At 47.6% G+C, this 259621-nt stretch overlaps 77 protein-coding genes and 1 non-coding gene across 78 annotated transcripts; 33 read left to right on the forward strand and 45 right to left on the reverse strand.

Annotated features, from left to right (window-relative positions):
* Nucleotides 1-935: 935 nt before the first annotated feature.
* F5147DRAFT_635178 (uncharacterized protein) lies at nt 936-2460 on the forward strand (the record flags this gene model as incomplete). The annotated part of the gene is made up of 5 exons (XM_041432883.1): nt 936-1370; nt 1423-1578; nt 1627-1980; nt 2050-2346; nt 2392-2460. Exons 1-5 carry the CDS (start codon nt 1116-1118, stop codon nt 2458-2460), a joined length of 1131 nt encoding a protein of 376 aa, XP_041293306.1. The 5' UTR covers nt 936-1115.
* An 864-nt stretch (nt 2461-3324) lies between these two features.
* On the reverse strand, nt 3325-5892 carry F5147DRAFT_692241 (subtilisin-like protein). Its single transcript, XM_041437181.1, has 9 exons — nt 5351-5892; nt 5006-5299; nt 4848-4955; nt 4669-4797; nt 4304-4621; nt 3996-4255; nt 3896-3931; nt 3703-3846; nt 3325-3649 (listed from the first exon to the last, which is right to left on the reverse strand). The coding sequence occupies exons 1-9, from the start codon at nt 5811-5813 to the stop codon at nt 3485-3487; spliced, it is 1917 nt and encodes a 638-aa protein (XP_041293307.1). The 5' UTR covers nt 5814-5892; the 3' UTR covers nt 3325-3484.
* Nucleotides 5893-6756: 864 nt separating this feature from the next.
* Nucleotides 6757-9934, reverse strand: F5147DRAFT_692247 (uncharacterized protein). The gene is made up of 7 exons (XM_041437182.1): nt 9790-9934; nt 9433-9733; nt 8835-9386; nt 8251-8778; nt 7849-8196; nt 7370-7800; nt 6757-7310 (listed from the first exon to the last, which is right to left on the reverse strand). Exons 2-7 carry the CDS (start codon nt 9656-9658, stop codon nt 6942-6944), a joined length of 2454 nt encoding a protein of 817 aa, XP_041293308.1. The 5' UTR covers nt 9659-9733; nt 9790-9934; the 3' UTR covers nt 6757-6941.
* Nucleotides 9935-10052: 118 nt separating this feature from the next.
* Nucleotides 10053-11743, reverse strand: F5147DRAFT_692256 (uncharacterized protein). Its single transcript, XM_041437183.1, has 6 exons — nt 11564-11743; nt 11393-11514; nt 11184-11330; nt 11029-11132; nt 10827-10965; nt 10053-10748 (listed from the first exon to the last, which is right to left on the reverse strand). The coding sequence occupies exons 2-6, from the start codon at nt 11421-11423 to the stop codon at nt 10216-10218; spliced, it is 954 nt and encodes a 317-aa protein (XP_041293309.1). The 5' UTR covers nt 11424-11514; nt 11564-11743; the 3' UTR covers nt 10053-10215.
* Nucleotides 11744-13782: 2039 nt separating this feature from the next.
* Nucleotides 13783-16323, forward strand: F5147DRAFT_753183 (carbohydrate esterase family 9 protein). The gene is made up of 11 exons (XM_041440238.1): nt 13783-14171; nt 14237-14301; nt 14403-14534; nt 14599-14617; nt 14673-14809; nt 14861-15022; nt 15073-15574; nt 15628-15673; nt 15720-15837; nt 15887-15982; nt 16039-16323. Exons 1-11 carry the CDS (start codon nt 14046-14048, stop codon nt 16166-16168), a joined length of 1533 nt encoding a protein of 510 aa, XP_041293310.1. The 5' UTR covers nt 13783-14045; the 3' UTR covers nt 16169-16323.
* Nucleotides 16324-16947: 624 nt separating this feature from the next.
* Nucleotides 16948-18515, forward strand: F5147DRAFT_152224 (uncharacterized protein). Its single transcript, XM_041428297.1, has 3 exons — nt 16948-17338; nt 17706-17949; nt 18015-18515. The coding sequence occupies exons 1-3, from the start codon at nt 17055-17057 to the stop codon at nt 18291-18293; spliced, it is 807 nt and encodes a 268-aa protein (XP_041293311.1). The 5' UTR covers nt 16948-17054; the 3' UTR covers nt 18294-18515.
* Nucleotides 18516-18898: 383 nt separating this feature from the next.
* Nucleotides 18899-20791, reverse strand: F5147DRAFT_798256 (uncharacterized protein; the record flags this gene model as incomplete). The annotated part of the gene is made up of 3 exons (XM_041443217.1): nt 18899-19801; nt 19857-20136; nt 20205-20791. 3 exons carry the CDS (start codon nt 20789-20791, stop codon nt 19076-19078), a joined length of 1593 nt encoding a protein of 530 aa, XP_041293312.1. The 3' UTR covers nt 18899-19075.
* Nucleotides 20792-23654: 2863 nt separating this feature from the next.
* On the reverse strand, nt 23655-26321 carry F5147DRAFT_692300 (uncharacterized protein). The gene is made up of 13 exons (XM_041437184.1): nt 25867-26321; nt 25424-25810; nt 25359-25368; nt 25227-25306; nt 25133-25172; nt 24821-25082; nt 24655-24747; nt 24456-24580; nt 24387-24407; nt 24164-24335; nt 24060-24113; nt 23983-24009; nt 23655-23920 (listed from the first exon to the last, which is right to left on the reverse strand). Exons 1-13 carry the CDS (start codon nt 26224-26226, stop codon nt 23812-23814), a joined length of 1740 nt encoding a protein of 579 aa, XP_041293313.1. The 5' UTR covers nt 26227-26321; the 3' UTR covers nt 23655-23811.
* Nucleotides 26322-29287: 2966 nt separating this feature from the next.
* F5147DRAFT_760668 (acyl-CoA dehydrogenase/oxidase) lies at nt 29288-31379 on the reverse strand (the record flags this gene model as incomplete). The annotated part of the gene is made up of 12 exons (XM_041440488.1): nt 31179-31379; nt 31095-31123; nt 30987-31036; nt 30910-30934; nt 30815-30857; nt 30641-30764; nt 30393-30588; nt 30235-30353; nt 30116-30182; nt 29591-30060; nt 29485-29537; nt 29288-29376 (listed from the first exon to the last, which is right to left on the reverse strand). Exons 1-12 carry the CDS (start codon nt 31267-31269, stop codon nt 29288-29290), a joined length of 1356 nt encoding a protein of 451 aa, XP_041293314.1. The 5' UTR covers nt 31270-31379.
* Nucleotides 31380-31566: 187 nt separating this feature from the next.
* On the reverse strand, nt 31567-33348 carry F5147DRAFT_692316 (uncharacterized protein). Its single transcript, XM_041437185.1, has 5 exons — nt 33050-33348; nt 32731-32998; nt 32112-32669; nt 31839-32064; nt 31567-31784 (listed from the first exon to the last, which is right to left on the reverse strand). Exons 1-4 carry the CDS (start codon nt 33341-33343, stop codon nt 31883-31885), a joined length of 1302 nt encoding a protein of 433 aa, XP_041293315.1. The 5' UTR covers nt 33344-33348; the 3' UTR covers nt 31567-31784; nt 31839-31882.
* Nucleotides 33349-35117: 1769 nt separating this feature from the next.
* Nucleotides 35118-36175, reverse strand: F5147DRAFT_152432 (ribosomal protein S5 domain 2-type protein). Its single transcript, XM_041428298.1, has 2 exons — nt 35617-36175; nt 35118-35542 (listed from the first exon to the last, which is right to left on the reverse strand). Exons 1-2 carry the CDS (start codon nt 35979-35981, stop codon nt 35152-35154), a joined length of 756 nt encoding a protein of 251 aa, XP_041293316.1. The 5' UTR covers nt 35982-36175; the 3' UTR covers nt 35118-35151.
* A 195-nt stretch (nt 36176-36370) lies between these two features.
* On the reverse strand, nt 36371-40361 carry F5147DRAFT_753188 (uncharacterized protein; the record flags this gene model as incomplete). Its single annotated transcript, XM_041440239.1, has 17 exons — nt 39971-40361; nt 39880-39924; nt 39094-39827; nt 38860-39046; nt 38676-38810; nt 38455-38621; nt 38310-38395; nt 38238-38254; nt 38182-38203; nt 38068-38131; nt 37935-38006; nt 37810-37881; nt 37747-37756; nt 37555-37698; nt 37435-37504; nt 36994-37382; nt 36371-36931 (listed from the first exon to the last, which is right to left on the reverse strand). Exons 1-17 carry the CDS (start codon nt 40064-40066, stop codon nt 36371-36373), a joined length of 2871 nt encoding a protein of 956 aa, XP_041293317.1. The 5' UTR covers nt 40067-40361.
* A 2218-nt stretch (nt 40362-42579) lies between these two features.
* Nucleotides 42580-44182, reverse strand: F5147DRAFT_692329 (uncharacterized protein). The gene is made up of 3 exons (XM_041437186.1): nt 43633-44182; nt 42923-43575; nt 42580-42849 (listed from the first exon to the last, which is right to left on the reverse strand). The coding sequence occupies exons 1-2, from the start codon at nt 44106-44108 to the stop codon at nt 42987-42989; spliced, it is 1065 nt and encodes a 354-aa protein (XP_041293318.1). The 5' UTR covers nt 44109-44182; the 3' UTR covers nt 42580-42849; nt 42923-42986.
* A 24-nt stretch (nt 44183-44206) lies between these two features.
* On the forward strand, nt 44207-45315 carry F5147DRAFT_836674 (3-oxo-5-alpha-steroid 4-dehydrogenase-domain-containing protein). The gene is made up of 2 exons (XM_041444015.1): nt 44207-44262; nt 44312-45315. Exons 1-2 carry the CDS (start codon nt 44238-44240, stop codon nt 45142-45144), a joined length of 858 nt encoding a protein of 285 aa, XP_041293319.1. The 5' UTR covers nt 44207-44237; the 3' UTR covers nt 45145-45315.
* Nucleotides 45316-45347: 32 nt separating this feature from the next.
* On the forward strand, nt 45348-46612 carry F5147DRAFT_692336 (retrieval of early ER protein Rer1). Its single transcript, XM_041437187.1, has 6 exons — nt 45348-45643; nt 45700-45709; nt 45783-45788; nt 45843-46032; nt 46092-46226; nt 46278-46612. Exons 1-6 carry the CDS (start codon nt 45464-45466, stop codon nt 46345-46347), a joined length of 591 nt encoding a protein of 196 aa, XP_041293320.1. The 5' UTR covers nt 45348-45463; the 3' UTR covers nt 46348-46612.
* Nucleotides 46613-46841: 229 nt separating this feature from the next.
* F5147DRAFT_773054 (P-loop containing nucleoside triphosphate hydrolase protein) lies at nt 46842-47901 on the forward strand (the record flags this gene model as incomplete). The annotated part of the gene is made up of 3 exons (XM_041441410.1): nt 46842-47516; nt 47569-47684; nt 47733-47901. The coding sequence occupies 3 exons, from the start codon at nt 46842-46844 to the stop codon at nt 47899-47901; spliced, it is 960 nt and encodes a 319-aa protein (XP_041293321.1).
* A 292-nt stretch (nt 47902-48193) lies between these two features.
* On the forward strand, nt 48194-49157 carry F5147DRAFT_773055 (uncharacterized protein; the record flags this gene model as incomplete). Its single annotated transcript, XM_041441411.1, has 4 exons — nt 48194-48607; nt 48690-48722; nt 48821-48972; nt 49028-49157. The coding sequence occupies 4 exons, from the start codon at nt 48194-48196 to the stop codon at nt 49155-49157; spliced, it is 729 nt and encodes a 242-aa protein (XP_041293322.1).
* A 3104-nt stretch (nt 49158-52261) lies between these two features.
* F5147DRAFT_635218 (uncharacterized protein) lies at nt 52262-54097 on the reverse strand. The gene is made up of 2 exons (XM_041432884.1): nt 53514-54097; nt 52262-53459 (listed from the first exon to the last, which is right to left on the reverse strand). The coding sequence occupies exons 1-2, from the start codon at nt 53613-53615 to the stop codon at nt 52575-52577; spliced, it is 987 nt and encodes a 328-aa protein (XP_041293323.1). The 5' UTR covers nt 53616-54097; the 3' UTR covers nt 52262-52574.
* Nucleotides 54098-59486: 5389 nt separating this feature from the next.
* On the forward strand, nt 59487-61577 carry F5147DRAFT_652343 (uncharacterized protein; the record flags this gene model as incomplete). The annotated part of the gene is made up of 12 exons (XM_041433616.1): nt 59487-59535; nt 59617-59681; nt 59720-59759; nt 59790-59823; nt 59891-59954; nt 60150-60220; nt 60430-60450; nt 60618-60690; nt 60883-60943; nt 60972-61114; nt 61262-61480; nt 61551-61577. 12 exons carry the CDS (start codon nt 59487-59489, stop codon nt 61575-61577), a joined length of 867 nt encoding a protein of 288 aa, XP_041293324.1.
* Nucleotides 61578-62644: 1067 nt separating this feature from the next.
* Nucleotides 62645-65018, forward strand: F5147DRAFT_692383 (uncharacterized protein). Its single transcript, XM_041437188.1, has 7 exons — nt 62645-62731; nt 62789-62837; nt 62892-62945; nt 62998-63024; nt 63077-63094; nt 63145-64272; nt 64323-65018. The coding sequence occupies exons 1-7, from the start codon at nt 62684-62686 to the stop codon at nt 64772-64774; spliced, it is 1776 nt and encodes a 591-aa protein (XP_041293325.1). The 5' UTR covers nt 62645-62683; the 3' UTR covers nt 64775-65018.
* A 1173-nt stretch (nt 65019-66191) lies between these two features.
* Nucleotides 66192-67453, reverse strand: F5147DRAFT_798281 (uncharacterized protein; the record flags this gene model as incomplete). Its single annotated transcript, XM_041443218.1, has 5 exons — nt 66192-66350; nt 66405-66975; nt 67026-67135; nt 67189-67268; nt 67319-67453. The coding sequence occupies 5 exons, from the start codon at nt 67451-67453 to the stop codon at nt 66287-66289; spliced, it is 960 nt and encodes a 319-aa protein (XP_041293326.1). The 3' UTR covers nt 66192-66286.
* A 416-nt stretch (nt 67454-67869) lies between these two features.
* F5147DRAFT_t78 lies at nt 67870-67977 on the reverse strand. The gene has a single exon. It is a non-coding gene; the product is annotated as a tRNA-Leu (tRNA).
* Nucleotides 67978-68314: 337 nt separating this feature from the next.
* On the forward strand, nt 68315-69281 carry F5147DRAFT_152887 (uncharacterized protein). The gene is made up of 3 exons (XM_041428299.1): nt 68315-68394; nt 68453-68945; nt 68996-69281. The coding sequence occupies exons 2-3, from the start codon at nt 68521-68523 to the stop codon at nt 69117-69119; spliced, it is 549 nt and encodes a 182-aa protein (XP_041293327.1). The 5' UTR covers nt 68315-68394; nt 68453-68520; the 3' UTR covers nt 69120-69281.
* A 1649-nt stretch (nt 69282-70930) lies between these two features.
* F5147DRAFT_773060 (uncharacterized protein) lies at nt 70931-74812 on the forward strand (the record flags this gene model as incomplete). The annotated part of the gene is made up of 8 exons (XM_041441412.1): nt 70931-71567; nt 71624-71883; nt 71942-72168; nt 72222-72678; nt 72729-73278; nt 73335-73530; nt 73582-74204; nt 74265-74812. The coding sequence occupies 8 exons, from the start codon at nt 70931-70933 to the stop codon at nt 74810-74812; spliced, it is 3498 nt and encodes a 1165-aa protein (XP_041293328.1).
* Nucleotides 74611-77485, reverse strand: F5147DRAFT_152937 (FAD dependent oxidoreductase). The gene is made up of 7 exons (XM_041428300.1): nt 77285-77485; nt 77128-77224; nt 76626-77066; nt 76407-76506; nt 75732-75946; nt 75288-75384; nt 74611-75156 (listed from the first exon to the last, which is right to left on the reverse strand). The coding sequence occupies exons 1-7, from the start codon at nt 77454-77456 to the stop codon at nt 74971-74973; spliced, it is 1308 nt and encodes a 435-aa protein (XP_041293329.1). The 5' UTR covers nt 77457-77485; the 3' UTR covers nt 74611-74970.
* Nucleotides 77486-82018: 4533 nt separating this feature from the next.
* On the reverse strand, nt 82019-85261 carry F5147DRAFT_692440 (phenylalanine ammonia-lyase). The gene is made up of 9 exons (XM_041437189.1): nt 85125-85261; nt 84496-85064; nt 84032-84438; nt 83881-83970; nt 83694-83803; nt 83552-83643; nt 83256-83497; nt 83097-83203; nt 82019-83042 (listed from the first exon to the last, which is right to left on the reverse strand). Exons 1-9 carry the CDS (start codon nt 85184-85186, stop codon nt 82295-82297), a joined length of 2427 nt encoding a protein of 808 aa, XP_041293330.1. The 5' UTR covers nt 85187-85261; the 3' UTR covers nt 82019-82294.
* A 7828-nt stretch (nt 85262-93089) lies between these two features.
* Nucleotides 93090-93920, reverse strand: F5147DRAFT_773063 (uncharacterized protein; the record flags this gene model as incomplete). Its single annotated transcript, XM_041441413.1, has 3 exons — nt 93090-93681; nt 93741-93820; nt 93873-93920. 3 exons carry the CDS (start codon nt 93918-93920, stop codon nt 93090-93092), a joined length of 720 nt encoding a protein of 239 aa, XP_041293331.1.
* A 2464-nt stretch (nt 93921-96384) lies between these two features.
* Nucleotides 96385-97435, reverse strand: F5147DRAFT_692467 (uncharacterized protein). Its single transcript, XM_041437190.1, has 3 exons — nt 97126-97435; nt 96991-97070; nt 96385-96932 (listed from the first exon to the last, which is right to left on the reverse strand). Exons 1-3 carry the CDS (start codon nt 97168-97170, stop codon nt 96449-96451), a joined length of 609 nt encoding a protein of 202 aa, XP_041293332.1. The 5' UTR covers nt 97171-97435; the 3' UTR covers nt 96385-96448.
* Nucleotides 97436-98024: 589 nt separating this feature from the next.
* On the forward strand, nt 98025-99211 carry F5147DRAFT_692473 (Fcf1-domain-containing protein). Its single transcript, XM_041437191.1, has 6 exons — nt 98025-98058; nt 98109-98176; nt 98228-98293; nt 98349-98497; nt 98550-98622; nt 98675-99211. Exons 1-6 carry the CDS (start codon nt 98056-98058, stop codon nt 98901-98903), a joined length of 588 nt encoding a protein of 195 aa, XP_041293333.1. The 5' UTR covers nt 98025-98055; the 3' UTR covers nt 98904-99211.
* Nucleotides 99212-101064: 1853 nt separating this feature from the next.
* F5147DRAFT_153177 (uncharacterized protein) lies at nt 101065-106288 on the forward strand. The gene is made up of 6 exons (XM_041428301.1): nt 101065-101931; nt 101985-102437; nt 102494-103090; nt 103146-103531; nt 103584-104605; nt 104655-106288. The coding sequence occupies exons 1-6, from the start codon at nt 101172-101174 to the stop codon at nt 106123-106125; spliced, it is 4689 nt and encodes a 1562-aa protein (XP_041293334.1). The 5' UTR covers nt 101065-101171; the 3' UTR covers nt 106126-106288.
* On the reverse strand, nt 106206-107289 carry F5147DRAFT_153182 (uncharacterized protein). Its single transcript, XM_041428302.1, has 2 exons — nt 106547-107289; nt 106206-106495 (listed from the first exon to the last, which is right to left on the reverse strand). Exons 1-2 carry the CDS (start codon nt 107195-107197, stop codon nt 106286-106288), a joined length of 861 nt encoding a protein of 286 aa, XP_041293335.1. The 5' UTR covers nt 107198-107289; the 3' UTR covers nt 106206-106285.
* Nucleotides 107290-107571: 282 nt separating this feature from the next.
* F5147DRAFT_692479 (translation initiation factor eIF 4e-like domain-containing protein) lies at nt 107572-109668 on the reverse strand. The gene is made up of 13 exons (XM_041437192.1): nt 109491-109668; nt 109389-109427; nt 109246-109330; nt 109163-109197; nt 109044-109115; nt 108927-108994; nt 108820-108872; nt 108626-108768; nt 108502-108574; nt 108405-108442; nt 108314-108355; nt 107698-108259; nt 107572-107641 (listed from the first exon to the last, which is right to left on the reverse strand). Exons 1-12 carry the CDS (start codon nt 109581-109583, stop codon nt 107963-107965), a joined length of 1038 nt encoding a protein of 345 aa, XP_041293336.1. The 5' UTR covers nt 109584-109668; the 3' UTR covers nt 107572-107641; nt 107698-107962.
* Nucleotides 109669-109791: 123 nt separating this feature from the next.
* Nucleotides 109792-111343, reverse strand: F5147DRAFT_692483 (kinase-like domain-containing protein). The gene is made up of 6 exons (XM_041437193.1): nt 111103-111343; nt 110981-111046; nt 110744-110926; nt 110618-110692; nt 110344-110559; nt 109792-110289 (listed from the first exon to the last, which is right to left on the reverse strand). The coding sequence occupies exons 1-6, from the start codon at nt 111232-111234 to the stop codon at nt 110047-110049; spliced, it is 915 nt and encodes a 304-aa protein (XP_041293337.1). The 5' UTR covers nt 111235-111343; the 3' UTR covers nt 109792-110046.
* Nucleotides 111344-111819: 476 nt separating this feature from the next.
* On the forward strand, nt 111820-113262 carry F5147DRAFT_692488 (ribonuclease H-like domain-containing protein). Its single transcript, XM_041437194.1, has 10 exons — nt 111820-112064; nt 112119-112204; nt 112255-112288; nt 112347-112534; nt 112588-112595; nt 112649-112665; nt 112717-112781; nt 112840-112871; nt 112920-112986; nt 113053-113262. The coding sequence occupies exons 1-9, from the start codon at nt 111861-111863 to the stop codon at nt 112976-112978; spliced, it is 693 nt and encodes a 230-aa protein (XP_041293338.1). The 5' UTR covers nt 111820-111860; the 3' UTR covers nt 112979-112986; nt 113053-113262.
* On the reverse strand, nt 113053-115334 carry F5147DRAFT_153275 (aminotransferase). The gene is made up of 10 exons (XM_041428303.1): nt 115331-115334; nt 115095-115285; nt 114858-115027; nt 114727-114807; nt 114609-114675; nt 114388-114551; nt 114226-114334; nt 114024-114170; nt 113807-113974; nt 113053-113752 (listed from the first exon to the last, which is right to left on the reverse strand). The coding sequence occupies exons 3-10, from the start codon at nt 115023-115025 to the stop codon at nt 113370-113372; spliced, it is 1287 nt and encodes a 428-aa protein (XP_041293339.1). The 5' UTR covers nt 115026-115027; nt 115095-115285; nt 115331-115334; the 3' UTR covers nt 113053-113369.
* A 2823-nt stretch (nt 115335-118157) lies between these two features.
* On the reverse strand, nt 118158-119720 carry F5147DRAFT_692497 (WD40-repeat-containing domain protein). Its single transcript, XM_041437195.1, has 5 exons — nt 119543-119720; nt 118998-119478; nt 118817-118948; nt 118454-118766; nt 118158-118402 (listed from the first exon to the last, which is right to left on the reverse strand). The coding sequence occupies exons 1-5, from the start codon at nt 119652-119654 to the stop codon at nt 118391-118393; spliced, it is 1050 nt and encodes a 349-aa protein (XP_041293340.1). The 5' UTR covers nt 119655-119720; the 3' UTR covers nt 118158-118390.
* Nucleotides 119721-119828: 108 nt separating this feature from the next.
* On the forward strand, nt 119829-121962 carry F5147DRAFT_760691 (uncharacterized protein). Its single transcript, XM_041440489.1, has 5 exons — nt 119829-119941; nt 119999-120142; nt 120203-120871; nt 120924-121691; nt 121741-121962. The coding sequence occupies exons 2-5, from the start codon at nt 120038-120040 to the stop codon at nt 121810-121812; spliced, it is 1614 nt and encodes a 537-aa protein (XP_041293341.1). The 5' UTR covers nt 119829-119941; nt 119999-120037; the 3' UTR covers nt 121813-121962.
* A 16-nt stretch (nt 121963-121978) lies between these two features.
* F5147DRAFT_635253 (ubiquitin-conjugating enzyme/RWD-like protein) lies at nt 121979-123765 on the forward strand. The gene is made up of 5 exons (XM_041432885.1): nt 121979-122198; nt 122250-122431; nt 122492-122655; nt 122768-122779; nt 122846-123765. The coding sequence occupies exons 1-5, from the start codon at nt 122175-122177 to the stop codon at nt 123391-123393; spliced, it is 930 nt and encodes a 309-aa protein (XP_041293342.1). The 5' UTR covers nt 121979-122174; the 3' UTR covers nt 123394-123765.
* Nucleotides 123766-123948: 183 nt separating this feature from the next.
* F5147DRAFT_692504 (S-adenosyl-L-methionine-dependent methyltransferase) lies at nt 123949-125709 on the reverse strand. Its single transcript, XM_041437196.1, has one exon. It carries the CDS (start codon nt 125283-125285, stop codon nt 124035-124037), a length of 1251 nt encoding a protein of 416 aa, XP_041293343.1. The 5' UTR covers nt 125286-125709; the 3' UTR covers nt 123949-124034.
* Nucleotides 125710-125759: 50 nt separating this feature from the next.
* On the forward strand, nt 125760-126080 carry F5147DRAFT_575999 (uncharacterized protein; the record flags this gene model as incomplete). The annotated part of the gene is made up of 1 exon (XM_041431298.1): nt 125760-126080. The coding sequence occupies one exon, from the start codon at nt 125760-125762 to the stop codon at nt 126078-126080; it is 321 nt and encodes a 106-aa protein (XP_041293344.1).
* Nucleotides 126081-126304: 224 nt separating this feature from the next.
* On the reverse strand, nt 126305-126562 carry F5147DRAFT_533600 (uncharacterized protein; the record flags this gene model as incomplete). The annotated part of the gene is made up of 2 exons (XM_041430119.1): nt 126305-126464; nt 126516-126562. Coding segments are annotated over 2 exons (207 nt in total), but the record flags the coding sequence as incomplete, so codon positions are not given.
* Nucleotides 126563-128057: 1495 nt separating this feature from the next.
* On the forward strand, nt 128058-129167 carry F5147DRAFT_153417 (uncharacterized protein). Its single transcript, XM_041428304.1, has 5 exons — nt 128058-128462; nt 128521-128628; nt 128684-128760; nt 128823-128883; nt 128936-129167. Exons 1-5 carry the CDS (start codon nt 128328-128330, stop codon nt 129008-129010), a joined length of 456 nt encoding a protein of 151 aa, XP_041293346.1. The 5' UTR covers nt 128058-128327; the 3' UTR covers nt 129011-129167.
* Nucleotides 129168-131267: 2100 nt separating this feature from the next.
* F5147DRAFT_773076 (uncharacterized protein) lies at nt 131268-134345 on the reverse strand (the record flags this gene model as incomplete). Its single annotated transcript, XM_041441414.1, has 10 exons — nt 131268-131343; nt 131391-131572; nt 131623-131766; nt 131813-131989; nt 132041-132078; nt 132132-132576; nt 132623-133582; nt 133639-133916; nt 134254-134260; nt 134313-134345. 10 exons carry the CDS (start codon nt 134343-134345, stop codon nt 131268-131270), a joined length of 2340 nt encoding a protein of 779 aa, XP_041293347.1.
* An 89-nt stretch (nt 134346-134434) lies between these two features.
* F5147DRAFT_773077 (uncharacterized protein) lies at nt 134435-137480 on the forward strand (the record flags this gene model as incomplete). Its single annotated transcript, XM_041441415.1, has 8 exons — nt 134435-134752; nt 134807-135020; nt 135084-135097; nt 135162-135572; nt 135625-136384; nt 136448-136657; nt 136709-137041; nt 137104-137480. The coding sequence occupies 8 exons, from the start codon at nt 134435-134437 to the stop codon at nt 137478-137480; spliced, it is 2637 nt and encodes an 878-aa protein (XP_041293348.1).
* A 690-nt stretch (nt 137481-138170) lies between these two features.
* F5147DRAFT_575993 (uncharacterized protein) lies at nt 138171-139257 on the forward strand (the record flags this gene model as incomplete). Its single annotated transcript, XM_041431297.1, has 3 exons — nt 138171-138253; nt 138318-138945; nt 139006-139257. Coding segments are annotated over 3 exons (963 nt in total), but the record flags the coding sequence as incomplete, so codon positions are not given.
* An 8323-nt stretch (nt 139258-147580) lies between these two features.
* Nucleotides 147581-148660, forward strand: F5147DRAFT_652368 (uncharacterized protein; the record flags this gene model as incomplete). Its single annotated transcript, XM_041433617.1, has 5 exons — nt 147581-147656; nt 147955-148001; nt 148163-148205; nt 148316-148384; nt 148443-148660. The coding sequence occupies 5 exons, from the start codon at nt 147581-147583 to the stop codon at nt 148658-148660; spliced, it is 453 nt and encodes a 150-aa protein (XP_041293350.1).
* Nucleotides 148661-149284: 624 nt separating this feature from the next.
* On the reverse strand, nt 149285-150865 carry F5147DRAFT_652369 (uncharacterized protein; the record flags this gene model as incomplete). Its single annotated transcript, XM_041433618.1, has 7 exons — nt 149285-149844; nt 149946-150049; nt 150102-150168; nt 150283-150354; nt 150395-150684; nt 150738-150808; nt 150842-150865. 7 exons carry the CDS (start codon nt 150863-150865, stop codon nt 149285-149287), a joined length of 1188 nt encoding a protein of 395 aa, XP_041293351.1.
* A 5013-nt stretch (nt 150866-155878) lies between these two features.
* F5147DRAFT_576137 (uncharacterized protein) lies at nt 155879-156951 on the forward strand (the record flags this gene model as incomplete). The annotated part of the gene is made up of 3 exons (XM_041431302.1): nt 155879-156641; nt 156697-156739; nt 156798-156951. 3 exons carry the CDS (start codon nt 155879-155881, stop codon nt 156949-156951), a joined length of 960 nt encoding a protein of 319 aa, XP_041293352.1.
* A 470-nt stretch (nt 156952-157421) lies between these two features.
* Nucleotides 157422-157957, reverse strand: F5147DRAFT_560432 (Isochorismatase-like protein; the record flags this gene model as incomplete). The annotated part of the gene is made up of 2 exons (XM_041430579.1): nt 157422-157707; nt 157737-157957. Coding segments are annotated over 2 exons (507 nt in total), but the record flags the coding sequence as incomplete, so codon positions are not given.
* A 252-nt stretch (nt 157958-158209) lies between these two features.
* Nucleotides 158210-158923, reverse strand: F5147DRAFT_153485 (lectin). Its single transcript, XM_041428305.1, has one exon. The coding sequence runs from the start codon at nt 158809-158811 to the stop codon at nt 158371-158373; it is 441 nt and encodes a 146-aa protein (XP_041293354.1). The 5' UTR covers nt 158812-158923; the 3' UTR covers nt 158210-158370.
* Nucleotides 158924-163245: 4322 nt separating this feature from the next.
* Nucleotides 163246-163753, forward strand: F5147DRAFT_798321 (uncharacterized protein; the record flags this gene model as incomplete). The annotated part of the gene is made up of 3 exons (XM_041443219.1): nt 163246-163300; nt 163352-163495; nt 163552-163753. The coding sequence occupies 3 exons, from the start codon at nt 163246-163248 to the stop codon at nt 163638-163640; spliced, it is 288 nt and encodes a 95-aa protein (XP_041293355.1). The 3' UTR covers nt 163641-163753.
* Nucleotides 163754-165297: 1544 nt separating this feature from the next.
* Nucleotides 165298-166119, forward strand: F5147DRAFT_153529 (lectin). The gene has a single exon (XM_041428306.1). It carries the CDS (start codon nt 165568-165570, stop codon nt 166006-166008), a length of 441 nt encoding a protein of 146 aa, XP_041293356.1. The 5' UTR covers nt 165298-165567; the 3' UTR covers nt 166009-166119.
* Nucleotides 166120-168553: 2434 nt separating this feature from the next.
* On the reverse strand, nt 168554-170072 carry F5147DRAFT_153539 (uncharacterized protein). The gene is made up of 2 exons (XM_041428307.1): nt 169949-170072; nt 168554-169880 (listed from the first exon to the last, which is right to left on the reverse strand). The coding sequence occupies exons 1-2, from the start codon at nt 170008-170010 to the stop codon at nt 168866-168868; spliced, it is 1077 nt and encodes a 358-aa protein (XP_041293357.1). The 5' UTR covers nt 170011-170072; the 3' UTR covers nt 168554-168865.
* A 923-nt stretch (nt 170073-170995) lies between these two features.
* F5147DRAFT_153554 (D-isomer specific 2-hydroxyacid dehydrogenase) lies at nt 170996-172566 on the forward strand. The gene is made up of 5 exons (XM_041428308.1): nt 170996-171240; nt 171295-171356; nt 171421-171643; nt 171696-172183; nt 172230-172566. The coding sequence occupies exons 1-5, from the start codon at nt 171216-171218 to the stop codon at nt 172458-172460; spliced, it is 1029 nt and encodes a 342-aa protein (XP_041293358.1). The 5' UTR covers nt 170996-171215; the 3' UTR covers nt 172461-172566.
* A 523-nt stretch (nt 172567-173089) lies between these two features.
* Nucleotides 173090-175119, reverse strand: F5147DRAFT_692565 (Alpha/Beta hydrolase protein). Its single transcript, XM_041437197.1, has 9 exons — nt 174807-175119; nt 174403-174757; nt 174196-174353; nt 174098-174140; nt 174003-174031; nt 173885-173952; nt 173579-173832; nt 173368-173530; nt 173090-173320 (listed from the first exon to the last, which is right to left on the reverse strand). The coding sequence occupies exons 2-9, from the start codon at nt 174722-174724 to the stop codon at nt 173155-173157; spliced, it is 1203 nt and encodes a 400-aa protein (XP_041293359.1). The 5' UTR covers nt 174725-174757; nt 174807-175119; the 3' UTR covers nt 173090-173154.
* Nucleotides 174796-176534, forward strand: F5147DRAFT_153609 (P-loop containing nucleoside triphosphate hydrolase protein). Its single transcript, XM_041428309.1, has 2 exons — nt 174796-175587; nt 175641-176534. The coding sequence occupies exons 1-2, from the start codon at nt 175221-175223 to the stop codon at nt 176405-176407; spliced, it is 1134 nt and encodes a 377-aa protein (XP_041293360.1). The 5' UTR covers nt 174796-175220; the 3' UTR covers nt 176408-176534.
* Nucleotides 176535-176780: 246 nt separating this feature from the next.
* On the reverse strand, nt 176781-177147 carry F5147DRAFT_773094 (uncharacterized protein; the record flags this gene model as incomplete). The annotated part of the gene is made up of 3 exons (XM_041441416.1): nt 176781-176795; nt 176849-177049; nt 177085-177147. 3 exons carry the CDS (start codon nt 177145-177147, stop codon nt 176781-176783), a joined length of 279 nt encoding a protein of 92 aa, XP_041293361.1.
* A 1115-nt stretch (nt 177148-178262) lies between these two features.
* On the forward strand, nt 178263-179677 carry F5147DRAFT_153644 (D-isomer specific 2-hydroxyacid dehydrogenase). The gene is made up of 5 exons (XM_041428310.1): nt 178263-178354; nt 178409-178470; nt 178535-178757; nt 178810-179297; nt 179344-179677. Exons 1-5 carry the CDS (start codon nt 178330-178332, stop codon nt 179572-179574), a joined length of 1029 nt encoding a protein of 342 aa, XP_041293362.1. The 5' UTR covers nt 178263-178329; the 3' UTR covers nt 179575-179677.
* A 582-nt stretch (nt 179678-180259) lies between these two features.
* F5147DRAFT_798336 (glycosyltransferase family 49 protein) lies at nt 180260-181768 on the forward strand (the record flags this gene model as incomplete). Its single annotated transcript, XM_041443220.1, has 5 exons — nt 180260-180434; nt 180496-180866; nt 180920-181101; nt 181161-181308; nt 181365-181768. 5 exons carry the CDS (start codon nt 180260-180262, stop codon nt 181452-181454), a joined length of 966 nt encoding a protein of 321 aa, XP_041293363.1. The 3' UTR covers nt 181455-181768.
* Nucleotides 181769-181932: 164 nt separating this feature from the next.
* On the forward strand, nt 181933-183173 carry F5147DRAFT_773097 (D-isomer specific 2-hydroxyacid dehydrogenase; the record flags this gene model as incomplete). Its single annotated transcript, XM_041441417.1, has 5 exons — nt 181933-181957; nt 182007-182068; nt 182133-182355; nt 182409-182896; nt 182943-183173. The coding sequence occupies 5 exons, from the start codon at nt 181933-181935 to the stop codon at nt 183171-183173; spliced, it is 1029 nt and encodes a 342-aa protein (XP_041293364.1).
* Nucleotides 183174-188221: 5048 nt separating this feature from the next.
* F5147DRAFT_798356 (uncharacterized protein) lies at nt 188222-189723 on the forward strand (the record flags this gene model as incomplete). Its single annotated transcript, XM_041443221.1, has 1 exon — nt 188222-189723. A coding segment is annotated over one exon (1218 nt), but the record flags the coding sequence as incomplete, so codon positions are not given.
* F5147DRAFT_773099 (uncharacterized protein) lies at nt 189704-190658 on the reverse strand (the record flags this gene model as incomplete). Its single annotated transcript, XM_041441418.1, has 3 exons — nt 189704-189722; nt 189777-189971; nt 190042-190658. The coding sequence occupies 3 exons, from the start codon at nt 190656-190658 to the stop codon at nt 189704-189706; spliced, it is 831 nt and encodes a 276-aa protein (XP_041293366.1).
* A 243-nt stretch (nt 190659-190901) lies between these two features.
* On the reverse strand, nt 190902-194514 carry F5147DRAFT_692606 (uncharacterized protein). Its single transcript, XM_041437198.1, has 12 exons — nt 194360-194514; nt 194251-194310; nt 194152-194194; nt 193754-194103; nt 193402-193699; nt 193148-193350; nt 192587-193097; nt 192199-192534; nt 191864-192150; nt 191645-191810; nt 191363-191595; nt 190902-191307 (listed from the first exon to the last, which is right to left on the reverse strand). The coding sequence occupies exons 1-12, from the start codon at nt 194456-194458 to the stop codon at nt 191002-191004; spliced, it is 2892 nt and encodes a 963-aa protein (XP_041293367.1). The 5' UTR covers nt 194459-194514; the 3' UTR covers nt 190902-191001.
* Nucleotides 194515-201490: 6976 nt separating this feature from the next.
* Nucleotides 201491-202825, reverse strand: F5147DRAFT_798359 (uncharacterized protein; the record flags this gene model as incomplete). Its single annotated transcript, XM_041443222.1, has 6 exons — nt 201491-201726; nt 201778-202063; nt 202118-202458; nt 202507-202549; nt 202606-202677; nt 202727-202825. 6 exons carry the CDS (start codon nt 202823-202825, stop codon nt 201491-201493), a joined length of 1077 nt encoding a protein of 358 aa, XP_041293368.1.
* A 9909-nt stretch (nt 202826-212734) lies between these two features.
* F5147DRAFT_798368 (uncharacterized protein) lies at nt 212735-213112 on the reverse strand (the record flags this gene model as incomplete). The annotated part of the gene is made up of 1 exon (XM_041443223.1): nt 212735-213112. The coding sequence occupies one exon, from the start codon at nt 213110-213112 to the stop codon at nt 212735-212737; it is 378 nt and encodes a 125-aa protein (XP_041293369.1).
* Nucleotides 213113-215209: 2097 nt separating this feature from the next.
* F5147DRAFT_692618 (pseudouridine synthase) lies at nt 215210-216891 on the reverse strand (the record flags this gene model as incomplete). Its single annotated transcript, XM_041437199.1, has 1 exon — nt 215210-216891. One exon carries the CDS (start codon nt 216886-216888, stop codon nt 215404-215406), a length of 1485 nt encoding a protein of 494 aa, XP_041293370.1. The 3' UTR covers nt 215210-215403.
* Nucleotides 216892-219641: 2750 nt separating this feature from the next.
* Nucleotides 219642-221032, reverse strand: F5147DRAFT_798369 (uncharacterized protein; the record flags this gene model as incomplete). Its single annotated transcript, XM_041443224.1, has 2 exons — nt 219642-220725; nt 220779-221032. 2 exons carry the CDS (start codon nt 221030-221032, stop codon nt 219924-219926), a joined length of 1056 nt encoding a protein of 351 aa, XP_041293371.1. The 3' UTR covers nt 219642-219923.
* A 1364-nt stretch (nt 221033-222396) lies between these two features.
* F5147DRAFT_692624 (uncharacterized protein) lies at nt 222397-223923 on the reverse strand. The gene is made up of 2 exons (XM_041437200.1): nt 223628-223923; nt 222397-223579 (listed from the first exon to the last, which is right to left on the reverse strand). The coding sequence occupies exon 2, from the start codon at nt 223571-223573 to the stop codon at nt 222479-222481; it is 1095 nt and encodes a 364-aa protein (XP_041293372.1). The 5' UTR covers nt 223574-223579; nt 223628-223923; the 3' UTR covers nt 222397-222478.
* F5147DRAFT_692627 (kinase-like domain-containing protein) lies at nt 223924-226442 on the reverse strand. The gene is made up of 12 exons (XM_041437201.1): nt 225991-226442; nt 225901-225935; nt 225811-225841; nt 225691-225759; nt 225609-225641; nt 225372-225547; nt 225197-225311; nt 225032-225111; nt 224866-224947; nt 224611-224814; nt 224419-224552; nt 223924-224353 (listed from the first exon to the last, which is right to left on the reverse strand). Exons 1-12 carry the CDS (start codon nt 226171-226173, stop codon nt 224176-224178), a joined length of 1320 nt encoding a protein of 439 aa, XP_041293373.1. The 5' UTR covers nt 226174-226442; the 3' UTR covers nt 223924-224175.
* A 197-nt stretch (nt 226443-226639) lies between these two features.
* On the reverse strand, nt 226640-228296 carry F5147DRAFT_798377 (acid protease; the record flags this gene model as incomplete). The annotated part of the gene is made up of 5 exons (XM_041443225.1): nt 226640-226954; nt 227007-227277; nt 227332-227812; nt 227867-227964; nt 228017-228296. The coding sequence occupies 5 exons, from the start codon at nt 228294-228296 to the stop codon at nt 226870-226872; spliced, it is 1215 nt and encodes a 404-aa protein (XP_041293374.1). The 3' UTR covers nt 226640-226869.
* A 1103-nt stretch (nt 228297-229399) lies between these two features.
* F5147DRAFT_154004 (uncharacterized protein) lies at nt 229400-231663 on the reverse strand. Its single transcript, XM_041428311.1, has 10 exons — nt 231638-231663; nt 231475-231584; nt 231325-231421; nt 231227-231269; nt 231131-231177; nt 230736-231081; nt 230369-230680; nt 230158-230311; nt 229978-230090; nt 229400-229916 (listed from the first exon to the last, which is right to left on the reverse strand). Exons 1-10 carry the CDS (start codon nt 231656-231658, stop codon nt 229522-229524), a joined length of 1638 nt encoding a protein of 545 aa, XP_041293375.1. The 5' UTR covers nt 231659-231663; the 3' UTR covers nt 229400-229521.
* Nucleotides 231664-232928: 1265 nt separating this feature from the next.
* Nucleotides 232929-234801, reverse strand: F5147DRAFT_154035 (uncharacterized protein). Its single transcript, XM_041428312.1, has 2 exons — nt 234600-234801; nt 232929-234539 (listed from the first exon to the last, which is right to left on the reverse strand). The coding sequence occupies exon 2, from the start codon at nt 234526-234528 to the stop codon at nt 233101-233103; it is 1428 nt and encodes a 475-aa protein (XP_041293376.1). The 5' UTR covers nt 234529-234539; nt 234600-234801; the 3' UTR covers nt 232929-233100.
* A 2064-nt stretch (nt 234802-236865) lies between these two features.
* On the reverse strand, nt 236866-237549 carry F5147DRAFT_692639 (uncharacterized protein; the record flags this gene model as incomplete). The annotated part of the gene is made up of 1 exon (XM_041437202.1): nt 236866-237549. A coding segment is annotated over exon 1 (484 nt), but the record flags the coding sequence as incomplete, so codon positions are not given.
* Nucleotides 237550-239267: 1718 nt separating this feature from the next.
* On the forward strand, nt 239268-239642 carry F5147DRAFT_533537 (uncharacterized protein; the record flags this gene model as incomplete). Its single annotated transcript, XM_041430118.1, has 1 exon — nt 239268-239642. A coding segment is annotated over one exon (375 nt), but the record flags the coding sequence as incomplete, so codon positions are not given.
* A 1061-nt stretch (nt 239643-240703) lies between these two features.
* F5147DRAFT_576122 (uncharacterized protein) lies at nt 240704-242648 on the forward strand (the record flags this gene model as incomplete). The annotated part of the gene is made up of 4 exons (XM_041431301.1): nt 240704-240994; nt 241670-242097; nt 242152-242251; nt 242301-242648. The coding sequence occupies 4 exons, from the start codon at nt 240704-240706 to the stop codon at nt 242646-242648; spliced, it is 1167 nt and encodes a 388-aa protein (XP_041293379.1).
* A 6016-nt stretch (nt 242649-248664) lies between these two features.
* On the reverse strand, nt 248665-248991 carry F5147DRAFT_576179 (uncharacterized protein; the record flags this gene model as incomplete). The annotated part of the gene is made up of 1 exon (XM_041431303.1): nt 248665-248991. One exon carries the CDS (start codon nt 248989-248991, stop codon nt 248665-248667), a length of 327 nt encoding a protein of 108 aa, XP_041293380.1.
* A 1693-nt stretch (nt 248992-250684) lies between these two features.
* F5147DRAFT_612040 (uncharacterized protein) lies at nt 250685-255288 on the forward strand. Its single transcript, XM_041432449.1, has 8 exons — nt 250685-250839; nt 250893-251130; nt 251188-251251; nt 252454-252471; nt 252516-252667; nt 253533-253877; nt 253936-254672; nt 254747-255288. Exons 1-8 carry the CDS (start codon nt 250754-250756, stop codon nt 254844-254846), a joined length of 1740 nt encoding a protein of 579 aa, XP_041293381.1. The 5' UTR covers nt 250685-250753; the 3' UTR covers nt 254847-255288.
* Nucleotides 255289-256331: 1043 nt separating this feature from the next.
* On the reverse strand, nt 256332-258202 carry F5147DRAFT_760710 (O-methyltransferase-domain-containing protein; the record flags this gene model as incomplete). The annotated part of the gene is made up of 10 exons (XM_041440490.1): nt 257848-258202; nt 257617-257797; nt 257338-257561; nt 257273-257287; nt 257161-257221; nt 256970-257109; nt 256808-256912; nt 256657-256753; nt 256537-256598; nt 256332-256487 (listed from the first exon to the last, which is right to left on the reverse strand). Exons 1-10 carry the CDS (start codon nt 258088-258090, stop codon nt 256332-256334), a joined length of 1284 nt encoding a protein of 427 aa, XP_041293382.1. The 5' UTR covers nt 258091-258202.
* Between the last annotated feature and the right edge of the window lie 1419 nt (nt 258203-259621).

A 259621-nucleotide genomic window follows, 5' to 3' on the forward strand; every position in this document is an offset into this window, starting at 1 on the left:
TCCTCTCGGCCACAGTGAATGCCACGGCAGACTTTCCGACGCCCGCCGTGCCATGCAGCCAAATGATCTGACTCTTATCTCGCTTGTCTGACAATTCGTGGATGAATTTGAGAAGGCTTCACTCGGGTCCCTTCCAAACATTTCGGATGGGGCTGGCGTTCAGGGGAGTCATATTCAGCACCCAGGACAGCGACCTGGGACAGCTTCTCCCAAATTCCTTCGGCCATTGCTAGAAGCTCTGTCAGTCGGGTCAGAGAGCGAGAGAGGTGATAAGGGAAGCAGATATTCACATCTATCTCAGTCGCTTATCGACAGAGGTTGATGTGAAAATGCGACACAAAACGGGAGTTGGAATAGTTCAAGTCGGGGAAGCACTGGTTCAGTTCAACGGTACAATTAGAAATCACGATGGGATGGATGCCTCAGAGGGGACGACATACGGCGTTGATTGAGGAGTCGATGTCCAAGCTGTAACTTCGTTTGAAATCAGAAGGGTTTCAGTGGTGATTGTGAAACGATCGAGCAACAGATATATCACAGGATGTTTGAGATATAATGGACGATTGATTTCGATTATATTCAGAGCTTGACGGATGGCTCGTGGTTGAACTTTGCGGTTAAGTTGAAAAGATAAACGGGCGCCGGGGCGACCTGACTCGGCTGAGTGTTAACGATATCCCGAAGCGTCATCTTGCAACCGGTGTGCTGGTTAAAGGGTTCAAATCATCGTCGACTAGATGTTCGATTAAGTTGAGAGTAGGCTTTGTCTTTCGCATTTAGTGGTATCATGATATTGTGTACCAATACAAACAGTACGAGTGTTCTGTGCCTTTCGGATGATTGGCATTGGCATAGTGACGTGTTTTATATCACGGACTTTGAAAAAATACTGGCGGCAATGCGACCCGCTTGCCTCCTGAACGTGAACGGTTCAACGTTAACGGTACTAAGTTCGCACTGTACAACCCAGTCTCGGACGTCAGACAAGTGGTAGCCTACGAGTCAACTTTTTATAGTCAGACTTGTACTAATTCCTGACAGGTTTGCGCATCGTTCTCGTCGTCAATTGACAATATCTATAGATTCACAGCGGTAGAACTTTTTGCACTCAGGAAATGGCTCAATTCACGACAAAAACCGTTACTTATCCGCTAGCAAAATATTCGCGGTCATATCCTACGAGCTCACCATCCACTCAGAACCTTGTTTCAGATGCAGAATGGCAACATTTCGTCCACCCCATTATTAACCTCTACTTGGACGCGAAGACTTCTTCTGCGGGAAAGCTTGTCTCTGTTCGACTTCGAACTATATGGAACTTTGATAGCAGCACTAATAGCACGGAGGTCGATCAAAGAGAGATTACCCTCGTAGGCTCTTACTGACGGATAACGAATCATACTAAAAAGCGTAATCTTCCAGGAGGATCTTGATTTACTCTCTTTCTCGTCGATCCCAAACTCGAGGGCGAATTCTGGGCAACCTGACCATGGTCTTCCTCTCAGAGCTGCCTATCGGGATACTGTCGTTGGCATTCGGTATTTGCACCCGAGAATAACAGACTCGACTTGTCAACCAGTACATATGTGCCGTTTCTTCCAAACATTTTACCAAGTTTTGTCTTAGGTATACCGGCGCTTTCAGATCACATTTACCACTGCAACGAGTGCAGCTCAGCTTATCGATGCCATCCGACCTGTCTGTCCTTGTAGATTGAATCCACAACCGCAGCCTCTGGTCACTCGCGTCCCCCCTGTAGCTACGACAGGCCTCATCGACGACGTTCCCCGTCAAGGTACTATACTCACAGCTGTTTCACAAGCTCTGCCATCGTTGGGCGGAACTCCATCCAGACTTGCGCCGACTACACTTCTTTCAGAAAATCCATCGTCCGAATCCAATTTACCGGCATTCGCACCATCGACGCCAGTTAGGTTTACTCCTGTGGCTTTGAGCAGCAATTCTACGAAAACGACATCCGTGGCTGCACCATCTCACAACGGCACCTTCGTTACACCTCCAGAAACACCTCCGATAGCCATCCCAAAGACCAGCCAATGCCAAGCACCGTCTGGTTCCATCCACTCTACCAAAGGCTCTGTACCTGATTCTTCCCAACCATCCTCGTCTACTCTCAGTAGTTCAAACACGATGCCCCCGCCTCCACTGCCCTCGAGCGTCACACGATCTCTTCAATCGGAAAGTCGACCATCAGAAGTTCGTAATTCAACTCGAGCCCAGCTTGTTGCATCACTGCATGACACTCCGGCCTTTCACAAGTTATCTCATACAGAGCTAGAATCTATCGTAGCGCAAGTCATCAGAGAGGAAGGTTTTGCCCAACTGGTAAGCGTTCTCCAAGTTGTCGAATCAAATAAACCATAACCCCAGCTAATTGGATCCCCCCGGCTTGCTTCCTTGGACACCATGTGGAGAGTGAAGGGCTTTTTTGGTCAATAATGCCTGACAGTCTTGAACGCTACCCATTTCTTGTTATCCTTTGAAATGTTGCCTTGTATATGCATAAAGTCCCTTTGATCACGGTCGTTACTTATCAAGCACCTATCTCATACATCGCTTCCATTGGTGTACCAACAACTTGCAATTCATGAACGCTTTCCACACCGATTCCTCTAAGTACCGTTCTGTTTTTCTAATGCCTGTCACTTCAATTAAGGTAGTATGGGGCGTGTCGTACGGTCGAAATCACAAGTTTCGAGCTGCTCCGGTGACGTGCCATTCGACAGTGTCGGAAACCGATTTATGCAGTTAGCGTATCATACGGACGACAGCGAAAAGGATCACTCAAGGTGAGCTTGGTCCGAATCACTAGTCAGCAGCATAGAGGACCTGAAACTTGGAGGTTTGGGGCTTTGGCTAATTTTTCGAATCGGCAGCCTCAACTACACCTCTATCCTCTCTTCATGATTGCTCACTTCCGACGGCAAGAAAAACACGTCCCCTCAGGAATATTGCATGGCATTGAAACTGCACATCAATATTCGGTCAATGGTGTGAGTGCAAATCAAGGATCGCCCAGCTGGCACATTCAAACTCTACACCTCTTATCCCCCATCTTCGCTTCAATCTACGGCAGGGTGGGGAGAAGTGTGGAGTTTGGAACATACTAATACTTACAAACAAATGTTGACCATATATAGCCTCGCTGCTGTCGCTGGCTTTGCAACAGCCAACAGCTTTAGCTCTGTAAATGGGTATTATGCTTGAAGAGTATTACCTTGTTGCGCGTCTTTGACGAGTTAAAGTAAAGCGTGGCAGGGCTGTGGCTGCGTTGGTCGATTTTCAGGCAACTTAATATTGAACAGTAATATTTCGCATCCATATTGCAGCCTGAGGCGCCAATGAGAAGCCCAGAATGTCCTTGATAACAATAACGTCTACATGGTATCATCCAGTCTAGCACTGACTTGCAATTTACACCACGCAGCATTGACTTTATACCCCAAAATGTCGAGCTCAAAGTCTACGGAAGGAGTAACCACTTCGCAAGAAGCTTCGGGAAATTGGGGGTCCCCAGTCCAGTAACTGGGTCCCAGCCAGGAACGGCAGTGTATCCAGCAGTGCCACATCCTTGATTTCCGCCCATGGTGATATCATTGAAAACGCCAGCAAAGCTAGGCGAGTAGATCTTCATTGCAACAGTCAGTAAAAAGGTAACGGTGATTTGAGGCGGACACTCACAGTTGGATTGATGAATCCTATCGGGCTCTTTCCAACTGCCAGACGGGCATCATTAACCATCGTCAAGATGGCACCACTAACTGGGGAAGAGCAGGACGTTCCATAAACCAATTCAAATGTACCATCAATAGCAACAACGTAATTCTGCCAACTGTTAGCATCAGCTGGTAGATCTTCAACGACGAGAACTTACGGCACCATTGGCAGCAATGTCAGGGAAGCCACGGGACTGCGACAGGAGATCGAGATTAGATGCTGTCATTTACAAACTATACTACTTGAGTAGCACGCACCGTTCCTGAGGCGTTCCAGATATCGGGAGGATACTGAGGGTAATAATTTGTCAGGTAGTAATCGACCGCCGTCTTCTGGTAATCAGGCATCGCAAAGTAGTTGCTGAAACCACCTCCAGAATAGATGACTTGTTCACATGCTCCTTCCGGCTCAAGGACCGTGGAATTGGGGTTGACCTGAGTGGCACCAACAGATGTGATGTAGGGGCAAGTTCCTGGGAAACTGGGGTTGAAGATCGTGCCGTTCAGGGAATAAGTTCCTATAAAGAAAATTAATATCTTGCCGCAAGCATGCTGAGAAAACTCACCGTTGGATGTCAGACAGTAGCCACCGTTTCCAGCAACTCCATAATCACCAGAGCTATAGAGGACAGTAACACCCATCAAGCCAAGTTTAGCATACTCTGAGCATTGACGGGCAGTATAGAAGGGCGTCAGATCAGCTTCGTTGTACGAATATGATGTCGAGATAACATTAGTAGGCTTTGCAGTGCCGCAATCTTCGGGGCCCTCATAGCCTCCGCCGTATGGGTCAGGATAAATGGCGTCTTGAGTTGGATCGTCTCCACCCTCAAAGGTGCAGTATGTGCCATCGATTGCGTCAAGGAAGTTGTTGAAAGAAGCACCTTCAGATATTTTCAGCAATGTCTCAATGCTACGTGGAAGCACTTACCCTCTACCATATCTCCAGCCTGATACAAGGTGATTGGCTGCGCGGCAGTGACGAGGTTCATCGCGTACTCAAGGTCAAGATCAGATTCACCGTTGTATTCGAAGCCAGTGTATTCGGTTTGTGCATAGCCTGGTGGAAGGATAAGTGTCAGAATTCAAAGAGCCATAATTCTAACGGACCTCCATCTATTGATACCATGTTGGGTGCAACTCCAACAAGGTCTGGGGAGAAAGTGCTTTGAAACATATCCAGGTCAGTTTGGAGGTAGGCCTGTGGGGTGTACTCCACTGTTTGCCGAGTCAACTTCGTGTGCCCAATATTACATCGTACAACTTACCGATCCCATAGCTATTCTTGTCCGCTGCCAGCGGCTCGTAAACCAATCCATACAGAGCCCTCAAACAAATTGGAGTGATCTGTTGGTCACAATCTTCTAGTTGATTCAAGAGACTCTGAACTTCTCCAGTAGTCTTTGGGTAAGTGCCCTGTCCTGGCTGTCCAACAGAGCGCGCGATCCCTTCGGGGGAATCGGAGGTGGAGCGCTTCGAGATTTTGGCGTCGAAATGTACAGTAGGGGTCACGAAGTCAACGTGAGACTGGACATGCTCAGGCAAGTGGTATGAATCACACGCTACATAACCGGTAAAGTTCACGAAATAAGAAGATTGAAAATACTACTCACCAACATGCTCGTGACCGGTTTCGTGACTGTACACATGGTACTCAGTCTGCAGGAGACGCTCAGCCTCCTCTACAGTGGCTTGGACTTCGATCCAACCTCTGTTACGAGTAAGCTTGGCACGGGAGGAATCAAAGCCGTTCTCTTCAAGCCAGCTGAGGACAGCTCCAATACTTTCAGTGCTGGGCGAAAACTTTCTGAAAACTTCTCCGGCAGTCCAATGTTTGCCATATGTCGCAGACTCTGGGTGAGAGACTTCCGTTAAGTAGTCACCAATCGCGTCGATGTTACTTTGCTTCAGAGCAAACCGCAGAGGGATGGCAGCCTCATTGTCGTGCTTCCGGTCGTATGACCATCCAGCGGGGATGTGCCCACGTCTCTCATGAACACGGTAAGGCGACAAGAATGAGTCGGCAGAGGCCAACAGTGCGAGTGCAAGAGCTACAAAGGATGGGAGTAGGCGCATGCTGGTGATCTCAAGCGCACCCACCAAGAAACCTTGTCGTAGATTTATAGCACCAGTCGGGAAAAAACGGCGCTCGAAATCCACAGAATCCCAGACAGAGATAACAAGACAACCATGCGGGCAGTCGCTACTCGACGAAGGACCCATATGTGTCGTGATGCCTAAGAATATCCATAAACCACACTTTTACCGATGGGTTGATTGAGATTGACCATGATATCCCCGACAAAATGCTGTACTCGGCTCCAAGTGGATCATTTTTCAGACTTGGCTGTGAAAGTGAGGTTGGCGGGCGCTTCCACATGATGAAGAGGTGAAGCGTGAGACTGCCTATTCTGAATCCCACATGAATGTACCAAACGCGGGCCCGCGGCCGCCTTGTGGGCTCAGGCAGGCTTACCATTGCCAAAATTTTCCGATTACTGCCGGGTCAGACTGCATGTGAGTTGGACCAATTCATGCCTATTCATGCCCATGGGCCAGGACAATAATAATGCTGGGCCGTCGGACCATGAGTGTGTAGGGCGGGTCCGAATGAGCCTCTTATCAGGAGCTAAATAAGCATTGGGTAGGCAAAGTAAAACCTCAAACTCACATGTTACATAAACAGGATGAATTACTGAGTTCCTTTGAGTATTTCGTGGTCTAATTGAATGAGCAAGAATGCTGGACGATTGCTCGTTCCAGGCTGGACAGGGTGGATCCTCGCAGTGCTATGACCTACCATCGTGGCAATCCACTGACTGGCAGTCCCGTTTGCTCCAGCCGTCGATAAGCCCTCAGTAACCAACACAACGACTTGGCGCTAAGATCATGAATCCCTTGCCAACAACTATGGTAGGACTTGGTGAAAGCCTTCACTTGGGAGGGGGTGCCAGGTTGTGTGCTCATTAATGCATTTCGAATGTGAGTTGAGACATTATAGTGCAATTACGAAAGGACACGGTGAATGCCGCTGTCAAGAATCGAGTCTTTAAGCTTTAGCGCTTCAGCACTTTTTCAATACTTCCAACAAAGTCAATCATGTGGCAACTGTTTGATTAAATATTAAACGATCGCCGCCACCAGAACCCAACATATAGCCCTTCATAAATATTAATATATTCCGCATCAACAAAAATTGTCCCCTCAAGCATGATAGATACGCCCCCTCTGAGAGCGAAACGCATTATCAATACTCTCATACGCTGGGGGGGCCTCGCCCGCCTCACTCTCCATTCCCGACATTAGCCGCTCATACTGCGTGCTCCGGCCCACAAGTGTTTGCACGAGCGGCCCGCTGTGCCCCCCCGGCGAGTAATTCTCTGTAGACGACGACACGGTGGAGTCGATCGAGTTTACGCGGTTCAATGAGATGGGTGTGTGCAGTTCGCTATCGTCTGGACCGCAGTGTGAGGCCCTGAGGTCGCATGGACAGGATACACGTTTGCCGTCAAAGTCTCGTTCTAGCACCTCGTAGTACCTAGGTAGAGATATCCACGCTGGGGTACAGTGACACTGGAAATACGACTTGTTCAAAAAGGTGTGTTGAAATGGAACATATACAAAGAACTGACGGATAATATGCGCACAGGCATTTGGACGAGGATGTCATATAACTTCGGCTTCTTTGTCTGCGGGTCGGTCGCCTCGTGATCGCCACGCTCGACGCGAATGACAATCTTAAGTGTGTGGTTGATAGTGATGTTGCTCTTCTTGTTCCGATTGGAGAAATGAATGAGGGAGCAGTGTTGAGGAAGCTGCAGTTCCTGGTGGAATGCCCATGGCCCTGGACCCATGACAGCCATGGCCATCTCATTCTCATCGTCATGAGCGTTCAGGAGTTGGTAAAGAGGTGACTTTCGGAATGCCTCCGGGTCGTCAGAGATGAGAGGGAGTAACGGGTGGCTCTCGCCCTCAACCTCGTTTTCGAGCGAAAGCAAAGGTATTCGATGTGCAAGCTGTGAGCGCACGAGCCGCCTCGTTTGCGTGTGGTAGTCAATTCGTTCTGCACAATTCAGGTTCCATAACAGGCAACCGCAACTGAGCTACTCACCATCGATGTGGACGGATATTCGATGCACCTTGGCTTTCGTGAAAGGAATGATCGTGAGATCAATGGGTATAGTGCCACCAGTAGGAAATCTGCGTCCTGATACTGCTATCAAATACTGCAGCTGGGACTCCCACTGACGCTCGATGATGGTATTTTCCGAGTCCTCGGTATCGTCTTCAGAAGGTGCTGCAACTACAAGGACTTCGCGTTGTGCAGTCAGCTTTTGCGTGAACGCACCAGGTCGGTGCACTTCAGCCTTGAGTCTCCAAATCATAGATCCGTAATCGCATTCGATGGTGGGAGGCGAGTTGTTTGGTATAGTAAATGAGATGGGATAGGTATATGTTCCTTAGAGCGAGAGTAAGCACGCAGCCGCATGAAGCGATATATATCGAAACCCACCTTTCTTGAATTCCTTCCAACCTTCCCCCACCTCTTTATGTTCTTCTTCCAGCCCTAGGAGTTCTCCTACTTTCCCCAAAGCAGAATGATGCTTATGTTTATCACTTTCATGTGGGGGTTGCTCCGGCAACTTCCCCTTTCCCCTGTCCAGCGTCCTCCCTCGTTCGCCATCACGATTGATACTCTTGCTTCTCCTTTGTGATTCAGCACGCGGGGAACGCGACCTCACACGCTCAACCATCGTGTCAATCACATTGGCAACCGTGTGGAACGAAAACCGGGAATATTTTCTCCCACGATCCTCATGTGCTGCAGCGGTATTTGAGGCGACGGTTGAACTCTGCGTTGGATTCTGCGACTCTGCAGGAGATGTACGCGTGCGGGAACTGAATCGGGATGACTGTGGAGACAACTGCTGGGTTTCAGAGATATCTTCAATACTTGGTCGACGCGAGAGGGGAACATCGCGGTGTGAGTATATACTTGACGAAGAAGACCCAGCAGTCGCATGGAATGAACTACGATGACCTAGACACGTAAGGTGTGTAGACATGAGCAATCAAAAGCAGTTAAAAATGACATACTCGGTTGGCCTGCCTCTATATTATTCACAAGCGCTTGTCGAAGGTCTTCAAGCGTCTGTGCTGGACTGTCTTCTGGTTTTGGATGACCAGAAGATTGAGAAACCGAATCCGAGTGGGTGTGCGAGGGAGAGGGACGATGATCTGCAATCGCCGAAGGGGAGTTCAGGGGTGGACTATAAGGGGGAGTGGGAGGAAGGTGTATAGTGTCTTGGTGGAGAGGTGTATGAGTGTCATGTTGCAGAATAGTGTTGTCGCTGAAAGAACGCCTATTTATCGAGGAAGGAGGTTGACGCGGGTCCATGCTAGCGCTCCTGGTGTAGAATGTTGGACTTGGAAGGCCATTAGGATGAGGCGCGTGTTGTGGAACGGAACTGTACTCTCCGGGGTTGACTTCATCATGGGCGTGGTCATGGTCGTAGTCAAAACCTGGAAGACTAGGGCCAACTGAAGCAGTACGTCGGGTAGACGGCAACGATGCCGCTTGGAAGAAGACAGTAGATGCAGAAAACACCTTGTACTGCTCTGTCACCTCTATGCGGCGTGCGCCGATTCCTATAAAGGATCGTTTTAGGTTTCTATGAAATCAAGCTAAACGCACCTTCAAATGACGAAGTAGTAGCTTTTCCCTGCAGCTCAATCTCGATACTGGAGATGCGAGTAGGCTTCACGACATTCAGGGTGAGTAATCCGCGAACCATCGCAGGCGCTTCATTGTTCTGATTGCGGTCCCGGCCAGTCGGATCAGAAATGCGCAGGAAGACGACAGATTCTGTCAACCTGATACAGAGAGTGTTCTTCTCGTGCTGGATGTAATTCTGAACCATCTTATCGATTGACCATGTGCTTCCTGATGCTGTGTCCTGGGATGTCGCGATACAGAATTTGGCAAGCTAATGGGGCTGCACAAGGCAAAATGCAATCAGTGATTTGCAGGAACTTTGGAGTGAACACCGACATGTAATAAAGGAGTTGAACAGACAGTCCCCAACCGTCTACCGTTGAGCGCCTACTCGGATCCAGACCTGACTCGAAATTTGACGCCTGTAAAATGTTTCGGAGTTCAAGGACATTAATAAACGTGCTCTCAGTTGTCAAGATCCGTCATAATTGCGTTATCGGCCGAGTTGCAAGATCATGCACATGCACCAGTATATGGCCTCCCAGGTGAATAATAAGCAACATTCTTAGTACATATTGGTGAATCAGTCGCTGAACAATGTTTCTTGAAAAAACCTTATTGCAAGATATTTGAAGTTGGTAGCATGTACATGTGCAACTAGAAGACTAAGTATGAGGATTATGGGTATGACAAATGCAGAAGTATAAATTTCTCAGGGAAGCAGAGTTCAAGAAATGAAATGAACAGTGATGAGCTTGACTCTTAGGGACTCGGATCAGGTAGCAAAAGTACCCCCATCGCAAGGACAGCGGCCCCGAAGCTCACAGTCACAAAAATGCTGACCTCCTTTGGTTGCAGCGCCCACGCATAAGTCAGGATACCCATGATTGCGAGTACAAACCCAATCCCAGCGAAGAGAATGCACAGGGTGTGCACACGGCTCAGCAGATGCGATGAAATCGTAAGATTCCAAAAGCCAACCTGCTCCAGATGTGGGTCCCTGGCAAATATAGGAGGTTCCGCAGGTGTTGATCCCATCCGCGGCAGCGCTCGGGGGTCGTATTTGGTGTCTGTGTTCTCTGGCATGCCTTTCTGTGGCGGGTTCTCCGGGTCGAATTTCCCGGTCTCATTATTTTGGGCGTCTCTCTCGACGTCTTCGACGTGGAATGCACCATTCACTGGAGATGCCGTAATCTGAAATCCCTTGGCTCTGCCTTCTGCGAATAACTCCTCATTTGAGGCTTCTTTCAGTTTATATCGGATCAAAAGGAAGGCTGCAAGGAATGACAGGACAGCTATGCAATGAACGTGTTGCGCACGTGCCACGAATAAGTCATTCATTATGCCCTGGCAATGATACCCATGCAACTTACCTGCGTAAACGTGCATGATCAATGCACCCAAAAATCCTGCATTCGCAGCTTTGAGGAGACCTGGCAAGGCGTGGACTGCATTCGGGTCAGTGTTCACTGGTACTAACATCCCTGCTTCTATGGATGCAAAGAATGTCGTCTGTGCAATGCCCACGGAATTGCATCAGATGAATGTCATTCACCAGGTAAGTGATGGCCTTACAATTACACTGATGAGCTGCAGTCGCTCCTGCCACGAGTTCACGAGGTTTCTCATTGCCCGCCTACGAGCGTCTTCGTCTTCTTTATCTTGCTCCTTCTGCGTGCCTGCACGGAAAGTCAGTATGATCCTTACATTCGAGGCACAGTGACTGATACGTTTTCTGGGAGGAAAAATGACATCAAACTCGCGCTCGTCTTCCTCTATGTCTAAGTGTCCGCCAAGCCCCAGTCGCTTGAGCGCACCGGACGTTTCTGTTTGGGAACGAGCTGGTAGTTGAATGCTGCTGGCTCGAACTGCCAATTCTGCTCGTCCATGGAGATATTTTGAGTACCTCGATTCGAGTGAAGGTAATGGAAAACCTCACCTCCAGTTGTATGAATTCGTCGTGCGGTCATTATAGTGCTCAGTGGAGTCGTGACGATACAAATTATGTGGGGTTATGTGGGGTTGGAATAGGCATAGGAATGACATTTAACCTGGGCCATGCTGCTAAAAATGTCAAAACGCTAAGAGTGACCCTTGGAGAAAGCTATACCATGTAGGTCACATTTGATCCGATTCCGAGGCATAAACCAACTCGAAGGAGTTGCCAAGCGTTCCTGCTCCACTTTGAGCGGTGTGCATTTATGTAAAACGGTTCCGCTAGTGCTGTTCTTGGATCAAGCTAGCCGGGTGATGTAATCGAGAAGATGCTAAGCGTTTTGTTATTTACCGGCGTTCACCAAGTATCACTGATTGTTTGTCATGTTGCACAAGTACAGCCAGACCTGAGGCCTGAAAGTCTGAGACTGACATTTGTGACTAGTATACGATTTGACGTTTTGCTCTTGGCAGGCAAGATTAAATACCGGTAATTGGGGCTCATCAGCGGCGTGTAAAAATGATGCACAGGCCGTGCTTCTTGGAGATGGGCTCTAAAAATGATCCCGAATGCTGTTATCGATTTCTGGGAGATCTGATCAAGCTATATATGTGACCGCAGCTACTAAGCGCTCACCGCAAACGGTAACCCACAACGCATGGGCGGATGCCTACATCAATATTATAAGCTGGTTCATATCCTAGTCACCTATGGCTCACCTACTAATGCAATTTGGCACCACGTATGCAGTCACTACGTGCGATTCGGAGGTCACCTTCGAGGCAGAAAAAGACAAGAGTGACAGCTTGAAGAGATAGTCATACCATCTGACCACGCGCAATAGACGTCAGCTATCGTATGCAGGCGGCTGTCAGCCTGGTTTGCCTCGAAGAGCTTCGTCCAGAGACTGCAGCCATTTCTTGGCCGTCACAGTCGCAAATCTATACAACAGTTCAAATAGCTTACATCTATGGCGTATCCTGGTGCAGCAGGTGCGAGACTAGTCGCCAGTCACGAATGAATCTCCCAATGTGATTCATCACATGTTGGCCACCAAGTCTCAGTGTTCGTGTCGCAGAGCTGTTTGTAGGCTAGTTTGGCCATGCGAAGCGCTATGAACCACAACAGAACTATGGGGACAATATGAGTGTATTGTGCTACGAGTGCTCTATAGTATCAAACAAGCGAAAAGTAATACAAGGAGTAACATAAAATGGGCGGCGAGCTCGAGAACTCATCGCCATTGACCTATCGCATATTTACCTTGAAGTAAACCCAGGCATCAGATGGCCCCGCTTTCTGAAAGTCTTGAATGCTGACGGCTGCGAGATGCTATTGGTCACAAGTCGAACGTGCAAGTCGATAAAGGTTGTTGCAGGCTCCGGATCTCGCAGAGATCGAAACCAAATATTCGACGTACACCAGCAGATAAGGCAATTTGAACATTGCACGTGTTTGTGCAAACCGCAATCCTGTGTTGGTTCTCAAGTCAGCACAATTGCTCGAACGTGTGAGTAACAGAAGTAGTACCATTAAAACCTGTGCCAGTCTTTACCTTCCATAATTGGTGGTCTTCGGCGACAAAGGCCACATGAGAGCGTGCAGGTCTGATCATACCTAGGAACGAGAAAGGGGCTGAGTAAGGTGATAGTCAGAAAAGTGTACGCAGAACAGAGCTCACTCCAGTCACTGAGGGACGGGGAAAGGAAATCAGTAAACATGTATAAGGCATGTGGAGTGATTGCGCATGTCAAAGAAAAGGATGACTCGAAGTACATACGAGAGTGACATGGAAAGTTATATCTTGATAAGACTGATCAAGTCACCGCATCCCGTTCGCCACGGAGAACATTAATATTTGTGCTCATCAAGAGAATGGACGAGTTTCATTTGGCCGTTTAGTGCAGTAAAACCGAAATGCAATGTATATCCGAGGCAAATCGGATACCTATATTGTCCGAGTCAGTGGTCCCTCATACAGCTTCATGACAAATGTGACGAGTTTCACTGGCGGATCCAGAGCTTTGACCTTGTGCTCTCCATTCTCGTGTGGCGCATACCGCCACCTTCCGAATTTCAGGAGTATGCAGAAGCATCCAAACTTACACGCTGGTATCAGGTACGAATTGGAACATTCTCTACTCAGGGCACCCTACCGGGCCGTCACCAATCTCAATGTCCCACGAGAGCGATTTCCGAGGAGCCCGGACCACAAGGAAATCGTGAGTCCTGTGAAGTGTAAAGTCGCAGACAAAAATTATGTGGAGGACTCGAACGTATTCGTTAATGGGCCGGTATCTCTGTGGGTCATCGACTATAGATTCAACGACAGTCTTGAGGTGGCTGCAACAAGAGGTCATCGAACGTCTAGGGCTGACAGCTATTCCAAGGTTTTTTTAGTTGTAAAGATAGTGACCTATCAGAATAATCTCTCGACTGCTGAGGTTGCCACGCTTAGAAACTAATGGAACTCACGAGTTCAAATGTGTTTTGACGTGCACGCTACTATCTCCCACATGATATGGTATGGAGTATCGATATGATCCGTCCAGTAGTAGTGTAGCTGTCAGCCTGAATACCCGGATACTTCTGCCAAGCACCAGCTATTAGTACTTCAATGCAAGTCCAGCTTCTTGCATAATTACAGTCATCTGCTATGGCAGCGCCAACATCGAATAACCTTATCTGCTTCACAAATTGCTTCCTCCCGCAGGAAGACGGTGGTTTGATTGAAAAGGATTTGTGGATTGATGAGCGGCGTGGTGTCATACTGGACGCGCAGGTGGGTCGCCTTGCCCAGGCTATAGACGTGTATTTGGGTCAGATTCAACTATTAATCGTGTTCAGCGAACCTTTTTCCTGCGCAAGGAGCGCCCGAATACAATCATTGATCTTGGGGGAAACGTCTTGAGGTGAGTGTCCTGAATTCGCAAGCCCAGTGTAACGAGTCTTTAACCGACGTTTCTTGTTACGTATTTTCGATTTCTGCTAACAACTAAATTATTTTGGACAGTCCGGGCTTTATTGACATTCAGATCAATGGAGGCTTTGGTTTCGACTTCTCTGTCTACGAAGGCGACGACCAAACTTATCGAGATGGGTTGAAGTTGGTCGCAGAGAAGATTGTTGAGACAGGTGTGACTGCGTGCGTTGTCAATGCATCTCCCACCCACTCCTTCATAGCGCCTTATTTCTCTGTCAATTTTCAGCTTGGTCCCCACAATTATCGTAAGCTTCAGGTCCTTGGGTGTTTCATTCGCATAACATATGCGCAATACAACAGACTCAGGAAACGACTTTGTACCCCAAGCTTCTTGACCTGCTTCGTCCATGGTCACCTCCACACGCAGCACACCTCCTCGGGTGGCATGCCGAGGGGCCATTCCTACAGATGTCCAAACGAGGTGCCCACTCACCTGCGTTAATAATTTCTGCCTGCAGAAGGCTTTAAGACTTTTGAGTCTATTACAGTCCAGAGAACCTAGCAGACGCAGAAGACTGGCTCATGTCAGGCGACACCGCCCCCAACACTGTGGGAGTACGCATAATAACAGCTGCCCCTGAAGTCGAGGGCGTTATGGAGGCTATTAACGAAGCCAGCAAGCGTGGAATCTGTTTCAACATTGGTCACAGGTATGCTCTTGTTGAAAATGACGATGCTAGGTTACTCCTATACAAGATAGCATGGCTACAACGGATATTGCAACTGCAGCAGTACGGAATGGTGCGAGATGCATCACACATCTCTTCAATGCAATGCCGCAGCTTCACCATCGCGACCCGTCTATCATTGGTTTACTTGGAGCTTCTCCTTATCTATCTCCTTCGTCTTCTTCGACTTTTTTGCCATTCCCGTCCGCTATCATCAGCGCCCTCAATGCCTCGATGCATTCGCTTCCAATCACCAAGGAGCCTTCGATTGATCACATATCGGAAGCACTTGATGAGATTAAGACACCCCCTCAGACACCCATGCTCCTTGCGGAACAAGCTCTCAGGAAATCTCTCCTTCCCACAGGCAAGTCAACGGAGAGCCCAGGCTCTGCCGCTATCACCGCCATTCCCCTGGGGAGTGGGCAGTCAAGCGAAAGTAAGCTCAAGAAATATTTTAAGACTATACCATTCGATCGACCATTCTACGAGATCATCGTGGATGGGATTCATTCTCATCCCAACTCCGTGAGAGTATGTTCTTATTGTTGATGTACATCTGGACTTGTGTTTGATATCTTCAGTAGCTAGCGTACAGTGCTCATCCAGACGGGTGCATCTTGATTACCGATGGTATGCGACATTGTGTTACGGAGTTACTTTACTGACGTTCTCACAGCCATGAAGATTCTTGACCCGCACCTCAAGGATGGTGTTCACGACTGGCGCGATGGCCGTCGGTTTTACAAGGAGGGCGATACACTTTACGTGGAAGGCACCACCACCCTTGCCGGAAGGTTTGTTCACACTACATATCTGTTTTGCACATTAATGGCCGAACGTTAGCGTGGTTACCCTCGATAAATGCGTACGGAACTTTGTGCGCTACACGGGCTGCTCCATTGGTGAAGCTATCAAATGTGCAACTTATAATCCTGCAAGGTAAGCAAAAAAATTTGATCTCGCAGACCTTGCCGTAATGCAATACAATTTCCCAGGTGCCTTAATATTGAGAACAAGAAGGGTACGCTGCGCGCGGGAGCAGACGCGGACTTGGCGGTTCTTGACCACCAAGGTAATGTACTAAGCACCTGGGTGAAGGGCAAGATGGTGTGGGCGAGGAAGTAGTCTCACCATGTTTCCGAAGGCAGTCTAAGTTCCTTCTACAGTTCCCGTTAACGTTTCACCTTGGGCTTGATGGACGTTCCATGGGTTCATCACTCTAGACAAAGCTTCGAATATTGATGATGCCAATGCCATTGAGCCTCATGATTATGCTGTAACTTTTGCCAGATGCCTTGGGGACTGAAGTTACGACCCGGATCAATGAGAAACTTGAAAAGTGGGATTCGTAGCATTGATTCCGAAGGGAAGGTTGGGATGTAAGTTACAATTACCGCGGTCAATATGTAAAAGCCATCACGACTCCCCATGGAAATCACGGTAGCAGATTTGACCAACTAACAAGCTACGTCGAGGAGTAAAGGACAAACATGCTTACTACGGTTCGGCGCTGCCGACTAGTCACCTTGTTTTTGGGATGTTTTTGATTTCCTGCACCATAGCTTCAAGTGATGCAAGATGTAGAAAAAAGCTCAAAAACTGCGGTCGAACCAGGGTCACGATTTGATTCGAATTTGTTGGCCCTGACAATGTTCACAGCAGTAGTTGTTGAAGGTTAGGTGATGGATAAACGGCCGCCGGACCCGGGAGCGATTAGGGTGCAGTGCAGTAAGGGCCGCCCAATGGTTTGTTGAATCCTCCGAGGTCACCGACGCGTCCCATTGACCACGCGGCATGTCTTCTGAATGTTTGTGAACATATGAAATGTCTTGCAGTAACAGCAATATCACCGAGTTCTCAGAAGTTGCCTGTGATCACCATTAAGGTGGAGATCGTGCCAGTCCATCTTCACTGAGGGGAAAAAGGGGGAACGTTGCTTCAGGGTACGCAGTGGCAGGCCATCTCGCACCAAAGATGATATCATCATTTCCACACTCCTTCTAGCACCACTATGGCCGCTCAGATATTCGCGCACAAGACGACTGCCTTGACGAATCCTCCAAATTATGCTTTGACCTCTCATCGACTCTGTCGCACTCTACACACCTCTACCAAGCAACCTATCGTCTTGGTGGCATGCGGCTCCTTTAATCCTATCACATATCACCACCTCCGGATGTTTGAGGTCGCGAAGGATTTCATTCAGCAGAATACCAATTTTGAGATCCTCGGTGGATATCTCAGTCCAGTCAGTGACGAGTACAAGAAAGCGGGTCTAGTCAGTGCACATCATCGGTAAGTGCATCGCTGTTGTTTCTTCCCATAGTATGTGTCGGGGCACCAGATTTGTGGTCTATCCTCTTTAGAAGGACTGTGTTTTTCCCTAGAGGGCTGCTCCAGTTCAAGTAGTCGGACCGGGCCAAATTCTTTTTTGTGGACCATAACTGAGTCTCACGAGATCTCATGAGGTCCCACAGCCGTGGTGAACCTAAGACCTAAGGAGGCATACTTCTTTGCAAAGACGCCCTGACACAGATGTGTCTGTGTCCGGTATTCCAATATTTCGGAAAGGTTAAAATTTTATCCCCCAACTTGAAACTTCAAAATCTTGGATTGTGCAACTATCTACCATATCGATACTGATGTATTCCACATGAAACAGGGTCAACATGTGCGCGCTCGCCACAGAGCAGGAGTCGTCGTGGCTAATGGTCGATTCCTGGGAGGCGCTGCAGAACTATCAACGTACAGCTATTGTGCTAGACCACTTCGATTACGAAATTAACACGGTTCTTGGTGGCGTGTCCACTCGAGATGGTGAACGACGTGATGTTCAGATCATGCTCCTTGCTGGTTCAGACCTAATTGGCACCATGTCTGAGCCGGGCGTTTGGTCTGATGATGACGTAGGTATCTACTTTGGTCTCAAAAAATCACATGTGCTTGCGGACTGATGCCCATCGATATCTAGCTCGATCATATACTCGGACACCATGGAACGTTTGTCATTGAGCGCACCGGGGCCGCTCTGGATCAAGTAGTTGACAGTCTAGTGCGTTGGCGGAACAACATCTACCCTATCGCTCAGCAGGTCCAGAACGATGTTTCCTCGACAAAGGTACGGCTGTTCTTTCGCAGGGGTCTTTCAGTACAGTATCTCCTCCCAGCGGCTGTCATCGATTACATAGAGCAGAACAATCTATATCCAGACGACGGACCATGCACGGAGAAAGACAGGCAAGGAAAGTGAGAGCGGGGAAGCTGACACTACTAGTTCAGAAAGCAGCCGCAATGTACGTGCTACCCAGTCAACATTGGGAACGGAGACGACAAGGTTATCAAATTAGACTTGTATAAAGAAACCTTAAACGTGAGTAAAATTACTAGCTAAATGAACTCCGTCTGTTGTCAATCAAATGAGTGGACGCTAGTTTACGCTAGTCGACACTGCTTGAAGCCACATCTATGGCTGTTGCGGGTGGATCGGTAATGAAAAATATCCTCTAGTAAAGAGTAATATACCAAACTGTTGTGTTAGACTGGTATGTTGGATGGTGAGGGTCGGAATTGTGCGATCACCGGGAAGGCCCGGGGGCGATGGTCAAGAGGAGAAAGGTGTGCTATCGTTCCCCAGTGGGCAATAAAATTCCCCACAAATATAGTTTCCTTGCTGTAACGTGGTGGCACTGAAGTCTGGACTGTTATTTGACTCGTATGCGTTCATTTCGGTGGTGAGGATGATGATCTGCGCAATGTCTGCAAAAGGAAGGAAACTGAGGCAGGGCTCTGCCACCTTGAGATTCACCTCTATATCTGCTACACCCTAAGTAAAAACTATATATCCAGTATGTTTGTGAAAAAATAATGCGAGCAATTGCTTCAAGGCCAGCTCAAGCCAGTAAAGTAGATACTAGTGATATAAATTCCGATGAGGTTTATCCAGGTAACTTCAATCAGAGCAGCTGAGTGCAAGTAGTAGATGGGACATGAGTAACGGCTGTCGAGTAACGCGGTTGACCGACTGCGGTAGGATTAACAGGCTTGAACCTCCCACTCTCCTTCCATCCCGACAGCTGGCAGGTTTCTCATGGCAACTCGCGAACGGTGTTTGGAGAAGTCGTTGCGAGTGCCATTCAAAAACCCTGGTATATGTTCAAATGTGGCATCCGATGGATGGTGGCCGAACGCCGGTCCACCACTGCCATACGGCATTCCTGAGTCGTGAACTCCACCCAGAAAAGGATCCAAGTCAAAATCGCTAGTCAACGGTACGAAAGACGATCCCGGTGTCGACGATGCGGTAAATGTCAAGGCACCTGCAAAGTTGTAGTTATTTGGTGCTGACTCGAACCACATAGGCATCGAGGATGGGGGTGGACGTTGGGGATCCCGGTTGATATGGTGTGATTGGGAAGGATAGATCCGAACCTGAACTTTTCCGTCATTGACTGGACTGACATCGAAGGAAATTTCGAATCCCCCAAGGGCTCTGATGGCTTCGGAGTGGATTTCAACTTTGCGAGGGGACGAAGATCCAGCGCCCGAAGAAAGCTTTCCGAGATCGCTAAAACCGAGGTTCATCACTGCTCCCCCGTCAGGATGTGGTGTCCATTCGAAATCTGTTGGGATGATGGAGTTGTAGTCGAAGTTGCACGAGGGGTGTAGGACCGAGGGATCCGTCGGGGGAATATAGTATGTCGTGGGAAGTGATCTTGGAGACATGGAAAGAAGGGACGCCGGTAGCGTGCATAGGAGAACCTGCTGTTGGGTCATTGGTCTCATAGTTCTGATTTCCAAAGACTAGGTTGCCTACCATCAGGCCGAGACTTGCTCCTGATCTCTGATGAGAGTGCATTGGCAACGAGGCAGATGGCGAGACTGGTGTCAAAGAGTGTTCGTAGTTTTCTGTCTTCACGTGGACATCACTGATTGATCTTCGTGAAAGTTCGGCCTTCAACTCGCGCCCCCTTTTTTCAGATGCAGAAAGGCGAGTGCGTATTTGTTCGACTTCCGAGAGCAGCTCGTCATAGGCGTGTCCTCTTTTGGCAGCAGTTTGCAGCCGCACATTATCATCTTCTAGCTCCTTGACGCGACTATATCGATGAAGCGGGTATCATTCAGCGTCCTGTCACATACCCAAGAAATAACTTTAAGAACTTACATCTCCATAGCCTCGAATTCCTCCCGCTTCCGCTGTCGACTGAGGAAAGCAGCGGCGCGGTTCTTGACCAGACGTGCTTCACGTTTACTCAGCCCTGATACATCAGGTGGCACAAAGTCTTTCGTTGTGATACGCTCTCCGCCAGTTCGTGGTCTCTTCGAAGGGCCTGCGACAGGGAGGGAAGATAGCCCTTCCGCATGCATGTGAGTGTCAATGGAAATAGGTGGCTGAGAGGACTTTGATAGCGGTGGAGAGATAGATGGTGAAGGTGACGATACATTCGGCACCTCAGGGAAGTCAAAGACCTGGTGTGTAGGCAAGCACAATTGTTGTTCCTTGTCTCGTGCAGAGTCAGGAGTTGTATTAGAAGATGCAGGTCCAGGAGAGTCAGTGATATTTGAGCCGACAGAGATAGGCGGGGACGGTGGTAGAGGGTAGTAACTCCACCCAATAGTGTTCATTGCATTTCCAGAGTATGATGGAGGACACTGGTCCCAAGGTGCATTTGAGGGTGAGATGGGAGTGATCAAAGCTATGTCGCCATCAGTTATTTGAGACATATGCGCAGAAATTGAATGGCGGGGCATGAGATGGGGGCTGGTAAACCAAATATTGTGGTGTTATGTAGGCGACAATGCAACGGAAACTGGGCCAACTTTTTGTATCATCCGGATTTATATCCCGCTCATAGGTAAGTACGACCGTCAGGACCTTTCAATTACCCGACCAATCAACTCCAATCAAGTACTCATCTGATTTGCAAATGTCGGCTCTCACATGTACTTGGGTTGATGTTCAATTCAGGACATAGATCTAGTAGCTAAGTCCGTTTCCGTACACGCGATTATCGCCGCCGTTCTTTGACCCTTGTATACGGGACATGACAATCCTGAAAGTCGGCAAGTCTCGGTTCGCGGATGAAGACGGGGGGGTCATGATCATACATTACTAGGGACCACACTCACATTGCCTCCGTCCGACAGTCGGGTCTAAAAAGGTTTCGAGAGAAACGAAAGTTGACAGAAGACTCGTTTCCTCCACGACGCTCCCGATCAAAGGCTTGGGAACTGTCCTTTCATTAAATTACGAGAACCGTCATGGGGATCCCACGTGAGCATAACACGAGCAAAAGATCTGCTGTCTTCCTGCCTGCCTGCCTGCCTGACTGTGGCATGCAAGTGCATGGCGGTTACTAGCAATGATTGATCTGAGTGTCAAATTTTTTTTTGTTATTTTTTTTTTGTATTACACAGAGACAAACAGGGGTGACTGGGATAGTAACCGAGATCAGGGCGGCTCCGAGAGTCAAACACTGAGATTCCTGGGCGCTCTAGGGAATCTTACGTCTAGTTCACAGACACGGAGGTTGTAGTAGTAGTTGGAGCCACTTGTCCTGCAATTCGCCATCAGGTGCCAAGATCCCAAAAGGACGGGAACTTCCCTCAGTCTAACCCCCTCGGAACTCCATTTTCAAACAAGTTACAGGCTGTTACAGTTTGTACAGGTAAGTGGTAAATCATATCGCATCCGCGTCTTCCATGGAAGCGCGTACCTTACTATTTGATATTTTATCGACTGCAGCCGCTGTTACACAGGAAGTACTGGTAGAACTCTTATCGATGCGCCTCGATGGCTGGTTTGGGAAGTCAAGCCCGCCTCGTCGCCTTATCGATGCGCCTGCTCGAAAATAAGGTTAAGCTACAGTGTATCATACATCCATCCTATCATCAGTGCTTTTGACAACAGTACATGTCTTCATTCCCCCTCCCCAAGGCTGTCATGACCGATCCCCCACATTTTTCTAAAATAGTCTGTGTTCGCATGAAAATCGGAACCTCGTGTTCTGAATGGGTGATATGGATGCGGAGAGATTGGTTTTCAATAACAAATCAAGACATTAGAGTTCCTCGCAGTCCAGCAGGCAGTGCCAGTGGACGCAAATTGTTACGTTCTTGGGACTCCTCCAATCTTCCAGATTTGGTCACGGCCATGTCGATCATTTTTGGGCCGCAAAGGAGCACAATAAGCTAGTCCGAATATGACATAGTACTCTGGATTAGTACCGCCCCGCCTTTTGTATCAACCACTTGGTGTTCCTTCATACACCTTCAAGGCTTCACGTCTCCAGAGATCCTAGTACATAGAACATACAGCTTTCCAATAGTAATGGATACGAAAAACATGGTCTCGAGACCACCAGCATACGTACGCCCCCTCACATGCTAGAAACTTTTGCAAAAACCTTTTGGCGAATTTAACACAAGCCTTGCGACTTCCGGCCATAATGCTACGACTGGTAGAGAGTCCAAGCCTCTTGACGTAAATCGCTCATCGAGTTGCATTACATCCTATACTATGTATGGCTGTGACCGCCGATATCGACGTCGAATAGAACAATATTAGAATAACTTCAAGAACCCAGGTTACAGGTAGCGATCGGTTGCGAGGTCAAAATACAGATATAATCAAATTCACTTCAAATTCGTAAACTCACCATTCAAAATGGATGTATTCACAACACAAAAAAACAAACGGGTGCGAGGTTCTTCGGCACTTGACGCGTCGGGCTTTGGAGCGGTCAGCGAATTTGGTACTCAACGCTTCGCTTGAATCCTCGATAATTGGAGGTGGTTTCATCGATGTATGAGATGTCGCCATAGGAGGGGGAAGTAGCCCTGGACCCGATAAAAATAGACACCACGCGATTTAGAGAGGTGCGACAAAAACTTGGCACAGATGATACGAAAAAAAATAAAAACAGACGTGAAGACAGCTGAAAACTTCAATCTGAATCTCCATCAGACAGGAACTTCAGTCATTAATGCATTACCCACAGTACTAGTGGGCCAGTGGCTGGTAACCTTTCTTCTGGTAACTCAATTTGAGCGATTTCGGATATTCACAGACCAATAAACGTGCTCGCTTGCAAGTCGCGCAGATTGAGTTGATCAGTGCGCAAGTAATGGGCAAAAAATGGCATCGCTTCTGCCAAGTCCGAGAAAAGTCCAGAGTAGCCAAGCAGCCAAGTCATTTTGAGGGGCCCAGGTGTGCCCACACACACAGCATCATGATGAGATCTGATCCTGCAAGGAATTCGAGGTCGCCGACTTGTTGCTAAAATATCGATCTGTGGTGTGAAGCGGAGCTCTGCGTAACTGCGCGGATGGTGATTAGAAGCACTAAGCAAATTAAGCCGGTCGTGAGGCAGAGCCATGGAAGCGAAGACACTCACCAATTCGCAGAGTTGATTAAATTGAAAGTATGGGAGAACTGGAAGAACTTACGGGCCTCCCCGATTTATGTGAAGTAAATCTAGGGTGACGACTTGAACTTGAAGGGTGGATGCATACGGGCCCGGAGGATAGTGACCAGTGTTACAATTGCAAGACCGCATGTGATATGATGTTGGTACTAGAATTTAGCGCAGTCGATCTTGCCAAGCTCAAGATCGGAGACTATCATTAGGAATATCATTCAGGCGAAAATGAGTATATTGCATAGCTGCGGAAGCAACCATAAAATATATGCGGGGAATGCTGGAAAATGGAGTCGAAATATAACGAATTGTAGAACATGCAAGTGGGAAAGTTGAAGATAGCCACTCGGATCATGCATCCGCGTTCCTCAGTGTTGGGTGAATGTAAACTAGTCCAAGTACTTTGAATACATCACGTTCCGTTCTGGGATGGTACAATTTGGAATCATGACGTCGTGATCTATAAAGCAATAGGATCAGTCCATATGCCAAGTCCATTGTTTTGGTTCACTAGAGACTCACATCCCAGAGCTATCAAATTTCATTCCCCTGATAAGATAAGTTAACCAGGATCCACGCGGAGAAGCGCGAATACTTGCTTTTGCTGCTTCGCCCATAACCGTAAGTCTCTTTCGAACATCGTCGACCCAGTCCTAGATTGGCGCTCGTATCACTTGCCAAAGTAGTTAGGTCTAGTGCTCACCACCCAACTACTGCAGTCCAAAATACTTCCGGTGCAGTAAAAATCAGATCCACACGTCGGTAAACGTTCTGCCGCGATGAATTATGACGCGATACGAACACAGTTAGAGCCTTCTCTAAAGAGTCCCAGTGATGAGTGCGCAACACGTTGTGTTCGTGGAATCCCGAAAGATCTATACGATTGTCAAATCAGACAACCCAAGGCGGTCATGCTGGAGACATACGCATGACATGCGTGACGAGGCCTGTAATTGATCAGTATGACGACCAAGTATCTCTATTGCAGATCTGACCTTGTTCATGCAGTCGTTGCACAAGCTTTCTACACAGACCCTTCACTTTCTGAGACCCCAAGTTCCAATCCGTATGGGTGATGACTATGTCAACATCGTTACTTTGTGGCTTTCCTCGGCGGTAACTAAAATCACACGCCCATGGAAGAGCAATGCAATAAATAGCAGCTACTAGTTTGGGCAAGCAAGGTAAACACACCCTCCAGCGATCACGCTTTTGCACCCTTTCTGGATGTGGCCGAGTTCTCGCATGATGGTCCCATTAATTTCTTCTACTTCGTCGCGTGGAATGCTATGAAGGCACAGATATCAATAAAAAAGCACGATGTCTTCGCCCGAAGGGACGAATAAAAAAAAAAGCTCACGTCTGACCCAAGTCGTGTCGTAGAGCCAGCCCGATCTTAATCGACTGTTCCCCGGCAGCCTCTGTATTTGCGCTTGCTTCAGCATCAAGTAGTGGCATTGTCTCTTCGTCAGACACGCCTGGTTTAACTTCATAATATCGTTCAAGTTCCTCAAGCGTACGGAGACCAAGGTCATAAAGACGGCGAGCAGTGTGGGGTCCGATGCCATGTATTGTGATGAAAGCAGAAAGTGACTGAAACCGCGGATCCGCCAACATTCTCTCTGCATCCGTATCAGCGCCAAGTCATAGAGGCAGGGGGGAAGACACAGACGCGCTTCGGTTATTTGGCCTGTCTTTAGAAACTCCTCGATCTGATGTATATATGAATAATGAAAGGTGAATGGTGAGGAGGATGGCAACATCACCATTGAGAGGATCTTCACTCCTAAGAACGGTAGCTCGTGGAGATCTCGGATATTGTGTTTCGTTATGACATGCGGGTAAGCTGCGTATTAAATCCAGCTCGTTATACATTGAACGGCGTTGCAGTTACAAACCCTTGATGACCTGGGCGCGATGGGTTTAGCATGTTATACAACACAATGAAATAGGTTGAACAGACAGAAATAGCCCTGGAGTAGCTGAGCATACTCCTTTCCTCCCCTTCGACATTCCTGCCTTGTCGAATGACATCAATTTCTTTTACTAGACTTTGATTGGGGCAGACAAGTGGCGACGGTCGTAGACAACTGTATTTCGCAGTGTGCGACAATAATTCCACTTCGGTAGTATCTATGAGTTCAGTTGGTTCTGTCTGCCAACAACTTTGCTTCTCTGCCTCAGAGGGCATGTTGGATGGACTTCCAGATGAGGCGTCTTGGACAGTGTCGTGACTTCGCGAAGTTTCGTCTTCCAGGTGATGAACTGCAATATAACTGCCGTATGGAACGGGCCGACCGGATTTCACAGAATCTTGAAGCCATAATGGTGTTACGATGGCCTTCGTTTTCTGTAAATGGTATTGGAGCAAGCACTCTGCGTAATTGATAAAGTGTAGGCGCATACCGCAATTCTCCACTCAACGTGCCTTTCCAAGCGCTGCCTCATGTTAGTTGCGGTGACAATGACATCCGCCTTCTCAACATCGCCAGTGAGTTCAAGGTTGAGTTCGCTAACGCTGGTTGGCCCTTCAAGACTCTCGTTACCACGCTCAACTTTATAGTTCTCGACTAGCATGGCAAGCTCAGACATCATTTCTGGATCGATTTTGGCCTGTAAGATGTACACCAGAACGGTTTTGTCCTTCTCGATATTCCGTGGTGAACTGACCCGGCGTCGCTTGGAAGGTCCGCCGTGAGAAGAGTCCGACTGGGATTCAGAGTCATCAGTTGTATGCGAGCTTAGCAGCGGTCGCTTGAAAGGCATCTGCAAACATTGTTACAATCAGCTGTATGCAACGGTGACAATTAATGTTACACTTCGCGCAAATCTGTGCGAATGAGAAGAGACGCGAAAATGACAATTGCAAGGAGTTTTCCTGCGCCCTACCGGCTTGTAATCTATTTTAGTTTTCCGACTCGGGAGCACCGAAAAAGGAAATCATCCATTTGGTTATGTAACACAGCCGCCTGGCCAACTTTCTGGTGTTCCTAGTCAGATAATTTTCTTGTAGATCTTAGATCTCGAGGCTCACTAAATCTTGCAAGAGCGCAAAGATCCGTAGTGAGCCTGAACACAACCGCATTACAGAATACAAGCGTTCCTCTGATGCGATGGTTGCAATGGCCACAAGCGGATCCGGGTGTCAATATACCAGACATGTTCAACAACCCGAAACCTTGTTGGAGCCAAGTTACTGCCCTTTTCAAAGCACCCTTATTCCTCGGACGTTCAAACTTCAACAGTGGAGGAGTCAGATTAATTTTGCCTGTGAGTCGACAATATTTTACTCGCACGAAGTAGAGGGGTACAGTCGTTGACACGACTTGTGCCCCAGCAACAGTCATCGCATTACGGAGGAAAAGAGGCCCCGAGGCAATGTCAGATTTCTGATCATTATGGTTTGAGATCGAGGCTCTGAGAGCACTGCTGCAGTGCAGTTTGGTTCAGTCACTTCTCTGGGTGGTTCAGTTCAGGATCTCGAACGTCCAATCGAACAGGCCTCTGTATTGGCGCGTGCGATGCTCAAGTCTCGTGGTTTGAACGCGAACTGGTCCAGCAAAAGTCAATCGACATATAATATATCCAGAGGAATCTGGCGCGGCGAACTTGAAAGCAGTCGAGAACCAAATAGGATATCTAAACACAAGTCCGTCACACCTGCGGGAGGCCGCTGCTTGTTCCAAGCCGCTGTCCACGGTGCGTAAACTTTATGGTCCGGGTCCAAAACAAGGAAGTAAGTGGGCTTTCCCCTCGTATCCCTATAAACACCGGCCAGCATATGCACTACCCACACGCTCTCGTGCAGCCACCTGTCAAGACTCAAGGGGCCTGTATATCTGAGCTCACAACGTCCGTAGTGAATCTTGCGCCCTTGCACGTCAAGTCGACCTCTCGATTGTGTCGGAACAGTTGGGTGTCAACATTCTTGCAAACTCCAGGAATATCAGGTGTAGTCCTTCCTGCTATTATCATAGCTGAAAATCCGATGCCCATTTAGTGCCCATGTCGTGAACGTGGCAAAATGCATATAGAGAACCTGTCGCTGACGCTCGAACCTCCATAGCATTCATACTTCAGACCGTGGTTCCGGACATGACCGCGGCAGTCGAGATGAACCAGCACAATTTGCGGAGAAACTCGACCACGTGAGGTTTGGTCCGAAGGCACACATTGTTTTGCTCACGCACAGCTGTTAAATCTAATAGCACGCGATCCACCGGAGTTCGAACTCGGTCCACCACGAGCTTCACGGCCCTTGATCCCTTCCCGAGTGATTTAGACTCTTTCACTCTTTCATACTTCACATTCCCTGACATATGCTAATATGCGAGAAGTTTATTTCAATCAGGATCGTGCTCAACCGGCACTGAAAAAATTCAGGCATATGCAGACTACCTAGAAATGATGTTTTGTACAAATGGAATAAAAGAGTCTTGTATGTTGCAGCTGGGAGAGATGAAATAGTGGTAATTTGCAACCTTTGCCCAAGACAAATCATCCAGATCCCAAAGATCCTGTACAAAAGCTATTCATAAAAAAAACCTGGAGTATAATGAACTCCTTATATGGAAAACATAAAACCAATGCGATAATTCTCTTGAGTGCATTAGTAAAATCAATGACGAGTACAACAGCGTGACACCGGAAAATTCAATCTCCTCCTCGGCACACATGGCATCCCAGACCTGAGGCGGCATCAATTCTACTTGCCTATCAGCAACACCAGTACAATCACGGTGATTATTATCATCAGTATCAGACGAATTATGACGCTCATAATATTGCTCCTGTCGCGATGCGCGCGCGCGCGCGCTTTGAAGCTTTAGGTTGCGGAGAGTAAAAGTCGACAGTGCCGCAACTCTGCCGAAGCGTGACAGGACGTGACCGAACAGATTAAAGAACAGATTAAAGGTTACCCTGAATTTTCTCGGCTTCGTTCCGACACCACACCATATCATCCTAAAAATTAGTAAAAAATCAGATCCATCTAGAGAAGATGCAAATCGATATCTATGATGGAGAAAATTTGTGGAGGGACATGTGATGTTATTGTGGAGCTACAAAAGATTTTATGTGGTTGATCTGATTTCCAATGCATCGCTTATGTAGATCATCCTTCCCCACCGCTTGGAATACTGTTGCCTTTTCAGCCTTCTGTCTCCATGGCAAAATTAAAGTGCAATTACATAAATTTGCGCTCACTGCGAGAAAAATTACAATGCACCCTCAGGCTGGCACTCCCTAAATGTTGTTCCTGTTGCGGCGAAGGAAATGCAACCATGACTCGGAGTAGGGTGGGCCAAGACCCAGGTTGTTTACAAGTAAGAACAGGTGGTGCCAATGTGGTGTCAATGACCGTATCACTGGTCTGTCGTCAGTTGTCGTCCCACCCAGTCGGGGTCGTCTTCGTTTGTTTGGAAGGCATGACCAAGTGCGGTATGATCATCGTTCCACGTTTTTGCCGGAATGTGGGACCTAAACTGTGCGGATGAACGGAACCGAAGCAACGTGAGATAGATGACTTCCCGCCTGTTGATCCCGCCGATGCGGCAACAGGTGAAATTAAGCGCACTAACAGCTACAAATGTCAAGAAAATGGAAAGGTCAATGCGTTGAATTTATCAGTACACAGCCAAATTTTGCTTGCGTGCTACAGTTTACGATTGGTAAATTATTAACGTTAGGCCCACGGCCCCACGCATCTGACGATGCATATAACAAAGTCTTTCGTTAACATTTCTGTAAAAAAAACGACTCAGTGATGATGTTCCGACAGATAAGAAAATAGGAACGTGCATGTATCACAAGGAATACATCGATGGAACTAATTAGCAAAAGCTTGAATGCCAGTGATTGCCTTTCCAAGGATGAGACCGTGTATATCCTGCATGAAAAGAGGGATTGGGTTGTCAGCTCGAGAGATCGTGGAAAATATGGTGTTAAAGGGAAAAAACTAACATATGTCCCTGGAAGGCGAACACGTCAGCGATCGCGCCGGGTGGCGGCGAGCAAGGCACATACCTTCATAAGTATTCACAACTTGTAAATTTGCAACATGTCTACCGACATGGTACCTTCAAACATCAACTTAACGCATGCATCACAGTCACGTAAACCATAGACATACTCATCTGAAGCTGCATTTCCTCCGAGAATATCCAAAACGACTCGGGAGTGCTGAAGGGCCTTTCCACAGTTATTACGTTTTACCATACTGATCATTTCGGGCGCCAGCTTGCTTGCGTCCTTCAGTCTGCCAACCTGAAGACTAGCCTGCAAGCCAAGAGCTACTTCAGTTTGTGCGTCTACAAGTTTCTTTTGGACGAGCTGGAAAGATGCCAGCGGTCGCTTAAACTGTTTTCGCTCAAGTGCATACGCGAGAGTTTTTTGGATGCAGTCCTCGAGAGCCCCCATTACACCCCATGAAATGCCGTACCGGGCACTATTCAGACAGGAGAAAGGTGCACTAAGGCCCTGTCCGTGCGGGAGCAAGGCATCATGGCCTACTCTAACAGAGTCCATGAAGATCGAACCAGTTAACGACGCCCGAAGTGCAACCTTATTCTTTATGGCCGGCGCTTCCAAACCTTTCAGACCCTACCAATTGTGTGGGAGTGAGATAGATGAGTGGAACGAGAAATAAAATGCTTGCCTTCTCCAGAAGGAAGCCTCGGACCTTGCCATCCCATTTGCAGCGAGCCCAGATGACAAAAATGTCACTGTTTCGCCAGCAAATCAGCGGAATCATAGAACTTGAACAAGGGGACCTACGCGACAGGTGCATTTGATATCCAAGTTTTGCTTCCATTGAGGACAAAGCCGCCATCAGTTTCCTCAGCAGTTGTCTCCATGCCAGCTGGGTCGGAACCATGATTTGGTTCAGTCAGCCCCTGTTTAAATTATTACAGCGAACTCAAAATCTTAGGTACTGTGATTTCATACAAAACAGCCAATGATTTCTCCCTTGGCTGTATGATATAAGCGGCGAGTTCTCGATCACAATTAGAAACCCTACCTAACCGAGGAATATACCTCTCTTTCTGTGCTTCAGTACCAAACTCGTTGATGGGATGCATAACAAGCGATGATTGGACAGATGCCGTCGACCGGTAGCCAGAGTCGACGCTACCATGTCCGAGGGTAAGCTAACGATGGAGACCAAAGCCGCGGTACAGACCGCTCAATTTCTCTAGCAATGAGGCCATAGGCCACATTGCTCGCTCCAGCACAGCCATAGCCTTGAATCGTCGGTCCAAGTAGTCCCAGTTTGCCCATTTCAGGGAGAATGTCATGATCGAATTCTGCACGCCATGTTTGAGACAAATAATAGAGAATAAGACTCATGACTTACTTTCCGTCCGCCAGCCTTCCAGCACACGGGGAGCAAGATTTTCCTACCAAACGGATCATCACACGGCTTTCTGAATGTAGACAAGGCGGACTTGCCTGGCAATACTCCCGAGCAGTATCACTGTGTCAGTATGAGCTTGACGTCCGCCGAAGATGTCACAACTAATACGTACCGTATAGCAATTTCCTCTTCCGTTAGTAGAGATTCCATATTCAACGGATCCTAACAAGTAGTCACTGTAGTCTTGACCTGGTTATTACTGAGTGCGAATTGCACTTACTTCATAGTTGTATTTCACATATCCTGACGCTACCGGACCGATATGAGTTCCCAACCATAGTTCAAAAGATAATCTTCAACTAACCTGCGCGACTCCCGTTGTTTGCAAACGGCGCCCTATAAAGAGGATATCCCAGTCGCCGAATGGAACTACGCGCAGATAACAAGGTAGCCATTCTTGGTATTCTGTCTACACTTGTGTTCGATGGTAGAGATGCGGAAGACGGTCCGTCGATTAAACTCGAAAGTTTAGAGCTTTGATCAGAAAGCGCTTAAAAAGGACGTGCGGGACGAGTTTTGTGGGGAAGTGCAAAACCGGAACGTCGGAACTACACGTGCCGGATGCCGCCGGTCAAGGGAGCTCCGAGCTGTCCGCCAAAACAAATTATTTTGCAAATCGCACAAATAATTCAAAATGGATCACATGTGCCGTTTATCAATGCACTGGCATCTAGCCAAGCTTGTATATAGGTGGTGAATCCAAGAAGCTCAAGGATCTCGCTCCTGGAAATTCCATGAAGAACAACGACTTAGTGCAGAAATTTATCACGGAATTCGGTTAAAAGCAAACTACAAGGTGTGGTCTGCAGGGAAAGAAAAACTAGAAGCACTGAGTACATCACTAGCATTGGTGCCATTAACTTTACGAATCATGTCAGAACACCTCCGCGGTGAGATGAAGACCAAGTGTCTAGCGAAGGGAGTTATCCGCTTATATATAACATCTGCTAACCTTGATACTCACGTGTGACAAGTCAGAACAATGTACCTCTATACTGGCAGTATCGATCAGAACCACTTCCCAACCAAGTTCCACAACTTTTCCTGTGCAGGAGAGGCCTGGCTCTCGCTCAACGGTTTGTCTCCTGCCTTTGGCTTGACCTCATACTCAGAGCCATCCGTCACATTGCCTGGCGAATCTGCATCGACTTTAGAGTCCTTCAAAAAGGCCTCAACACTCTCCTTAGTGTCTCTGAATTTGGATTTTCGAGGTCAGCAGATTCGGCTTCTCTGGCACGCAGCGCAACCTGTTGCAGGACCCGTTCGCGAGCTTGGCTACGAGCCTGTTCGAGCAAACGCTCTTTACGCGAAACTTTGGGCGTCGAAGGCTGCAAAGTCTTGGGCATTGTGCGGAGGGTGATAGCCTCGGGGGGTGGCGAGGCCGGTTTTGTTAATTGTGGCGTCGATAGTGATACCCAAGAATCCACCTCGCGTCTGGTCTTCCTTCGACTCCTCTGAGACAACATCGTTGATGTCGATGAATCACTAGGTGGTTCCGAATCCGCTGTCATGTCTTTTTGAGTATCTGCTTCCGCTGTCGCTGTGGCCTCCATCTGTGCAAACGAGGGGTCGGGTCGCTCAAGGATTTGACTCCACTTGTTCAGCGCAATGCGCATTTTCTCGTGGTCTGGAGTAGGCGGCAGTTCTTCGGATGGAGAAGCGAACGGGGATGAGGTATAAAGAGGCTTTAGAGGATAGAAACCTCCCCACTCGTAGAAGCGTTGTCCAATTTCAATCCTTCTACCCTTCGTGAGGTTTAATGGTCTGCTGTCACCATTGAAACGCAAGTCACTTGCTGTCCACGTTGTGAGCACATGGCGTTGTTGCAAAATGAGAAAGAGTAAGAATATACACACCAGCTCGCTGAACATTGAGTTCAATTAATCTCGGATGTGTTGAAGGGCCTTCAGGAGAGTATGTTGAGGGACTGGAAGAGTCTGTATCCTTCACGTCAAATAGACCTTGAAGGTGTTCAAGCCCCGGGCCCCCTTCAGGGATAGTAGGATCTTGCGTTACAGCCATGACATTCATGGTGATACCCTCCTCTGGAATAAGGCTCATTGAGTCCTCAGACTGAAATGCAGCCCAACATATCATCTGGTACTCGGAGTTCACTTCTCCATCCTAATGGCGTTTGAGCAAACTGAAATGTGAAAACCACTCTACTGCACAAACCCGTATAAACCGGTATTCACGTATCCGCCCAAATTTACGCTCCATCCCACGAATGACAGCGAACGCGTCAACCATCCCACCTGCGAGCAACCTGGACGTGCGGATACAAACCGTACGCCGGGCGGGGCCGACATTATCATCCTCATCATGGTCTTTAAGTTCGAATCGCCTTGACCACGGAGGAGTTACTGTTGAAGCTACGCGCTTGCCTTCTTCGACAGTGTCAATGGTCGCATACGCTCTCTGCTGAAATGCATGACGGCTAGTTTGTCGCCCAGTTCTCAGAACAAACATTCCAAGTCGGATTGCACAGCCACTTACTGCAAGTAAAATAAAGAAAGGTGATTATCTAAGGCTGCGTCTATTTTTTTCAATGCATCATAGAACCGACATCCACAGCTTAGTACAGGCTCTCATCTCGACTTTGAGAGGATGGGAAGACCAATGTATCATCTAAATGCACCTTTTCGCCGTCCTCCATCATTTGTATAGTTTTTACACGGCGCATGGCACGCAGCCTGGGCGTTGGCAAATTACGCTCGACTAAGACGGCTCTACCCCTGATGAGCCGCTGAATCCGAATGGAGGTCGTCTTGGGTCGATGGAGCAGTGCGCTGTAACGCAACTCATCGACCAGACAGTAGCTAGACTTAGTGAGCGGGGGATGCCGCAGATTATGTTTTGGTTTGTGGTGTAGTCAAGGTAATTTCACTTTCTATTGGTAAAACGGGACGCCGACTGATTTCTATGTAGGTGATGGATCAATATTGGACTTCCGTTGGATCTTTCTCCGAAGTTCTCTCAGGCCTCGGACAAGTGTAGAACCGATGAATATGTTGTACAGGTGGGTATCATATCAAAACTTTTTCATGACGATTTCGCTTGCCGCCCCAGTCGTAGCTATGAACCTTGACGAACGGCAGAGCATATAGCCATTGCACCGCTGATTCTATCGTTGCCACTTTCTTTACAACAATTTGATGTTTACGGCTTATCTCACAGGGTTAAATTTACCATGAATACATCGCCCACGGTGTCGGAGCTATAGGCCGCTATGGCGAGGAAAGTAAACCGAGAATTTGAATAAGGGTCTCTTGTGCCTTGGCTGTTGACCTTCAGATCTTAACAACAAAGGTACATACGCTTTTTGTTTTTCGTTCACGCTGTCTTTTCTCATGTTTATTTAGTGTGCCTTCGTTTCATGAGTAGTCGTGACTGTTGACTTGTCGACTCTCAACACTGAGGGCACATCTGTTTATCCCAATTACTCGGACAATCTATCAATGAACTGAAATTTGTTCAAGAGCAGCAGGGTCGTTTGCAGCGTGCTCACCCCTGAAGCTTCTATGCCAACAACAAAAAATTCCTCACCTCGAGCACGTGGCGGCCACCAGGGATATAAGCCATTCTGCAACAAATGGGGTCTGCAAAATTGCGCGAAACTGGAGACTTGCCAGTCTCCCCTATCAGGTGGATTGGCAACAGCCACTCCTTCGTAATAAGGGTGACTTTGCCTGTATTCCCGCAATGAGTTGACAGTCGTCCCCAAATTCGAACGGCCTGACTTTGAGAATCAATGGACTTATCTGGTTATTATATCAGACTGGTATTGCATCGTTGCCAATTAATTCCCGCTTTAAAATGGCTCTCAATGACTTTCATATATTTCAAACTAACCATCTCTACATGTTTATAGGCAACATCAAAGATGTCTGGCTTTCACAAGCCAGATCCACTTGGCACGATTTATTTCTAAAATTCAACACATGCCTGACGACCTCGGTCCGAAAGTTCGTGCCGTCCCTGTCGATTTTGAGGCACCTCACTATGTTGTTTCATGTTCTCCCCACTCCCAGCTTCACTCCACACACAGTACCATTATGCAGTAATTTATCAATACATGTTTGGCAAACACTAGGGGGTTACTTGCCCTCGACTAGCAGAAACAATCCCATCCCTAGTATGCCCTCCCTGATTTTTTGTATGCATATGCTGTATGCAAATACCTTTGTAGTTCGAAATTTGTTCTGCTAGATTATTACTACTCGTATTATGTGAGAGCATTCTTTTTGACCGTGACAACTCTCTTGCGCATGATTGTGCTACCCTTCGGCCTCAACACTCGCCAAAGTTATTCTCTTTTTCGATAACAGAGACTTGACACTTTTGACTGCACTTTCTCTAGCACCGACGAGTCTCCTCGCTTTTGTGATGTCAAGATCCCTCTGCACGGCTGTGTAATCGGGCTGTCTGCTTCTCCTTCCTTCTGCATTATGGATTTCGTCTGAGGCCGAGGTGCCGCTCGTTGCCGATTCAGTATTCTGAATCAGGTCGCTTAACTCTTGCCGCAGACTTGCCAACATATCGTCGAGCCTTGTAAGCGTTGAAATGCATTCGTCCATCTCTTCGACTCGTTTGAATGTACGACATACTTCACTGGCGCAAGTCTCGATGTGAGTGAATCGAGCTGGTCCCAGAAGGGTCCCGCCGAACCTGTAAGTGAACGATAAGTAATCGTAAATTCCCCCCTAGCTGTGCTCCATAGAATAGACACAGCCGAAACTTACCATCGACTGACGATGACAACAGCGTCAAGTACACCCTCGTGTTGCATGACCCTCGACACTTTGCTCCCAGCCCATTGTTCCCCATCGTCATCATATCCTGCTTGAACCTCGAAGTCATCAGGACCTCCGAGTCCTGACTTGCCATGTTTCAGCATCATGCATCTCCACGCAGATATCTCATAGGCCTTCTTTCCAGCGTGAACGACATTTCGGTGATGGAAGATTGCAGCTTTAGCTTCTTCGGGTGTACTAGCGCGATACACGCTGCCCACGAACGCAGACCCACGGTCACGAATCTCCTGTGAGGTAGCCAAACATTTGGGAGCAGGGCGGTCGACCCTCACATATGAATACAGGTTAGACATGCAGCAGGTTCAAGATGACGGTGACGTCAAATGAACAAGCGAGCAGGTTTGCTCGATTATAAGTACCATAGTTAGTGGTAGTTAGAAGGTTCGTGTACACAAACTGTCAGTAAGATAAATGCAACAAGTACAGCAAAGAAAATGCTAGTCACTATTCGACGGGCTCCTTCCACCTCCATCTATATATGCAGGAAGAATGTCTGCCCAAACAACCATTGCACTTGCGTTATCCTAATCTAAGTCCAAATGATATATGCGTAATCAAGATAAAAGTGAGGTGACACATAACGACAGCGTGAAAGATTGAAAAAAAAGGTAGAGTAAGTCCAGTCATAGCGCACATTATATCGAATGAATGGTGGTACTGGCGTGAGATAATTCATGGTAAATCACCCTTGGTAGGCACTTCGTCCAGACATATATTGTGATGGGTCGACTGAGTAGGTCGAGGTTGGGCGTTGGGGGGGATAAGGGCGATGTAGCGGTGCTTCCCTGTAGCCTTCTGTGTGGATCCCGGGGCGAGGAGGATACTGCATTTGAGGCAGCGTTGCCATTGGTGCAGGCGACCCATATCTAGATGGCGGGGTCATCCGATCCGGAGAGTTGTACTCATGGAGTGGAGACGGCGGCGGTTGCTGCCGGGCATCGAAGTATCCGTATGACTGATGATCTGTCAGAAGAGGCAACTGATCCACACTCTGGTTCATGCGCGCTAATTCTATATCATTTACAGATTGCGATGGACCCTGGGCGAGGTAACGGTCGAAAGCAGGTGGCGCGGGTGATGCACGACCTCCACTAATTGAACCCGCATATTGATGGACCTTCTGGTGGTAAAGCGAAGCGTTGTCACCGCCTCTAGCATTGCCAAAGATCGCAGCCGATGCAATGGACCGTTGATCCCAGTCCAGTTCGCCTCGATCGCGCCGATAAAGGGCAGGATCATACTCCTAAATCGCGCTAAATTAGAATGTTCAGTATGTCGTTTCGAGACACAGACAAAAATATTCACCTGTTCGATAGCGGCAATCCTCAGGCCACCCTCAATGACTTGAGCGTCCAATTTCTGACCACCATATTCATCCAGCTTGGCCTTGTCACTGCCAATCTTTCCCTTGTAGACGTCCCCAAGCAGTGGCATCATCCTTGCATGAAGCATCGGAGTAAACAGATCTGCGTGAAGCGCAGGGTGACCGAAGCGCTTCTCCAACCCTCTTCCAGAAACATCTGACGTTGAGGAGTGTATCTTTGCTTCGCGAAGCTCGGTCTCCGAAGGTATGTAGTACAGGAAATTCTTGTAGAAAGTTCGGTCAAGCTGAAACTTGAATATGACGATGAACAAGATTGGAGGGACGGTGGTGAGCCACATGAAAGACTTGAAGCCGTACTGGAGGCCGATGGCTGGAATATGGTAAGTCAGCAGTCGCAGCCTTTGATGGTTAAAATGACTTACTCAGAGCCATCAACAGTTGCATGAGAATCACGGAGACGAGCAACCGGTTAATAATCATGTTCCAGAGACGCTGCACCAGGGTTAGCAACTCGAAAAACAAGTTGGAAACAAATAACCCACTCCTCCCGACTCAACCTTCGTGATGAAGACAAACATAAGTTGATACTTGTACACCCACGAACCTATCCAGAACACAATAGCACCGGCAAGTGCGACCAAAGGCGCCAGAGGAGCAAAGACTAGCGCAACGGTGGCCATGAAGAGCTGCGGAATGTGAATGGGCGTCAGATCAGATCACCGAACTTAACTCACGGTATTCGCGCTATTGGTGAAGATATTGGCATCAAAAGGGAGGTGTCGAAATGAGGCACGTACTAGTAAATAGCATACTCGAACTCTGGCGGCTGTGTCCACTCTCTAATATCACGGGGTGTGCGACCAAAGACGCTGAAATCTTGTGTCAGCGCGTGCGACAACGATAATAATAATAAGAAACAAACCGAGTCTTAAACGACGTCCAGAGAAGATTCAGGATCTGTGCCAGATCGAAGAGAACCAAGAAGCCACGGAGTCTGATATCACGATGACTTGCGTAAGCATATCCGCATGTAAAGCGCATATACACAAGCTCACGGGAAGTATGTCAACCAGTACGACGACTGATTTATATACGTTTGGTTGATTGTACTCGGCAAGGCTATAAAAACTGAATAAAACCCATGTTGTATATATGACGGGGTGACGCACTATGCAGGTTGTTGATAATATCCTGGAAACTGGTGTGGTGGACCGATCTCCGTTACAATCTGTTCCGCAGCAACTACAAAATGGACATTAGCATTCTAGAACGAATGACGGCAAGAATGATTTCTGACTGAATCCAACGCCAATGAGTGTAAAAATGATCAACTGGGAGATAACAAGGAAAGCAAAGTAGCGTGCAACGACAGCACGGTCAAGTCTGCCATAAATCCATCAGAACCAGGTAGCGATAAACAACCAGCGACAAAATGAGTTTACCGGCTGTGAGTAAGGGCACCTTGAAATTTACTTAACCAACGCATGACGATGGGGAGGAAAAAACCGAAAAGAGCTGAAATGGCAGGGGGCGAGACACCAGAAACAAAAGCAAATGATCCTGGAGATGCAATCGCCCACGTCGAGAGGAAACCCACGTAGGCAGATATCTGTAGAGGAATCATTCAATTGACCAAATACCCAACAAAACGCAAGAATCATACCGAGCTCAAGTTTGCCAAGATAGAGATGATGAACAGGGGGATAGTGTTGAAGAAACAAAATAGCACCAAGAACAAAGAACCGACGAATTTATTGCCGATGAGCTCGGAAGTTGACTTGTTGAAATTTACCCATATCTACGGAAAATTCAGTATATATCCATAAGTCGGTGTTTAAATACCACACAATGTCTTTGGGGTTCGGCGCAAGAGCGATGTCGGTACCTTTCGGGTGCTTCTTTCGAAGTAAGGTAGCAACAATGTGAGCATACGGAACCGCCGCCATGGATGCAAAACCGTAGTTCTCTGCTTTTCGGGTATCAATCTGCTGACGATAATCCTCAATTGCTTGCTCTGTGCGTCTCAGCTTTGCGCTGCTTATTGTTAGCGATATCGCAACAAATAGAGCATAGGTACATACGTATAGAAGTCAATAGCATCCTTTTTGGTACCACCCATGCCCATGAATCCACCTATCCGAATTGTGGGCCGCTCTTTCGCTATTCTGCCGCCCTTGAGGTATGTCACGAGAACCTGCTCGAGTTCGCGAACGGCAGTGTTATGGTATTCAATAAGCTCGGGTAGCCGTCCGACTTTACGACCAATGTGCACCGAGGTAGTAGGGTATGGGACTTGAACACTTGCGAAGATGGCTTGGATGCCCTCGTCAGATTGGTATTTCTTGGGTACACGCATGACCGCAAGTGTCCGCGCATAAAAGGATTGCATATATTCGGGAGAGCGAAACCATTGCTGCCGAAGACGAAGCACCTCTTTCCAGTGACGCCATACGAAAACCATGACGAGCGCTGAGATCACGTACGAGACCACGACATGTGCAAAGAGGAAAGAACCCTTCACATCCCGGATGGTCAAAATGGAAAGGACATCCCGTTCCGTCGAAGGAACGTTCTTGAGGTTGTAGGATACATTAATTGGGATGAGAATGGCGCAACATGTAAAAGCGATGGCCGAGTAAAGTGATCGGGTCATGCGAGTGAATCTGAGAAAGGTGACGGCATCCAATCCAAGCTTGTCAACAAGCTCGGGCTCCTTCGTGCGTATGAGAGGAGGCAGCCATCCCAAAAGGGAGTCAGATATTCGTGGCGGCTGCTTGTCACCGATGTGATACTTGACTTTGGGTTCATAGATGACCTGTATAGCATGTATGTAGGATATAGCTATGTGATATGGTGAAGAGACGTACCTTGTTCTTAGGTCGCAATACGTTGAATACCACGATAGTAAGGGTCTGGAAGGAGTGAGCAGGATTCTGAGAGAAAACCTATATAACTTACGGAAATGATTGACATCAAAGCTACCTGAGAGCCAACTGCAGCTGGCGTGATCGTCCTGGAGGCATTTTCATTGATAATTTCGCCAATGTCGGCCATGGTAGAGAGTGAAAAGAGTTTAGCGACTCAGCTATCGAGAAAGAATGTCAAGGGTCGGTCAGTTCAGGAGTGGAGAAGAAGGTAGTGACGCTAGATAGGTGCCGGTGTGGATGCTATTGTTCCGGATGAACCTTTTTTGAGACAAAACACAAGGATTGGGTGCTCCACTATTTGTTTCTACTGCACTTGCAAAGAGGCCGCAAGGTCGTGGTGGTATCGTGTAACGAAGCAGACGTGACTTGTAAAATTGTTCCTCGTGCTCGCTGCAACCTGGACCCGACGGCATCAACTGACCACATTGAACCCTTTAAGGCCGTCTGTCACATTGCTGTGACCAGTGCATGCAACTTTTAGATTTACACGTTCTATCATAGTGCTGAGGTACTGGAAGAATAGATGCGGCACGAAGCCTGAGGGCTTATGGACCCTCTATCAAAGCAGCTACGAACCCTGGTTCATTTTTGTTATATCCCTACTACATCAAACTGTCTCCACGGACCGACTGGTGTAAGCTGAACCACGACGACCTACTGCCGCCCATGCTCCACTCGGAAAAGTCTTGGTTTGCGATCTGGACCATGTTTCCCTGGTTACGTCTGGTTTGAACTTTAGGATCCAAACCAAGTTGAAAGTCCGGACATCGGTGAGTTGGTGATTTTTTTTCGGGGTTGATTGCGATATCATATTTGCGATGCTACCTTGCGATGCGGTCTGTGATGGCCATCAAGCAAGTCAGCGAACACTTCCCTCTAGATCTTCATGAACGCATCATCCCGGGCAGACTGATATATAATACAATCTTTGCAGTTCGATGTAGCAGCCATATCGTGGTACATGTTTCGATGAAAAGCAAGGTTGTGCGACTCGAATTGATAACTTCCGATCCGAATCGCACAACCATGTTGTTTGATAAAGGTTTTCATTACTGTCGCCCAGACTGGGAAGAATTTCTACTAGGGCCAGTGCTTTTGCACCATTTCCACTCCATTCCAGATGCAGCAGCGATTGTTCATGTTGTAACTTATCGATGTCCCTTCAGTGGTACTGCCTTTTTTCGTTATTTTTTCGGGAGCATCTGATTCATGGTTACCTTTTCAGGGCTTTAACTCCAGCTGAATTCCTGCCATCGTATTGATCGCTGCGACATGTATTGCATCTGACTGTCCGAAGCTTCCCTGCAGACAGGTAAAGGTTCGGACACGATGGAAAGGGTCTCACGACGCTACGGGGAGGTTGTTATTCTTCACACTTGTTTACGCTATAACTCTTTAGTTAGTGGTCTATGTTTGTATGAATATATCAGTACAGATAGCTTATACGAATCTTTTGACCCTTGTATCAAGATAACGAGTCGGTCATTCCGTGGTGAGGAAATCACTTATCGGGTGGTACAGATCTATCTCTATCGCGGTCTCAACCTTGGGATGCACATTGGCAGAATGTCTCGAGGGCGTCACGCTTCTTGAAGGAGCACTCGAATGCCAGTCGTCGTAGGCAGCAGTCTTATGTCGATCAACCCTCCTGTTCAATGTAGCCAATCGTATTAGTACTGAATTCATCGGTAGACCAAGTCACTTCCGACTTTGAAATGATATAAAATTTAAGCTATTGGTAAACCAGAGGTGACTCGAAACAGGGTCGCAACTTACAATGCATTTCGTCACTCGAGGTGCAATGGCAAGCACCAACTCTATGAGCGCAGCGGTCGTGGGTACTAGCCCAGTCTCGATGGTCAGTTTAATAAACTTCGCGAACAATGAATTTGTGCACTTATAAAACCCGATTTTTCATTGCATTGCACGAGCTGTGATTAGAATGAGCATGATCAAATGATAGAAGTCAATGTATCTTATATACACTGAGCGGCATGTACACGGTTATGACTGAGTCGCACACAAGGCTGCCGACTAGCCAGACCTAGTGGGTCTGTGTTGAAGAAGTATGCCTATGCCACTGCCACATGCAATACAACTCGCTGGGACTTCAGATGCCATGTGGTGGTCGACATTTGTGTCAGCAACCAAGCCATAATGGAGTCGTTTCAGGACGAGCCCATGGGATAGATGACAATGCTTTCCCACTGCACCATTGCAAACTGCACCAACAAAAGCTGTGAACGAACTTTGTATCAGCATCAAATAATCAGCGCACTCACCATAATAACCAACACAGGAACGATCATTGATTTCCTCACAGCCCAAATTCTCCCGTAGAAGAAACCGTGGGTTAGTGACAAAACTACCATGTTCCGCCTCTACTGAACCATCTGTATCACTCACCCAAGTCCAGTAAGTGGCGCTAAGGCAGTATATATATGACCACAGAGGGTCAGGAACTGACTGTTGCCAACCAATGCCGACTGCAACAACCCAAGATAGGTTAGATCTGTGCTGAGTAGCACCAGACCAAAAACCATGAAACGGAAAGACTATGATGATCGTTTCCAGCAGCCAGATCACAGACACTTCTCCGGGTCAGCACGACGTCAATGCGCAGTAATATAGGCACAACACCTAGAACTTTTGTCTACATTCGGTCTTTTGGGAATCGGCGGAAGTAGATGGCTGATATTTTCTAGTTTCAGGCCGGAGCACAGGTGTATTTGATAAGGGTAACGTATCGTATTGCACTAAGAGGATGCCCATGATTGTAAAGCAATATGTATACCTAGGGCGTAGTTCAGCACTTGAGTCAAGATAGCCAAGAGCATCCCTCACGAACGGACCCTCGCCGTCGTTCTACGTGTTTGGTAAATTCACATCGAATAGAAACTAAGTGCGATACTTGATCGAAAAGTGTCGAAAGACCTTGTTAAGTCAAAGTGTATCAAAACCTGAAAGTGAATGATCAACTTACAATTGGTGATTGGTAGATATCATCTTCAAATTGAAGAACTGGTGTGACGGACTATACCATCGATCTATTCCTCCATGAGAGTGTTGAGAACTCGAGCCACCTGACCCACAGCCTCCCTTACTCTATCTTTGTCCGTTTCGATGACCTTCCGCATGACCCGTCCTTCAAACTTATCTGGATGAAACCGTAGCATTGTCTCCCGTAATTTCTCTTTCTTCTCCTTCTTGTCACGATCATGAGTGGGGAGAGAAACACCGACGTCCTGAGCGAGCGCAGAGATTGTAGAAATCGGTATCAGGAATGCAGATATTGCTGTTGTCGTGAGGTGTTCCAATGTAATTGAGGATGAGTCCGAATGAGCGGAATCTGAGTGCATCACGGGTACAAATAGTGGCCATGGTATGTCTCCGAAGGAAAGAGAAGAGCTATGCCGAGCATTGGGATCCAAGAGATCCTTCCACTTTCTGTCATACTCTGCTCGAGCGTTCTCCTCTCGTTGGCTGTCCCTTTCTCTTTTCTTCTGTTTTCTTCGCTCTTCCACAACCTTTTCAAGTCTGGCCGTCTCTGCTTTCATTTCCTTCTTCCTAGCGCTTCGAGCTGCCTTTTCCGCCTTCATGCGTGCTTCTTCTTCGTATTGGCGCGCATTTTTTCGCCTGTTACGGGGACACTCAATACAACTGCAGGGAACTACTTGCAGCTGAGAAACAAACCTCCACATCCCTGCTCGAATCCACTCGGTGTAAGTGTCATCGTCCATGAACCGCGGATCCATTTCCGTTTGGTCCTCAGAGCTTCCACCGCTGGCTGCGTTCGCCCGCCATCTATCGGGGACATGGGCATAATCGTTAAATCTAGCGTCTATACCATCCAGCCGTTCATCATCCCGTAAAGCATCCCACATTTTCTCTCTGAAGCGAGCGTCTTCCAACTCAGAAAGAATGGTGTCATAATCAGGTTTGTGCGCGGATGACAGCGATGGGGGAGGTGGAGGGCCATAAACCTCTTCGTCAAGATCAGAATCAATGTCTTCTCCTCTGCGTCTCCTTTTGGAGCTAGATTCTCCATGCTGACCTGCTTCCTCCGACAGATATGACCGTTTCCTTGCGGTCCTTGCGGCTTTTCGAGCCTTGCGGAGAGCCCGTTCGGCCTCCTCGGCGGGAGTGCGTTTAAGATGTAACTTAGCCATTAGTTGACATCGCCTTGGAAGGACAATAGCCAATGAACCTGTCCTGTGTTAGGTGCGAAGAGAAGGGAGAATGCTGACTCAGCATTGTATCACGCTTTGGTTCCTTCCATTGACTTACCTTGCGACGACATGCACTCCGAATTCTTATATGATAGTAAGTGGTCTCAAACACCAGTATATTGAACATACTAAGTCAAATTCAGCGGCAAGAAAATGGTTCTTCCTCATACCTCCCATCTTTGGTCCACTTCAATTTTTCATCGATGCCCCGTTCGGAAGATTTGCTCCATCCAATGACAGCATCTTCGTTGTGGATGGAATCAAGTCCTGGATTATTATGGAGTTATTCTCTCCCATCAGCTTCATCGCCGTACTATACCGCGGGCCCTGGGCGGCATCATTGTCTGCGATGTCCACCCCCCAGGTCATCCTCACTAGCCTGTTCATTATCCATTACCTGAACCGTGCAATAATTTCCCCTCTGCGAACACCATCTCGCTCGAAGTCGCACATCGTCATGCCCCTCTTCGCTATGATATTCAACATTGTGAATGGTGCTCTGATGGGTACCTACCTTGCATCACCCACTGCATCTGCGTTTCTGGCGGGGGCCTTCTCTCGCCCATCCTTCTGGGCTGGAACAATACTCTGGGCGTGTGGCTTTATCGGAAACATTTTACACGATGAAGTACTTCTCAATATCCGCCGTAAATCTAAAGCGAAAGGCAAACGCAACGAGAACAAACTCGGAAAGGAACACTATGCCATCCCCCATGGCTACCTCTACCGATATATCTCATATCCAAACTACTTCTGCGAGTGGTTAGAATGGTTTGGCTATGCATTAGCCGCTGCACCATTACCTGCTCTCATATCGCTTACAGAGACGATGAGAACAGTCCAGCCCCCTTGGTTGTTCTTCTGGGCAGAAGTTTTATTCATGATTTCTCGGGCATACAGGGGCCATCAATGGTATCACAAGAATTTCCCCGAGTACCCCAAGGAGAGGAAAGCTGTTGTGCCGTTTATCTTTTAGGCTGCCGGATGTAACACAGGGGTTCTGAGGACAGCTATTAATGTTACAAGTTCTTATATCACGATCATCCTGTTTCACTACCAACTTTCCATGATGCTCCTAGTACTATATGAGTGTACGATCTATCATTCAATCGTTTCATATAAAAAAAACAATAAAACAGACTTGGCCTGATATGGAATTCATTCGCCGCTTAAAAATGCCTTCTGCGGCAAATTCGACATCGTCACTGCTTGCACCGACAAACTAACAAAAATTCATTGACAGTCATTCAATTCTCGGTCTTCGGTCCTTTATCCTCGTCACGATTTCTGTTAAGATGATGTCTTCCGATGAACCTGGTACAACCCCTTTCCACTCCGCACAAGCATCATTCTCGAAGTTCCAGCGCCAATATCAACAAACACTTGACCGATGGACTCCTCACGTCCTTCAGCGATGGTTGGCGACTTTCTTTCTACTGGCGCTCTTCATGCTTAGGATTGTGCTGTCCCAGGGGGTAAATACCAACTTATTCTGTGTTCGGGATGAAACTGACTAGCTACGTGTCAACAGTGGTACATTGGTTCGTATACTTACTTCGTATACATGATCTCTGGCTCACCAGTTATGTCTGTGGCACTTGAATGGATGTGCAGTCTGCTGTGCGTCTGCTCGTCCTTTTGGCTTGAAGTGTATCTGACGGAGCTTTATAACAGACGGCTTGGCTATTTATCTTTTGAACTTACTTCTTGCATTCCTGCAGCCCAAGTTTGACCCTTCACTTGAGGATGATCTTCTTGCGGATGAGATTGAAGAGGGCGGCGATCAAAGCGTGCCTGTGCTTCCCTCTCAGCGAGATGATGAGTTTAGACCTTTTGTGAGAAGACTTCCCGAATGGCAATTTTGGTGCGACCGCTGGTTGTATTGCTCCCCTTTTTGGCACTGACCATTTACTATTTCCACAGGTTAAGTGCAACAAGGGCCACTCTTGTATCACTCTTCTGTACCGTGTCAGAGGTCTTTGATGTACCAGTCTACTGGCCGATCCTCGTGGTCTACTTTTGCGTTCTCTTCGCATTGACAATGCGTCGGCAAATTCAGTGCGTTCCTATATCCCAGAATTGTGGTCGTAACTGTAACGTTTTTGCCAGGCACATGATCAAGTACAAGTACATTCCGTTCGACATAGGGCGCAAGGCACGTTACGGTGGAAGCAAGTAGACACTATTTACCGCTTCTTGTCATACGGAACATTCTTTTCACCTATAGATTTTGGATCATAATGCAGGACTATGTTTATTGCTGTACCATTCCCATGATTTTTGATGTCCGCAAAGTTTTCCGAGGCGGCGATAGGATACGGTATGGACTTACGGCGCTCATAATCTGCTTGTTATTGCTGGCACTGTTACTTGGCAGTTTGAAATATATGGCTGGTGAGCTATCTAGTTGATAACTTTCGGCTGAAATTCGTTTTAGAGTATGAGCAACTGATTCTCACGGTTGTGACAAGCGAATGTGTCACTCCGAGCGTCTGCGTAGAGGTTTGGTCCTTCAGAATAGACGGTGAGATACTAATCCATACTAATTCCTAGCATGTTCATGTGACCGGTCTCAAGATCTCATGGCCTGAGCGTTCTTGAAGTCCACCGCATTCCGCGAGGCTGCTACCGATACGTTTGCTCGGCGCTATGAACCTGCGAGCATTGCACATCATGAACGAAGAAACTCATCTGCCTGCCGTGCAGCACATGGCCCAACACGTCCTCAACCAATTGCAAGAACATCGATCACGATGTCCACCTAGTCTACGACCAACCCCCTTATTTGTTGGCGTTCAAGGTCCACAAGGCAGTGGAAAGACTTTCCTAACTTCCCGCCTCCGTGCCCACCTCGCCAGTCCACCACACTCCCTCGCTGTTACCGTACTTTCCATTGACGACCTCTATCTTCCGCACTCTGGACTCCAAAGTCTTGCGGAAAGCAATCCCCACAATATCCTCTTTCAGGGAAGAGGACAGCCAGGAACACATGATGTGCCTCTCGGTACTTCGGTCTTTAGAAACCTCAAAAAGATCAATGAAGTTGATGCAGGGACTGTTGACATCCCTATCTTCGATAAGAGTCTATTTAATGGACAGGGGGACCGCATATCTGATGGCGAGACGGTGAAAGGGCCCGTGGACGTAGTTGTGCTCGAGGGATGGTGTGTGGGATTTTTCCCTACCAGTAAAGAGCTCGTCGAAGAAAGGTTGAAAGAACCTGTTCCGACTCTTGAACCCGATATGTTCAACATGAAAGCCTTCGTGTCCGTGGATCACGTACTGGCCGTCAACGAGCAATTAAAGCGATACGTGGAGTGGTGGAGTGCACTTGATGCTTTCATACAGGTAGACACCTCGCTCTCGACGCACCCATGGCATGCGACTCACTCTTTTGAAGATAAAGGGGCCTTCGTCTGCACAGCTATCTATCATATATCAGTGGAGATTACAACAGGAACACAATATGAAAGCTAAGAATGGCGGAAAAGGCATGACCGATGACCAAGTCAAGACGTGAGTGCTTCTTTTCCTCTCATGTACTGTTGATAACATTATGAGCAGCTTCGTAGACCGCTATATTCCCGGATATGTCTTTTTTGGTGACGGAGTGACAAAAGGATTTTCAGGCGGTGAAGGAGCGGAAACAGAGCGACTACCGTCGTGGATAGGGAAGGGACTATCGGTCACGATTGGTAATGATAGAGAGCTCCTACATGTCAGTAATTTTTAGAAATAACGCTAGAACACATGAGCTTTCCAGAGGACTGCGCATGAACTGCGCTGACTTTATCTTGGCCACAAGGGCGATGAGGCTGAGTGTATTATCTCCTTCAGGCATAGTTAGCTGGGACTCTTGGTATTTGGGAGCGTGTGTCTGACCCCCAAGCAAGATCCGAAGGTGCAGCGCCTTTTCTCATCTCTTCTAGAAGCTGATCACTTGTCCGAGTCATAGATATGAAGTTTAAGGCCAGTTCAGTTCCTGGTTGCTTCCGTCCGAACAAACTTTACAGTATACCTATGCCATGTCTGCTTACGGGGTTATCAACAGACCACAAAGGACATCGTATTTGCCCACTACGTTATGGGATAGTCCCCGAGTAGAGCCAGATCTCGGGACCCCATCTTTCGTGACCATACACCACATCGATCGGGCCGCGGTGGAGCGCGTCCAAACTGGTCTATTCAACTACCTCCACTCCACCTTTGCGAATGAAGTCGACAAAGGCTTAACGTATCCACAAGAAGACATCAGCGATCCCACAGCCTTCGGAGCATACTTCTTCGGCGGAGACGTACTCGTCGGAATCGCTGGCAAAGGAGATCCTCCCGCGATTAAGAGCGAACTTGAAGCGCGCGGGGTGCGGGAGATCGAGCAAAGTTTAGATGTTGCAAGAAACGGGCGGACATGGGAGGAGTGCATCGCAGGGTTTTACTACGTCAGTCGCGATCCCTAGCCTAACAATCGTGTCACCCTCAATCTCACACACTGTCGAACTCTGTGGAAATCGATGATGACAGGTAAAACCCAACTACCCTGGGCGATCTTCTCATGTGAGTTTTTTGGGCAAGGGATTCACCGGCTCGGCTTCGGCTTGCATGTCATTTGAGATGAACTAGGCTCGTCCGCTGACATATCATTTCTACTGTAGATCTGTAATGCAGGATTTATGGTGCCCCTGTCCCAACGTGGCAGTGGTTATGGGCGTATCCTCGCTAAATCATATCTGCACTATGCACCAGCATTGGGATACAAGGCAAGCGTGTTTAACCTAGTGTACAATAATAACGTCGCCAGCGTTAAGTGAGCTTTGATGATCTTGGTTGATCCGTGTTTTTGCTGATCACTTCGATTGCAGGTTGTGGGAGGCACTGAACTTCACGAAAGCTGGACTTATACCCAAGGCCGGTCGTCTGAAGCGGAAGGACGGGGAGGGCGAGGAATATGTTGATGCGATCGTCTTCTATAAGAGTTTCGAAGAAACATGACCAGAGACAGATGATCAGTGATCAGATAACAGTCCTACGACGGATATGTGCTCCTGTAGTCATGAGCCAAAGCCTAAATGTTACTCACGGAGCTCGCAGATTGATGCAAAGAAGCTTGAACATATAAAGACACCTGAAACGATGATCACGAGGCACCGCGACAACTAACATCCCAGTTCCAGCCGATCGAGGTATTTAGGGAAACGCCCTAGGATGATCAAATTCAGCATATGACAGGCATAATGACATACATTCTCTGCTTCAAGTACTGTTTGCGGTCTCCAAGCCTTCCAAGTCGAGTACTAGCGCAATCATGGGCGTCTATTTGCACATCTCGAAAGTTCTGAACAGAACGTGGCACCGACATGTAGGCGTTAATGACGATCGACCCTTGATAACAAACCCCAAAAGTCGAAACAGCCTCAGAGTGACGGATTGTGGGGAAGGTGCTATATCATTACAAGTCAGCTGGTGTCAGTATGTCAGAGATGACATCGAAAGAGGGTGATGCCGAGCCTGCGTGACGCATATGCGCCCCTGCCAATCATGATGTAGACAATTTATGGTACTAGTGACGGCGAGTGGGTGCTTCCCAACGCGATGCAAACGTGTGATAATAAAGGGTGCAGGACTGGAAGGGTAGACAGACGGATCGGATGATTTTCAAAAGAGGAACTTCGAGTCTAGGGTTATCCGGTGCTAGAGGTCCGATATCAATCCTGTCTCGACTCTCGAACACTTCTGCATTCGCGAGATAGGAGATGCATGTGATATCCAGCGATGTACTGGACTTGCGAGGTGGAGCGAAAGATAGGGCATAGAACTCAGCCAAAAAGCCTCTGTTCTCACCAGCAGCGACCCGTGTATGAAAGTGGAGCAAGAACATGTCAAAGAATAGCGACTGGACCCTGCAAGTGAAAGAAAAAACACACCCAGACAGTTTGCTGCCGAAACCTGTACATGCCTATACTCGTTCACAGAACATCATGGAGCAAATTCCCCACACTCCATCAACGCAGCATTGCATCAGTTGCCAGAGAACGAGAGTCGAGGATCGAAAATAGTGACAGTCGACGGCCTGAAAACATGATTCTGTGAATGCTGATGGGTTTGGCACATCACTCCCAGCGACGGTGGTTGGCACACGGCAGTGCATAATCACCAATTCGATGGCTAATACACCATCCGCAGTCAGTGATATTACAGCGTCTTTGACCAGTACATTATGCCAACACACAGCAGTGTGCGATATCGCTGATACATCAGTTCTCTGGATAGTAACACCCTCTACAGCGGCGGGACTTGACCAGTGCGTTATCCAGTGCATTACGGTCCAGTGCGCTATCGTTAAGCTCCGGTGTGCATAGATCTCCGGTGCGCACAGAATCATGATTGGCATGCAAGCCACGGCACGACGAAAGACTTCAAATAGGTGATGCTTCGATCTGGCGCCATCATTTTCGGCTTAAAATGCAACAATGACAAGAAGGCCGCGGAGAAATGGTGAGATGCTTACATCGCAGACCGCAACTGTGCGCTCCTAATGGAAAACGCATCCACTATCTTGATTGTCAAGGTGGCTGCGGCAGTTTAGGGAAGTACTAGACGACAGCCAAAACAGTCTATGCATCGCGACCTTCCAGGCAAAGCAATGAACGCCGTGTCGTACTCTGTGCACCGAGACCTCGTGTCTGTTGGGCATGAAACTGTAAGAGGATGAAGAAGATCGCATAGCATAGCTGTAGGACGGGATACTCGTGTAATGCGCCCCTTCGACAGCAATATCAATATGATCTATAAGCTCGAAACTTAACTTTACCATTTGTACGAGTGACTCGTTAAATAATGAACTCACATTGTCGGCATGCACGCCACCCTGTGGAGAAGGCCGCACCAAGGGTTACCAAATCAGCAAACCACGATGACATGAGGCTACAGCATGTATCTGCCCCTGGTTTTTGAGGACCAAGATACAATGAAAACGCGTTCGATTGTTCTTTCTTTTGTGTCAAGATTAGCCTTGCGATCTACAAGATCTCGCCTGGTCAAAGCCTAGCCGCATCAACTTGGACTGGGTGGTAGTAGGAATGGGTATGCCTGCCATACGATGCTGTTATGGAGGCACGGTCTGGAATCTTAGAATCCAAGGTTGTCCGTTAGAGGCCTTCATGAACCATAAACAGCCACTTCTGCGACTTATCTCGGCTAGACAAGAAGCTTTAATGAATTCTTATGGGCCGATTAGCCAAGCTGCATGTGTCAAAGGCTCATGTCAGCGTCCATCTCGCATGGATAATTTGATGGGCACACGCGCGGCACCCTGCTGACAATTGTGAGATAAGCACTGTCAAGATGACCGAGCAGTTGATAAATCCCTGCGTTCCTATTGACAGCTAGTGACTCGCTGTATATGAGTACTCGCTGGCCACGCCACTTGCAAAAAATTGCAATATCTTGGCATAATGGAGAGAGACCGCAGCGACGCAGCAACACTGAAAATTTAATGAGGCTTAACGCCGGAGATAGCACCCCAACTCCAGTTAAGTGCAAAGATACGGATCGCGAGCGAGTTGCTTACCATAAAGGGCGGGAGAAAGAAGAGGTACCAACACCATCCCCCCAAAAAAAACGTGTACAGCCCCCTGGCATATGAACGTTTTTCCATCGGAAAGGTCTGATAGAACTTTGCATACTACTCCTAGCGCTCGGGTTCAGATAAGGCAGTCGGTTTGTACCGACCAAACATGGTTTGGTGGGATCTGATGTGGCGCTTTGAATTCAAAGGGCTCTTTGTGCTATGGTTATAGTTCACGTCGAACAAGGGACAGCACGTACAACAAACCCATGCAGATTACTGCAGCTTGTCTAGCTGTAACGTCCTGAACTGTATCGGTTCCGGCGGAGTTTTAGTAAACGTATTGCCTGCTGGCAGTATAACGAAATCAATCATCGCAAGAAGTCGGCTGGCACGTCGTACGACTCGGTGTGTGTAAGAGAACTATCTATGCGTAGAAGCGATACATCGCTTGTCGCTTGGTACCTCGAGGCAGGCAATCAAATACTCTCATTTCTCATCAATTAATCAGTCTCGCTTTCATTCCGATATTGCAGTGATTGGCATTTTTGATTCTTCAATATAGTTGTACATATGCCTAATGAAATACTGTAATGCGCTATTGACACAACATATGATGATAATGCAGTAGTTGAAGCACGGTCCCGGAACAACCTTGGGCCAAGTAATGATGCGGCAGGGTATAGATAGTCCTGGTAAATAACATATCGCGACCGATTGATGGTGACCGACAGCGATGAAGGTGTATATATTAGCAGCGTCATCAAGACGGGCAAAAATGAGTGTATAAGTGGCAGTAAGAGAAATGCAACAAAAACCACAATGCACTCAATGAGCCGCCTTCACCACACAGCCGGCGAAGCGAACGCGAACATCTTGTGCTTCGATGGCGGTGGTACTGGCACAGGCTCGTGTTTTGGTATACCTGGAGATGAAGAAGCCGAAACGATGCGTGCAGTACAGTCCTCCATACCCGGCGGTGTTGGGGGTGATGCCGTTGACGCTGGAGACGTCGATGTTGAATAACTTGGCGATGGCGTATCCGGCGTCGTGGGCGGGGTAATGTAAGAGGAATTTGGCGGAGGGAAAGCGGGCTTTGGAGGCGATGGATACCGATGGCCATATGAAGGCGTGGGCGCCAAAGCGGCTGGAGGCGGCGGGAAGGGATTTGTGGTAGGTGGAGGGGTTGTCTTGGACGAGGATGGAAGGATATAAGTCGGGTAAGGTCCTTGACCTGCGAAATCCTTCTTGACCATGTCTTCGAACTCCCTGAGCGTCACCGGATCCACATTAAGTTCCCACTCCAGATACTGACACATCTCGCGCTCCATCTGATTGATTTCTCGCAATTGGAACATACCCTGGGCTACAATACTCCAGGATTTGTTGGAGTAAGTGTCGTCACAGATGACCTTGGATGCGAGCATGAAGGCGGATACAAAAAGACGGTGACCCGAAGATCCCCGAGCAGTGGGGAAGCGCGCTTTGAGTCGCTGAAGGAGGACGAGGGCAGCGAAGGTTACAGAGGAATGAAGCTTTGTCCGGTGAAGTGCATACGCGATGAAATGAGGGAGCTTTACTTGTGAGTTAGAAGACGAAGGGGGGTACTCTGGACAAGCAAACAAATGCGTAATGAAGCGACCGCATAATCGGGAAACCTGCTCATGACCATAGAAAGGGTCAGAATGTCTCGTCGTGGGTTGAGTAGACTGAGGTTTAGGTGGTGCCTATGTATGTATGATTAAGGATATGAATATGACGAGCGGCTACTAAAAACTGACCGACGGTGCAGGATGATAACCCATTCGCGAATGAGGAACACTCTGGGTATTCCGAAATGGGGAAGGGTGGGTAGGTATTATAGGACCATGTACAGCAGCCATAGTTGATGGATGATGGTGAGTGGAACGGGCGGCGTGGTGTCGCGAAGGTGATCTGAAAGTGCAAGTGTGTCAGAGTTTGGGAGTTTAGTTAGAACGGGACAGGAAAGAATGACGGGGTATATAAGAATTAGGGCAGTGTGAAAGCAAAGAAGGAAAATGAATGGAACCAAAACCATGAGCCTGGGATACGAAGATAGGTTTAGCAACGGCAAGGTCACTGCACCCTTCCAGTCCAATAGACTCCGCGCAACGAGGCGAAAAGAAAAAAATTAAATTATTATTAAAAATATTACCTAATACATTCAACCAGGAACAATGGAATGGAGTGGTCTGCACTCACTGCGTGCTAAAGGGCCGAATCTTTATGTCTCGCTAATTAGCCTCGAGGTGTAATAGAAGCTCGATTGATCTGAGGTTGCCGCTTTATGAAAACTGCGCAAGGATGAGGGCTACAGCTCGAGTAAGAGAGAGATAGAAGTGTGGAAATTTTAACGATTTCGATTTTCAATCACTCCGTATATATATGCAGAACTGTGTCATTGTGGGCGCTTTTGAGCGAATGATCTGATGACACCTCAGTGACCCACTTACATCGGCCCTTGGTACTCATCGGTTCGCCCTGCCGCCTTTCCGAACTGGTTTGCTTAAACCCTTCTAGGCCATATGTGGCTATGCTTCCTGCCCTAGTTTGTTCCGGGATCACAGCACAATGGTACAAAGTTCCAGTACATCCTAGACTCCCCCTCTGCGACACACACGGCTCGACGCTCACTGTCAAATTGACATTGCTTAGGTGTCATACCGCACGGCTTTAGGTATATCCGATCAGTCTCAATAAATTTTCGCTGTCGTTCCGGTTAACTTCACAGTCTCATCCCGACACGCTTATCAAGCATTACTGCAACTCTGGCGACCCTCATGTACCATGATCCGGATGAGAGAAGCTCATCATACTGTTTTTCTCCAGACACGACAGCTTTCTCCCCTAACGGACTGTTGATCCGCGGGAAGCAGTGTCCAGAATCACACTGTCTCTTGTACCAATACTAACTCGTCTAACCGCAGCCTGTCCGATACCTCCCTTCCGAACTTATACACATGTTGCGAGTACGTAACACAATAGATGCCTTTGCGACTCACATGGTAAACGACTCAATCGCTACTATAGATTTCACGTCAACGAAGCCTTGCACTTATCTTCGAACACACACCCCACGGGTGTTGAGTTTTTAAAACCCAGATCAGGCCACTACTAGATAGACCGTGACGGCGCGCGTCGGTTCACTTGACGGCACTTTAGCTTTCAGCTTGCCTAAACCCCATGGCGATATACATAGCGTTTCGTGTGAGTATTATCATGCCATGCTTTGGCATCCCCCTTGGGCCTTCGGTCCTTGCGGCGATAAAAAGTCATGGCAGTGCAACTCTTGCGCGTTTCATAACCAAGAGCCTCCAACCCGTCGGCGGCTCGGCGTCATGTGATCCCTGTTACGCCATATTCCAGGCCACAGGCTCATCACCATCCGTATAGTAGAGACAGCCGTTAGATCCCGATATCACGGAAATTCGGCCATCCTGGAACTGGATATGCCACCTTGATTGCAGTGTCTGCCATGATACGTGTCACTGTTGTTCTGTTTGTTGCCTTAGTTGAGCCCTATTCGTGCCATTGCACCACAACTTTGCCTGGCACGCAAGTCAGTATGAATCACGAATGGAAGACAATGTGACTCTGCGTACATGAGAATTCCGCCTATCGAGCGTAAATGGATGATCATTTCCCGATCATGACGTAGACTGCAATATTCGCACAGACTCGGAGTCATATGATAGGTGGACATGGGCGGTCCGGGAGTAAGATAAAAAGAACTGCAACGCTTTAGGGAGTTGAACGAAACGATGGCGTTCTCGGGCGCCCGTACTGCTAAAGGAGGTATGCAAACCTATCAGATACTCGCATCTGACCCACGTGAATGGCTTATCGAGGCAGAGCGCTGAAAAACGTAATCTGGAAATACCATTCCCAGCGTGTTCTTATGAGTACCCTACTAGCTGTGATACCTACTTATGCTCGCCTTGTGTGCACAAGCGCGGTGATCCACAGAATCCATCAGGATATGCTTCTATATCTCCGCTCTGCTTGATGGGAGCTCGTTACTGCGATTCTTGATATGTGATAAGCATAACTGGAGTCTAGGAGGCCGTTTAACCTGAAGCTCAGCATCGAGCAGGATGGTGCATGTTTGATTCAGGTGGTGTATTTTCTTCTTCCGCAGTCGTTGTTCATACTTGCTCCTCTAGATCTTTTTTTCACGCGATCCAAACTTGTAAGTGCAACCTGGCTCGAGCGGATATTCCGGGCCTGAGCACTCCACGTGTATTAATTTCATTCTGAGTATATTTTCCCCAGTCGCCCCACAAAAGGCGGCTGCCGATTAAATATGCTTGCTCCGGCTCTAGCCCCGACTCTCCGACCCGGAAATTGGACCTGATAACACAACGAGGCGTGTTCCAGAGATGGTGTGTACTAACAATGTATCATATCCGTTCTGCTGCGCCAGTGCTCTCACAAGAACGCAAGTAAGCACGCTACTTTTACTCGCGTTATTTTCTTCGTTTTCCACTCGTTTTTTTTTGACGTAAGATATCACTATCGGCGGTGCGGGATTGGCAGGTCGGGCACGCTCAATATTGGCCGTCTGTGCCTCGCTATTGAATCAGGACACCCACGATATTGTTCTGGAAGTCTATGATAATCACGATTGATATCTATTCAGGCTTGAAGTGCGTTATCATCTGAGACCCCTACTTGACCCTGTAGTAATCTGCAGTGTTCGAGTTGCTCCCTGACAAGTATATATGAGCTCATGGATCGCCGCAGTACGTTTTGTAGGCCCAATTGTCTTGGATCATATGTTGCGAGGTCCCATGTATGTAAGTTCAAACATACAAGTGTCACCCAATCATTCAACACGTTGTGCGAACCGACCTCACCCTGGGAAACCATCAATACGATCGCTCGCGAACTGTGGCGAACTACCGGAAACTGGGTAGCGCTCAAAACTGAACTCTTCTGCGCCAAACAGCAATATTCTAATCCTGACTCGGACTCGTTCCCAGACACTATATATTCTTAAATCCCTTGACTCAACGTGAGCGTCCTGTGCGAGTTTCAATTTGATAGATCTGATGGGCCACGGAGCACAGGAATATCTCCAAGTAAGTATTTTGAAGGATTAGCACATACCTACAATCATATGTTGTCGTCCCTTACGCCTCCGATTAATTGCGGCGCATGTAGTAAAATTTTATGCATCATTCAAGTCATGCCGTTTCTGGGCGAGTTGGTGGGTGACGGTCGTTGCCAATCCCCAGGGACAGGTCCTTGTTTATCTTCCCCTTATCTACTAATTGTCTGTAAAGGCGCGCTTGTAACTTTGATGCGCCCGGTTTAGTTTGGCGGGTTCACGTGTTGTTCGCGTGCCCTTAGCTGGACTTCTCTAACTTCTTTAAGGCTGTGTGTCTAAAATAGCGTTAACACGATAAAGTTTGGCCCGTTTCCTGTGAGTTGCTTGTAAGTTAGTGGGAGATTGCTGGTACGGCTTTCTGTCGTCTATCGTTCGGGACCGTCATGTATCATAACTCAAGGGTTTAGTGGAACTGAAAGGTTTAGTGGATAATGGAGGGGATTGAGCGGGAGTGATGCGGGAACCTGATGTCGTCATGCTAACTCTGGACGCTCATCAACGTTAGATTGCAATGTGGCGAAGACGATCAGTATACAAAGCACTAGTACTACAGAACGTGAATGTCAACGGCCGGAACCAAACACAAAGTACTCCATTTCAAAACGAAACCTCTCTATTTTTGACCACCGTGCCTCCTGCTTCATCTCAATGAACACGAGTTACAAGTGACAAAAGCACAGAGCTCACAAACTTCACAACGTGCAGCTTTGCCTATCTCCATGGCTAAGACTGGCAGTGAGTACTATATCATATTCATTCCGTTGTTGGCGGCTTTTATGCTTCTTCAGATGTTGCCGGCAAACCAAGAATCGATATTCTATGTTCAAGCCTTGCGGCATAATGACTCGAAAAGATTTCATCGTACAGGAATCATCGTAGCCCTGTTTTCCGAGTCATTCATACACAACGGCCATGACCCCACTACCAGTAGCTGCCACATCAGCGCCCATCGACATAATCGAACGTTCCGCTAGCCTGAAACGCAACTTACATCGCCGTGGATGTCGCACCTGCAAACCATTCATTAAAGAGTCCTTGAAAGCCCTTTTTCCATTTGTTTCGGAATGCCGCCCAACTTGGCCCTGGTGCCATCCCGCTACGCCACACAAGTACGCATCTTAAATCAGCTTGCGATTCCCTCGGGAACGTAGTACTAATTGGATGACAGCGGCACCCGCATTTCATTTACTGTTATGATAGCTCATCGAGAACAGTATTACTATTGGTGGCCACTTTCTGAAAAGTCAAGTTTTCTGATCGAAATACAGGTTCGGCAAATAGAGTGCAAGCCTCTGTTGATGTTGGCCGTCGTCACGGTATCTCAACGAGTCATTGGCAGAAAGCACATCATCGATCAAGATCGAACTGTTGATGCTCGTAAAAGTCTCCCATGTTTATTTGAAGGTTGGTTTTTTCTAGAAAGCCGGTACTGACATTAAGTAGTATGGATCGAACCACAAACAGTGCCTCATACGACGTCAATGTCTGCATCTTGTGAATCAGAATATCTTTATTTTGCCTCAACGAGTTACATCTGTTTTCATTCCTAAGGGTCGAAATCCGCTGGGAGCGCGCTGAAGGGTGTACTCCGTGGTGGCAGAAGTTTCAAATTTATCCATGATCACATCGGCTTCCACATCTTTTGCTGCCCGAGGTACAATGAGTTAGCTCCAAGTGATTCTCGATGATCTTCTACGAACTGGCTCGGCTGTCACGAATTTGTTGGTTAATTCAACCTAATTGCCTCAGGCTCTCGTTCTACGAATATTTCAGGGTGGTAGAGTAGCGAAATAGAAGATACCTCCAAACGTAACGCCCAGCCCAGTGCTATCCACAAGATGCATCGAAGTTAACAAACCCTTATTATCCACGCGTCGTCCGAGTCTAGGATAGCATTACACACAAGTCATGGCCTGCCTGCTAGTCGCACGGATATGACCTCAGGGATTCCTTATCATAGCCTGAACGTTTGATGTATTTTAGCTATACCAGAATCAGAATGCTGCATCAAGTACTTACTAGTACTGAATTGCCCTTCCAAACAGCTGGAAATCACGAGGTATCGCGAAACGAAACGTTGGTTAACGTTACAACGTTGACCACGTTGTAGGGTACGAGGGTTTCAGTCGGCGGCTCCGAAGAACCCCAGATGCCCTCAAATTTTAGACCTTCGTTTGATCGGCCGAATGAAAAACGAGCATCTGATCCGTCATGCGAGCCTGGCTAACCGAAAGAGGGATGTTGATAAAGCAATTTACCCTTGAAGAACCAGATTTGCTACGTACCTCGACTTCAGCTGATCGCGAGGCTTCGAGCCGAGGAGCGCGCCGTCACCCGTGATAACGTTCGTGCCAAGTTCGGGCCGCCTGCATAGGATTGAACGAGCTGGCTGTATCTTGCATTCAAATCCTAATCGGATTCCTGCACGTTATCCGCGGATCGACATCATCCAATAGCAACATGGGATGCATGCGCCACGAAGGTGGCATAGACCTTTGATCAGATTAGTAGAAAGGCCAGGACTTCTTCATCACAGAGCTACCTAAAACCTCCAGGCTAGACTGATCGTCGTGTCTGATCGTGCAGAGTTTTGGCGAAATCAACTTTCAAGGCTGGAGATGGTATGTGCCGACACGTGGGCGTCTTGAGTGCTAGTGGTGTATTTACCCGAAGTACGTCGGTCGCCGTGTTTTTCATTACAAAGCGCTTCAGTCGCGCTTATCCAATTATTGGCCGTTTCTCCCGTATTCCAGCCTCCTTCTCCCAAATTCCAGATCTATCTCGGAAAATCGGAAAGTCTGCCGATTCTATGACGCTGGTTCGTGTACGCTTAGACTGTTCAACACAGAATCACAGAAAAAGACTGGGAAACGTGTGCCGAGCCTCCCCGAGCCCTGTGAGTTTAGATATTTCATAAGCACCACAGATGATGATCTCTCTTCCGCAATGCCGCAAAGATGGTTCGTTTAGAGAGAGGCGCAAGATACAATGCTATACCAAATCATATGCTCTCCATTCTCGGCGTAGCATGCTCAGGAGCAGCATTTGCCGTCTTATGGGTTTGCAGAGCCTTCCATCTCAGGCTACTACGGTGCGGAGTCACTGCGGACCGAATTCAAATAGCATCGGTGGAAGATTTTGCTGTTATGGGCAAGAATTTGTCGTTGTAATTCCACATGAGTGTTTGCGGCGAGATTTCGGGAATGGTTCGGAGTCGTTACAGCAATGTGTGACAGCGCACTGTCGCACTTTCATACAAATACTGATCTCGGACTCCGGATGATAGATATACCCATCATTTGGGCGTATCAGTTTTTTAGCGGTTTGGCACGTTGGTTCGAAAGAGTATCTCAAAACGTGAGTACTGCCAATCCGAATCGTGGTCGATTCATGTCCATTTGGAATCCCTACTTACGTCGAACTTGTTGAAGTTCTTAGTGAACACGCGAGAATGAGGCAAGATGACATCAAACATGCCCTTGATAACGATGGCGGTGACGAAACTATGAACTGAACGCAACGTAATGGACTGGATACATGCCCGATATCATCCATGCTCAAACAAGTGCTTGTTTCATGGCGGAAAAGTAAGTATACCCTCATGAACATGCTGCGGGTACAGCTTTACTGATGTTCTCATATTCGCTTAATGTATCATCGTAGTGAGGACGGTATTCAAAGCTATGTGTTCATCTCTACGGCAAGCATGGTCTTTCTGATGCGCCCGCCGGCCCTTAATCTTGGTTATTTGCAGCCATGGATCATTTAGGAGTTTGATGGGGGTTCACGGACTCTGGGCGTGTTACACAGACAGGATCTCCGTGAAGGTATTTCCTACACTGCCTCTTCATGTTTGTGATGATACATAATTGATTTCTCAGGTTTACCCTGAACGGCGAATGTCCCCGAAAACACAGCGTTGATTTTACGTGGGGGACGCATGTTATTTTGCATGGATGGGATAAATCGCTGCTTTGTTGTGCCTAGGCATGAACCCTCGCTTGTTTTGTCACCCGCAGTATCGAGTACTCCCACTACGCCGGCGGCGGGAGAGACACTCCAGCTTTCAACATGCACACGGTTAGTCTCTGACCGCCGTTTATATCAGGGACAGGCACTGCGACTGTCTTGGCCGTCATTTTCATTCTAACATTCCGCACCACCCACTACATCACATTTTCCCCTACGACTTGTGGCCGTCAATCTGCCTACGATCTGCGGCCGCCGCCAAAGTCGACGGACACAGCCCCGGTGAGTTGTACTCATGACAAAACTCTTATGGAGAAATTGCAGACACGGTGTGCGAGAGCGAGTACTGTGAACTACCGGGGCCCTACTTGGTGATATCATTTTCTCTTCCTATAAGTCCATAGGCAGAGAAGTATGACATGACGACAGTTGGGGAGGCCCGCCTTGTTGGATTCCCTCTGCTTAGAAGATGGCGTAGCCGCAGAAGAAGGCGGTGTAGCAGTATCATCTAGCCCATTTCCAGATGGACAGGACCGAGTCAGGTTACGTACCTCGCACGCTGACAAAAGTGTTCTTCGTTGGAGTGCTGGGTTTATTCTTTTCCCCCCGCATGGTGCGACCGGTGTCAACGATGCCGGTACTCCGATGGTAAGCTCCTTCCGTTTGCTACTTCAAGTTTCCCTATATATTGTCATGTTTATTGCTAAATTCGACGTAGACGGGAATCGCATTGGCAGCTGTCTAAACATACTTGGCCACGTTAGTCCAGTGACCCTCAACCACGTGTTTCAACTGCTATCAGCACTGCACGCCATTTCAATAGAGGGAACGTGCTTGACGTTAACGCGTGAACGGTTTCCTTAAATCCAGGGAAATAATGTGTTCCTGGCACTCGAGTGCTTTACTCTCTGACTGCACTGTCCAGTCTTTGATTTTGGAGTCGCATCCGCGGTACCTAAATACCCTCGGGCTTGGACCTCCCATACCTCTCTGTTCCACGAGTGCTGTTAAGTGACGCCGGATTCGCCTTGCACGTCGAATTTCGTCCAGACTGTACGAAAAGCAGCGTGCAAGGCTAATCCTACGATTCCAGACGCTGCCAGAGAATCCCCTCACAAAGCCAGCAGAAAAAGTAACGACGAACTCGATACATACACCTCAGCCCCGAACGAAGTGGGTGACAATATCTCAATGTAATGCGAATACCCAAGCTAGACGGTCGGGCCCTCTACTTCGACTCACAAATTCATGGCACACCTATATAGTACCTCGCCCGATTTAATGGGCTGTCGTCACCTCGAACCTTGACCAGGAATTCGTTCTCGCGTACTTTCATAAGTATTGCCCAGGTTCATGCTTGGAAGATGCTCAAAACTAACGGTCCCTGAGGAAAGTGTTTGGAAGTCCTAGCAAAGGAATCCATCAAGGAACAAAATAGACTTTCCACAGAGACATGGCCTATGTATATGAGGGTTCATTTTGAGATTCGTATCGTCGTAGTAGCAGAACAGATGAAGATAAATACAGGATCCGGACTCCGCCTTAGCCTCAGGGATGGAAGTCATATCTAAGCGTCGCATTATGAACACCCAATACATTCGGAACACACCGGGTCCGCGTTCGCCTAGAAGCACTAAGGCCGGCAAGAAAGCGTACCTGCTCAAGCAAGTGACTCGTGAGCCACGTAGGATTACCTACGAGCGGTTCGGAGTAATGTTATATTTCGAAGTTTGTTCATGTTTTGAGATCGGGCAGTCGGCCCAATCAAGGCATTTGCTTAGTCATGTTTGAGACTTGTAGCGGGAGTTTGTTGGGAGTCGCCGCCTTCGTCGTTGACACACTCATTCCATCATGCCTTTCGGTCTTATCATCGGAACTGACCGTGCAACTGCTCTACAAGTATGTCTTGCTCATGTGCTACTCTTCTTCTGTGCCCAACTCACTTTTTTTGTGCAGAAATCCATTCAGGATGAACTCACAGCTCGTAGTTTCAGTCCCGATGCTGGTGAGCGCTCAGTCTTGTTTACTGCTAGGTCTTTGACACTCACTATTGGAACAGATCCTGTCATGGCGGAATATATCACCATTATGATTATAAACAATAAAACTGCAGGTTTGTGGTATCAAGAGCTCCTTTGCTGACACTGGCTTATCGCATTGTACAGCACAAATAACTTCGGAACTCATGGATTGTGAGTGGCGTTTTTTTTGCGTCCCAAATCTCATTACTGACTACGTCTACAGTAATTGGTCCAGAATTTGGTATGTTCCTTAGTGCCCTGTGCGTTGTGGCTCGTTGACAATACCACCAGATCCCAGCTTCACAGATTGGCTCTTTGCTGAAGCTGCCAAAGGCGCGCCGGAATCTGAAGCTCCGTCCGCTGCATCTTCAACACCTGTAGAAATACCTAATGAATCAAAACCCGTCACCCAACCACCCTCCAGCGACCCAGCGCGCCGCCCGCCTAATGGTCCTCGAGCAGGTGCACCACTATATCAACAAGCCATATCTTCCGCTCTTCCTTCGACATCTCAAAAGCGTCTCCGCTCACCCTCACCATCTGCACATCCAGCAAAGTCCCGACGCACAGACCTACTACCCACTGGTCCCCGGGCCATGCAGAACCCACCACCGGCACAACGTAGTCTTCTTGACCGCGTCGGCGGTCCAGGACCCGGTCCGCGCTTCCAAGGTGGAAGAGATGAAGTCCAAGTGCGTATTGACAACATCACGAACGCCTCGCCCGACCCAAGTGCGATGATGAGCTTCCCGAATGGTATGGGTATGCCCGAAATGGCTGTAGGCATGGGGATGCAAGCAAATCCGTTAATGCTACAAGAAATGATGTTGAGTCAAATGGCTCTTATGGCGCAGATGGCGAACTCGATGGGCATGCTCAACCCCGGTATGGGTATGCCTGGGTTCAACCCAATGCAGCAGGGTGGAGATGCAGCGATGTTCAATGGTGGCGCAGGTGTGAATGGACATAGCTTCCCACAGAATGGGGTGAATGGCAGAGGTCGGGGTGCAGCGAGAGGGGGTCGGGGGCGAGGAGGTTCACGGGGCGGGCACATGGGCTCGTCACCTGCTCCACCATCTATCGAGGAAGTGCCTACACCTGTGTCGGTTCCCGCTTCGGTAATCGCTGAACCCGCACAGTCCACACCAATAGCGGCGCCCATTCCGCTTCCCGCAAGCGCCTTGTCATCCAATGCACCTCTAAAACCAGCATATGCCCTCCCCGAACGCCCGCAATCACCTACATTGTGCAAATTCGGGATCAAGTGCACTAACTCGCAGTGCCGATATTCCCACCCATCTCCTGTCGCTACTGCTGAGAGTGGCGTTGTACTAAGCACCGAGGCGTGCGAGAAGGGCAAGGATTGCAAAGACAAGGACTGTATCAAGTCGCATGTCAGCCCTGCTGTCAAAAACCCTGGTACGTTGTTTTTTTGTCTTTTTGTAAAAACAACCCAATAACAGTCGCAGGCGCAACTCACACCCCAGTCCCAGCTACCACTACTACCACTGGGCCTCCTCAGCACACCGTCGCATGTCGTTTCGGTGGTGCTTGCACACGCCCAAGTTGCCCGTACACGCATCCTCCAAAGACAAATCACTTCGCGCAACAATGTCGCTTCGGTGCAGGTTGCACGCGCGCATCTTGCCCCTTCCAACACCCGGACGGGCGGGTTCTCCCCTCTACATTTCACCGCGGCCTGTCGACGACTGCACCCCTTGTAAACGTACAGGCGCCAGAGACGGGGAGCATGGGTGCTCAAAGTCATCACAGAAGCGTCACATTTAACAAGCCGCAGGATGTGAAGGAGAAGCTAAAGGATATCGAGAAACAGAAGGAGGCTGCGAAGAGAGCAATTGATGAGGCCAAGGCTGCGGGAGGGAAGAAGGAAGAGACGAATGCAGTCCCAATCGCTGTATGACCGGGGGAAATTTCGCCCGACTGTCCTTTATTTAGAGGGAAACGTTCTCCATCAGCTGCTTTTCGTTAAATCCCTAACTCGGACACAGCCAGCGACTGCTTTTATTATTTTATCGTGGCACTCATGTAGTATTTGCGTTGTTTTTTATATTTGTGTCTACTACTCGCTAGGTACTGCCGTTCTCGAACTTCGAAGGCGCTGATTATGCCGCCCATCTGGGTCCTCGATGAGGTTCCCGAATATCTTGCTGCGAGCGAAAATGTTGACACTGAAACTTGAGCTTGAAGCTTCGTGTAAATGTCGAGAGGAATGGTGATCGCGTCCTGTAATTTATACGATGGTAAATTAAGTGTTCTAGGATATCGTTTAACGTCACAATATATAAGAGATTACCAGGTTGCCGCGACTCCCCTTGAGCTTCATTTGTAGGTCAGACTTTTGCCCTCTTCCGCCTCCCTCTCTTCTACAGTTGCTTCCACATAGTCCTCAATCACTTATGACCTCCCACGCAAGCTAAATTGAATAGCCGCAGAGATGGAAAGCGCTGCAAAACAGAATTGCTTACCCAAAACTGTAGCTTTCCATAGCTGGTGCGCGCTCCTTCGCCTGCACATCCATCCATGACACACCTTTAGATCGCTTGTGGTACTCATCCGGAGAATTTTTATAGTGCTCCGTAGGATAAGATGAGCAGAGAACACCAGTTACCGTGACAAGTTGGATGATTGTCCATGATAACTTTCTTTAGTTGGTACGTCACTACTCTCTCGTTAACCACCTTTGTCAACGACTTTCTTTCTTCTAGAGGCCTGACTACGGGAAACTACCTTTGTCACGAGTCCTCCCTTTATTTCTCTAGTATGTGCCTCCAGAAATTTATACATACACTGAACGAGAATCAGCTTGAAATAGCTCATGGAGTCTCGATTTACCAGTCTTTCACAACTCGCTTGTCTTCCTAACGCTTTGACACTGACACTATGTATTCGCCACCAGATGATATCATGCAAAAGTACAGTGTGAACCACGACGAACTATGTATGACAGATGAGCACCATCTCTTACCTATTACTAGTGATCTTAAGGCTCAATCGATCGGTGCGGCGATATTTATCTTCGTTCTGGCCGCTGCTGAATAGGTTATATAGCACGAATCAGACTGGGGAACACAAGATAACCCTGTCAGGGACAAATGGATGAGCAGGAGTTATTCCTGATGGCGAGGTATGGTAAATACACGACTTGTGAGTGATACAAGTTAGAACGGGATGTATTATGACTGATGGTAAAATACTATCTCTCAAGGTACGAATCGTGAACATTTTAAGCGTGATGTTTTCGTTTTGCCACTTTTCCTTTGGTGGCTAACTGCGGCGAAGGCAGGTGATTGGAATGCTTACCTTCTTGCTTGTCTTCTGCAGGAAGGGGAGCTATCCCATTCCCCTGTCAATGAGATGCGAGTCCCTGATAGTCACCATCGGCCCGGTGGAAAACCGAACTGCGAGCGAAAACTCACGGTGCGTCTCTTCCGTCGAAAGACAAGGTGGGTGGGCCTGTTGGTCCTGTTGACGGTAGCCTATTAACCAAGTGGTCAGAAATACGAGCAAGTCAATGACAGGGGAGCGCATACGTTGGTGTCATAGCCTTAAATACTCGCTCTGTTCGGATCTGATCCTCCTCGCCTTCTTCGTATATCCAATCTTTTGGCCATTTGGGCGCAATCTCCCTCCAGTACGTGAAGTATGCCTCTAATCTCTCACGGCGCCCCCGCTCAGCGCGTATAACGTCCCGGACATTCCTCGCCTGTTCTTTCAGCCCCGCCGCTCTCCGGCGGAGAGCAGTGGCTTGGGCAAGAACACGTTGATCGTCGGCTGTGATCTGCCTCATGATTTGCACAGCCCGGTTGAGCATGTGTGGTTCTTCTGGAGGGGGCATTCCTGTACGTGGGCTGACGGGGAATTTGTCACATCCCTGCTGACTAGGACTTTCGTAGGACAAGTAGGAACCACCTGGATCACTGGAGTTATCATCCACAGCTATGTGCCCCTTGGGACTTTCGAGTAACGGTGAAAGGCTTGGTGACTTTCCCGCTAGATTTTGAAGCGCTATGCCAGAAGCATTTCCGACTGCTTTTACCGGAGTAACGGCTGCTAGGATCAGAATGGATTTGGGGGGATCTTCCTGGATGATGGGGTAATCAACTGGACAGGTGTTAGATTTCTTGCACTACGACGCGAGGTATGATGCTCACAACTTGTGTCCATAGCTAAGTCTATGACCTGTCTTGAGGGACCAGCAGCAGGAGGACCCTCCGTCGTTCGGGACTTCTTTCTCGGGGGCCCTTCGCTCTCTTCGTCTTGACTGAACGATCGTCAGCATCATTTATAACATTGAAGATGAAGCGGGGCACGTACAGCAGCGGAACAAACTTGCTGAGTTTTACTAACTCTCTAATTATCGCCGCGCTCTTCATGTTCGCTCTTACTTTATGAGCCTATTTTTAGGTCAGTGGCTAGCCTTCAGGACCACAAATGCAATACACACCTTAGCTACCTTTTGCAGCTGTGCTCGGGACAATTTGGCAAGAGTGGCTTCGCTCATGTCAAGTCCCCCAGAACCTGAAGCTGGGATTGGGTTGTTGGATGAGTGAACATCATGAAGGAGGAGTGCTTCAGTCATTTTGTGTAGTGTGGTGAAAGCACGGGTACTCCAATGAAAAGATGTGGTACTAGATCAAGTTGGAGATATGTTTAGGGAGGGTGGAATTAAATAATATAATGAAGGACTAGTCAAACTTGAACTGTGGTGCTTTAAATTTGTTTGCGTGATGTGGGCTTCTGTGGAATGACATCTACAACTTAAATACACGATGTATGCTTGTACCTATAGAACAATAGATTAGATCATCTCAGTACAAAAGTCCGCGGTCAAAGCAAGGATCCGGGAACAGTTTCACTTGTGGCAACAAGAAAGCATAGTCAAATGACCAACGTCCCAGCTGCAATCAACAGTGAGCGGCACCAGGACCTTTGTCGAGAGAAACTACATGATGACGAAGCCTGGGAGACTTAGGGAGAAAAAGAGAAAAAAAATAATGACAAGAGTGGGATTTGAACCCACGCCCTCTTACGAGGATGAGAAACCTGCTTTGCAGGCAAGCTTACGCTTGAGTCACACGCCATAGACCGCTCGGCCATCTTGCCTTACATTAAATCAGACAATTGATTTACAAGTGTGAGGCGTGGCAAAACATGCAGTTGCAAAGAATTTGGAGAACGATGAGATGCTTTCATCTAGTAAAGCCTTATTGCTTACGATCTCGAATTCGGCTCGCTCGAGGGTACCAGTCCAAGGCGCGCAAGTAAAAAACCATATCGAGAACATTCAGTGACGCCGCGTTCTTCTCGAGTTCCGCTGTGTTTGACTACGAGATCGCCAAGTGATCGCCAGGGTAGATCATCATCTCAAATTCTGCACATCATGCCAGGCTGCAATTAGCTGCGACTTGCAAGACGATATCCACCTTCCTAGGGTCTTTCTTGAATGTGATACAGTTCCTTATTCATATGACCTGAACCACTCAATGAAGGTCCAAGCATGCCGGCTCTGGAGAACAATAGGTAAGCACACCGACTGTTCGGATTTATGTCTTGTGGACTCTAATTGTGGCCTTTTTAGATACATCAAGACTCAAGTGCTTTTAAAAGCAATTTCATATCCCACACCTCGAACGCTCAGAATCTAGCATGACGAAACCTGCACAACGTCCCTGCACCTCAAACGACAACCCTCACTTCCCAATCAGCCAATGGGAGAACCGTGATTCCTTGTGCACATTCACCGGCCTCGTCGACAGCATGCCAGTCCTCGAGGCCCGGGTTCTAGAGGCAGAGCAGCTCCTTGACCGCGCTGCTACCATTATGACTAGGGTGTTACCCGATCTACGCGAAACGTGTTTAATGCGCGAGCAACTAGAGTTCTCTTATTTCGAGAAAATGAAAGTCAAGAAGGAACTTTGGGATGGAACAGCACAGCTGGAGAGGGAGCCGCGCAGGTATAGGATCAGATGGCTGAAAGGCGAGAGGAAGAAGGCGCGCGTGGCGACTTGGGAGCAAGCAAATCACTCCAATAGAGACAATGATCTTTCGGAGTCGGACTATTCAAAATACTCGTAAGTTTTGTTAACGAGGGTCTCCATCCTGCGTACTGATCGCTTTGCAGAACGAAATCTGATTCCGAGGGGACATTGTGGTCCACAGATGAAAGTGTAAAGCCCTCAAGTCGCAAGAGGTCGCGAGATGAAGAGCCGGAGAGGAAGAAGAGAGCGAAGAAAGATTCAACTTGACCCGAAGTTTCTATGCCTTACATTGTATCAAAACACATCTCTCATCTTACTACCCTAGTAAACTCTGTTAAACATTCAATTGTACTTAAACCAGCGACGAGTGCTCAAGTAACGGATCCAGTTGACTGGGCCTTGAGGTGTTCAAATTACATCGTTGTGTTATTTGTGGGTGAGAGAAACAAATTATCGTGCGAGTCTTTGATGTGGTTAAACCATTCAGGAAGCGCACGATGCAAATCCATCGGCGGTAATGTATGTAATAAACCTGGGGCTTGCCGCTTGGTTGGAGTCGCAAGTCACGCAGGCCCCAGGCTACAGAGCTTTGCGGACCAATATGTGACAGTTCTGCGATCCAACTGTGATAGTTTTTCCCATTAATCTACGAATTTAGTTCCTTCTATCGAGAAGGCTGCTCCGGAAGTATTGCGGGAGGAAGGCGCCTGGAACCAATTGCGGCTGTCACCACGGAAAGCGAGGCTAGCGTCGCTTGTGTCTCTCCTAGATTTGGACGCCGTTATGCGCCAGGAGCTAGAGGACAGGCGAGACTCTTCAAGGTGCGGTCGCAATTCATGAATTGCTGATTTGCCTTCATTGGCTCTCCATTGATTCAGAAGTCCTTGTACTATTTGAGACGAGCTCAGGGAGTACCCAGGGATTTCCACGATCTCCTCAAACGACCTAGTCTTCCGCAGGAAAACAAACAGAAGGAAGACATTAGTTCCTTTTGCGCTGAGCAGATAGCGGCTTTTTGCCCAGCTTACCATTCATAGAAGTCACAGCCACCGTTGTAGGCGCAACTGAACTCCTGTACGCTATGGATCCATCTTCCTGTGAGGTATTGCTACCAGAACAGCAAACAGTGCTAAGTGTTGGAATAATCGGAACACCAAATTTCAATGCTCTTACTCTGACATGCTGATCGGAGCCAATATTGGACACCTTGCGCCCCATCGAGCGGACGACCACGTAAAATAATGCACGTCCGACAGGAGGGCTCCAAGGGACATATTCTTTTCTTCAAAAAGTCAAAGCTTGCTGACCTGGCAGCATGCTATTCATTTAGGATGCTCATTCTTCTGAAGTTATTGAGCTCGAGGACTTTGTGGCCCCAAGCCCCTCGTAATTCTCGCCCGGAGCATCATATTTGTCTACACCCTCTTGGACACACAAACTTTTTGCAGCGGTATTTCTCACTTGCTGGCTGGTTGGGACATTACTGCATAATACACGCGCTGTTGCAATGACACTGATCGCTGTACTCTTTCAAAATCCAGTGTGATGTCAGTTTTCTCCGACCTGCAAGATTCACCACGATGACAGTGAGCGACCTGCCATGTCGAACTGCAGCCAGGGTTAAATTCTATTACTGGAGATCATTATCGGTGGTCTCATGTCACTCGCATTCTAAACTTGAAGCTTGTTGCAGACCTAGCTTAGCCGGCAGCACTGACCATACTAGCTGATTAGTACGCGATGAACTTTCCGCTTTAAGAAGCTTCTCATGAGTCATGTTAGGTCACGTTGTACGCGCAAAGGTTAAAAAGAAGGAAAAAGCCGTCTCTACCTGTTGTTTAGCTGTCATCACAAGTTGCCCATCGCCGCTAAGTGTGGATTCGAATTCCCTGTTGAACCGCGAGAGCGTGTATGATTTTCACCCAGAACACACGCGACGAGTACGTCCTCAATATCTGATTGCCGACTCATATTGAAATTTGTGCTCCATCATCATAGCTATCTTAGTGACCTCGTTTTTTCCCTCCTTGCAGCTTGAAAGCTTGAAGACCTTCCTAGCTAAGGCTGTATAGAAAAGGATGGCCCTTCCTATAAGGTCATCTCTTCTCCGTCAATTTTCTAGATGTAAAAATATTGGAGCTCGCTCTTTTCACTCCACTCCACATCGGGCACTTTTCTTTCCTACACATACCTTGCGAGCAGTAGCTGCGCCAGCAGTCGGCTCATATGTCCCCAAGGATGGCGAACATGTCCTTAACTCGCCATCAGAGATTGCTCGCAGAATCTCTGCCAAGGTTCTTCCCAAGCTTCCCCGTCCAGATGTCAAAAAGGTTGTCATCGTCGGCAGTGGTGGCCTCAGCATCGGTCAAGCCGGCGAGTTTGACTACTCGGGCTCGCAGGCACTGAAAGCTTTGCGTGAAGAAGGTGTCGATGCCGTTCTCATCAACCCTAACATCGCAACCTGGCAGACGTCTCATGAATTAGCATCCGAAGTCTACTTCCTTCCTATCACCGCGGACTACGTTGCATATGTATTGGAGAAAGAGCGTCCAGATGGTATCCTTCTGACTTTCGGAGGTCAAAGTGCACTCAATGTTGGCATTGAACTGGACAAAATGGGCGTCCTCGAGCGCCTGGACATCAAGGTCCTCGGAACTCCGATCCGTACTCTTGAAGTTTCTGAGGACCGTGAACTTTTCGTGCAAGCTCTCAAAGGTACCTCTATTCGATTTCTGTTGGTTGATCATATCACAACCTTTTTTTAATTTCAGAAATCGACATTCCAGTTGCACAGTCCACAGCTGTATCTACCGTCAGCGCAGCTTTGGATGCAGCAGAGCAAATCGGTTATCCCGTCATCCTTCGGTCTGCATTCACCCTCGGTGGTCTCGGTTCTGGTTTTGCCAACAACCCCGACGAGCTTCGTGATCTCTCTGCAAAGAGTTTGAGTCTGTCCCCTCAGGTTCTGATTGAGCGGAGTATGAAGGGCTGGAAGGAACTCGAATACGAAGTTGTTCGTGATGGTGCTGATGTAGGTTGATTTCCGCTTTCTTGTGCTTTATGAAGTTGAATGCGTATGCTCTTGTTAGAACACGATCATCTGCTGCAATATGGAGAACTTCGATCCTCTTGGTACACATACTGGTGACTCGATCGTGGTTGCACCGTCTCAAACTCTCCCGGACGACGAATACCACATGCTTCGCAGCGCTGCTATCAAGGTCATCAGGCATCTTGGTGTCGTCGGCGAGTGCAACATCCAGTATGCACTTAACCCCACGTCCAAGGAATACTGTGTCATCGAGGTTAATGCCCGGTACGTTCATGGTCCTTTTCATATTTTTCTACACCTAACACAACTTTTCACAGTCTAAGTCGCTCAAGTGCCCTGGCATCTAAAGCTACTGGTTATCCGCTTGCCTACACTGCTGCTAAAATTGCCCTCGGACATACCCTTCCGGAACTACCCAACGCAGTGACCAAGACGACTACGGCTTGCTTCGAGCCTTCTCTTGATTACATCGTCACTAAGATACCCAAGTGGGACCTTGCAAAGTTTTCATCGCAGGTCAACCGCGAAGTTGGGTCCTCAATGAAGAGTGTTGGGGAGGTCATGGCCATTGGTCGCACATTCGAAGAGAGTCTCCAAAAGGCCATTCGCCAGGTCGACCCGCGGTGGAAAGGCTTCGAGGCATATGTTCAGCCTGAGGATCTTGATCGTGCTTTGTCGAAGCCCACGGATATGCGACTCTTTGCTATTGCTTATGCGATGTACAACAAGAATTACAGTGTTGACCAGTTGCATGACTTGACCAAGATCGACAAGGTAAGGAGTTCGTTCACGACCGAGAGTCACTGTATTCACTCTGTCCCTAGTGGTACCTCTACAAAATAGACAATATCGTTCAGACGAGCAGGGCTATCAAGACAGTTGGCTCCATCGAAGACATTGACTTCGAACTCATGAAGCAAGCCAAACGCATGGGCTTCTCCGATGGGCAGATTGCTGATCTCGTTGCCTCGACTGAAAACATCGTCCGCGCTCACCGCAAATCCCTTGGCATCACTCCCTTCGTCAAACGTATCGATACTCTGGCCGCTGAATACCCAGCGCACACGAACTACCTCTACACGACGTACAATGCCTCTGAGCATGATGTTGAGTTCGATGAGCATGGTACCATGGTTCTTGGAAGCGGTGTGTATCGCATTGGCAGCTCAGTTGAATTCGACTGGTGTGCAGTTACTTGCGCACGGAAACTGAGGGATATGGGCAAACGCACGATCATGATCAACTACAACCCCGAAACGGTATCGACAGACTTCGATGAGGCTGATAGGCTTTATTTCGAAGAGCTTGGCTACGAGCGTGTCATGGACATCTACGAACTTGAGCAATCTCAGGGTGTCATCGTCAGTGTCGGTGGTAAGTTTAGAATTTTTGACAAGCATTCCGAGCAGGAAACTAATGTCATGAACCAGGTCAACTTCCCCAGAACATTGCGCTTCGTCTCAAACAGGATGGCGTCAAAGTGCTTGGTACTGATCCAGAAAAGATTGACACCGCCGAGGACCGCCACAAGTTCTCCTCTGTCTTGGATAGCATCGGTGTTGATCAACCCGAGTGGTGTGAGGTCACGAACCTGGAAGCCGCGAAAGCCTTTGCTCAGAAAGTTGGGTGTGTATCTTTAGTTAATGACTAAGCCCACTTGCTGATCCCCCTATTTAGCTATCCGGTTCTCATCCGCCCGTCGTACGTTCTGTCCGGTGCTGCCATGAACGTTGTCTACGAAGAGTCTTCCCTGGAGTATAATCTTTCCGCTGCTGCTTCTGTTTCACCCCTGCACCCTGTCGTCATTACGAAGTTCATCGATAATGCGCAAGAGATCGATGTCGATGCCGTTGCACACAAGGGCAAGCTCCTCGTCCACGCTGTCTCTGAGCACGTTGAAAATGCGGGTGTACACTCGGGCGATGCCACCCTTGTCCTACCCCCGTTCTCGCTGACAGAGACGGACATGGCGCGCTTGAAGACCATCGCGGAGAAGGTCGCTGCTGCATTTGAGATTTCTGGTCCCTACAATATGCAGGTTATCAAGAAGCCAGCTGGCGGGCCCAATGACGAGCCTCAGCTCAAGGTGATTGAGTGCAACCTGCGGGCATCGCGGTCGTTCCCCTTCGTGTCGAAGGTCCTTGGCCATAATTTCATTGAGACCGCAGCGGCAGCTATTATGAACCACGATGTTCCAGAGCCTGTTGATCTGATGAAGCAGAAACTTGATTATACTTCTATCAAGGTTGCTCAGTTCTCTTGGACTCGGCTGGGAGGCGCAGATCCCTTCCTAGGTGTGGGTGAGTATGGGTTGCATTCGGTCTATCTTCAGAGTTCACTTTGTTGACTATCTGGTATAGAAATGGCCAGCACTGGTGAAGTCGCCAGCTTCGGCATAGACATTCATGAGGCATATTGGGCGTCGTTGCTCAGTACAACAGGCTTCAAAGTTCCCCGCCTTAACTCTGGTGTCCTTATCGGTGGAGATATTACCAAGCCTGAAATGGCCACCGTTGCCAAGGAGCTCCTTTATCTCGGTTTCAAGCTCTACTGTTCCTCGCCTGAGGTCGAAGCATATCTCAACAACCTCCCCTATGTCACTGCGAAGCGCATCTTCTTCCCAAAGACTGACAAGCGCAAGCTGCGTGAGGTTTTCGACGAGTATGAGATCCAGTGTGTGATAAACCTCGCAAAGGCACGCGGCACCGGCTTCGATGACGAGGACTATGTTGCACGGAGGAACGCTGTGGACTTTGGACTGCCGTTGCTTAACAACGCCCGTTGCGCACAGCTGTGGGTAGAAGCGCTTGGAAAAAAGATAGCCCAGGGTGGGTTGACGAAGTATACCGAGGGTAAGATACCCCCGGAGGTGCGATCTTGGCGAGAGTTTGTTGGTCGGCGGGCATGAACATATGAAATATGAGGTGGGCCTTTTGTAATTTAGCGACATGTACAGATGAAAGTATGGGCCATGTTATCCAAGTTCTCCGTTGTTTTCCTGGTATCGAATACAAACCGAACACAAATTCTGTGTACATACGGGTTTTCAAATAGCGCAATATGGAATCATAACGTTGGTATCAGATCCTCCGGTCCGCATAATTCATCGATGTTAAGCTCCTGAGAAACAATTGACACTCGCTCGCCGTTTGGAGGTTTTACCTGCCGATCGACAGCAAACCGTGCTGCAAGTTTAGGATCCAGCTTATTTTCTATAACGTCGGCCACAAGCTTCCCTAAGGTAGGGAGGAACTGTTGAGGGTAACATCAGTTCTCGTTCTCGGATTTACTCAAGGACACTGTTCCACAAAGCGAAACGTGCTGACGCATCCTGTCATCACCGTGTGGTGCAAGAAGCAGGGAAAAATCAATGTGGAATATACCTTGAATGCATGTCCACTTCCGCTGGTTGCCAGGACTAGTCCCGAATCGCCAGGATAGCGTCCGATGACCCAGTCGCCATCTGGCGAATCGGTATACCTGCTCAGATCGATCAGCACCACACCCAAAGCATTACATGCGTTTGGAAAAAATGATGTCGGTTGAGATAGATCACAAGCAGATGTCCATGCCTTCAACTCACCGCACACCGCACACACGGCACTATCTTCCGACTATCCTAATGTGACCAATATCCGCCACCGTACCCTTGAACCCAATCGGTCGCAAATCCAAGCGCCCTTGAACCCGATCACAAGGAAAAGACCAACACCATTCCAGCGTTTTCTCCCTATCAGGTCAGGGACACGATGAAAGTTTTGACCATCTCATATCCAACGTGACGAAAACCCGGAACTTTCATGAGCTGTAGGAGAATGCAAACTCACCAACACAGCCTTGTCCCACTAAAGGGTTTCTCCGCGAGCGCGGGATATACGCCTCGCAGCTCAACCCTTAGCTCCTTCAAGATCGACCGTGGAATCCACAGGCCGCTATCTGGATCAGAGACAATTGTCCGCGGGGTTGATATGGTGGATCCAGAAACTGTGTAGGTGTGTCCAGCAGCATGGATTCCAAATTTGACAACATTACGATGTGTTGGCTATAAAAACAAAGTTCGGTCAATGTCAATTACGATTAATAAAATCGACGAGTCAACTCGATAGCAAGAACCAGGAAGAATAGCTTAATAAAACACCAATTTGAGGGAATGGAACCAGAAAACGGGCATGCAATATAGATACGCGTCGACAACGGACAGTGTCGGACTGCTAGAGAGCACTATTCAAAGCCTTCAACTGAATACCAGTGGATTAGTGATCGATGATCACTGGACCTAATCAAGATTCATCGTTGGGTAATGAGTAGAACACGATCAAAAAATATTGCCACGCCATTGAGAACACACGGAGCTAAGTGGCAAGGAGTTCCGTGCACGTGTATTCCCAGACATAACGTGTCAAACACATTTGTCAAATCGCATGCGTAGCAAATATAATGAGGATTGAAATGTTTGACCACTTAAAGGAAGTAGAAACAAACTTGAAAGAACGATGACTCACCGGGAAAATATAGAAACCGGTCCTGAAATCAACTATGACAGGTGTCTTGCGATATTCCTCTGCCTCCTCCGGCGTCAGTTGAATCATCGCCACGCTTTGACTTTTTGAAATAGTTAGACATGCAAAAAATATACCGGGCAATAATGTCAGTATCCGTCAAATAAGTGCAAGTAGTATCCCATCAGATGGAGCCAAGCACCAGAAATATTGCACACTTACCCCGTAGCAAGACACTTGCCCGTCAGGTTTAACGACGGGAATGCACTCGCAGTCCACGAACCAAGAGCAAGGACCACTACATTGGCCTCATATTCAGTGTCGTCGGCACAGCGCACGCCTTTTGTTTGACCACGTTCGTCTTTGACCAATTCTTGAACTGCCTTGCCAGGCAGGACTTTGACACCACGTTTCTTTACATGTTCCATGAGGAGGCCGACTGCACGTTCAGCCTCTGCCCAACCACCATCATGATTGAGGTAGCTTGTAGAAGAGACGTCCAACGATGTGAATGTCCCTAGTCTACCAGAATTGTGAAGGTCCGACGGAAACTGTGCTCTGATGGATGCAGGACTATCTAAGCGCTCGACCTTGGCGCCGTGCTTGAGATCGTTGATGATAGACTGCTCAGTGTATGCATCGCCCAAGTTGAGGACACCGCACCTGTAGTATTTGGTACTATGGTCATTATCCACTCCCAGCGAGAAGAAAATGAGATACAAACTCGTGGTAACAGTTTTGCCACATATCATCGCGCCATTCTTCGATCGCCTGGCGTGCAAGCCGCGTGTATATTGGATCGCCGTAACAAGAACGGACCACTTGGTTCTGAAGGTAAGCTATCCAGATGTCGTAGAGGGGCACTGGAAAGAACAAAACACCTTTATTTATGTCAGTGCTCGCTGCATCGACCGCGGGTAAATGTTCAGCACGATCGAGTACCGTCACATCGGTGTAACCACGTTCTAGTAGGTGGTAAGCAGTAGACAAACCAAAAGCACCCGCGCCGACGATGACCACTGCGGGCTTCGGAGAGAAATTTGGGCTTGCCATCACGTAACCGTGGTGGGGCAACAACCTACTATTGACAAGTTCAACAACTAGAAAAGGCTAGGCTTCGCCGGCAACAACCTTGTTCCGCATCACTAGTTATTACAACAAAACTTTTGAGAGTGGCTAGCTAGAGTTAGGATCAAGAACAACTGCGCTAACGTGATGCAGCACATTCAGACGGTTCTGATAATCGTTGAACGGCTTCGATTCGAAAATAGTATTACCATTATACCATTAGTCGCGGAAGATATATGAGCTTATTTCTTTCCTTTGAAAGCCATATTTGATGAAGGCTCAGCATCAAGTTAAGTTTGCATCATTTCAGCGAACTGGAAGGCATGTGGTGGAAGGTGGGCGTAATACAATCCTCTCACGAAGAATAGCGTTGAAAATGGGACGCTTAGACCTTCTAATGACTGAATGGTGAAACGAAGCGTACCTCGATCACAGCACCACACAATCTGCTCTCATATTGAGCTGGCGGTATATATGGGTTTGTGATCAATCCCGTATGCTGGGAGAAGCGATCTACAACTGACCAATTCTAGATATCGAATTCTGAACCGAGGCTTGTAGCAGTCTCTAGTAGAGGATACAATCAGGGGCACGATAATAGCTGGGAGCAAATATAGTCTAGTTTACTGGATGATGCGGCATCATCTTCTATATCAGCGGTAAGTTGATCTTCTGTGCTTTCGGTTGGCTGAGACTAAGCTACCGAAGAAATTTTGAGTGCACTGAGACGTCAAGAGTGGTAAACGTAGCTTACAGAGAATAAACGGTGAACAAGTTGAATGTGATAATCCCTTCAGCCATATGAATGATGCTCGAGGATTTAGCGAGACCAAACATCAGAAGGCTTCGCAATCGCTACGAAGCCCAAGGGATTTCAAGCTATTTCTAATGTGATCATGATGAGCGTGCATCACTATCAAACATGATAGAGATTGCAGTCGGCATGAAGGTTATGGTAGCTTTGAACATCAAAACAGATCTGGCAGTCGCAACTAGGGCGAGAGGGAAATAAGTGGAGATTGTCTTGGACAAACGGGAGTCGATATGAAGGCTGTTGCAGAGTTGGAATACCCTCCGGCGTATGTGTCTTGATCAAATTGAACCGCGCGAAAGCCAAACGTTTAGAAAAATCTGAAATCGTACCACTTGTCCCAATACAACAGATGTTTTGTGTCATAACTGGCGGGCGTGAAGAAGCTGGCAGTAACACAAATGCATCTGCCATGAACACCGGTCCATGCGGTTACAGATTATCGATCACGGGGTCAAACAATCAGCAACACTATCATCAATATCGAAACACCACCCTGTGGAGAACATACGGTGTTCAGCGTGCATGTTGCGTTATCTTGAGGACGCGGAAGTTAAAGTCAGTACTGTAAGAACGCATATGCATGAAGTCGCACTTCTTGATTTGTAAATTAGTTTCCCGCGCAGAGCATTGGGATGGCGACGGCATAAAAGTTGTTTGAAATGTGCAATATGAAACTTTACATGCTATTTTGTAGACATGCACATATGTATTGCCGCACGTAGTAGTAGCGATGCGTCGCTCAGAGAGAAGGCTGGCATTGATTGATTACTTAATTTCTGGACCCTTTCGCACGATCGTATTGGTTGACTGACTGCTGGCCAATGATCGATAGCTCTATGCACTGATCTTCTTTGTTCAAGTCTGATCCATTGTGAATATCGACTCGGATTTTAAAATGATCCTGTCGCTAGTACACCGTTGCATCACCGCCAAAGATTGTTATTTGCGGCATGGGGCTACTCTCGAGGATACTAGGACCGTGACGTTCTTCAAAGACAAATATCCACATTCCAGACCTCAGTTGACGCGGACCAGCCAACCTCCCCATGGGTCTGCGACTATACTTTAGTTTGATTCAAAGGAGAATATCTTTGGCATTATGTTTGTGCTACTGGCGGTCGTGGTCTCTTGACGTTGACTTCACTACGGCGGGTGAAACTATGAAACGAGATGAATTGCTTCGAATGGACGGATATCAAGACAATCAGCACGCGTCGGATCTTGACCCATTGATATCCACGAAGGTTCTTCATGAAATGGGACTCCCTGGTTGCACAAGACCTCTCGTCGACAGTGAGACCGTACAAGCTCCCCGAGCCGCACAGACAGCCGTTGTCCAGACATCCAACTTTAAAATTGATGAATCGTGTTTGTCAATTGTATATGTATATCGAGGGTATGGCCAAGTATACCCACACGTTCAACGCCGTCTGTGACAATCCATTGTGACCAGAATTTTTGGTTCCTAACACCGGTTCCTCGCGCATGCTGGTATCGGATGTGCTTCTGGGGACGTCGATTCTCAAGGAAGGCCGATATAACAACGAATACAGTTGATGCGGGACACCCTGACACTGAGATATTGTCGATTCAGTCACGAACGTGACTACTATGACACCAGATGTCAGCACATGATGACTACAGTCAACGTCAGTAACAGTGAGCTCGATCATCATATGCATCATATACCATACTGGCGCCTCCGCACACTCTTGGCTTAGTCACCAGTGCCGTCGGTAACAATGATTATTTGTTACAAGCATCCTTCAAGATTGAACCCGCAGAGTCGTTTAACTCGTTCGGGAGAGGAAAGAAGGTCAAGAAGACACACTTTGAAGATTTGGTCATGCCAAGTAACCTCCTATAACCCCGAGACATGAGCCTCTTCATTCGAAGATAGGTATGAGTCACGAGAATGGAGTGCGCTAACGGAACTTCCATTGATGGAACCATCGATGTCAGGTCAAAAGACACGTCACTGTAGCGGTCCGATATAACGATGACACAGACCGCATCAATCAGAACAGAATGCAGAATGCGCTCACGTATATGGAGCAACAATAGCATGATCTACCACAAAACGGTTTCGGATGTCACGCAATGTGACACACCCAGAACGGAATGCAGAATGCACGTACGTATATGGAGCAACATAATCTATGATATGCAAAAGGTCGATGATAGTACGCGATGACTCACGCATATGGAGCAACGCCAAAGGGGGTCCAGCACGCATATACTCCGACTCATCGTGGGTTGGGCCTCAGGCTCGGTGATGCTATTCAATTGCATCTGTGAGAGTCCTCTCTGAGAAAATTGCCCATTTTGATGTCGAATAGTATCAAGTTTGAATTTCGAGCGAATCCCCATAAAGAATGGGTGACAGATGAGATCCGTCCGGTAGGTTAACTTTGTGGATCACCAGGTAGTATATGCCGTGGCCAGCATATTGCGGCGTCCCACCGGGGGAATAACTTTCTGCATGAATGGTCTAAAGGATGTGGAGTGTGAGTAGGATCAGCATAATGTGCCACAGCCGACCTTTCCTTTTGAGAAATTTGTCTCTTCATTTAAGACTTCGACAAGGGAACATCACATCAATATTTTTGAGTCCTGTCAAACACGTCGTCGCCACTCGTGCATCATGCATACATCTGGAACAAGATTTAATAATACACGCAGGTATTGAATCAACAGACAGGCTGTCAATGAACAACAGCTTTGAGATCCGTCCGCTGGACCAATAATCGGCTCATGTGCGCTGTGACCACGGTTCAAGTAACGATGCACACAGTAGTTCGAGTTATCGCCGCAGAAACGATGTGGCGAACCTTCTGCTGCATGAGGAAAAGCGAGCACTCGTGATGGGATTTGCGAGGAAAGTGCTAGAGCTAGATTGGAAAGCCATTTTCAGCTGCTCAGGAAGAGGGTTCGTATCCATTCTCCAGAGCCGCTAAATTAGAAGCGCTTTACTAAAGGTCCGTGACAGAAGTCTGACGTACTGATTGTTCGTCTATGCTTACGGAGGGGAATGTGAACCAAGTCCCCGTGGGGTAGGGGGGTTACACTGTTATTTCGTGAAGTTGAGCTCCAGAAATTTGTCAGTTGAAATTTAATCTCGGAAACGTACGAATGAAAATTATGAAATAGGCCTATCCCAGCCCAGACGGCCCCAGACGCATAAGGACGGGTGCTTCGAATGCAACCGGGTGAAATGAAACTCACCTTAGAGATTTTGTTGTGGGAATATCATTATCTGCACCTCGTCCTGCTGTGCTTGCAGCTTTGTCGGAGCCATTGTTTCGGAAGCCATGTGTTTACAAGCGAACAAAGGTGAGGCAAGCGAATTGGACGCTGACACCTAAAGCTAATATTGGTCGGTTACCAGCCGCGGACACTCACCCAAAGAAAAATGATCTGACCGCCACATAAGCAGAGAGGATCCGGATAGGCACGTATTGTAGCCGTCCTACTGGGACAATCGGATAACCGAATAGCCCATCGTGCAGAAAGTAGCAGGACTAACTCGGAGTTCAACTCACGATGTGAATCGCGACCGTGACGGAGGAGGATGTCACGGTGGTGGTGGGCAAGTCTTGCTAAACATTCTGCGGCCGTCACGGTGTTTCACAAAATGTCAAAGACACATACGGTTCCGGTCAGTGTGGTACTATACCTGTAGTATTTGCTTTTGTGCCAGCTCAATACCAAAAATCAAGAGACTTCAACGTTGTTAACACGCCAATAAACTCTATTAAACACGTAGTATCATAAATCTATCCGAGAGACCTGTTATACGTGATTTAGATGGGGAATCTTTGAACAATGTAGAGAAGAATTGCGCAGAAGCTAGTATGTATGCATGCAAGGGAATGAGGGACATATGCCCGTGAAAATAAAAGTAGGAGGATGACGATACTATAGGCATCGACCGCCTCTCCGAATCGGCTCGGACTATGAGTACGTGGAGCCTGTAAGACGGTCTTCGCGGAAGGACTGCGAAAGCTCTTTACAAACCTTCAATGCCCTCAAGCATCCCCACCACAACCCGTCCGATCCGTCCATCCCTAATCGCCTCACAAATGACTGAAATTCCATTCCCAATCGTCCCATCCGCACCCTCTAGGCCATCCCGCATTCCAAACACATCCCCCCTGAGATTCCCAGCCCCGTACATTCGCACGCCCAGTGTCACCCTCACAAACTCGTAGAGTGCACGCGTCCGTGGCGCGAGGTACTTGCTTGCTGGGGTGGGACCGCGCCACGCTACCTCTGTCTTCTCAACACTAGGGCTTGCGCCGCGCACCGCGAACGGCTGTACGCCCAGATATGCGCACCGCAACTCCGTCAGTTTGTTCACTAGCCCTGCGGCAACGGATGCAATGAACACCGGAAGTGCGCCCAGCTCTGCACCTTGTACTGGAGAGGTTGAGAGGGCCGTCACGAGCGGTACCACGCATGCGCTTGCAACCTTGTACATCCGTACGCTTGTCTCGAGCGTTGTCGTGCGATCGAGCGTCTCTCTGAGCGCTGGAATGATAGCTGCCACGAGCGAGGTACTTGTGGTAATATCAGTGAGCGAAGGGAAGGTCTCGAGGAGAGCTGAGCGGAGGAGTCCTGGGAGCGCCTCGCGCAATTCCTCGTTGAGTGCGCGGAGATCGAGCGCCTGGCATATCACGAGAAGGTGTGAGGCGGCAAGGAGAGTAGTCACATCGAGTGCATTGAGGGTGTACCGTGCTGAGATAAGCGCGAGTGAACTGTAGGGTTGAATAGGTTATTCAAGGAAGGAGGATAGAAAAGAAAGGACGTACTTTACGCTCTGATTGTGCATCTCAGCACTAACATTGCCTACGCCCACGTTCATTCCACCAAGCACATTCAACTCGCCCACATATGACGCAGCAGCAATATCAACACCCTGTCCATATAATTGATAAGCCATCAATCACAACCGAACCAGAATCACGCACCTTGAACCCGAAATCCAATCCGACCTCACCACCCGCCAAATTTGGGAACAAGCCCCGGTTCATTGCTGGGTTCACAATCTCCGTAAGCTGCACGAACATCAGCTTCCCGATGTGCGCGAGGCTGAGACGGACATGGTCCATCGCGTTTGTCACTGCGAGCGCTTGGAAGTTGCCTGCGTGGTGAACTTGTCCGGTCTGGTTGTTCGACGCAGAAGGAGGCTCGATGAGCGGATTATCGGTGGCTGTTGGGGTAAGGAATGAGTTGGTATATAGCTACTGGACTGGGGGCGACTTACTGGAGTTGACCTCGGTCGTGACTACTTGTGCTGCATTTGCAAGGTCCTCAAATTGAGGACCGAGCCATTGGGGGGCTGTACGGAGAGAGTAACTGCAGGGGTTTAAGCATTTAGTTTTGGTGAGACTAAAATCCAAACTCACCGATCCTGCCTCAACACCCCATCATCATCGTCGATCTTGACTTCTACCTCATGTTCACTTGCAAAGGAAGATCCGGCGAGCAAAGTGTGCATGAGATGCGCGGAATGAATCTGGATTGAGCCACCGGGAGTCACCACAAAAAAAAAATCAGCTCTATTAACCGCGTGAAAAATCCGAAAAAACGCACCTGTCCAATGTGAGGCCTTGCTTCACTGACGAAGGGATCAAAGCTGCCCTTTGCACCGAGCATCGCTTCAACGGACATGGCTGTTAGAACCTATAACCGCAGACAAGTCAATTCAATGCAAAAAAACAAGGTCAAACATAAAAACACTCACGGCACCCAACACGCTCACTCCCCGTGCGCCTCTCACAACCAATGCACCCACAGCTGCACTAAATGCCGTGCCATTCAGGATCCCCAAGTGTTCCTTGCTCGAGAGCGGGAGGGGGGTGATGCCGGCGATCTGCAAGGCCTGTGGGGCAGGAAGGAGGGCGTATGTTCCATAGTTGTCCACTTTGAGAGTATCTATGGGTAGGTTAAGGGTATCGCTTGAAGGTGGGAGGGGGATATTCGCGGAGAAGGGAGACAAATCAGGTGAAGAGTCTGACGAAGATGTTTCGGTTGACAAGGGGGTTGAGGAAGTGCTGGATATAGCTGAAGAGGGGGAGGGCAAGGGAACCCAAGCCCTGATAGCGGGGTTTCCAATGAGTGTTCCAGCAATATAGGAAAGAGAAGATAGGTCTGTGAGAAAGGAATTAGGACCTCAGCAAGGTAAGGAACAAGAAATAAATTGCTCACCTCCACTGGCACTGACGCTGCCTCTTAAAGGAACGACTGGGGTAACACCTTTAGTAAGGAGCTCTGCCATTTTCTGGACAAGTTCCCAACGGATACCGCTGTGTCCGCGCATGAGACTGTTAGCGCGAACAAGGAGAGCAGCACGTGTCCAAGGGGGTGGCATTGTAGTGCTGGTGAATGGATCAGAGAGCGGTGCGGGAGAAGGAAAAGCGTTGCTATCGAAAGTAGAGAGGGTGGGGATAGCAGTAGAGGAACTCGGTGCGTAAGTAGGGAGAATCACGCCAGCATGTTGGTGTTGGAGGAGAGCAGCGCCGAGTGCAATAGGGTCATCTGTCCTTGTGTCCGCGCTGCCACCAAAACCAGTACTAACACCATAGACACTGATGCCTGCTGCGACCTTACTTTCAATGACAGCACGGGAAGCAGATACTTTTGCTTTGACATGTTGATCATCAGTAAGTTGAATCTTAACTGGATTACTGGAACCAGATGAAGGTGGGTAGAGCGCGATAGCAGCAATTTGAGCGAGGGATAAGGAAGACCCAGTGATGGTAATGGGAGATCCTGTGCTGCGGGAGAAAGAATGTCAATAAGTACTGGCAATGCTTATGTGAACGAGGTTAACATACAGGTAGGAGTCTAACTCCTTGACGTCCTGAACATATTGAGAGACGAGAGCGTGAGTAGCCATTGTGAGGTGAAGAAGGATGGGTTGTGGTAAGTGCTGGCAGGTATTAAACTGTTTATATAGTCTTGTCAGTCCGAGTTAGAATGCAGACTTCGTAACAAATACTTACTGGGTTTTATATGTGTTTCTCTTCGAACGGCGTGATCCGCCCGGTTGAAGCAGTTGCAATTTCCTTCTTTTCTGAACAGGTTTGTTAAACATGACACAGTATGTGACACAGCACTTTAATGGTAGACGCTCACTTGAATCGAGATTCGAGATCCATACGTTCTCTTCGCGACCCCCCTCTTGAGTTAACCCCCCTAGGGGGGTCACTCTATGATCCGTGCCAGCAACGTACTTACTGTCACCGTGGCCAATTGAATTGAAACCACGTACTTTCGCGGGAGAACCGTATACTCGTGACCTAGCTCAAGACATCACGTAGTATCCTCACCCCAGTTCAATCGAAACCGTCATGCTATCGGTGGCTCATAGTATCCGCCCTACTCCGATTCCAGAACACAAATAACTTCATGCTGTACTCTTCGCTATTCGCGGTTTCATTCTTCTTGTGCGCAAGCTCCATCACGGCTGAAACAAACGTTCGTCCTGTCTTTCAGTTTCACTCAGTGAGAATATGTTTGGATTATTCTGTGTGATATCCGCAGTTGATTCGTCGGTCCATCCCCGTCCTGTCAAGGTATCACAGGCTTTTGTGCATACAAGATTATCTCCACTTATCTCAATGATCCGGGCCAGGATCATTTTTACAGGCATCCTTTTCCTTGCCTGCCGCGTTTGCATGTGACCCTTATTCTTATCTTATCTCTTGTATTGTATTGTATCGTATGATCTCTCTGGTTGATTCAGCGAAGCTTACTCGTGAGCAAATCTACGAATCTCGCCTATGGATAGTACACACTAACTTGAAGCATACCATTACTTGGGCCTCTAGGTTCCTAATGCCATTCGCCCGATGGAGACGCCATTCCTCGTTTCTCGCAGCTCACGTCGGTAGCAGTCCACCCAATGATTCAACACACATTCCCGTTATGTTCTCCCACTTGCAGTCAATGCTAGCATCTTCAACGTCGCGCACTACTAAATAAATCAAGTTCCATCCGGCAACAATTTTTATCTGCCGGCTCTACATATCACTTGTTTCGAGCCGGCGCAAATATATCGTCTTCTGAAGCAGAATTCTCTGGCCAGTTTCAGATTTTAGATTGCTGAGGGACGACTTGATCTTCATTTCGCCTCCTGAGTCCCGAGCTGCATCCCGAACATGCTTGCTCGGGGCGGCAGAGACCGATAGTCTAGTATGTAGTACTAGTATATTCCTCATGAATTAACTTGATGGTTTATGTGCCGATCTAGTATACTGCTACCACGATGGGGGCCCATACCATAACAGTAAGCGTAGCGGCTCGTCATTGGCAAAACACCAATTTGTTATTAGCCCCGTATTCTGCCGTTCATTGGTAGTGAATGTGGACAAGTCATTTCCTGCCCTTTTATCGGTACTTGCCGCGGACTAGGCCTAGCGCAGGCTTTTCAGCGGGATTCCTGGTTCTTGGTTCACTTTGGATTATATCGTCAAAGTCTTTGGGATGCGTACCACAGGATCCAGGGCCTATACTACCCTGAACTTCTTGCTCCAACCCCGGCTACTACACCAACCGACTACGATAATGTATGCTAGATTCGGCGGCATTGATGTCGTGGGAAGTGGGTATGTAAAGCGTTTTGGCAGATTCATTATCTGCTAAGATTAGGATACTGGTCGCCGATCAATACCCTTTATCACGTCACGACCTGACAAGCCGCAGTCTGCCGTCGTACTATATTTTCCTCGTGTTCGAGGCCGCGAGTGACTAAAGCTTAAATGGTCAAAGGTTTCAGGACAGCAAGATCACAATCTAGTCGTCACTGCCACAGGTGGTGCACAAAATTGATGTCACATTGTCATCATGGCGGGTTAGACTGCGAGTGGGTCATTATGTAATCGGAGTTCGGCGCAAAATCAGCCTTGAACTATTTTAATTGGCTCCTTGCCAAATATTCATATTTAGACATGTGAATTATTTTGACAAACTTTTGAATTAGCTTTCCTATCATGGGATACATGCTATAACATATGATGAGTGGGATATGGTTAACAACTTGACTATGTGTATCAGGTTGATTTTAACTAATATAAATTTTTTATTGTATGGTTGGGTGACTATCTGTAGGCAAAAATATGCAGAATAGATTATAATGGACTTTGAAACATATTTGCAAAAGATAAGCTGCACAGAAAACTAAACTGTAATACATTCTACATATTATAAGGATGGAGCGATTTCGAAATTTGTGTGACTGCCATGTGTATGTGCCACTTGAGCCCCTTTGAGGCTCCACTGAGCACCACCATCATGAGCGCAGATATTCTGTATCCTAGATCTACTCTCCCTCAATTTAATCTTTAATGTGTCTCAGTCGTCCAAGTCTCCAAGAGCTTCACTTGCACTTACCATCATTCGAGTGCTCCTGCACTCCAGTGTCAATGTTTGATGCCCATAGACCTGTCATGTCTCCGACATCAACAATGCTGTTGACTTCCTTTCAAACGGCTTAGTGCGAAATGTGTGAGTGTGAGTCTTTGATTCATCTGTTAAACGTGGTCACATAAGCAGGTCCAACAGAAGGAAAACTGTGATTTACGGTCCAGCTTGAGTGTGCTGGATTGAAAGAGAATGTGATGTGAGGCAGGCAATGTGTCATATCCCATGTTCCGGACCTGGACCAATCACACAATCATCTCTGGACTTCTGGATCCGGTCAGCTCCTATCTTCCGTGCCTTTTCCCTTTGGTATTTCCCTTATCAGTTAGTATGCTTTATTTTCTGTTCCTCATTCATTTCTGTCTTCATTTTACTAAGTTCCGATAGACTAGTGTTAGGTGTCACACATGCTCCGTCCATAGCCTTGCACTGTGCAAACTGATTCTCCGTTATGTCCTTTGTAGTATATAAACCCTGTAAAGTCTTTGTATTTCCTCAGTTCAAATATTATCTTAGACTCTGCTCATTCCCTCCTCCGTCCGACTTGAAGTCTCTTCTCATTGTCTCCAACAGTCTTAGGATCGACTCCTATTGACTTACCACCTCCGCCTCTACCTTAGGTAGTCCTCCGCTGTTTCCTTTCTAGTTTGGACATCGTCCAGATTAGTCTTATCACTTGTTCCCAAATGTCTGCCGGAATTCCCGCGCATCGGACTCTGGACTCCGGACATCGTCCTTTAGCCCTTGGAAGTTAAGGGCACGTACTCGGGTAAGGGGCGCAGTGCACGAGCTGAAGCCAAGCCCTTCGGATCTGAACCCTTGAGCACGTTCTTAACACAATGTCACACTCTCCTGTGAGGAATCTGAACCTCAATGAATCTCCAATGAAGAGTGCTGATGCAGATGGGACTTTTGAGAGCATGATGTCGCTGAGACACTCGAAGTGCTGTCAGCAACAGAGAATGAAGAGGAAAAGACAATGAAGAATGTAGTGTGTAAGCCCATCTCTTATTGTAATTCATGGTAGAAAACATCTGAAGGTGAATGGACCGCTTGTATTGAATAAAATAATCTGGATTTTATTGGCACTCCAATGGATGATCTGCTACTATAGTATACTCTGGTGAACAACACAGAGGAGATGGCTTTGCTTGATGACAAAGAGGATCTGAGAATGTTAGCAGCCACCCTGGTTGCTGCTAGCTGGAGTTAACTCAATCATATCAAGACTTGGAACCCTGGACAACTTCTTCCTGGTCCACATTGCAATACTTCATAGCAAGCCTTATTGTATGAGAGTCAGAATGATTGTGCTTTTATTACAACCATGAGCATTACTAATGTTCAAACATTTGGTTTAATCCTTACATCTGGTTGTTGAACTCTGAGCAATCTGTTAAGTCAATGGCTAATGGATCTGAGATGGGACAATAAGGAAGTAGGTCAGTGCAAGTACAACCCAAAAAGAACAATGGATGAGTGATGTTTGACATTGACTCATGCTCTCCAATATATGTCTACAATTTTCATTCCTATTCTATCTGCACTTAAAACAGTCCAGAATTTGTAGCAACAACTCAGTCCATTTCCAGAGACTGAGATGTGAGTACATAGTTTCAGTTGATGTATGAATCTGTTTCCAGATACTGAGATTACATTTTGTGCTTCTAGCTCTCTCCTGTCTTGTCTAATCACTCTAGGGATCTGCACAGGTATACCCCCAGGTGTGTGCAGTTGGACCCATACCTAGATATACCTGTACCTGGTGCAGGTATGGGTTTTCTTGCAGGTATCAACAAAATGGACCTGGGATATTACCTATGAGGGGTAAACCCGTGTTTTGGTCAGCTGCCAGTGCTTAGCACATATGTCTAGCACATATTTGTAAATGTGATTGCCATGATCATGTTGGTATGAATTGAATTGGCCTTTTCATAAGCTAGACCATGGGTTGCTAGATAAGGAGCACAGGATAGAAAAGTCATGTGGTGCTAGATGTGGCGTAAACATAATATTATCAACCTCGTTTGCCCAGTTGGTAGGCTTTCCATGCTGTGGGGATTTAGATCAAATATCCTCAAAGACATTAGGCTCTGTCTGTGTGCCAACATGCACATGCGTAAGTGGTGGACCGTGGTGGATGTGAGGCAAGTTGAGTTCTCACCTCCATTACAAGAAACTCTCCCTTCAATGATTTTTTCTGCTTCTTCATACCTTCAGTTATCTCTTCATGGTTTCATTCATGGGATGTAGGTGTGAGGGATGAGATTGGGAGCTACACAGTTGTAGGCATGGTGACTTCAGGTTGTACTGGTTTGGATGCAGTGGAATGTTTAACTCTGTTCTTTGATTGTTGCCAGAATTCATGGTGTATGGTGTTATCAACCACATATTTAAGTTTATGAGGCAGTGAAGAATCTGCATGGTCCCACAACCAGTCCCACTGCTTGAGGTAAATTTTCCAGTGGGTAAAAAGATTGTTGGAAAGTGGGCCTGCTTCTTCTTCAGCAATATGAGCAAGTTCAAGCCAAGAATCAATGTGATTCAGCTCTTTATCTCATTCCGAGAGATTGGAGCATGTATCTATAGCACATTGTGCCATTGCTATGAGCTCTGTAGCCTGCATAATAGTGGTGAGGGCAAGGGAAAGGCAAGGAAGATTATACAAAAAAAGGAATAGGCAATCAAGTTGTTGGAAATACAGTATATGAAGCACTAGTGTACCATCTCCATAGGGAGCTCTATAGTACAAAATTTTATGCCAATGAAAATTCTATAAGGAAACAAGGGAAAATAAGCAATTTTTCGAAATTTCCCATGTTGTTTCAAATTTTGGCTGTCAGAAAAAGTTATGCTCCTTCATCTCCCCCAGACCCTGATCATATTACACATATGCCTCATGTGACAAAGAAAGCTGCTTTGTCGAGTGATCATGCAGCATTGAAGTTTGAACAGTAAAGGACTCAACATGCAACAAGCAGCCTTCGCAGTTAAGAAGTACCACTCCCACCATTGTGTTGGGCTTGCAACAGAAATTTTGACTGCACTACTAGATGCTGAAACTGCAAGCAGATGGCTTCTGTAGATCATACTTAGCATCTCCCAAGCATCTCCTTGCTTGTATACCTGCCCAGTTACCCAGAAATACCATTTCTTGCAACATGTTTCAAATTTTGTCAGAAATTTTTTCAACTCCTCAATTTTCAAAATTCTAACGAGGTAGCCTTAATTTACAAGCCAAAAGATTGCATTTGCGCTACTCTACGGTACCAAGCGGTCAAATTTCGAGGACTAGAATTAGATACATTTTCAAGTTCGGGCTAATCCGAGAGGGTGGAAAAGTGCTACTAGTTTTCTCACGTGCGGCAACAGTGCAGTGAACGCGAAAGTGACGGCGGCGGGCAACGGCCTACTCTGAGCTTCCTGATAATCAAAAATACGGCAGGTTGGGGCACCTCACATTCTATGAACACCTGGCTTGGACCCTCAACATCGCTGCGGCAGTATTCCACTATCACCTATCTTCACATGTCATCATTCGCATGCTCAGTATCGCCGCCGATCCCTACCACGATCCTCAGGTTCAGTATCGTACCCAGATGAAACCTTCATGTGTCTTCTTTCCGACTGGTCTGTATCTATCACGAAGGTTGCCGTTAGCTCCACGGACGCGGTGAGAAACGTAGGTTCGACATGACCATTATCACACCACAGTAGCAACACCCACGGATGCTTGCTTCGAGTTGATGTATTGATAAGGGAATCCACGCTTCCACTCATTTTTGCTGCATCTCGCTTGGATACCAAAACGCGTTGTCCATCATGCGTGCTACTGAACTCGGGAGCAACCCAAGTGTCGACTCGCCATGCTTCTTGTCTACCGTCATTAATGAGCTCTCGGGCCGTCAGCCACGACAACGCGAGAAACGTGGATAGCGAGATTAGCTTGGCGATGTCTGCCCAACACCGCAGCAGCATCCAAAACGTTTGTTAATCATGACACGGATATACCGGCCTTCAGCTTTCCTTTGTGGTTGCCGCATGTGTAAGAACTTCAGTCGCTTGGAAACGCAAAGCAATGTCGTCAATGATTCGATAGTCCTGCAGCTCTGAAATTTGTATACCGAGAGCAGTGTGAGCTTACTTTTTCTTAGTTTGTTTGAAGGCCGACTCCCACTACGAACCCCGCGTCACTACGCTAGCCAGCTAGCAGGTTATCGCTCCGATATCAAAGGTGGTGGCTCTGCCTGCCACTGCCTCGTATCTCTATTTTAGTAAAACATCCTAAACATCTTACCATATTAGTGTCTGCTAAAGACGGAGGGAGAGAGGCCGTTCTACCAACTTGAGCTCAGACAAATACCATCTTTTCATAGGACAAGGTTTTCGTTGCTATGATCGGACCAGACCACCTCTTGTAGTACTTCCTGGGTGTCTATAGTAGCAGCCGATATCAGTGCGGATAATGTCCTTCAAATATCCGTACATACGCCGTTCCGTCGAGTCATCGCCATCTCGTTCCGCACTTGCGTTACTGGCCGTGTACATCGCCTCTTCTCAAATATGACGTTTGCTGTGATCAGGACTCGGCGCGCGTGGCCCTTGTTTTATGGGCGGCAATCTCATTTCTGTCAGTGACCCCCCCTTTCAAATATTCACTGTATGATTTTTTTTTACAATGTACACGTGCTGGTGGAATTTAGAGGGATTAGAAAGTTTCAAGGGTGAGGCCTAGGTTCACGGTTTCAACTTTGCTTGTATCTGATCATCCGTAATACGGCTTGGCAATCAGTCGACTAGCGGTTCCGGTATGACTGGTATAGGGATGCTGCACGTGAGTCTTGAGCTTGAAAGCTTGATAACTTGTTCGTCACCCTAAAGTTCTCTCTCGTTCTCCCAGAATCTCTCTCATCTTTACCGTATTTCACACGTCGGGCTCCGGAATCCAGAATACAGTCAGTGATCACTGCCAAGACGGACAGGTACTTGCCTAGGCAAGTTGATCTTTCTGGTTATTCGCTAGCGTTCTCGCTTTGTGGTGACACGGCGGCCAGGTACAAGTCTAAACCAGTCTATTTCATTTCCTCGATCTTGAATATATGGCCGGCAACACTTGCACACGATTACCGGTGACGTTGGTTCAGAAGCGTGATTTGGAAACTTGCAGGGTACGGACTCCTTGGTTGGTTCAATTGTCAATCAAGATACGACGCGAGCGGTGTGAAGTTCTTCGCACATTTATCGGTACCGATCCGAATGTTTTCAGGAAGAACCAAATATCAAGGCTGCCTACGGCTGTCTAAGTAATAGTTATACATCTAACCCAGTCGTATAAATCCAGGTATCATGCCATGAAATGCTATGTTAATGATAGTTATCTATATGAGGTATAAAAGGAGCAGGTACAACGAAACAAACCAAATGTCGTGATAGTACACCAACGGCGAACGTTCCAGACCTTTCGTGCAATCGAATCCCCAGGGGAGAGTGTTGCCCTTGGAGACAGTACTAAGCCACCAGGGCTTGCTTTCCTTACTCTCCACAACACATGTCTGTTCGGGCTCAAGCTTGCTCTCAGTGAGCCATGCCTCTCCACGAACAAACATGTCCCTGTCAGGCCATACTTCGAGGATCTCACATAGGAAACCATCTGTCTCGAGCGTATACGTTCTGCGGAGTTCCCGCTTGCCACCGACGACATTTGTCTGGGCGTCAAGGAGGGCAAATTGTGGGCTGCGAAGCATTTTGCGGAATGTCTGGCCAATGGGGAATTTCTCGTCTAGAAATAGACGTTCGAAGTCGGGGTGTGTGATGGTGACTTTGGATGTAGCGGTGCAGACGATTCGTGAAGCACACACGAGATGTACTTGCCGCGACTGCGTTATGGGATCCTCAGGCGAGGCCGGTTTCAGCCGTGGCGAGCCGTTGGCGTACACGAGCTCAATAAATATGGGCCGAGCAAAGAACGTGCTATAAAAAGGCGGTTATTTATTAGCAAGTGACATTGTATCCAACTTGAATTGACATACCTCATCAGTCGCTGGAGGTCACCTTGAGCTGCAAGCATGATGCGCTCAATGCCAGTGGTATCCTCGGGAACGCATGACAACTGTAAAGGCGGAGGTTGAGATAGGTCGAAAGCATGACGATAGTATCGTTACCTCTACGGACGTAGATGCGTTGTTAAATGAGTCCTTACTGAGTGGCATTATGGCGCGTGCTGTACAAAGAGCGAATGAAAAGAAGGTCTAAGGTGCTCGGTGAATGAGTCCTAGGCTTATAAGGCTCTCGGACTCCCACAGTACGACACGGAGCACAATGAAATTTGAAATCAAGTTCTTCGCTTCACTTCCATCGGACGGAGCCAAATGATGTAGTGATAAGTGAAGCGAAGGATCTTGTAAGCCTATCTTGTCTATCCATGATTACTCGGTCGCGATTTGGTTATCAACTCAACATGGCTTTATTGTACGTGAAAACATGAGAATCTTTACGTACTGGATGATAAATGGGCGCGCTATACAACTGCATGCTTATGTTAAACACAATCAATACGTGTATTAGCTCACCCACTAGAGACTACGTCATGGACAACTCGTGTCGCGTGCCACACACCGTACAACAACTATTTTCGAGAAGAGAAGCGAAGCAGAGTACCGAGATGGGCCTGCAGTCAGGCCTAGTCAGGTCCGACCGGGACTCGGAGTTGTGAGCGCAAGGGTCGATCTCAATTAGCGCTGATTCAAAAATATCATTAGTGTTGATCAATATCGCTTGGCCGGTCTGGACCGGCTGTCTCGCAACTTGATCCATACTTTGGACCTGGCAACTATTATATACGTTCAGGCATGCAAAGGTACTGGACAAAGATCACGACCGACTGGAAGCTGCCATGCTAGTGAAAGTGCATTCTCACTCGCACAAAGTCGTCGGTTCTACTGTGGAACCGCCTAGATCGTATCGAGCCTCGAGGACCACAGGTGTCGAGACTATTACTCAGACAAACTCCTACGCCTGACCCTGCAGCACGCAATATTAACATGATTAGTGTCAATGTTTATGAGTAAGTACGCGGTGCATGTCTAGGTTTCTGGAAATCATCATTCACGTCACGGTGTGCAGCCACTTGCAAGTTGTTGCATAACGTGTAAACTTTTCAAGTTCAGCCAAAGTCGCTCCCCCCCAGCGGCAGTTCTGCCATAATGTGGGCGATTCTAAAGGATTCGTCTTTTCTCAGAAGCGTATCATCGCCCCCTCGGTATTATCTCTATGTCATCCTCTTCGGATCCGTTCTCGGTAGGACAGACTCTTATCTTCAACTTCATTTCATGACAAACATCCCAGATCTCAAGATATAGATATACCACCAATCTCCCGATAGACCCCCAACAATTGATTGTGCAGGTATAAGTCTATCAAGCAAAGTATGTAGCTCATGGCCTGTAACTGAAGTTGTACCACTTGGTGCCTGCCGTGGTAGGGCCGCATACCACCTCAAATCTCGATTGATATTGATCTCTGGCTGTGCCCAATACATCCAATTGTATTCATTGAACTTCTGTTTATCTTATGACGCATCAGTGCCTGCCTCAGGCTGCCTGGCCGGCCATGTGCTGCGTCGCATATCGATCCTGTGTCAGCGTGCGCGGTGCCCTCTTACCACCACTCGGCTGTCGCCAGCCCGTGGCAAAAACTAGTCGCCAGCAGCGCAATACAGGAACGTAATAAAAAGACAAGGGAAACCTTGTCGGCCCTGATAAAAATTGGTGAATAGCACCAGGTCACAGTAGAAATTGCTTCAAATACCGCCCCAAATATCCTCTAGCAGTACTTCAATCAACGATAAATGATTTCAATAGGCTGAGATCTTGCGAGTTGAAGTTGCAAGGCGAACATAAGGCCATGTATTGTTTTCCCGAACAACTACCACCCGAAACATGTCCTAATTTGGTAGTTCCACCATATCAACATTAATTTCTGGCCTCTCCAACCCAGCCCAAACCTCACCCTGCTCCTCTCTATGTAGCGGGCTTGCATTCATCATTCATAATTGAAAAAAAACATGCTATGACATACTGAACTGTCATATATGCTACCAATGCATAATGGGGAATGCATAATAGCAATTTGCAAGAAAAAGAACAAAAATATCAATGAACGTCACGGTATTATAGAGGTCCTTGCTGAACGGTGAATGACTCAATGAGATCTTCACCTCTGCTCGCGTCTTGCTGTAGGAGCCGAACAAATTCATATTGGGCACAGATCACAGCATCCCTGACTGTCTTCTTTTGTCTACGTGTATAAAGGTTCGCCTGGGGGAGACTACTTAACATTACTATAGTCAGACCAGAGTATACTAGCAAAATGAGTCATTCTATCTATCTTGATATACCGACGCATTCGGGGGCCACGTGGGTGAAAGGTATGCGAAGCAGGTACAGGTACTTACTGCCAGTGTTCTCGCGGATTGCTCAGGTATTACTTCGATGTCACGCAATCCAGTCTATTCATAATTAATCGTAGTCAAATAAGTAGCCAACTGTGTGGGGGTGGGGCAGCCACTAGTGTTGCTGTATTGATATTTGACATGGGCGCGCCGGCGGTAGAAGGCGATCGGTCGATTCTATAAATCGCGGAAGCGAAGGTTGCATGACGAACCCGAGTCGCAAACGTGCTTCGTAAGAAAGATCAAGACACGTGAAGGTCTAGTGAATCAAATTCATTCAGTAATACCCTAATGAACAGTATTTCCTTTGCGCACGGACAGCCACTCAGGCTTCGTGTCCGTTACGACAGAAGGGGTGTTTAAGTCAGCCCTCTGCTCCATCAGCCATGCTTCTCCACGGACAAACATGTCTCTGTCCGGAAATACTTCCAAGATTTCTGCAACGAAGCCCTCGGTTTCCAGCTTATACGTTCTCCGAAGTTCACGCTTCCCATCAATTGCCTGTGTCTCTACGTTGAGGAGACTAAACTTTGGAGTACGATTAAGTCGTCGGAAAGTCTGCCCGATTGGGAATTTTTCATCAAGAAATAGACGCTCGCATTGGGGAGAGGTGATGGTAACAGTGGATGTTGCAATGCAGACAGTGCATGACGCACACACGAGATGCACCTGTCGTGATTGTGTGATGGGGTTCTCTGAACTTGCTGGGGTAAGACGGGAAGAGCAGTGTGCGTAGATAAGTTCGATAAAGATAGGGCGGCCAAAATATGAGCTGGAGAGTAAAAGTATTAATGTCTGGCTTAGCGCAGCGAGAGGAAATGAATCATTACCTCAGTAGTCTCTGTAAATCGCCCTGTGCCGCAAGCATTATGCGCTCCAAGCCAGTAGTATCATCTGGAACACATGTCAGCTTTTTGATGTCGTCAGCTTGCGATAGCCTCAACGGAAAGCGAGATTAAACATACCTCGACATTGGTAGATGCAGTACTATATGAATCATTGGCCAACATGCTTGGCTGCAAACTAAGAAGGGCTGTTGGACGAACTATTGAAGTTTTGATGAGGAAAAGAAAGTCGAATTTTCTGCATATTTAACGTTAGACAACAGGGACGATTGAGAAAATTTGAAGTATGTTCCGTCCGATATCTATGCTCGCAAGCACATTTACCAAGCACAACTAAGCAGTACCAGGCGGGCGGTCCATATACCCATGCATTGATATCTGCGAACTCGAAGGATTAAGCAACTATATAGATCTTATCTGATGACGTACGATATGTACCGTGGCAGTCATTCGTGTACCTGCAGTCGATATTTAGGCTTTAGGCAGTCAAGCCGCGGACGAAAGGCCTCGACCCCTCCCAACCGGGAATCCAACAAGAGTCGAGATCACAGTCGCACGCACATGGTTTTTTTGTCATGTATAACGCCGCCGTCTGTCGATCGTCATCACGAAGGTGATCACGAGTCTTCATTATCCCAATATTAATAATCCCTATAGAACACATATCAGCAGAGGCCAAAAATACCAAGACAGATGTTCAGCGGGTTGTGCACATGAATGCTGGCCTAGGGCGATGACTCTGTCGATGAATGAAATAAACCATTGGCACGTAGTATGCACTGGCAGGAGTCGCAGGACCCAGTGAAAACAATTGCACTTTATCATACCTGAGCCAACTTATTGGCGCGACATGAACTGCTAACGATAATCTCTATGTACCTCTGAGACAGAAGGTATTTATTCTGGAATACAGCCTCCCCCAAGAGCTGTTGAAGATGGTGGTGGTAGTAAACTGGACTCCGTGCCGTGAGAATAAAGACTTCAGGGTTGTTGCTGACTCAAGCAGTACGGTCTGAAAACTTGATCTCAGATTCTCGGTGCATTCAAAGCATGGCAAGTGCACTTCATAACTTGCAATCGTCTTTAATGACTGTCGTTATCAGGGCAAGGCAAAGAAGACTAGAAAATTTGCCGCCGTTAAACGCCTCTTGAACCCCAATGATGCTAGATTGTGCGTTGCCTGACCAGCCGCTCCCCTTTGTCGCTGAATCCTTTGATGCAGGAAAGAGAACCAATTGAAGCAGAAGAAGAAAGAAGAGGAAGAGAAAGCCAAGGCGGTCCGTCGGGTGTGAGTCTTCCGTAACCTATTGGGCATGCAACTGTAAGTAACCCATGCATTTCAGACCACAGATCGCATCGTCCATGTTCCTTGCGCACAACACCGAACTTGTGCCACCTTACCGAGTGTTGATCGACACAAACTTCATAAATTTCAGTTTACAAAATAAACTTGAACTAGTCAGTGGTATGATGGACTGTTTATTTGCTAAATGTTTGTGGTTTTGTCGCAATTGCCGGGTATCTGTTGACAGTAATATTGACAGGCATACCCTGTGTTACGGACTGTGTTATGGCTGAATTAGAGAAGCTCGGCCACCGGTATCGTATAGCACTTCGGTAAGACAATATTTATCATGCTGTCGGCGCATTCATTTACGTTTTTCATCAGTGTTGCTCGAGATCCACGATTCGAGCGATTGAACTGCAGCCATTCCGGAACGTACGCAGATGACTGCTTGGTGCAGCGTGTCACCGCTCACAAGTGCTATATTGTCGCTACTTGCGATCAAGAACTCCGGAGGCGTATACGACAGATTCCTGGCGTACCGCTAATGTATGTCGCCAGCAGGCGTTATGCCATCGAACGGCTTCCTGATCAAGGCGCTCCTGGTTCATGATATGTTGAAGACTAAAAAGTACATCTACAGTTACTTTTTAATGATACTCAGTGCGACCGGCTGCAAGTGATTCATTCAGTATGTCCCATTTGGTTAGAACCGTGTACATCGAGCAGCTGTACACTCTGAGCGCAGATACCCGTGTCATGCTGTATAAGACGAGAAGTTTCGATTGCATTCCAAACCCTAGAATTTGGGGGATACGCCAGCCCTGGGGCCCTTATCTGCATCACCACGGAATTAAGTGGAAAGGGTACGTATGTGCCTGTGATAACGGGAGTGCTAAGGTGCCATGATGTATTGTTCTGATGCCAACCTAATGATTCCCAATCACTATCTGGACCCAACTTGTCCGGGTTCTCTTCCTGAAGGCATGCGATGCTAAGCTCATGGAGCTACGTTTGAGTTGTCCCGGAGCACGTCCGGGCATTGTACTCTTATCAGATTTCCCTCGTCACGTCATTTTGTTCCAGATTTCTCGTTCTCGTGCGACCTTGCTATTTTACAGCATCATTCTCGCACAATTTCCGACATCCATGATTGTGCACTCCTCCTTATATAATGCTCAGTTTCGGTATGCACATCCCGAGTCAACTTAAATCTCATGACTAACGTCAATTAAACTCTTGAGCGCTACCGTAGGGGGATAAGCATTTATGTATGCGGCGCGCGCGAGTTTAGGCTCAGCTAGCTTCTAGATCTGTGCCTGAAAACACTAGATTCTCAACGTTGCAACAGGTATCGATCTGATCCCTCAGTGTCACACTTACGACCCAAAAGTCTTTACCCGGTGGTCCTGTAGGCCCAGCGATTCACCTTCGATTCGAGTTCGAGTTCCGGGAGATCAACGATAATCTGAACCTCAGGCTATTCTCGCGCTGTGTCAAGCCCGCGAACTCTAAAGATTTGCTTTTTTTTCTGTCCACTTTTGTCCGTTGAAAGATGGGTGTGTGAAGGTGCTGACGGTAAGGTGACTTAGCGCAAGCTCGACCGCAGATGCGGTAGTAGAATAAGAATTCTGTAAAAGGAGAGACGAGTGAGGTGGTGGACTTGGTTGGTTGGCGGTGGTCTGGGAGGCTCGTGTTCTCTAGTCCTTTAGTAGCGCTAGGCCTATTGAGGGCGAGCGAGAGGTGGATGATGATTTGCTTGAATGATAACGGCCACTTGCTAGGTGTCCACTTTTTGAACTTCAATTTCTACAGCCTGCTAAATTCGTTGGTATTGCGTAGGTCATGGCCTGGCGTCATTGGTCAACTTGACGAGCTGCAGATTCCGCAGTATGGGAAATATGAGGATACTTAAACTGACCTCATGCTCTTGCTGTATTTTCTCTGTGACATGGTACACGCTGCTATATATGCCCAACTCTCGATTGATCAAGTTCTCATGTAGGACTCAGCTTCCTCAGTACCATAGCCTTGAAACGGTGGCTGAGGCCGCCGCCGAGCTACTGATTTGTAGAACCTTGTCATTCCATAGATCGTCCGCGGAGCTGATGTCATCTACATCCTCGGACTATGCGCGTGAGCAACCAGTCCTAGTCATGTGGTGTGATATTGGAAGAGTTAAGAATGGGCAATCGCTATGGTTGCACCGTGCCAGTACATGCATTCGAGTGGGAATACCACGAGCGACCTTCAACGTTCAACTGCTGCTCTATTGTCAATGAAGTCCAAGTACCCAATGTGCAATGAAGAAATGGACTGACCCCTTTGATTACGCGACCGCGGCGCCCGTGAAGACAATTACGGGGACTGTCATGCTAGGCATCCAAGATATCATAACGCTCACCATTTCTCGCACAGTTCTCTGTCACTGCTCGACCATTGAAAGGAACGACTTTCTTTCTTCGTCTATAAAGGGCTGTCAAGGGGAGACTACTGCTCAATGCGGTGCAGTCTGCTGAGGGTCGAAATAATTAATTACAAACGAAAGATCTGCAAGCCGTTCTGTCTGTCCAAAGACAGAGACTCCAAGCTGACTGCAAGGGTCTACTTGTTAAGCAAGAGACTCGCAAATCTATTTCGTCGACAACCAACCAAATTTCGGAAGAGTCCACTCGGAGTCCACTGCTGTCATAGTGGTACTAGATCTAGTCGCTGAGTTCAAAATGCGTTGTCTCGTGTTGTTTCATTCATCCTAACTTGTTGCTCGTGACCACTGGCAAGACGCGTTCCTCTTCATTTTTTTCATTTCATAAAATCATCAGATATCGAAATAGTTGACTTTGCTCTTGCGAGTCTATCGCTGCCACAGTGACCAACAAGAATGTCGACCAGCTGGCGTTCACCATTTCCCATCCTTCCTGCACCACAAACTACGCCTGTCTCCACAAATCCCAAGTCTCTGAGACGGCCTATTCACAACCCGTACGATAAATTCACCAAACCGGAGTTCGACGAATGGATTGGTGGAATCACGAGTGCTCTGCGCAGAGCACTTGGTGAGGAAACCCAAGAAGACGTTACGCTTAACGAACACCGGCCACAGGATGTTTACGCAGCTGCCGAGGAAACATTCTCAGACCAGTCGTTCGAAGATTCGTTTGCTGAGATCCAGAGCAGACGCGCCAAAGGCAAGGCTAAAGACCCGCGAGAGGGCTCTGGCCTCGGTGCTCAGCAAAGTCCGATTGAATTGCTTTCCGACTCCGAGTCAGGTGCTGAGAGTGAGGAAGAATACGAGGAGTACTCTGCTATGGAAGCAGAGGGCTTTTGTCCCGAGGAGGAAGGCCAGGGTTACGGTGGCCATCACGAAGCCGGGAACTGGACTGTACACCGCCGCCACTGCCTCGTCGATCCTCAAGTTGAGAAAAATGAGGTGGAGGAGATATCCTCTAGGGAGGAGAGTCCGGACATTATTGAGATATGTTCGGACGAGGAAGAAGATACTCGAGCTCCTATACATGAAACTGGATTCAGTGGCAGGCAATATGCCCGGTCTTCGCAATTGCCTCCTGATGAGGTAGAAGATGAGTTACGTTCTGTCCTGTATAAACAAGAAGGCCAGCTCGATGCAGAAGAAGTCGAAGGTAGGATGCTCTGACAAAGTCATTCGCCATGCGCTAATTGACCTTATATCAAGATTTCCCTCCATCTACCACGCAGCGTCAACCTTCTCTGTCTCCAGAACTTCCTGATCCATGGCAAGGTCCACGAACATACGCAGAAGATTTCTACGCTGGCGGTGATTTCAATGCGCAAGATCAGCTGAACGGCGTTTCCCCTTCTAGTCTTACTCCTGTGCATGACGCGCACGTAGATACATTTCTTTCCGACATAGTACAGAACGACGGGCATTCTTCTGGGCTTCCCAAGACAGAACCTGCTGTAGTCAATGTAGACGTGACCGATGAGGTACTCCCCAATTCGAGCCCTCCTCCGTCATCTCCTGTCGAGGCGCGCTCCAGTCGTAGTCATGTTGATGATTACCAGCTCTCGAATGTGCGAGGGACCCATGGGGAGCACGAAGATCCCGAGAACATTCTTGACCATTTATATCGAGACACAGACGGCCTGTCTCAAGATGAGCAACAAAGTTTGTCGATGCACCACGTTTTGTGTCATGGTTTCACTCAAATCTTTCTTATTTAGTGATTTTCGCTTCGTCATTTGATGAATTCCATAGCGGATCGATGTCCACTCCCCAATCCTACTCCAAACCTACCGAGCATCTTGACTGGAATTGGCCTCCCGCGTTCCCGGGAGGAAAGTTTGCTAGCCGCGCTGGACACCTCGAAACTTCCTCTCCAAGGTCGGGGGTTGACGACGCTGAAGAGGCGCAGGATGAGATCATTATTATTGATGCGGAACATGATGAGGAAGAAGATGGGAGCGAAGAAGCTCTGGGAGGTCCTATTCCACTAGGAACCAGTGACCTTGGGTATGGTGACGAGATTCATCAAGAGAAGGACGAACGCAGCGATGACCAGAACGGATTAGGCTTGGAAGTTGTTGAAGAAGATGTCATTAAGACTCCAGAAGTCGACGAGTTTCCGCTTTTGAACTCCCAGCTGAATGCTGATGAACGCGCCGCAGTGGAGAGTTTCTTCGATCTTCTCAATTGCGAAGCGTTACCTTCAGCAAATGTGACCGAACAAGTTGAGACTACGCTGGTTGACATCAGCGGTATGGTTGCTGCTGAGTTTCTTGGCGGAGATGTGACGTCTCCGCCAGGCATTGAGAAAGCCGGTCAGTGACTTCATGATTCAGTCGCAAATTGTATCACTAAATGCTGCTAGAACAGGCGACATTATGGTGCCAACGGAGGCATCGGGGCCTGGGGATATGGAACTTCGGTCACAGCATCCAGATGCTATGGTAGAATCATGCAACTCAATCGAACCGACCCTTGCCATGGAGATCCAAAATGGTTTTGAGAACGTAACCTTGGAGAATGTCGAACATCATTCTCCTTCTGCTGCGCCCACCTCCACAGTCGGTGGCTCTCTTGAGGAACAACTTGACAAACCCAACGACGAGCCCATCTGTATTGTTGTGGAGATGGAAGCTACTACTCCTATTTCTCGTGGAATGAGTGAAGGGATCGAGGTAGCATCTTTTGCCGGGGATGTGTATGATCTCGATGGCGAATATGTAGTTGAGGAACCTCCTACTACAGAAGCGTCGGTGGTGAGTCTAACCTCAAATGACCTTCATCATTTAAACTTTGCATGCTTTACAGGAGCCGGAGGTTCAGGTCGCTGACCTAGTCAACGTGGTGGCGGAGACTGTTCCTGTCATAGCGAGACCTGCTTCTGCGGAACTATCCTCATTTGATAATCACAATATTTCAGTCTTCCCAATGCCCATATTTTGTGATCCTTCCGTGTCAGACCCTATCATCTCTTCCGGGACCAAGCATTCGCAACTGACTCCTCCACATTTGGACAAACTTCCGGGTACCCCTCACATCATCATCAGCCCGGACTCCACACCAGGCCAACCCACTTCAGTTTCAGTACCCGTCTCCACGTCAATTTTACATACTTTCTCTCGTCGGGAATCGCCATCCGAAGGCAGCAGCGGTCCAAGTGGTCTTTTCACGCCTCGGGAGGGCGAGCCGACTAGTGTGGATACAGGTGATGTCTTTGACACTCCTTCTCCCTCTCATGCAAACCTACCGCTTCCGTCTTCTGACGATGTTGTGGCCTCCGTTACGAGCGCTCTAGCAGAAGAGTCGCGATCTGAAATTGACACCACCATGATCGATGTTTCCGACAACGTCGTAGTTACTGAACCAAGTCCAGCCGGGACATTTACTGGTAACCTAGAAGATGATAAATCTGAACTCGTAGAAGCTATGCAGCTTGGCGTATCCCATCCTTCGTCCGTCGGTGCTGATGCAGAGAATGAAACCGAACAACCACCAACGAAGCCTGCCGCTGGACATCGCTCAGTAGTGGAAGACATTGCAGTAGCTTCGCTAGAATCTGAGGAAGTTCAGCAGGTGGACAGAAGCTCTCTGCCGACAGCAGCAGACCAAACATCTTTACCAGATCATAATCCCCCTGAAGAGGCTCTAGCGTCAGCAGCTGAAGCTCTCCCCGCAGAGGTCCTCGGATCCGCGAACTCCCCCTTACCCAGTCCTCTGTCAGAAGAAGAACCATTGTTATCGCTGGCACCTGGCCGTCAGGTATCACCAGAATCCGTTCGTGAATTTGGCCAAGACGACAGCCAGGAGTACACTGATTCCAAATATGAATTGTGCGTCACATCAATACGAACATTTGATTTATATTCAATGGATTCACAGGGAACACTTCACTAATATCCCGGACACACCGCACGAGTTTCCTGGCGTCCATGAACCCAAGGAGTCTGGAGATGATGAAGACCGAGAATCTCAAATGAAGTCCTCGAAGCGGAGGAGAATGTCACCAGTACAAACTTCCAGTCGTCTCACTCGTTCAATGTCAAGCGTACACAAGAAATCTCAAGGAGATCACAAAGCAACGCGGATTGTGCCAGGTCGCGGCCGGAAGCGGAAGCTCCTCGATAACGGTAGCGATCATGGATCAGCAAGCTCTGGCGCTAGTACCACCGCCAAACTGCTCCAATTCACTAGCGCTAATGGATCACGGGCTTCTTCTATCGTGTCCTCTGCACCAAGTGATTCCTCCTCAATCCAACATCCTCCGCCGCTCTTCCATGCACATGGTGCCATGCATCACCGTCATCGACTGCCACCTCTACCTTCTGCGTCAGTCCGGACTCACAGCACCAAGATCGTATCCCCAGACCCTTCCCACAACCCTGAGCGCCAAAAGGATTACTCTTCGGGTTCGACTCTGTCACGTGCCCCCTCTTCCAACGTTCAGCGTTTTGCTGCGTTGACAAGCTCACCTGTCACTCGCTCTAACTGTCGATTCCATAAAGTCAGTCTACCTAAAGAGGAAGGTGGGCCAAGAGTATGCTTCGTGGTACCCGGTTGCTCTCTTGGTGACAAAGAGCTGATGGACGAAGAGGAGATACAGGATCATGGTCCCGCAACTCATGAGGACTATTCTCGCTTGGTGGGCAATATCGAGGCCTTGGACTTCAATCCCTATTTGGTCGGCATCTTGCGGCAGCTAGTCGGAGTGGACCTGATTCGGGAAAACGAGGTGTTCTTCCTGCTCCAACCCGGAGAGGAAGCACAATACAAGAAAAAAGGCCGAAAATCGACCGCAGGATTAAAGCTTTCCGCATCCCTGTCACAGAGTGCTACCACCTCGCCACAAGCTTCAGTGGCGTCCCGGCGTTCACCAGTGACATCGATCTCGCGGCCACCCGTTTCCACTGCAGGATCAATCGCGACATCATTTAGCTCGTCCTTATCTGAGGTGCAGCTATACAATACATCTTCATTATTCTCGGCGTCAGGTGAAGAGTCGTCGGATGAAGAAGACAGTTCTCCCAAACTTAAACGTCGACGAAAGGAATCTGTTCCTGATAAAGAAACCCGTGCCGACGTAGAAGGGGGCAATTTCCCTCAAGATCCACTATCGAAAGGTCCGCAGCGATCGACCCATAACCTGAAACGGAGACAGAGCAAACGACAAGCTGTAGATTCAGCTGCATACAAGCCTCATACAGAAGATGTAGAGGGCCCTGATAGCGGAGCAGACGGATTAGGCAAGGATCGTCGCAAGATGAAAAAGATCAAACGGAACAAGCGGTCTCGTGTAACAGATGAAGAACAAGACTCGCAAGCCAAGAGACAGAAGCAGCTCCCCACTGAATGAAAGCATTTCGGTATCTTTATGTTCATATTTTGTCCTCGCCACGCATCCATCTTCATTTGTATCTATAGTGCACTTCTTAGTATCTCCGTTCAATCGCATGTTCAGAGCCGTCCAATGACCTTCCGGGTGGAACGAATGCGGGACACATGTTAACCTCTGCTCACTCTGCTTCCAGCTTGGAAATCTCCACTTGGTCCTCCGACTCACAGGTGATTGTCTTCGAAGGAAGTAAATCATCGACATCCGTCAGTGTCGAATCGAGTTCTGATGAGACTTCCTGCTCATCGTCATCAAGATTATAAATCTCGTTTCTAAGCGCCGCTGAGTCAAAGACGTCTACAAGCTCCTGGTGGAACAAGTCCACCACAGCCTTGAAAGAAAAAGTAAGCAGGCAAATCGACAACATAATCCGATGACTCACCATTAGAAGGTAACGAGCTTTTGGCGTGATGATATCTTCCTCCAGCACTCTCTCGATGCTACCTGATGCACCCAATTGCTCTAGAATGTGCATTCCTTCTTGCTCTCGAGCAACTCTGCGGCAGAGTCTGCTCAGCGCGATGGCACTACCTTCCTGGCCTTGTTCTGCCAGGCTAAAGAGCTGTTGCACCAGGTCTTGAACGTCGGTGACGGGCAAAACACCATCCAACAATAAATCCCCTATGAATTCGATCAAGGGGAACAGATGTGCTGCCTGCTCATCGAGGGCTTGCGTGAATCTGCTTTCACAAGCCTCGATAAGAATACTGGCGAATGATGGGTGTGATGATTGCCGTGTGCCATCGTTGAGCCATGTCCACCGCCTGTCTTCCATCTCAAGCTCTCTGTCAACTCTTTTGCAAAGATAGGCGTAGAGCGAGGAGCGTTGGGTATCCTCAACTGCACGTAGTGCAATCGAGACAGCAAAGGCTTCGATGATCTCTGCGCAACCGCGCCGTCCACAATCCGTAAGACGCTCGATTAACTTAGTAGAAACGGAGTCGAAGTTTGTCACGTTCAGTTTGTTGAGCAGGCCGCAAATTTTCCTTTGTTCAAGCCTGGAATCGTGCTGGGAGCTCCAAGAATTCCACATGTAGTTGTAGCTGTTAGGTCAAGAGTAAAGTGGATTGTCGCCGGTACGGAAGGAGTATCAAAATCGGGCAGCATATATGCTCTCGGCGTGTATGGGGGTGGGGACGAGGTAAGGCAAAGCTTAATATCAAAGTGGGAGATGAAAAGAAACCAACTTCGGAGGAATGGGAGCTCAAATCGCTGAACTCAGCGCTTATAGTTTGTTGATACCCAGTCAGTCGCCATGAAACGGATATGAAGGCTTCTAGATATCCATCGTGATTGATCGAGCATGGAAGCTGCGAATGCCTTGAATTGACATCGAGGATCTGGCTTCTGAAATTATCTAATCCAAGATCCGGCAGTTATCCACAGGATGATAAACTTCTCAGCGACAAGCGCTACCAAGGGGTGTCCGTTTACCACGACTCTTGTTGGAACAAAGTTTGAGGGTCTGATCGCAGTTGTATGTTTCCTCTAGTCGTGCAGATGAATGATGCCGTAACTGATGTTCATATGAAGCTTGCTGCATGGTGAATGGCGCCGTATCTACGCCACACACGTGCAGAGTTAACACAGGAAAGGTACAGCACAGTTTTGAGGGCGCACCCTGATTGTCGTCACGGGAAACTGCGACGGAAATACTCGTGGGCTGACACATGATGCATGCGACGATAGGCCGCGGTTAGAACTGGTTCGAAAAACAAAGGAAGCAGAGAATAATATACACAAGGCGAGCCAACATGGGATTACAAAAATAAAAATGACAATGTAATGAGTGAGGTGGTCACCGTGTACTCTTTTTCTTCTTTGTTTTCGGTTCGACACTCTCGTCTGCGTTCTCATCCATATCGCTTGTTTGGGGTCTCTTTCCTGATTTCCCCTTCGCTTGCACCTTTTGTTTCCGTTCCGCTTCTTGAGCATCAGCCTCGTCCTCAGATGCAAAAGGATCATCCTCTTGGATTTTCTTCTTGGGAACAGGCTTTTTCTTTGTAGTGGTGGAAGGCTGGTCTTTCTTTTCGTCAGGTTTTGCTATAGAGGTCGAAGCAACATTCAGCTCTGAGAAATAGATATCTTTGAGGTCCTGCATAGGAGTATGAGTGACATTTGTTTGTCCCCATCGTAGCTATGCACTTGCCTTTATCTCAGAATCTGCGAGCAGAGTGGTGTTTTTCCACACCTGATAACATTCTCAAAAGTGCATCACCTTTAAGCTGCATAAGACTTACAGTTGATGGAATTCCGCTTGAGTGTTTGCTATCGAGTCCTGGATACGGACACCGAAATCATCATCATGTAGTGTCAATAATTCAGTTTGATACTCACCTGCTCCTGTGTATAAATCCGATTTTACGCCACTGAGATTGACACCGTGGTTTCTCAACAGTACTTTCATGACCTGCTCAGAGAATCAACGCTCGAAATTTGAGAAAATGAGAGCGATACCAACATCTGTGACAGCTTCTTTGTCGTAGACATCTGGGATATAGAGACAGATGACGTGTTGATGATGTGGAGTCTCATTTGCCGGTGATGTTGCCACTTTCGTCAGAAATGCACAAGTTGAAGCAAGGGCTCCAGACACAAGCGATGCTTGGAGGATTCAGTGAGAGGTGCACTGATAATGATAGAAGTCTAGCTTACTAGCGATCTTGGACCATATTAAGTCTACTTTATCTGCGGGTGCGAATATTAACCTGTTCAAAAATCATTCCCGGTTTCTGATAGTATTAATCGGAAATATTATTAACCATTTTCCACAAACGTAGTTGTGCTTAATAGATATATCTTTCAGTTTCTCGGTAGCGTCTGCTTGTACCTATTGAACTTTTGAGCACACACAAGTTTCGAGGGTGAAAATGAATCACCTTCTCACGGACTTCCTTTTTGCTCTTTGCTCCTGTCTTTTTGTTAGAGCGCATGGGGATAGAATCATCATTCTGCTATACGATTAGGGAAAGAACATCGAATAATACTGAATACCTGCCTTGATCTCTTCCACTCTCTGTGACACCTCCTTCACTAAGGTAGATTGTCAGTGAGCCAGAGTACATTAACGATATGACATACGCAATGCTGCAGCTTCACTGATAGCAGCAGCTGCATTAGATTCAGATGTATTTGGGTTTCGTTTGGTTCCTTCGACCCATATCCACTTCATGGATGCCGGGTTATATATTCAGCCAGTACGGAATTACAGTAATCAGACTCACTGGCTTGGTGCCGTCGTTCTGGACCATGGACGGTTTATACTGATATAACGCGTGGATGCGTTAGAAGAGGATAAGAGTCTGATAATTGATGTGATCCAATACCTTCGTTAGAAAGTCTGGTAACGCTATGCTTGACCCCTTGGACCAGAAATATGGGTATTCTTGAGGGACTGCATCGTCCGATTCTTTCCCCATATTGGAACCGATAAATGCAAGCTCGAAGGATCAACGCAACAACGATTTAGGTTGAACCTATAGAAAAAAGTCAGGGACTCGAAACTTAGAATAGACGGTAGTATTTAAGGAGAGCGTGTCACAACACGGTCACGTGCCATGAGAGGTTTCAGACTCCGAGTTAGCAGATGGCCCCTATCATTAGTTTACCTCTCACATGGATTGGAGAAGTTTTTCTGTTTGCTCACACTAACTGACGATCACCAGTGTCCTGGACGGACCTCGTCAGCCTCATTGTCAAATATTCGCCCGCTCCTTTATCTGCTACAGGCTACGTTCACCATGCGCATGCTTCCATCAGGAAAATGCCACCTGACTACATAATACTATGTAGTCAGAGTAGCCCGTGTCAACACCAACAAGTAATTTGTCCATAAGGTGCAGATGTAACAAGACACAAGAAACAAATATTTATATCTACAGTTTAACCGCGAGTTCTAGTAGGTCTGATTGAGTCAGGTCCATAGTTTTTATCAAAGTAATCGCTCAATCGCTGCACAGGTGGTCGTTCACTCGGGTTCATTTCCCAACATTTTAAAAACGCAGACCATGCACCGGAGGGAACGGGAGGGTAGTATTGTGCCTTGTTGGGTAATTTATTGTCCGCAATAGTCATGGGTATTTGTTTGTCCCCGATTTCCACATACGGGATCTTGCCAGAGAGAATCTAACCATCAAAATCAAAATCCAGCGCCAGGGACACAATGATCTGCAAGCGCACCTCTAGGCCCGTCATCCCTGCTGCCCATACATCTGATGCTTTTGTTGGCGTTGGCGTTATCTCGTCATTCTCAGGTACCATCAACTCCGGCGCCATATAGCGGGACGTGCCAGCTACGGTGCTTCTGTTTGTCGTGAACCCAGAAATCCCAAGGATTCGAGAATGTCCAAAGTCTGCTAACACCGCATTGCCTGCATCGTCGATGAGAATATTTGTCTGCGAAGATAATCACATCAGCTTCGGTTCCGCAAGATGAAGAGAATGGGTGCCAGACAGGTTTGAGGTCCCCGTGAACAATAGCCTCATCACGATCATGTAGATAAGCCAATGCAGATAAAATTTGGCGAAACTGTCTTGTCATTCGTAAACGCGATAAAAATCAGCAAATCGAAAAGTGTACCAAGTTCATCGGCACAGCATCTGAATTGTGTCTTAGGTACTGCTTGATGGTTCCGTTCTCGTAGAACGGAGATATCAAACAGGGGACTCGATATTCTCGGATAGTCTCGTAACATATGCCAATAAACAAGGCCAAGTGAGGATGAACACATGTACTCCATACTTTCACTTCTCGCAAGAGCCTCTGTAAACATCTGGCTGAATAACAGATTTTCACTTGTAAGATAGGAGATTTTACCCGCATTGTTTTTTCTGCATCTACACTGTCGCCAAATAACGTCGATCTCATGGCCTTCATGGCTACCTGCAGCGAGTACGTGTAAGATATATCATGAATTGAAAACCATCACCCAATCGTACAATTTCTTGTTGACCTCCTACTGTGTAGGTGCCCTTCCATACCTCTCCGGTTTGTCCATTGGCGATTTGCACCGTCTTGGAAATCCTTCCTGTAAGGTCATTGACAGTGATGTTTTCGAAATTAGAGGACATTTTGGGAGTACAGTGGAGGGGAAATGATAAGATGGACTGCAGCAACCCGCACGGCGTTTATATAGGCTTCCTTATGTACTTTTTGTTGTACTTAGTGGGCACAGCCGCCAGAGCGAGAACAACGCATACCAAGTCAAATCTGGAAGCGTAAACATTGGAGATAGGCACTGGCACTGATACGATGCTACCTTGTATCGAATAGACCAATTATGTCCGACACGATGAATACAACCAGCTGTTTGAAACGGTTATGCCAAAAAGAAAAATAACACCATGAAGACACAAATGCGAGATAGTTAAACTTTGAATGATCCTTTGTATCCTATGTTGCAAGTTGTCACAGGCTGTCTATGACAGATGTGCGCTTTGTATATGACTATCAATGATTGCCATTGTCCTTGGTCGACATTATTAGCAATAGTCGACACTAAGGCTCAAGGGAAAATTTTGACCTTTCACATACAAAGGTTTCCGAGAGTTCGGGCGACGATAGCCATCGATAATCGATGATGGACCCACAGGAGCAAACTTTGAGTTAACATATCATGAACAATGGATATGAGCAAAAGGAGTCTCGAACCTTTTTGGGTAGGACTTGTTCGTGATTTTTACTCACAGGCTGTTGTATGCTTCGACAAACAGCACTAACGCATCGATTATCTCTACTTCGGCGGCTCTGTCTCTCACAAAGTTCTTTTCAAAACCTCCAATTCCGCTCGCTTAAAATGTCACCCCAAACGCCACTTGATTTCAGCTCAGGTCCCATGGTTTGGATTGACTGCGAAATGACCGGACTCGATCCTAGAAAGGGTAAGATCTTGGAAATTGCAGTGAGTGCTTTAAACCGGTGAATTAGCAGTGATCGAAATTTACCTTACGTCCAGGTACTGATCACGAATGGTAACCTGGAGCTTGTCGATGAACGAGGCATCCAGTTCGTTATCAGGACTGACGAGGCACTTTTGAATTCGTGAGCAATCCATAGTGACACAACAAACCTCGAATACTGAGAACGGTCAGTATGGACGAGTGGTGCAGAGTTCAACATGGAAAGGCTCGTCCTCAATGCATTACTAAGTACTTACTTGACAGTTAGCGAAATGATCATTCAGTCTGGTCTAACGCAAGCCTGCATGACATCGCCTCACACAAGAGAACATGTTTCAAAAGCTGTTTTGGAGTACATCAAGAAATGGGTGCCGCAAAGACGGACTGCAGTTTTAGCTGGAAACTCGGTCCATGCAGACCGGTCATTCTTGGTGGAGGAAATGCCTGAAGTTATCGACTGGCTTCATTACCGGTAAGCAGTCTATCCTCCTCACGCATGCAAAACTTCATTCGACATCGTACTAGGATTGTTGGTGAGTCAATTGTCTGTGATCATGAAGACAGCGGCCAATGCATGTTTCCGAAGATGTGTCATCAATAAAAGTGAAATCTAACACAAAAAACGGCAAATGTCAACTTATTTATGTCCTGCAGGAATTATGTCGTAGATGGTACCCGGACAATCAAGTTCCGAAGGACCCATTAGCCGGAAAACATAGGCAAGTGCTGGAGATTTGGCATTGCCGATTGTGAAGCAGCAGCTGAACAATGTACAAGAGCTTCTGATGACATCATGGATTCGATTCAAGGTCCGTGGTGACAATTATCGATGAGCTTGGGTAATCTCATTATCGTAGAATTATCATGGTACCGCCAAAATATCTTCGTTCACACCGTGTCTAGGAAGACACGTTGACGAGTAATGTGCGTACACGTTATCGAGTCAAAGAGAATCTTGTTTGTGACACTCACATCCCTTGGCAAAGGTAGATCTTTCATAATGCAAAACTCTATAATCCCTGCACCGTATTAGTGTTAGGCTAGTCTAATCATGCGACCACGAATGGGGTGCATGCATGCAGGGCGCATAAATTGGGCGGGGTCCCATAACTGTGGAAAAAGAAAAAGAAATTCAGCATCTTTACCCATGTTGCTTTCTGCGCAAGTTTAAGGCACGAGAATCGATATAGACATGTTACTGCATTTAACTGGATAATTTACGAAGTTAACATCGGTTGTACGAATCAGGTTTAATAGGTTCTAGGTTTCTAACCAAGGCAGCACGCCCGGTATGAACAACGTCCGCACTACTTCGATACCACGTGGTTCCAGTCGCTTTTGACAGCTCCCATCTGGATACCCACCAGCTCTGTCCAAAGCGGCCTCGAGACAGGACCCATACCGTCTTCACCCGTTGGTATCATGATATCACCTCCGTTGTATCCAATTCTCTCGACAGGTGTGATAATAGCCGCCGTGCCGGTACCAAATAACTCAACTAGTCGACCCTCTTTCGAGGATTGGATAATCTCGCCCATGTTGATGGGACGCTCCGAGACTTTGACGGTATCAGGAAGACCTCGGAGGCGCTTAACACCAGAAACGTGGTTACGCGCAAGCGCTAACACAGAATCGCGAGTGACACCCGGGAGAATCATTCCGTCGAGAGGAGGCGTGATAAGCTCGGTCACTGCGAGGGTGATGGATTCAATATGATGGAAACACCGCCAAGGTAAATGCTTACCACCACCGCTGTCCTTGATAACAACAAACAAGTTCATCATGCCCGCTTCCGTGAGCCAGTGCTCGGGACCATGTAACCACAAGTTCTGTGTGTAGCCCCAATTCGCTGCACATTTTTGTGCGATGATACAGGGGCCGTAGTTCGCGGAAAGCTTATATGCACCGATGCCTGTAGGCAAATGACATTATTGAGCGGTGGAGCGATTAGTGATGCAAACCTTCGGGCGCTGCGCGAGTATACTCCGTAGTGCCATATAATGGCACAGGCTTGAACCCTTGAGGGTAATATGGTCCTACAGGGCAGGTGATCACAAACAGTAGTGCCTCTTTTGGGGGAGCAATAGCTAACGTGCTATTCGTGGCAACTGTACCGCCATTGTCCTCAGTATTTGTGTCCTCAAGAAGGATTATGATACTCACTCAACGTGGGTCTGATGTAAAGACTGTGCCCGGGCTCCTTAGGTATCCATCTACGGTCAACGGCGACCAATGCCTTGATACATTCAATAAGCGCATCGCCTCTGAATGTCTATTGCGAGAAGTGAATTATGCTCTTTTTAGAAGGGACACAATAAGGCGTACGGGAAGCAATAGCCGCTGTGCGCTGGTGTTCATGCGTTTCATGTTCATTTCAGGCCGGAATAAGGTCACGGCATCATCTGCGTGCCTGTAGGCTTTCATGCCCTCAAATAAAGATTGGGCATAATGAAGCATAGTAGTGCCAGGGGACAGATTGATAGTGCTGACTAGGATACACAAAAGATCATATTAGTAAAAAATATTGAGAAAGCCAAGGATCTTACAAGGTACAATGCTGGGTGCCCCCCAGCCAGTAGCGTCAGTCCAGGGGATTCTCAGCATATGATCTGACTAGGATCACGATGAAATACAACACACAAACAACACGACAAGATGACTCACGAATGTCTCTCCGAAGATAAGGCTCTTAGAGGGAGGCAGCTCCTTCGGGCTCATTGTTTTCGTGACAGTGAGTCGGGAGGGCTTCGTGAACAGTTGTAAATCAAAATCAGAATCAAAATCACTGTTCATACCTCAATATCAACAGATTTCCCCCTCATGGAGTCCCGGGTGATACCCTGGGACATGTGCCGGTTCCCAATGACACCAGCATGAAATGAGGAGCAAGTCACAGTCCGAGTCTGCGTAAGCCTAACAAAATGGAGTAGCGTCGAACGTGGTCTCAGAGGAGAAAATGACATGTCTAAGCCCGAGAGTTATGTATCATGAGTAGAAAGATATGCTAAGAATGAGAGCACTTTTATACGGACCATAGGAAAGTCAGATCTAAGTAGTTCTCAACCCAATCACGAGGTGTCACGAGTTTGGGGAAAACCTGAACGATTGCAGTACTATCATGCTTGGAGAAACACGTGAAAGCATGACAAACTGCGCACAGCATGACGGGGAAGTCTGAAACGTTTACCATAATAAAGAGAGCATAATGGGGTAATTCCACCCCCTACAACTTAGTGACTAGTAGGGATCGATCTATAATGGCCCTCACAATTTGGATATAATCATTTGTCCCAAATAATAACGGAAGCGTGAAACCAATGAGGTCCATCACGAATAGGCCGTAGATAGTATTGAACCTTCCGTAATGTAGGTTGTTAATAACCAGATAAACCCGCAAGCTCACCGCATAATGTGCCATGTTCTCGCTTTGATGACGGGATGATGTTTCGTATGACGTGGAAGTAGTAGGAATGATACTGGCGGTACAGCTTCTGAGGGAAGAGGGAGCAGGCAGGAGAAGAACCATGGCACTGGATGTTGACAACCAAGCTGCAATTCACGCAACGGCAGCCTTTCACTCGCAGCCGCGTCATTATCCGATAGATCATTTCCACAGGGACCTCGGAAGACTGCTCCTAGACCGAGCCGATAGGAAACACAGAATCAGATGGACTCCGGGGTATGAGGGCATACCAGGAAACGAAGTAGCGGATGTGGAGGCGAAGAAAGCAGCGGCAGAAAGGGAGTCGTCAAGCAGGCGAGCCCTAACTGCATCATTCCTAACGAGCGAAAGAGGTATCAGAGCCTACCACAAAGCAAAACGGCACTGAGGTAGCGTCACTAACGATTCAAGCTTCAACGTTCAACGTTCAACGTTGGAAATTTCAACATTGATGCTTTGAAGCCTGTAACATCATGCGCAAGGCCCTGTGCTATACGATGGTTCACTCCATCGATCAATCAGCTTCGCCCAAGACTCCGAAGTTTGCGAACAAAACCAAAACACGGCTCACTCATATTCCAACTTCGCACAGGACACGTCTCAACAAATATCTCCATCCGAGTCCATCGCCGCATCTTGAAAGAGCCGTCAGCCAGATGTCAACGATGCAACGCGCACGGTGCACCATTTCCAATTAGTACTGTAATTACCTCGCATTCACACGCCAACGAGACGAAACTTTCGAGATCGGACCGCGCCATTGAATGCAATTATATCAAGTACCTGCTGAACGAAAGAATGAGAACAATGCTCAAGATCGCCTGTACGAAAAGACTAGAACGAACGTTTTAAGATGCGACACCCCAAAGGAGACTGAAGAGGATAGGATGCGTCGTTTGGCATATTTTCAATGTCCGACGTGCCGTCTGATAGCTACCAGCTTTGCCGTTGCTCTCCGCCGGACTTTTCCACGTCGGAGGCAGATTTGGACCATTGTACTATACATAGATTACGTAAACAAATATGATACAAGTACGATACGGCATCATAGGGCTAGGCCCCAACAGACAGGATGTAAAAAAAAACGTTTCTCCGCTGGCCCAGGCCATGATCATGAGGGGCTTTTTCTTATTATTGGGTTCTTCACCGCCGCTTCTTATTCGTTCTTCAATACAAATCAAAGCTGCACGAGACAGCGCCGAAACTTTAACTAAACTGCCACTTCACCTACAAAGATCATTTCGATCTTAAGTGGCGCTCAGCACTCACACGATACCAATAATGCAGGCTCTTAAAACATGCGCTTGTGTCGAGTTTCGCAATACAGTCGGAACAGTGCGCGAAAATGATGAAGCAAGATTACTTAACTTGTGAAAGTCCCACATCATGAAACGGTTACGAGGTTGTTCTTGGCGTGGAGTGCTGTTGTGCGAGGCTCGAGGTGGTCTTCCAAAATGCTGACTTGCCTGAACTTTGCCTGAACTTCGAAGACAACGAGTGGATGTCACAATCCATAGCACGTTGGACTCTATACGCCTGAGCACAAGAGGATGGACAGGTACATGGCTATATGCTCAAGCTTAGAGCGCCTAAACTTGAGCTCCTCGGCGCGATCCTGAGTGCCTCTAGCTTGCCCGAACGCCAGCATTGCCGACTCGGACGTTGTTGGGCTGCCTGAACAAATCTGTCAAGAAACTGATATATCGCGCACGTGTGGTCTGGAGCAATTCAGCATTTCTCGTATCCTTGAAAAAAAATTCATGAATTTGACGACGCCGTTATTGGAATTGTCAACACACCGATCTAATCGAGCTCCTCGAGACGAACGACAGAAGCCAAAATTGACGTGTCATGTAAAATAACGAGGGTAAGAATCTTCTGATTTGTGTTTCAAGTTAGCATTCGCGGCGGAGATGGTCGAGTTCTTTCGAATGCCGTCCATTGACTGTGTCGCTATGTGTATTTCAGTCGTTTCAACAATGGAGTCATCAGACTCGACAATGCACCGTGACATCATAACCTTGAACCTTGCATGGCTCCGGTGAAATCGCCGGTGCTCATCACACTGCGGCCTTAATTGCAGAATTGTTGCTTGTTTTATGCTCTATGACTGCTTCAATTCGATTGGGCGGCTACATCCAAGTGAGCACCTGCAGTAAGCCATAGTCCCTGCGACAGTCGATGAGACCCAGCCGGCATGCAAGATATATTGGAGTGCCTGTTGTAAATCCTTCTTCTCAGGCGACTTGGGGAACTAACAAACTCAGTAGGCTGCTGTTTCGGTCTTGGATAGAAGTGAGTACCCTTTGGGAACATACCCCGAGGCCACGGCTTCAAGAAAGAGCTGTTATAGTAGATGACTGACTCGGAAAGAGGCGGTCCAAGATTAGTCGGTAGGGCATCGGAAGCCATCGATGCTGAACGCGGTCACCCATCGCCGCATCCTTCTTCTGCTGAGCTACAGAGAGACAATGCATGAGTCTGTAGAATAACTGGAGATCCGAGGACACAAACCATGGCCCATAAGGTGGCCTGCCAAGCGCCTTCGCAGCCATCCTCAAATTGAGTGCTGCAGCTGGATCAATCACGTCAGTATACGTCATCTCGAACAAACACGGACTAGTGCAGCAACAAACGTTCGACCTGACACCAGTTTGGATGACGATTTGAATTCATCACTAAATACGGTTGAGGAGAAAAAAAAAACATCAAGGAATAATATCTGGGTAGCAGCAGATGACCTGATACGAGACAATATATGTATACCAGCGAGCATGAAACTAATGATGAGTAAGGACCGACTCGAAGGCGTACGTCGCAAGCGCCGCACGCAGGTGAGCATAGAGGATATAGCAAGATGACGAAAGAGATAGTCCACAGTTTCCATTATGCCCAAACCTGTAGTAATTCGTCAAATCCTCATCGCCCTGAGAAAATGATGAAACGTACCCTGAGAGTGCTATCCCAACTACCAGTGCAAAGAGCCATCCCATCCACACTTACACCCAAACAGCTGACTCTGTTTTCATGTCCAGTCAAAACACCCACGCGCTCGCCTCGTAGAGTGTCCCACACATTGCATGTCCAATCGTCATAGCCACCGAAGAGAATGCGGCCAGAGATTGAGAATGCGACGGAAGTGATACCACAAAGAATGTTGTCGTGCGTGAAGCTGTTCAATTCACGATCCGCACGTATATCGAAAAGCCGGCATGAAGCATCGTCCGATCCTGTGGCAAATGCATCGCCATTTGGGAAGAATCTAAACAACAATGAGTGCCCTGCATTACTACATAGAAACCATCAACCTACTGGACAGCGTTGATATCTGACTCGTGACCTGTGAACGTCTGGGTTGCACGACCACTGCGGATGTCCCACAGTTTGGCGGTTGCATCACAAGCACCAGAGACGAAAACATTCTGATTTGGACCGAGCGACAAGCTACGTGGTATGAGCGAGCGATAGAGTGATTGTACAGCAAGAACCATACCTCATGACATCCCCAGTGTGATCACTGAACTCAACCACTCTCACACCAGCTTCAATATCCCAAAGCATACAAGTCATATCACCGGAGCTAGTGACGATTTGTCTGTCGTTGATAAAACGACAGCAACTGAGATAACCAGAATGAGCGCTCAATTCGCGCCCACCTCTGACACCATTGGCTTCTCTGCTGTTAAGGTTATAGATAGAACAAATATTATCAAGACCACCACATGCTACAAAGTTCCCTGATGGTGAATAAGCGCAGGTCATGACCCAACTTGAGCGAAGAGGGATGGCATGAACTTTGTTGGTGGTGTAGGCGTCCCATACAATAAGCTTTCCATCCTGTGATGCGGAGACGAGATGTCGACGATCAGCGGCCCAATGCATAGCATAGATTTTTGCGAGATGACCCTTGAGTGAACGCCGAGGTCGCATGACGATTCGAGGCAGAGTGTCGACCTCGGCAGCCATAGCCCGTACTGTAGAGCATGTCACCGACCGGTCCAAAAAGGATGAATTAGCAAGAACGACAAAATAACATACAGCTTGTGTCAGCTGAGGCCTCCCTACTCGCCCGAATTTTCTCCTTCAGAACTTCCGCCTCACGACGTGCGGCAGCGATCCGCTCTTGTATGTCGCCTCCTGGTTGAGACATTGTTTGTGGAGAGGAGGGGTGGGGTTTGGGTGAAAGGACAAAACCGTGGGAGGCAAAGTGTTCAAGTGATATGTAAGTTTGTCTCTATTTGCACAGATTCAGCTTCGCTTCAATGAAAAAAACTTATGTATGTGCTTCTGAACCGCGTTCTATTTGACATAAAAAGAGGATTCAATTTAACGTATGGTGTTGTGTGCATCTTCTGGAGCACTATGTTGCATACGGAATAGTTTCGTGCAGAACGGTGCTACAGCTGAAACACGTTGAACCCGTGGGACTTGGTCTATGTTCGAACAGGGTAAATTGATTTAATGGTTCAATTGATGAATGATATTCTTGCTTAGGACGGTCCAGCCAGTACGACTCTCGGACTCTCACAGGACATGGTTCTCACAAAATCAGCATCGAGTTTGCACACGCTTCCAGAGGAGATATTGTGTTACTTGTTCTCCTTCCTTCGCGCCCCATCGATCTTGAGCTGTACATCAGTATGATGTCTTATCGGTTCACATCGAAGATAGATTCACTGATCATACTTGATATCACAGACGTGTCGCTACCTTCGCAAAGTCCTTGACAACTCCTCTACACTGCAGTATGCGATTGAACTCGAAGCACAAAAGATGGTGGAGGTTGCTGCGCCAGATGCAATAACATCCCCCGCCGAACGCTTGGAGATACTAAGAAACCAAATGTGTTCCTGGCGAGCGTTTAAACCTACCATCGTAGATCAATTTCTACAGCCAGGTGGCGAGGTATCCATGTCGTTCGGACATTTATCTACCTGGGATGATTATCCCCAGATCGCGCAAATTCGTGCGCTGGACTCAGGCTCTTCGGAGTCCCAGTCATATAGGCGTTGGAATGCAGCCAGTTACCCAATGCCCAAAGATACTCCTTTCCGAGTTCACAGCGTCTGCATGGATCCGTCACAAGATTTGTTTGCTTTTGTGATACTGGAGCCGAACCACATGGCAGAAATTTCTTGCCGGATTTACTTGGAGACCCTTAGCACAAGCGAGCCGCACCCTTTGGCAGCCAGTGAGATCCTGACCTCCTTCAAGCCACATATCTCAGCAAACTGCCATATCGACGAGACAAAGATAAAGCTCAACATCTGGGGAGACCGTATTGTGCTCTCCAACTTCTGCGATGAATATTCTCACTGTCCTGCAAGAATCCAGATCTGGAACTGGCAAGAGAAACAGGACTTCAAGGTACGATCAGTACGCGTTTATTTGAGCGATTGCACTTACCATCTGATTATAGTGTATCTATCGGGAACAGGAACCATACGACAAGATGGATGACTGCTGTATCGTGAACCGAGATCACTTGATCGTATCATCTAGAATGAGCGGCCGCCTACCATGCAGACTGAGCATCTTCTCATTTTCTGACCTTGGGAAACCCCCAGTCCGCATAGCAGAGTGTGTCCTACCCTTTCAACCAGAAGCAACATTCCTACGGCATTCTTCATTTGTTACTATCAGCCCGGATATCCGTCGTTCTATGACTTCTCAGGACATACGCTTCTATCCGGACGCTGAAAATCAGCTCATCGCTCTCAATGTTGACGGTCCACCCAGCCTTGTCTTCATCATCGATACATACAAACTCCTCGCTGCTTGCCAAAGTGGCATACATACTGAGGGTCAGAGCCACGTTTTGCCCTGGAAGGAATGGGGTCCAAACTGTTCGCGATGTATTGTAGACCCCGTGCCTAACAACCTTTTCGTCCTGCGATTAGACGTCGCCGGTGGTAGAGCAATCCACGCTACCCCAAATGATGACGACTGCACATCTTATAGCCTGCGCACGTACGACTTCAACAAGTATCGCATTTCGCGTGCTGCAGCTTCTAAAGACTTTCGTGGCAGCATTATTACAGAACCATCGACAGTCAAACACCGACAACTCAATGAAGACATTATAACAAGCCTTCCTTACATGGTGGTTGTGGACGAGGATAGCATCGAGACGGCCACGAACATGATAGATGTTACTTTCGATGACGAAAACATTTTGATCATCAAGGTTTGTAAATCTTATCTGTTTGAGTATGCGAGGCTGAGATACCACACAGAGCTCCGAGCGGGATGAAAACGAATTTGTGATCGACGTTGCCAAGCCCTCTTCTAGATCTATGGCTGCATGAGGAAAATAGGATGTGCATGGAATTGTAGAATCTATGTCGTTAAGAAGATTGCGAGGCTGCGTCGAACTGATATTGGATGTCATGTTATTGAGATTGGTTTACTCCTGTCCAGCATATTCTGTACAATAAATTCTGAGTTGTTCAGAGTTCCATAGAGTTGTGACCAGTGGCCTTAAAGCTTAAACAACAATGGTGGTGGGCAAGTGGTTGGTACCGGTAATTGTCTGAGCTACATCCCACATCAAGTCTCACGCAAGACAAGGCAGTGACATCCCACGCGGGTGCAGCTATATATATGTTTGGAACCGGGTGCAAGCAACTGGTATTTAGTACTCATTTCAACTCACTCTTCCACAAGCAACATGCCTCCAGCTCCCTCAACTGCCGTGCGTCGCAACTCTGATATCAAGTATCTAATTGTATTGATAGCATTACAGATGACTGTAAAGCGCATCCATAGGGAAGTCGCAGATGCCAAGAAAGAGGACCTAGGCTCCATCACCCTCGCACCCTCCACCGACAACCTCTTTCGCTGGACAGGTACCATACCTGGACCTCAAGGGAGTCCGTATGAAGGCGGCGTATTCAATATTAATATTCAGCTGGCGAACGACTATCCGTGAGCACCCTCCATACCCAAACTGGCGTGTTCAAGCTTCACAAATCATTTTTGTGATAGTTTCTCAGCGCCAAAGGTCACCTTTGTAACCCGGATATATCACATGAATATATCGGACAAGGGCAACATTTGCATTGATATTCTCAAACAGAACTGGTCACCTGCGTTGTCGCTCTTTAAGGTCATGCTCTCACTCTCATCCCTCCTTACCGACCCTAATCCGCGTAAGTACTATTTTTTATCTCGATCCTTTCATTGTACCTTCTGTACTTGTCTTGGACTCACATACTTCACCCTGTATGTTTATCTCGGCTGACCGATGTTCTTTGTTCTTAGAAGATCCTCTCGGTAAGCTCCCTCATCCAAGGCTCATGTCCTATTTTTCTGAACTACGATCGGTTTGTGTGCACACAGTTCCTTCGATCGCAACCGAATATGTCCGGAATCGCGTGCAGCACGACCGCACAGCCCGGAGGTGGACAGAGCTGTATGCCCGATCACCTGCATCTGTGCCTGCACCGTCACCCATTGCATCCACATCTACGTCCTCTGCCCGGGTCAATACACCCACATCTACATCTACATCTACATCTACATCTACATCTACATCTACATCCACGCCCACGATCTCAACTTCTACAACTCAGGCTTCTGGATCACGTAAGGGCAAATCCCGTACCTCAACCAGTCAACCTGCGCATGGCTCTAGCTCGTCGAATGTTCTCGCCGAGACGATTGACATCTCTGACTCCGATGACGAGTTATCCCGACCACCGCCCACGCGCAAACGTCCACGCGGCACTCCCAATGAGGTGGACATCGATCTTGTGGAGGCGGAGCAACGTGCAGCCAGACGCCGGCGCACAGGTGGCGGTGGGAGTATGGTTCCGAGTGTTTCTAGAGGCTCTAGAGGAAGTGGGACTATTGTGGGAGCTGGTGAAGTCATCATCATCGATGATTAGTCCAATAGGAGGGCTCATCACGAAATTGGAAAACTGCCTCGCAAATAACAACTATCAAGCACCTTCGGGCGTTTACTACCATGCATTACAATAAGAGAGGTCTGTAAGTAAGGTTGTGTGCCATTCCCACAACAAAGAGTCAGACTCGGTGGAGTAGTAGGCACCGCCAGGGCATTGCAATGTTGACAACGACGATTTCAAGTTGGTGGTAGGGGAGGCCGTTGTCACAGTAGAGCCCACCAGGGTGGAAGTATGTATTGTAATTGTGGACGTGGGGGAGGGTCCAATGTTACATGAGGCGAAGCGGAAGGAAATAGCGATAATGTTGAAGATAAGGAGCCTGTCACGGTGGAACTACATTCAGCTCACCGGGTTCAAGACTTGGAATAAACTCTCAGCTGTACTTCAAGTTTGGATACTTTTTCTTGTTTGCACACCATGGACGTCAGTGACTTACGCTGCAGAACTTGAACTGCAACGTCGACGTCAACGGCTTTTTTGGCACATTCGTATTCGTCCCTGTTGTGAACAGCACCTTCATCTTGAAAAGGCCTACCGTGACGATGAGCAAGGGTCATTTGAATTACGATCTCGTACTTCAATAGTGATACGTGCAAATGTAGATGTTTCGCCCTGTAATGTTAACAGCAATAACAACATGGGAGCCAACGTATCTCAAATAACCTGTACCTAACCTCATCCGCACGACCAATTCCCTCGCGACGCCCCACATCCTCCTTTTGCAGCACCGCCAGCTTCATTTCCCCACCACATCCTTCATTTCTCGGAAAGCCACATCCTCCGTCTGGAAATGCATCATCCACAGTTTCCCACAAGCCTTCGTGCCTCCCCGACGAACGCATTGCGATAATCAACCAAAACACCCCTCCCTTCTTCAACGCTTTCTCCACGCAATTTTTGATCCACTTGGCATGCTCAGGGTGATACACCACGTCTGCACCAAGGATAACATCGTAGGGCTCGAGTGGAGGTGGTTTGGACCAGTCCAATGACTCGATTTGAACGGAGACATTATTGGTCTTCACATTCTGCAGTAAGTTATCGAGGACCGCAGAGTGATAGTCTGTTGCCATGATTGTGGCATCGACTCCCATGCGATCGAGAAGTCGTGCGGTAGTGATGCTGAGAAGTCCCGTGCCTGCACCTAGTTCAAGAACGCGCAAGGGAGTAACCCCTTGTGGGATGCTCATATACTGAGCAGGGTTCGTACAGATGCGTTCAGCGAAAATGATGGCGCTTGCCCAACTTTGCAGACCAACGGAAGTATGATCCGTGGCTGTGAGTGGAGCATCATTCAGCTCGATCATGATGGGCTCGCCTCCAGCACCAAAAGGAAACATAAATTGTCGCGTGAGAGCATCTTCTTGCTGCTCATCATCACTGGAAAAACGTGCAAGAAGCTTGCTTGCTTCCTCTATAACGACTAGACGTATGTGGTCTTCTTCTGGAGCGATATCGAGTACGTGCGTCCATATATCGGATCGCTTTATGAGGCCTGTAAGCCATTTGATAGAAAAACTTCGTTCAAGCTCGTTGGAACGCAGGACATCAGGGTCCAAGTCTTCAGCATCGCTTTCCAAATCTCCTTCCATTTCTGCCTCGTCGTCTTCAGAGGCATAACCGGAATCCGGGACGCCATCGCTATGATTTAAGCGTCCCGTCCGCTTTGGGCGAGGTACGTGTACCGTATCAGATATGTCCTGCTTCAGTGCAGGTACAGCATTTATTGGCAGCGTCCTCTTCGGAGGAAGTGCTGCGGCGAAGTAAAGATCCTTCAAGTCTTGCAGGGCATCTTGTATAGAGGCGGTGGTATGGGTGGAAAGTATAGAGAGTGGTGGAAGAAAGGAAGTTGGAGCGCGGAAGCAGGTCATGATTTGTTCGTCTGGATAGGATATATGTATGGTACACGTTGGATAGATGTCGATTATAGCGAAATCGCCCGATTAACGAAACCTTGATAGACAGTCTAGTAGGGGTATTGGTGCACTGAGTCTATGTGCACAATGAGATCTATATCCGAGTCGCCCTAGTATGATCCCAGAGAAGATGGCGTGAAACTTCTATGTGTCTATGTTAGCTGAAAAAAAAACGATGTTAGTCTCTAAAAACAACGCAGACTCTTTATAAGCTAGAGCCTGCGCTGCTATTGAACAAGGAGCATTGGGGACAGCATGGTGAGAAACATCAAGTAGGAAGAAAGAGCAACTTCCAAACAACTTTCACGTTGTTTGGGCAAGTTTTGATGATCATGGAAGATAAGATAAGATCTTACTAAGATAACAATTGGGTTGTTGCATTCGAGTCGTCAACCTTACAACAAGCTTCCATATATATATTCAGTTCAAATGGATGTTCAGTCCAGGGAACTCACAGTGACTTACAAAATTGTCCCACCGCCATCTGCGGTAGCTCCTCCTTCCCTCTCGCAGGAGACAACTCATAGGTTCCCTATCCCATCTCTACCTGACTTGGAATCTCAGGAGGACTCGGAGCTAAAGAAATATTATACATCTCTGCGAACGTCGATTGCAGAAGCTCGAACAAAACTCGGAGAAGAGTTGACTGCTTGGAGGGATGCGGTAGGAAATGCAGAACTTGGAAAAGAAAAATCTGTAAAAACCGAAGTCGACGATGAAGGAGAGGAAGAGGAGAACACAGAGGAATGACATTAGACACTGGGGATCATACATGTGGTCCTCCGTGAGCGAAGGTATATTCAATTCTCGTCTACTGCGATTTATCTTCCCAAATGCTTACTCCAACTGCAGATTCCAGTCTTGAACATAGCGTACAGTTGCAGTACAGCGCACGTCTTAGACAAGTTTTGAACATGATCGTCACAGAAACAATCACGCCTTCCCCTTCCGCCTCAATAATTCCTCTTCCTCGGTTCTGCATCTGCCTTGGCTCCTTTGGAGGGCTCATTCCCATGGGAAGTGGCTGGTCCAAGAAGACTGATGTTAGGGTCTGCGAGGAGGAATGTAGATTCTTTGCTACGCGAGTTCTTGATGGCAGCGGCAGCGAGTTTATTGCCTATGCTCCGTTCGTCTCTGTTTATCAGTTGTAAATTTCGGAGCAGTGCCTGAAGAGTAGGATCATACTCGAAATCGATATCCTGGTGTACGTGTTCTCGTCCCTCATCATACTTCTGTGTCTGGTTTCTTGTCTGATTGTTTCGATGTTCTGCTGAACCTCGTCAAACGGAGAAGGGAGCGTTCAGACAGACGCCATCATGACATCAAGGACTTTTTTAAAATGTTTAGCCGACCAGTCGACGAGTTCCGTCTGGACTCTGCAGACACATAGCCTTAAGTCGACGAAGTAAGATGCGAGTCCGTATTTATCAGGACGAGCGCAAAAGTTGCTAACTAGTAACTACTACTGGTGCGAGGCCCTTGCGTCATGCGACAATCTGCAGAACGATATACCTGGCGTGAAGGCTGTGATTATTCATGAGTTGGGAATTGCTGCTGTGAATATTCAGTTGGATAATAAGAAAATGCCAGATTCACATTTGACAACCTACTAGTACTATTCGTTTGGCAAAACACACGGCCCTTGACTCTCACATCATTCACGATGTTTGTCGTCCGAGACAGAAACAATGCTACCGGTGAGTAGCCGATATAGCCAAGATGCGATAAGGACTCGAAAACGAAAAGAAGGGACGGTGGCGACGACACCCGTGGGGTGTCGAAGGTGCCTGCCTCTCAAGATGCAGCACTCGGAAGGTTAACGTTATGTAATCTCCGATGGGAACAGGTGGTGTGGCCCATGCGGGAGGCCTGGACAATTCTAAAATGTCGTTGTCAATGTCGATCGACTTGATCTTACGGCCGTACGACCGTCCTCTCTTACGCGGACCCTAAACCTTTCCTGATTTAGCCGCTACCGTGTCGGTCAAACTTTCGCATGGGAAACATTCTACACCTTTAGTCTACTAGATGTCTGTTTTGCTCGGGCTAGTTTTTTGACCGATACAGTGGTGGCCAAATCAGGAAAGGGTCCGCATAACTAATTTACGAGAGTGACGGCCGTACGGAAGTCGATCGACACCGTGGTCGCTCCCGCATGGGCCACACCACCTGTTCCCATGGGGGATTACCATTTTATCACCCTGTTCAATATCCAGTACAGTTGCTCGATGTGCTATGATGTTGGAGAGGTATACATGTACACGATGTGAATGAAGGATTTGTGTTGCACGCAAACAACCATTAGCGGCACGACCGGCACCTGCTAAAATTCAAACTCCGTGCTCCGCCTGCTAAATTTCTCCGAGATCGACCAGCAAGCCAGGCTGGTCACGAGCCTAATTGACAACCGAGTCTGGACCAAGCCAGCTTTACATACCACGCGCTTCTAAGATTACGTGTCGCGTCCTCGACAAGACAGGCCTCTGGTATCTTAGGCTCCTGACTGGTCTGACCTATACACTAGTACTGCGGACAAGTTGAGCAGCGAACTGTTATGCATGTTTTCAAGTGATGTATACTTATTATAGGTGAGGCTCTTATTGAACCCTCCTGCTCCAGCAGCTTGCACAAAATTGGTGCTATGTCTTGGGCATTTTATCCAAAGACCACCTGACCCAAATCTCGGAAACATCTTTCCCACAAGACCGTCGCAAGAATTGTGCTCCGAGGGGACTCAGGGGAGGATACAACGCGTTTATGTGATAGGACTTTTTAGACGCACGCCTTGTCAATGTCTTGTCACACTGACTTACATTTCTTCTCAGATAAGGCCACTGGTCCACAAGACTAGTGTTATTGCTGCCTCATCTTGGCCTCATCTGTCGAAAATAGCCTAGGATACTTCGTATAAAAGCCCAGCATTCTCTGCTTTTTCCTTTGTCAATTCTTCTCCTCACTATCGAATCATCGTACTACTCGCGACCTACATCTTATACAATGCCCTTTTCCATCGATGGAGTGTATACTATCGAAAACGTTGGCAGAGACCTCATGCTTGATCTGAAGGGCGGTGATACCATTGAAGGCAACCAGATTCAAGGCTACGCAAACAATAACACCGCGGCTCAACAGGTATCTATATGCGTTTGCACCCGCCTTGTGACTAGTTCTTACACATCACATCTACCAGTGGGTGATCAAGAAACAGTACGCGTCAGAGTCCTCCAACAAGACTGTCACCATTCAGTCCATTATCAACGGCAACAATGGAAATGGATTCTTTGCTGCTGTGAACCAGGTATGCTAAATCGGCATTCATTCATTTGCTTGTTGGTTGATGTAGACGTGGGCAGGATGCGGATGAACCAGTCGTTTACACCAGGCAGGCGTTTATCGTTGATCTCGTTCCACACGCGGATAATACTTATACGTGAGAATCCGACTCAGTGCTCAGCAACTTATTTTTGCTAATTTAACGACTCAAATCTACAGCATTAGATACACTCTCGGGGACGCGAACCTGGTGTTATCCATTCCTGCGAGGCACACTGAAGTAAGTTGTTGGATTTTTTCCAAAACTTTTTGCTCATAACGTACGTTCACAGGTGACACTCGAGACTTACTCCCCAGGATCTCTCCGCCAGCAGTGGCAATTGCACCGCGTCTCCAATCTCCAATAAATTGCCTAGTTTTCGCCACTAGGTACCACCGTGAGCTTGCAGAGGCATGCCGACGCTGAGCTATTCAAAGTGTTTTTGCATCTATGTACTACGTTTTGCTGTGTCTCTTGTTGTGTATGCCTACGTTGATGAATAGGATTGCTTTGGTCTGACTCCCTTAGGGATATAAGTGAGGTAGAACATAGCTATCGGCAAATCATTCGAGGAGGGTACGCAGATCAAGCGCAGTATATGTGTACCTCCCATTATCGTTTCACCCATTTACATGTACTAGTATGTCTTCAGACAGTCCATCAAAGAACTCAGGAAATTTTCAGATAGTCATGTATAACAATACATAGTACGCAATCACAAGCATGTGCATAATTCTGCGATGATGTATCACATAGTCATATTTGACTTTACAGAGGAAATGCGAGTTTCTAATCTTGCAATAAAAGCGTAAAATTAGCACGCATGGCGTGTTGATCGCCACACTCTCTGGCTGATAATTGATCAGCTGTACTGTACAGAGCATCGGTCCTCTCTCCCGTTTCATAGCAGCGGTGGAAGATAACCCGCACCAAACCAGCCTTTCCCGAACAGGAACCCCGTTTGCGATGACGCAATGCCTTGCGGCCTACAGTCCACTGTACCCTGACGACTTGCTAAAGCTCGCAAGAAAAGCAGTCACAAACCATGCGGCTCTGAAGGTGCTTCAAGAGCGACTTCTGGCTTCGTCGTGACATCAAGGACTTTTTTTAACGTTTAGCTGACCAGTCGACGAGTCCCGTCTGCAGACAAATAATATCGATCAAGACCGACAAGTCACGCTCGCACTCGCCAATGCCAATGAGGTCTGGCGCCGGCCTGGTTATGCGAGGAAATTGCTGGAATGCTACAAGTAACCTGAGTGTGTCGTTGAAGTGTTCAACCAAAGGCTGTTGATGGAAAGTTGTCTTGATTGTACTCGAAAGTCTGGCAAAGTAATCCACTGATGGCATCTTCTGAGAGTACATGAAAATCGGTGAGCACAGTAGTTCCGCGGCCATTAATGTTATTATCCAGTTAAATACATACACTGGTATTATGCGTGGTTACAAGGAAGAGATGTTTGTATGAACCACCGGCCTGCTTTCAACTCCTAGAGAAAGCGGGAGAAAAAGCAAAAGCACTAAGATGTGCAAGCGTTTGTGTCCGCCCTACTTTGGCGCAGACCAGCGTGATCGATAAGCCTGGTCTGCAATTTGACTTGAGTGCGTTTGAAGAAAAGACAACAAAATTTTCCAACTTGATCTCAAGCGACACGCATCACGTGACGTTTTACCGTGTTCCTCCAACAAGAAGTTGAATCAATTTTACGCTGATGAGTCACACACTGAGTGATAAGGTAAGCGGAGGCCCCTAGATTAATGCTCGGGGGTGTAAGTCGGATTTTATTGCGAACCGAGAGACTGAAGCAGTATACGACACGGCAGTACAAAGCCAAGTACTCGCGTGAACCCTTCTGGAGCTATGACTATACTGGCAATTATTAAGTTGGTTTCAAAATAGGTCGCTATCGCGTGGAACATAGACTCACGACATACTCAAATGAACATATCCGCATCTCACAACCACCAACAAAACAAAACAAAACAATCTCCCACTCACAAATAATTTCGCTCCACGACAAAAGTGTTGAGAGCCAATGAATCCGAGGAGTGTAAGGCTGAGAGAGACAGAGCCGAAGGGGAGAAGGAGAGTACGGCCGAAGAATGAACCACATTGAGTGCGAGTGTCTCCAAATGGAGAACATGGACAATGTGTCAATGTCGGCAATCTTTCCATTCTTAAGTATATATGTCTTCATCAAAAGTCTTGCTGGCACACTCACCGTATAAGAAGAGCCAGCATCAGCAAAACCCAAATGGGGTATGTGGCACTGCACATAGCCACACAGTGACACAGGGTTCACAGGGAAGTCCCCCCATGTGCAGCCGAGCCACAGCGTGTGCTTCGAATGTGTCATGCTGTGCAGTTCGGCACAGCTACTGCTGGACCGTACAACCCTGCACAACACTGTAGCGCTGTGTGACACTGTAGCGCTGTATGACACTGCGTAGTACAAACCTGCTATGTAGTGTTATACAGCGGCGTATGGTGTTTCATAGCAGTACTTTTAATATAGCAATTATTCTGAATTTTGCACGTGGATTAATACCAAAGTCAATGATGATTCTATTCAAATGATGCTGCAAAACATAGTAGTAGTAGTAGTACTAGTAAGTATATAAAACTAATCCAAATCAACGTCCCACTCAGAACAGCTGTCGTCACCTTCGTTAGTACCAAGGCCAGCGCCATGTGTGTTCCTAACTCGATGGTCAATATACTGCTACTTTTGTCGAAAAAGACTTACATGCCTTCCAATGCCCAAGCTTTGAGCATTTGATGTAGTTTCGGTCCGTGATACTCATCTCTGTTCGTGCGGTTGAACAACGTCGAAATGCGGTCATAGGCAATCTCTGAATCCTCGATGGGTGTCTGCTTGGTGCCATTTACCTGGCCATATTTGCTGTAGATATAAATCACGTTACGAATCTTAGTAGAAATCAGTAAACACACTGTGAGCATGCTACAGGAACACTCACGATAGTCCTGATGAGGAAGAGCGCTGGGGGCGGAATGATCTTCTGAAATTCGGCGAATTGCTTCAGTGATTTGGAACCGTTGTCATAAAATGACCTATGGCAAATGATGCAGACCATGAGATTCGCAAAGTTAGATGCACGGCCCTACTAAATATTTAGAATTGATTATCGAAGACGATGAAGAACATACCTCAGCATCAGGATGGCCGTGCAAATACATTGCTTTCTTTAGCAAAGCGGTTGCCTTGAGTTTGACACTATCAATTGTGTTCCCGCTGACGCTGAGTGCTAGATCATATGTCATCGGAACGACGGTAAGCACGATCTGCTTGATCTTGCTGCGGAATGTCGCGGCATCATTGAAAACCTGAATCCACACGACTTAGTGACATATGTGAGAACAGCTCAGAGTACCTACCACGGTAGCCATCCCCGGTTTGAACTCAGGGTAGAAACCTTTGTAGGCGTGTCAGTGGGTAGTAAGATTGTAGTTAGAGAAGGGGAAATACCTTTCTCAAGCTTGCGTTTCTGCTCTTGCCATTGTACAATTGCTTCTGCAATCATTTCACCACAGACTCCGGTATTACCGATGGACTCCTCTTTGTCGGGAAACGGGACGGAAATAGCGAGATGAAGTCTGAAATTAGCCTTTGCATGGTCAAGAAGTTTTTGCCAGAGTGGCGGGTAGAACCCAACATTAGTTGCATCGCGATTAGTAGCAGTACCCTTTACTTTCTTGGTGCGGCGGCGCTTCCCAGTATTCTTGACCTCATCAAGATCTTCCAAGTCGTCCTGCTGGTCATCAGAGTCATCACTTGACAGGGAGTTGCTCGTGCGAGCACGCTTAGTCTTTGGGCGGCGATTTCGTATGCTGTTCAAATACGATGGGGATGGAGAACATGGCCGCCGGTTTTTTGTGTGGTGAGCCTGGAGGACATCATAATCAATATTAGGCTGAAAAAGGTGTCAATACACAGTGACAAAATGGGTGAGTGCTTACAACTACTGCTGGAGCGCCTGAATGACCCGGAGCTTGTTGGTTAGTGCTCTGCAGGCTCGCTCGCATTGGCGCCTGAGCTACGTTGATGTTCTGGTCTCTACCCTTCCTGCTAGTGGTGCGATCGTTCCGATGATCACGGTCCATGTCGGCCACTCCCGTGTCGTCATAATCCTCGTCCTGCAAATATGCACCTCGATCAGGTACTTGCGCAGGGCGTCTGACTTGGTTGTTGCTAGGGTAGGTTTGATTATTGTGGTCTGAGGGGTCTGGCATGATGTCATCACTCCCGTGAACATCCTGCTCCGAGTCATAGTCCATATTGTCATTATCGATGTCGTCTCCTGCAAAATCTCCATCCTCGTTAGACACGTCATCCTCTTCAACGTCCACTTCTTCATCATGATCCGCCTCTTCGTTACCTTCTTCAGTTACATCAACAAACATGTTTTGGCTAGTGGAGGAACCAAAAGCAGGAGGAGTACGAGAAACGGTGTGATGGGGTGTTATGGTGGTCGATGGCTCACGCTGAACGGCAGAGTTGATGGGAATAGATGAGCCTGAGCATTGGTCGCTGACAGACCGAGGAACTTTGTGAGAAACAATATGAGTGTTGACAGACTGAGGAATGTCACGAGAAACAACGGGATGCTGGATGGCTGGAATTCTGATTCCATCAGCCTGAGTGTCACGAAGAGAGGTGCCATGAGAGATGCTGCGAGAAGCGCCACGAGAAGTACTGCGAGAAGCACCCTGAGAGGTACTGCGATCATGGACTCGGACGTAGGGCTGGGCAGGAGGTATCGTCAAGTCAGGCTGAAGTTCTGTTTGATGGGACTGGAGCGGTTTGGAACCGACATATGCTGAGGGAATTGGACGATCCTGAAATCCAAACCTTCCTTGGTCCGTGATGTGTAGAGCAAGTGTGGGACCTCTGGCAGTGGGGCCTGACTCGGATGCCTCCTGCTGAATACTAGATATTAGTGCTGAGAAATGAACCAGACCAGGCGGGTACTTACTATTACACTCAAGTTCCTCTCAAGCTGGCGAGGTGCCACTTTTCCTCTCCCCTTCTTCTTTGTCACTAGCGGAGCCATCACATTTTCGGGCTCATCAACGGGAACAACAACATTCCGAACCTTCGATTTGCCAGGTGCTCCGGCTGGAGTCTGGATAGCATTCCCGATCTTCTCTAGCTGAGAATTTCTTCCTCCAGTGCCAGCGCCAGGTCGGTTTGTACGGCGACAGGGAGCCTGAGGTTGGACTGACGTCGCTGGTTCATTGTCGTCGATGCCATCTGATTCGACAACTCATTGCTTTTTCTGTCGGCCCATGGTAGTGGCACACGACTAGACGAATGACAGAGAAATCGAACCTGCAAATCGAAGTTAAATGTGGCTGTACGATGTTTAATTACTAAGTACTAAGTAGTAGTAGTATCCGAGTCCGAGTCATACTGGTGCATTAACGTTACATACCAATCACATACTAGTACTAGTACACTTCAGCAGCTGACTCAGATGTAGTACTAGTAGTTACCTCCGTCCCTACTCAATGACAGCCCACTGCCCTAATTGTTTGAAACAATTTAAGAGTGCTCAGGCAGTTTTGCGACACCTGAGCCAGCCCCTTACATCCTGCCTACGATGGATTGATCAGCTTGAGAGTGCAGCGCAAATTTTGCAAAACTCACAGTTGATGGACCAGCACGCAACTCCTGACTCATCTGAGTCGTCATCTGACCCTCGTCATTCCAGAACACCAAGTCCTTTTCAAGATTCCCTAACGGGGGAAAAGGTGGATGCTCACTGCGGCATGAGTGACTCGGACTATTTCTACGGTGATGACGGAGGCACAGCGGGCTTGGAGAATGACCTGCCAGGGTCCGTTAAAGAGCCTTTGGGCAGCCAAGCTTCAGAGAAGCCTTACGTCGAGCACTTCAGGGATGCTGCGAAGGTATATCGGCGCGGCCAGACCTTTCTAGATAGGTTTAACATGGATCCCTATGCAGTACATCGCGAAGACAATTTGTACTATCCATTCGTGTCCCGTCAGGATTGGGAGCTCAGCAGTTTTCTCCTGTGCTCGTCATTAAGTATGGCAGCCATAGACGAGTTCCTGGGGCTGGAACTAGTACGTCTTGAGTTAGTGAGCGTGTTGCTGTCACAAGTGCTGATTTCTTCTAAGGTGAAAGCATTGCCCCTCTCCTTTCATACCGCCAAGGAGTTACGTGGGCGTTCTGAGCTGCTGCCTTCTGTTCTGAAGTGGCAGTACTGCGTCATCTCGACGACTCACCCAACAAAGAAGCCTCTACATCTTTACTGGCGTGATCCGTTGGATTGCATCGAATCGCTTTTTAGCCACCTGCTCTTTGCAAACAAAATAGATCTCACACCTCAACGTGTGTATGATACAGCGGAACATACAGTATGAATTTACAGTGAATGGGTGACGGGGGACACAGCATGGTCAATGCAGGTATGTACTCTACAGTATCAATGATCTTCAAGCTCATCTTGCTAACTCTCACACCCTGTCATAGTCACAACTTCTGGATGGTGCGACATTGTTAGGCATCATACTTTCCTCCGATAAAACCAACATTACCAACATGACTGGTGGACGTGTTGCTCACCCGCTCTTGATCAGCCTTGCCAATATCAAGATGGCGACTCGAAATAAGGCATCCTCACATGCTTTCCTCCTGACAGCGCTGCTTCCAATTGCGGAATTTTTGCATCTGGTGAAGCAGATGCAGAGTGTTCTCGAAGCCCGCTTGGTCCACCAATGTCTAGATATTGTGCTGGAGCTGCTCAAGCAAGCTGCACACATCGGGCAGATGATGTCAGACCCACTTGGAAACCTCAGATATTGTTTTACCCCCTTAGCCTCGTACATTGTCGATACACCCGAGGCATGCATGCTCGCATGTGTTCGAGGAAAGACTTTGCCAGTAACTATGGCTATGTCTGAAAATTTCGGAGACACCTTCCAACACCCCCCAGGCTCGAACAGCTAAAACAACTCTCAGCCAGCTTTCAAGCATCAATTGTGATCCCCTTGACGTTGAAGGCTACTTCAATGCATGTGCCACCTTCCGCCTGAGCGGTGTGGCCCAGCCATTCTGGCGTGATTGGCCACTTGCAGATCCATATCTGTTTTTGACTCCAGAATCCCTGCATCACTGGCACTGTGAGTTCCATGATCACGATGTTAAGTGGTGTCTTGCAGCTGTTGGCGAGCAGGAACTAGACTTTTGCTTCTCTGTTTTACAACCACTCACGATGTTCCGATGCTTCCATTGCGGTATTTCAAAGCTTAAACAAGTCACTGGAAGAGCCCAGCGTGACATGCAACATTATATTGTTGCTCTCATTGCAGATGCAGCCCCCCATGGCGTTGTCATAGCTATTCGCACGCTGATGGATTTTTGCTACTTATCACAGGCAACAACGATCAATCAAGAACATTGTCAAAAGATTCTTGGCGCCCTCGCGGAATTCCACGAACACAAGCAAGATATAATTGCTTGCGGCGTGCGTCGAGGTGCCAAGAGCAAACAGGTCCTCGACAACTGGCATATACCCAAACTGGAGTTGATGCAGAGTGTCGTGCCCAGTATATGTCAAGTCGGTTCTCTCTTGCAGTGGTCTGCCGACACCACCGAGTATGCTCACATCACCCTTATCAAGGATTCTGCAGATTCCACCAACAACATCAATTATGATGCTCAAATATGCCGGTTTCTTGATCGCCAAGAAAAGTGTTGAAACTTTCAGATCACGACATCAATAATCGCTCGGTCAGAATCACAATCACAACTTGAAGCCTCTGCTTCCTCGTCTCGAATGATGGACACTGATTCTGAACATCATGACTTGGATGAAGGTCCACTGGCATATATTGATGAAGCTCATTTGCAGACAGTTTTGGATGATCTCTGGGGGCCGAAGCGTGTTGTGACCAATTTTTTCAGAAAGGCAGAGCAAGTCTCTTTGGACATCAAAGCAGCCAGACCTCTCCGCACATTTGTGGTCGGTGCAACAGCAATTCACCTCAATTTTGATCCTTCCATATGATGCATACCAGTCGATGTCATTGCTGAAAAACTATCTCTACCCGACTTGCGGGGAGCACTCGCTGACTATATTCAACGAGAGGGTACTATGGCTCAGAAATTCCACTTGCTGGGAGGACAACACCGAGCACTGTCCCATGCACCTCTTCCATTTGACGACCTTATGGTCTGGTTCAAAGTGCGTGTGCAGCAGGCATCATACCATACCCCATCGATCATTCCTCCTGCTCTCACAGTCAATGCATCTCCCCCGAGCGCAACTTGGAAGCATGGCCACTACGGTGCTGCTATTTTCGCTGTTGATGACACCAGATGTGAACAATGGCCCACTAGTGGGCTTAAAGGTACGTTTTTCAAATGTTCATTTGTATATTATGTCCAAGTTTGACGTCTGAGCAACTTGCAGGCCATGCTGTTGTTGAGGTGCACCTTATCATGCAACCACTTCCTCCACAAGGAACTAGTAGTAGTGCCTCTTGGGCTGCGCATTTCCTTATGTATGTTCAACGGTTGGATGTCATGCCTCAGCGACATGGCAACTTACTAGAACACACAACGCAAGTGCATGTTTTAAAGTGTGCAATGCGATCAGCAGGGACTCCTTTTGGTGACATCCTCCCACTAGATCAACTTCGTTCTCTGGATCACATTATCCCCCGCTTTGGCCATGTTGCCGATTCACGTCTAACAGCGGAAAATAGTGCTCATTTTGCTCAGACGTTCTTCTTGAACAAATACATTGACAAGGACTTCTACTATGCTATCTCAAACTCCGAGCCGTAGTAGTTTTTTCAATTGTGTTAAAGTAATATATCTATATCAATGGTTCAAGAGCTCTATGCACTTGGTGTATGGCACTACATATCACTATACATTACTGTAGCATCATGGAATGTACGCTATCCTGCAAGGATCCGCTGTGTAGTGATGTACAGTGCTACCTCGGGCATGTGGCTTTCGGCTGACTAAATCCGACTGTCAGTGGGGCAGGCCCTGATTGGCAGGCCACTGGTTGTTGTCATCATACCTCTCTCTCAATGCCTGTGACCAGCACAATCATGACTCTTCCAGTTATTTATTCTAAGTTCTCAAAGAGTTCCAAGTCTTGGCTCCCAAAATCACCATCACACAACTTGATCTCCCCTCCTCCATGTGTACAACAAAAACCCCCATGTTCCTTGCACCATCATGTTCCAACAGACACAGAACTTTATGACAAGCAAGTTCTTGAAGACCTCAAGACAGCAATAAAGACAAGACTCAGCATTCAATTTACAGACTCGGATAATCAAGATTCTTTAAGCTTAGGTTAGTATTTCTCAGATCGCTTATCACCTACCAATCTTCTTCCTAACCATTCATCATCACAAAGACCACTGTGCAGTCGTCCTTAAAGCACTTCAACATCCTCAAGCCAATACAATTGTAGGCTGATTTATACTTGTCGTAGATTAATCTTTACCATGATCTGAGGTCATCGCCAATATTACGCCTGCAGAATACGCAGCAGTGGTAGCATTTACGTCGGAAGAGCGAGATTTCAAAGCCAGAGCAAAGTGAACCTCAGAGTAGTAATTGAGTTGTAATAATACACTGATCACATCCCATCTCTTACTACAGATTCGTCTACTTTGTGGATACTCAAGATCTTCATATCATGCCCCCACTTCCCGTCCACAAACAACCAGCTGCACACCTTGCGAAGGCTGTCAACAAGTTCATGGAAGCCATCCCTTACGACAAACTACTGATCGACATCACTATGCACCTCAATCACCGTATCCAAAACAAGGACTCCACGAACATTCCAGACCTACACCTCACCATCACAGCACAACCACCGGAGGATATGGAGTCAGATGAGATGGCGGTAGCAAAGCCAGTTTCCAAATGGGTTGGAGAATGCAGGCTTTCCTCGGATATGAACTGCATGGTGCGCAAGCTGAGCATCACATGCGACAGTCATCAAGACATCGATTATGCTATCATCATATCCTTCAAAGAGCGAGCCAAATGGCAACAGCCTAAAGAAGACAACATCACTGCCCAACAAGTTCGCTCGGCTCCTGCATTGGATTATGAGGAGTTCATCCCTCCCTGCATCAAGAAAAGCTTGAGGTTTGGACCGGTGGAGCTCAAGTCTCATATCTGGATCGATATCTCTGAGGTCCGCTACACCGTGTATAAGCGTGGCACAGACGGTCGCTTTGATTTTAACAACAAGAACGCTGCTACATTCGCAGAGGGGGTGCGTGTATATTCATCTTATTAGTAGTACTACTTTCTGATCTCAACTCGCCCCCTGCAGACCCTTTACCCTACGTTGCAGATGGATGACGTTGAATGGATGTTGAGTGACGCTACTGAGAATTTAAAGGCATATATCATATCATTGATGGAGGGTATGGCGCTTGAGGAGGCTGCAATTCAGAGCGCGCATGATTCCCATCCTGTTTTCGAGCCTGTTTGGATGGCAGCTCTCAACTCTATCTCTTCCGCGATATACCTCACAGCTTACTGCCGCTACTTGGATTGGCACAACCATAAATACAACAAGTGAAAGATGATGCACGTCGATGTTTAATCCTCAAACTCCAGCACCCAACCAACAAGTACTTCATTCTCATCGATTCTGACGACTTCCTCATCCGATGCGACGGTCTCATCCTCTGCTGGGTTATCGCTTGATGTGCAGCCGGAGCGCTCAGCAAAGAAGTCAAAGATCCAGCCTGAGGGAAAGTGTGAAGAGTCTAAGGCGAAACCAAAGAAGAGGGAGAATGGGAAGGGGAAGGGTCGTTAGTAGGCTCTTGCCGTGTCGATTGTTGAGGTGAGTGTCTGTCATTAGACTTGGTTTCCTCGAACACTGACAATTTACATGATCAGTACTAGTACTTAGTTCCATCTTCGCTTGTTCTGTTGCGCTGCTCTTCAAGTTTGAATTCACTATCTTGTTGATCTCCTCGTTGTTGTCATCCATGTCGCATTTGTTCTTGTACTTCTAGGACCGCACAAAACATACTACTCATCTAGATACCACACACGTAGTACTATGGATGTTTCTCGCTGAATGTACCGTGATATTCGCGTACTAGCAGTATGCCTAATTTGTCACATCACGTTTAACCACTGCCAGTGAGTCGGTGTGACTCGGGAAAATTTGTTAACAGCACAACTTGAAAGAGTCTTGAATGTCCTCCAGTGCCCAACTTGTGACAGCCTCGTCTCTTAGAGGGATTTCACTCGATTGAAGACACTCGCATCATGATGAATCCCAGACCCATCCAGCACAACTTGAAGCAATTCACGGAACGCTTGCGCTGGTACCACCAAAGTCAATACTACTAGCAGGACCTCCCCCTAAGGTCTCCAACCTGAGCACAGATGGACAAGTCGTGAACAGCACGTCATCCATTCAATCACACCCATCGACCATTCACCACACCCCGTCCTCGTCCATCTATCAGGCTCAGGCTCAACATACGTCTACTACTATCCCAGTACCCACTACTACTATGCAAAGCATCTCGCACCTTAACTGGAAGTGCGTTGGAACTCCCAGGGCTATTGGTGCTCTGCGAAACCGATCCCCTGCATTATTGCGTCACTTGGCCATGCCAATTGTTGTGCATTCTGCTACTAGTAGGTTGAACGTGGACAAAAAACTCCCATCACCTATATTCCCGATAACAACGGAGCCAAACTCCGACTGCGAAGACAGCGATAATGTAAGTTCAACGGTACCCATACAGATCCAAATGATAATGTTGCCCAGGAATCTACTAACTCCAATGACACCCGGGCTAGTGAGGAATTCAAGGCCCAGCTTGTTTTGAATGTGACCCGAGCACAGTGAGATGTTTGCCTGGCGGAGAAGACGCTTGCAGACTCCGTTCTCAAGCAGAATGTCGCACTTGGGAAACTCTACGAGTTCGAGGCTACAGAAGCTGAGAGGAAATTGGAGGATGCTGATATCAACATTGGTTATGTACACCATTCGGTCCGCAAAAGTGGAATCACATTGTTGGAGGACTTTGCTAGTACTAGTAAACCTCGAAAACGCCGTTGCAAATCTACTAGTCATGTTGATAGTGATACGCTCAGCCCGGAAGTAGATTTAGCTCGCTCACCACCACTGGCAGGTAATTGTACTCTGTTAAATTCGTTCGACCACTTCTACTACTGACACTTTTTTATTCACAGGATCTCTGAGCGCGACTCCGAGTCAAACACTCGATTATGACGTGGTGTCCGATTCTTTGGGCTTCAAGTTGTGAAGCAGTAATACTAGTACTAGCCTCTATACTGTTCCGATTCCATGTCCCATCTACTACTAGTATTGTACATACTTTGAATCAATGTTTGTGAATGCCGGCTTTAAAAGTTGCTCTTCCTTCAAGTTTAAACTTAGACTCGGAGGTCATGTGTCACAACCAAGAGCTGGTACCAACTTCTCGAGTCGCTTGCTGTAGTGTGATGTGTGGTGCTATGTCGTGCTGTAGAAATTTTATATATACTGTCGTTGATCGCTACACATTGCTACAGAAGTCTGCACCTGCTGTAATATGCTGTAAGCCACCATGGTAACTGTGCTAAATTTAGTGTTTTGCTGATGAGCCAAAGTCGTAACATCTCAGTTTCATAAATGAATACTGAGATGTGAGTTGTTGTCCCACTGTAACGTTTGAGTAGAGTACTGACGTACAAGTAGATTCATACCTGTTTAGGTACAACATTTTGTTAATAGAGTTTCATAAACAAATACTGAGATATTCATACCTGTTTAGTGTGTTGCGAAGCCTCCCGCTCGTATTGATTCTCCACAGGTTATGACCCCTGCCTCGACCATGGACTTGTCTGCTCCCAGTGCCAACTCAAGCCGTTTTAACATCCTGAAGCTTGCCGAAGACGGCTCGAACTGGATAACCTACAAGGAACAGACGTTAACAGCAATAGGCACACGAGGACTCACGAGATATACCAATGGTCGAGCTATAGAGCCTACGCCTTTTGTAAAGAGCTCTACAGGGGTTGTTACGAAGCCAGATGGTACAACACCTACGCAAAAGGAGATTGATGACCTCAATGCGAAGACTGACGAGTATCAACAAAAGAACTCACTCGTAAAACAACAGATCTTCTGCACGATCACGGATCGGCTCCTGTTACGAGTCCAAAAGTTAGGATCTGCGTCCGAAATCTGGAAAGAAATATGTCAAATTCATGAAGGCAAAACAGAACTCGTCCAGATAGATCTGAGACGAGGTGCGAAGAAGGAGGGGACGTGAAGGCGCATTTTGCTGAGCTTTTGCGCCTGTGGGAGTCTCTAGCTGGAATGGGGGTCACCGTCGTTGATGCAGACTTCCATGCTATAATTCTAGGGTCTCTGCCTGAATCCTACCGGCCACTTCTCTCATCCATGAACACAGCCACTAAGATCACCAAAACACCTCTATCTCCCTATGAACTCATCACAATTATCACCGAGGAATACAAACATTGGTTACTCACTGACAGACGTCCCAACAAAAGGGGAATGAACAGTGCGCTCTCTGTGAGAACAAACCCGGGGAGGAGCAGGAGCTCTCAGAGCTCACCCCCACAGTCCAACCCCAACGCACTCTGTACGAACTGCGATCGCAAGGGACACTGGAAGAGTGACTGTTGGTGAAAAGGAGGAGGCAAGGAGGGTCAGGGGCTGAATCAGTGGCAAAGACAAGGAGGACGCACCCAGAAACACAGTGCCAATGCAGCCAAGGAGCTGGAGGTAAAAGATAATTACACTTTCGCGATGTCAGATCTAGCAGTCATCGCTAAGTCTATGGACGTCCCTCCAGACCACCGTGGAGCTATTGTAGACTCCGGTGTGACATTCCATTTCTGCCCCGATAGGGCCAAATTCATGACCTTCGTCGATATCCCACTGCAGAAGGTCTACACTGCAAATGGCTCTACTGTCAATGTGACAGGATGCGGAGACGTTAAGATAGACTTACCATTGGGCCTGAAGTGGACAACTGTCATGCTCAAGGACATTCTCTATGCCCCTTCCATGGCTTTCACCCTAATATCCACCAACAGGATAGTGTCTGCCAGCTTGGCCATACTGTTCGAAGGGGGAATGTGCAAGATACTATCTGCTACCCCAAAACAAAGGACCATCACGGAAATTCCCCAAGTCCAAGGACTTTACTCTGTGACATCTGAGTGTAAGCATCGAGCCAACATTGCCACGACAAAACCTACCATAAACCAACTCCATCGTTCCCTGGGACACATATCGCATGCGGCCCTTCTTGACTGCGTCAAGAAGGGCCTAATCAAGGGCATTGATATTGACCTGGTGCCTGCCGCCGAGTTCTGCGAAGCCTGTGTGAAAGCTAAGTCAACGCGGCAGTCCTTCCCCAAGGAGACGAAGACACGAGCACTTACCTATGGTGAACTTGTCCATACGGACCTATGGGGGCCGGCACAGATGACGAGCTTGGGAGGCTGCAGCTATTGTATTAGTTTCACGGACGATTTTAGTCGTCAAATGAAGCTGCAGTTCCTGAAACAAAAGAGCGAAGCACTCACCGCTTTCAAGGCCTACGAGGCCTGGCTTGATCGTCAGATGCCGGGAACCTGGTTGCGGAAAGTGTGTTCGGATCAGGGAGGAGAATACCTGAGCGCAGAGTTCGAAAATCACCTGCATCAGCAAGGTATCGGGCGCCAACTAACGGTCCACAACTCACCTCAGCAGAACGGCGTCGCAGAATGCCTCAACCACACCCTGGTCGAGCACGTGAGAGCGATGCTCCTGGGCAAGGATATGCCAAAATACCTGTGGGCTGAGGCCATTAGTTACGCCACCTGGCTCAAGAACCACCTACCATCGAGAGCCATCCCAGGTAGCACGCCCTATGAGCTGGTGCGCAAGTCCAAACCGGACCTGTCCCAGGCCCATGAGTTCGGGGCCAAGGTTTTCATCCATGTGCTGGAGGTGAAGGTGTTACACTGACCGTCGGTCGGCGTGTGCGAACTAGGATAGGTCTTCTCAGCGACGACTCGAGTGAGTCTACTGAAGCTGAGGGTGGTTCTCGGCTTGACGGAACGTCAAGGGTTCCTCTGGTGATCTTGGTAAGACGGCGCTCGTTGAGATACAGGGCTAGCGGATATGGCTAAGAAGCGGGGAGCGACTTAGAAGTGCGGTCTTATACAAGAAAGCTGAGAGGCTTAGTTGAACAAGTTCTGGGATGAACCTAGTAGATTAAAGTAAAGTCTAAGTACAATAATCTGTCTACTTATATGTGCTACATATAGGTATTCTAGCTCAGTCTGTAATCTATAGTATATCGAGGATCTATGATAACAAGACATGAGGTTCAGATAAGTACATGAGGCTTAACCTCTGATCAAGCATGCAGCGCCAAGTGCGACTGCGCATAAGTACATGAGGCGCCAAGGGCGCTCCGGATCTTCATGAAGTGACATGCTGTATACATGCACTTAATCTAGGGTGACCATGAGGCGTACAGCCTCCATGGATCAGGTACAAGGCCGTCTAGGCCAGGGGCGGGGTCATAGCGCCAGGGGCGGGGTCACAGCGGTCCAGACCGCTGTCTTTCTAAGCGCGGGCGGCGCACCGCTGTGTGGGGAGTCTAGCAAAGCGGGGGCAGGCATAGGCAGAGCAGGGGCTCCTGTAGGTGTTACGGATGCCTGTAACAGAAGGCGGAAGAGGCTGTATTTGTGGGGGTGGATGCCGAAAGCAAAGGTTACCGGGTGTACTGGCCAGGTAAGCGACGTGTCTCGGTGGAAAGGAACGTTACCTTCCCACCAATGGAGGTAAGAGATGGTGTGCTGGACGAGGGGGAGTCTGCCGCAGTCAACGAACATAATAGCGGCAATAGTAATAAAGACTCACCTAATAGCGTCCAGCCCATCTCCACCAAACCGCAACAGCAACCTCAGCCATCTACCGGCCAGCAACCTCAGCCATCTACTCCTCCTACGAGGGAAACGAGGGCCAGACCACCTCCAGGATATTACACGGCACTAAACAAAGGCCAGAAGGCTGCCATCGCCATGGAAAACCTGTTAGAAGCATCAGAACTCGACCTCTTAGATGAAGAGGTGCACATTCACCTGGCATTGGCAGTGGTACAACCAGAGCCAACCCTCCAACAAGCCTTGAAAGGCCCGGACGCTGTGGAATGGCAAGAAGCCATAGATTACGAAATCAGTCAACTCGAGAAGCTAGGCACATGGGATATTGTAGACACACCTTGAGGCATAAATATAATCCCATGTCATTACGTCCTGGCCACAAAACACGGCTCGGACGGCGAGAAACTGAAGCTTTGAGCGCGTCTAGTCGCCAATGGACAGCGCCAGAAGTATGGGGTTGATTTCTTCGAAACCTTCGCCCCCACAGCCAATATGAGCACTATATGTGCCGTGCTAACGATGGCGGCTCAGCGTGACTGGGAGATACATCAGGTGGATGTTAAAAGTGTGTATTTATATGCGAGTCTGCAGGAGGAAATCTACATGAGAGTGCCCCCGGGATATCTGAAGGATGGTCAGGAAGGAAAGGTGCTAAAGTTGAAACAGAGCTTACCTGGACTCAAACAGGCCGGATACGAGTGGGCACAAGAACTGGCTGGAGCGTTCAACGAAATGGGGTTCAGTCGATCGAAGGTAGATCAAGCAGTCTATTTTAAACGCACCTCGAACGAACACATCGTCATCACCATGTCAGTCGATGACATGGCCATCACCACCAACCATATCTCCCATATCCATCGTTTCAAGTCCGAGCTGCGCACGCACTTCAAAATTACCGACCTAAAGGAACTAAGCTGGCTATTAGGCCTTAAGGTGATGAGAGACCGAGTTGCACGCACCTTGACGCTATCACAGAAAGCGTATGTCGACACGATCCTCGAACGATTCCACCTGGAAGACACAAAAATCCTCCACACACCCATGGAACCAGGCACTGTTCTCTCCGTGGAACAATCTCCTGCAATGCACGCCGAACTCCAAGCTATGTGTGATGTGCTGTATCAATGCGCAATCGGATCATTGATGTATGCCGCTACGAGTACCCGGCCAGATATCGCCTTTGCAGTGGTGACCCTATCCCAATTCATGAGGAATCCAGGTAGACCTCATTGGGAGGCTACCAAACGCGCCCTGCGGTATCTAAAAGGCACCGCTGAATATGAACTCACGCTGGGGTTCAGCGACAGAGGCATCGAGGCCTTTGTTGATGCTGATTGGGCATTGCAGCCTCATAGGCACTCCATGAGCGGGTACATTGTACTGCTCAATGGAGGCCCCGTTTCCTGGAGTGCGCGCAAGCAGCCCATTATAGCGCTATCTATGGCAGAGGCTGAGTATATTGCCTTGACCAGCGTGGCATGAGAGGTACTTTACCTACAACTCCTCATGTGCGAGCTCTACGACATCCACGACCTCCCTACGCCCATACTCTGCGATAATCAAGCAGCTATAGTGTTAGTTTCAATGGGCAAGTTTCAATCACATACCAAACATATCGACCTGCGGTACCACTTCGTGCACGGACATGTGAAGGACGGCACCTTCAAGATCATCTACTGCCCAAGCGAAGACAATGTTGCGGACGCATTCACCAAGCCCTTAGCATGTCCCAGACTCCAGAGGTTACGGACATTGATGTGTTTGGATAGCGCTCGAGGGGGAGTGTTGAGAGCCGATGAATCCGAGGAGCGTAAGGCCAAGAGAGACAGAGCCGAAGGGGAGAAGGAGAGTACGGCTGAAGAATGAACCACATCGAGTGTGAGTGTCTCCAAACGGAGAATGTGGACGACATGTCAACGTTGGCAATCTTTTCATTCTTAAGTATATATGTCTTCATCAAAAGTCTTGCTGGCACACTCACCGTATAAGAAGAGCCAGCCAAAGTCATAACATCTCAGTTTCATAAACGAATACTGAGATGTGAGTTGTTGTCCCACTGTAACGTTTGAGTAGAGTACTGACGTACAAGTAGATTTGTACCTGTTTAGGTACAACATTTTGTTAATAGAGTTTCATAAATGAATACTGAGATATTTGTACCTGTTTAGCGTGTCGCGAAGCCTCCCGCTTGTATCGATTCTCCACAAAAAGGATAGCCGTGCACCAACATGACACTGTCGGCACACACAGAAATCAGTAGACTCAAGGAACAGAGAAATCGGACCACAACATCATATGCACACTAAGCCACTTGCGAGCCTCTTCCTGACCCATCGCAATCTACTAACCATTTCCCGCCACAGCATTCCTTTTGTACTTACTTGCGCTGCCCCACCAGGCAATGCGGGGAGTACGTGTCAGTATCATACACAGCACCAGCACATACACATGCCTCGTCCCATAAAGAAAAAGATGCACATGACGAAACACGTCCAACATAGGGTCAATGACCCCACGGACTAAATCTGATGCCAAAAAAAAAAATTGGTTTCAGGGCCCAGCGTATGTGATCGAGAAGGAGTAGCATGGTGGTATGATGGATGCTGCATGTGCTAGAGGTAACAATAGAGAAAAGCTCAGGAAGAGCATAATGAGTGAAGTATACTAGTGCAAGGGCAATTCAGGTTGATATTCAATCAATCACTCACCCTGCTATTTATATAGACGCGCTCTCGATGTGTTCAACCAAAATAAAAACGGCCGTAGACTGTAGTTGTCGCTTCTCCTTTAATTGCATCGGTGCCTATGGAAGTAGAAGTAAGTTTGCTTGTTTGATCATCATGATGTTGTTGCAGTCTCATGCATACCCAACCTGTTAGCCACATTCAAATACAGCATATTCTAGATGTTTTGAGTCAAAGTGACACTTGTTCACGGTAAAAAGGTCCATTCTATCCTTGATGCAATTGGGATTAAGGATGTTGAGACTCAAGACGATGTTCGCTATCCTGACAGTGGATGATGAACTTTTGAATTGTAAGTATACTACAAGAAGCCAATCATCCAACTTCATGAAGAGGTATTCCGCCATTCAAGCGATGAGAAGGAAGAAGCACAAAATAGCGAGGTAGAACGCTCGCCTTCTGTGATTGTCATTGCAGCGTCCAGATGGTCATCCAAACCATCTGAAAGGGAGTATAAACAATAATTCATGCAACTCACACCTTCAGGTCTTTCTCTATAAACCCCTAGTAGACTTTGGCTACTACTCAAGAGCAAATGAGCACTCTTTTTGAGCTTTCTTGGGCATGGAGTTGGGATGTATATGTCACAGGTCTCGTAAAAACAGTTCCATCCCTGGCCTGGGTGAAGTTGTATTCTGTCAGTATTTGGAATTTTTTTTAGCTAGAGGAAGATCGACGCCCAACAAGAGTAGAGTCGTACTACTACCAATTAGCAAATTGAATGCACGTGGTGCATGCTCAGAATTCGACTTCAAAATCATGAAGGATAGACAGTGATTGAATAATAATTTGAATTAGGGTACGGACGAAAAGTCGGTTGTTAATAACACTGCTAAAAAAGGTGTGTTATTAACAGGCACACGGCCATGGGGTGGTAACATGGTGCTAATAAGTCTGTCGACCCCCATGGTCTTGGTGGGTCGCATTCTAATCTTCCGCTGTTCCTCGCAGATCACTTTCATGAACAGCTCGAAGACGGACCAGCCGACTGCTATCTTGCAGCTTTATGCTTAGATCCACGTATGTTTACTCACTCTTCACCTTTGATGAATGCTTATTCTTATCGCACATGAGACAGGTTATGTTCGCAGTGCAATCCTGCATAACCCGCTCTCTCTCAAAATCAAGATCCCTTGCATTCCTTCAATAGCTGTGCCCAATATCCTCACATCGCCAACTTACGTCCAAGTTCTCAAGTACCTCAAGATTGTGATTGAAGCCGAGTTCAAGTCCCAACACAACCCCGCTGTAGGGATTCATTTCTGGCTGGGCTTGCAGAGACTGTTTTTACCTTAGTGTTATGTTTGCACTTTTGTAGCTTACATAAGGAAGTTACCTTTTCACCAGTTCTACTATGAGTCTGAGTATTCAGCAAGTTTCTATCATATTTCCTCTTCTCTGAGCCTTGAGCCTGGTCCAGAAACCCTTTAGGGTCGAATAGCAGCTAGGTTCTGCAAGACCCAACATTGTTCAGACTCACCATCTGAATTGTTGTACCTTCACCGCTCTCAAAGGAAAAACAGCTGCCGATGTTCGTGAAGCTTTTGTACGCCAGTTCAAGCGCTATGTGAAAGGACAGTACCCGCGATTCTGCGGAGGATGATGCTGACCTAGAAGGCATGGACACCGAGTGGAGCGAAATTTTCGATTTTTGGGTCACGTGATAGTTAATAACATGCTAGTTAATAACCCTATGCAAGCACTTATGGAATGTCAGACAACCGTGCTCACATTTGTAAGCATTTTGGTCACGTGAAATCCCATATATGGCACAAGCTTCTAAAGGACTCCTAACACCATAATATTGTTCAGGCTAATATTTAATTCAAACCCAGATAATGAAGTGCCAAGATACAAAGCAAACTAATACCAGTCCAGCTTGAGAGTGGGTGACATGATCTAATCAAAGTATAAAATGCTTCACCATTCATCTGCAGCTTCGATGCTTTCGTTGTCTGAGAAATCCCAAATTACTAACCCTGTATGATCGAAGTCTGATTGTTCGATGGGACCATGCAGCAGTGGAACATTGGGTTCATCTGCATCAGCTAGAGCGTCCAGCTCACTGTGATGGGAAGTGTCTTCACGGACGTCAATGAGTAGCCAAATTGAACAGAAATAATACTCCATACCTAAGCCTAATCCACTGCCCACACCGCCCATATAGTAAGGGCCGTTTGGCTCCTCCCAGAAGGGCAAATCAGAGCAGCCCTCGAGTAAAGGCAATGCACTATCTTCATCAGCCTCATTTGGTAATAAACTGGGTGGTACGTTATCCGCAAGTTGCAGGGCAGACAGTAAGTTCCTATAAACCATCCAAACAGTCGAGCATGTGACCTCAGGGCTCCCCATTCGACCATAGCAATCCTGAATAAAGTTCCCGAGTGTGGGTGGCACAATGTTGAACACAGGATGAGAAGGTTTGATGTAAAGTTCACGGACACGATTCACGCCGTCACGGTCTATGATGACCTTGAAATCTAATGCATTGAAGTCTTTGGGGGAGTCATAAATGAGGCTTGGGACACCATGCGGGAGTATCTGATAGAAGGTCAGATGATGCCACTGATGTTAAATGTACCTGCCTTGTTACGATCACGTCTCTTGGCTGTATTATTGATGCGGTCCCGATACGCATCCAATTCTTGCTGCAGCCAAGGAATAAAAACCCAGCGAAATACCATACTGAGATGCGCGAAATTAGATTTATCACACACATCATGAGGATGACACGAACTTTTGAAGAGTGTTTCCGATATCATACCAATCCTCATTGACACCATGATCAAGTAACATCTCGAAGCCTGGGGTGAATCAACATCGTAACTGAGACCAAGTAATTTTGGGCATGACATTTTTTTTGGAATGCATCCAGCGGTGCTGCAGCATTCCTTGAAGGTCGAGATCATAGTGCTAACGAAGGAGAGTTTGAGCATTGGCGATACCGAAGTTTTCAGTACCTGGATCACTCTGAGTGATCAACGGCATATCTACAGTGGTATAACATTAGTCTCATGGCAGTGAATTCACATGAGATAAAGGATGAACGACCAAGTTCCTCGATTGTATCGAGGTAGTAAGATAAAATGAGCTGGGGATTCCTGTTAGAATGCCACACATGAATCCACATGATGCACCCAGAGAACAGTTCGATCCCAGTATGGAGACCGAGACCGAATCTCAACCATTTGTCGTGTTGGTCGACCGCGAATAGATCATTCACGCCAGCCGCCCAGAAGCGCCTCCTCTTGAGGGACCTAGCTTTACGTTCACGGATGAGTTCAGGCTCGTAGACAGCAAAATACAAAGATACTACACTCCTTCAAATATCAATCAGTTCTCAAACAAATGCAGGAGTTAAGTGGTACACGACCTTGGAACACTGATATCCCTTTCATGAAACAGGAGACTGATCACCTCTTGGATTCCAGCTTTCGGATACATCTGACGGAGATCGATCATAGTGTTGACACACACCAAACTTGTTTTGTGCATGGTCATGGCTACTTTTTAGCTTTGATGTTCTCTACTACACTTTATGAAATTACTAAGAATTTTCTATAACACATTATGATTTGATTTGAGTAATTTTCAGACATAACAAACCCATAATACTACATGATAATTCAATTAACACTTATCCAATCTAAAGATAAGTTCCAAACATACCACAACACATTATTCAGCATTCTCTCACAATCTTATGATTGTTTTTTTTACAATTCTTCACATTTTTTCTGTATGTTCTGAAATATATTTATGGTAGCATTCCAACATTTCAACAGTTCATGTGTGATCAATGGCTTAGTCAGATGAAATGGATTAGTAAGATGAGATGGATTAGTCAGGAAACTGAAGGAAGAAAGTTGATAGATGGGAATATTTGAGAAGTGAACAAGACATTTCAACTATGACTCAGTATGAGTCATTATGAGTCATTTTCTGTCTGAGTCACTATGAGTCATCTTTAATATGACTCAGTATGAGTCAGGATGAGTCATATTTCCTTAAATAGATAGTTACACAGCCACATTTAGAGTAGTATATAAGGGGCCCAGTTTCCCCTCTGAATAATGACAATCTCCCTTTTGAAATAAGCTTCCTTTGAGAGGACAGACATCCCCCTTTTAGAGAGAGGGAGGAGGATTTGAGTATCTTCCTGAATTTCTCACCCTACATTTGTGTGAACATCTGAGTGAATATTAGTTTATTCCCTCCATTCTTTTGTCATCATTTCCCACAACATACTGATCTTCTGAGGCCTACCTTGAGCCAATCCTTGAATTACACTAGCTGGTACATGGTTATCAGTCATCTAGTTGTAGTTTTGTCACATTCTCTTTACAACACAGGATACCTTTTCTGTGGGGAGAATTTACGTATTTTTAACGATTAGGAGGATGACAAATAAGACTAGCACTTTATTCAACAATATTAAGAGCTTGGCTGCTTTAAGACTACATCAAGAGGGTGTACTCTGTTCTGATTCTGCATCATACTCATCGTGAGTGCCTGAGCAGCAGAGAAGTTAGTTTCAAAGCCACATATTTCGGTTGATTTGATTGTGTTAGAGGCTTAGTTTGATCTCCTCTAATTTTTGAGAATAGGGAGTGTTTACAAGATATTACTCTGATTCATTGTGTACTGTGTGATTCATATCTTCATCTTCATATTGCACACCTTTGCAATCCTCTTTTAGTAGCATCGTAGTACTGCATCAAGCCAGTTATCGATTCGGCTACATCATTTACGATCTTTATCTTTAGCATCCTAAGCACTGCATCAAGCCAGTTAACAGTCACTATCTCAACCCACCTAAAGTCATTAGAAGTTTGCTTAGATTGACACTGCTATTTATGCCTCCTCCCACGAACGACCACATTATCAACCGTTGGTATTTGTCTGAACTGTTGACCGTGGAGGATAGTGAGAACTGGTGATTTTATTGCCAATCACATCCTAGTAAGACAGTGTCACGGATAGACTCTATGGTATGACCTTGCTGGCATGTCTGTCGGAGGCCCATGCCCTCCCGAATTTCTCTAAACTTGGTGAGTCTAAAGAGATCAGTTAGATGGTAACAACTACTGCTTCCTAACACAAGTCTACACACCCAATACCATAGCGCTCTGTGTCGATATGCTTTTGCCGCAGGATGCAGACAATGTTCCGGTCAGTCTGGCGTGTCTTCCACAGACGGATAATGTGAGGCACGATCTCATCTAGCGGCGCTAGAAAACTGTTGTCAGAATTGGACGCATGCCAATGTAGATAGTAGGTACATATGGGTGGGTTTATGCTGATTAGGCATTGAATAGTTGACAGCTTCATGGGCTGCAGAGCGCAGTTAAATACTGTTCCAGCCCGGTATACTCAGCATGTCGTACATCATGTCGTACTTACTTCAAATGCCGTACAGCATCCACACGAGGGCTGCTGCAGTCACTTCTGCAGCTCCGCAACTCTGCAAATCAGCAGCCACCCATACCAACTGGTATATCAAAAAGATGAGAGCGGTGAAGCTAACTATCGGGAGTCTCAGGGACTCAATGATGGTGAGCGTTCTGGACAGGGACTTACTGAACTTGTTCCTAGGATATCCGAAGTTCAACTCCAGTTCGTCAATGCCTTCTCGCACCCTCCAATATTTCCATTCCAGGACCCATACCTCAGACACGCTCCCCTTTATCTGCGTGCCAAGGGAAGCATTCAATGAGTACAGGATGTAAGCCATTGCCATTCTTTCCATCCTTGCCCGGTTCTGATCAACACGTGTGATCTAAATGTCAAATGTCCCTAAAGGGAATGAATGATCAACACGACGTTCACGTTGCATCCTCAAGTCAAATCCAGTGAGTACTCATTATATTTCTCTCTTTCAAACCTGTGATCTCTTTCGACAGACATGATGACTGCAACAGCTACTCAGACTTTTTCAATTCCAAGACCATCTGAAGCCAACTTTCGCCAACTTCAGAATGCAAGGCATGGCGAGACTAGGAAATCTGGTGTTCGACCCTGGTCTTATGGTGTCTGGTCTTGCAGCGTGAGTCTAGCAATTGCAGTATGTATGCTGCAACTGACTGTACACCAGTTCAAGCTGGACCGGCACATCACTAAAGGCAATGTCCAAGACTTGGACAAGGCTATCATGCGACTCAAGGACTTACAGTGAGTTGTAGCTACCGGATGAGTATCGCCCATTTCTCTGACACAAGGCTTAGCGTCTCTGTTCCCAAGTATTTAAGCTGTCTGGTATTTGTTAAACATCAGTATCTTCTCCCCATTCTCCATGGTGTTGTAGGTGAGGAATGTAGAATGCTAAGAAGTGGGTAGTATGAATATACTCAGATGGTCCTCTGTGCGTGAATCTAATGTCGGCCCAAGGGGATTGCTACTGAGAAGGTTCCTCTATATATAATAGTGGAGGGAAACACTGAACCGGGCTGTCGGATAAGCCTGGTGAGGCGCGCGACGATGAGCGAAGCGCGAAGAGCGAAAGCGCTATGAAGCGCTACTGAGCGATAAGTACAGTGAGGTGCGCTGAGTGTGAGCGAAGCGTGCGTGCGGGTGGTGGAGTGCAGCGACTCTTAAGTGAGTCAGGAGACAGGTAAGACGACGTTTGTATAAAGAGTATGCGAACTGGCGCTCGTGTCGGCTTTGGCGCTTAGTGTCGGTCGGCAGATTCGATGGAGATTTTAGACTTAGAGTCCAACATTTTGTGCGGGAAGAAGAAGATAATCATTCTACATAGAGGCAAGGTATATATATATTCTAAGTAGCGTTAAGCGCTGTCAAGCACTAAAGCGAGCCGGAAAGCGAAGTGAGTACGTGATGATAAGTAATAAGGGTCCATGACGAAACATACAGAATATGTGCGCAAGCGCCGGAGATATGTCAGAATACATGAGAATAAAATAGGAATACGCACCGACGAACCGAACGGACATGGAATGGATGGACAGAGGACGAGCAACGGAACCGAGGATACGTGCGCCGATGCGCGACCGAAGTGCCTGTGCACGTGAGCGGCTGACGAAGCGCCAAGTGCGCAGGATGGGATATGGGTCGAGCTGTGTTTGGAAGGTGTTTTAGGGCATTGTAGAATTAGCTCTCTACGAGGCCACAGAGATGTCAGTCTCTACAGCGTCTCTCGAGGTATTTACACAATTCACTGAAGACGCTATTGCACAAGAAGACCGTCTATGCCAACACCCCTCATGTGCCGCCAAAATCTGTAAGGGACAACCTTGCTTCTATATTGCCATGTTAGTCCATGGGCAACCCGGACACTTTGTTTGTGGGGCATGTTACCAGCGCTACCAGTGCAAGGCTGCCACCAGAGTAAGACCTGCACGCAGACATTCTCCTGACTCACAGAATATTCAGCAGTCCGTCAATGCTGCACAGCGATCTTGTCAGTATTTGTTCTACCTTTCCCTCTTCTAGCTGAGCGGTTGAAATGCCTCAGCGTCCATACAGGTGCCTCCTGTGGTTGCAACATCCTATGGACGCAATTCACTTGCACTGAGGACAGGGCCCGAGGTAGTTATCCCATCCAGCTGGCGTCAGAATTCCCGTCCTCAGCAATCTCACTCTGCCAGCTGCGCTGCTCCGCTCCCTGGCTACTCTGTGAATCATGCACAGTATGATGCGCAACGAGATTACTGGGCTAAGCAAACGTACTCTATTCCTCCCGCAGAGACCATCAGCTTAGAGATTTTGGCAGTTTGAGAGGGTGGCAACAAGAGGAAGGGCAGTTGTGGAGTTGGGTTTGGGGTACGTCATATTTAAGTAGGAGCATAACTTTGACTTATATCTTTTCAGAACATCTGCGAGGGCAAGAAGGATATTGATGCCCAAATCGATGCACCTGGCCTTGTTGCGCTTGCACTTGATACTATCGGACCGAAGATTGAGGCTTTCGCACCAAGATTTCTGTGGCGGCAAGACAAATTTGTTGTTCGTGATGGCGCCTGGGTTGATTTGGCAAGACACCCTGCAAATGTGCCGTACTTTTACTCGCAATGCCAGCATCCTACTTGCAAAGGTTCACGTGCTATGGTATTCAAGACAAGGCAGTTTACGGTGTTCGTCATTGTACCCATGGCTCAGTGGAACGACTATGAATCATGGCTTGATAAGATCAAAGAGGTGCGTACTTTGCCGTCTAATATAATATCTCATGTTTACATGTAATCGCTCTCATACTTAGGAAGATCTCAATTGTCATCGTGGTCCTCCATCAACCATCATACCAACTGCCTCGTCAATCGTCACCTTACCACTGTTTCACAGCACAATTGCTCCATCATCTGAAGTGTCTTCAAAGAGACCATTTCAATCTGAGACTCCGAGTAGCAGTCTTCCTTCATCACCTCCTCACAAGAAACCTGCGCCAAACTTTTGCTCCCCTGATCGCAATCATTTGAGGGATGTTTTACAGTCTGGGGGTACCACAGACTTAGATGTCCACCGAGGTAGGAGAAAACATCATCTATCATATCTAAACTAATGTGTGTTCTAGTTCTTAATTTACAGAACGAAAATATACATTTCTTTCCTATCCCAAAGCGCCCCTTGTCTGAGATTTTGGATGAGCCGCAGTACCACACATTTTGCTTGGACCCTGATGCATGCTATAATGGCCAACTTACCATCGATATATCCTCAGACAACATGCTGGGTGCTGGTGGATTCAAGACAGCGCATCCTGGTTGGCTGACACTCTTTGCGGCTCCAGATTCGGGACTTGGCTCATGCCCCCGCGAGAAAGTCGCAGTCAAGCGACCTTTTCACAAGATCTTCCCTCCAGGAAGCAGCAAGGCCCCTGGAAAGTATGTTATCAGGCAGTATGCAGCGGCTGATGAACTTCCGAAGCTCTTTCGAGAAGCAAACGTGTTATACTGGGCGGGACCACTTCTAGAGTTCGCGTATGACTACATTGATCACTGCATTGCCCGCTCAACCGACCCTCCACCCTTCACAATCCCTCGGCTGCACTTTGTTAAAGCAGGCCTCACACTGTCATACAGTCAGGCGCCGTCTGATCCTAACCAGAAGTCCAAAGGATGTTCCCCTCGGGCCGGATTTCTGCTCGAGGAACTAATTGGTGATGATGATGGTAGGAACTTCATCAAATATATTCACAATATGGATTGTAATCCGTTGCTTGATGTGGATGAGTTTGGCTATGACATAGCCACTTTTTTGGCTTGTACACAGCACATCCAGTACGTCAAGACTGGTGGTTTGGCTTTCATATCGGACTATCAGGGTGCGTACGTTTTCATATTGTACATTGATTTTAGCTTTGAAATATTATATTCAAGGTGATGCTGAGATTCTGACAGACCCTCAAGTCCTGACGCACCCGTATGTGATCTCCATTTCAGACAAGCACACACTTACTGAAGAACTCTAGTTCAGTCAGCCAAGGCAAGGACATATTTGGTGATGGCAATATAGAGGTCAAAGTCAGCACGTTCCAGACAAAGCATGTTTGTAACGATTATTGTACATGGAGTGGCTTTGGACTCGAACGGTTACCAGCAGGATCGGCAGAGGAACCAGAGGCTAGCCAGTGAATGAATATGTAGAGACAGATGTGATTGGGAAATGTCGCGCACAATATATGGACATCTCGTTTCTTGTTTTGTACTTTGAATTCTCCGTTGCTATATACTTTAATTATGCCCTACTAAGGTGTTCGGTGTCTCTGTGATGCACGTGACTAAAAATGCTTACAAATGTGAGCACGGTTGTCTGACTTTCCATAAGCACTTGATTATTAACATGCTGACTTATCGTCCGCACCCTAGATTGAATAGGATAAGGTGGGTTGGAAAGAAAGCGGGCCCTTGATCAGGCCATGGCAGGAATCGGAACTGCGGGAAAGTATATATACTACTACGTCTAATCCAATTGCAACTCACTGCGGGTGAGAATTCTTTTCATGGTTGTTAATTTGTTTACGTGAATGATGACCGGCCTGACTCGGAGGACGCTCGGGGAGGCTTCTTTTAACGAGGTACGGTACTACGGGTAGAGCACTCCTGAACCCGTATTTCTTTGCATCAAGTGCAGTAGACTTGACGCAATAATCTCCCACTATGCCGACCACGAAAACATTTGATATCTCTCTGTTCCTCGGCTTGCCCTTGAGTCCAGTGTTCGTGAGTCCCCACGGGTCTTCGAATGCAGAATAGCACTCGATCCCGACATCGCAGCCTTTACGGACGACCTCCAGGTCCTCGTGCTCCAGGCCGTCCACAAATGCTACCCCAAAAGTGTCCTGAACGCAATGAACAGGCCACAGCACCTGTTCTAGCCCTTCAAGTGACCTTCCTCAAGCATCCTCCCTATTACCAACTCTGCGGGAGGGAAGATGACGATATTGTCAAATTCCTTCTTGCCCTCATGATTGCGCGCAAAGGATATGTGGTCGGCCGGGTGATAGTCTTGGGTGGCAATTTTAATGGCGAATGGGAGCTTCAGGAGTGCGTTGATGGGACTGATGACCTGCTGTGTATCGCGGACGGCGAGACTGCCGCTGACGAAGTCATTCTGTACGTCGACGACGAGTATGGCAGAGTTGGAGGGTCCAACGTTTGCAAGGTCTAGTGGCATCTTGCTATTGGTGTAGCCTATGGTGAGTTGCTATTGCGTTGCAAGTAGTACTGATGCATCGTGATGTGGTTTGTTAATCCAATGGATTGTCCTGTTAACGGAACATACTTCGCTTCGGCTGTAGTAAGCATATATCAACTCACTTTCCTTCGCAAGGTCATGTTAGAAAACTGAGCACGTGTAGATCTGGTCGACAACGTACATTGTACCAACGCATTGCAGCAGACGGTACGTCATTCATCATGCAAATTCACTGTATTCCGCAAACAAAACATTCATCAAGATACTAATAGTACATTCGTTCCGCCAATCTGAGTCATTCGCCATCTTTCAACATCTGCTTTGGTACGAGAGCGGTGCGCACAACTTCAAGATATTCAAGCAATGGTGATGTGAACGACGAAGGACTTTCCGTCGGCCGCCTCCTGGACGTACTTCACATTCACCTTGGTTCCCTTTGCGCTGGTCTTCTGGATCTCAGACAGTTGCTCCCACAGCAACTTGTTCTGAGCGGTGCCGTCCGTGTAGTACTCGGGGTGGATCTTCATTCCCGTGTCTTCAGGTGTGAGGTCAGTGCTGATGTCGCACCACCTCTTGTAGTTGTGGATGCCTAGCACCACGAACAACTCCTCCCCGGTAGAGCTTTTGAGGCGGAGTCCACCAGACGTACCACTGCCACCCATGGTGAGTGTCTGGATCGAGTCTGTGTCGGACCACCTCCCGCCATTGGCGTAGTGCCAGACGGTTTTCTCGGCGAGCGTGAAATTGGAGTTGTTGTTGGTGGCGTCGATGACTCTGACTACGATTGTGTAAGACATGTTGTTTCTGTGGGGTCATGTCAGACAACGATGTCACGATGATATGCAAGGCTGATATCTAACCTGATTGTGAAGAGGACGGGATCTGGAGAAAACAGTGTACATTGCAGGCTCTTTATACGACGAGCACTCGTTGCCGTTAGCCCTGACCCTGGACAGTCAGGGCGAGTCCCCCAGCTGTTGGTCCAACGTGGGCCAGGTGTGATGACGAGTGCTGTGGCCTCATGATCATGAGGGCATGTTGGCTTGCTTCCATTCATGCGTGCCGGTATGTCATTCCATCTCCGAGATGTAACAGCAGGAATCACCGCATAACTGACGATTGCCTTGGAAGGTTAGGTTTGAACGCTAAGAGAGACCCGGGCGAGCTGGCCACTCTTTCGGTACACGAAATAATGGTGAAGATACGGCAATTTGCTGAGCTTCCTTTATTCAACATTCGCCTGCCAAGCAGAATTTCAAAAAAAAAAATGCTAGCGGTGAGTCGAAGCCACTGTCTGCATGTAAATAATCTGACTATGCTACCGAACTACTGAGCACCCCTTGAACAAGAAAATATGATATTGGGGATAACTCTCCGCCCCGACGAGACTCGTGTCTGAATTTATTGACTGAACCTTGACTTTGCTCCTTCTGTTCTTCGATTTGCGCTGACTGGGGATTCAGGCTGGGGCGAACAATTGTGCCTGGCAGAAATCGCTGGCACTTCTGCCCCTAGGCCCCGGAGTGGCCATTCCCCGGACGTTCTCGCTCTCGTAAATAACGAAAGTATACAAGCACGAGTTCAGTCCATGCAACGCCGAATGGAGTCGTGAGTCATCGGGGACAATTAGAGAAAAGAAAAGACGATCAAGTTGCGCCTTTACTACAACGATGGCCAGACTGGGAGGAAATACGAACGCTCATTTCCGCTATGAAAAAAGGAGGTGCGAAGCGTGCGCAGCCGTATGTCAAAGGTGTTTTACTAATTAAATAGTATTATGGTTCGAAAATGGCCTCGAAGCTTGAACTACTTGCAATTAGATCTCGCATACCTCAATGAACCAATTTGATCCCGAAGTCGGACGCTATCGTGTTACATGCTATAGTCAGATTCAGAAACACTTGGATATTCGCCTCGTCTCCCCAATATCATATTTCCCCATTCGTTGACATGAAGGGGGGTGATTGAATTCGGCGGAGTACTTACATAAATAATTCATATGCAGGCCAAAATTCCCCACTCCTATGTACGTCAGACTGGTCGCAGTGGCTTCAACTTACCGAGAGCAGTTCGATTCTCCGGAATTCTGTTCTATAGGTGGGTGTTGAATAATTTATAAGAATACGTCCGGTCAGGTGAAAAGTAATGGAGTTCCAAGAAGCCGAAGGATCTTGCAACATCGAGATTTAAAATTTATTTTCGTTCACTCAGGATCTTAGGGGTTCGAACGTTCAACGTTGCGTACGTCAAATGTTGAACTTGTACGTAAATTCATTATGGATGATCGTATGGAAGCTCAGAAGTATTGCCGTATATCCATCGTTTCGTGACCAGCGTGCCTGAGCATCTCTTATGTAGCCTCCAAAGAAAAGAAGTGGTTCAGTTTTGAGATCCGAAGTAGTCGTCAGTCATGCGGTGACTCCTGCTGTTAGCATCTCGGAGATAGATTATCATACCAGTACGGATGAACTGAAGAAGCTCAACATGCCCAAAGGCTGTGTGATAATGCATAAGTCGCAACATGTAGCGGTAACAAATAAAACAATCACCTGTGAACGATCTCATTGAATGATCGAATAGGAAACATCGATCGTGAACGTTCTACCTCGCTATTTTGCGCTTGAATGACGGAATACTTCTCCACGAGGTTGGGGCACTTGGCCTCTTGTAGCATACCGTTCAACCATTCATCGTCCATGATCAGGATGGCGAACATTGTCTCGTCATCTTCAATCCCAATTTCCTCAAGTATCGAGTGGACCTTTTCCCCGTGAACAAGTACCGCTTCGTTTCAAAACGTCCTGAATATGCTGCACGTTGTATTTTAACCCGGCTGACAGGTTGAGCACGTTTGAGACTGAACAACATGATTGAGGAAGCGAATTTACTTCTACCTCCGCAGGAGTCGATGCAGGAGGGGAAGTGGCGATTATAGATTTGTTGGGGGATCTCACATATGCTCTGTCTCGAATTCATCTAGTTTGAAAAGTCAAGTGACACCAGACAGTGATGTAGTAACTTACGGAGGCACATACACCGGTGATGCGCACATTCAAGGAGCCACAGTTCTCACCAACGGCAAAAACCATTCGGATCGCAAACTCTTGTAGCTGTAGGAATGATATGATATGAAACTGCCTGCTTGGTCTATCATCGATGTGTGTTGCTAAGTCGGTCTCAAAAAGTGAGCAAATTTGCATCCAATCGACTCGCCACGATTTGATGAACGTTTTTCTAGATGTTCGGAATTGCTTATCCTGCACGAGTCATCGACGTATAAATCGTGGAGGACCTGATAAGATCTACCGCCAGCTATACAGATCTTCCAGAGTTGACACTATGCGAGCGCCAGAAGCCTCTGAGAAGGCGCTCCTCTTCGGACCTGAAAAAAGATTTTACTAGAAAGATGGGTCGATAACCACCGTGACCATACTTCGATGCTTCAGCCAAGCAAGGCGGGGCTGACTTGGGCCAAGGGTGACATATCTGTCGTCGAGAGCGTAACCTCGTAGATAGCCTAATGCACCTTCAAATTGGATCACTGGAAACACCTCATATTGATCAGAGTACAATCCCGGTACATGATAGCGATGACTCGAGTCTAAGTCTAGAGTGTCGATTTCAATGTTTCACGCTAGTACCCGGGTAGCACGGTATTAGCTTAGTCAGCCACCCAGTTGGCTATAGCGTAGTGCACTGTGCAGTAGTACTTGACACGCCGCGGCAGGCACACAGTCGCGAATAGTGTTTCAACGCCAAGGAACCACTCCCAGTTCGGACCAGTCTTGCCTAGTAGTAGCCAGAGTCCAGACCATAGAGGAAGACAGTCATTCCACTAAATTGTACTTGAAGGACTTGGGTACTCGTGCACTGGCCGCGTACTTGCACTGTATGCCATTCGGACTGATCCGTGAAGTACGCCTCTTTGCTTGAACGAAGTTGTAGTATATATATTCTTGATTCAGGCCGTCCTGTCGCGACGGGCTGGGAAGCTGTAAGCACTTGAGTCTGTGACCAAACCAGAAGTTCGCTCGTAACTTAATCAACACAGGATACTGCCATACTGGCAGTGGCGGCAGAGAAGGAAAGTTCCAGAATATCATACAGTGTCTTCGGATTCGACGAAAGAGAGTTCTTTGTCGATTTACGAATGTTTTACCAAGTGAAAAAAATTCGCAAGGTTGTGGCAAGAAGAAAGATGCATCGGTCACGGTGTGGCATGTAAACTTGAACGGCACGGTGCAGTTAGGTTTTTTTTGTTTTTTTTATATCCTTGTTTATTGTCCTGTATTAGGACGGAGTGCAGTTGTGTAAAGTCAAGCTTACTTCATCAACAAAAGAGCCTGAAACATGTATGTCAATATATGCTGCCCGAAGTATATATGTTGGATATCAGGGCTTGTATCAAAATTTAATGCCTTATATGCACCTTATATGCACCTTGTAAGCTGGTTAACAGACTTGTGTACTCATGTAAGCTTCACAAGGCCTTATATGCTTCGGGCTCTTTTGTTGATGTTACTGGCAGTCACTGTGTTAACTGCTATGGCCAGCCATGCGCATTGCGCAACGAGCTTTTCTTTTCCTTTTCGACGCTGTCTCCACACTTAAAGACGAAATCGACCGTCGCTACTTTTGACTTCGGGCCAGGTGAAATTGACGTGGTCCTGCCGCGATCGTGACGCGCCTGCCATGACGCGGCACTGTAACAAATTCTAGGGTACGGATTATGTTCAAACAACTTCATATGTTATTCCAAACACTTTAAATCCTCGTTAATGATCAAAATATGAGTGCCTGCCTGCGTACAGGCTCTATAGTGCTGTATTCACTTCTCACCAAATTTACAGTGCTTGTCCTTTGCGTCCACACTACCTAGTATGCATCTTGCGCATCAGTCCTGTACTGTTGTATTACCTCTAATTCGGTCATGTATGTTGGTTTTCAGACGCAGTATCAAGTGTTGTCTCACCGCGTCAAGCCTCTACCTCACCATGTCAAGTTCGATCCACTCTCCATACTCTGCACCAACACGTCAAGCCCCAACCATGACATATCAAAAGCCTCGTTTATGCTGGGTCAAGCACCACTCACACCACGACAAGTTCTCCCAAACATCTTCGCAGTCTCTGTACTGATATCAACAACCACACTCTATGCCGCGTCAACGCCTACTACCAGTGCCGTGTCAACCATAGCACTTATGTAGCGAGGACATATCCGGGTTTGAAATGTTCTCTGGAGACCGCCCAGACAATCCATTCGCCACACAAGTGCGGCGTCCCGGTGAGTAGATTGTACACGCCGAAACAACCTGTTTGAATAAATTCATCACAGGGCCTCATGCCGAGAAAATTGATCTTGTTGTAACTCTTGGAGATGACGGTACCATTCTCCAGGCTACGTCACTCTGCAGTCTTGGAGCGGTCCCTCCTGTGCTAAGTTTTTCAATGGGCACCCTTGGCGTTCTCCTTCCATTCCGTATGTGCACACGCCAATGCCAGGACATGCGATAGATATCGATGACTTTGTGAAAGGGCTCGAAGCAGTGTTTCAGGGCAAGGCAACCATTCTCAATCGCATGCGTTTGTCGTGCATGTTCTATGACAAGGATCGCAAAAAATAGGCTTCGGTGACGATGGTCGGGATAAAACAGTGCAAGTATGTACCCACGATGCTGACACAATCATAGAATGGCAGGTCACGAATGAGATTGCGCTACACCGTGGGTCAAGTCCACACCTTAATACCATCGATATCTGTGTAGACGGGCAACATCTCCTGGCAAGCACGGTGCGTAATTGATTTCCGCAGTCTGATGGGGTGATCGTGTCAACTCCTACGGGATCAACTGCATGATTTCTCTCAGCTGGAGGGCCTATCGTACATCCTTCCTTGAGTGCTGTAGTGCTCGTGCCTTTATCTTTTAGACCTCTCGTCTTCCCCTCATCCTCATCTTTAACGCTGCGTGTGAGTCATGCGCTCGGTGTATCATGACAACACGTGGGAGCTATTACTCAAATGTTTGATTGACACTATTAGATCGGTGATCGTTCCCGTGCTGCGGCTGGTGTTTCGATGGACGGGCGTGTATCGCATATTCTTAATCCAGGGGAGTCAGTTACTATACAGGCTTCACTATAGCCAGTGCCTTGCATTAACCGCTCCTCTATATCCGATTATGGAGACGAACAACCAGGCGAAGAAGGCGTTTGGCCTGGAAAAGAGGATAATTGGGTCCGGGACATCAATAATTTGTTGCAGTACAATGCGACATTTAGGAGCAAGGCACTTCTTCGTTACAGTGACAAACACTAGGTTCGAGGTAAGCGCCCGAAGATATCGTTCTTCCGTTACATGCTGTATATTCCGTGATGGACTCGTCGACGTTTATGTGCGGTTGATTACGTCTGGATACAGCTTGTTGATTAAGTCCAAAAACAAATGAACTTAAAACCCATGCATTGAGAAGTGCGGATATCAAGCAATATATGTGATGGGAACATAATGATGGAAGCATGATAACACAGGTCTATCATGTCCATTTGAATTACATAAGAAAGTCTCGGTCATGAATAGGCATTGGGCATTGAGCGTTTTGCTCCCCTAATGGATTCAATAACGCCAAGATCCGTGATTTTTTTGGAAATGAGCGTTCGTATTTCCTCCCAGTCTGGCCATCGTTGTAGTAAAGGCGCAACTTGATCGTCTTTTCTTTTCTCTAATTGTCCCCGATGACTCACGACTCCATTCGGCGTTGCATGGACTGAACTCGTGCTTGTATACTTTCGTTATTTACGAGAGCGAGAACGTCCGGGGAATGGCCACTCCGGGGCCTAGGGGCAGAAGTGCCAGCGATTTCTGCCAGGCACAATTGTTCGCCCCAGCCTGAATCCCCAGTCAGCGCAAATCGAAGAACAGAAGGAGCAAAGTCAAGGTTCAGTCAATAAATTCAGACACGAGTCTCGTCGGGGCGGAGAGTTATCCCCAATATCATATTTTCTTGTTCAAGGGGTGCTCAGTAGTTCGGTAGCATAGTCAGATTATTTACATGCAGACAGTGGCTTCGACTCACCGCTAGCATTTTTTTTTTGAAATTCTGCTTGGCAGGCGAATGTTGAATAAAGGAAGCTCAGCAAATTGCCGTATCTTCACCATTATTTCGTGTACCGAAAGAGTGGCCAGCTCGCCCGGGTCTCTCTTAGCGTTCAAACCTAACCTTCCAAGGCAATCGTCAGTTATGCGGTGATTCCTGCTGTTACATCTCGGAGATGGAATGACATACCGGCACGCATGAATGGAAGCAAGCCAACATGCCCTCATGATCATGAGGCCACAGCACTCGTCATCACACCTGGCCCACGTTGGACCAACAGCTGGGGGACTCGCCCTGACTGTCCAGGGTCAGGGCTAACGGCAACGAGTGCTCGTCGTATAAAGAGCCTGCAATGTACACTGTTTTCTCCAGATCCCGTCCTCTTCACAATCAGGTTAGATATCAGCCTTGCATATCATCGTGACATCGTTGTCTGACATGACCCCACAGAAACAACATGTCTTACACAATCGTAGTCAGAGTCATCGACGCCACCAACAACAACTCCAATTTCACGCTCGCCGAGAAAACCGTCTGGCACTACGCCAATGGCGGGAGGTGGTCCGACACAGACTCGATCCAGACACTCACCATGGGTGGCAGTGGTACGTCTGGTGGACTCCGCCTCAAAAGCTCTACCGGGGAGGAGTTGTTCGTGGTGCTAGGCATCCACAACTACAAGAGGTGGTGCGACATCAGCACTGACCTCACACCTGAAGACACGGGAATGAAGATCCACCCCGAGTACTACACGGACGGCACCGCTCAGAACAAGTTGCTGTGGGAGCAACTGTCTGAGATCCAGAAGACCAGCGCAAAGGGAACCAAGGTGAATGTGAAGTACGTCCAGGAGGCGGCCGACGGAAAGTCCTTCGTCGTTCACATCACCATTGCTTGAATATCTTGAAGTTGTGCGCACCGCTCTCGTACCAAAGCAGATGTTGAAAGATGGCGAATGACTCAGATTGGCGGAACGAATGTACTATTAGTATCTTGATGAATGTTTTGTTTGCGGAATACAGTGAATTTGCATGATGAATGACGTACCGTCTGCTGCAATGCGTTGGTACAATGTACGTTGTCGACCAGATCTACACGTGCTCAGTTTGCTCCAAGCCTTTTCTTTGGTACTCTTTGCCACTTCCGCGGCGACAAATCTGTAGTTATCGCTTCTCCTTTAATTGCATTGGTGCCTATGGAAGTAGAAGTAAGTTTGCTTGTTTGATCATGTTGTTGCAGTCTCGTGCACACCCAACCTGTTAGCCACATTCAAATACAGCATATTCTAGATGTTCCGAGACGAAGCGACACTTGTTCACGGCAAAAAGGTCCATTCTATCCTTGATGCAATTGGGATTGAGGATGTCGAGACTCGAGACGATGTTCACTATCCTGACAGTGGATGATGCGATGAACGTTGAGGTCTGGCGCCGGCCTGGTTATGCGAGGAAATTGCTGGAATGCTACAAATAACCTGAGTGTGTCGTTGGAGTGTTCAACCAACTGTTGATGGAAAATTGTCTTGATCGTACTCGAAAGTCTGGCAAAGTAATCCACCGATGGCATCTTAGATTACATGAAAATCAGTGAGCACAGCAGTTCCGCAGCCATTAATGTTATTATCCAGTTAGATACATATACTGCTAACGGACGGTATTATGAAGAGATGTTTGTATGAACCACCGGCCTGCTTTAACTCTTAGAGAAAGTGGGAGAAAAAAGCAAAAGCACTAAGATGTGCAAGCGTTTGTGTCCGCCCTACTTTGGCGCAGACCAGCGTGATCGATAAGCCTGGTCTGCAATTTGACTTGAGTGCGTTTGAAGAAAAGACCACAAAATTTTACAACTTGATCTCAAGCGACACGCATCACGTGACGTTTAACCATTCTTCCTCAATTTTACGCTGATGAGTTCTCACACTGAGTGATAAGGCAAGCGGAGGCCCCCAGCTTCATGCATTCATGCTCGGGGGTCTCAGACAGGTTTTATTGCGAACCGAGAGACTGAAGCAGTATATAACACGGCAGTATAAAGCAAAGTAGATGCCAGACTCGCTCTGTGACAAGCATCTGGAGCTATGACTATACTGTAGAGATACGACACTAGGTTCGTCACGTGCAGCCCGTGACGATGTCACGCTTAGTCTTACAGGTTCGAATGTCCAGGTGACCTGTGACCTTACCCAAATAGATTCGCCTGCGGATCGTAGTGCTTCGCCGCTCGCAACGCCGTTTGCAACCATCTGACATGCTGCTTCGTGATTCAAGCAACTCTGACTGCCGTATCGATGCAGATGGCGGACTTCTGTGTTCAAACCACTCCGAAGTCTATGATGTGGGTGACATTACTGCCAAAGATGTGGAGAGTGGCTCGAATAGTGTTCCGAAGGTTGATTACGGGCGTGGAAAGCGTAGACGCATCGCAAATTCGATGTATGATGATTTCTGGTCCCATTAGCGCATAACCTATGTTTTTTTTCCCATATGTCACAAATTAGCTTCGTCCCACCAAAAATTCATGTGACAGTCACACCAAATAGATTCGATTCGTTAAGGGCTGTGACCTGTGACGAACCTAGTGTCGTATCTCTACAGTATTAGCAATTATTAAGTTGGTTTCAGGGCCCAGCGTATGCGAACAAGACTTTCTAAATAGGAGTAGGATGGCGGGATAATGGATGCTGCATGTGCTAGAGGTAACAATAGAAGAAAGCTCAGGAAGAGCATAATGAATGAAGTATGGTGCAAGGGCAATTCAGGTCGATTCGATTGATCACTCACCGTGTTATTTATGTAGACGCGCTCTCGATGTGTTCGACAGAAATCAAAACAGCCGTAGAGATCCGTAAAGTTGACTCCGAGCAAAACAATCCAGGACCTCCACCGTATTTCCCCGGTCCATGGCTGTAGATGTCCTTGGAACTAGCCTGCTCGAACAACTGTTTATTGCATGTCCGACAGTGAAAGCATCCCCCGAGGTCCCTTTGATCTGATTGATCTTGTTCGTCTGACCAGCTACGCTCATTTCCAATGTGGGCAACAACGTGGGTAGTTGAGAAAGTCGCACTCGATATCGCATTACAAGGTATCAATCTCGTCGCGCACTTTCAAACGTGCGTGTCGCCGACTTCCGCCGATTACATGGATCAAGAGAAGTAAAATGATCTCTCGTTATCTCTCACTGCCAATCATGAATGTGCTATTGTGCACAGCTCAACCCTGTTTGCTGTCATATGCATACGTGAGGTCAGTTGTTATATACTATTAACATGGTACTTACAGACATGAATTAACCAGATGTCGGTCGACTAATTCGAACGCGCTTGAGTCAGGTTAAGTCTAGCCCTAGCTGCGCCGAATCTGCTTGACCCTATATTGGGTCAGATACCGGAGACTAGCGCAGAACTGCGCACGGTGAGTCTCCGGAGCCTGAAGTGTCACCAACAGTGTCATACTATACATATCGACTGGCCATGCATATATTAGGCCAGTAACACCAGTCTGTTACATGAAGTGAAGAAGATTATAAGACAACCTTGTTGCAATGGAATGAACATATTCTGAAGAGTATCAGTTTGTGGCGGTGACGTATTGGTTAATGGTGAATACAACTGGTGTGAATGAATTGATGACCGCATGATCTTCGAGACAACCGCGATTGATTTGAGCTGGGGCCCGAAGCGACAACAGCGCCCGATCCCATGAGCTGATATCGGCAGCATATACAGTACACGCTGCACAATACAAGGAATTGTGTCACTTCAACCTCTGATTCCTCCACTCAAGGAAGCGGCAGGCATGTTGCACGCCACTAGGAGACCCGCTCTCCTGCTCCGTCATACTAGCACATTGTAGGGGGATTACAAATGACGCGACGAACGCTGTAGCGACATCCCCCTCGTCCCAGAACACGCGGAGATACTGCCAAAGCGTTTCATGCTCCGGAAATGCACGTACGAGCGTGAGAGCATGTCCGAACACGAGAAGTAGACTCTTTGGCAGGAATGGGCTTTCCGCGTCTTCAGTGAGACGCGCTAGGGTTTTAAGGTGATGGACAGCACTGTAGTCGGAGACGTGAGACTCAATCCACTGCATGACGCTGCTGATCTCTTTCTGAAAGATTTCAGTGAACACGTCTGAGGTGGTAGAATGCACTCCAGGTACGAGGGCAGATAGAATGCATATAGTGCGATGGATCCAGCCAAAATAGTTGCGGGGATAGAGCTCGCAAGCTCTACTGACAAGATGAATTTCCGCAGGAAGGTCATTCGGGGGAAGGTAGAAATTCAGTGAATCAGGAATCATGTCAGTAATCAAGCCTTGAGGAAAGCTTGGGACTGGGTATATGCGTCTGAGGAGCCATCTCCTGTGATACCACAGCTCGCCCTGTTTGCAACAGTGCCTACTCGAAAGTAGGGCGGCTGTGAACTTGAGTTCCTCCCCCACATCGATGAGGTTCCGCACAATAAGTTGCTTTCTAGCATTAAGCGCAGTTTGGTGAGCCGGATTCATCAAAATGAGGACAGCAGAAGAATCGATCAAGTCCTGAATCGCCGAAGACATGATGTGGTTGGATGGATTTTCGAGTGTATGAAGTCCGGAGGCCTTACGGGCAGCAGAGAAGACAGGCACGGCGAAGAGGTATGACCGATGAAGTTCTTTCTCAGGTACGCCGAGATTATTCTCCGTGAATAGAAAAGGAGAACGAGATCGTTCTTCAACGTCTGGAATCCAGATGGAGGCATCACCAGGGAGGACCTCGATAGTTGCGCTATCATCGCAGGGCACGACGGAGCACATGAGCTGTAACGTTAACAAGGCAATTCTAACATAGCTCACGGAGTTTTGAGTAACAAGGAAGTAAGTGACCTGAAGCAGGTCGAGACTGGTGTATCTGTCATTGTTTGATTGGCGTGGACGAAGGTAACGTTGTATAAACTTGAACACGCCACTTCTGGCCGTGCTCGCTTGGGTAAGCTGCAGGACCCAGGCCTCTCCTTGCAATCTGCACGTAAGGGACTCAGAGACTAACAACACTTATATTCCACTGCTTGCCGCATGTCAGATTTCGATCGTGACCTCAGGTTTATCCGTCTGGCAGCTTCTTTGTATGTTGCGATGATCGCGGTCCTCTATGCAACAGATCGTATTGTCTCCACTACAGACATTTGCGAGCTTGGCCTACGATACAGCCGCTATCCAAGTCCATCAAGAGGCCAAGGTCACTGGCAAAACGTATCAAGAAATATTACTTTGGCCTGCATCCTCGTTCCGAACATACAACTTACCAAGGTCTTCTACAGTCTTGAGATCGTTTGTGTGTTCAATCTTTTCTCAAATTGTTTGTCAAAGGTCTGATTTCTGCAACCGCGCATGTCAAACCTAGTGCAACATACACCCTTCTGGATGATTTGCATGACCTGTATGCGTCAACACACGCGATATCAACATACACCTCGTTCTCACACCCTTCGACCGTCAATTGAATACTTGGCGAAATGCTGCACGTCTCTTTACTCGTACCGAATTCATCATGATGCTTGACGTGGACTTTGAGCGACATATCCGAGGAAGTCACTGAATGTATCGTTTTCAGATGTTGCTTTCGCCGGTCAAGGCGAAGAAGATCGATATGTTTCACCGCACTTAGGTTCCTAGTCGTAACGGAACCGATTATCCGCGATTCCCTTCCGCCGCCCCTGGTGAAGTTTACAACGTCACGCAATACCACCCCGCATACGAGCCTTACGTGCTGCTCTGGCAAGTTTCATCCTGGTGTTTGCATACCTTCAATCTATGTGTCTGACGCTGCTTCGACAGATGATGGAGTGTCAGTAACGGGCGGTCTTCTACTTGTACCAAACGAGGTTGAATTGTTACTGACAGAAATAACGTTAAAGTGATAGTCTGATGTGCCTGTGACGATTTTGCCCAAATTTGTTTACCTTCAAGCTTTTAATTATGCGAGTGGAATATGAGCGACCTCGTGGCATGTCCATTGGTTATTTTAGTCTCATATCCTCAGCACGTGTTGAATTAACGAAAGATAACAGCTTCCGAGTATCGTCCTCCGCCACAAGGCTTGCGATAAGCAGCATAACCTGAAATGCTCCCCCGCGTGTTATTGTGTGGTTGGTGTCTAGGTTCATCCGATGATCATTCAGACTCTGACTCACGTGTTTCAGGCGAGATTGAGTGTGTCCAGGATGAGTTGAAGGAGATGTTTCATGGGATCGCCGAAGTCATAGTGAGTTAGCTTCCCTTTCAATGCACCTCTAGCTTTATGCGTCATCATCCCTTTTCCTCTTTAGCATCTGGTTTCAGAATCTCGTTCTCATTTCCTCTCATCATTCGGGCCCGGTGGGCCATATGAAGGGACTGTCGCCTTGTACAGGCTCACCGAATCTTCTAAAGTTATAGGAAAATTTGACGCGCCATTAATCCACGCTCTAGCCGATACGAGCAAGGTCCGCTGGATCGCTCAGAGTAGCAGTGGTTACGATGCAATCGACGTCCAAGCCTGCAAAGAACGAGGTAATGTCCGCTTCCGATTAGAACCAAGTGTTACTAACGTGTGTTTTCCCAGGAATAATGGTGTCGAATACTCCAGGAGCGAATGAGGATGCCACTGCCACTGCCACTTTATACCTTATGCTATCGTGCCTACGACATTTCTCGATGGCCGAACGCTCCCTTCGCTCTGGTACATGGAGGACACTCTTTAATCCAGCGCAAACTCACGACGTGACTGGGCGCACGCTTGGGATCTTCGGCTTAGGTCGCATTGGTCTGAGATTCGCTCGCCTTGCGCACGCCTTTCCGATGCGCATCATATACTTCTCACGAAGGAAGGCAGAATCCGTTCCAGACTGGTGCGAATATGTCTCGAGCGTGGAGGAGCTCTGCAAGCAAGCTGACGTACTGAGTATACATGTCTCTCTCAACCAATCCACAGCTGGTATGATTGGAGAGAAGGAGATCAGAACCCTGCGACAGGGGAGTGTGCTTATCAATACGTCACGAGGACGAATAGTGGACCAAGAGGCGATGATACGAGCACTGGAAGACGGTCATGTAACATTTCTTCTATCGTCTTGTCGTCTTTGCTCACGATTTCCAGCTTTCATCAGTCGGTTTGGATGTATACCCTGATGAACCGCACGTAGATCCGCGCTTATTGACCTTCCCACGATGTGTGCTTCTGCCGCATGTTGGGGGAGAATCAGCAGAGTCAAACAGGGCAAGAGAACTGCAAGCATTGGGAAACTTGAAAGCTTTTGTACTGGGTGGCGTTGGGAAAGATATTGTCCCTGAACTGAAGACGGGAATCGGCAATTCGACTACCTTGTAATTGCCAGCAGCAGGCTGGACAAGGCGTAGCATAGAAGTAACAATCTTATCTGATGATAGAATGTGGTTTGTATAGAAGATTGATCGATCCGGTCACTGCTTCAATATTATTCAGCCTCAATATTAATGAAGCATCATCAACCTTGCAAGGGTCAATTGGCAATTTGGAAATGTTCTGCCCCGGGATCAGGAAAACGAGCCATCAGTAAACCGGCGAGACTCAGATATTCCCAGCTGCGCTCTTTTCTAGATATAACGTTATAAAACAATGTAATAATACGATTTCACCTTCCTTGCAAGGTCATATGGCATGCGACAATGTGTGTGGGATTTTCTGCCAATAATAAACAATAATAAATATCAATAAACTGTATACGGCTTTGTTTCTACATTCACAATCCAGTACCATCTACTATGTCGCAAAAGCTCAATTCTGCGCTTGACAACTTAACCATGAAGCAAATCATAGCTGCTACGGGAGACGACAATCTGAATCGAGCAGAAAAACGCAAACGCAGTGACTTACGAAGCTCCACCTGCTTAGTAAGAGTGCAGACAAGCAAGGTTAAATTCGGCAACGCCGAACCCTAGTAAGTAATATACAGCAATGAGTATGATACCGAAATTTTGAATTACATTTGATATTTGTACACTTCCACTCAATATTCATCGCAAACGCGAGGAAAGCTGGTCGTTCAAGCATATCCAGTTCTTCCGGGGACAATTGCGAACGCAGGGCCCCCCTTCGCAAACATCTTCTGCATATCCTGAACAAGCACTTCCGGGTGTTCAGTGGCAGCAAAATGGCCTCCTGTCTTATGATGGGACTCGAAAACAACGTTGTTCGACTTGCGCAGCCACCTACAAACTCATATTAGTTTCAGCAAAGTTGATTGATAGAAACGCACGCCGCGGGTAAAACTATGATTTCCTTCGGGAAAAATGATGCTCCCATAGGAATAGTAGGATTTTGGCCTATATCCTCGCAATCACCACGCAATTCAAAGTAAATGCGAAGGGAGGCAGCGGGTCCGTCGCGGGAGAACCAGTACAACGAGATCCATGTCAGCACTATTTGAAACAGTTGAGCGATATCCAGAAAAGCAATATTGCTGTTACCTTCATCATCAGACCAATTGTAATTGTCGGTCCAAAGGACCAGTTTCTCGTAGATCCAAGCAAGCAGGCCAACAGGGCTATCAGTGAGACCGTAACCGAGTGTCTGCGGCTGGGTGCTCTGTTGGCTGAAGTAGCCTCGTCCTTTGTTATGGAACCACGAGGTACGTTCGATGCCCGCTTTTTCCTCTATAGACCATGGGGTTAGCAAGAAAGACAAGAAAGACAGGGGCGATCTCCAGCTCGGCGTTTTGGCACTACATAGACAAGAATGAGTTAAGATGTGTGCGGAGCGAGAAAGTGACATACATTGGAAAGTTGGTGTGCCATGCCTTGTGATGCCTCCCACCATACACAGAAGCCATTCTCCTAGTAATCTGAGTATATCTCAACGATAAGTCGTGTCTACTTGTAAAATATGACTCACAAAGCCACCCCAGTCACCTCCCTGGGTAACTGTAAGAGAAGTGAACAAATTCGTTGATCCATTTGAGGGACAACAGCGGTAACTCAGTAACGTACCATACTCGTTGTACCCGAGGGCGACCATGAGTTTGTGAGCTACCTGGGTACACAGTCGATATGTAGAGAGATTGAAATTTGTAATGAATAGTAGTCACCTCAGCATATTGATCAATAGCAAAGCCTTGTTTGTGGGGAGCCTCCGAAAAGCCAAAACCGGGCAAACTAAGTGCCACAACATGAAAGCTAGGATGTCCAGGGGCCGATGCAGTCAGGAGGGGCAAAATCTTCCCGACTTCCAAGAAGCTTCCAGGCCCTAGTTAAGGTCAAAATATGTTGGTCTGCGAGCATGCGAATTGACCTACATCCGTGGCAAAACAATAGGGGAATAGCGTCGACAGTTTCGCTCTTCTTGTGAACGTAATGAATATTCAGCGCTCCGAAACCATCCACGTCAATATCGCGGGTAAACATTGGCAGCTGCTCATTGATTTCTTTTTCATATTTGCGCCAGTCGTACCCGTTTTTCCACCTCTCTGTGAGCCGCTTCATATCCGCCAGGGGTGCACCATACTTCCACCCGGCATCCTCCAGTTCATTCGGGAAACTAGCGAGTTCCAGTTTGGCACGGAGGGTGGTCAATTTCTCGTCGGGGACGTCGATTTGGAAAGGAGTTTCAGATGACATGGTTGTCAAAGGGTAAGTGAGAGATTAGTATATCTGGCTGTGGTTCAATAGGAGGTACTGCATAAGGAAACTTCCCACAGACCAGATATGAGTCCGGCAGCTGCGCAGGAGAGATTCCCATCGCCAAGTTTGATTATGATCATGATGTCGGACCTTGCTGGAGATCTTTCTAGTTGCCAAGATCTCTACCAAGGTACGACATCATCATAATCAAAATGTCTTCCGTGGTGTTTGGACCTTGGTACATGAAGCGCTCAACTTTGAGCTCCCCTACTCTGCTATGTCAATCCTGTCTGCAGCGGTTCAAGGAAACGTGATAACAACGAAAGACATGGCGTCATTCGTCTGACTCTAGCTCAAATTCATCCTCCGATAGCGACTTGGATTCGGATTCGGACTCGTACGATGAAGAAATCACTTACTTGCGGTCTCTTTTAGACAATGCAAAATCAAAAACGCTCGACAGTCGGCTAAATTGAAAAGGGCACTCGGGAACATGGGTTTGGTGACGGAGAAGACATTATCAGATTGGGTGGCGACGAATTGGAAAGGTAATGCATGTTATATGCTTCATTATTTTGCTGAGTTTCGCTACAGACCATTGCCGCCATTGGATCCCGGGAGCTTCCCCCTGCATATTTCGCTGACGCCCCTGCTACTGTACGAGAAGCAGCTACCTCTGGAACCATTACTCCTGCACCCCCTCCAAAATCAAGCTGGTTTGACCTTCCAGCACCCGCTGAAGCTGATCTCCCTCGATTGCATCGTGAAATTGAGGCTCTTCACCTGCACAATCAACTTGACCCCAAACGCTTCTACCGCAAAGACGACGACGATGGGAAGAGTATCAAAAACATTTTGCTGTAAGTTCCAACACGATCTATCGTATCGTAGAGGCTCATTTAAAAAAATTTAGATTGGTACTATTGTGACTACAAACACGCCATTCGGCACAGCAAGTACAGACAACCTTCCTCGTGCTCATCGCAAGAGAACTTTGGTCGACGAGTTGATATAGCGAGCGGTATCCAGTCTTTTCAGGTCAGTTGGATCTCAAAGGCTTCCGCCGCCCAACGAGCTGGTCGCGCGGGTCGTACAGGTCCAGGACATTGCGACAGGCTCTATCCCTCCGCTCTCTACGAGCATTATTTCGAGTCATCTTCACAGCCTGAAATCCTGCGTACGCCGATCGAGGGTGTCGTTTTGCAGATGAAAAGCATGAACATCGACGCCGTTGTCAACTTCCCTTTCCCAACCCCTCCAGATAGACAGGTGTTGAAAATGGCTGAGACGGTCCTCACTCGTCTTGGTGCACTTAGTGGTACACCTCTTGTATCGCAAGCGGGGGTGTCTATGTCAACGATCGGGGGCCAAGTGACGCCTCTAGGGAAGGCAACGAGCTTGTTCCCGCTTTCCCCACGCTTCTCTCGAATGCTTGTTGGGAGTCAACAACATGGCTGTCTACCCTATGTGATCTTGATTGTGGCAGCTATGTCGGTCGGGGACCCTTGTCTTCGTGAAGAAGGGTTAGACGTCGATAGTGAGTCCGATAGCGACGATGAAGGACTGGGACACATCAAGAGCGCTTCCATCAGAGCCAAAGAGGCGAGGAGAGCCCGTCGGCGGACATTCTCCGAGTCTCAGCAGGCTCGTCTTCCACCTATTTGTCCAAAATTTTACTGAACGCTAAGACAGGCCGCGCCCAATCGCTTGCATGCATTATTGACACCGGGTTTTTTTTACTCCAACTCGATTTCACCTCCACTGGGTGCTGAGCAGTTTTGCGTAATGTCTCTTGTGCCTTCGCAAGACCTGGCCATTCGTACGATGCTCGTAGTCTTTGTTTACCGAGCTGATTGCAGTGTCGTTATCTGCAACTGTGTCCACGATGAAAGGATGAAAGGATGGGTGTGCTATATTCTCTATTGTACAATGTATTCATCACATTGCTAGTCCAACCTCGGGCTGGATGAGCAACGTGGCATTCTGACATTATCCTCGTAAGGCCTGAAGATGAATTACCTGTACAATTGAATGGCGATATCCAAGCGATCGCCTATGGTTCCCCAGACTGATAGAATAATGACTATGAGTACTGATCACCGAAACCTAAAGAAATATTACCTTGTTCTTCTTTGATATAAAGATGCTACCTTTCTCCTTCTTGAACCGTTCTGGAGGTGGCTGCGTTGTCCTGGTTTCATGTGGTCCAGAGGTGGAAGGTTCACCGTTCGCACCTTCAGCCAAACGACGCTTCTGGCCAACATCTCTGAGAATCGTCAGGTTTGCAGGAGGATCTTTCATCGACGGTTGCTCCTCAATCGTCTGCGAAGGTTTAGAGGAAGGAGGCCGACGCTCACGGAGGTTTGAGTAACAAGGAAGTAAGTGACCTGAAGCAAGTCGAGACTGATGGCATCTGTCATTGTTTGATTAACGATTTAGGCGTGGACGAAGGTAATGTTCGCCACTTCTGGCCGTGCTCGCTTGGGTAAGCTGCAGGACCCAGGCCAGACTTGCCATAGACTCTCCTTGCAATATTGCGCAATCTGCACATAAGGGACTCAGAGACTAGCAACACTTATATTCCACTGCTTGCCACATGTCAGATTTCGATCGTGACTTCAAGTTTATCCGTCTGGCAGCTTCTTTGTATTTTGCGATTACGGTCAACAGATCATATTGTCTCATTTGCGAGCTTGGCCTACGATACAGCCGCTATCCAAGTCCATCAAGATGCCAAGGTCACGGGCAAAACGTATCACTTTGGCCTGCATCCTCGTTCTTACCAAGGTCTTCTACAGTCTTGAGATTGTTTGTGTGTTCAATCTTTTCTCAACTTGTTTGTCAAAGGTCCGATTTCTGCAACCGCGCATGTCAAACCTAGTGCAACATACACCCTTCTGGATGATTTGCATGACCTGTATGCGTCAACACACGCGATATCAACATACACCTCGTTATCACACCCTTCGACCGTCAATTGAATACTTGGCGAAATGCTGCACGTCTCTTTACTCGTACCGAATTCATCATGATGCTTGACGTGGACTTTGAGCGACATATCCGAGGAAGTCACTGAATGTATCGTTTTCAGATGTTGCTTTCGCCGGTCAAGGCGAAGAAGATCGATATGTTTCACCGCACTTAGGTTCCTAGTCGTAACGGAACCGATTATCCGCGATTCCCTTCCGCCGCCCCTGGTGAAGTTTACAACGTCACGCAATACCACCCCGCATACGAGCCTTACGTGCTGCTCTGGCAAGTTTCATCCTGGTGTTTGCATACCTTCAATCTATGTGTCTGACGCTGCTTCGACAGATGATGGAGTGTCAGTAACGGGCGGTCTTCTACTTGTACCAAACGAGGTTGAATTGTTACTGACAGAAATAACGTTAAAGTGATAGTCTGATGTGCCTGTGACGATTTTGCCCAAATTTGTTTACCTTCAAGCTTTTAATTATGCGAGCGAAATATGAGCGACCTCGTGGTATGTCCATTGGTTATTTTAGTCTCATATCCTCAGCACGTGTTGGATTAACGAAAGATAACAGCTTCCTGAGTTTTGTCCTCCGCCACAAGGCTTGCGATAAGCAGCATAACCTGAAATGCTCCCCCGCGTGTTATTGTGTGGTTGGTGTCTAGGTTCATCCGATGATCATTCAGACTCTGACTCACGTGTTTCAGGCGAGATTGAGTGTGTCCAGGATGAGTTGAAGGAGATGTTTGATGGCATCGCCGAAGTCATAGTGAGTTAGCTTCCCTTTCAATGCACCTCTAGCTTTATGCGTCATCGTCCCTTTTCCTCTTTAGCGTCTGGTTTCAGAATCTCGTTCTCATTTCCTCTCCTCATTCGGGCCCGGTGGACCATATGAAGGGTCTGTCGCCTTGTACAGGCTCAACGAGTCTTCTGAAGGTATAGGGAAATTTGACGCGCCATTAATCCACGCTCTAGCCGATACGAGCATGGTCCGCTGGATCGCTCAGAGTAGCAGTGGTTACGATGAAATCGACGTGCAAGCCTGCAAAGAACGAGGTAATGTTCACTTTCGACTAGAACCAAGTGTTACTAACGTGTGTTTTCCCAGGAATAATGGTGTCGAATACTCCAGGAGCGAACGAGGATGCCACTGCCACTGCCACTTTATACCTTATGCTATCGTGCCTACGACATTTCTCGATGGCCGAACGCTCCCTTCGCTCTGGTACATGGAGGACACTCTTTAATCCAGCGCAAACTCACGACGTTACTGGGCGCACGCTTGGGATCTTCGGCTTAGGTCGCATTGGTCTGAGATTCGCTCGCCTTGCGCACGCCTTTCCGATGCGCATCATATACTTCTCACGAAGGAAGGCAGAATCCGTACCAGACTGGTGCGAATATGTCTCGAGCGTGGAGGAGCTCTGCAAGCAGGCTGACGTATTGAGCCTACATGTCCCTCTCAACCAATCCACAGCTGGTATGATTGGAGAGAAGGAGATCAGAACCCTGCGACGGGGAAGTGTGCTTCTCAATACGTCGCGAGGACGAATAGTGGATCAAGAGGCAATGATACGAGCACTGGAGGACGGTCATGTAACACTTCTTCTACCGTCTTGTCGTATTTGCTCACAACTTCCAGCTTTCATCTGTCGGCTTGGATGTATACCCTGATGAACCGCACGTAGATCCACGCTTATTGACCTTCCCACGATGTGCGCTTATGCCGCATGTCGGGGGAGACTCAGCAGAGTCAGATAGGACAAGAGAACTGCAAGCATTGGGAAACCTGAGAGCCTTTGTACTGGGTCGCGTTGGGGAAGATGTTGTCCCTGAACTGAAGACGGAAATCGGCAACTCGACTATCTTGTAATCGCTAGCATCAGGCTGGACAAGGCGTAGCATAGAAGTAACAACTACCTTCCCTCATCTGATGATAGAATGTGGTTCGTATAATGGGGGAGAAGATTGATCACTGCAAGCCACATCATTCAGCCTCAGCGAGGTCAAAGAAGCATTAAATTACCTTGCGAGGCAAGGTCGATTGGAAATTTGGAATGGACCCCGGGATCAGGAAAACCCTGTGGACAGGCAAACTTGACAATTTTCATAGGTAATTTTTTGGGCCAAACTGAGGCCAGATTTGAACTCAGTAAGCTAAAATAGGTCTACAAACACTTTTAGTACATCACCGCCATCGACATCACTAGCTCATTGCAATATTTGCACAATCTGCACGTAAGGGATTCGCGAATTCCGAAGACTAGTAACACCTATATTCCACTGCTTGGCACATGTCAGACTTCAGTCGCGGCCTCAGGTTCATCCGTCTCTCAGCTTCTTTGTATGTTATGACCGCGGTCCTCTATACAACAAATCATATTCTGTCTCCACTACGGACATTTGCGAGGTTGTACATAACCTCCTACGATATAGCCGCTGTTCAAGTTCATCAAGATGTTAAGGTCGCTGGCATAACGTCTCAGGAAATGTTACTTTGGCCTGCATCCTCGTTGTTATCCGAACATACAACTGCCAGGACAACAGACGGGATTCCAATGAGCGAAGATCTTTTTCTGTCCAAGGCGTTCTCGCAGTCTATGCACCCTCTCAAGGTGGTCCCCTACTATTACAGGGCTTCAGGGACATTCGAACAGAACGATATTACCATTACCACCCTGGTCACATTCAATCGATTCAAAGTCTTTTCTGAGCTTGTGACATACTACCAAGGTCTGCTCCTGTCTTACAATAGTTTGTGTTTTCAGTCTCTCCTCAATTTTTTTTGTCAAAGGTCCAATTTCTGCAACTGTCCATGTCAAACCTAGTGCAACACACGCCCTTCTGGATGCTTTGCATGACCTGTATGCATCAACGCCCGCGATGTCAACCTACGTCGACATACACCTCGTTCTCACGCCTTTCGACCGTCAATTGAATACTTGGCGAAATGCTGCACGTCTCTTTGCTCGTACCGAATTTGTCATGATGCTCGACGTGGACTTTGCCATTTGCACCGACTTCCGTTCTGCCATCAGGGCTAGTCTAGATGCTAGGATTGGACAAATTCTTAAGGAGGGACATGCTGCTCTTGTGGTGCCTGCGTTCGAATATATCAAACAGCAAGATGGTCTAGACCAGAAATATTTTCCTCGCGATAAACAGGTCTAGATGATGAGCGACATATTCTAGAAAGTCACTGAATGGTACCGTTTTAGACATTGCTCTCGCTGGTCAAGGCGAAGAAGATCGATATGTTCCACCGCACCTGGGTTCCTGGCCATAATAGCACCGATTATCCGCGATTCTATTCCGCCGCCCCTGGTGAAGTTTACAAGGTCACGCAGTACCACCCCGCATACGAGCCTTACGTGATCTTCAGAAAGGAAGGGCCACCATGGTGCCAACCAAATCCGAGTCAAAAATCCGTCTTGCTCTGTCTAATATAATATTTTCTAGGTGCGATGAACGCTTTATTGGATATGGAGGGAACAAGGCCGCTTGTCTCTACGAGATGTATCTTTCCGGCATGTCGTTTTATGTCCTTGCGGATCACTTCCTCGTACACCAGAGTCACCCATACGAGGAGGAAGCGCGAAAACTTGAGGTATCTATTCTTCTTCTCTCACAGCCAACAACTCTCGATATTAGGACTTGTATCAGCGTAAGAGTAACCGTAAGATATACCAGGATTTCAAGGAGGAAGTCTGTCTCCGGTTTGTTCTTAGGCTTATCTCTACCGCTCACGGATGATGATATCTGAGCACCTGATCATCTTTTTTCTTAGGTACTTGAAGCGCCACTACGATTCTGGAACGCTTAACACCAGCCACGGATACAATGTTCAAGAGGAATGCAAGAAAATCAGAGGCGTGTCAAAAATTGCTGCTATGGCGAGTTTCATGCTGGTGTTTGCATACCTTTGATGCATATGTCTGACGTTGCTTCAACAGATGGTTGAAGGTAGATTTTAGTAGGTGTGTCAGTAACGGGCGGTCTTCTGCTTGTACCAAGCGAGGTTGGAACGTTCCTGACAGAAATGACGTTAAAAATGATAGTGTGATATGTAATTTATTTGCCTTCAAGCTTGAGTGGAATGTGAGCGATCTCATGGTATGTCGATTAGTTATTTTAGTCCCATGTCCTCAACACGTGTTAGATCAATGAAAGATAACAGCTTCCTGAGTCTTGTCCTCTGCCACAAGCCTTGTGATAATCAGTATAATCTGAAATGCTTCCTCGCGTGTTATTGTGTGGTCAGTGTCTGGTTTATCCGATGATCATTTGGACTCTGATGTGTTTTAGGTGAGATTGAGTATGTCCAAGACGAGTTCAAGGAGATGTTTCATGGGATCGCCGAAGTCATAGTGAGTTAGCTTCCCTTTCAATGCACCTCTAGCTTTATGCGTCATCACCCCTTTTCCTCTTTAGCATCTAGTTTCAGAATCTCGTTCTCATTTCCTCGCCTCATTCGGGCCGGATGGGCCGTATGAAGGGACTGTCGCCTTGTACAGGCGCAACACATCTTCTAAACTCATAGGGAAATTTGACGCACCGTTAATCCATGCTCTAGCCGATACGAGCAAGGTCCGCTGGATCGCTCAGAATGGCAGTGGTTACGATGAAATCGACGTGCAAGCCTGCAAAGAACGAGGTAATGTCTACCCTCAGTCAGAATCATCTATCGCTAATGTGCATTTGCCCCAGGAATATTGGTGTCGAATACTCCGAGAGCGAACGAGGATGCTACTGCTACTACCACTTTATACCTTATGATATCGTGCCTGCGGCAATTCTCAATGGCCGAACGCTCCCTTCGCTCTGGTACATGGAAGACACCCTGTAATGCAGCGCAAACTCACGACGTTACTGGGCGCACGCTTGGGATCTTCGGCTTAGGTCGCATTGGTCTGAGATTCGCTCGCCTTGCGCACGCCTTTCCGATGCGCATCATATATTTCTCGCGAAGGAAGGCAGAATCCGTACCAGACTGGTGCGAATATGTCTCAAGCGTGGAGGAACTCTGCAAGCAGGCTGACGTACTGAGCCTACATGTCCCTCTCAATCAATCCACAGCTGGTATGATTGGAGAGAAGGAGATCAGGACCCTGCGACGGGGGAGTGTGCTTCTCAATACGTCACGAGGACGAATAGTGGACCAAGAGGCGATGATACGAGCATTGGAGGACGATCATGTAACACTTCTTCCATCGTCTTGTCGTCTTTGCTCACAACTTTTAGCTTTCATCTGTCGGCTTGGATGTATACCCCGATGAACCGCACGTAGATCCGCGCTTGTTGACCTTCCCGCAATGTACGCTTCTGCCGCATATCGGGGGAGAGTCAGCAGAGTCATGGAGGACAAGAGAACTGCAAGCATTAGGAAACTTGAAAGCTTTTGTACTGGGTGGCATCGGGGAAGATATTGTCCCTGAGCTGAAGACGGGAATCGGCAACTCGACTATCTTGTAATCTCTAGCAGCAGGCTGGACAAGGCATAGCATAGAAGGAACAACTGCCTTCCCTCCTCTAATGATAGAATGCGGCTCGTATAATGAGGAGAAGATCGATCACTGCAAGCCACACCATTCAGTCAGTGCTTTCACAGAAGAATGCATTATAGCCTGGTTCCAGCGATCACCATACTTCCCAGGCCCCATTACAACTCATCTTTGTCGCATGTATCACTGGACAGTCTGGACCCTGATCACATGGCCACTCTCCAACCAAACTCTCCCTCGATCAGTGCTCATTGGCACTGAGTCACACGAAAATTCGACTTTATCGAGGGAAAAGCTGCCAATGCACGTCGACAGTATAAAGCCATCTTCGCACCACAGACAAGCTATCAGTGTGACTTTTAACGTTACCGCACCATGTCGTTCCCCATGTGTACGGCAAGAGCAGAGTAATATGGACTGTATGTCGGCCCGCCACTACAGCAATGCCTCCAGCACTGAAGCCAACACACTTTTTTCTCAGCGTTCGCCGTTCAACCAGGGAGTCGCCGATGCTTACAGGCGGACTTTAGAAATGCAACCTATAAGGCTATACAGCATATGCCTGAATGGACACCGCTTATAGTTATGACGTAGATCTGTCATTTCCACACGTTGCTCTTGTTTCATTGCTGCACCATCCTGCACGAGGCTCCACGATAAGTGCTTGGTAAAATGAAATATAGCATTCAATGAACTGCAAGTGTCGTTCGAAACTCAATTATTTACAGGAGGATTTTGGAAGATATATACATCTGAAGGGGCCCCACTTGAAAATGTTCTACATAAAGGATCAAAGAAAGAAGAAATAAATGTAGTGGCTTTCTATTGGGTAGCAATCAAGTGTTCATGAGCGTAAACAAGATCATCGAAGATCAAGGAGGTCGAACGTACCCGCTGAGCCAATAGTCACTAACACTCAGGTACGAGACAGAGTGGAGAGGTTAAACGAACTACCTCCTGGGGGGTACTTGACCATTCGACGGATTTTGATATTTACTGGGGTCTGGAGGCGGCCGATTCGGATTGGTATTACCAGTACTGGAAGCCTTGTTAACGACACCAAGCAATCATCAGCAACATGCCAATACGTACGGCTTCCGGACATTGCTTGGTACCGTGTCACTTCAATTGAAGTCAGTTCGTCGCAACAGTTGACAGGGATATATCTCGCACTCTTTATTGTTTTTCTTCGAGTTGGTACCGTATAGGTTAGTTTGTGGTCCCCTGGTTTGACCTTGGTCGCTGATATCGAACATCAATGAAATTTAGTGCAATCGTTGAGATGGCATACCGTCCTCCGCATAAGAGACTGGCAAGTTTTCTGAGCATGTCTGAGGCTAGGTGGTCAGTAAGGCGTCTAGAAATCGGAGTATATATATGCGAAATGCGAAATAAACGCCCAGTCTCACACTACCGTCATTCGAAGTCTTTTTGTTCCTATCTGCCACCGCCACAGGAGCATCACTGGATTCACAGCAGAAAATGATGGCTGTCCATCTTTTCCATCGAATGCAGTACCTGTCCACATGGAATCAAAGCTGTAAGTATTCAAGTCCCTGTGTACAATGGATAAGTATTCTATTATTATACCTTGAACGCTCCCACGGCGTTAACAGCTTACTAATTACTTGCGCTACAGAATTAAGGGTCAGTTGATCACGGCGTTGACGACATGATCGCCCTGGACTGTGATCGTCTCTGCACTATGCCATGCAGATCAAACAAAATTAAACAACCTTGTGCATGAATTTGATCTGAGACGTCATGATTCGACACAGCCGAAAACACATCGCAGGTACGCGACACACCAAAGTATCAGTCTCTAAAACAATTTCCATAAGATGTCAGAAGTCCGGATCTATGTAGTAGTTGACTGTGAACGCTGAAGCGCTGATTGATCTATTGCTGTGACTTCTGCTCCAACACTTTGATGTTACAGATCTAGCAACAGCCGCTAGGGTGTTCGCTGTAGATCATGACGAGGACGATAAGAACGCAATCGATTACCGACTGACCCTTGATTCAGCTTCAGTAACAACCCGGGTGATGGAACGATGACTTACCTCCTGTATAGTTGTGCGTCTTGAGGTCCCTTCGAGCGAAATCGAATCGTTCGACCGCCTCTAGAGAAAATGCATTCACGAACACAGAGGACGTCGCACTTTTTTACAGCATCAAGATGTAGAAGCCTGCTTACAGCGGACTTTGGAAATGCATCCTATACAGCATATCTGAATGGACCCGCGCGCTTGGTTACAACGTATTTCGCACTGGTCCATCATTTCCACATGCCGCTGTTTCATTGTATGCTGTATGATCCCACATGCTCCCGCACGAGGCGCCACGATAAGTATGTATTCGGTGAAATAAGTCTAACATTTAATGAACTATAAGCATTGTCCGACGAAACTCGATTATTTGAAAGAGGGTTTATAGAAAATAACCCCAGTTGAAATTCTTTTACCAAAGAACTAAAGAAAGAAAAGATACTATATAAGTTTTCTATTGGATAGCAATCTAGTGTTCATGAGCGTAAACAAGATGATCATTGAAGATTGAGGATGTAGAACGTACGCACTGAGACAACAGTCACTACACTCTGGTACTACGAGACACGGTGGAGAGCTTAAACGGTCTACGTCCTTGGGGCTACCAGATTCGGCTGATTCGGATATCTTTTGGGGTCTGGAGGCGGCCGAGATGGATTAACAGTACTGGAAGCCTTGTCAACTACGCCAAGCAATCATCAGCAACATGCTAATACGTACGACTTCCGGACATTGGCTGGTGGCTTGCTACTTCAATTGAAGTCAGTTCGTCGCAACAGTTGATGGGGATGTATCTCGTACTCTTTATTTTCCTTCGGCGGGCAAGTACCATATAACTTTCTTGGCGGTCCCCGGGTTTGGCCTTGGTCGCTGATATCGAATATCAATGAAATTTTGATAGTGCTGCCATTAAGATGGCATACCGTCCTCCACATAAGAGATTAGCAAGCGCTCTGAGCATATCGAAGTTGGGTGGTCAGTAAGGCGGCTAAGACTGAGAGTATATATATGTGAAATAAACGCCCAGTATCTCATACTACCATTTAAAGTCTTTTGTGTTCCTACCTGTCACCAGCACAGGAGCATCACTGGATTTACAGCAGAAAGCGATGACTGTCCATGACTAGTGAATGCAGTACCTGTCCACATAGAATCAAAGCCGTAATCATACCTTGAACGAGTAATTCCATCCCCCGTTCACAGAGGAAAACGCTTACTATTTCTGACTAGCGCTACAAAAAGGGTCATCACGCGATCACGGCCGTGACGACATGATCGCCCTGGACCGTGACATGTGATCGTGCGATCAAAGATGGGAACCTGATGTCATTCAGCACAGCCAAAAACACATCGCAGGTACGACCAAAGTATCATTCTCCAAAACAATTTTCAGAAGAAGTCCGGATCTATGTAGTTGGCTGTGAGTGCTGATTGATCACCTATTGCTGTGACTTCTGCTTCAATATCTCGGTATTACAGATTTAGCAATAGCCGCTGTATATGATGAACAACGAACACGATAAGAACGCAATCAATTACGACTGACCTTTGATCCGGCCTATTCAGTGTTGGGCGTGAATAACTTATGAGAGTGGCGGAACGACGACGACTTGCAATTGCCTCTTGTGTTCCAATGTCCCTCGAGCGAATCGTTCGACGGTCCCTGGAGAAAATACGACCATGAACGTAGAAGACGCGCTCAAAGAACATCTTCCGTGACGTATACATATAGTCTAGACCGACGTGAAACTCAGTCGGAGCTACAAGAAGCATGTTGATTATGCTGTGCGACGAACTGCATCAGCCACACAATCGATGTGGAAGTATCTGCAAAGTACAGGCTGCGTCACTGCTTTCTATTGTGTTCCAGAAACTGAACAACGTACTCTTCCTGTATCGCCCGGGGACTGTGCCGCACGAGGATGAAGGTTAGGCATCAGGTAGTCTACCCTCCCGGATATGAACAATGAAAGACTGCTGATTACTCTGAGTGGTGCTGACTCGGAAGCTTAAGCGCCTGTGATACTGCATGTGGTAAGTTTACAGCATACTTATCAGCCTTCCGTAACTCTTTTCCTTCGGGTGTTCTGGATGTACGTATGATTGCTGTACTTGGTTATATGCAGGGATGAAGAATAGGGTTCTTGGGCACTGCTACCAGTGCGACACTCGTACAGCAGAATGATTGTTTTGTATAGGACCTGCTGTTCACATGTCACAGATACAGACAGAGAAATGTCTATTACTTTGATAAACCAGACCCTAAATTCATTTGACCAAAGTTAGAGAGATAAGCTCAGGCAAACAAGGATATGACAAGTACTCTCGTATCATGGTCTGGGTAAAATAGCGCCCGCGTGAATAAATAGATACTCTCACCTCGTCGATGACCCTGAGGGGCCCGCTCCCGAACAACTGAAAGGTCGGCAGTCCTCCGAGAAGACTAAGCGTGGTTGAGCAGAATCTGGAACTCTTGTTCTCCAAAATCCATGTGACGAGTCGACGGGTCCGGGACTCCGAGTCAAACTTCCAGGCCAGGTGCAAATCTTCCGAGTCGAGGCGGACTATGTAGGACCTCGATCAGGGCGACCATCGATGCCGTTTTGCACCACATCATAAAGACAGGGCAGCACATTCTTCCGACGCCTCGAACAAATCTGCCTGGACTCTTCTGGACTGACTTGGAATGACCTGAGTTTGAATCAACGGTCCTTTCGCGGCTCCAGATGCGTTCCAGTGCAGGTTGCGAAAGGTTTAATAAAGGACTCGAAGACTTGAACATATACGCAGAGTAACTTAAAGCTGCAAGTTGGAGCTCATTGTGTCTCAACATAGCCACGTGGTCCGTTTCCTCACAGCCTCGTGTGCATCTCATTCCCAAGCCACATCTTTCTGGGCATCTGCATATGGCGGTGAATATCTTTCTCATCATTCTTACGTTCCACACTAGTGCTGATCTGATAACTCTCTTCAGAATCATGACAATCCATTTAAAGCTGTTTTCAATGCCTATTGTCGGCTCCCACACGACGAGCTCGTGCTTTTCCTCAAAGTTCGCAACCTGCCAACATCAGGCGCGGACGTAGAGCTTGCATCGAGATTAGCCCAGCACGATTTCCACACCTATCATTTTCCAACGATATCTAGTGATGCGCCAACGTCTCTTATGGACAAAGGGAAAGATACGAGTACCACAGAACGTCCTGTAGATCTACCTGTCGAAGTTCTGGCTGAGATCTTTGATCATCTTGGTGATTGGGAGCTCTCTCGGGCATTGGGCATTCCTACTTCCTTGTCTCCTCCCAGCGATTGGAGCAATCCTACACCCATCGACCTCTCTATGCTCACGGGTTACGTCCCTCTTATCCGTGCAGCAGACCCCGCAGCTAATCCCCCTTCAAGCCACGGCGCCATTGCGTCCGTGCGATTTGGTTACGTCAATGTGCTGGAATTTTTCGTTACACAATATCGCCCCGTATTCTTGTCTATCTTCAAAGATGATTTGATCCCTTTTCACGCATCAAAGCACGGTCGCATAGATGTGCTGTCGTGGTGGAAACATGGCTTCGAGCAACATCCAGATTTAGTGAATCCCCCCAAGCCTGGGTCTATTGCTCGTGCCATTGACAGAGCCTCTCGTAGTGGCCAAGTAGAGTCTCTGGACTGGTGGGTGACTTCTGGGCTCCCGCTGGACTACACAGAAGCTGCTCTTGAAGGTGCTAGCGCGAAAAATCGCATTGATGTCCTGGAGTGGTGGAAGTACCAGCATCTCGCCAATAATCTGCCCTTGAAGGTCGGGCGTGTCATGGAGTTAGCGAGTCAAGCGGGGCATGTGGATGTCCTTAAGTGGTGGGCGACGTCGCAGCTGGAGTATACGTATGACCGTCATGTCATGCACCATGCCAGCTGCGTGGGGAAGGTGGAGGTTCTGCAGTGGTGGCTTGGAAGCGGGCTACAGTTTATTTTTGACCAGGATGTGCTGACCGGTGCAACACGGCATAACCGAAGCGAAGTGCTGGAGTGGTGGGATAAGAGTGGGTTACCGATTCAATATCGTATGTGCGACATCGAAGAAGCGCTTGAGGATGCGATTGGCGGTGGAGACAAAGCAAGGAGGTGGTGGAAGAATAAGGGTGTGGATTTTAATGCAAACGACAAGGAGTGGATGAAGCTGCAAAATTTGAACTAGCTGGCATTTTTCTAGAGTCATTCACGATACTCATGGTAATATTCATGTACTGGCAAGCCATACCATATTTACTTACGACCTAAGTGCTTCGAGACTGTTATTTTTTTTGTACGTGTTGAGTCTGTTGTTCCGGATTCGTTGTGTAAGTCCAGTTGTGCGAACACACAGGGCTGACTGTAATCCATAAATTATGCGTGCCAGAGATAGCGGTAACCACTGTAGAACTAACGACACGTCGGCTTGGTGTACCTCTCCTCAGGGTTGTCACTGGGCATGTAAATGCCTAAATGCGGAGGCAATAAGAACATGAATCTTGAAGCAGTCGGAGTGGACATACCGTCCGAGAACTTTATTCATCCGGAACATATCGACCTTTTCAGTACCAAAGACAGCTCGCATGTTGTCGTCGCACATGATCTCACGTCTGTTGGAGGGGTTTTGAAGTTCATGGCCACGTATATACTCCCATAGTCTCTTCACGACTTGGGGGCGTGAAAGCTTGTCCACGCCAACAACCACCGATAGAGATTCGCTGTAAAATGAAGAAAAGATGAGGATATCGCACGGTAATAAAAGGCATAGAACAGGGGCATTTGAAGCACCTGAGAATATATTCCTTCGCGAAACCTCCTCTTGCACCTCCACTGCGTTTCTTCTTTGGCTTCCCCTCATCTTCACCATCATCCTCAGCACCAGAGTCAACCACAGCTGCACTCTTCTTCGTCTTACGTTTCTTGGGCGTGGCAGATACCCCGTTTGATGCGCCACGCCGCGACCGGGAGTTGAGTTCTGATGCAAGTTTCCTGGCCAACTCAGCATCAGCCTCCTCGACACTTTTCGCAGCACCCTTCTTTTTCTTCGTTGGCACTTTGACGTCCTCCTCCTCCGATGCTTCTCCGTCGTGCCCCTCTACAGCGTCATCTTGGTCCTCCGTATCCTCTCCTTGTTCTTCCTGTTCCGTGCCTTCATCTGTCCCTTCCTCGCGTTTCCTCTTCGATTCGTCTGTTTGTGCCTGCCGACTAACGACCTCATAGATACCCGAAATCATAGCGTCCACCTCCGTCCTCCGTTCCTTCAGTCCTCGAGCGGTCAGGCCCAACGCGGCGTCCTCCAGTAACTTCTGCCGAACTCCCTTCGCGCTGATGGTGCTCAAATCAACACCTGGGGCAGTGAGGATGTGCGTAATGGGGCCTTCGAGATCTTCTAGGTTGAAGCTCATAGTGGCAATGGTGCTGCTGGGTGCCAGCTCAGGCGTCGTAAAGGTGAACCACTCCTCGAGGTTTGAAATGGGGTCTAATCACAAGACCGAGAAGTGTAAACTTGTAGTTATGCTTGAGTTATGCCCGACTTTACAGTGATTCCCAGGCTGACGTTTATCTCGAATCTCGACACTTCAACAACCCGCGGTGCTCGCACAAGGGGCTGACTAGCCAAATATCCACAAATAAGGTGGCAGCAAGACTCGAGGTTTCAAATCGGATCTGATGACCCAAAGTTACGTTTTGATGTGCTGTCACGGCTATATACTTGCAACCATAATACAGAACGTGTGATATCATTCGCTAATGCGCGATGTTCCATTCCTGCCGGGCTGGATCGCCTGGTGGCGGGAACAACCCTAAATCTCTCTGACCCTCACGGTCCTGCTGCGGTTCTTGTTCCTGCCCTCTAGTTCTACGCACGATACGCGTGCGGACGTAGATCAGGAGCGCAACAAGACCACAGAGAGCCACCAGTAACAACGTCTCCGTAAACTCATCTACTTCTTCCTGCCTTTGGTGTCCACCACGAGTAGCAGCTTCGAAATAGTCCTCGGGACCGAAGTCGGTGTCCCTTTCGTTTTCCGCGTTCTTTCTCTCTAGTGCCCACTGTGTTGGAGGATAAGAAAGCGCGTGGCGAAATGATAATAGAGGAAATGCTCACTTGGTATAGATCATCCTCCTCCTCAGCAGCTGCTGTACGAGCGGCTTCGCCCTGCCTTCGCCTGCGGAAATCTTCGCTGGCTTTGCCTCTATACCACTTCCCATCATCCTCAGACTCTTCGACAGCCCTCTCCTCCTTGTGAGGGACAGGTTGAGCACCGCCATCTTTTTGAGAAGTGTCTTGGGGACCACTATCTATTTCCTGGTTCAAGCGAGCCCTTTCTGCTACAGACACTGCAAGCACATTAGCCAAGATCGTGGACTATAGTGAGATGCGCCGCACTTTTGTCTGCATCATATTTCCACAAATTAAGACCATCCTTGCCACCCTGAAGAGTGTACCAGAGACTCCGAGCATACAACTTCACGAGGGAGAGTAGCACAGGCAAGTATGCCTCGCTATTCGTCTCGACCGCCATATCATAATGCCTCTTAGCAAGATGGAAATCCTGTCAAGGATGTTCATGAGCCACGAGTATCATCCGAGGGTCAAAATTCTCACCTGGGGTACACCAATACCATTCTCATACATCCAACCTAGATTCCACATCGCCAGCGCACTGAAATGCGTATCGGCAGCGCTCTGATAATATTTGGCCGCTTTTTCCCATCTAAGTGCCTCGGGTTCATCGGGGACACCAAGACCGTGGTAATAGTAGTCACCAACTTTGACTAGTGCATCAATATTTCGTTGGGCAGCGGAACGCGTCCACTGAGTAAGGGCGAGGAGAGCGGTATCATTGGATGCCTCGATAGGGGCGAACCGCGTGAGACGAAGCATGCTCCGATCTGTAAATAGATCAGGTTGCGAGGGCTTCAACTTTCATTTGAGCTTACCTTGGTCTAGAACATAAGCGAGATTATTTTGTGCCATTTCGGATCCTCTTTCTGCCGCAACCCACCATTTAAGGATCGCAATTTCCTTGCCACGCTCGGTGCCGCTATACCAGGCAGTTTCGGCATCTGCCAGGAGGTCATCATCCCAAACTCCCCGCTCAGCAACAAGTTTGAAGAAGGAAACCGCAGAAGCGCAAAAGCCTGCTGCGAAACCTTCATTTGCAACACGCATGTTTAGGGTGTGAATCTTCGCAAGGTAAAAGTGGGCCTCAAACGTCGAGCCAAAGCGCACTGCAGCTTCAAAGTACGTGATAGCGAGCTTGAATTCGCCGCGGTCTGTTTGTTGTTGAGCAAATACAAGCGTTCGTTTGAGGAAATATAGGCTCACAATAGTTGTACTTTCCAAGATTGACGTGAGCTTCAGCGAGTTCTTGACCTGCGGCCCTAGTGAAGTGTGCAAGTGCTGTCTTCATGTCCTGGCGTCCAGGCACTAGCCCATCTCTCCACATGACACCCAACAGATTGTGGCATTCTCTGTCCTCAAACTCGGCCCCTCGTTCAAACCACATCATGGCCATCGCATAATCCTGCTTCACACCCTCACCCCGGAGATACATCCGGCCGAGATATGCCGCGCTCTTTGGTGCAAATCCGGGATGCTTGACGTTTTCAGCCTTGTAACCAGGTGCACCATGCTGTAGGGGATTCGTAGGGTCACGAGGCCAAATCTGCCGTGCGATCTGGAGGAAGTAAAATTGAGCTTGATGGAAGTCCTGGAGGACGCGTCCAACCCCCTCCGAGCCAGAACCGATACCACCCGCAGAAGAGTAGATGCTACCCTGGTAATAGATCTTCCCCAACTTGTACGCAAAGTCTGTTTCTCCTCTGTCGGCGTTGAACTAAACTTACATAAGTAGAAAGAATGACATGGTAGATGAAAAAAGCGCACGATGTAGTACTCAAGAACGTCATCCCACGTCTCGCCAGCAGTCTGTGCTAAGCCAGCCTTGACAGCGGGCTTAATAACGTTCAAGCCGGTAGATGCAACACTGGCGCCCGGCCCGAACACACCCCCATCTAAATCAGACAACCGCGTTGCAGTCTGCGGAAGGGTCTGGCCACCAGGGGGACCAGACAGGAACATCGACATCGCTAGGATGCTTTGTAAGAACTTTGCAGACTCAAAAATTATGGTTCATTCACCTTCATCTGCAGCAGCCTCGTACCATTCGACTGCCCGTCCGCAGTCTTCAACTGTACTGATGCCGCTCCAGTATCGATACCCCAGAGCCATTTGTGCACCTTTGTGACCACCCTGAGCAGCAAATGTATAATATAATAATGCTTGGGCTTGGTCGATGGGAACGACATCTGCATAACCTGTTGCATGGAAGAAGGCGAGAAGAGCTTGCGAGGAAGCGTTGCCTGTCAGTGCAGCGTGGTGCAAGAGCGAATCATATGCAAGCTCAGGGTCGGACGGAAAATGGGAGCTCGGAGGGAACTAGTCACATAAGTTAGCACGTTAAGTTTTGGAACACGCAGAAGGGAGGCCTACGAGAGATATATACCCAAGCGTAAAAAGTGCATCCAGATTTCCTAGTTCCGCAGAATGTTGCAGCAGATCCAGCACCTTTATTGCCTTTCCACGCATCTCCTCATCCCTTCTCCTCGCAGCACTTCCACTGGGTCCACCAAACAGACGGAAAAGAAAGAATTGTTGACGAAGTTTTAGTGCTATACGGATTGCACTTCCTAGAGGACCTTGGCCTTGTGGATTGGGAAGGAGCGCAGAGAGAAGAGAAGGTGTTGTAGTAGTTGGTTGGGAAAACGCATTGTGTGTATGAGATGGCGGATGTGCGGTGAGGTTAGAAAGTGTGAATAGAGCAGACTTGTACGCTCTTGTTGCTGTGTGATGTGTTAGATCCCTGAAGCGCTGAAGGAGACCCTGCTCACCCTCTGCACCCTGGTCGAAATCTGGTTCCAAATACACGGTAGCCTATACAAGAATGAGTACTGTCCAAACACGGGGATATCTTGAATCTGCCTGCATACGTCATTTGGGACTTGTTGCACACTGGGCTCCAGCTCCGACTGGGTGGTCTCTATACTGTCCTAAAGAACACGTTAGCATTCATGGCCGTGCAACCATCATGACACTGACGGTTTGAGGCTGGGCTGAGGCAGAGAACGCAGCGAGCGCCACCAAGCCAAAGGCCAACCACGTTGCCCGCCTTGAACTTGAGTTTTTTCGGGGGCTCATGGCTTCATGAATGGCTGTAGCTTATAGGAATCCTAAAAGCTGTATTAGTAATTGACAATTGGTCGAACGAGCTACAAGCTATAATGTGACACCAGCGGAACCTGGAAATGCCACGTTTGCAAGCAATTACTTTTATCTGATAAGATAAATATGTGCCAGTGGATGCTTGTACACGACGGAGTACTCATTCCACGCCATTACATCAAACTCACCGAGATCCAGACTTGTCCAGTTCCACCCATCTTCTTTGGAGATCGCAGTGTCAGCCAGGTAAAAGGATGTATACCTCGGAGTGTGCAGAGAAGTTTGGCAGACAGACGATAACCATGAGCACTGAACAACACGCAACGCTGGGGAGGCAGCCAACAAGCCACTGCTCATCGACATCACAGAAGAAGCCTCCTGATACGTTAATAACGGATGTAATCTACTAGCTCTGGCTATTCCGCAGCTGAAGTAACGTTGAACTTGGGTCAGTACTATGACTCAGAGTATCAGGCTGTGCAGCGTCCGAAATCATGGCCTGTTCTGCATGCCCAAGTCGCGTGTAATACACGAGTTAGTACATGATACCTCAAATTTATCCAACTGACAATATACAACAGAACTCTGGCCTCGCGATCTCCCCTTGAGTCACTTGCCTCCCTCAGAGACCGCGACGCCCGCATCAAACATACAAACCTAAAGTTTGAACAGAGATTTGGTCGCCAGCAACCGCCACAACCTAGACTTGCAACGAGTCTGACTATTCAATTTGAGATGGAGCATCGTGGCAGTATACGTAGGCTGGCCTCGAGCCTAGCCGCGACCATGAGCGGGCCGCGGCCAACGTGTTGCTGGTGGCCCTGAATGCATTAAAGACACGAACTTGAAGCACTCCCGAAAAAAAATCATCTGGGATAAATTTGGAAACATTATGCATTACGTGGCAGCCAGTATCATCTCTTGTCACATTGATAACGGGTGCATGCTGTATATTTTGGCCAATTGCAACCCGTTGCTCAAGTAACGTACGTCGCTTGCACAAATCGGGACGAGCAGTCTCTAGCCTCCACCTGGGCCCGTTCTTCATGTCCGAACAGCAATAACATTCACACAGTCACCAAGGCCAAAGCAATCATTAGCTATTGGTAGGCTACAGTCAGGCTCCCACAATCCATAACTAGTAGGGGGTGCAGTAAAAGCGTGTTGGGTCAAGTCACGTGAACTTGACATTACAGAACGTAAAATAGAATATTCATTCATTCACCTCCACCTCTACAAGAAGCCTTGAGCGCTTGAGCTTCGACGGACATTGTACGAACATTGAAATTGGTGCAGAAGCTTAATACTTGCCACTGTAGTGACCAAAGAATATATCCTTGCAGTGTGGAGTGGTGGTCAGCGGCTAAACGCCGAGGCCTCCCTGACTCGGAGGAAATTCAGTTCAATGCAAGTCACTGATGAGCCCGGTGTACTTCTGCAGGAGATATAAAAAGAGAAGCAATGTGGTGCTATGTCAAATGGGAATAGGTCGGACATGCTTGAACCAGGTGGAAAATAACAACCCTACAAAAGAATAACGAGTTACGAAAAGGTCCCATGCATCTCAGGCTGCTGGCTTGATACCAGTACCATCTCATGCGCTTGCACTCGTACAGCATACCATAATGGCCCCAGCCAGCATGCGCGCCAGCTGAAAGAACCGGGCTCTTTGGATTCACTCAACAGTCGGTGAGCAGAGGAATGCAATTTTCAAGCATAATTAAAACGCTCACAACTCTACTTAATGCAGTCGGTTCTTATTCTTTTTACAAAGACACAGTCTACTTTGGATACCGTATTCAGCATATACGGAGAAAGGGCCGGATACCCTCACTTCCGCTGGCTTGGAAGCTCTAATTTGTGTGTGCGAGCAGCTTTTTCAAAGTGGTGTGTTGAAACAACCATTCAGACAGTAAAGCGGAAAGATGCAAAGCAGGAAAAAGCGATGGGAAGATTGAAAGCACCTTGACGGCTGTGAGCGAATCATCACATCTCTCCTTTGCCTTCAATTTGCCCACAAGTTGTTATCTTCGACTAGCGCTGCGAATGATTCAATCCTTGCTGAAACTGTCATTTTGGTATAAACATGACCCCAGGATTTAAGCAACTCGTTGTAGTTGGGGGCTGGTCACCGGGTTGTCGTGTAATGGAATTCTCAAGTGCATAATACAGGACTGGAGTTTGAGACTCGGAGAAGGTGCGTCAGCAGGAACCTTTGGAAATTGTCCGTCAGACCAGGAGGTGAGTTTCCGTAAAGTCCCTATTTCCACAAGACAAAAATAGTGCCAGTGAGTATGAAATTTGTGAAGCACTTACTACTACGACTACAGCACAAAAACTTTGACGTGTGCAAGACCGGTCTCACCTTTTGCTCTGGTCCCAGGGTACCAGAGTTCACGATTTAGCGAGGTACTGCTATTTGCAGAAAAGGGAAACGTGGAAAATACTGCGTAGCCAAATTCATATTTAGGTCCGCTGCCGAGATATTTTGCGGAACAGGAGAGTCGGATGACTCGTTATTTTCCTCTCCCGCCAAGAAATTTCGAGGGCAGTGAACAATGCTGGAAACCTCGCCACCTTCAATGGAGTCAAATAGATCTGCTATATTGGCCTGACTGTACGAGACACCACTTTATTCATATCACGGATTGTAACAATCAGAAAATCAATCAGCGTCTTAACGATACTCTTCGTATCAAACATAGACCACAATTTTTTTAGTCTCGCAGGTGGGAACCTCATGACACATTCAGCGTATGAATGAATGAAGTGGGTAATATGTGATGCGAATCAAAGTAATGCAAATTAAACGACCTTGGATAATTAAGGCTCTCGAGTTCCAATAACGCGAAAGGCCACTCGTGGCAGAGCCTGCTACGGTCGCTTTTTCGAGTCATAATGTCATAATGTGAATCAATTGGCATTATAGACACATAAAAGATATAGTCGACAAAGTACTGAAGAAGATCGATGTAAGTACACAGAGACAATACATGAGTAGCCGGACAAACATAAATTCATTCAGCAATCCGGAGAACCCAGCTGCGAGAGCTCGGGTAGGACCGGTGCTAAGGTACAAAATTTGAGTATAGATCGCTATCTACAGAAAACACTGGTAGGGGAGAGGTATTTGTGGTGGGTAGCGAAAATTTCCTGCTGAACGGCAGTAAAGCAGAAACGATGCAGTTCACCTAAAGCGCGGGTGCCCAGATCACAGAAAGAGGGGCATCGAGCCATGTAAGCACTGCGGTGCAAGGTCCGTGTGCGGACACGATCATTGAATTCATTTCACAGATTAAACCTGTGAAAACAAAGCTTTACCTCGGATTAAAACAGGAATGCAGTTTTCATCAAAAAAATTTGGTCAATGATGCATGGCGCCTCAAGGGAAGGATGAGTGGGAGGCGGTCGAGGGTGGTTTTGTACTCGTGCACCGGCCAGGTGTGCTGTAACCGCGTGTCATAGGAGTAAGATGTATGCACTAACTAGATCTAACTGATCAGCATCATTGAATAACCTTGATTGATCGTATTACAGACTCCGTGCACCATAAGAATCTCCTTTCGATGAGAAGTGCTGATACGAGTTGATGTCCTTGATGCTACAGATTCCAGTTTTGTCTGCGCTAATGCTGCCATTCGTCGGCACAATCTTTGGGTGGTTGGGCTGGACCGAGCGAAACTCAGGGTGGGACGCGAGCAGCTGGAGCCTGGAGCCGCTGGGTGGCGGGGCAACTGATCGCCGTTTTGTTAGACTTGGAACGAGAAAGAATCACACAGCATTGGTACATGTGCACTCAGGCTGAAGTTTTATGTATTTCAATGTAACATTCATTCATTTGGATGAACTGTCTTCTGTACCAGGTCCGTAAGTGACTAGTGAAGGAGGTGACGTCTTCGGAGGCGAAAATATTGAGGGAATAATGAACGAGTTCGAGCGCAAGCATGCTTGCAATCATTGACCTGTCCACTCGAATCTGTTACTACTGTTTGTTGAGCCGAGTCGGCAACACCCATAGGTGTACATTACTAAGCATATCAATTGTTAAACGTTAAACCTTTCCACAGTGGTGGCCTTTCAAAATTTCAACGTTCAACAGTTCAATGAGGTCATCAAATCGGTAAAGCAAATAGTCATATGCCATTGCCACTAGCCTCGGCTATCGGACCACTCCATCCAACAGCCAAAAAGCCAACATGTCGAAATCCACGAGGACAATCTCCTGATTTGCCAATGATGTCTATCCGCTGCAATATCCCCCTTGGCAAGGTCTGCTCATGGACATGTTTCTTATCCTTGCGGTCGCGTTTCATTAATGGCAACAAGCTTGGACACCCATCAGCTATAAAAACATGGTTTCCTCAGCTGCATCCATGTATCTTTCCCGCTCTTCTCCTTTCTTAATCCTCGGATCTACTAGAGATAGTATCGCTCCTCGCTCATCATCTGCAGGATGTGCTTAAGCTTCTAAGGTACATATATTTTAAATACTCCTCAAGAGATTCAGCAGTCACACGAATATGACCTCTTTCAATAATGACTTGGCCATCGATCCTCTTGAGGAGTGCGTTCGTCCCTCATAAGTCGTCATTCACCACTGATAATTTGGTTCTTCTAGTCGAACCAGCATAGTAGTGGCGGATGTTACCACTTGTGTACTACATGCGCCACAGCCTCAGTGTCTATGCCTTGGTAAGAGGATTCATGACTGTCGAGGACACCCTTCTTACTTGGTTGTGTTTTTATATAGATACCATCTGCTCGCCGACAGGCAACCAGGCAATTGGATTGAGCATATCTCGTCCTCCTGCTCCCATCTTTAATCATCCACAACCTCACTGTCCTCTGCGCTATGACGGCACTAGTTACTCTAGTTCATCCCACATCAACCCCTCTAATGAGCACAATAGTACTCATCCTTGCAGGTGGCACAACAAAGGAACACCTTGCACTCATGAGCTCGTATCCCAGAACATTCTCGGCCACTTTCATCAATATCATCCCATTGATGTTGACTCAGACGAATTATTCACCTGTTCCTGGATCATGCCCCACGCCGGCTGTTGTGGCAAGAAACTGAAGGTCGACAGCTTCACTCGCCATATCATCACTCACATTGGTATCAAATTTAGGTGTTCGGTTTGCAGGAAGAGGATGGCAGCTCGGAGTGACCTCGCTGCCAAGCACCGTCGACGCTGTGCAGCTTGCGCTCAAGCGACCTTTGACACTATCACAAAGTGACACGCTCTTTTCTTACAATGGCCGCGCCTCCTTTATGATGTTTTGAACGGTTCAGTACCTCACTATGTTACATTGTCATATAATTATTGGAGCTGCGCTCAATGTCAATCATACTTAATTATAGCCATCTATGTTCTTTGATCAAACACTGACTTGATGCATGCCTGGATACTCAGGTTTGTTGGATAGCGTGCGTACTACTGACGGTGAGATGATAACTATCCTGTGGGATTCTGAGGATGGGTGCGCATGACTGGGGTTAGCCACACATTCTCATTGAGTCATTGATAGATCGCCTCCATTTAAATTAACCCGTGTTCGTCGAATCCAGTGGGGCTAAATTTCACCTGGGAATTTTTTTCACCAGATTTGGAGGAGAATGTGCCAAAGATAAGTATGAACTGCCGAGATGTGCAGGGTGCTAACACTGCCAAGACATCGGACCATTCGTAATACTCGTGGCAGGCGCTATTATTTTGTCGGACATTCAAGTTGTATGGGCGTATCAGAAGCGCTCAACTCGATCTCCACTTCGCGCTTGCACACGAATGACACAAGATCAATGACCAATAGTCACGAGTGTTCATAGTGTCCATTGGTTCAAGCAGATGTGAGAATGTTGATGCTAGCTCAAGATATCAAGGTAAGTGGATGCATTGCTATTCGTCTTCATCATCTGCGAGTGGAGTTGCATTTGCATTTGTTCCTGTCTGTGGGTGCTTTCTTGTTACAGGAAAAGTTCTTTGCCACAGCCTCCTAGGGCCAACCTGCACCTCAAGTGGCAGTAAGAAAGAGTCATTAAACCTGCCAGTTTGGCGTGAGCATCACAGCATGCAACAATTTGCCTGTTCTACATGTCCGGATGGTGTTGAGTGCCTGCCAAATGATACACGCACGCCATGGGTCATTGGGTAGTTGTAGGTTACACCGCTGACGTCCAAAGTAGTGCAGAAGCTTGTCGCTTTGAGCCTGCAGAGAATAGTCACTGTATGGGATGATGCCTCGCTGAGTAAATGCCATTACCAACATGTTCAAAATAGAAATAGAAACATTCCAGAAATTTGATACCAATACAGTCCAGAATTTTTTGACGTCTTTGTGCAACATGGATGTTTGTATGAGGATGACTTTGGAGGATGAAGGAAGACACATGCGGCACTGTACGAAGCGGGAATAGAAGTAAGTCATGCAGGCTAAGCCCATCTGGAATCAAAAAATCGTACCTTCAGGACCGTGGGCAGATGGGCATCAGCAGAAGTATGAAAGGGGATGTCCTTTAGCCAGTGTTGATTATTCTCAGCTATTCAGCGCCCTGCAGCGCGCTGTAGCTTCTACATCTAACCGCTAGCAGAATTAGACGGCTAGAATTGAACTCATGTGAGAATATTTAATTGCTCGAAGACGCACCAAATCAGCAGACACTGAAATGAATGCCATACTCTACAAACATCCCAAAACGGTTGCATTAACAAGGAAGTGATGCCGCTTTCAGCGGTTCGAGAAGTTATGATGTATTCTTTGTCGTGGGCATCAATTGGTGCTACCCTCATTAACATGGCCATCTGTGCGGAGTAAGTACCCAATACAAATGATTTATCACCACTCACAATGCGACAGTCGAAGCCAAGAGCCTGACTTCTACATCTGACCACTGGCAGAATTAGATGAGAACAGTTAATTATGCACTAAATCGGCAGATACTGCAATGAACGTCAATCGAAAGGCTCGGACTCGTTCGGCAGTCGGTGAGCATCAAGGAAACACTACTCACAAGTGACATAGTAGATGAAAAAAATGCACGATGTAGTACTCAAGAATGTCGTCCCACGTCTTGCCAGCAGTCTGTGCTAAGCCAGCCTTGACAGCGGGCTTAATAACGTTCAAGCCGGTAGATGCAACACTGGTGCCCAGCCCGAACACACCCCCATCTAAATCAGACAACCGCATTGCAGTCTGCGGAAGGGTCTGGCCACCAGGGGGACCAGACAGGAACATCGACATCGCTAGGATGCTTTGTAAGAACTTTGCAGACTCAAAAATTATGGTTCATTCACCTTCATCTGCAGCAGCCTCGTACCATTCGACTACCCATCCGCAGTCTTCAACTGTGCTAATACCGCTCGAGTACCGATACCCCAGAGCCATTTGTGCACCCTGAGCAGCAAATGTATAATATAATAATGCTTGGGCTTGGTCGATGGGAACGACATCTGAGTAACCTGTTGCATGGAAGAAGGCGAGAAGAGCTTGCGAGGAAGCGTTGCCTGTCAGTGCAGCGTGGTGCAACAGCAAATCATATGCAAGTTTAAGGTCGGACGGAAAATGGGAGCTCGGAGGGAACTAGTCACATAAGTTAGCACATTAAGTTTTGGAACACGCGGAAGTGAGGCCTACGAGAGATATATACCCAAACATAAAAAGCGCATCCAGTTCCGCAGAATGTTGCAGCAGATCCACCACCTTTATTGCCTTTCCACGCATCTCCTCATCCCTTCTCCTCGCAGCACTCCCACTGGGTCCACCGAACAGATGGAAAAGAAAGAATTGTTGACGAAGTTTTAGTGCTATATGGATTGCACTTCCTAGAGGGCCTTGGCCTTGTGGATTGGGAAGGAGCACAGAGAGAAGAGAAGATGTTGTGGTAGTTGGTCTGGAAAATATGTTGTGTGTATGAGATGGCAGATGTGCGGTGAGGTTAGAAAGTGTGAATAGAGCAGACTTGTACGCCCTTGTCGCTGCGTGATATGTTAGATCCCTGCAGCGCTGAAGGAGACCCTGCTCACCCTCTGCATCCTGGTCGAAATCTGGTTCCAAATATACAGTTGCCTATACAAGAATGAGTACTGTCCAAACACGGGGATATCTTGAATCTGCCTGCATACTACGTCATTTGGGACTTGGGCATTTTGTTGCACACTGAACTCCAGCTCTGACTGGGTGCTCTCTATATTATCCTAAAGAACATGTTAGTATTCATGACCATGCAACCATCATAACACTGACGGTTTGAGGCTGGGCTGAGGCAGAGAATGCAGCGAGCGCCACCAAGCCAAAGGCTAACCACGTTGCCTGCCTTGAACTTGCATTTTTTCGAGCGCTCATGGCTTCATGAATGGCTGTAGCTTATAGGAATCCTGAAAGCCATATTAGTAATTTTGTCACTTGGTCGAACGAGCTACAAGGAATTACCGCATTCTCCCAGTGGAACCTGGAAATGCCATGTTTGCAAGCAATTACTGCACATACCTTTATCTGATAAGATAATGTTGTGGAGACACAGACTCTATGCCAAACTTGCCCAGCAGACTCATTCCATTTCCACCCATCTTCTTTGGAGATCGCGATGCCAGCCAAGTACATATACACACCGAGTCTGAACAGAAATTTGGCAAGCAAACGATAACCATGAGTACTGAATAAAATGCAACACTGCACTCATCACAGAAGTCTCATGCTGCATGAATGTACGCTACGTGACTTTGGCTATTCAGCGGCTCAAGTAACGTTGAAATTGGGTCCATGACTTAAGACTAATGATTATGCTGTGCAACATTAATCACGGCCTGTTCTGCATGCCCAAGTCGCGTGTAATACAAGTTAGTTCAAGTAATGATACACAGCAGAGCTCCAGCTTCGTTCGATCTCCCACTGCCTCCCTTAGAGACCGCGACGCCAGTATCAAGTATGCAAACCTGAAGTTCAAACAGAGATTTGGCCGCAGCAGGCGCTGCGACATGACCAGTCTGACTACGCGTCAATTTGAGATGCGAGCATGCTTGGTAGTATATGTCAGGCTGGTCATGAGCCTAATCGCAACCATGAACAGTCAACGTGTCGCTGGCGGCCCTGAATGTATTAAAGACACAAACTTGGAGCACTCCCGAAGATAAAGGCAGTGGCGGCCAATGGCATCTCTTGCCACATTGATAACGGGTGCATGCTGCATATATGTGGCTACCTCGTGGCTCAAGCAATGGTCGCTTGTGTTGGGTCGAGTAGTCTAGACCTGTTGTTCATGTCCAAACAGCGTTTAGTATTTCGAAAATGATATTCATGCTACTTATCAACAAGGCCAAATCAATTATTGGCTATTTGTGGGCCACAGCCAGGTATAAGTAAAAATGTTTAAGGAACGAACTACATAAGCTCAGGCCTTCAAGAATAGAACATCACATGACATAATTAGCGCAATTGAAATTTCTATATCACGCGAACTTGACCACCTCCGGTGACCTCTCCAAAGAACCTGGATGTTGTACGAACATTGGGATTAGTGCAGAAGCATCGCGCATAATACTTACCACTGGGGTGACCAAAAATGTATCCTTGCAGTGTGAAGAAGTGATGATCACCGCGTAATGCCGAAGCCTCCCTGTTTCGGAGGAAAAGTCGCTGATTCAGACTCCATTGAGCTCGGTGAGATGTGAAGCGAGAAGCACTGCAGTGCTATATCAAATGCAAATAGGTCGGACATGCCTCAAGCAGGTGCAAAACAATTACAGTACAAAAAGAACTCCCATCATCCCGGCCTCTAATGATACCAGTATCTCATGCGCTTGTACTCATACAACACATCATGATGGCCCGAGCCAGAATGAATGCCAGCTAAAAGAACTGGCTCTTTGGATCCACTTGACAGTCGGTGAGCGGAGAAATGGAATTTTCAAGCATAATCAAACACTTACAACTCTCCCCCACGCAGTCAGTTCTTGTCCTTTTCACAGAGACACAGTCGACTTCCGACACCGTATTCAGCATATGTTGGAACACTCGTTCGTGCAATTAAGCGGAAAGATGCAAGGCAGTGAAAGAACGATAGGGAGATTGAAAGCACCTTCATAACTGTGAGTATTCATCACATCTCTATCTTGCCTTGAAGTTGCCCACGAGCTGTTATTTTTGACTAGTGCTGCGAATGGTTCAGCCCCGGCTGAAATTACCATCTTGGTATAAGTATGAGCCAGGATTCAAGCAACTCGTGGTAGTTGTGGGCTGGTTGTTGCGTAATGATATTCTCAAGTACATACAGTACTTCAGATCTAAGAGAGGGTGTGTCAGCGGGAACCTTATTTACCAGTCCGAGTATCTAGCAGTAGCAATAACCACAGGAAATTGTGCATCAGACCAGGAGGTGAGTTTTCATCACTTCATTTCCTGTCTCAATAAAAACAGTACCGGTGAGTATGACACTTGCAAGCCACTTACTATGGCTGCAGTACTGAAAGTTTGATGTGTGCAAGACCAGTCTCGCCTTGTGCTCTGGTCCTGGGTACCAGAGTTCACGATCTAGTGAGGTACTGCCATGTCTGTAAAGTTGCAGAAACACAAGTATCAGACACTTTGGCCGACAACGCATGAGCACGTGCCAAATCATCAAATGAGTACGAGTCATCACTGGTAAATTATCAATAAAAAGACTCGGAGCAGACACTGACAGAAGGACTCCAGGTGGGTAAACCGCGCTCTCGATACTCCGCGATGCTCAAACAAGCAGGAGACAGAAACACCGTCATCAACTATCTGCTGATCTGTTACAGCAAGTGAGACAGGTGGAACCAAGGCGAATGGAGAAGGCAAAGCAGATCATGATGAAGACTGGCAGCCATGACACAACCAAAGGACTCAAATCGAATGATGGCTAAGCAAAAGACAACAGTGGAAGCACGGGAAATTGTAAACATACACATATCATGAGCATTTAGTATAATCCAAGGTGACTTCCCGTAGATAAAAATAATGCAGAGTAATTTCACACATTAGAAAGGTGTGCCGCAATGCCGGGTGTCATATCGTCATGGTTCAAACTTTGAAATTTGAAAGGCAACCGTGGTCTGCCTTCCCCAATAAACCTTTGAATTTGTAAGGGTGCAGCTTCTTGGTTTTTTTCCTCTAGCAACTCTGCTTCGTTCTTTGAAGATTGAATTGTCAAATCGTCCATGGTGGTGGGTGCGGTTGATATTCTGTGCAGATTATCATTTTTTAATTTGTTTTCGCACTCCGATATATGATAATCGGAATTGCGCAATTTATTCCAGTTTGCTTGACTTTCAGAATCACCCTATATGAAAACCTTCACCTCCTCGCTGATTCCATGATGGCAGTCCTATCATATGGATGCTTTCAACGTTCAACGCCGCAATGGCGAAGCTATTAAATTGGTAGTCATATGGCATTACCATGCCAGCCTCGGCCTTCAGGTTATTCTGATTTCCAACGGCCAAAGACTAATATGTCAAGATTCACGAGGTCAATCTTCAGCGTCTACCCGCCGCAATATCCGTCCTGGCAAGGCCTACTCATGCACACGCTTCTTGGCCCCTGCGGTCGCGTTTTATTACTGATGTCAAGCTTTGAAGATCCATGGTATATAAAAACAAAGTTTCCTGAGTTGTATCCATGTACCTTCCCCCTTGGATCTGCTAGAGATGGTATCACTCTTCGCCCACCTAGATGGTTCGCAGGATGTGGCTATGATTCTAAGGTGCATATATTTTAAATCCCCCCCCGACTCAATTGACGAGACTCAGCAGTAACACAAATACGACCTCTTTCAATAATGACTTCGCCGTTGATCCTTTTGAGGAGTGCGTTTGTTACTCATAAGCTGTCATTCACTGGTAATAATTTGGTTCTTCTAGTCGAAATATAGTGGTAGCAAATATTGCCACTCATGTACATGCGCCGCAGCCTCGCCATCTATGCCTCGGTAAGAGGATTCGTGATTGTTAAAACACCCTTCTTATTTGGCTGTGTTTTGTCCAGATACTATATACGTGGGCTCTTGCTCGCGGGCATACAACCAGGCAATTGGATCAAGCATTTCTCGACCTCCCACTCCCATCTTTAATCATCCACAACCTCACCGTGCTCTGCGCCATGACAACACTAGTCACTCCAGTTCATCCGACCCCTCCATTGAGCGCTATAGTACCTGTGCTTGCAGGTGGGACAACAATGGAACACCTTGCAGTCACGAGCTATCCCAGAATATTGTTGCTCACTTTCACCAATATCATTGCATTGATGTCGACCCAGATGAATCGTTCACCTGCTCCTGGATCACACCCCACGCCGGCCATTGTGGGAAGAAGCTGAAGGTCGAAAGCTTTAGACATCATATCATTACCCACATTGGTATCAAATTCAGGTGTTCCATTTGCAAGAAGAGCATAGCGGCTCGGAAGGACATCGCGACCAACCATCGTCGACGCCACCCAGTTTGCTCTCAGGCAGCCTTTGACACTATACAGACTACCATACCCCTTTCTGACAAATGACTACGCCTCCTTTACGATGTGTTGAATGGTTCAGTACTTTATCGTGTCATGTTGTTGTATAATCATCGGAGCTGCGCCCAATGTGGATGACACTTAATTATAACCATCTATGTTCTTGATCAAGCAGTGACCAGACGCGTGCCGGGTTTGTTGGACCTGCCCGATGGTGAGCCAATACCCTACGGTATTCCAAGATAGGACCAGAATTGGAACGTTCTCATTGATAGACCGCCTTGATTTGTAAACAGGTTAGCTATTCATTGTGTTAGCCCCATGTGTACCGTGTTCACCATCGCACATTGCAGGATGGCAAATGCATGTATTCTGCAATGCTGGATTTGGATAAATTTTGCCACTCATTTCCAAACTCATGAGTCACTTGGAGTCTGAAGTACGTCTTTGTGTCTTCAATACATCTCTTATTACCTTATCATTACGTTCCTGTGGTTTCAAGCTCGATGTGCCTGGTCCTGTGTGTTAAGCACTTTGGTTCCCTCAACAGCAACAGCCTGAATATGCTTTCTCGTTGTAATATCAAGCTTACTTTTATGGCAGTCTTACCAGTCAGAGGGACACAATTGGTGGGTATGTCTCGTATCTGCAGTAACCAGTCTACTGATCTGGATATTTGCTCGAGGTTCCCAGAATGCTGAGGCCAAAAATACGATCCTGGCGGTCGGCCACAGTACTATGTATTAAAACAATATCAACCAGCTTTCAATCGTGAAGTCGTCCATATTTCTTGTCCAGACCGTGCAAGGATGATTTCACACTGTCTGATGTACTGCGCCGTGCTATATCCAAGTCACTGTTGTGCTAGTATAATGAACATGCATGCTAACTTATCCTAATCATGTACGTCGTGTTTTTCAGACTCTGGCTGATCCAATGGGACTATGACATAATGATGAATAACAAGCAAAACAGCGATTGCATATCCAATCCGTATCGTGGCCGCAGCGAGTGAACAGTACCATAAAGGTAAGGAAAGTTGAATATGAAAGCAAAGTAGGAGGACAACATATCAAACAAGAATACTTAGTGGTCACCTGCAGCAGTTTCATAACAGTACGGGCCCATTTAGAAGGTAGAAAGGCTGCAGGCAGGCTGAATGGTACGACGTTTACCAGTGGATTTCAAACTTGAGGCCTCGGAAACGGAATAATCGGATCCCTGATATCAATGACATAATGCTATTGATCAATCAAACGATATGTTAAATTGCCCCCTTCGAATTCCAGAATCAACCTAAGCGAATTTGAGGGATCTGTCGAGAACCTGATCAGAAGCAGTCCCCGAGAAACTTCGGGTGGCTGTGAAAGGTCCAGCTCCGTTCCATTTCCGCTTTGACACTGCCCATTTGTCTCGGAGACTATGACGCCAGCCAGGCGTAAGAATGCAGAAAGTCAGATGTAAATTTGGCAAGCAGACCATGAACACTGAGCATGTCACGGTAAAGACATGAAGGATCCCCGAAAGATCCGAGTCTGTCTGTCGGACGAATACAACACTGCAGTGGTGGCCAACAGCACCTCGTTCCTGTTACAGAAGAAGTTCTTTGCCACAGTTTTTTTCTCATGAGGCCAACCAGGAAGCGTCATTAAACCTACCAGCTCGGTGAGAGCATCGTGCCGTGCAGCATTCAGCCTGTTCTTCATGTCCAATTGGCGTTGAGTGTCTGAAAAACGACATACGTACGTCGCCAGGGGTCATTGGCTATTTTGTCACACCGGCCAACATCCAAATCAGTGCAGAAGCTTATCACTTCGAGCCTGCACTTACGTACACGTATTCAAAATAGAGATAGAAACATTTCAGAAATTTGATGCCAATACAGTCTGGGATTTTTCGACGTCTTGTGCAACTGAATGTCTGTATGAGGATGGCTTTGGAGGGTGATGTAAGGTACATGTGGCACTGTACAAAGCAGGAATAAGAATAAGTTATGCATGCTGGGCTCATCCGGAAACAAAAACTCGTACCTCAGGACCGTGGCACGCAGGCAGACAAGCGTACAAAAGGGGATATCCCTTGAACAGTGTTGAATATTCTCAGCTAGTTAGCACCCTGCAGTGCACTGTAGCTTCTACGTCTAACCACTGGCAGAATTAGATGGCTAGAATCGAACTCATGTAAGAACAGTTTATCGCTTGTCACTCGAAGACACACCAAATCGGCAGAAACTGGAATGGGCGCAAATCAGAAATCTCCGGTCAGAGTGTTTTGTTATGGGGCCAATCCAATGCTTGAGATTTTACAGCAACATCGTGTTTGGACGCCATACTTCACAGACAGGCCAAAACGGTCGCGAATAACAAGGATGTGATGCCGCTCTCAGCAGCTCGAAAAGTTTCTCGTTGACATCAATTGGTGCTACGCACATGAATAGTATGGCAATATATGCGGAGTAAGTACCCGATACAAATAATTTATGACCACTCACAACACGACAGTCAAAGCCAAGAGCCCGGAATTGCCTGAAATCTGTCGTCCTCATCTCCTTCTGCTCTGATAAATGATGAGAGCAGTTCTAACACACTTGGAGGTGTTCACGTACATGATCCAGAGCTTCCGAATCCAATCCGATAGAGAGGAGGACCATATTGGCGCTCACCTGGAGCTAGGGACATGGCAAGGATATGGTAGAAGTTCAGAACACAATGTTGGCATGGGCATGAAGCGGCACCATGCTAGACAAGCGTGCGGAGAGCATGTAGTAAGTAAGACATCACACGGGGAAACCACGGAATTCTACTAATTAAAGAGCAACTAAAGACACAGCGGGGAAACTGCCTTTTGCCGCCAGTGAAATTACTTTCGAAAGGGTGCTCTGGAACGCTCTAGGCTAGCTTTTGATTGAAGAGCTAAAACATTGAAACCCCCGATGACTGACTCAGAGGGTTCTCAACTTCTTAATGCTGTGCACACCCTACATTTTGGGTGCCTATCTTGTCTGATTACATAAACTGAATATTGATGCAGGGGACATATCATAAGTGCAATTGTGCAAGTTAGATATTTTGCACGAAGGGAAAACAGCTATTGAGGCTGTCCCATTTAAATCCCCCTACCTGGATCTTTTTGTCGTCAATAAGGGGGAATTGTGAGCAAGATTGTGAGTGGTGGTATATCTTGGGTATAGTATGTATTTCTCACATTTTTACGTTATGCCCCACTACGCCGCCACGGATCCCTCAAATTTAGAAGGCTGCCATGATATCGATATGGTACACAGAACACACTTTTTCGTCCTGATGCTGCAAACCACCAAGTACACGGCTCCGGATCGTTTACCTTCAAGTCAATCTCGGTTCAATTCTACGTCATCAACATTAATTAACCGTCCACCGATATGGCACACACTCATTCTGGCAACTACAATGTTGCTCCCCTTGTTCCATCATCTAATATGTTGACTCGGAGCCTGCCGCAACCTAGATTGGCAAACCCTCAAGGCCTCATACGTCTTTGGGACCTCGGCAGTGCAACTATTCCAACTTCCAAGGGTGATAAAATAACTGTTTTTGCTCATGAAGATAAGCACCCTGGCAGTTGCTAGGAAATGAAGTAGTGACTGGTGGCAAAATCGTCGGTAGCTTTCCGCAGTTTGGCATGTTCACCCCTGCTAATGATACTTTTCATGCCAGCATTCTATAGCTGCCTTCTGTGATGTGTCCCTACAGAATCTTTCTGCTGCTGTGTATGCAGTATAATTCGGCATTACAGATGTCGTAATGATAAACATGCCAGTACATGCCCACAATGCTCGACTCCTCTCTTAAAAACAGAGCAACATTGTCTGCTGAGTGGACCGGTATCTATGGATATCTCTGACTCTTTTTCTGAACCTAGTGATCTGCTAGAGAGTTTTGATTGGTACACATCCATCTCTGCCCACCAATCTGCAGGTTCACATGGTGGTTTTGTGCCTACCGACGACTCGGATCATTTAGTCACTGTTCTGTTTGAGAGGTGCGTCTGTTCTCTATAATTTTAGTATTCACTGGTGAAAACTTGGTTGCTCTAGTCGAAACAGAACTGTGGTCGATGATCCCATATGGTCTCCTCATATACTACACGCACCACAGCCCAGTCGTCCTTTGGTTCATCCATGGTCTGGTGAGAATATTCATGATCGTCAATACACCCTCCTTACTTAGCTGTGCTCCCACCTAGGATTTACATACATGGGTTTTTACTCGGCGAACAACCAAATAATAGGAATGAACATCCCTCGACCCTCCGCCCCCACTCCCATTCTTCAGATGGAAGATGACTTGCTTGAAAATTTCCATGATGTCTCCGATAACCTACCACTTTGCCTTCCGTGCAGTACTAGTCGCTTCGAGCCATACCATAACGACTGCTCCCATAAGTACCATGGCACATTTCTTTGCCAATGGGATGACGAAGGAGCGCTTTGTGGTCACGAGCTTCAAGCTACACCCAAAGTTATTCTTACTCACCTGCGCCAAGATCATGGTATTGGGATTAGCAACAAGAAAACCTATCATTGCCTCTGGATTACAGCTCATGGTCGCTGTGAAGATCAGCTGAAGTTCCAGAGTTTTGGGCGTCACATCATCAAGCACGCTGGTATCAGATCTAAATGTTCTCTTTGCGACACAACAATGCCAGCTAGGAACGACCTCGCTACCAAGCATCGCGATCACCACCCGGATTGTTCTCAAGCAGAATTCTTCTTCACCCAAAGTCGAGCATCATTCTGACAACGGCCACCCCTCTTTTGCGATATTTCGGATGGTTTGTTGCATGCTATGTGATGTCAGTGTCTAGAAATCGGGAAACCAATATCCAAACTCAGACATTCTTTTTAGTTAAACCCCTCTTCAGCTGGCTGAGATGGGCACGGTTTTCGATTTTGGTTTAACAGAGTTTTGACGTTCTTGGACCTGCGGCCTCTCATAACTTAGTCAGCTCCGCCTTCCCCTCTTCCCCTCGCACGTACCAATTGCCTACTTGGTCAGGTTGTCAATTATTGGTTCTGCATACGAACATTGCATTGACAATTCCTCTCTGTTGATATAGAATTATATGCGCTAGGCTGTCATGATCGATTCGTGACGCTGAAGTATACACTTGGACCCATCATTGGTATTGTCTTATTATAGTCTCCAGATTGTTTGTACAGTTCTGATAGCCCTCGACGGTCAAATTCTACTGTGGCACATCGGATAGGAATTGGTTTACTGGTGCACAATTTACAATGCATGTTGTAGCGGTAGCATTTCTTATTTTATTGTTGATCCTATCTTGGACTACCACTCTCCTATGTATACTACACGATGACACAGCATGACGTGGTGGACAACATACCGGCGGTTATATATGTTAGAATTAGACACGCAATACTCATGCCTCTTGCCCCGACCATGCTCGAACCATTAAACATTTCGGTGTCAGTTGAGTTATTTGATATTCTACCCCAAAGCGAGGTACGAATCTAAGAAGTAAAGTACGACGGTTTCGGAAACGCACGGGTGCTCGCGTGGCTTTCGCGTATTTCGCGTATTTCGCTAAAGGCCACATGGGAGTGCTTAGCTCGCTTAAACCTCTTTTTGGAAACTCGCATGGCTTTGTCACGTGTTTTCGAGCGCCGACTTGATTTCCGTTGCCCATTAGAGTAGCACACTACAAGTACTACATTTACAAAATTCAAGTGTTTTCCTTCCTGTAATTGTTTATGGTACATACATACAGTAAATAATAAAACTTAAAATGGAACAACAAATATGTGGTGAAGGAGATAAAAGAGATCAGGAAAAAATGACAGGAAACAGTTGTGAAAAATCAAAAAGGGAGCAAAAGACAATGTAGAGACTTGAAAATTGGAGACGGGAGATGGGAGACGGGAGATGGGAGACGGGAGACGGGAGACGGGAGACGGGAGACGGGAGACGGGAGACGGGAGACGGGAGACGGGAGACGGGAGACGGGAGACGGGAGACGGGAGACGGGAGACGGGAGACGGGAGACGGGAGACGGGAGACGGGAGACGGGAGACGGGAGACGGGAGACGGGAGACGGGAGACGGGAGGATGTAGGAGACAATTGGGAGATGGGTAGGTGTTGGAAAAAAGTTAGGTACCATTGTAATACTGCCGGATTACAAGTTTGGCTAGGCACCTTAAGAGGGCCTTACAAGGCATTTTAATGGGCCATTCTGAGGCACGGCGAGGCAAAACTCAATGTAAGATCATCAAAAGGGCCCTTATAAGTGTAAAATAATGGCATTAAAATATTATCTTACCCGTTCAAAAGCCCTTATAAGGACACCCTCCAAATAGAGCATTAAAATGTCTTGCAAGGCCTTAAAACCCTGGGAACTTTTTTCTGGCAGGCAAAGATGGGAAAATAAATACATTCAATGATACTGTAGAGATACGACACTAGGTTCGTCACGTGCAGCCCGTGACGATGTCACGCTTAGTCTTACAGGTTCGAATGTCCAGGTGACCTGTGACCTTACCCAAATAGATTCGCCTGCGGATCGTAGTGCTTCGCCGCTCGCAACACCATTTGCAACCATCTGACATGCTGCTTCGTGATTCAAGCAACTTGCTTCAGTCTGTCATGGATTCGCCTCGCATAGCGCTGACTGGTAACGAGTGGAATTGGAGACTCTGTGGTCTTAAAGCCTGCCAGGTGAGTCTACTAGTATGATCCGTTTTCAAGCGCCCATCATGCCATCGCAAACTGATATGTTTGTTGCTTCAGAGTGGCTCTCATGTGGTCGTGTTTTTGACCAGAGCAAACTGCCGCCTTCTGTTCAACATGAGATCACACGATTACTCAGGATCCCAACTCCAATGCAACCAACCATCCCATCTCGGACTCTGCCTGTCGACTGCCAAAGATGTGGAGAGTGGCTCGAATAGTGTTCCGAAGGTTGATTACGGGCGTGGAAAGCGTAGACGCATCGCAAATTCGATGTATGATGATTTCTGGTCCCATTAGCGCATAACCTATGTTTTTTTTCCCATATGTCACAAATTAGCTTCGTCCCACCAAAAATTCATGTGACAGTCACACCAAATAGATTCGATTCGTTAAGGGCTGTGACCTGTGACGAACCTAGTGTCATATCTCTACAGTACTGTTATATATTTTGTAATTTTGTCAGAATCCTGCTCAAAGAATGTAGATCTTACTATGTACTTTATGTGGTGGTAGATTGTACTTTTAGTTTTTTTGAACTGCTCATAAATGTATTTTCAAAGTTATTCAAAATGCACAATTTATTAGGATGCAGCCTGAGGCCAGGAAGCCAAAGGAGGGTGTAGCCCTCCTTGGCTTCCTGTGACGAAGGAACAACACTCATTTTCCTCCCCTGAAGGAGCGCGTAGCGCTCCTTCGATTTGTGCCGAAGGCACAACGGGCGTGAGCTCGTGTAGGGTTAGAGTTAGGACTTTGCAGCGGCAGCACTTGCAGCACGTGGCCTCCGCACCACGCAGTGCTCACGCCACGCTCCAGCAGGCTCAAACCTGGCTGCTTTTCTTTTTTTCCGTGTTTCCTCGTCGAAAATTTCGCGACCCTACTATAGGTGACTCCCAAAATTTTATTGGCCTGATTTCTATTTTCTAGGCTATCTTCGTTGGCTACCTGGCAACACGATAGGCTCTGAGGGCCTGGATCCTTGCACGCATCCGCATGCAATGAAGACAAGTCCGGCGGGGAAGCTGGCCATGGGTAGAGGGCATCCAAAACACTCCTGCGCCGCCCTCTCAAGTTTACTCATGCAGGAAGTTTGCCGTTGCAAACTCTCGTCGGGTTCCTTGTCGCCCATCAGGGCAGGAAACCTGATAAGAGGAGGGAACTATCTGCTCACTCACCTTGATGTGAAGTAGACTGCCATGCATACTGGTTTTTATCTTATCCCTGCACCTTGCTCACGCGGATGCCCACATATTCACTCATGTGAATGCCCGTAACATTGCTCACGCGGACGCCCCCAATCTGCTATCTCTTCTTTCCAACACTGCTTCCCTCACCTCGAAGCGTCGCTCTGAGGCTCCTACAATTTTGGGATCCGAGGTTCACTTCGCTGCGTCGCTCTCACTGACGCCTGGGAATTGCAGCTCACCTCGGCTCTCTCTCGCACAGGTTGGGGCCGCCATCGGGGCTTCCACCCGAGAAGCTATCTGCTTCAATAAAGCAAGCATTTCCTTTGTGTACTTTCTCCATTTCACTTCTTCACCGACTCACGGATTTAACGCGCGCAGTCACTGGGGAAACGAGGAAATAATCGTATGCGAAAAGGGTAGGATTGGACACAAAGTGTAGTACAGAAATATAATCAAAATGTACCGGTCGAAGTACATAAAGCACAAGGTTGCATACTACCCAATAGCCTACCGCGAAACGGCGTACACAAGTGCGCGTTCATTCGGTTCCATCATCAGACGTCTTTTGCTTGCTATACTTGCTCCCCCTGCCTATTCGCCATCGTTCGTTGGCCACATCGACGTGATCAAGTCTCTTCCTCTCCAACAAAGGAATGTACCTTGCGTTGCGCTTGTACGTCCCTGCGCCGAGTGGCACACCAAGGACCGGTTCTCGACCCGAAGTCGAATGAGGAAGCGTGTGAGGTGTCAGTCCTGTCTGACTGAAAGGGAAGTATTGAGGTGGTGGAGAATGATATTGAGTGGCAGCTGTGAAGAAGTGCTCGTCTAGGACTGTGTGGATGAGGGAGCGTTGATGAATAGAATGGAGTTGATGATAGAGGTCTGAGCCGGCGCCGCTCTCTGTACCGTCGCCGTCGGTTTGCCATGTGACATCCGAATCTGCGTATGCACAATCCCAAAGCATGAGAGGAAGGGCGTCTGCCATCTGATACTCGGGTTTGCGATCTACCAGTGGCAACGGAGACTTTGTTGATGAATCTGATTCTGCATGAAAGACGTTCATAAGAGCTGGTATAATGGACGGTTGTTCAACTCCTGTTCCGACGAGGAAAAGGAGAGCCATGATATGTCGAACTTGATGGTATAGGAAAGCGGATCCTACGAGATCGAATACGTATACTCGATTATCGCCATCAGACTCTGGAGAGAGCGGATTGATCTGTGCGCGCATGACACAGCGGTGAAAGTTGGTGATTTGTTTTCCTGGATCAAGCTTGCACATATTGCGAAAGTCATGTTCGCCAACGAGATGGTTGGCAGCTGATTGCATTAGAGATACATCGAGTCCATGAGAGGTGAAGAAGTATTTGTAATGTCTGTGTTTACAGTTGAATCGAGCAGAAAAATCGGGGGAAATGGAAGACCATGCTAAGACGCGGATTGTTGGAGGGAGCAAGCGATTTAGTATGGATACGTAGCGGAGCTCGTGTTTTGTAGAAGACTGGAGTGAGGTGTTTTGGGGAGTGTCCTCCGTGGATACATCCTCAGACGGTGGTGATGATGTTACCTTGGAAGAAGTTTCGGTGGGGAGAGCACTTCGAACCCATAACGAAACTACCTGACCAGCAGCACTCACTCCTCGATCAGTCCTTCCACATTTCTCCCATCCACATCCATCCAAGCCGCCAGTTTCGTCGACGAGCCTTGCCTTTACAAAGGCTTTAAACAAGACGTCCTCGACCGTTGGAAGAGGCGTAGGACCGTTTTGATATGCCAGCCCATTATACTCCCACCCCGAGTAACAGAACTTGATAGCGATCTTCCGCTTCGGGTGGGATGAAAAATGAAATGGTTTTTTAGATGTTGGTGAATGAGTTGACTTGGGGTGCTTTTTTGCCTCCAGCTCTTTGAGACGTGCGATCAGCTCATCCTTTGACCAGGATTCGTAGTTTGGTGTCATGATGCGGAAATGTGTTTTGGATGGTAGAAAACGGTACGTGAATCCGAATCTTCCAAAACGCATGAGACTGCAGGTCAGCAAGCTCCACTGGTACGCAGAATTATGTCCGTCCGGGACTCCGGGCCGGGCCCTCGGGCCAGCTTATTATTTTCCTTGGAAGCCTCTGAATCAAATCCACCATGGTTCTGTCGTCCGCGCGCCGAATGCTCACCACTGGAATTTATCAAGCGTTCATGCGCTGGAACTCGCGGCATGTATTTGCTTTCCACCATCGTAATAGAAGCACATCCAGAGTCGAGTCAAATCGGGCTTCCACGAGATGCCTACATGATGCCATTGTTCGCGGTCACTACCAGCGCTCAGCATAGCATTTATGGGTCCAAGTTTGATGCAGTTTCATTGGGTCCTCGCCTTCCTCAACACTGTGCTGCCACGGTCATGGCCAAGTTACCACAGCACTTTCACTCGAAGTAGACTGACAAATGTTCGTTTGTCCACAGTGCAAAGGATTCGGAATCGAAGGGAGGGAAATGCTATATCGCCAGTTCTTGTGAATTCGCACTTCAACTATCACGTCGCCAGATACCACATCGGCACTGGCAGTCACTTGTCGGGCCTGGCCTCGTCGGTCTAACCCTAGTCCGATTGGTACATACCACGGGTCACAAGCTTCATATTGAATCCAGATCCCTCCACCATCCCGATTACTCCGGTACACTTGGCTCCTTCGAGACGTCATAACAATACGCGAGACATGACATAGATACCATACTGTTTGTTATTTCGCTAATGACGCGTGCTCACAGTGCTCCTCTGACAGATGATTCGTCTAGGTCCGTGTACCGTATCTGCAGCTAGTCGTTTCATCCACTGCACTTTGGTATCTCAGCTGCTGTCGGTGAACTTTCAAGGGACTTGCTAGTCGGGTGGCTGTGGATCGCATCCCCGATCGACGGATCAAAATTGGATCTACCCGGGTGCCACAAAGGCTTTCCAATGTGAAATCGATTTAATAAGTGGGTCACTTATGGTAATCTGCTCTGGGACGGCAACATTGGCATACTGACCAGTGGAACGGGCACGGACCACAAGGGAACCAAGGCCAGACCTCTATAGCGGGAGGCTACGGGTCTATCTATCGAGGACAGACTACGGCACGCGCGAGGACCACCGACTACGAGCCAGGACACCTGCTACTGCACCCGGACCTGCCTAGGTCTGACGGGACGCCCCGCTCCACCAGAATTGACTATCATCCATTCCACTTGCCTGTTTGAAGGTTGCGACGACACAGCGCGTAACCAATCTATCTCTTCCACCACCACTGTAGCGGAATTTCACAAACCCAAGAGCTCAATGGAAACCTGGCGATTCCAGCCAACACTCGTGCCTCTTGTCGAGGTGGGGAACAGCGCCAGAGATCAGTCAAGTTAAAAGCCATGAAAAGGCGACTTATCTGCAGAATTCTAGATCCAGACAATGTCACAATCAGTCTCTTGTAGTGTAGATGTCAGCATTTAGGTGATATGGAGAAAACGGCTTACCCTCAGCTCGTGTGATGGACTGAAGGAAGAGGCGTACTAGTATACTACTACGAATCGGTCATATATATGGTTTCGTTCATCTCCGGGGCCGACTCATTGTCGTACCGCGTTGCAACCCACGTGCCAGTGCGTGCGTCAGCGTAGATGGCCAAATAAAATATTCATTCAGTCAACACACTGGGATCCAGAAGACACGTAAACCAACTCCTCTTTGATCCAATATGAACACAGATCGGTTAGCGGTGACATTCTCTACCATTTCTTTGTGGCTCACTGTTCTTTAAGTATTTCAGCTCGTCTGAAAATTTCATGGTCCATGATATCATATGCTCCGGCCTGAGTATAACAGGGCGAATCCCATTCTGATTGCTCGGGGTATTCTGTGCGACCACAACACCAAGGTCACAGTGCACCCATGTAACTGGGATGGCTGCACAATGCATATTGCTGTAGAGCACAAGCAGGTCTTCAAACATCTCCAGCAACATCATGGTGTCAACACCACCAGCCCCGCGAGCGAGGACACGCAGCAGACTACCTGTCTTTAGACGGGTTGTCTCGGTGCCCACATGAAATCGGGGAACCTCCCACGTCATATATTATTATCACACCTTGGAGTACGGTGGATTTGTTCTACATGCGGTGCTTCATTCTCGCGGGAGGATGCCTTTCGGAGACATGCTCTCGAAAGACCGGGCTGCCAGTATGCGAGAGCCGTTGTTAAGTACGGAGATGGATCACTGGTAATTGACAACAGTGTACTTGATGGGGGTTGGTCGGCCAGCCAAAAAGTCCGAGTCACGGTCATGTGAATCCCCTGACTTCTCTTACACTGATCTAGACCTCCGGCCTGTGTATTATCTTACAGTAGTATCCCTATCGTTTTGCGTTCCAACCTCAAGTATATGCATCTCCCTATAGCTCCTGTCCGTCATCAGTGATTATGAACTGTCTTGCCGTGTACTCCTACTTAGTTGATCTATAGCTCACGTACAGTCATCTCATTCAAAGGGCAGAGCGTCTAAAACAGCCGGCGGGAACGGCGGACTGATGGGAGCACGCTCTACATCAGGGCATTCGCGAACCTGAGATGCATCCGAGACACTGGGGGTCTCTAGTATAGGTTGTAATGTCCTACATAGAGTCTCACTCTGAAAAGGACAGAAATTGGACACACACAAAACCGTCTTCCAAGGCCTGAACTTGACGCCTACAGCTTAAGTCATTCCGCTTCGATATGGCAGTGCATTGAAAGAACAAAAGATGATAAAGCATAGGTTCGGCAGTACATACGTCCACAGATCAAGATCCAATTAATGTAACAAAAATGAGCATACACGCACGGCGGTGCTGTGCTGTCCTCGGTAATGTGAATAATAAGCTGCGAGAATATCTGACGGGAAAATCATGGCCACGACAGGCGAAGGCGTTTGGCACGACTGTCATGGGGTTCGGATTCTCTGCAATCCTTTCGTTTTAAACGCTTCAAGTGGCGCAGCTTAGAATCTAACCGAGTAAACTGCTTTTCACAACAACCACATTTCGTTTTATCGCTCAAATGAACCGTGACGATGTGCCGCGATATGCTCTCCTTCTGCATCTCCTTCCCGCAGCCGTCCCAATGGCACGATATCTTATTTTGACACCGCCAGATTTAACACCGTGGTACAGTTGGAGGTGTTCCATCACTTCGGACCTGTCGACAGTCAGAACTGAGAGGCACCCGCCATCCCAGCGGCATCGGCATGATGTGCCATTCAATGATTTATAGCCACTCCTCTCCTCCGACCGCGACGGTGTAGGCGAATGAAGATCGGTTCCGTTACAAGAACTAGATAGATAAACATCGCCGGAGTTCTGCGCGTGATTTTGTATGTCGCTGGATGATGGTTCGACATGATGATCTTGGGCGTGGTTGTTCGCCCACGGGAAAGAATCCCGAGATGAACTCTCGTTGGAAGATGATGTGTCAGGTGACTGCGGAAGAGTATAAGGACTCCACGTCTGGGAAAAAGGGTTATCCATAGAGGGAGTCATGGAAAGCTCTGGAGAGAAGCTATTGTAAAACTCGAGGTGAGTTTCCACGTTGAAGCTGCGACCTTCCAAATAGACAGGCCAATTAAGATCAGGTGCATCCATTCTGTTGTCTGGATCAAGAGTGGTGTTTGGAAGGGGTTGGCGAATGAGATCGGACTTCATGGGAGATGGACTGCTAAAGCCGGGAGACCCTGCGTCAAGTGGAAATGGCGCTTCCACAGTCCTCGTTATGTTGAGCGTGTTCAAAGTGGAATCGCCGCACGGTGTCCATTCATCGGCAATGACCGAGCCATGGTATTGAGTTTCTGAAAGGGACGACCTGCAAAGAACTCCTCAGTAAACATTTTCGCATAGACGGGCAGCCACACGAACTGGTGATGGATTGACTCGGGTACTTGGAACAGACGGCGTTGCGCTGTAGGATGGGAAGGGTAGGCGTTTGATTGTCTCCGTCCTTCATAAAGTTCACTGAAAAGACGTAGGGTCAAGTCGAGCGAAGACGGGACTGTGTTGGTCGACATTTTTATTGTGTCTCTGAAGTACGGATACCTGTCAATAGAGACTTTATATCTGTCCATGAGTGCAGGGGCTGAACTATTTGCGGCAAGCCGCAATTGCGCCGACATAACCGTCAGAATGACGATTCTGCCACTCGATCTGCCACTTTCATATTTTGCAGAGCTAAATGGCTATTGTCGCTAGGAGATACCACTGGAAAAGCATCATGATAGTGTGTGCCACAGACGCGTGTCGAGTTCCTTCCCAGCGGCGTTAGGAATCAATAGAATCACTTCGCGGAGCACTATAATAAGAAAAGGCACATTGTCAATACTATACATGTGTGTCCAAACAACGAGAAACGCGTGTGTTCTTCGAGGGGGCTGCTAGGCAGATACCTACCGTAGAAAACCATTGAGTTATCCACCTAGTTATTCTGAACAGCAGACTCCAAACCATCGGTGGCCACATACTAAATACATACAACTCGAGAGATATGAGTGTTGAGGTCATGAATTGAGTTCCGCACCTTGCCAAGTCGGGTACACCGGGAAGCTTGGCAAAATATGATGGCGACCCAGGCACAACGCCGTTATAATCAAATGAGATTCGACACCGATGCGTTTGGAGTGAACAGCATTAGTTATTGCGGTACAATAAAATGAGATTCGACGCCGATGAGTAAACAAAACAAGCAACACGTTCGGAATGCACATAGCGGCGTTTGAAATCAGCTAAGCGAGGCGCAGGCGTCGTTGAAACACGTTTACATTTGCATACAAGACATGCCAATCATCCTTGGGAAATGAACGTTCATGAACATTAATGAATGGTGGCCACTCTGGTATCATGGGAAGGTCCCATATCGATATCTGCCCTGTCGACTGATCGTACATGGGCAGCATATTTTCTGGGGTGTTGTGGTGATCGTATGCGCTTTCTTGCTGGTCCATGTTGGCATCAGTGTTTGCGACGTTGAGCACTCATACTGAGTTGTGTTATCTCACCCAGTCGTCATTTCAGCAGCTCGTACTCGATACAGTATGCCGAGTCCGAAACAAAATGGCTACTCAATAACCTATTTTATTTGTTGACTGTCATCATACTTACGAAATAAAATAGTAAGACAACGAGCCTGCACTTTGGCTAGACTGTTGTGTTGGTTCAAGTGACGGTGGTGATTCAAGTGCCCGTTTTAGACTGTACTTTTTGTGCAAGAGAGGTCTTAACAGGAGCACACTGAGGTATGGAATAGATAAATGCTATACAAAGTTTAGAGAACAGGAATATATGTATGAACCACCGACCCATCGCTTCTCCAGAAAAGTCGGATGACGCGATAATGGGTGCTAAGACGTCCAATTATTCAGGACACGGCCTGACACTCGAACAGCCGCGTGGATTATGGGCAGCTATGAGCAACATGGGGAAGGTCTGGCCGTGTCGCCGCACAAAGGAGAAAAATAAAAAAACTCAAGGTGGTTTTTGTATGGGGACCGTGGAAATATTTAGGGCAGGTATTAACTTCGACTATACTCAAGTAACAAATTCCATAGCTAACGAGTAGACAAGACTCATGTCCTCCTCCCTAAAGACGCTAGTCCTACCGCTCCTACAGCCGCAGCATCATCAACGAACTCCACATATTTGAAGACATGTCCCTTCTTCGCCAATGCCTCACGTATCAACGCCCTATAATCCTCAATGCCAACTAAGCTCCCTCCAAAACATAACACGGCCTTATTTGCTTCCACTGCTCTTGGTTTCAAATTCGGATCCTCTCCAGGCTCACGGCAAAGCATTGCGATCTGATCGGCAAGTCCCTCAGCACAGACTTTCAACACATTCAACGCGAAGGGGTCCTTGTCCTTGAACGCAGCTTCAAAAACGAGTGGAGCAAGCTGGCTTAACCGTTTCTCGCGCGCAACGAGGAGATACGATGGAACAGTGGCAGCTGCCTCTGCTGTACTCGGCTCGGGCAAGTGCACCACCGGTAACACCTCTGGGGCATTCTCTACTTCGTGGATCCCAAATCTTTCAAGCACCTTCGCTTTGAGGCTACTTGGGGGTAACGGCTCCATCCCCAGCGACGAGCGCGCAGCATCGTGCATCATCTGACGCATAGTCTCACGGCCCACGTGAAATCCTCCGCCTTCGTCTCCTAGAATCCATCCCCACCCGCCAGTCCGTGCAAGTTCACTTAGCATGCCCGAGGGCTGGTGCTGAAATGAGACGACGCAGGATCCTGTGCCGCCTATCGCAGCAACAGCATGCTTGATATCAGGATGAAGCCGAAGCGGTGCAGCAAGAAGATGTGTATCGTTCGCCACGACCAACCGCGGACCCACGGGTATCCTGAGGAGAGCGGAGAGCGCTGCTGAGGCATTGGCGACTGCAGCTAGGGAATCGACGCCGGAGATACCGAACCATGCGGATGCGAACATCTCAGTGTTGGGAGGGAGGGGAATAGGATCGATAGATGGTGGAGAGACGCAGGTCTTCAGTGCATTAGATACTGCTACGCGAACAGCATCTGTAAATGCAGATGCAGACATGTACGAAAAGTTAGATGAGCCTCCTAGGGCCCGCCCGAGGATCGTGCCAGATCTGTCTGTGATGACAGCAGACGTCTTGGATCCACCACAGTCAACACAGAGGAAAAGCGACATGATGTTCTTTGAACACGTCAGTATGCGCAGTCACCAGAAGCACTGGGCACCCACCAATTTCAATCACTTGGTAATGGGGCGATTGGAGATATAAGTTATAACGAACAAGGATGGCCACCTGCAGAATTTATTACACCTATATATGAGCAGCGATTTAGCCAAGCTGGAGACTTTGGCAACAATCTAGCTGACAATGGGCTTTGGGCGGAAGGCGAGATACCCAAATTTACACACAGGCGAGCACATGGATCTCTAGCCGGTTAGGTCCGCGACACTGCCAATATTCAGCAGCTCTCAGACCTCGAGCTCAAGCTCAAGGCCCCAGTGATTGTCAACTGCATGATCCAAGTATATTTCAGATCAGATGTGCGGGGTTGTTTGTCCGGTGCAACTTTACACACAATTAAGGGACAAACTCTATCTTGGTCTCAGTACAACAAACGATTCAAACTCGAGTACGGTATGTATGTATGTATATAGCATCTTTGCATTTTCCAAATTATTTCCTCCATTTCCGTAGTACATCATTACGAGTTCTAACAAACAATCACAACGTTCAAGTGAAGTAAGAATCATGTTCAAACCAACTGACTGGTGAATAATCATCGCCTCCCAATATGCGTCCCTGCAAGCTCCTTCTCAAGCGCATCGCTAGGGTCATCCATAATTGGCGACGGCGCGCGCTGGGACGGCGCGGTGTAACCAGACGTTGCACCATGTACAGGGCCGTACTCCTGCACTGGCGAGCTGATAATCTCGTCCCGAGAGGGAATGGGCAGACTAAGATGGTTTAATGATCAGGTTCGTAATGAAGGAGAGGAAAGAAGCGCCAGGATGATGCTGACCTGTCTTGTCTCTTGATCTGGCCCGTGGCCCTCGCCTGGGCGCGCACCTCAGCACGGAACGATTGGACCTCCTCGACGATGAGCCTCTTCATCCCTTCGATAGAGTCTTCCTCCTCGAACGAAAAGTCAAATTTCTGAGTTCGTGAACCTAGTTTGAGCATCCTGGTTCTTCAAACAGAAAATTACACTTACGGCATCGCAGACCGGCTCATCGGCAGGATCGTGCCACACCTGCAGATACGGATGATTGAGCGCAGCCTCGCAGCTGATGCGCTTGGCGGGGTCGAAGCAGAGCATCTGCTGCAAGAGATCGATGGCGAGTGGGTTGGCGTGCGGGTAGAGTGTCTGGAAAGGTACGCGTGGCTTGATGGGGAGAGAGCGGATGTAATCTTGAGCCTGTGTGATTTGAGTGAGCTGGGTATATTGACGACTTGGCAGAGCACATACCCTTGGAGATCCGACACGGCGAAGGGTGTCCTCAGAGGGTGTACCGAGGTAGTGAAGAATTTGGTTGAGTTGGTCGACATAGCTATGCAAATTATCGATAGTCAGTATCAATTCATCGATTCGATGCATGCGCAAATTGCCCATGATGAAGTGGGAATGAACTTACTCTCGTCCTTTGAAAATCGGCTTGCCACCCAAGAGCTCGGCAAGAATGCAGCCGACAGACCAGACATCAATGGCCGTTGTCTACAGACATTGAGGTCAGCTAGTGTAAAACCGGCTACAATACAGAATGCCGAAGTAATAGACAAGAAAGGAAAGTGGCACACACATAATTCGCGAAGCTAAGCATAATTTCTGGCGCACGGTACCATCGCGTTGCAACGTACTCCGTCATGAAACCCTGGTTTCCGGCGCTCTTGCTCGTGCCGCCACCGGGGGTAAAGCTAAATACAACGTATATTTAGTCTTTGGAGTGCAAATATACTAGTAAGGAACATGCGCACCCTCTAGCCAAGCCAAAGTCGCATATTTTGAGCTCGCAATCTGCGTTGACAAGAAGATTTCCGGGCTTAAGATCACGGTGGAGTACGTTTGCACTGTGAATGTATTTGAGCCCGCAGAGCGTCTGGTAAAGGAAGGACTGGAAGTGTGCGTCGGTGAGCGGTTGTCCAGACCGAATCTATGTGCAAGCGCCGTCGGTTTTTGAGCGTCAGATCAGTCAAGAGTGAGAAAGGACGCACGATGGCATGAAGATCAGCCTCCATCAATTCTTCCTAATGTAGGGATCAGTGGGACCAGAGGCGAATAACGAGGCGAACAGACATAAAGATAGACTTCGTCAAAATTCCCGCTAGATTGAAAGACGATATCCATGTCGTATAGGCATGTTATCTGTAGAGGAATGCGTGAAATGTAGGCCTAAAGAACATATGGTTGGCGTACGTTCTTGTGTCCCCTGAAATGATGTAACAGTCTGATTCGTGTTACAGTGATCAGCGTTATACTCGGGGTGTACTTGATTGTACAACGCACCTAATCTCTCTCAAGCATCGCTTGGTGAGGATCCGCTATGATACAGCGCCTGTTTAGCCTGGTGCGCAGCGAACAAGCAGAAATAAGCACCTTGGTATTAATGTTCGTGATCTTCTTGATCGCACATCCCTCGCCTGATCGGCGGTGACGGGCAGCAACGACACAACCGTATGCACCCTGACCAAGCTCCTTGACGAACTGGTACTCGCCGTCGACGATGAAAGTGCTATTAAGCGCGGTGAAGGTGTGTCGCGAGATCGGCTGGCGGCTCATTGCTAGATCGATTATTCAAGCTTGGAACTCAATTTGAGGGATCTGATGGAATTCGGATAAGCCCTGCAAAGGGAGGATATGATATGAGAGAGAAGAGAAGAAAAATCCTATGCTTGTTGTAGAGACGGTGTACAGGATATTGATTCAGATCACACCAAACATGTCCATACATGAAGGTCAGTTGTTCTCTGCACTGCATGTATGACGATAGATTTAGTATGGCCTGGCGCTCGATGCAATACGGGTCTTGGAAGTTTAAAGGATGAAATTTTACTGCTGCACATATGATCATGGCGGAATGAGCCCAACATTACACTCATACGCATGATCGATTGGATCAGTAAGTACTGTTCACCTTTATTTTCTTGCGTATCAGGAGTAGGCAGCTTGTTGAAGCGGCGTAACGTTACGTTCATATTTATTTTGGGAATTACCGGTCACATGATAACTCACGCGCACGGTTCAAACCAAGTCCAAACTAGCAGCAGCTGCTGTGCAGTTTATCTGGCAACTTGGAGTGATGGTGTACTGCATCACTTTAGTTCACTATTGAAAAGTTATAATTTTACAACGAACGATATGCTCGACGTCACCCCAAGCACTCGCAAAGCTCCCATCGACCTTGAACAACCACCTACAACTATAAAACATACGTATACACGTGCGTTATGAGCATCAATTCAGCAAATTGGTAGTTCAATTGTTCTTATCATCAGTGTGTATGGTGGTTGCAAAGCCGACTTGGTTGTTGGTGGTGTCGAAGACAGAGTAGTGGCGTTGACTGTATGATAGATCGTCAGTCTGATACCAGCCAAAGCTACTTGAACACTAACAGGAATGCATAACCGTTGATGAAATCCATTCCAGAACCAGAGTCGCTGCCGATATCCGCAACAACAAGGTAGATCTCATCACTGCTTCCGCCTATGTTAGTGTTGAGGGAACGCGGCCAAATTTGGGCGTTGGGGGTCAGATCGTAGGCTCTGTCACCAATCTTGAAGGTCAGGCTTTGCAGCTTAGCATATTGACTAGAGGTGATCTTCAGGAGACCAATGGTCGCATCCAATACGCCACCAGTGGCAGTCTGGTACGCGCTGAACGCATCTAATATTCTCCAAGTCAGTATGGGACGTCCCATTTATGAATGACTTGTCCTACTGGAGGCGATGAGAATGAGAGTCGTGCCGGTGTCGACAATACCAGCAGTCTCAGACAAAATGGTGGAACCTCCATAGGAAATAGACTGGTCGATGCCCCAGTAATTGCTGGCAGGTGACGTAGTCGTGAGAGAGACGTAGGTCACCGAGCTCGTTATCTTTAAGCTATCGTGCCCACCAAAAGTGAGCTCGCCAACACTGTCAGAGGCAGCAGCAGGAACAAAGTAGATTCCGAGTGCCCTAGTGCCGATGACACCTTGGCTGTAGAGGTTGTCTGTGACAGTGGGGACAACGTCGACGTTGGAAACGGTGTTCTCCGTCAAGTCAGTTGGTCCGACTCCGAGAATTCCATCCACGCCTTGAAAGCCTTGTGAGGAGCTCGCAACTCCGATGGATTGTTCGTCAATGACCAGACCAGCGCTCAAATGAACGGTGTCCGTGTATTCCTCTCCGGAGAAACTACCGGAACCATAAGACACGGCCTACAAGGTTGCCATAAACATTTTTTCACGAACAGAGTATGAGAAACAGCATACAACAGTGCTGCCAGTATCCACACTAGTACTAGTGGGACTGTATGAGGCGTTTGCACCTAACCAGGTGTTGGAGCTGCCCGTATCAATGAGGAGTGTGTCTGATAAACGTCTAATCAGAAATTATCTGAGCTAGCTGACGGTCGATCTTACACTCAGTGGCAGGGCTGCCGACACCAACTTGGGCAGTGTACGTAACGATAGCGTTGGTTATGCTGAAAGAGGTGTCAGCATGCTTGCCCATGGAACCAGCCTGCTTCATCGCCTGAACGCGAGCCCTGTCGGCGGCAGCGATATTAACAGCTCCCCTGACGTTCACCCTGGCGGCAAAGCTGAGGGTTGCCTTGCCAGCGTCAGGGCGTAAAGGTGATGCGTCCGCAGAGGACAGCACTACAAAGAGGATCGACAGGAAAGCCTTGGAAAGAAACATCATTTGGAGCAGCTGTTCGAACGCCAAATGAGAGATAAGATCAGCTCTTCAATCATCAAAACACTTTATATGAGTTGGCTCCCAATTGACCATGTGACATTCGCAAGCTGGGTTCTACATCTCGTGAGACGCAGGGGTGAACTTCCTGAATTTTCTATCCTGGGTTGCTGTGATCGCTGTACGTCATCAGAGGATGATTCGTCGCTATCAAAATCGCCGAGCCAAAAAGCCAAGGGCCTCGCGCCGACAGCCGCATGGTGGTCGTTTAAATGATTTACCTGGATATCTGAATTATCACCAGGACATGTTAGATAGCGTCACAATCGAGTAGATTGCCTACCGTATTGAGTTCTGGCATGAAATAAAAAATGATTCTAATGGCGACGCTAACCAGGGAAACATTTCGCCCTATGAGATGGATATAGCATAGAACCCTTGAACGCTTCTGGCATGGCATGGCAGTCCTTGGCCTGTATATAGCTTGAAGAAATGAATCAGCTCCGAGTCAACAGCGAAGCACGCCATAAATCAAAACTGTACCGAGGACTGTCATAGTCACAGTCATTCATGTCCAGACCAAGATCCTAAAGTGTTGCGACTTGAAGACGAGTCCTAGCTAGCGCATTGACGTCTGACAAATCTGGACAACCAGACGACGGGAGGTGAGAATGGTGGAATATATATCTGGCACGTTCAATTCCACCAAGTTATGACTATGCTCTGGTTTTCGCATAGGTTGTCAAAGCTTGGTGTGGTATTGTCACGACTCGGGCATCATCATTATGGATTTCCATTTTGCCAAGCCTTTGGGAGATTCGGAAATCATGATTGGCAACGTACTTGCTACGAACAAAGCTTGGTTGAACCAGTCTCCCTCCAGACAGATCATATGGTAGATAATAAGACAGCACATAACGGGATGCTGGCAGTGAATGTTCGTCTGCACTGACACGCAGTTCAACTGGGCGTAATAGACGGCTGGTTTGTGTTGGGCCTTCTAGCAGTAGGTGGCTTATTGTAGTGCTGCCAGAACAGGTTCAACATGAGTTTGACATGAGCCGAATCGTGTTTCAGTCCATGATGCATGATGATCGAGTCAAGAACTTCAATTATTGTGGTTTAACTTGCGGTACAATTATGTACACTGTGTACGTCACTCTGCAGAGTCCTCCACGATCACTCTGTTGACAACTTGACAACAAACCTGACCAATCATCCTTCGAGTCAACTACGTGCGCATCAATCCAAGATGTCCTCTTTGTAACCTCACCACAAATCCATTCACGTCCTCAGCCTCGAGATTATTGATAGCATACTCTCGATGCACGACTCTTCGGCTGTTGATTTGGTCCAGAGCGAGTTTCAGGTCTTCCTCAGGTCCACAGAAGTCCTGGCCACCTTTCAAATTCGTATGCTCGAATGTCTTCGAGATAATGCTTTCAATAACGTGCGGATCCATGAGTGGAGCTGTGACATCGAACATATCTTTTGGAACAGCTTCTTTCGAAGCGGGTGCAAGGTGCCCAGGCGACGTGGGATTGAAGCACTTGCCGCAGAACTCGAGTGCGCTCTGAAGCTCTTTCTCGCTCAACCGGCTCCCCATCTCCGATGCACCCTGGATTACTGTGCGGCAATAACAGTCAGCATCTTTGATATTGGCCATACTATACAATGATAGTAGTACCTGGTCGAATGGCAGCGAATGCTCGATCATAATTATCTTCATCAATATCGCTCAGGATATCAAGATCCGTCGTTCGTATCTGCTGATAGGCGCTCATCACCACTATCTGGAATCTATACAGGTTACGTTGCACATGGAACTCTGATCAGCAAGAGTAAATCCATCTAATCGTGGACGGACCTTGTGTAACTCAATGAAAACCTCTTCGTGTGCCATGCAGCTGCTTCGACTTCTGAACAATCTCCTCGGACTGCGGCGCATATAGATACTGCTGCAGATAATGCGGAGGTCATTGCGAGGTGTATCCCAGAGGAGAAGAATGGATCTATGAACGCTGAAGACTCGTGTATCAGCTTCGTCATATAGACAAGGGAAATATGCAAATTCGTACCACCAGCGTCCCCGACCAAACGAAAGCCAGGTCCCCCGTAGCTCGAAGCGGAGTAGCTGAAGTCAGACGCTGATCTTACCAATAGGTCAAGCTGCCCAGGTTGTCCCCCGGCAGTCTCCTTTTGTACCATATTTCCAGTTCCGATGAGCTTGACTAGTGTTGGAGCGAGGGATATGGCAAGCCGATAGCGATATTCCAGAGAACTGCCTCTCAAGGCACCGACTTTCTCGTTATAAATGTCTTGATTCATAACGACGCCGATGGAAGTTGTTCCATCGTGTAGAGGAATAAACCAAGCCCAGCCGGATTCATCTGGTGCTCATTGGCTCAATTAACGCATTCTCACTATTGACAACACGATGCGTACCTCTCAGTGTCTCAAACCAAGGGGCACCCTCTCTTTGGGTATCCGTGCCATATGTATTGACTCCCACCCAATAACCCCACACTGCAATGTTCTTTAATGATGCGTTAAAACGACGGTTGCGTAAGTATTTGGTTGACATCAATCCTGAGCGTCCGGATGCATCAACAAGATAGTCGAATGAAATCACTCCGGTTTTTCCATCTGCAGCACGTAACCATTCAGCAGCCACAGGCCTGGAAGACTCGGTTGGGGAGAAGCGGAAGGATTTCACATTCGTTTGTTCAAACACCTTTGTTCCGCAGGATGTTGCGTGGTCAAGCAACATCTTGTCAAATGTCGAGCGCACCTAACTGGAGCGTTGATTTTCGAGAAAGGAAAAGATGTCAAGTACATACTACGTTCCATGAACTGTTAGTATGCCCAAGCGCAACGAAGTCCGTGTCTGGAAACAGGTTAGTGCGTCTCTTGGGCCCATTGCTGCTATCACTCACATCCTTCCCGTTTAAATTGATTAAACTTTATCGCAGCTCCGGGCTATTAATGATAATATATCATTGGGCCCTATTATCCGAGAACACTTTGATCGTACCTTGTGCTTGAAACCCATCTCGACTAATTTTTGCTCCGCATCAATGAACCTCAGGTAATGACGAACTGAAGGAATTAGGCTTTCCCCAATGTGATACCTACATGATAATCGTTAAGGGGGATGCCTGAATACTCTGAACAAGTCTATTACCGAGGGAACTGGGCAGCCTCCAATAAAACGACGTCAAGGCCTTCCCTGGAAAGGGCCGAGGCAGTATAACTGCCAGAGGGACCTCCACCGACGACAAGGATTTGAGCATGCTGCACAGTAACATTGATGTCAGTCCTGCTAGCGAATCTACTGAATGACCAACCTCTGGTATCTGTGAGGCCATCGAACGCTAGTGGGTGCGTATAAGAAATGTTCACTGATGGTCTGAGCTTTTGTACTGGACGCGTCTGAACACATGAAAGTAAAGCCTCAAGGCGTCGATATTGCAAATCTATGCAAGAATACTTCCCAAACCAATTCAGAATACGTCACCAAGCTTCTGCCAGAGTACCGGTGAATTTGTATCAATACGTCAGCGCCCTCACCTCACAATTCCTTGTTCTGTGTGAACTTTGTCATCAAAGTACTTACAAGGACCTTGAATAACTACTAGACATACATATCCGCCAGTGATTCGATGTCAGCTCAGTCGTGGAAACACGTACATGACATGGGCACAACCAACACAAAGTTAAAGAGGAAATCCCTCTTTCTCGTATGCAGATTGCCAGGTACTGGTGAAGAGATCGTCAAAAGCGGAGGGACTTGAGATATGTATGTAACATCAGATGTCAAGAAAGGTAAAATCCTCATCTTTCAAGGGTCCGCAGTTACATGCCAATATTGGTGTACGCAGTCTCGGCAAACCCGAGAGCTCTGGAATTCGTCGTGTCGAACACTGAGTAAAGGCGCTCCCTGGGAAGGCATGATTCAGTAACTTCTTGCTTAGGAAAATGTAGCATACATGGAAAACAAGATGACAAAATCGAAGCCAGAGCCAGGGCTGCTCCCGATGTTACTTCGGACAATCAGGTATATGCCGTCGGAGGTTACAGCATCCAAGTATTCCTCTCCAGAAGCAGAAGTGGAATCGTTACTGCTACTGTATGCAACATATATGTGTAACATGGTCAGACCGCCGCCACGCATAACCGTTACACCAAAAGGTGAAATACTGAAAGCTTATGTTTCAGTATCAGCGACGGTATATGTACTGATTATGAGAACTCAGGTAAGCCAGCGTGCTTACAATATGCCGGAAAAGTTGAATCAAATAGCAAGTACAACCTATGAACACTCACAAACAAATCGCGTGTATCCTGCGGCAACCATCTGGAGGCAACCATCTTCCAGACCAACAACTTCAACTGGGTCATTTTAAATGGTAGTTCGTAAACCGTCGAGTTATACCGAAGACAAGGCTTCGAAGTGAGGGTGTGAAATATGACCAATGGCCAGCTATAGTTACTAAATGGACGTGACATTGGTGTACATACACATTGCTTGTTCAAGTTGGCTAGACTCCTGGTGCTCGTATCTCTAATGCAAAATCAACAAGGAACGAGTAGATTCCGAAAAGAAAAGAAAATCACCTGCAGAAATGGTGACATCGACTCAAGGGCTGGCCACGCGGTATGAAGGGATTCAGCTGGTCAAAGTACATCACTTGTGCAAAAGATAAAACTACATATACAATACTTCGTCATTGGATTGGTACTTCAAAGCCTCAAACCTCAAGCGCACATCCTACTTGTCCTGACCTTTCATTCTTGTGGTCCAAACTTGTTAGCAGAAACCGTAACCAATAAACATTGTCACATACCTTTCAGCATCATCAACACAATGACATCGTCTTCCACCCGTCTTATTCGTGAGATGGTGATTGAACTTGCGGCCACTGGAACGGCGCGCAGGTATATTATTGAGTGGAGGCCGACTCGGACGTTGCCTGGTTCGATCATCGCGAACGGAACCAGGAGCATGCAACTTCAGAGTCAGAAACTGAACAGACTTGTTCCTCTCATCCTCATCAATATCCCGTACGTCTAGTGACTCCACAACGAATGACGTCCCTGGAGCAAATGTGTACTCATTCTTCTCAGTATCATCCGAGAGCGGTGTGATATAGCTTGCCGCATCCCAGACCCACGAGTCGTTGTCGGGAGGGTTGACCACCACTATAAGGCCATTTTGGTAATGTTTTGCGATGTCAATCGAATCCGCAAAGCTCCAGACCATCTTGGTTGTGATAGTGCTGCCCACCTTGACGAAAGTTGCCATCGCTGCCTTCAAAGACACCACGAGCGACTCGCTAGTCGGCCCGGCGTTGAGGGGGCACTCTAGCATCTCGATGCCGAAGTAATCGAGACTAAGCTGGGATATGTCAAGCTGCCCGCTGAATAATTGAGGCGCATAAAAGACGGATGTGCGAGGTATCGCTGCAAAAGCAGCACTGAGTAACCGGTTTTGAACAGCACTGAACTTCTGCAGGAGAGCCTTGACGTCGCGAAGCTGATCCTGAACGTCTTGCAACGTGGATGCGGGCTTCATCATAAAAGAATTCATGTAGGCCTTGTTGGTTGGAACGTACGAGCCCCAGTTTGACTTCCAGATCGCGGTTGCGATATTTGGAGAGTCAAGAGGATACGGTGTGGTTGGGATGCTAGTGTACTCGAATATTTTCATCACCACCATACGCGCAAATGATGCAGTCGTCCAGTCATACACCGCCAATGCCAGCTGAAAGCTGTGTGGCGAGAATGGAAAGTGACGTAGCCCTAAAGCTTTAATCTCTTCTACGTCCCTGCCTGGCGCGTCTGGTATGTCTTGGTATGGCACATAGTGCAAGTCCATCATCTTGTCGAAAAATGATGCATCAACATCCAACACCTCTGGCAGTGGCTTTAACGTCCCCGTCAAGACAGATCTGTGAACGGACGTAGATGGAGTGATTGAGAACGAGAAAGAACCATCTCCGGGAATTGTGAGGTTGATGTTCACCGAATCTTCTGGGCAGATAGCGACTGTGTTGTTCAGGTCGACGATGGACGGAAGTACTGAGTAGGGTACAGTGATATCGATGAAACCTTGTTTGTCAATGATCAGCCTGTGACTCGACTCGCACCCGCCACGGATTGCTCCGATGGGCTGGCCATCACTGAACCACAGCTTGGCGCCGGCACTGTTGCCTATGATTACCAAAACCCAATTCATGTGCTGCTGTACTGCAAAAGATAGGAACTTTAGTAGCATTCGTTCAAGAAGATTGCGGTCCCAACACCCACATAGTATGTATCGCTGGAATTCGAATAATGAAGGTTGCAATAGAGTTCGCACAAGACTTGTTCCTGTCAATACATTTTGAAGAGTTAGAGTCGGGTTCAGCGTCGGAGCATGAAGTATTGCAACTCACAGTAAAACTCAAAGTCTTGGAGGAAGATTTGTGATAGTCTTCGAGTTCAATAGAATGAGAAGGATGGGTGGGTCCGAGTTGCAAGTATGGAGGGTGGGTCACCGTCCTATTAAATACATTTTGTATAGAGGCCCGAAGAGGCATAGCTGCATATCTAGGGGGCTCAGCGAAGCGCTAGCAGCAGTGTTAGCACAGTCACCGGTAGGTACCAACCTCTTACCGATTACCCCATATCTACTACATGGCGTCAAATCAAACTTTTATTGTGTGATAAGATGCCCCACTGGCATATCAGTCATAGTTCCCGGCCCCGATACTAACCTGTGCATGATAAATGAACTTGAAGCGTGCCTTTCCAAGTTCGAGCTGGCGTCACTGTTTAATGGAAATCTTCTTCAACCGAAGGCAAAGCTGGCGATTTGAAACCTGCGTGCCGATGACGATGAATAACAAAGCGAGGCTTAGCAACTTCAAAATTTATGAGCCACCGTGGCCACTGTTCGACTTGACCACAGTAACAACTAAAGCTGCCGCAGCTCGGTTCGGGTCCGAGCCGTCCACACACCGCTCTTGATCCAGACAACAGACACACATGAGTGACCTTGGAGTGACCTGTTACCACTCGGAAATTGTTCGGCTCCCACCGAGCAAGGTACGAGCAAAAACTCAGTGAAGACCTCGCTCACCGCATGGACCTTACATAATAAGTCCATTGATATTTTCGCTCTTTTCCTTGCAAATGAGGTACAGAGCATTGTAGCTGCACTCCCTCTGATATTGGTAGTATATATGTTAGTTCAGCATGTCTTGTTGAGTGTATCTTAGCTACTATTTATTGTGCAAGCCTACTGTACGCAGAGTGAGGCTTAGGCTGGCCAGAAAATGTTAATGTTTTGAGACTACCAAATTAGGATATATGTTGAGCGGTAGTGACAGCTTCGGGCAATTTTCTGGTGATAAAATCACATAGTTTTATGCTTATTTTTTCCCACAAGGTCTCAGCCAATTAAATTCATTCGTCGTTTATTCGAAGAACGCAGAGCTACTTGGAGGATATTTGAGTTGAGTATTTTCCAAAGGTACTACTTACTAATTATCAGAACCGACAAGGTTTCTGAGGTCTTTTTACGTTACACTGCTGGTACCTTGTTTTCGCCACGGCTTGGCAGCCGAACGGTGGCGGAGTGGTCACAGGTCACTACACACTCACTACACACTCTCCACACACCTGGATGCACCTTATCTTAGTGGGCCTGAATATTTATTCAACCCGGAACCTTTTCCCGAGTTTCCCAACAGCTTCCCTCCAGAGCTTTCCATGACCCCCTCTATGAATGACGCTTCATCCCAAACGTGGAGCTTCGGCGATGGTTATCTATCTAGTTTTGGCAGCGGAGTTGATCTTCATTCACCTACACCATCGTGGCCGGAGGAGAGAAAGAGTGTCTGTACATTATTGATGGACGATATGAATGGCACCTCAAGCTTCTGCGGCTGGGATGGGTGGGTCCTACTTCTCACTTCTGACTGTCGACAAGTCCGAAGTGGCGAAACACCTCCAACTACACGGTGTAAAACCTGGCGGCGACAAAGATAGGATTTCATGCCGATGGGCTGCGTGAAGAAAATGAAGAAGGAGAGCATATCGCAGCACATCGTTGCGGTTCATTTGGACAACAAAACGGAATACGGTAGTTGTGGAAAGCAATTTGCTCGGTTAGATTCTAAACTGCGCCACCTAAAGAATCCAAACCGAGAGGAGTGCAGAGAATCCGAATGATACTCCTACCAAACGTTGTCGTCTGTTGTGGCTATGATTTTTCTGTCATACATTGCAGCTTATTATGCACATTACTGAGGACTTCAGTATCGTCATGTGTGTATACTCGTTTTTGTCATTTTAATTTGATATTGATCCGTGGACGTATGTATTGCCGAACCTATGCTTATATCAACTTCTATCCCTCTAACGCACTGCCATATAGAAGCAAGCAAAATGACTCAAGTTGTAGGGGTCAAATTCAGGCCTTGGAAGGTGGTTGGATGGGACTGAAAATTTTGTACCTTGGTCTGCAGACAATCAAACAACTTAATGGTCGACACCACAACGAAATCCAAGGAACAAATACACAATTTCCAGTACAAATAGTGTAGATTAACCAAGTAGGAGTATACGGTAGGACATTACTAATGACGGATTGCAGGAGCTATAGGGAGATACATACGAGGTTGGAATACAAAACAATAGGGATGTCACTGTAAGGTAACACCGAGGACTATATCAATATGACGTTCTGGCTAGCCGACCAGCCTCCATCAATGTACACTAGGTCAATCACCCGTGATCCGTCTCCGTAGTCAACAACGACTTCCGCAGACTGGCAGCTCAAACTTTCGAGCGAATGTCGTCGAAAGGCATCCTCTCGCGAGAATGAAGACCCACAATTCGAGCAAATCCATCGTACCCCAAGATGTTGCGTCAGGACATGACGTGAGAGATTGCCTGGTTTCATATGGGTATCGAGACAACCAGTCCAAAGACAGGCGATTTTTTGCGTGTCCCCGCTGGTGGCACTAGTGTTGATATCATGATGTTGCTTGAGATGTTTAGAAACCTGCTTGAGCTCCACAGGAATGTGCATCCTGCAGCCCCCCTTCCAGTCACACGGGTGCACTCTGACCTCGGTATCATGTTCATGCAGAGCATCCCGAGCGATCAGGATGGGATTCGCCCCATTCAATTCCAGGAGCATATCTTGGACCATGGACTTGTCAGCCGAACTAAAACAAATAACAGTGAGCCATAAAAAAGGTGGAGAATGTTATCACGAACCGAACTGGGTTCATATTGGATCAGAGAGGAGTTGGTTTACGTGGAGTTGGTTTATGTGTCTTCTGGGTTCTGCAGATGAGTTGCCTTTATGGCTTTTAGCTTGCCTGCTCTATGGCGCTATTCCCCACCGAAGCGCGACAAGAGGTGCGAGCGTTGGCTTGGATCGCCAGATTTCCACTAAGCTCTCAGGTTTGTGAAATTTCCTTACAATGGTGGTGGAAGAGATACATTGGTTACGCGCTGTGTCGTTGCAACCTTCAAATAGGCAAGTTGAATGAATGATACTGGTCAGTATGCCAATGTTATTCAGTGCGGATCAATACAAGAGACCGGGTTACCAAATCGATTTCATGTTGGACTATGTGGCGAGGGTCCGGGAAAGCCTTCGTGGCACCGGGTAAATCAAATTTTTGATCCGTCGATTGGGGATGTGATCAGATCAGCCACGCGACTGGCATGGTATTCATATCATGTCTCGCGTATGCGTGTTATGACGTCTCGAAGGGGCCAAGTGTACCGAAGTAATCGGGATGGTGGAGGGACTGAATTCAGTAAGAAGTTGGCGACCTGTAATCATAGTGATACCGAGATATGTATCAATCGGACCAGGGTTAGACCGACGAGGCCAGACCCGACAAGTGACTGCCAGTACTGATGTGGGTCCGACGTAATAGTTGAAGTATGAATTCACAAGAACCGCCGATACCATTTCTCTCCCTCCGATTCCAAAACCGTTACGCTGTGGAGATAAAAAGTTTTCAGTCTACTTCAATCAAAAGTGCTGTGGTAACCTGGCCATGACAGTGGGGAATTCAATGAACCTGCATCAAACCATAAATGAGCGCTGCCAGTACCCGCGAACCGTGCCATCATGCAAGCATGTGAGCATGCCGCGAAACCCTGTCTCGTGGATGTGCTTCCATTACTATGTAAGATAGCACCGCATGGTGGACTGCACCGTGGACATACACGCGTTCCAGTGTATGAGCGTTTGGCAAAAAGATTCAACTCAAATCACTTGAATTGCAGTGCTGAGCGCTGTGCATGGCGCGCAGATGACAGAACTATCGGATAAGATTCAGAGCTTGAACAGCAGGTGTGATACGTTGCTATGAAAATAATAGGCTGGCCTGAGGCATGATGACCACCAGGGATCTTGTGCCAACTTGAAGTTTGGCAACGAGGACTGATTTTGATTCGGTTGATCACGTGCAAGCGCTGGGCTGTGCACGCCTCTACGTCCACAGCCTTAAGTATGTTTATCTGCGAAAATTTACGATTACCTAATGTAAACGCTGTAAAGCAGATTCCTCCCCAGACTCCTACCCAGCCACCCGTGGGGAGAAGTCCTCTGAACCTAGAACCTGATACAAATAAAACCATACATTAGTCATCATACTATAGCCTGAAATTTTGGAGGACAACTCCCCACGAGCGACTGGCAAAACTTGTTGTGGCGCGAAAGTTGAACACTGTTTGTCTCACCTAAAAAATTCAGACCTAAGTATGAGTCAGCAATGAGCTCCCGCCTCCCTGCCCCTGCTGCTCCCATATATGGTCATGTTCTTTCATAGTACGTACACATACACATTGAACTTGTAATAGAGCACTGCAGCATTACATTTAAAATAGTATACCTACGAGACAATGAGAAGTTAGCTGTAACCCCCTTCCTTTTGTGGCAGGATGCCCGCCATTCCTCCAGACAATGCTGTGGACAGTGTCCTCCGGCTTATGCTTGCAAATGAAGTATCGCTCTTGGACCTTACAAAAACAATAATATCAACACCACAGCAAAACTATCAGCCAATAAAGGACTCACTTCAGCAACACGTGGCTGAAATATGCCGTCTTCTCTTCTTGTCCACTGGATGTCATGAGGTTGTCTTTGGTTGGGCATTTGAAGTCGTTGTCAGGGTTCTTTGTGACGAGATGGTCGATCTGTCGAGTGAGTGCAATGGACTGCATTTCAAAGCATCAAAAACAACATCTACGCAACTTGAAGATTCATTCATCCACATGCTTGCACTGAAAATCAAAAAGATCACACCGAATATGTTTAAAATGTTGCTCACACTTCTGGATGCAAACCCAGGGTGAAGGCGAGAATTTTCAGCAGCGGACATAGAAGAGATGCTGCGAGAATATGAGGAGGATGGGCATGAGGATGAGGAGATGGACTTAGATGAGTTTGGAGGGGATGATTCCACCATGATCGACAATTCGAATAAAAGGAAGCATGATGATGAAAACAATCCGAAAGCACAGAAACGGCAACGACGAGCTGGAGAACAGGAATGCAGCACTAATGATAATAGTTCGTGACACTTCTCAAAACAACAAGACACAGTACTCACCTGACTGACTGAAGAAAACCATGACATGTGCATGCATCTTTGCGCAGAGTTCAAATGAGCGCTGCAATACATTCCAGTGCATCTTCGGTATATTTTTGCACTCAACTGGCACCCCACAACGAGTTATAGATGCACTCGCGCATGCCGGTGTCTCCATCAGCACACAATCCATCGCGACAGCCGTGAGATCCTTGTCAAAAGAAGCAAATGTTCAAATCAAACAAGCTGTACTGGACATTGACAACAGCACTTGCCTACAACAACTTTGACATTGATTTTAAGACCGCACAGCCCACAATCGAGCACCAATCCCAATTCATTAGTTCGACTTCTGCAACCGCAATACCATTGTATGGTGTTAATAACCCTGCGGTCCTTCGCTGCTCGCATGAGATATGGCAGAATGAATCAAGTGGTATAGTGAGAGCATCCCTGGCTTCTGGGAAACTCACAGCAAAGGATTTGCGCATTTTCCATCAAGAAAATTCTTATGGGACAATCCCACCAGGGAAATATCTATCGCCACGCGAGGAGAATTTTGCCTGGCATGTTTGTGACATCCTGCTCAACCACGGCAAGCATTTTGACTTCCTAAAACATCACCATGATAATCCAGTCGTTATCAATGCCATCCCGCTGCACAAGACAAGACAAATACCTTGCCGAGCAATGCCCATCAAACAATCAACAACTGATGGAAATATCGAGGTGATGGATGCCCTTTTGAGACAAGGTGGAATTGGGGAGCGTGAAGACATCAGATTTGATCCACAGTATTATGTTGATATGTCCGAGCACGTCCTCCTCGTCCATGGAGACCTTTTGACCAAGGAACGATTAGACACGATCATCAAATCACGACGTATCGAGGACACACCTAAATGCTGCTTTCAGCATGTCGTGTTTGTTCCTGGTCTCTTTCACTTCAAAATGGCGTGTGCTGATGCACTATGGCATACGTGGATCCAACCACAAGCTGGTCGAACAGATGTCAATAGCCTTTGGCAACATGTTGGTATCTTGAGGCCCCATGAAAGTGGAAAGTTTGCATCAAAGCCAGGGTTTCGATGGATGCATGTGTTACAGTAACATGGCATGAGTCCCCCGCCAGCAGACAGCCCTCTGCCACCGCACGGCTATAGACGATACTGGAGTCTCACCAGCTCTATGACGATCATGACGATAGATGATGATAGACGATAAGCGGCAACTGCCGGCTTAGATAAGCGGTCTGGACCGCACGTGACGACACATGACGACATAGGTCTAGAAGACCTATTTATGTTATCAAGATAGAAGGCAAGCCTCGTGCTGCCTCATGTACTGATAGAAGGGTACCGCATGGACCCTATCTACGATAGAAGCCCGCCTCATGGACGCTATCTCTGACTCATGTAGATAAGCAGATTAGAACCCAGCTTTAGGCTGAGCTTAGATACGAAGAGTAGCCTTATATAAGGTCGAAGATTAAAGTAGATGTTCCTTACTTTAATCTTACTAGGTTTACCCTTGAACTCCTTGTCCCGCTAAAGCTACCTGCTCGACATCGACTCGTACCTTCAGTGATGCCTCTCACTGTCTGTAAACCCTGCTATCATCTCAGCGTAACCCCTTGTTAACCACCACGAGCTACGTTCGAGTACGCAACCTTTGCTTGTCTGTAAAGGCCGACGACTCTCAGCACTTGGTACCACTGTCGTGGTTGTCGCTGTTTAGATCATCCTAGTCGCACATGACCGTTTGTCGTAACAGCATGACGTTCTGCATCACGATCTATGGGCGTCGATATTAGATTGTTGGCTGGTGGAGGCTCAAACAAGAAACAGCACATGGGACTCACTCGAAGTGTTCGCGAAATGTGCGCCATCATGGGAGTTGATTGTCGAGATGTCAGAGTCCATAATCAACAAGTTTGTTGCCAATACAACAACACTCATGAACCTGCGTCAACGACCTAGACAAGAGCGTGATCAGCGATTTGAAAATCAGGTGTTGCGCAACCGCAACGAACTACTCTATGTTGATCTCTGTCATGCGATGAACAGTGGTGATATCGGACAAGTCGAGGCCTCTTTCTTGTCGTGGATCTACATATTCAAAGCGACAAAAAAGCACAAATATGCATATCATACAGCTCGCTTTATGGTACAGATGCGGTACATTTATCCTGAGGACCTACAGTGTGTGTTTCTGTCACTGTGTTACACATTGACCGGAAAATATAATACCTACAGACAACTAATCCGACTGAATTGGCTTTGCAACCTGACCGGAAAGGCCTTCAAATTTCGACCCGTGGATTGGCTGGTAGAACGAAATAACCTGTATACGAAGGTATGATGTGTCTATCAGCAGACTGAAGCACGACATGACGAGAAAACAGGTCATTTTTGCAGGGAAAGGATCGAATCGTACAATCCAACACATCATCAATGAGTCCCCTCTGATTGAACTCTACCGGGAATGCCACGTCATGATTGAGAATGGATTCCATCTCAAACAGCGCACCATAAAACATGCACCACCGAACATGACAAAAACTTTGCAAAAACTGTGTGATGAAATACGAAGGCACTCACCACATATATTTATGGCCAGAAGACATGCTGACTGTCAAGTGGAGGATGAGATTGGCGTGGGGATGATTATGTTGGTACAAGACAAGGAAGCGCTAATGGACTGTGATGGAGAAGTGGATGTAGTGGGGGTGGAGGACGTCATTGATTATTGACACTAGTAGTGCTGCTAGGGAGAATGTTTTCTTGATTGAGTTTGGTGTCAGAAGGACCTGCGCGCATTGGGCAAAGACGGTTCCTTGCTGTTAAGAAAGACTCAATCGGCAGGTTGCAGAATAGAACGATGGACATACCATTATTGTTACAGGCATCCGTAACACCTACAGGAGCCCCAGCTCTGCCTACGCCAGCCCCCGCTCTGCTAGACTCCCCATGCGGCGGTGCGCTGCCCGCGCCCAGAAAGACAGCGGTCTGGACCGCTATGACCCCGCCCCTGGCACTATGACCCCGCCCCTGGCCTAGACGGCCTTGTACCTGATCCATGGAGGCTGTGCACCTCATGGACACCCTAGATCAGCGCATGCATACAGCATGTCACTTCATGAAGATCTGGAGCGCCCTTGGCGCCTCATGTACCTATGTGCAGTCGCACTTGGTGCTGCATGCTTGATCAGAGGTTAAGCCTCATGTATCTTATCTGACCTCATGTCTTGTTATCATAGATCCTAGATATACTATTGATTACAGACTGAGCTAGAATACCTATATGTAGCACATATAAGTAGACAGATTATTGTACTTGTACTTTACTTTAATCTACTAGGTTCATCCCAGAACTTGTTCAACTAAGCCTCTCAGCTTTCTTGTATAAGACCGCACTTCTAAGACGCTCCCCACTTCTTAGCCGTATCTGCTAGCCCTGTATCTCGACGAGCGCCGTCTTACCGAGATCACCGGAGGAACCCTTGACGTTCTGTCAAGCCGAGAACCACCCTCAGCTTCAGTAGACTCACTCGAGTCGTTGCTGAGAAGACCTATCCTAGTTCGCACACGCCGACCGATGGTCAGCATAACAATTATGGCCGGATTGCTTGCATTTAGAACACACAGTTACTTTGCGTGGTTTCTTAGGAACATTTGCAGAGTGGGCTGATGGGTTGAGCGTATTGGATGATGTTGGGAGTGACACCACGTTGGACATATTCCCAAGCATGTTAGGTTGCGGTGCTTGCACAGCCATTGGTGAGGGATAGTGCTTGTGAACCAAATCCAAGATATTTCTACCATAGTCGTCGGCATAGCACCAGTCCGTTAAGTCTCGGAGGGAAGCAACATCAGATAGCTTTGAGTGGTGGGAGAGGTTGATGATGCACGTTAAGATTGTATCAGGAAGAATAAGGGCGGGACCGAAAAATGTATCATTGATCCCCAAATCAACAAGCATCTTCTGGCGCCAGGTCTTGAGGTCAGTCTGTAGTGCATAGTCTCTTGGATCCATTTGATAAGCGGGAAGCTTAGTTTTCCGTTTTCGCTTGGGCTTTACTGGAGGTGAGGTGTAGAAAAGTAAGAACACGTGGGGAGTGCAAATGTCACAGCAGAAGCGCGGCCTTGTTGTCCGCTTCTCACATCTTTTACAGCAGACATCCGAGTCATTATTGTTCTCTTATATTATAGGTGTCAAGACAATGACTACCAAATATTAGAATAGAATGACTCACTGATCAGATTATTCCCAAAATATTTGTCTGCGATTCTGCATCTACAAATTGTTCGGTTTCCAGCCTCAATGAAAAGTTCCATGGCTGCTACCTCAAATTCATCTATGTCCAAACCAGTAGATGACAACAGGATTTTTTCAGAGCTCGTGGATGTGCCGACTCCAGTAGTATTCCTACAAGATGCAAGGGTATCATTGATTCCACCATCTGATTCACCGCTGCTATCACTGCTCTCGTCATCATGATTACTTCTCTTCACAACTCCTTCCAGACATGCTGCCTTCTTCAGGGAATCTTGTTGGGCTCTTGCTTTCTGTTTCCCATTCGCCCTTTTTCCTTTTCCCTTCCTCTTATAATCCTTTTCAACAAAATAAATACCGCTTGCCTCAATGGAGGGATCTCGAGCAGCACGGCCTAACCTTTGCATCAAGGTACAGAGACTGTGTATATATCCCCATTGGACTACTAACTGTTACGCTGACCATCAGTCGGCGTGTGCGAACTAGGATAGGTCTTCTCAGCGACGACTCGAGTGAGTCTACTGAAGCTGAGGGTGGTTCTCGGCTTGACAGAATGTCAAGGGTTCCTCCGGTGATCTCGGTAAGACGGCGCTCATCGAGATACAGGGCTAGCGGATACGTGCTAAGTCGTAAGGGGGCGACTTAGAAGTGCGGTCTTATACAAGGAAGCTGGTAAGGCTTAGTTGAACAAGTTCTGGGATGAACCTAGTAGATTAAAGTAAAGTCTAAGTACAATAATCTGTCTACTTATATGTGCTACATGTAAGTGTTCAAGCTCAGTCTGTAATCTATTGTATATCTAGGATCTAAGATAACAAGACATGAGGTTCAGATAAGTACATGAGGCTTAACCTCTGATCAAGCATGCAGCGCCAAGTGTGACTGCGCATAGGTACAGGAAGCGCCAAGAGTGCTCCGGATCTTCATGAAGCGACATGCTGTATACATGCGCTGATCTAGGGTGACCATGAGGCGTACAGCCTCCATGGATCAGGCACAAGGCCATCTAGGCCAGGGGCGGGTCATAGTGCCAGGGGCGGCGTCACAGCGGTCCAGACCGCTGTCTTTCTAGGCGCGGGCGGCGCACCGCCGCGCGGGGAGTCTAGCAGAGCGGGGGCAGGTGTAGGCAGAGCTGGGGCTCCTGTAGGTGTTACGGATGCCTGTAACACTAACTCGACGTCCCGAATGTCCAGACCCTGTTAACATGTATCATTGAGCTGAGACCAGTGAGACGGAACGAACTGACCATTCCTGCAGCATCTGCACAACACATCCCCCATAATTCACCTCTGCGCAACTTCGCCATCATGTCAGTTCTAAATTCCTGCGTCATTCCGGAGTGAAACCAAACGATGTTATGTTGGAGTTCTGGTCACAGCTGACTGTGGAGGTACTTGGTCATTCTCTGTGTGTCTTGTCTCGAGTTACAGAATATCATGAACTTCGGGGGATGTATTCCTTGCGATAAGTGAAGGATGCGGTTGATGTCGTGGAAGCTATTTGCTGAATGGAGCATCTCAACAACAGCAACCTGTATGTTTTGTCAGTGATTCAAAAGTCGGATCATGCAAGTGTTCTCATCCCACATATTCAGGGATACCAAGACGTCTTTTAGGATGTGTGCTGGTAAGGTTGCTGAGACGACATGAAATGGTACATGTGACGGAAGCAGCCAGCGAAGTCTTCCGAGTTGACTATATTTGGGACGGAAGTCCTTTCCCCATTGACTGATACAGTGCCCCTCGTCGACAGTGACATTGAACAAGTGTGCCGTGAAGTCCCTCGTTCTCCATAGATCATCAAAACGCCGGTCACCGAGAATGATCTCAGGGCTCGCGATAATTACTTGATATTTACGGCTCTTGATTCCTGCTCCATAACTCAGAATGATAATAGTGAACAAGACTTGACATACCTTGAATCGTGTCATCTGTTGCATTTGCGCCAGTTACATTGACTGCTGAGATACCTAGCTGGTGCAACTCCTGGATGTTTTGGTCGCCGAGCCCATTGAGTGCGGTAATGAGGATTACGATCCCGTTATTATTGAATAGCAGGGGGATCCAGAACATTAGCGTTTTACCCGCACCTGTCGGAGCAATGGTAATGACATCTTTCCGATCTAGTTGTGCGCGTGCACATTCCAACTGGAACTTGCACGGCGCGATGTCAAAAGTAACACTAACAGTGTCTTCAATCATTGAAGCATCTGGGATTGTATATCGTAGAGCAGACATTGATCGCGTAATAGATTGTCGAGATAGATGAAGATACCATATATGGGAGCAGCGGGGCGGGAGGCGGGAGCTCATTGCTGACTCATACTTAGGTCTGAATTTTTTAGGTGAGACAAACAGTGTTCAACTTTCACGCCACAACAAGTTTTGCCAGTCGCTTGTGGGGAGTTGTCCTCCAAAATTTCGGCTATAGTATGATGACTAATGTATGGTTTTATTTGTATCGGTTCTAGGTTCAGAGGACTTCTCCCCACGGGTGGCTGGGTAGGAGTCTGATTCCTCCCAAGATTCCTCCGCTACCCAACAAGGGTATGTCACGGTCACACAACACCGAGCAACCTGAAGATACCTACGCACGGCCCCCATGACGGTAGATGCAGCTGCGACAACGGACGGTTGGGCTTAGAAGACGGATGGATAGACGGATTGTATCAGTAGAGTAGTAGGAGACTGTCATACATGATTCCACGGACAATCATTTAATAGCACAAAGTCACGGTCAGAAATTCAGAATGAATGCAAGTGTGAAATCAAAGATTTCAAATGAGGGTGCGAGAACGACAAAGATGCATCAGAGTCGCACCTTGGTTCTGCAGGCCTCCCGTTGTGAATCAACGAGAAGGTGAGTGAAAATTTACAATTATTAGTAGATGTTGAGGGATATCCCGGCAGGCGCACGCGCCTGCCGGGAAAATTTACAAACTTTACAAACTTTACCGTAAAATTTTCACTGTCCTGCACTTCACTCACTTTACCCACCAGAATTCGCACTTTACTCTACCTCGCCTGTCCCTCCGCCCTCCCCATCCTACTCAGTTGCCATAAATGGTGACTTAGACAATACGGTCACATGACACATGATGTCTCTTCTCTGTCGCCTCCCATCTTCCTCAACAGTCGTTAACGTTGGCCCCCCGTATTGCACACACCCTTCCCCAGTAGCGAAATTTATAGGTAAGTGATCTTCCTTTATTGCTCGCTTACCCCGCTGACCCTGCGCCAGAATTCTCCCTGTTCATCGTGAAATTGTCCTGGGTATCCTATTCACTCAGCCGCAACAGTCTACTAGTCAACAAAGACAATCATTGTGAGTTCCTTTCACATCGTTCTAATTCAAATTGGTGTTGACATATCGCAGGATGATGAGGTTAGTCAAAGGTACTTATATTCAGGGTGGCTTCAATGACATTCGAGTAGTACCACACCCATAACCGGACCTGCACCTTTTTTCAAAATCTACGAAGTTTAATGATCTTCCAGATGATATCAAGAGGACATTTGAAACTATCGAGTACGCTAATCATAAGTGCTAACATGTCCTAGGACTTACTTCGCATAGCTCGCACATTCAGGGATGTATACAAATAAGCAACGAGCTTAAACAGCAAAAAATGGGGGAAGAGGCGATCAAGGGCCAGGAGTTAATTCGTGAATTGCACAAGGTGCGCCTCATTTTATTGCATATATCCAGTATGTTCGGTTACCGACTTTATCGATTCAGGAGCTGCTTGGTGTATCCTCCGTTATTCAGTCGGACTCTCTCTTCACCAAGGACCTGAAAGTGAAGACTGAACAAGCAGTTCAAGACACGATTGTCGCAACCAACATCATCGAGGGCTTTAAAAACCCGCATCAGAGCGCAGCATATCTCAAGAATCATGCTTTGTTCCCTCTGGAGTATGTGTAGATCATCGATGTGAAGTAACTTGAAAGTGTTGACATGTTGCTGGCTAGATTCTTCACCCGTGTCACGCAAGAGATGCAGGAGCGTCTGCAGTGGTTCAAAAACACTATCGAAGTATGATGCCGTATTTTTGGTAACACCCTGAAGTATTCTAATACATCGAATAGCAAATTGAGCAGAAACTATCCGCATTGGCATCCCAATCTCAAAATACACCCCAAGGTTAGACTTTCCTTCGCTCCACCCTCATCCTCAGCTTACATTTCGCTGTGTTGTCTTGACAAGACATCGAAGACTACCAAAACCTACAATCGACATCACGAGAGCCCATGAAATGTGAGTCGTGCTTTCGAAATCGTTTGGTTACAAGGACTCACCATAGTCCCGTCATTCCAGCTACACTCTCTACCTACTGAGGATTGTGCTCTGTGCTAGCTAACCTCCTCGCATATAATTGACTTTGGCCGAAGAGATAGAATCGCTGGCATCGTCTCTTTTGTCCTTTGGATTCCCCGTGTAAGATATCTCTGCCGGGTGTCTCTCACCACAATATTCAATCGCTTCAGTTCTGCTCATGCGTCACCTTGTAAGTCAGAATTCAGTGTCCTAGATGAAAACCATCTCAGAATTGCTACGTGGCTCAATTTAGGTGTGCGCGATAACATTACATAGATACTCTGAAGGGAACGCGCCCATGTCAAATCCACAATGACTCGGTCTAAAAAGCTTCCTTGCACCTTGAAATCTGTGAATGCCCATCCTGGCACAATTGGAAGTTGCGTACATCGAATATTGATTATTTTTTCACCTGTAGGATATCTAAAACTATTTGTCACAGGCAGAACAGGTACAACACCACGGTCCAAATCTCGACGGTCGTTAACGTTGCCCCCCCGCATGGTGTGCTACTGTAACACTGCGGTTTTGTGTGATTAGAAGGTACAATCAAACTTTTCAGCATACCTTTGACTGACATTCTCATCTAGAAACACTACTACTATTCGTCATATGATGATACTGCCTTGGATCATTGCCAGAGTCGTCTTTCGTGTAAGTCTTTGTTTACTTGTTCCTCCTTCAAGTTCTACTTGGAACATTCCATCATCTCTTCCCGAGCTGGCCGGCCTTCTGTAGGTGAACCAACTCGGTAGGTTGCGCATGTCCGGACAAGCCTTTTGTAGGTTATCCGGATGTCCAGTGCGTGACGTACTCATACTCTGAGTCCCTTTGCTTTTTGAATCTGACTTGGGGCCATTTTTTTAATGCTAATATTCATTTCAACCACTTCAGCAAGAATCCGTTGGCTGGACCCAGTGTCCCATTCTTGGAGGGATGTCCAGCAATAAAGAACTTCTTCAAGGGTGCTTCTGTCACACTCGTCCACCAGTTTCAGACCGCTGCTCTTGCTGTTCTCAAGCAGAACAATGTTCATGCACCGGACCTCCGCCCAGATTCGCCACAGTTCTGCCAGTTCAAGAACTCCTTCAAGGGCATTTCTGTCACGCTCGTCCACCAGTTTCAGACCGCCGCTCTTGCTGTTCTCAAGCAGAACAACATTCATGCACTGGACCTCTGCCCAGAACTCCTTCAAGGGTGTTTCTGTCACGCTTGTCCACCAGTTTCAGACCGCCACTCTTGCTGTTCTCAAGCAGAACGATGTTTGTGCACTGGACCTCCGCCCAGATTCGCCACAGTTCAGCCAGTTCAAGAACTCCTTCAAGGGTGCTTCTGTCACGCTCGTCCACTGGTTTCAGACCACCGCTCTTGCTGTTCTCAAGCAGAACAATGTTCGTGCACTGGACCTCCGCCCAGATTCGCCACAGTTCAGGCAGGGCATTTCTGTCATGCTTGTCCACCGGCCGGGCCTCGAAAATATCCAAGGATTGGTTGCCAATGCTGGAAACTTTGAGTTTGAGAACATGACGGTCAAGGTAGGTTTTCATACGAATCACATCCATAACAGCTTCTCTCAGCGCGAGTGCAGGACTAGTTCAAGAAAGCTTGGGGTTGCGGCAGCAGCATCATGGTTCTGTATGCGCTAGTGTTTGGTTTGGCAGATGGTATCCTACAGTACTCACTCTTGTGCTCAGTATGTAGTTGAAATTCAGTGTGATGCTTTACTAGTGTAGTCTACTATGTGTTATGACAGTGCAGGTCAATCAAAATTGAGAGCCAAGTGAATTTTAAAACACGGAGTGACATCATACCCTCTGAAATTTCGGAACTGTCCCACCAATTACCTCTGTCTTGTGTTTTACCTCCCACATGGCACGATCAAAGAAGGGGGCATCGGACGTCGTTCAAAAGAAGCTGAGGCGGAGGAAAGAATCAGCTATCCCGAAGTCAGCTTTGGCTGACATCCAGAAATGCAAGGAACTTGGAATTGAAACGCACCTCCAAGCAAACAAGACCAGGAGCAGCTATGCTGGCCATGTACGCTGGGGACGTGAGTGGCTCGCGAGCCATTTTGATGCACCAAGCTGCTCCGCTGACGAGGGGGACTGCTCAGTGCCCAAAGAGCCTTTGGTACAGCCGGTGGCACTGTCAGTGCCCTCTTTCATTAGAGACAATCCAGACAGCGATGTGTATGCAGATCCTGCCTTCAAAGATGCGTTCGGGTGCACGCCAAACCGATGCTCCGACAAGGCGCTGGCCCTCTTCATGTCCCTGAAGGGGTTCCATGAAAACCTCAGCAAGAACACGGTCGAAAGTATCCGTGCAGCATTCAAAAAGCTCTGGGAGCAAGCGTGAGCAACACCCTGCAGGACCAGTACAGACTGAGAGTACTGACTTGTACCAGGGATGGTGGCACGTTTCGTGGAAAGTGGAGTTTCAATGAGGCGAGACAGCGCTGGGAGGGAAATCTAGCTGACTCAGCGGAAGTTTACGACATGATGGCATCTGTCAAGCACAAGGCCAGCGCAGAGGGCGGAGATCGAACTCACTCGATGGCAATGACAAAAGACTTCATGGATCGCATGCTTCAATGGCATGAGGCCGCATGCCCACTGGAGATTGCACTGCAGGCCATCCAGCTAGTGATGAGCGGCACACTGCCTTTGCAGGTCCAACTGACTCTCGACACAAGGACCCAGCTCACTCGCCATCTTGAACAGGTCACTTTCGATGCTGGCACATGGACCTTATGGAGCAGGTATTGTCCCGCCTGCTGAAATTGATGTGCACTCGCTGACTTACCATTTTGGTAGGTGCTTCGAACTCGTGAAACTGCAGCGCAAAGACATCTCACTCGACACAATCCTGCTGGACACCGTCATAAAAAAGTATCTGGCACGCAAGCCACTGACACTCAGCGACAGCAACCTATTTCGAAATATTCCTCTCGAACCGAAAAGGATGGCAGAAAATGTTACAAGTAACATCGGTCACATGGCCCCCCTATCATTTTCCCTTCATCCTCGCCCTCACCATCTACCGGCTCGTCCTCCTTTACCGACTTTCCGTTGACCGGATCCTCGGGACCATTCCCGTCCCTCGCATCGCCTGCCTCTATGCACGTGCACGCACATTCCTCCCCTGATTCGACCACCAATGTGGTCCCGCACCTATGACTCGGTCTGACTCGTGCCACCAATGTGGCTTTCCTCTTTCTGTTCCTTCTGACTGCGGATTCCCGCACGTTGTATTCTTACCGTTGGTCCATTCCAAACGTTTCTTGGTCTCATTCCACATTCGACCACCCATCACTAATCCGGCTCTGTTGCCAACGCACCTATACCATTCTCGCTTCCCCTTTTACCCTTACCTACTGTGCGGTAGCCTTGCCCTTAACCCTCTCCACTTAGTATAAGTAGTCGGTCACCCTGTACTAGATTCTCTAACTTGAATCTACTCAATCTTCCCTGGAACATACTTCTCTCTGAACGCCCCTTTGGCTTCAGTCTCTAGTATCTTTTCTTAGTTGCTCATCGCGACTAAGTCTACCTCAATCGACCTCATCGTTCGGACAAGACAGTCCTGACCTTGAGCGACTCCATAGACATCCGTCTATGAAGTCACGTGACATGCATGTACTGTGATCGCTGCCGACTTATTGTCGCCAGCCTCACTTACTATACCGGATCCTTCCGGTTACGTCACAAATGTTAGCAGACGATGCCCCTCTTAGGGCTCCGCCTAACAGATCTATTTGAGTGCATAACAGAAAAGGGTCGATAAGGGCATCTGCGAGGCAGACCTTAGGTGTGAGTTGATTCAGATTTAGTGATGTGCACAGCCCGGCTTCAGGCCGTGGGCCGGCCCAAGCCAAGCCTGATTAGGCCGAGCCGAGCCGGGCCCAAGTCAGGGCCTGACCACGGCCCAGGGCCCGGCTTGAGCTGTTGGAAAGCCGAAGCCGGCAGCTCAAGCCGCGGCTTTATGTCCCTGCTCATCCATCATCAATATCAATGCATCCTTACTTTAGGGAGTCGAATCGTCTGTTACAGACTTCCGTGGACATCCGGACATCAGGTACGAGTTTATTTACTATATCTAAATCTGTCTAACCATTGCTACTCTAGTCTCTTCCGCAAATCCAACATGCACAGGTCCGATTTATCCATGCACGCCGCAGGTGTTCAATCCGTGTTTGTAACTCTTTCTTCTTAAGATAGTGGCATGGACTTTTTCTGAACCAGTATGTATGATTGTGCGCACCTTGCATTGAAGCCACTGCAAATTTCTACGGGACTGCGATATCGATTTGAAACTTTGATAGGCGTCACTGGGTACAAGATGGCAAAATACAGACCACGATGGTCAGAAGTTCTAATGATGGCCGGAAGTTCTAATGGCATCTTTGGATGTCGCTTGGCGTCCTCAGTTTTTCTTCATAGTTCTCTTTGAGGTGAGATGAATTGTGTTGCTGACTAGTACATTTGCTGACCTTTTCGAGCCGGGCCCGCACATCACTAAAACTTATCGACTTTTGTAGACAACAAATGTTGTCTTCATGGGATCTCCTCCTCCCATCTGCATATTCGCAAAAACGGTGGTTTTCTCAAGGCTGAGAGCTGCTTGTGGTATGCAAACTCAAGTGATGGTCCAAAGTTAGAGCTGAGAATTTGTGTAGGACCTGTTACTTAGCCATGCCGCTTTATATCTGTGGCTTTTTGATGCTGGGCGCTGGGATACAAAATCTCAACAAAGCTGCTCTCATCATAGGCTGGGGCATTGCAACGCATATTGTAATGACTGCTTCCCTCGTCCTGCCGCGAAGATTGACACGCTTGCTCATTTTGTTTTTGAAAGCCGTCGTTGAGCCCAAGCCAAGCTGCGGCTTTGGCCTGGCTTTGGCCCACAGCTCGGCCTGAGGTTTTGCAAAGCCCAAGCCGGGGCTTTCAGGCCGAGCCGGGCCCGCACATCACTATTCAGATTAGCATGAAGTGACGCCCTGCTGATGTAGCGGTGTATGTGCCTCACACCAGCCAACCACTACAAGATATTTCCCCGCCCAGACATGCCTTCCTGCGACAGCTTCATCTGGATGTTGCTCTGGATCAAATGGCTCGAGTTTTTTCATTACGGGCGCACACTCAGGCCAAACGACTTCATCTTCCCTTCGATGGGTGCCAATGGCATCATGCAGCCTGGACAGCCTCTCTCCCATGACACTGTGCAAAAGTGGATTGACGAGGCAACGACAGGTGCTGGCATCCTAGGCTATTTTTCGACTCACTGCTTCCGCCGTGGAGGTGCCCAGTATTGGTTTATGTTCGCACCGGTTGGTCAGCGGTGGTCACTTGCCATGGTTCGATGGTGGGGAGGATGGGCTGATGGTGAACAGGTATGTGCCTTCAATGATCTACTTTTTTCTCACTCTCACTCGTTCATTCTATTCCCAGCGAAACACGCTCATTCGTTACCTTCTCGACGAACTACACACTTATGAGACCAACTACAGTGATGCCCTTGCTCCTTTCTCCCACAAAGCTGAATCCTCCCTTGCAGGCGAGCAGGCACTCATGAGGCCAGCATCCACTGAGGAGCTGCGCATGGTTCATGCATCCATGACCGCAGATGTCAATCATTTGCGAGTTGACGTCAGTGCAGTCAACGACTCACTTCAGTCACTCACCAGCATGGTCCAGGCCACTTCAAGTTGCCTGAAGGCTGCTGGACACCTACCTCCAACACAGCTCGAAGAAGATCCCCGCTTCACCCTTCTCCGAGTCTCCGCATCCAGTGCAGAGTCTCCTCAGATTTCAACTCCTCAGCATGTCCATCCACCACCAACACACTCCCGTCCTCTGTCATCTGTCCGCAGGAGCCATGGCCACGCACACATCACTCCAACTACTCGACCACTGCCATCTGCTGCTGCGCACACAGCCTCGACTCAACAACTCCCAAGCAACGGTCTCGTCATTCCACGGCTGCCACTCGTCTGTTCGAACAGGTTGAAGACTCCGAAGGCTGAGTCCTGGAGGAACATCATCACGCACTGGCTCGTCGGTGACCCCGACAGAGGGTTGAAGACGCCACTCAAGGACTGGCTGCAGGAGTGGTACCAAGGCCTGAACTGGAAGCTCGCAATGCAGTACCAGAACAGGGCCGTTGTTGCGCGCGAGTTCATCAACCAGTGAGTGCTTCCGGCTGCGATCCACATGTCGGCGCTCACACATTCTTTTATTCTTTCTTCCTCGTCACCTCCAGTTACCAGTCAGACGAAGCCCTCTTCCTTGCAGCCTACCCAGAAGCCGAGCGGGGACACACCCCACTGCTTGCAGCCGTCAACAAGGCACGGGCTGCATGAGGAGAGCGTGTCCGTCGCAACAAATGACACGGAGGACTCTCACTTCGGAACCATACCAACTACTGCTGCCCACTCGAACGCTCGTAACTTGTAAGTACTATAACCACGAATCACTTCATATTGCAAAGGCCACATGCCAGGACTGTTGATACTGTACATTCCCGCACCTACTTCTCTACCCTAGGTACTTCCTCGCCGTACTCTCTCCTTCCCAGCGCTAGTTAGTTCCCCCAACTCTTTCGTGCTTCTTTCCTCCGAGTCCGTCTTTCCCGCGTGCCTTCTAAATTCTTGCAAGTTGGTTTCGAATGTCCTGAGGTCCGGGAGGTCCACACCAACGACGAAAATCAGACACAAAGCCTAGTGAGCGAGTGAGCGAGCAGGCCTGAACCTGCGCGTCGGCGGCCGTCACGCGCTCCGCTTTTTTCGTACCCATCTGCGTCCGTTTGGCGCAATCACGCGTCACGACCGCCGTCACGCAGTGATCCGGCTCGAAAAGGGCAAAGATCGAGACCACGTGAGCGCACGTGGGACTTTTGGCTGAGCGCCACCGTAAATTTCTCGACATAAGTATACTGAGTCATCAGACGAAATTTGTCTCACACACCTAACGGTGCCTTGTTCCAACTTGGAGCCTTGATCAGTTCCAGTATGAGGTAACACTTCAGGTCCGAACATCTATAAAAGCTTCTGTGTAGACGTTATTCAGTAAAGGTAAAGGTAAACCGGGTGAACTTCCTCGCAAAGGTACACAGGCAACTTGAACGTTGATGTACATATATCACTTATGTCCTTCCCGATTGGTAGAGGATGAAATATTCGGAGGTGCCGATGTCCCATACTTTGTCCCAGGCTGGCCAGATCTCTGACATTCTGAAATATCCCACGAAACTAGTTCTCTGTCCGAATACATACACTGTGACTGTGGCTTTACCCCCCGCTTTAAGTACCTCCCAAAGCATGTGTTGAAAATCCTCGAGCGTCTGCTGCCTACCATTATGTCTGTTTCGCTGGAAACGGTCGACACAATGCGATATCGCAATTTCGCAAACAATGAAGAAGGCACTACTTGTAGAGCTGTCTCTGGACCTGTTGCTAGCATTGCCACCAGTGAGTAGAGTAAAAGGTGCATTAGCATGCAGAGTCTCGATGTTGTAGACGATTTACAGGATAAGAGCACGATAGATATTGTTCAGCAGGGGCAGAGGCTTCCGATGGAATCACTAGGGAGGCTTACAGTATCAACTGTAAGGAACGGGTTAGTCTTCATCGATCGCGATCGATAGAGGACTGAGTCTCCTTTGTCGTCGTCGTCGTCTTCGTTAAATCATGGAATGATCAATTGAGAGTAAAAGTACGAGAACATAATATCACAAATTGTGTTCGCCATCAGTCCTGATCTATTTTGAACTCCATGAGCATCATCCCTACAAGATCATAGGTCTGGGTGAGTACTAGACCAGCACTGGCCCTGCGAATCATAACAAATTAAACATCGTCAACGTATCCGGGCACGGAAGGAACTTGCCCAATGTTCTTGAATTCGTTCAAGGTTCGCTCCTTGCCATTGAAAAGAAGCCACATCGTCATATCGTGTTGGTGAGGTGTGTTACTACCGAAGTTCAATAATGTAGGTTCGAGCGCCTTATAATTTTAAATGCATGATCACCATCAAGCTAAACTCGAAACTCACCTTAGTAGACCCATTAGCCCCTACATCTGGCTCTTCGAACTTGCGCAAGAGCACACAGTCATCTGTCACAAAACGTTGGTTCTAGAGAGAAAACACCACTTTGAAACGCAGCTGACTCACGAATCAACACTCGGCTGTTTGGTCCCATTACTTTGCGGATATTGTGGAGAATCACACTTGCTTCATCGTCCGGCCAGTCGTGAATGATGCTCCTTAACTATACCAGATCATCGAGCAACCCGCGCTGAATGGGAACAAACTTAGCACTTACGTAGTAAACGTCCTTTCCAGCAACAGGTGACTCCTCCAAGAAATTCAATGTCACGAACTCTACGCGCCCGTCGAGTAGCGCCTCAGGAGCCTTCTTCTCCCATGTCTGAGCAAATACAAATATAACTTGCCCGCTGGGTGTAGACCTGATATCTGGACTCACATTTCTCGACAGCTTCATAGTTTCTGCGAGATCCTGATTGGTTATTCTGAGATGAGGGAACATTTTCGCCAGAGGAATAGACATTGTTCCGGTTCCAGATCCAACATCCACCACGGACGATACATTGTCCCAAGGGTAATCTTATGGCGCACTTTAGTCATGCTGACGATCGAAAAACGCTGATTTCTCACAATGGAGCGCCGCATACGAGCCATAGATCACAGAATGGCCTATCATGCATTTGTGAAATGTCTGTGTATTGTGAGCCATCAGTCAGTCATGAGCGGAAAAATCAGCACACACTTTGCGTGCTTCATCCTATGCAATATGGTAAGGCATGAAAGGCCAGTATGATAACTAAAACTTACGTCCATTTCCCAGTAATTGTTGTTTTTGCCTTCCTTCCTGAGAGTAAATGCTCGAGGGGACTTTTCAACTTCGTTCGATATTGCAAACTCTTGGTCGATCATAGTTTCATAGAGAATCGCAGCATATTTGGGATTGTCTCGCTGATCTCGTATACAAAATACAACATCGTTTGTTGATTTGAGCACGAGGGAGAGTCGTGTATTTGCGAATACGTCTCGCTTGACTGCATAACACCAAAGGCTTCAGAGAAAATTGTGAACCGACAATATGCATGTCACCTTCTTTAAAGCAACCCCTGAGGGCCAGAAATCGCAAGACGCGTGCGATCTTGGTCTTGTCGAGGTTGACTGCGTCAGCCAATGCATCCACACTAAGACCTTCCGGGTGTTTTTCCAAGACGTCTGCAATACATGATTGCGTGGCGACGTCTATGCACGCCCAGCTGTAATTATTAACAAACTAAAAGATAAGTAACAGTGCATATAAGCCCGTCTATAATCAGCACTTACATTGTATGTTGTGTGTTGAGGGGGAGCCAGTATTGTGTTCAATTGCTCGCATGCACCCTCGAGCAGCCTGATTGCCTTTCTGAGGGCAAGTGTATCGGTCGCGAAGTCGAGGGGGTGAAGGGTGCCTGCGTCCACACCAGGGACTCCATGTCCAGTATTCTTGTATTCCGCCATTGCTTCGCGTGCGGAGGAGTTGATGATGCTTAGAAGGGCTTCAACCTTGACTTCATTCGGGTCCGTCATTTTTCGGAGTGTGCGTGTTTCTCATCAATCGTTCATGTTTTATATGCCTTGATCAAAATACATCATCCAACTGCTTTCCCATGGCGGCGTCTAGTGTTATGGCAAAACAAGTTTTACCAAGCGGTCGTGCCAAATTGGTTGTGCCCGATCATCGCCAAAACTGATGTGAAGGGAGGTTGGCAATACCTGGCAGAACCCCAGACTCGCGGAGATGTAACTTGCATCTGGTTTGAATTCGATAGAACATACAGGTGAAGTAGAGTGCACATTCTTTGATCTCGGCACAAGGGCCACACAATTCACGCGATGGTGTAATCTCTCAGACATTTGAGACACTTCAAGGCTTTGTGAAATTCGTGCAAACCTTCGACACCACAGCGTAAAAGCCGCAGAGGCTGAGAAGCCCACATGCACATTCGTGAAGAGGCTGGCATTACTGTCAAGATTGCACAGGATCTTGAAGCACCCCGGGCCTGCGCTCTCGACCGAACCTCGTAATCCAGACGACCTCCTTGCCGGTCCAGAGAATATCTTGCTTGACAACGTTGCTGCCGAATTTGGGACTCTGGGAGAGTTGAAGAAGACCGAAGAAGTTCAGAACATTGAAAATTTGGCTTCTGAATAATTTCGACGAATCGGACTGGATCGGTGTGATCCGACCGTTACATACCGCATTATGATGAAGGCACTCCGAAAGCTATCAGCGGATCGAGAGTGGATCAGCAATGATAACACTTGCTGGGAAAGGCACGCAGACCCACCTGGCACAGCCCTGTTCATCATGATGTGAGTGGGCTGACTGCGGTCAGGACGCACGATTCCTTCCCAAACAACCACTCCCGCCTCAACTCAATCCCCACTTTAGCTCCAAACATCAACCTTGCAATACAATGGACAGACTCCCCATGAGCGAAGGAGCAGCGCAGTTTGGTACAGAAGGGGAGGTGCAACGGCCTGTGACCCTTGAGGGCGTGGTCAGAAACCCTGAAGGGGTGATTCAGACTCCTGGAGGCACGAGATATGGGGACGACCGCAAATACATATTACAAGGCCACTGGCGACCAGCATACTGATTGTAGACCAATATTGTCGGAAACTCCACGGACCCTCGTCTCGAAAGTCAGTCAGCCCTGGACTCCTCGTTGGAAAAACAAAGCTGTACCGCTGCTCTCGTCCCAATCCCCGGCTAAACCTTCTCCATTTCCACCGTGCATTGTACAATCTCTATCATTAATGATGCCGCGATAGATTGTATCCACTTCGACGCATGAAGTATTATGCAAAGAGTGCAAGCAGCAGGACTTCCTTGAGAAAAGAACGCAATCGTGAAATAGGTACGACTCTTCCGTTTTCCCACGTAGTCTCTCGTCCTCGAACTTCATATGCACATCCGAGTCTGCTTCATGTGGCGCGCATCAGTTTCTCGGTCTACTAAATAATCTCGCATTCATCGGGTTCGATTTTTTCGACCAAGGGACTCAAAGCAGTGTGAAGTTGAGCAAGCTTCAAGGCTCGTCCAACGTTATTCTTG

This window comes from Suillus discolor (genome assembly GCF_016758755.1).
Source record: "Suillus discolor strain FC423 chromosome Unknown F5147scaffold_24, whole genome shotgun sequence".
Classification (NCBI taxonomy): Eukaryota; Fungi; Basidiomycota; class Agaricomycetes; order Boletales; family Suillaceae; genus Suillus; species Suillus discolor.

Excerpts from the sequence above, each read along its gene's own strand:
- F5147DRAFT_635218 (XM_041432884.1), bottom strand. The coding sequence starts at position 53,615 with ATGGCTGCTGTACATGGTCCTATAATACCTACCCACCCTTCCCCATTT. Across the intron at positions 53,460-53,513 it reads GTTATCATCCTGCACCGTCG|GCACCACCTAAACCTCAGTC; the intron begins GTCAGTTTTTAG and ends ATACATACATAG.
- F5147DRAFT_753183 (XM_041440238.1), top strand. The coding sequence starts at position 14,046 with ATGGCAGCGCCAACATCGAATAACCTTATCTGCTTCACAAATTGCTTC. Across the intron at positions 15,575-15,627 it reads CTCATCCCAACTCCGTGAGA|CTAGCGTACAGTGCTCATCC; the intron begins GTATGTTCTTAT and ends TATCTTCAGTAG. Across the intron at positions 15,983-16,038 it reads GCAACTTATAATCCTGCAAG|GTGCCTTAATATTGAGAACA; the intron begins GTAAGCAAAAAA and ends ACAATTTCCCAG.
- F5147DRAFT_612040 (XM_041432449.1), top strand. The coding sequence starts at position 250,754 with ATGTCCCTGAAGGGGTTCCATGAAAACCTCAGCAAGAACACGGTCGAA. Across the intron at positions 250,840-250,892 it reads AAAAAGCTCTGGGAGCAAGC|GGATGGTGGCACGTTTCGTG; the intron begins GTGAGCAACACC and ends GACTTGTACCAG. Across the intron at positions 254,673-254,746 it reads GCGCGCGAGTTCATCAACCA|TTACCAGTCAGACGAAGCCC; the intron begins GTGAGTGCTTCC and ends CGTCACCTCCAG.
- F5147DRAFT_153539 (XM_041428307.1), bottom strand. The coding sequence starts at position 170,010 with ATGACAGATACACCAGTCTCGACCTGCTTCAGGTCACTTACTTCCTTG. Across the intron at positions 169,881-169,948 it reads TCCTTGTTACTCAAAACTCC|CGCAACTATCGAGGTCCTCC; the intron begins GTGAGCTATGTT and ends CTGCGATGATAG.
- F5147DRAFT_152937 (XM_041428300.1), bottom strand. The coding sequence starts at position 77,456 with ATGGCAAGCCCAAATTTCTCTCCGAAGCCCGCAGTGGTCATCGTCGGC. Across the intron at positions 77,225-77,284 it reads GAGCACTGACATAAATAAAG|TGGTCCGTTCTTGTTACGGC; the intron begins GTGTTTTGTTCT and ends TTCAGAACCAAG. Across the intron at positions 76,507-76,625 it reads GGCAAGTGTCTTGCTACGGG|TCAAAGCGTGGCGATGATTC; the intron begins GTAAGTGTGCAA and ends TATTTCAAAAAG.
- F5147DRAFT_836674 (XM_041444015.1), top strand. The coding sequence starts at position 44,238 with ATGCACTCCGAATTCTTATATGATA. Across the intron at positions 44,263-44,311 it reads CTCCGAATTCTTATATGATA|CGGCAAGAAAATGGTTCTTC; the intron begins GTAAGTGGTCTC and ends AGTCAAATTCAG.
- F5147DRAFT_152887 (XM_041428299.1), top strand. The coding sequence starts at position 68,521 with ATGACGAAACCTGCACAACGTCCCTGCACCTCAAACGACAACCCTCAC. Across the intron at positions 68,946-68,995 it reads TCGGACTATTCAAAATACTC|AACGAAATCTGATTCCGAGG; the intron begins GTAAGTTTTGTT and ends ATCGCTTTGCAG.
- F5147DRAFT_692473 (XM_041437191.1), top strand. Across the intron at positions 98,294-98,348 it reads GCCAAGGCGGTCCGTCGGGT|ACCACAGATCGCATCGTCCA; the intron begins GTGAGTCTTCCG and ends CATGCATTTCAG. Across the intron at positions 98,623-98,674 it reads CGGTATCGTATAGCACTTCG|TGTTGCTCGAGATCCACGAT; the intron begins GTAAGACAATAT and ends GTTTTTCATCAG.
- F5147DRAFT_154035 (XM_041428312.1), bottom strand. The coding sequence starts at position 234,528 with ATGAATTGGGTTTTGGTAATCATAGGCAACAGTGCCGGCGCCAAGCTG.
- F5147DRAFT_692247 (XM_041437182.1), bottom strand. The coding sequence starts at position 9,658 with ATGGTTCAGAATTACATCCAGCACGAGAAGAACACTCTCTGTATCAGG. Across the intron at positions 8,197-8,250 it reads TTGGAAGGAATTCAAGAAAG|GAACATATACCTATCCCATC; the intron begins GTGGGTTTCGAT and ends TCTCGCTCTAAG. Across the intron at positions 7,801-7,848 it reads AATATCCGTCCACATCGATG|AACGAATTGACTACCACACG; the intron begins GTGAGTAGCTCA and ends TGAATTGTGCAG.
- F5147DRAFT_692316 (XM_041437185.1), bottom strand. The coding sequence starts at position 33,343 with ATGTTTGTTCTGAGAACTGGGCGACAAACTAGCCGTCATGCATTTCAG. Across the intron at positions 32,999-33,049 it reads GTGAATACCGGTTTATACGG|GATGGAGAAGTGAACTCCGA; the intron begins GTTTGTGCAGTA and ends AAACGCCATTAG. Across the intron at positions 32,065-32,111 it reads CCTGCAACAGGTTGCGCTGC|ACACTAAGGAGAGTGTTGAG; the intron begins GTGCCAGAGAAG and ends CCAAATTCAGAG.
- F5147DRAFT_692336 (XM_041437187.1), top strand. The coding sequence starts at position 45,464 with ATGATGTCTTCCGATGAACCTGGTACAACCCCTTTCCACTCCGCACAA. Across the intron at positions 46,033-46,091 it reads CTTCCCGAATGGCAATTTTG|GTTAAGTGCAACAAGGGCCA; the intron begins GTGCGACCGCTG and ends CTATTTCCACAG. Across the intron at positions 46,227-46,277 it reads ACAATGCGTCGGCAAATTCA|GCACATGATCAAGTACAAGT; the intron begins GTGCGTTCCTAT and ends CGTTTTTGCCAG.
- F5147DRAFT_760691 (XM_041440489.1), top strand. The coding sequence starts at position 120,038 with ATGGTTCTCACAAAATCAGCATCGAGTTTGCACACGCTTCCAGAGGAG. Across the intron at positions 120,143-120,202 it reads CGATCTTGAGCTGTACATCA|ACGTGTCGCTACCTTCGCAA; the intron begins GTATGATGTCTT and ends TTGATATCACAG. Across the intron at positions 121,692-121,740 it reads AAAACATTTTGATCATCAAG|AGCTCCGAGCGGGATGAAAA; the intron begins GTTTGTAAATCT and ends GATACCACACAG.
- F5147DRAFT_692440 (XM_041437189.1), bottom strand. The coding sequence starts at position 85,186 with ATGGCTACTCACGCTCTCGTCTCTCAATATGTTCAGGACGTCAAGGAG. Across the intron at positions 84,439-84,495 it reads CAGCGTCAGTGCCAGTGGAG|ACCTATCTTCTCTTTCCTAT; the intron begins GTGAGCAATTTA and ends CCTTTCTCACAG. Across the intron at positions 83,804-83,880 it reads CAAGGCCTCACATTGGACAG|ATTCATTCCGCGCATCTCAT; the intron begins GTGCGTTTTTTC and ends GGCTCAATCCAG.
- F5147DRAFT_692241 (XM_041437181.1), bottom strand. The coding sequence starts at position 5,813 with ATGCGCCTACTCCCATCCTTTGTAGCTCTTGCACTCGCACTGTTGGCC. Across the intron at positions 4,622-4,668 it reads GGCTGGAGATATGGTAGAGG|GTGCTTCTTTCAACAACTTC; the intron begins GTAAGTGCTTCC and ends AAATATCTGAAG. Across the intron at positions 4,256-4,303 it reads CTACTGTCTGACATCCAACG|GAACTTATTCCCTGAACGGC; the intron begins GTGAGTTTTCTC and ends TTTTCTTTATAG.
- F5147DRAFT_635253 (XM_041432885.1), top strand. The coding sequence starts at position 122,175 with ATGCCTCCAGCTCCCTCAACTGCC. Across the intron at positions 122,199-122,249 it reads CTCCAGCTCCCTCAACTGCC|ATGACTGTAAAGCGCATCCA; the intron begins GTGCGTCGCAAC and ends ATAGCATTACAG. Across the intron at positions 122,432-122,491 it reads CAGCTGGCGAACGACTATCC|TTTCTCAGCGCCAAAGGTCA; the intron begins GTGAGCACCCTC and ends TTTTTGTGATAG.
- F5147DRAFT_153609 (XM_041428309.1), top strand. The coding sequence starts at position 175,221 with ATGGGTTTGGTGACGGAGAAGACATTATCAGATTGGGTGGCGACGAAT. Across the intron at positions 175,588-175,640 it reads AGTATCAAAAACATTTTGCT|ATTGGTACTATTGTGACTAC; the intron begins GTAAGTTCCAAC and ends AAAAAAATTTAG.
- F5147DRAFT_153177 (XM_041428301.1), top strand. The coding sequence starts at position 101,172 with ATGTCGACCAGCTGGCGTTCACCATTTCCCATCCTTCCTGCACCACAA. Across the intron at positions 103,091-103,145 it reads GCCAGGCATTGAGAAAGCCG|GCGACATTATGGTGCCAACG; the intron begins GTCAGTGACTTC and ends CTGCTAGAACAG. Across the intron at positions 103,532-103,583 it reads CTACTACAGAAGCGTCGGTG|GAGCCGGAGGTTCAGGTCGC; the intron begins GTGAGTCTAACC and ends CATGCTTTACAG.
- F5147DRAFT_153417 (XM_041428304.1), top strand. The coding sequence starts at position 128,328 with ATGCCCTTTTCCATCGATGGAGTGTATACTATCGAAAACGTTGGCAGA. Across the intron at positions 128,629-128,683 it reads TCTTTGCTGCTGTGAACCAG|GATGCGGATGAACCAGTCGT; the intron begins GTATGCTAAATC and ends AGACGTGGGCAG. Across the intron at positions 128,761-128,822 it reads CACGCGGATAATACTTATAC|CATTAGATACACTCTCGGGG; the intron begins GTGAGAATCCGA and ends TCAAATCTACAG.
- F5147DRAFT_692627 (XM_041437201.1), bottom strand. The coding sequence starts at position 226,173 with ATGAGCCGCCAGCCGATCTCGCGACACACCTTCACCGCGCTTAATAGC. Across the intron at positions 225,936-225,990 it reads TCACGAACATTAATACCAAG|CGGATCCTCACCAAGCGATG; the intron begins GTGCTTATTTCT and ends GCTGTATCATAG. Across the intron at positions 225,112-225,196 it reads TGCTTAGCTTCGCGAATTAT|ACAACGGCCATTGATGTCTG; the intron begins GTGTGTGCCACT and ends CAATGTCTGTAG.
- F5147DRAFT_153182 (XM_041428302.1), bottom strand. The coding sequence starts at position 107,197 with ATGTGGAATTCTTGGAGCTCCCAGCACGATTCCAGGCTTGAACAAAGG. Across the intron at positions 106,496-106,546 it reads AAGCTCGTTACCTTCTAATG|GCTGTGGTGGACTTGTTCCA; the intron begins GTGAGTCATCGG and ends TTTTCTTTCAAG.
- F5147DRAFT_692624 (XM_041437200.1), bottom strand. The coding sequence starts at position 223,573 with ATGTCGCTTTTCCTCTGTGTTGACTGTGGTGGATCCAAGACGTCTGCT.
- F5147DRAFT_692300 (XM_041437184.1), bottom strand. The coding sequence starts at position 26,226 with ATGCCTTTCAAGCGACCGCTGCTAAGCTCGCATACAACTGATGACTCT. Across the intron at positions 25,811-25,866 it reads ACGTTGAGTGGAGAATTGCG|AAAACGAAGGCCATCGTAAC; the intron begins GTATGCGCCTAC and ends TACCATTTACAG. Across the intron at positions 24,581-24,654 it reads AAAAGCGTGATCGCTGGAGG|TTACCGCCGAGGAAAGCCAC; the intron begins GTGTGTTTACCT and ends GTGTGATTTTAG.
- F5147DRAFT_152224 (XM_041428297.1), top strand. The coding sequence starts at position 17,055 with ATGGCCGCTCAGATATTCGCGCACAAGACGACTGCCTTGACGAATCCT. Across the intron at positions 17,339-17,705 it reads CTAGTCAGTGCACATCATCG|GGTCAACATGTGCGCGCTCG; the intron begins GTAAGTGCATCG and ends CACATGAAACAG. Across the intron at positions 17,950-18,014 it reads GCGTTTGGTCTGATGATGAC|CTCGATCATATACTCGGACA; the intron begins GTAGGTATCTAC and ends ATCGATATCTAG.
- F5147DRAFT_153554 (XM_041428308.1), top strand. The coding sequence starts at position 171,216 with ATGCTCCCCCGCGTGTTATTGTGTG. Across the intron at positions 171,357-171,420 it reads ATGGGATCGCCGAAGTCATA|CATCTGGTTTCAGAATCTCG; the intron begins GTGAGTTAGCTT and ends TTTCCTCTTTAG. Across the intron at positions 171,644-171,695 it reads CCAAGCCTGCAAAGAACGAG|GAATAATGGTGTCGAATACT; the intron begins GTAATGTCCGCT and ends GTGTTTTCCCAG.
- F5147DRAFT_692483 (XM_041437193.1), bottom strand. The coding sequence starts at position 111,234 with ATGTCCTCTAATTTCGAAAACATCACTGTCAATGACCTTACAGGAAGG. Across the intron at positions 111,047-111,102 it reads TAGGAGGTCAACAAGAAATT|GTAGCCATGAAGGCCATGAG; the intron begins GTACGATTGGGT and ends TACTCGCTGCAG. Across the intron at positions 110,560-110,617 it reads TTCACGGGGACCTCAAACCT|ACAAATATTCTCATCGACGA; the intron begins GTCTGGCACCCA and ends TTATCTTCGCAG.
- F5147DRAFT_153275 (XM_041428303.1), bottom strand. The coding sequence starts at position 115,025 with ATGTCATTTTCTCCTCTGAGACCACGTTCGACGCTACTCCATTTTGTT. Across the intron at positions 114,676-114,726 it reads TTATCTTCGGAGAGACATTC|TCAGATCATATGCTGAGAAT; the intron begins GTGAGTCATCTT and ends TCGTGATCCTAG. Across the intron at positions 114,335-114,387 it reads CACAGCGGCTATTGCTTCCC|ACATTCAGAGGCGATGCGCT; the intron begins GTACGCCTTATT and ends TTCTCGCAATAG.
- F5147DRAFT_153485 (XM_041428305.1), bottom strand. The coding sequence starts at position 158,811 with ATGTCTTACACAATCGTAGTCAGAGTCATCGACGCCACCAACAACAAC.
- F5147DRAFT_692467 (XM_041437190.1), bottom strand. The coding sequence starts at position 97,170 with ATGTTGGCCAATGATTCATATAGTACTGCATCTACCAATGTCGAG. Across the intron at positions 97,071-97,125 it reads CTGCATCTACCAATGTCGAG|CTGACATGTGTTCCAGATGA; the intron begins GTATGTTTAATC and ends GACATCAAAAAG. Across the intron at positions 96,933-96,990 it reads GATTTACAGAGACTACTGAG|CTCATATTTTGGCCGCCCTA; the intron begins GTAATGATTCAT and ends TTTACTCTCCAG.
- F5147DRAFT_153529 (XM_041428306.1), top strand. The coding sequence starts at position 165,568 with ATGTCTTACACAATCGTAGTCAGAGTCATCGACGCCACCAACAACAAC.
- F5147DRAFT_692479 (XM_041437192.1), bottom strand. The coding sequence starts at position 109,583 with ATGGGGAAAGAATCGGACGATGCAGTCCCTCAAGAATACCCATATTTC. Across the intron at positions 108,873-108,926 it reads AACTACGTTTGTGGAAAATG|GTTAATATTCGCACCCGCAG; the intron begins GTTAATAATATT and ends ATTTTTGAACAG. Across the intron at positions 108,769-108,819 it reads AATATGGTCCAAGATCGCTA|CATCGCTTGTGTCTGGAGCC; the intron begins GTAAGCTAGACT and ends GAATCCTCCAAG.
- F5147DRAFT_692329 (XM_041437186.1), bottom strand. The coding sequence starts at position 44,108 with ATGGCTAAGTTACATCTTAAACGCACTCCCGCCGAGGAGGCCGAACGG. Across the intron at positions 43,576-43,632 it reads ATTCGAGCAGGGATGTGGAG|GCGAAAAAATGCGCGCCAAT; the intron begins GTTTGTTTCTCA and ends TCCCCGTAACAG.
- F5147DRAFT_692504 (XM_041437196.1), bottom strand. The coding sequence starts at position 125,285 with ATGACCTGCTTCCGCGCTCCAACTTCCTTTCTTCCACCACTCTCTATA.
- F5147DRAFT_154004 (XM_041428311.1), bottom strand. The coding sequence starts at position 231,658 with ATGGCCTCACAGATACCAGAG. Across the intron at positions 231,585-231,637 it reads TGGCCTCACAGATACCAGAG|CATGCTCAAATCCTTGTCGT; the intron begins GTTGGTCATTCA and ends GTTACTGTGCAG. Across the intron at positions 230,091-230,157 it reads TTTTCATTGAGTTACACAAG|ATTCCAGATAGTGGTGATGA; the intron begins GTCCGTCCACGA and ends TAACCTGTATAG.
- F5147DRAFT_692497 (XM_041437195.1), bottom strand. The coding sequence starts at position 119,654 with ATGTCTCAACCAGGAGGCGACATACAAGAGCGGATCGCTGCCGCACGT. Across the intron at positions 119,479-119,542 it reads GGCCTCAGCTGACACAAGCT|TACGGGCTATGGCTGCCGAG; the intron begins GTATGTTATTTT and ends CATGCTCTACAG. Across the intron at positions 118,767-118,816 it reads TCAGATATCAACGCTGTCCA|ATTCTTCCCAAATGGCGATG; the intron begins GTAGGTTGATGG and ends ATTGTTGTTTAG.
- F5147DRAFT_153644 (XM_041428310.1), top strand. The coding sequence starts at position 178,330 with ATGCTCCCCCGCGTGTTATTGTGTG. Across the intron at positions 178,471-178,534 it reads ATGGCATCGCCGAAGTCATA|CGTCTGGTTTCAGAATCTCG; the intron begins GTGAGTTAGCTT and ends TTTCCTCTTTAG. Across the intron at positions 178,758-178,809 it reads GCAAGCCTGCAAAGAACGAG|GAATAATGGTGTCGAATACT; the intron begins GTAATGTTCACT and ends GTGTTTTCCCAG.
- F5147DRAFT_692488 (XM_041437194.1), top strand. The coding sequence starts at position 111,861 with ATGCTTCGACAAACAGCACTAACGCATCGATTATCTCTACTTCGGCGG. Across the intron at positions 112,065-112,118 it reads GTAAGATCTTGGAAATTGCA|GTACTGATCACGAATGGTAA; the intron begins GTGAGTGCTTTA and ends CCTTACGTCCAG. Across the intron at positions 112,205-112,254 it reads GACGAGGCACTTTTGAATTC|TATGGACGAGTGGTGCAGAG; the intron begins GTGAGCAATCCA and ends GAGAACGGTCAG.
- F5147DRAFT_692383 (XM_041437188.1), top strand. The coding sequence starts at position 62,684 with ATGCCTTTCGGTCTTATCATCGGAACTGACCGTGCAACTGCTCTACAA. Across the intron at positions 62,838-62,891 it reads TAGTTTCAGTCCCGATGCTG|ATCCTGTCATGGCGGAATAT; the intron begins GTGAGCGCTCAG and ends CTATTGGAACAG. Across the intron at positions 62,946-62,997 it reads TATAAACAATAAAACTGCAG|CACAAATAACTTCGGAACTC; the intron begins GTTTGTGGTATC and ends CGCATTGTACAG.
- F5147DRAFT_692256 (XM_041437183.1), bottom strand. The coding sequence starts at position 11,423 with ATGACCGCACGACGAATTCATACAACTGGAG. Across the intron at positions 11,331-11,392 it reads ACGAATTCATACAACTGGAG|AATTGGCAGTTCGAGCCAGC; the intron begins GTGAGGTTTTCC and ends ATGGACGAGCAG. Across the intron at positions 10,966-11,028 it reads TGCAGCTCATCAGTGTAATT|ACGACATTCTTTGCATCCAT; the intron begins GTAAGGCCATCA and ends GGCATTGCACAG.
- F5147DRAFT_152432 (XM_041428298.1), bottom strand. The coding sequence starts at position 35,981 with ATGTCTAACCTGTATTCATATGTGAGGGTCGACCGCCCTGCTCCCAAA. Across the intron at positions 35,543-35,616 it reads GTTGTCATCGTCAGTCGATG|GTTCGGCGGGACCCTTCTGG; the intron begins GTAAGTTTCGGC and ends GTTCACTTACAG.
- F5147DRAFT_692606 (XM_041437198.1), bottom strand. The coding sequence starts at position 194,458 with ATGAGCCCCCGAAAAAACTCAAGTTCAAGGCGGGCAACGTGGTTGGCC. Across the intron at positions 194,104-194,151 it reads TTTCGACCAGGGTGCAGAGG|CAACAAGAGCGTACAAGTCT; the intron begins GTGAGCAGGGTC and ends CACATCACACAG. Across the intron at positions 191,308-191,362 it reads AGGAGGATGATCTATACCAA|TGGGCACTAGAGAGAAAGAA; the intron begins GTGAGCATTTCC and ends CCTCCAACACAG.
- F5147DRAFT_692565 (XM_041437197.1), bottom strand. The coding sequence starts at position 174,724 with ATGTCATCTGAAACTCCTTTCCAAATCGACGTCCCCGACGAGAAATTG. Across the intron at positions 174,141-174,195 it reads CTATTGATCAATATGCTGAG|GTAGCTCACAAACTCATGGT; the intron begins GTGACTACTATT and ends CTGTGTACCCAG. Across the intron at positions 174,032-174,097 it reads CCTCGGGTACAACGAGTATG|TTACCCAGGGAGGTGACTGG; the intron begins GTACGTTACTGA and ends CTTCTCTTACAG.